This window comes from Eptesicus fuscus, chromosome 14 (assembly GCF_027574615.1).
Source record: "Eptesicus fuscus isolate TK198812 chromosome 14, DD_ASM_mEF_20220401, whole genome shotgun sequence".
NCBI lineage: Eukaryota > Metazoa > Chordata > Mammalia > Chiroptera > Vespertilionidae > Eptesicus > Eptesicus fuscus.
In genome coordinates, this window is record NC_072486.1 from 54,104,493 (window position 1) to 54,315,288 (window position 210,796).

Consider the following 210,796-nt stretch of genomic DNA (forward strand, 5'->3'; position numbering starts at 1 on the left):
GACTTCAGCCACCACCGCGTGCGGCATTCCTTCCGCGTCCACGGGATGAATGGCTTCTGCATCTTTGACCTGCTATGGATTCCTCTTTATTTTTTCTTTTCTTTTTCTCCTACGGACGTCAAGCTCCTCCACTCACTCATCCTCCCTCCGAGGACGGCCCGCGCCCACTCCTTCCACACCTCCGTCAGGGAGCGCCAACCAGGTGCGACAGAGGGAGACACTCCGCCAGCCGGCGCCCCCTTCTGGCTTGCGCCCCCTCCCGCCCCAGTGCGCGCGCACAGACGCGCAAAGTTCGGGTTGCTCCCCTGCCCCACCGGTTCCCCTTCGCCAGTCAAAATGGACCAGTCTGCACCCCTCGCCCTCTCGAGCCTCCTTCGCTCCCTTTAATCGCTGCTGCCCGGCCCGGCCCCGCCCCCGGTCCGGCCCCGCCCCCCGGCCCGGCCCGCCGCTCTGCCCTCCGCTCGGCCTTCCCCGCCTCGCATCCGTGCCATCGGCGCTCGATTGCGCGCGGACTCCGCTCCCCGGCTCGCTCGCTCCCCGCCGCTCCCCGCCCCCCGGCCCCCGCCCCCCGCCCCTCCTCCCGGCTGCTCCCGCCCCTCCGCCTCCCGTGCAACTTTTGCCGAAGCCCCCACACACAGCCATGCTGAGCTGAGCTCCGGCCGGGGACTGGCCGCGCGCTGCCCGCCCCGGCTCCCGCCCCACCGCGGACCCTCTCGGGGGCCGCGGCCGCTCGGCCCCTCGGCCTCCGCCGCTGCGCCCCCCGGCCGCCCCGGAGCCCCGCGCAGGGCCCGGGCCGCGGCGGCGGCGGCGGCGCCCGGCTCTCACCCCCGGCGCCGGCCAAGTGAGGCGGTGATGCGGGCGCCAGCGGCCCCGGCTGCGCCGAGAGCGGAGACACAGGCTCAAGATGGCAGATTCCGACTGAGGCTGGGGGGGCCGAGCTCGCGCGCCGCGATCCCTTCTCCGTTGCCATGAATCGCGGACACCCCGGCCCCGATGGCCCCCGTGTACGAAGGTAAGAGGCGCCCGCCCGCCGACCCGCTCGCCCGCGGCCCCCACAGCTTTGTTCTGCCCGCGGCCCCTCGCCGGGCAGCCCCCGGTCCGCAGCCCCGGCGCCCGGCCCCCGCGCCCCACCCCCGGGCTTCACCGGCTCGGACCCCTCCCCGCCATCCCCTCCCCTGCCCAGAAAACGGCCGGGATCCGGAATTTCACAGGATCTTATTTCCAAGGTGGAGGGGGCGGGGGTGCGAGGGTGGGCTGGCTGCCCGAAGAAAAGAAATTGGGAGGGGGCGCGCCTGGAACAGACGGATCCCCTGATGATGCTTTTTATTTATTGGTAACAGATAAAGGTGATGGGTGTCGCTCTCATCCCCCCCCACCCCCCGAAGATTACCTTCAGGGTGATCTCCTTTTCCACTCGGTCCTCGCAGCTCCCTTTCCATTTGTCTCCACTCCCACCCGCGCTCCTTTATCCTCCGCGAGCCTCGGGTTCGGGGGCCTGTGGGGTCGGCGTGCGCGGGGCTAGGTGAGGAGAAGGGGGTCGTGGCGGGGGGGGAAAGTCCGGGTCAGACCCGGGCGGAACAATGAAATAGACTGAAATCGCAAACCTCCCCGCATCGACGTGTGTCCAGAGAAAACGCAGTGTAGGCTTTCAAGTTGGGGAGGCGGCCGAGACGTTTTCCCGGAGGGTCTGGGTCTCCCGCGCGGCGCGCCTTCACCCGGCGCCGGGTCGCTCCGCCGGGCCGTTCCGCCGGGCTTGACGGTCTTTCGGGAGAAAGGAAACGCAGGGCAAAAGCGCTGCGCTTCCCTGCCCTCCCGACCGCTCGGTTTTTTTTTTTTTCTTCCGTCAGTCCTGTCAGTTTCCAGCCGGGAATCAAACCGGCATCAACTAAGTTTTTTACACTTCGGTGTGTGTTTTTGTGTGTGCTTGTAGTAGGAGGAATTTTCAACCCAAGTGGGCCTGATTTTTTTCCAATCTTTTTCATCGTGAAAAATGTTTTTCTCGTGAAATCATTGGAATAGCAGCCTTTCCATACTTTTTAGCGGCGGTCCATCTGGCTTTCTTTCGGTTTTGTTCAGAGATTCTGGGGATGAGATAGCGAATGAGAGGGGAAAAGGTTTGTGTGGAGCCGAGAAGGAGGGGTGAGGAGAGGCGATTTTTAATCCTTCTGTAAATCCAGAGAACAGTGGTGGCGAGTGAGAGAGACAGGGAACGCATTAATAGTTTTATCTTTGTTGTGCGAGGCAGATTAAAAAAAAAAAAAAAAGACTTATCTGAAAAGAAAATCTGTTATTAGTTCCAGGGCTCCAAATGAATTAGGTTTCTGGGTGGAATAAAGTTACCAGTCAGGCCCTGGATAGCGAGGCTGTAAATAACCTATGGACTGTAAATATTTTTTTTCAGACTCTCTGGGAAACAAAGGGGCTGTTTAGAAGGCAACAGAGAGATGTTATTCCAGGGGCTTTCCTCTTTGATTCTGAAGAACACAAGGTCCATTTAACCGTTCGACAAAACAAAACGAAATTTCTGATCACTCCACCACGCAGAACAGAAGGAGCCGGTGGCTCTGTGACACGCTAGGAGAACCCATGTTGGGCATTCATTGTTCATCTGTGTCTATGGGAGGGGGCTACCGTCAATGCTCCCACTGTCTATGGGAGTGTTAAAATGAAACAATTTTCTCTTTATTAAGTACCTCCTTGAGACTCCCTCTGCTGGACGCTCCGGGTGAGCATTAGAGAAGGAACTTGGCATTGAATTCAGAACTACAGTAACCGGCTGCTTTCCCTTTCACAGGGGCTGGGTGTGTGGGTTGGGATGTATTTTGTCAACTTTGTGGAAAGCCATCTTGGGAACTGCACTGTTCTCCTCCTGTTCCTTTCGTTCTAAATCCATGTGGAAGGTAGGCCCCGACCCCTGGGGCCGAAGCCCGGGCACTCCTGTTCTCTCCACAGTGTTCTAGTGCTTCACCCCAGGTAAAGGGCTGTGGGTGTGCAAAGTGTTAGGGTTTAAGACTAATGAGGGACCTCAGAGGTCTCAGGAGTGCAGTTTTTATTTGCAAGCCTCCCCTCCCTGTCCCAGGTGATCTCCCTGGCCACTGCTTTCAACCCTGGGCTTCCCTCCGTCTTGTTTGTATGCTCTCTTAATTATTCCCAGGCTTTGTACGCTTGGATTCTTCAGTGTCTGTGTGCATCACCGCAATCCTTTTCCTAGTCTTCCTCCTCTCCCCTCCTCAACCAGTTCAGCCTCCCTCTGCACAAGTCCAGGGTCTTATTGAAAGAGGCCGTTGGTCACGCTCTAAAACAGACAAGTGACCTCCAGAGTCAAGGATTGTATTGCTGGAACCTCCATTCACTCACTGTGATGAGCGCTTCTGAGACTCCAGTGACTTCCTTTTCCCTCCTTGGCGATACCTGCTGGATTCAGTGAGCCTGATTTTTACCAGATCCCAGTCAGAACACGAGGGCTACCTGTGTGTGTCCTGAAGGAGCAGGAATTTTCCTATGGAATTCTCCAGGAAGAGTGATTTCTAATAGTTTTTATGCTACTAAAAAATCGGGCCTGGGGTTCTTCTCAGGAGACAGGCGAGGCATTTCGGCGGTAATTCAGGAGTGTGCATTTGTTTAAATGGGGTGCAATTGCCCCAAGCTGGGGTATTGGGTGAAAAACCTGGATGCCTGAGAGGAGCATTCTAAACTGCCCGATGTTTAGAGAGAAATGCTGTCTTCCAAACAGGGCATGTTTGCTAATGCGAATTACTGGGTGGCAAAGTGTAATCAGTCTTCCACAATTTGCTTCTAAGGATAGGTTTATAAATAGCACATTAGTTTGCAGTGGCTTGGTACTGATTAAGTACAACTTCTTTAAAAAGGTTTATTTTCTTTAGAAGGTTAAACATTTGCCTCACGATGGTTGGTTACTCCATCGACTTGCTTAGCAAGGCTTTTTTCAGCATGTAGTGCGAAGGTCTGTGTTGCCACAGGTTCTGAAGTAGAAGACCCTAAATTCCAAGTTAGTCATGTTCTACTGTACCTGAGATGAGCCATGTTGACTACTTACACAGTCAGACTTCCCCAAAGTGATGAAATCTACCGTCGGATGGGCCTGAACACACCTACCAAGATGCCTACCAAGAAATGGGTTCTGAATCATCTCCCATTAAAATAATTTGATGACACATGTTCTAAAATATCTTTTCTTGTGTTTGTGTGTTATGTTTTTTAAATGAGTAAGTATAAATATTGTTTTCATTCTTACCACATTTGAGTAGTGGATCAAGGCTTGTTAATGTCACCTCAGTTCCGGGCATTGAGGTACAATATCTGAATCAGAGGGAGCTAGCGTATGACTCGGGACGTGTTGCTGAACTTCCCACATTTAGAAATGAGTGGATGGAAAGTGCCTGGCTGTGGTGGGCATTTTCTCAGTGCGTATTAAGGCCCTCTATCTTTTGAGCTGCTTGCAGGCATGATGACTCCAGGGAAAGAATAACCCACAGTTCAGAAAACCAATAATAGCAACATTTCAATTATTAATCTCCTGCCATTCCTTTTCCAGTTTGGGCACCAGCAACAATAAGCCCCCTCTGGCCACAGAAGAAAGAGCCCTTTTTGACCCCCTCTGTGACCTTCCCAGATCCGTGATTCCCACTGAGCTGCCGCAGGTTTCAGGTAGAGAATTTCTCATCTGGGGAGGCACATTCTGTGCCACTTTAAAAACCAGGAGGCAAGCCTGCAGAACAGAGTTTCAGAGGCTGCAGCTGTGCCTCTGGGAAAGCATCCCAAAGTCTGAAAGGTATGACCTTTGCCCTTAATCAGGATCCATCCCTAACCCAGGCAGCAGGCTGGGGCCGGAGGGCTGGCTTACCAAGGGCCTCCTCCGAGGGGAGGCCCCCACCCACCCACGAGCCAGCGCCTGCAGGCTCACCGTGCACACCACATCATTTTCCTACAAGAGAAACTTGGTGCTCTGAGCAAGTTTCAGCTGCTCGTAGTCTTCATATTTTATTCTGTATATTCTTTCATTTCTCCCTTCCTTCTTCCTCTCATAGAAACCAGTCTTGGGGAACCACCTCCGAGGTTTAGGTGGAACAAAGTAGGGATGATCAAGAGGATATGATTTGTGAACCTTTTTTTATTCCCTGAACAGGTGTTTTTTCATTGTTCTCTGAACAGATATTTGCCAACGCTTTCTGGTAGTCCTATGTTGACAATTCAGGCACTTCAGGTTGCTGTCAAAGACAGGATTCCGAATAATGCGAGCTGACTGTAATAATCGCCACAAAGTGTGAACCTGAAAGGCCCAAACTCATAATGTCAAGTTCGTATGTTAATACCCTATCGGGGAAAAAAGAAAAAGGAAATTGAAAACCTGGAGTAAATAGGAGGGTCTTTATTTTTTCTCTAAAAGAAATGGACAGGCCTGAAGTTCATAGTGATACTTGTGACTTAGACCCCACTTCGTTTGTGCTATACTCTCCACGCGCATTAACTTGTCTTCCTAGCAGACCCGAGAGGGCGGCGCTGCCACCTCACTTTACAGGTAGGGCACTGCTTTAGTGCATTCCTTTAACAGACATTCATGTGCGGTCCCTGCCCTCGAGTTCAAGGGGTATGAGAAGTCAAAGTCAGAACTAAACATGGGCTCACCAGCCCATGGTCTGACTCAAGGTGCATGTGTTTCTCGTGTGTGTGTGTGTGTGTGTGTGTGTGTGTGTGTGTGCGCGCGCCAGTTCATCATTTTTATCTGTTAATGTTTCTTAAGGTGTAAAGCAGGGGCAAGGAATGTCCAGCCCACGGGCCATGTACGGCTGGCCCTGCCACGGCATTAGGGGTGAGTTGCTTACATGTTTGACCAAGTATAGCAGGCTAATTTTTAAGTTGGTAATTTTGTATGGCCCACGAATGATATTATAAATATCCAAATGGCCCTTGGCAGAAAAAGGCTCCCCACCCCGGTATAAAGGGAAGATCCCATTTCCCTCTTTTCTCTTGAAATATTTTCTTTATTTGGAATCAAAAAAGTATCTCTGAATGTACAAAATGCTACTACAAATTCCCTTAGAAATGACCACCTCCAATTTGCAGATTTCGTCCTCCTGTTTCATTACTTATATTTTGTATCCTTATAAATGCAAATATATTTCAAATGTGCATATGCTGCTTGGAGACTCTTTATTTCCGGTATTTAGCATCACAGGCTGTTGTGAACGGACCCTTGCGGCATATGTGGCTGCTGGAAGATTAATTCCTGGCTTTGCTGCCTGGCTGAGACTTTGCATGCCAGGTAGTTTGTGACACTTGTTGGTGGAGGTATGGATTGGTGGTCACTCAGCAGATCACTCAGGCAAGGAGTTCAGGAAGAAGAAAGCCCAGGTCTGCCTCTTGGGAGCTTGGAGCCAGAGCAGGAGAGGGCCTTGGGAGAAATGTAGTTCACCCTCCCGCCTTCCGGAAGGTGAATGTTCTTGACTGAAATTATCAGGTTGTCAGAAAAAAAAAATTTCCAGGAAAAGGCCACACTAGTAACTCCCTCTGACTAATTCCCGTATTCTATTAACCTCATTGTCAAGAAATTCCCGGCCTGAAATCTCGCCTGCTGTCCTCCAAACCTGTTTTCTTTTACTCGGGTCCTTTCTCTAAAACCTTCCGTACACTTGAAGATAATAACTGGGTCTCTAGCTCTGTCCTCACCGGGCCTGTGTTGTGTCCTCTCTCTCCTGAACGCTCTGGTTTCCCCACATTAAAAACAAATGGTGGTGATCAGAACTGAATACAGGTCTTTAATACTGGTCTCATTAGTACATTGTGTACAAGAAAAATGACTTCAGGGTTCTTGCATCATTGTGAACCCCTGGAGGGCAAGAACCAAATCTGATTCATCTTTGTATCCCCTACAGCAGCTGTGCAGTTCCTTAAACCTAGTAGGCGCTTCATAAATGTTTGTTCCATTGACTTCCTTTAATATAGTACCTAAGTAATAACTGCTCATCCCACCAGCCCTGGATTGGTGACCTCTGGTTACCTTGGTCCTGAGTATTTTTCCTGTACTCATGTCTAAGCATCCCTCACCCCCAATAATGCCGTCTTCTGCTTGCTCTTTGAATCTAAGCTTCGTTACTTTGAATTTCACCCGTCTACTTCCAGCTCTTTTAGACCCTCATTTTCTTCTGCAGATCTGACAGGCAGAATACAGAGGACATTAAGTGTAAGAACATGAACTACTCTTGAAAGAGGAGGAGGAGAGCGCACAGAAGAATCTTAATGATTCCGTGTAACGTCCATTCATCCAGACTTAGGACAGTCAGTCACATTCTTTACAGATTTGGAGTCAGCTAAAGCCATACCTGTTTCACCAGGTTCTCTGCGCAAGTAAGCTAGGTGTCACGAGAGTCAGATTTGCAGTGGGAGTTCCTCCCTCTCTCTGGTCTAAAGCCAATGGAAAAAGCAAAAGACGTGACAGACAAAGCCATTCAACTTGGGATTCTCTAACGGATGACTTTGCCATTAGAAAGTGAGCTAGTATAAAATAGTTGCCAGCTTAAAAAAAAAAAAAGGAGCAAGCCTTTGAAACTGCAAAATCCAATTTAAAAAAAAAAAAGGAGCAAGCCTTTAAAACTGCAAAATAATTTTGTGGTTTTACAGCCACTTATTTCTACACACAGCGCTGAACAGATTTGCAGTGTTTTAGCAATTCTTGCTTAACTTCTTTTGCTCTAGTAGGTTCTGGTTAATTAAATGCCACCGCGTTTAAGCAGAATTAAGATTGATTCACTCTTGCATGTGCTAATGCTGTAGACATTATAAAACCTTTGTTTCCACAATAAGAATGCAGTCTAATATATGAGTGGACAAGGGCTCCCCGCCGCCCCCCCCCCCCCCCTTTTCCCCACTCCAGGTTATGCTCTCCATCCTCAGTGAAGGATTGTGGAACTTGCCATAACATTGGGTGGAAAAAGCACTTTGGGTTCACGCAGTTACAGATTGCATCCTGATGAAATAAGGCTTGTTCCTGTATTTTTACCATTTCCTCCATATCAATCAATATTACCTCCTTGGTTCAACCAATAGAATTGTTACAATGTAAAATGATTTTTCCAAGGGCTTGGCATAAGACGAGGGATCCATCATGCCAGTTCTAGATAGAACTTCTCATTTCATAGCATTAAAGAGGCACATTTCAATGGTATGTGTTCCTAGAATCCTGTTGAAAGTCACATGGTAAGGAAATTTGGAAAACTCTGGCTTGTTGCTGGTCGTGGAAATGTGTTCTTTTTTATTTTTTTTCTCTAATGAGGAATTTATAGGCTGACGAAAACCAGCATGTAAAGTCTTGAAATGATGCAGAAAGGCAGTAAGTTAGCCTCCTGAGTCCTCTGTAACGGCACCTCCTCACGAGATCCTAGGCTGATAGCAGGAGCTTCCATGGGAAAGTACGTTTCAGGGGAACGTACAGGTGAGGAGAGATGGAGACAGAGCGCACACGCACACGCACACGCACACGCATGCATTCGGCTTTACCCCCTGAACCACTTACATCTCCATCTCCAGCACACTGTGGTTACTGTTATTCATTAAGCATGACCTGCCCCATCAGGAAGAGATTAATCGATATTCATTAGATTCTGTTAACTGAGACTGGGAGGTTCTCTAATGTATTAGAGAAATGTGTCCATTAGAAAATGGCTAAAATAAAGAATCTCTTTCATTTGATTATTCCAAGACTTACTCCAAAAAGGAGCTAAGGCCACTTTAAAGGGTTACGTTTCTGAAAGAAAGGGAATTAATTTATGTAGATCAGTTTTTGTGGTGCAGCTGATTTCCAAGGAGGTTGGATAAATGAGGTATTCCTATACAAAGAGACACAGCTCTTGTTCGGGTTTAACAAGGTGAATAAGCAGAGGGCACGATGGAATTCATTTGCAGAGTAATTTTTGCTTGGCTGGAGTGGTAAGCACAAAATAGACCAGCAGAGGAGAACACTGAGTGTTTGGGATCAGCTGTTGAAAGGTTTAAAGGGGTTCTAATTCAAGAGACATTTTATGGTGTAGAGGGAGAAGGGGACCAATATCATCAAAACGATGCTTGAACAAGGTTATTTTTCCTGGCCTGGCTATAATAGAAGGAATAAGGTAGCCAAGAGGGTGAGCCATGCTGGGAAGCTGGGAGGTGTGTTGGAAGGCGTGAGCACGGTGGCAATGGAACTGGGCAGTTGTTGGGGTCACAGGAGAAAATGCATAGAGCACTTCTCAGCATGCCTGCCCCAGGGGTTCAATAAATATTTGTTCCTTTCACTCTCCTCCCCACCTCTTATGGTTGTAATACCGGGTCAGGGAAGCTTGCTGGTGTTAGCAATACGTGATATTTATTCTGCAGAGCTGGTAGGCTTTCCCCCCAGGCCCATAAGGGGGCCGCAGGGTCCCTTGCAGCCCACAGTGCCTCGCTGAGCCCAGCCAGAGGGAGGATGTCCCCCTTGCCCAAGGAAAGCAAGGCCACACACCCTCAGTACCAGTGTTTAAAGGGTCTTCCGTTAGGAAGTTGTTCTTTACGTTTCCCTGAGAAAGTCACAGCTGTCACCCTGGACCACTTATTAACAAGAAAAAAAATCACAGGAGAGAAACCAGTACCATCGTGATGTGAGCCACCGAACCTCAGAGCCCTTTCAGTCACCGAGTGGCTTCCCAAGGTAGAGTCGTTTTTTTCCCATTGACATGACCAAAAGGGAGATCTGTCCTGTTTCAGGCATGACGTTCTGACCCCAAATTAGATCCTGTTGGTGTGCTCTGTCCAGAATAGTAAACTAAATAAGCATTTGAACACACAGATACACACTAAGGGACCGGCTTGCCCTGACATTGGTGAGTCCTGGGACTGCAGTGCGAAACACGGTTCCCGGTCTGTGACACAGCAGTCCTCTCTACCCCTGGGTTGGATGTCCAGTCTATGGCCCCGGGGAAGGCCTGGGAGTGGGCACGAGGCCTTTGGGGCTGGGATTCCCAGGGACCCAGAGCATGGTAGGAGTGGGCATACCTCATGACTCTGGGGACTCCTCTCCCCTTAGGGCAAGGTGTGGCTGGCACCTTGGAACTATGGGGTCCACGGTTGGGGCCCCTGATGCCCTCCTCTAAGGGCAGTGCTGATGAGGGGACTTCTTGCTGTGAAAACTTGGGCAACAGAGGCATCTTGAAATGTTTCCTGTTTATACAAGTCATGGCTGGTGGTTGCTTCACTGGATACACTGCTCTCCCCGCTTTCCCCTCCTCAGCCTTGATCTTGTACTTACGGTTGCTCCATAAAGCGGAGTTGATGAAACAAACCCATTTCCTGTGGCCTCCTCAGAAAATCTCAATACCATTTATGTTCCTCTCACAACGAAACTCCGTGGAGAAGTGGTTCTCCAACTTTGCTGATTGTCAGTCACCTGGAGGGCTTGTTAAACCAGATCCCTGGGCCCCGCCTTCGGTTTCCTGTCCTAGGTCTGGGGCGGGGCTTGAGAATTTGCATTTCTGATGGAGAACCCCTATTTTAGAGGAATGCACTCAGAATGAAAAAGCGGGCAGTGCCAAAACCGGTTTGGCTCAGTGGATAGAGCCTCAGCCTGCGAACTGAAAGGTCCCGGGTTTGATTCCCTTGGTTGCGGGCACATCCCTAGTGGAGGGTGTGCAGGAGGCGGCTGGTCGATGTTTCTAACTCTTTATCTCTCTCCCTTCCTCTCTGTAAAAAATCAATAAAAAATATATATTAAAAAAAAAAGCGGGCAGTATTTAAAATCAGAGGGAGTTGTTTTTATTAAAACTTTCCTGGCATTGGCATTATTTGCAGCTCAACTGCCTTATGTGGCCTTGACTTCTTGAAGCCGTAGGACATGGTACAGATCCAGCCTCTGACCTTGCAGCCTCTGGCTCCAGGGGAGTCGAAACCCCAACTTCTCCAGGGCCTGTCGTAAATGCAGGATCTACTTTCTCTTCTTCTCCCAGAGCCAGCCAGTCAGTCTATAGTTCATCCATCATGACCCTGGGGTCCCAGAATAGAATGAGCAGATATCATACTCACAATAATGATATGTTATTATTAGCTACCATAAAGAGCTCTATGATTTTCTCTGTTTACAGGAAGGGAAATTGAGGCTTAGAGATATTCAATTACATGTCCAAGGTCTCATAAGCAGTAGCTGGTAGAGCCAGGGCTCGAACCCACCTGATACCAAAGCTCTTCTCTTGAGTGGCCGTTGCCTTGCTCCCCACAGGTAAGTTACAGTGGTCTGTGCAGCATACAACAAGGAGGCACATGATCGGGATCCTTGGAGAAGGGGCTGCTGCGGTGGGCCTGACGGGGCTAGAGTGGTAATGTCACCAACACACATTCCCTGAGGCCCTGTTGTCCCATCTGTCTCCTCATTGCCATATAGGATCACATGAGAGTGAGTGCAAAGCACTGAGGCCAGGGGCTGGCACGTAGGAGGGTTCAGTAAAGGGCAGCCAAGCCATGACCCCCCTTTGAGCAGCAAAACAGATGAAATATCCGAGAAGAAGCTGCCTGAGACCGCTAAGAAAAGAAACGCCATGAAAAGATGCTAAGAGCTGATACTTCTGGAGCCCTGGCGATGGCAGCTCTGTTCTCAAGTTTCACGTATGTTAACTCACTGAATCCGGTCGTGATGCCGCCAGTAGAGCTGCAGTTCTGTGTTGCTGAGGCGCAAGGGGGTGCCACAGCTCAAAGGTGGCAGAGCGGAGATTGGCCCCAGGCAGCCTGGATCCAGAGCTCGGACCCCTGACCGCAGGCTCCAGCTACAAGGTGGAAAGCCTTCCCAGCCCCTTCCTAGATAAGGCAGTGTAACGTGTAATGCGCTCTTCTTTGGTTCTTCTCCAAATGTGTTCTTTGTTTCAATCAAAATCCGAATAAATGTTTTAAAATTCAAGAAACTGAGTCCTGCCGGTCTTGAAAGATAAGGAGCTGGGCATAGAATAGCCAGGTCTGAGAGATAAAAAGGAGGGAAGGGGTGAGCTCTCTCCCTTGTGTTCACACCAACTGTAAAGCGTCCGGTGTGGCCCAGATGGACAGACCCCTCCCTGAAGGCCCTGTGGTCTGCGGGCACTTAATGGGTGATGGAGGAGGTGCCTCGAAGCATGGGGGGAGGAAACCTGATTTGACAAATGGGAAGGGGACCATGTGATAACAACCGGAAAAATCTCAGTGGGTGTTTTCACCTCAGATCATCAGGCCAACATAAATTCTACATGATTAAAATGTTAGATTTAACAAGAGTCTGTTGAGCACATGAGCTATTCCAGGGACTCTTCTTCTAGCTGAGGGTTCAGCAATGAACGAAGCAGGTAAGAACCCTTACCCTGGAGCGGTGTGCATTTCAGTAGATAAAATAATTCATTGTTTTAAAAAACTCGAAATAAATAGAGGTGGATCTTTATTAAACATTTAGAGGGGTTGAAATGTCTAAGCTGAGACTCGGTAGAAGAAATCACAGAGGAAAAACAAAAGTTTTTCAGTGTAGCATTCCCCAAATGTGAAGGCTCTTTCTGTTTTACTCTCATTAGTTATTCTCATTGTTATTTCATGTAGTCTTGAGGGGTATCTGAATTTTAGGATAGGTTCTCCAAAGCATAATTACTGGGACAAGGAGTGTGAACATTATAGGATTTTCTCCATATGTAACCATATTACATTCCTCCCCAAAGGATTTTTATATTAAGTCAAACCACCTAGAAAGAGATTTAAACTCACCCGCCTGTTCGCTCAAGAAGGCGCTGAGCTCCTCGTTGCTCTCAGGCCTCAGCCCTCCATTCCCAGAGGACAGGAGATTTCCCGGGGCTTTGGACACCTCTCTGTGGTCGTGACTCCCAGCGTTACATTGTACCTAGACTTCCTTTCTGAGCTCCGATCCTAAAGCCAACAGCCTGCTTGACATCTGTATTTGGATAGCTCACATGCATCTCCAACTTAACACACACAAAGAGAAAAACCTTGGCCAACCCTCTGAAATACGCGCCTCCTCCATAATTCTTCACTTCCATCCATGGCATCGTCTTCCCCCTAGTAGTGCACATCAGAAACCCAAGAGTCATCCTTGAATCGTTTCATTTCACATGTAATCCACCCCCAGATTAATTGATTCTGCCTCCTAAATATAGCGATTCTTGTTTTTCACTGTAGTTACGCTCTCTAAAGTCGCTACAAACACCGAATTAGCGAATACGGAACCATTGCTCCTAGGTTAGCTTCCTGCAAGCCTTTGGTCATAGTTTCATCGGCTGATCCATACACAGCCTTATTTTATGTGTGTTTCTGGGTAAAGACCCCTTATCTAATCCACCGTTGATTCATGAACATTGAACTCGAAGCCTATTCCACCACCGCTCAGGCCTGAATTAAGTTGAGTAGAACACATAGTTTTCCGTGAGGCACCTCACCGCTTATTTGTGCTTAGAAACACTCGACAGCCCTTTAGCACTCTGCTTGGAGGTCACTTTTCAATCCTGAACAACATTTGGAAAACATGGTGCTAGCCAGGCTGTGGGAAGTACACTTGCCCGGGGTATATAAGAGCTCGCAGGAGAGCAGAGCCTTGTTTGACCTCCGCTGGGAGCACATGCATCGGGCAGCCCAAGTTTCTGGCCACAGTTTGCACATGTCCAGGAAGGGCTGAGAGCACCTTCTTCAGTATGGATTCTGAGGTTACAAATAAATTTCTGAATCCATGAACAATGAATGTCAACTGTATGCAGTGAACCTGTCCACTTCTCAACTGCCATCTGCTGGTCCAGCGGTCAGCAAACTCGTTACGTAAAGGGACGGCGAGCAGGGATTGTAGGCTGTGTGGGCCAGATGGACTTTAGCATCACGTGGCTCTGCAGCTGTGAAAGCATAAATGCATAAAAGCAGATAATGCCTAAATGAGCTGGCAGGGCTGTGTAGTAAAACTTTCTTTACAAAAACAGGCTCTGGGCTGGGTTGGCCCTCGGGCTGTAGTTTGGACCTGCCATAGCCCAGTCTAACCCACCGTAGAGTCTCACCTGACTGCCCTGACCGCTCACCCACATCCGTTCTCGAGCCTTCAGCCTTTTTCCATGGTGATATTAAGTGTAGGTTAGATCTGGTCACTCCTACTATAGATGCCCACTTTCCCATCACACTGGATAAAATCCCAAATCCTGAATAGCATGGCTACACCACGGCCCCTGCGTGATTTCTCCAATGTCCTGGTAGCCAGCCTTCCCCTCTGCGCCCCATCCCGGCCTCCTCCAGGCCTGTGCTGTCTCCAGCCTGGCTCGCTGCTACTCACTCTGCCGTCATAACCAAAATGTCACTTCCTCCACCCTACGTTAGACACCCCTCTTCTGATCTCAGGACACCCTCCTTTCCCTTCATGACACGTAGGGTTTTGAGATACCACTTATTAGGGCTCATTTGCTTTTCCCCTGCCTCCCCCACTAGACCGCAAACTCTAAAGATAGGAAAGTGTCTGTGTTCCCGTGTTGACTTCCGAAAAACTGCAGACACTTTCCAAAACTTGTTCAATGGGATGTTTGTACAATGTAGTTTTGCTTACACAGGTTTATGTATGGAGCTACAGTAGAGAAACCTGAAAGAGTCACCCCTTGGAGCATATAGTACATCTTCTAAAGTGGAGAGTGATGATTAAAGGGAAAAGCCATCCTGGTGAGTTTATAAATGGGTGTGAAAGTGCGTCTTTATTGTCAAAGGGCGATTCTGCCAACAGCTCTGCCTAGCTCCTTGTTTTCTCCCTGGGATTTGAATGTTGCCTCAAAGCAGAGGTGAGGAACCTTTTCTTCTGCCAAGGGCCATACAAAAGTATCAACTTAAAAATTAAAGCCTGCTATATTTGGTCAAACATTTAATTAACTCACCCCTAATGCCTTGGCAGGGCCAGACCAAATGATTTCCCAGGCCTTGTACAGCCAGGGGCCGTACGTTCCCCACCCTGAGAAAGCCTGTTAGCCTCCCTTTTCTCCTACAGGTTCTTTGAACATGGCTGGTAGGTTTCCACACAGGGAATTGGGGCACTGTGTGCTTGAGGAGGAATTTTGGCACTGCTTTTTAAATAATTATGTATATATATATATTATATTTATTTCAGAGAGGAAGGGAGAGGGGAGAGAGAGAGAGAGAGAAACATCAATGATGAGAGAGAATCCGCCCCCGGTGTGGGGTATGCAGAAGGGCTCTCTTCTCTTCTCTTAAAATTACCCTGTTGCAGCCTTAGCCGGTTTGGCTCAGTGGATAGAGCGTCAGCCTGTGGACCGAAGGATCCTGGGTTCCATTATGGCCAAGGGCACATGACCAGATTGTGGGCTCGATCCCCAGTAGGGGGCATGCAGGAGGCAGCCGATCAATGATTCTCTCTCATCATTGATGTTTCTATCCCCCTCTCCCTCTCCCTTCCTCTCTGAAATCAATAAAAATATATTTTTAAAGAATTTAAAATAAATAAAAATTGCCCTGTCACACCCCTTTTCTGTGCACATTTATATATGTACTTTTTCTTCTTTCTCCCCACCCCCCAAGTGATGTTACTCTTTTGCAATCTGCCTTTTTCAGTGAACAGTTTCCAGCCTTGGATGTCAATAAAGGTCATCTCATTCCTTGTCCATATTCAGATTTCTGTAATCGGCCCCCAGATGTTCTTGGAAGCCAGTTTGTTGAAATTGGTGTCTAATCGAGGACCATGCAGTGCATCTGGCTGTAGCTTCCTTTTAGCCTCTCCACCTGGCACAGCCTCCGCGGCAGAAACGGCCGGCTGCCTGTGGAAGCTCCCCTCTGGAGAGCGGGGCGGCTTCCTTCGGGCCGGGTGAGCGTCACGCCCGTCGCCTGTATCGCCTGTGTCTAAAGGCTTGACTATGAAGCTCATCATTTGGGGCTAGGATATCCCAGAGGTGACTGCCCACTTCACTCACCTCCCAGTGACTCTATTAGTGAAGCTAAAGTGGACCCCCTGGCAGGCGATGCCAGAAAGGGATCTGTGTGGTGTGACTTTGGCAAAGAGACCATTTCCCGAATGGTGTTAGCACCAAATGTTAGTTCTTGCCTGAACTCCTATGTTCATCAAGTTTAGTGAAACGAAGTTTTTCTAATTCTTCCATTTCTTGGCTAAAGTAGAGCTTTCCCTCATCTCTTGGGGCTGTCTGATTACCCTGAAATAATAGTTCTAACTGGAAAGGCAGGATCTTTGCTAATGCTTTCCCTTTAATCATTAATTTTCAAAGTAAGGAATTGTGTAATAGCCATTTAAATAGTGAGAAATTAGTTTTTCTTTTCTTTTTTCTCAGTATACAGCCATGGGTTTTTTAAAATTGATTTGGTGTGTTTTAATCATTCATCTTTTTGTTACAAGTTCAGGCAGTGAGACCCCTTCAGCTAGCTCCTTGCCCTGCCTTGTTCAATGGCCTGATTCCCCCGGTTGCCGTGGAGTTTTCCAGGGTGCTGGACAATGGTATTAGAGACCACAATCCCTAATGAGGGGTGGTTATTGCAGTAGAGGTGACTTGTTCTCCGGGAACTTCAGTGGACAAAAGCAAGAAAATTTGCAGCATATTGTTGCAAATTAAGAGTCAGACGGACATGTTCGGTGTAGTTTTTGTTTCCCTGTTTCCTCTTATCATTGTAGCTCCTTTCTCCACTACAGAAAACCTTCATTTCTTCTTTAACCTATAAATGTAAAAATCAAGTTTCAAAATACCAATATTTATATTACTGTAAGTATTAAAACGGCAGAGAAAATTTAATACATCTTTGTTATTTTTGTCTTGTCCTTAGAATGCACCCAGCTAAGGATATGTAATTAAAAACCCTGTTCTAAAGTCCCTAAAAATAAATTCTTCCTCAGAGGGACTATGTCACCACTTTGATATATGGTTAGGCTCATATCTTTCAGTTTCTTTTCAGTGTAAAACATTTTTGTTGCTGTTAATCCTCACCCAAGATATTTTCTCCATTGATTTTTAGAGAGAGTGGAAGGGAAGAAGAGAAGGAGGGGGGGGGGGGGGGGTGAGAAACATGGTTGTGAAAGAAACACTGATTGGTTGTCTCCCGCACACACCTCAACTAGGGCCAGGGATTGAACCTGCAACCCAGGTACATGCCCTTGGCCGGCAATCGAAGCCTCAACCCTTCAGTGCATGGGCCAACACTCTAACCACTGAGCGCACCAGTTTAAGATATTTTAAAATGATTATTTATTTTTGCTAATCCTCATCTGAGGATATTTTTTCATTGATTCTTATTAGAGAGAGTAAAAGGGAGGCGGAGAGACAGAGAGAAACATGATGTGAGAGAGACACATCAATTGGTTGCCTCCGAATGTGCCCTGACCAGGGCCAGGGATCTAGCCTGCAATCAAGGTAAATGCCCTTGACCCGAATTAAACCCGGGAGCCTTCAGTCCGCAGGCCAATACTCTATCCACTGAGCCAAACCGGCCAGGGCTAAGACATTTTTTAATTGAGCTTTTTAGAGATAGGTAATGCATTTACATGAATGAAAGGTCCAAACTATCAATGTAAGATCTAGATGACAGGTATATAGGAATTAGTTGTTATTCTCTCTACATTTCTTTTTTTTTATATATATATATTTTTATTGATTTTTTTTACAGAGAGGGATAGAGAGTTAGAAACATCGATGAGAGAGAAACATCGATCAGCTGCCTCCTGCACACCCCCCACTGGGAATGTGCCCGCAACCAATGTACATGCCCTTGACCGGAATCGAACCCGGGACCCTTGAGTCCGCAGGTCGACACTCTATCCACTGAGCCAAACCGGTTTCGGCTCTACATTTCTTTATGTTCAAAAGTTAAAATAATTAAATGTAAACTATATATAAAGATAGCTGTAATTTCTCAGCTGGTGTGGCTCAGTGGTTGAGCATTGACCCAGGAACCAAGAAGTCACCAGTTCAATTCCTGGTCAGGGCACATGCCGGGGTTGCGGGCTCAATCCCCAGTAGGGGTGTGTGCAGGAGGCAGCCCATCAATCATGTTCCTTTCTCATCGATGTTTTTATCTATCCCTCACCCTTCCTTTCTATTTAAAAAACAATAAAAAGATATCTGTAATGAAGTCTTGCCCTTTTTACTTTGTTCCCTCCTAGATAATTATTTTTATTAGTGTCTTGCTTAACCCTTCGTGTCTTTCATTTTGCAGATTCAAAGTGTGTGTGTGTACTCTTATTCTCCTTTAATTATACAAAAGGTAGCATACTATATGTATTGTTTTACATCTTAACTTTTTTTTCTCTTAACAATGTTTTAGAGCCCTCTCTATATTAGTTCATAGAGATTATCTTCAGTCTTTTTGATGGCCATAAAATACTCCATTTTGTTGACATGCCATGGTTATAAACATTAACATATTTGGATTGTGTCCAGTTCTTCGCTCTTTACAAATCGTCTGTAATGGCTAACCTTATATACAAGTCACTTCATACTCATGCTGGTGCATGCCTGTGATGGAATCCTGTAAGAGGGACTGTATGGTCAAAGGGTAAGTGCGTCTGTAATTTTTTATAGATATTGACAAATTCCTCCTGTTAGGATTTGTGCCGTAGCTTCTCATGCAAGCAGTATATGAACATGCCTGTCTCCCAAGAGCACTGCTTCGAGTCTGTTGTCAAACTTCTGGATTCTTGTTGGTGGGTGAGATACGGTCTTTTGATGTAGTTTTAATTTATATTTATTATAAGTGAGCCTGAGCAACTTTTTGTTTGTTTAAATGTCATTTTATATTTATTTTTATGTGAGCTTTATGTTTTGAACTTTTTTTTTTTTTAATTTCTTTATTGATTAAGGTGTCACATATTTGTCCTCATCCCCCCATTCCCATCCCACCCCTCTCCCCACGCATGCCCCAATCCCCTGTTGAACTTAACCGTTGGATAGGCTTATATGCATGCATACAGGTCCTTTGGTTGAACTCTCCCCCTCCCCCCCACCCTCCCCCTCCCCTCCCCTATCCTCCCTCTGAGGCTCGATAGTCCGATCGATGCCTCCTTGCTTCTGGTTCTGTTCTTGTTCCTCAGTCTATGTTGTTCATCATTTCCCCTAGATGAGCGAGATCATATGTCACTAGATATATACTAATAAGAACTGAATGTGAGACGAGCAATAATAGTTATGCTGACAGGCAAATGAATCAATCTGTAGCGAGCTTCCCCCTGGACCAACAGTTCTTTTGAGACCCAATTTCAATGTCCAGTAGTTCCTTATGTGTACATGTCAGCACTGACCCCTCAGCTCTGGATGGTGGACAAATGGTGGTAATGGAGGTCCGACTCCCTCTGGTTTGGTCTCGGCCGAACCCAGGGGCACGGCGTCACCCGGACTAAGGGGCACGTGGCCTCACCCATACCCAAGGGGCGCGTGGTCTCACCCGGGCCTGGGACCCAGCCTCACCCGGATGGATCCAGGGGCGCACGGCCTCACCCGGACCCAGGATCTGGCTTCACCCATACCCAGGGACGCTTGGCCTCTCCCAGACCCAGGGGCACGTGGCCTCACCCGGGCTTAGTTGCACAAGGCCTCACCTGGATCCAGGGACACATGGTCTCTCCCGGACCCAGGGACGCTTGGCCTCTCCCAGACCCAGGGCCACTTGGGCTCACCCGGGCCTAGGTGCACGAGGCCTCATCCGGATCCAGGGACGCATGGTCTCACCCGGACCCAGGGACGCTTAGCCTCTCCCAGACCCAGGGGCACGTGGCCTCACCCGGGCCTAGGTGCACGAGGCCTCATCCGGATCCAGGGACACATGGTCGCACCCGGACCCAGGGACGCTTGGCCTCTCCCAGACCCAGGGCCACTTGGGCTCACCCGGGCCTAGGTGTACGAGGCCTCACCCGGATCCAGGGACACATGGTCTCACCCGGACCCAGGGACGCTTGGCCTCTCCCAGACCCAGGGCCACTTGGGCTCACCCGGGCCTAGGTGCACGAGGCCTCACCCGGATCCAGGGACACATGGTCTCACCCGGACCCAGGGATGCTTGGCCTCTCCCAGACCCAGGGCCACTTGGGCTCACCCGGGCCTAGGTGCACGAGGCCTCACCCGGATCCAGGGACACATGGTCTCACCCGGACCCAGGGACGCTTGGCCTCTCCCAGACCCAGGGCCACTTGGGCTCACCCGGGCCTAGGTGCACGAGGCCTCACCCGGATCCTGGGACACATGGTCTCACCCGGACCCAGGGACGCTTGGCCTCTCCCAGACCCAGGGCCACTTGGGCTCACCCGAGCCTAGGTGCACGAGGCCTCACCCGGATCCAGGGACACATGGTCTCACCCGGACCCAGGGACGCTTGGAATGTTTTGAACTTTATACATTTTCCTACTATGTTGTTGGTCTTTTTCTTCTTTATTTCTAAGAGCTCTTTTTATATTTGTCTGTAACATTAGCTGCAAATGTTTTTCCCCAGGTGGTCGTGTATGTTTTGATTCACTTGTGGTGGTGTCTTTTGCCCTTCAAAAGTCTATTTAATTTTATGTATTTCACTTTATGTTTTTGGTTATGGCTTCTTTATGTTGAGTCAGAGTTAGAAAGACATTTCCTATTTCAAGGTTTTTAAGTTCCTTCTGGTACTTTCGTAATTTTATCTTTTCCATTTATATCTTGGTTCATTTGGTATTTATACTAGACTATGTTCTGAGGTTTGCAGCCAAATTTATATATTTCCAGTACTCAATTGTCCCAACACCATTTATGAAAACACAGTGTATGTTTTCCCGTAGGGATTTATATTAAATTTCTGGGCTCTATATATTTTTCCACTGGTCAGTCTGTTGATAATTATTGAGGTTTATATCTGAAAGGACTAGTTCTCCCTCATTGCTCTTCCTTTTCAGAGTTTTCCTGGCTATTCTCTTTGTGTGTTTTTCCATATGAACTTTAGAATCAACAAATCTTGATTTCAGAGAGGAACCTGTTTGTATTTCCATTGAGATCACATTATATTTATAAATTACCCAGAGGGAAGTAAAATTTACAAGGTTGAGTCTTCTTATCTAAGATCATGTTTTCTTTTCATGTGTTCTTTTTTCAGTGTACTTTAAAGTTTTCTGTGTATAGTTTATCTATCTCTTAAGTTTATGCTATAAATAGTCTTTCATTGTCTTCTGTTGGTTGTTTGTATAAAAGAAGACTGTTGATTTCCGTATGTATTTTTAACAGCTTTATTGAGATATGATTCACATAATTCACCCATTTGAAGTGTACTGTTCAGTGGTTTATGGATATTCACAGAATTATGCACTCATCACCACGATCTAATTTTATAACATTTCATCACCCACAAGGAAACCCTGTGCCCATTAGTAGGCATCACCCAGTCCCACCCTCCCCTCCATCACAAGAAACCACTAACTTCTTCCTATTCTGGAATTTCACATGAATGGGATCCTTTGCACCTGGCTTCTTTCACTTAGTGTCTCCAGGGTTCACCCATGAGCATGCGTCTTTTATCCTAGCCATCCTCGGGCTTCCATATGTATATAATTTCCTTTTGCTACCCACTCTGGTAAGATTTTATGAGGGCAGGAATGGGCTTTTGATTCTAAGTCCGTAGTGCCTACCACAGTGCCTGGCAAAACTTGATATTCAGTAAATGCTTAGTGAATGAATGGTTGGTCTATTATAGTTCTAGGTCACCTCCACTTCTTAAAGTGAAACGTGATTTATAAATCAATTTAATTCTAATCTTAATGTTATAAATTAATTTTTATTTTACCCTAGGCAAAACCTAATTACTAGTAGAGGGTGCCTTCCCTTCCCCCCAGGAAAGTCACGTGTGGATCCAGAGCACCAGATGATACGGGGTTTGTGACGATCTGCGTGACTTTTTCTTACGTTAGAATGAATGCCTGAGAGTGGCTGGTACATGTGTAGGAGACTCATTATCTCTTTAGGAGGATGATTTTAGACTCTAGATTTTATTGTTATTGAGACTACTTGGTAACATATGTAAGAGAAATTAGGTAAAGGCGTTCTGGGCCCGGGAATAGGGAGTTTGAATGAGATCGATCAACTTATGTATGTTCAGGTGTCCCCCAAAATGTATGCACACTCTAACAAAAGTGTTCATTTCTGTAGATTCTTTTAAATTTTGAAAATGAACTATATGTTAATAAACACTGCCTTTATAATTAGTCAAAATGTGTGTATACATTTTTTGGAGAATATATATATTTGTAAGGTGGTTGTGTGAACAAAGATCACATTTAATATTAAAGAAAAGTGGTCTCAGTTAAGATTAGGGTCTCAAGCTAACCTTAAAGAATACTTAAGAGATGAAGCATATGTGAAGGCAAGGGGTATATAGGCGATTTCTGGACCTTCTGCTCAGTTTTGCTGTGAACCTAAAACTGAAGAAATATGGCTCAGTGAGAAGTAGGATTTGCTTTACAGAAGATGACTTTGGAGAATCATGGGCTCAGTAGCTAAAGAAACTAGAAAAAAAGTCTTAATTTTTTTAAAAAAGAGAGCATATCTGAAATACATATATTTTATAGGAAGAGGAAAATAATTACATGTCAGAAAAATAATATTAAGAAATGATTATTTAGCTTTAAAGTCAGTATATGAAGAAGGCTATTTTAATTATAGAACTAGCTGAGGTTGTGTGTGTGTGTGTGTGTGTGTGTGTGTGTGTGTGTGTATGTGTGTGGGTGTAGGAGGCTTGGGCACAGTCCACAGATTTAGAGGCTGACAATACTGGATTTTTATATTGCCACCATTTTGTTCAAAATATGTGACTTTTAACATGATTATTACCCTTATGAGGCATGTCTGGGTTCAGGGTAGGAGGAAGAGTGAGAGGTTGATTCACCCACTGATTCATGCGTTCATTGGTGATGGAGTCAGATTGATTTCCCTCGTGTCTGGGCCTGAGAGGTGGGGAAGGGAGAGCATGGTTCAAAGAATATGCATTTGCTGTAAGGAAACATTCGTGAGAAAGGAGTTAATTAAGGATTGAACTGTATGAAATAGAAGCAATATCTGAAGGGCAGATGGATTAAAGACTATAGGTAGCTGTGGATTCAACTTGAACCGATGATTTGAAAGCCACTGGGAGCAGAGTTGATCCAGCTGTGGGGAAGACATGCTAATGCCGAATCCCTCCGAGGGGCAGTCCTGGGGAGCGGATTCCTTTGGTCCCGGAGGTGTTCCAGATGAGCACCTTTTGCTGGGACTGCTGGACAGTCGGGTCCCGCAGGGCATGGATGGTTGGATGAGGTGACCCTCACAGTTTCTCCCGAGAGAGAATGGAGTAGTGCTGGTGTGCTAGAATGGCTGTTCCTCACCACCCCCGCAGAAGGCCTTGACCTAGAGCCAGGTGACAGCATTCATGGAGCATCTACCATTTGTGCTCCTATCATGGGAGACTTAGACAGAATCACAGCTGTCTTAAACGGGTCCTGAAATTAAAGGACAAGGCCTTATGAACCACACGGCCTCTTCCCCGCCTTCGGGTCAGGCCTATGGTAGCAGCTTTCCCCGTGCTTCCTATGGGTGTCTCAGGAGAAGTAAACTCGGAAACCAGGACTGGGCCCTAAGCTGGAGCAGACAGCAGCTGGGCCTCGAGCAGCCCCCTGCCCCCTCCAGTCCCCCGTCTGGCTCCGGGTGACGCCTGTCCTTGAAGTCAGGTTGAAGCCAGCGGGCAGGGCACGGCCTTCCTGTTCCTTGGTTATTCGGTGCAACCTTTAGTCTAGGAAAAGTGCCAGTCTTCATTTACAAGAATCATATCTCCCTAAATGGGGCAATCTGCTTTAAATGCCTTCTCAACTGGCGCCTTCCCCATCTCACGATTGGCATAATTAAAGGAACAGGCTCACCTTTTAACTGCTTGTACAAGCTAGGTCAGGGTGGGTGGCTGGGGGCCATGTTGGTGTGTGTGTGAGTGTGTGTGTGTGTGTGTGTGTGTGTGTGTATGTGTGCAAAGATCAATTCCTCGAGCCCTCAAAGTGGTCATTTTCAGAAGTGCTACGAGTCATAGGTATGCATAACTTTACCATTGCTTTTTCCCTGTTGTGCTCAACCTAAAAAGAATAGTTTTAAAGCAGTCTGGTTACAGTGATACAAAGGATTTTTGGATCTTGCTGGAAAAAATGCATGCTGAGCCAAGAGAGATTCTTCTCTCTGCATGGGCCCCAGACGGAATTGACTCGATCACTCATGACACTTGGTGTCTTTCTCCACTGCCATTTCCCCCTTTCTCCTGCTCGGCCGTCTCAGGTGAGTGCCCTGGTGTTCTTCATCACCCAGTCCGGGCTGGCCTGCAAACCATGTGACATGTAGGTAGTCTCCCGTGGTGGCTCGTCCTCTCTGATTTCCAGGTCAGCTGACAAGCCAGCCCCTTTGATTGAGCTCCTTGGGAACCTGGCTTTGCATTCCTACCTGCCGCTTGGTTAACCCAGACCCCTCTCTGCGGGCGTGTCCGTGGCTGCTGCGACCCTCTGTTCCATCCAGGCAGCCACTGCTTCTGAGCGCTTCACTCTCAAAAGTCAGGCTTTCGGCAACATTTGAGGCCACTGTGAGTAAAGCCCTGGGCTGGGTGGTTGCACTGGGGACAGAAGACACACCCAGGCCTCCTGGAGCATTTGAAGAGGGGCGGGAGAACCTTGGACAGATGCCCACCGCGCCCTCCCAGGCACAGATAAAGACGCCCTCTTGTAGGATGTGAACTTGGGGTTGACTTCCTGGTGGTGGGGACAGACGTGTGCGCATGTCCGCCTCGTGTGCCATCCAGGTCCCCTCTGTGATCTGAGCCTGAGCTGCCGGAGTTCAGCCTGCAGCAGTGGCATTGACTCATGTTGGCAGTTCAGGCATTTTCAGCCTGGAAAGCCCCTCGCGTTTCAGCAGAGCAGGTGCGGCCAGTTCTCCATGCGCTTGGCAGTGGCTGTTGTTTTTGTTTTTTTCTGCCGTGAGGAAATATGGCTCAGTGAGGAATGGGATTTGCTTTGTGGAAGATGACTTTGGAGAATCATGTCCTCAAAAGCAAAAGAAACCTAAAGATATGGGTCCGGAGGGAGTATTGGGTGTAGCAGTCTAACCCCAATAAGTCAGTTTTGGGTGCCTGGTTTTTTAGCAGTTCAGAAGCAAGGCGGAGGTGACGGGGTGCAGAAAGGAGCGAGATGAGAGTGTAAGTGAGAAAATTGCATGCAGACACCGAGGAAAGAGGAGGCCTGAGACAGACGTCACACGCCAGGAGAGGCCCTGCAGAACCTGGCAGTAGGAGTTTCTAGAATATAAAAGCACATCCTTTATTTTGCCGTGTGCAGGATCGATTGGAGAATAAAGAGCTCTCTGGCGCATTACATCCCAGGTGTCTCCAGGACCTCTACGCAGGTATCCTGAGATGCAAGAGGAGCAGCCTCAGAGCGGGAAACAACTGGCATTGGGGGCAGAGCAAGCAGGGAGGCAGGGAGGACGGAGCCGCAGCGCAGCTTGGACTTCAGTCCCCGTTCAGCCAAAGGAAGCTGTGTCTGTGCGGGAGGGGCTGGGTGAGTGGAGGTTGGAGAACATTTAAAAGAGTTTCTGAGTGTGTGTATGTGTGCTCATGCGTGTCTGGTGTCCAAGAGAAAAGGTAACATTGTTAGAAAAGGCAGCATAGTTGCCTATCTGAGAACAATTGCAATTCAAGGTGGAAACAGTTTTACCTGGTCCAGAGAATACACTAGCACAAAGTATACTTTTGAAATGGGATAGTAGTAAACTTTCCTGCCTCCCTCGCTCCCTTTCTTCCGTGTTCTTTTAGCACAGGAGCCATACGTCTATAGCGGTGAAAATATAGTTTCTAATAGCATTTATCAGAGATTAACCTTTGAGCCCTCCTGTAGTTCAGGGGAGAATCTGGACAGCTGCATTTTTGCAGAGTGTTTTCAGGAGTGTTTGAGTTCTACCTCCTTCAGGCCTTTGTCATTTCTCATTAATCCTTATATCTCTCAAAGTGTTCATTTCAGTGCCTAGCACCTAATAGTGGTAAAATTAATATGTGTGGCTCACCCAGCAGAAATACATGTTCCTCCATCCATCCATCCAGATAATCCTTTCAATCAGACAAGGCAACCTTCACCAAAGACACCCCCCGCCCCAAGCTGTTCACTCCCTTCTTAGAGGCAGAACTGGTAACATGCCCAGCTCAGAGCAGTTACTCCCAGACGCAGGAAGTCATTAGCTCAGACTAATCAGGGCTCAGGAGAGTCAGGACGGGGAAGGTGGGAGGCAGTTGGAGGTGGTGTTGGGGGTGACATCTGAACTAAATCAGGGTTCTGCCAGAGGAGGCAGGAACGGCTATTGGGAAGGCAACTTAGTCTGTCTGCTTCAACATGTTAATTTTTTTATGTTTTACTCTGTGTCATTTTTAAAACCATCGCATATTGGTTATATTTGCAATGGTAATTATTTTAATTGAGTTCTATTCAATCAATTATTTATACCTCACCTTGTTCTATAAATTATGATTTATTTTATGGTATAAACACTTATATTACAATAACCAATACAATACAAAAGGATTTAAGAACCAGACCAGGAAAATACAAATAAATATAAAAGTTCAAAGTCAGGAGGAAAAGAATCTACAGATACGCAGACAGCGAGGCCCACATTACTTAGCTGAGCTTCACGTTGTCTGTGGCGCTTCCTGGGACCACAGAGAAGGGGGCGTGTGGTCCTTTCAGTGATTCTCTTCCTCAGGAGAAGCAGAGTGTGGTGGTTCTTTTACACTGAATCTCCTCTTCTCTGGGAAGACTGAGTGGTGTTGCAGGCAGAGTGATCCCTCCCCAGCGCCAATGGAAACGGGTTCTTCTAGCCTTTCCCACCGCAGTCCTCACTGGAACCTGAAGGCAAAACACTAGTGCAGCGCAGTACGGGCCCCTCCAGAGGCCGGAATAACAGGTCTAAGCACTTAGCTTTCTGCTGGTGTGGTTTGCTGCCGTGCTAGAACCCAAACACCAGAACTGCTGATCTGCCCGTGCCTCAGACAGTCTTTACAACCGTTATTTCCTTTCACTGGTGCGTGTGTGTATGCGGGTGTGGGTGGGCGCGTGTGTGCGCACACCCCCTCATGCACTCATGTACTGCTGTAGGTCTAGGAAGAGGCAGTTGGAGGTTCTGTCGCGTTGCCCGCCATCACGTGTTGCATTGTCACTCACTGACTGGGGCGTTAGAATTGACCTGGTACGGTTGACACCATCTGTAGAAATTAAGGGCTCTGTTTGAAACGCTCACAAAGGAGAGTTCTATTTTTGTAAATAGGATAATTGGGTGGAAAACTGTGCTAATATCTGTCTTTATTTAACCACTCCCAGGGACAAAGCCTCTGTTAAAACCACAAGGCCATACCAAGAAACCACCACTTACCCAGCAACCGTGCCATCTATATATCGGCTAAGCAGTTAGAAGGAATGGGGGAGTCAAAGGCCAGACCATTCCAGTCCATGTTACTGTCCCAAGTGTGTGAGTGGAGGTGAGAATGAGCAGGTGGACAGAGGCAGGCAGTGTGGAGAGGGGAGTGGTCGCTGACTTGGCACCAGCTGCCAGGGGTGTTATGTGGGAAGAGGTCATAGAAGAGGATTTGGGGACATGTCAAATGAGTCCTGATAGAAGTGATATTTATTCTAAATGACCTTTGACGACTTGTCCTTGTGCAGATTAGAGGCGTGATCGGTGGCAGCACAGCATGGACTGCTATACAGTGTGTACAGTACCAGAGGAGGGGGGAAGGGTGGGAAGCAGAGGGAACAAGCATTTATAGAGCTCCTGCTGTGTACAGGCATATCACAAAATGGTTAGGACCGTGGCTTTGCAATCAAAGAGGCCTGGCTCTAGGATCTAAATGCAAGTTTCCTCATTCAGAAATGGGGATAGTGAAGGTACCTTACCCCACATTCGCCGGGAGATGTCAGAACACAGCATCGGTGCTCAGTCAGTGTTAGTTATTGGAATGGTGGCCACCAATCGGTCTGTCTTAACATACTGTGAGGTGAGTCTCATGCTCCCCATTTTACAGCTAGGTAAACTGAGGCTTAAGGAGGTTAGCTACCTTGTCCAGTATCTTCCATCTGGTTAGTGTCAAAGCTGGGATTCCAACCAGGTTTTCTGGCCCTGGAGCCTGTTGGTGGCTCTCGGTTCCATGCTGCCTGAATGTACCGTCAGCGCTCTTACCTTCTGACTCCCAACGGGGGCGTGGCACCTTTCTGGGTGCTCCGTGCTGGCGGCGGCTTTCTGCTTGATGAGCTCCGGCAGCGATTGGTGTGGCGATTGGGACGCCCAGCCCCTGTGTGAAGGAGTCTGGTCTGAGGGGAGTTTCCCATTTGCGTCTGCCATGCTGCCCGGAGACCGTCCCTGCACGATGAGGGGTTCGGCCAGGCCAGCGTGGAGGACCTCGCACTGCATCTCGTGAGCGTGTCTGTTGTGACAGTTTTCCTCTTGCACTTCCTTCAGCCTCAGGGTGTTTGGTTTTGGTCTTGGACCTTGGTAAATCTAGCACAGAGGGCCTGACGTGACTGGGTGTGCAATGGAATAGCCTCATGTGGGCTGAGCTTCTGCGGGGGTCACCACCTGCTCCCACAAGCTGAGTCGCCAGTGGCTCCTCACAGACCTTTTCATATTAATGGAATAACGGAGGGCAGATGGCGTGCCAGGAGGACGGCTCTGAGGGCCTCTTAGGGGTTGAGTTGTGTGCTCTCCCTCCCCGCGCCCTCCCCCCGCCCCCCGCCAAACTTACATGTTGGTGTCCTAACCTCCAGCACCTCAGGATGTGACCTTGTTTGCATTAGGGCCATTGCAGACATAATTACATAGTTCAAATGAGTTCATACTGATGTATGATCCTAGTCCCTTATGACTGGTGTCCTTCTAGAAGGGGAAACATGGACACACACACACACACACACACACACAACTTCATGTGAAGATGAAGGCGGAGACCGGGGTAATGCATCTACAACCCATGGGACACAGAAGCTGGAAGAGCAGGGGCCTGATTCTCCCTCCCAGCCTCAGAAGGCACCTCCCTCGACACCTCGATCTTGAACTTGTAGCCTCCAGGCGTGTGGGCTGAAGCATTTCTGTTGACACCACCCTGCTTCTGGTATGCGGCACAGCAGCAAAGATCACGGAGACATGGTGGCTGACACCCTCCGACGAGAAGCCAGAGTCCCTCGTCAGCTCTGGCTCGGGTTCCGCTGGCCCCTGGGAGCCGGACGTGAGGCCGGGAGCCGGAGGCAGGAGGAAGGGGAGCAGCACAGGCGAGCGGACCGAGCTGGGGAGAATGGAGCGTGTGTAAGGGTGCTGCTCTGAGTGACCTTTCACCCCGGGGGCTTCTCCGGGCACGCACCTGTCCAATAGGGCTGGGAATCTAGTTCGTGCAGGGCCACAAGGTAACTTCAAAAAGGAAAAGTGCCTGCAAGTTTAAACCCCACCATCCAGAACAGATGTCTGCCAGAACCTCTGTGCTGAGGAGAATGTTCTGAGCCTCTCTCTCCCACACGGGGGGCTGCCTGTGGTCATTAAGCCTCGGAATAGGGCCGTGCGGCTGGGGAACTGCATTTTCAATGTTTTCATTTTAACTTGAATTGCCACTTGTGGCGCGTGGCCACCGATGGGACACTGGATCTAGAACAGCAGGAAGGCAGTGAGCTCGGCCCGAAGGAGAACACGGTGTGCTCCCCCCGCCCCCCCAAACTTACATGTTGGTGTCCCAACCTCCAGCACCTCAGGATGTGACCTTATTTGCATTAGGGCCATTGCAGACATAATTACTAGTTAAAATGAGTTCATACTGATGTGGGACCCTAGTCCCTAATGACTGGTGTCCTTCTAGAAGGGGAAACAGGGACACACACACACACACACACACACACACACACCGAGGTGCCTGGGTTTTGATTGAGCGTGGGTGGGCCGGGCTACCTGGTCCCCTGGGTTTGCTAGTGCACATGTATGTGATTTTGTCCTCAGCTAATGGGGCTCTGGTGGGAGTAGGAGTGAAGTGACACGAGCAGGATTCCAGTGGTCGGCAAACTCATTAGTCAACAGAGCCAAATATCAACAGCACAACGATTGAAATTTCTTTTGAGAGCCAAATTTTTTAAACTTAAACTTCTTCTAATGCCACTTCTTCAAAATAGACTCGCCCAGGCCATGTTATTTTGTGGAAGAGCCACACTCAAGGGGCCAAAGAGCCGCATGTGGCTCGCGAGGCGCAGTTTGCTGACCACTGTCCTAGGCATTTTCCTAAAAAGATGCTTCCTGCAGGCTTTGTTTGCCATTGCTTTCAGAGCCCGGATTGTCTTAGTTCAGTGGTCGGGAGAGAGATGGAGCCAATGGTGATGCGAGAAGGAAGTGGGGAGCCGGGTCTGTGGTTCCCGCGGGCTGAGGGGATATTCAGGGGTGTGTGCTGGCCCCGGTGCACCTGAGGGGCCTTGCCTCCCAGTGTCAGGGGGGTGGGACGTCCAGGTTAGACGCCTTCTTTGAAGGCAGGAGGGTGGCCTGGGGGATGTTTTGTCCCAGATGTTGTTGTAAATGCCCCGCCCTCTGCAACCAGGGGAGGCGGTTTGGAGAGCGCGCGCGGGGCTGTTTTATAACGGGAAAGGGAGCCCCATCGGGCATTATTGCTGCAGTTTCACGCTGCAGAAGAGCAAGTCCCTGAGACTGTTTTGGCCAGCCCGGGACAAATGACCCTTGTCACTGCATCCCCACCGACTCTGGCGCAGTGCCCAGTATAATTTAGAATGTGTTTCTTTTTCCAGCTCTACTTAGTTATCATTTTGATTTCACAGAGAAGTAAATGGCTCAGCAAGTCTTAGGGTTTTTCTAATCCTTGAGGCAAACGAGGGGTGCAGGGCAGAGCCCTTTGTGTCAGCATGGTGTCTGCCCCTCCGTGCCCCCTCCGTGCCCCCTGTGTGCCCCCTTCATCTGCATGCTGGGCTCTCCCCAGTGCAGGGCGAGTCCTGGGAGGAAGCGGGATTCCCGAGCTGAGCAGTGAGCAGGCTGAGCAGGCGGTGTTGGGCCCAAGTTTCTGGGTCTCCAAGGGCAGGGGTTTTAATTTGAGAAGAGGGTAGGTGAGAAGAGAGGTTGAGGGAAGCCTGCTTGCCCACCTTCAGCACGTTTGGTAGCTTACCACGTGCATGGCCCGCCTCCTGCTCAGGGACATCAATGAGAGCTAATAGTAGCGAACTCTCATATAGATCACGTTACAATGTAGAAGCCCATTGAAGCACAGCGCTCTCTTCTCCAAAAACTTAGAACCCATTGCAGACGAAAGTAAAGCAGCACCATGGCAAGCGATTCAAGGTAATGTGTGACGACCCCCGTCAGGAGCTACAAAGAGAAACCCGAGGCCCCGAGTGACCGGATGCTCTGTGTGGTCTGGTCCTGGCAGGATGGCCCTGATCTGGATGGGCGCCCAGGGAGCCCGAGGCCGCTGCAGGCGGCGGTGCACGAGGCACGCTGGGGGCAGTGGGTGGCTGACTTGGAATGACTGGAACAAGTTACAGGTCACAGGTTTTTCCATTTGAATGTAATTATTGGACGGCGGTGGCTGGTAGTGGCCGTCAGCAGATGGAGAGTTCAGAGGAACTACACTGAAATAATTAATAATTTGCAGGAGCCCGGTGTCAGCATGCCTTCTCATTCCAGCAGAATCCACGCAAAGAGCAGCTCACAGCCCATCTGCTCTGCTCGTCCTGGCTCGGCTCTGATCCAGTAACCTCTCTGTGACCCGTCCGGGTGACCTCTTCATCCGTCCATCTCCTCTTCCCCCTTCCTTCCATGTGGAAATAGGCTTGCCTGCTGCTTGCTGGGAAGGACTTACCTAGCGGTGGGTGGAGTTGGCCTTGGTTCAGTGAGCATGTTCTGAGTCTGGGACAGGCTACAGTGAGTGTGCGAAGGATGAGGTGGATTCTAGCCCTCAAGTTCACGAGGACTTAGACCAGTGGGCCCTGGAGACTTCCGGGGAGAGGGAAAGTGTGTGGAAGGTAAGCAGGGCAGCTAGCTCCGACCACTGGGAGAATGGTGATGAAAGTGCAGTCATGGGCACAGGGAGGAGGGTTGTGGGGTGGAGAACAGGGTAGTGACCTCAATTTGGGACCTCAGTTTTAAGTTTGAGACAGGACCTCCCTGTGGAGACGTGAAGCAGGCGTTTAGAAGACCTCCAACGCAGAGGACTCAACACCCCGGAGTGACCCCGGCTTTCCTTCCCTCCCCTGCTCCCGTGGTACCTGTAGAGTCACTTCCTGTGAGGAGGGAGAGGGTTCCTTCGGCCTCCTCCTCACACTGGGACGCCAAATCCAGAACTCCCCCTTTCTGCTAAGCAGTTCGAAAGCTCTGAGCGTCCTTGGAACAGTCGCACCCTGTGGGACTCTCAGAGCCCCGCTGGGGGCGGGAGAGGGACTCAGGGTGCCTGAGGATAGCGGGAGCTGTCACCGGGTACGTGATCCGGCTGGGGCCGGCTGCGAGGCTGGCATTTGAAGGTTGGTGACTACCTGTTGACCTCAATCCCCAACTGGGTGAGCTCCACCTACCTCTTGGTTCCTTGCTAATTGCAGCGAACAACGCACGGGCTTGTCTCTAACACGAGAGGGGCCATCGTCCCCACAGCCTGGCCGCCTTGGTTGGGTAGGTCAGTGGCCGCCTGGAAGCTCCACGTGGTCATCTGTACATGGCAGGGACTTGCTAGACGCCCTTTAGCATGACTTCTAACACCAGGTTTCATGTCGGTGAGTGGTTCTTTGTCCAGGGAGTGCTTTTTTCCCATAGAAACCATTCTTCAGTCGCTAACCGCTCGGCCAGAACAGTGTGGTGAGGTGGCAGATCATGGCCTGGGGAGGCAGCGACCACGTGTAAATCCTCTCTCATGGCCAGGCTAGCTTGTGGCTCTTGGCAGTTAGCTCTTCTTTGCTAATCCTCCTTTCCTCACCTGTAAAAGGGGATGATAATATGCATTTCATGGGTGATAACATGTATCAAGCATCTACCACTGTGCCATTTTTTAGACAGTTTTTTGAGATATAATTCCATAAGTTTTGCCCTTTTGAAGGGTACAGTTTATTGGGGTTTTGTATATTCACAAAGTTGTACAATGATTACTACTATCTAATTCCAGAACATTTCCCTCACCCCCAAATCCCAGATCTACCAGCCGTCACTCCCTGTTGCACCCACCCCCTGGCCATTCTCTAATGACTAACGGTGATGAGCGTTTTTCTTGTGCGTTTTGGCCATTTGTATCTCCTTTGGAGAAATGTCTATTCACATTCTTTGCTCATTTAAAAAATCAGGTTATTTGTCTCTTTATTGTTGAGTTGTAAGAATTCTTAGTATATTCTGGATCCTGTGCCTGGCTTTTCCATAAGCAGCCACCGATGTGCGTTTCTGCTCCCAGGTTCCTCACAGACGCCTGCAGCGCCTTTCAGGTGGCCTCCAGAGCTCATTCCTCGGACACGGAACCCCAAGTGCCCTGAGTTCTAAACCCTCATATCTTGTCCAGAGCTCTTAGCATAGAGCCCTGAGCCATTCTGATCTTGCAGCCCAAGTCTGGGGCAGAATCCATGGGGCAGTGGTTATTGCTAAGTCTTGGTTTCTCTAGAGGGAGGACTTGGGGGTGATTGTGCAGCTTTTTTTTTTTTTCCTGCTGCTGCTGCACCAGGATGTCCTCCATCCTGGTCTGCGGGCACCTGGATGGGGGCTGAGGACGTTGGCTTCTGTCCACAGTGCCACTGCCAGATGAGCAGCATGTTTTCCAGGAGTGATCTGGCACTTCTAAGTCATGTATGAAAACGCCCCACGGAAAACCATGGATCTGCTTTAAAAGAGAAGGAAGTTTATGGGAAACCCTCAAAGCTACCTGGAAGACCTGGAAAGTGTTCTGTTCTGAGACCTTGCTCAGTGTTGCTCTGTACTTGGCTGCCCCTTTGTCCTTGCAGGCGGCATCCTGCCTCCATCCCTCCCACCTGGTGTGTATCACCTCCCTCGGGGTTAGCAGGGTCCCCTGCCCCTCCCAGAAGCCTGCCAGCAGCATCTCTGTCGGTCGAGCCTCTTCCTGCACAGGAGCGTGGGGAGGTGCCTGCAGAGAAGTGAAGGCCTGGGCCATCCAGCCGGGACCACCCCACTAGAGAGCCATCCCCACGCATCTGTGAAACAGTCAAGCCACGGACCTGTCCTAAAGACGTGGCCTTTTCTTCTATGTGGATTTGAAGGGTCGTGGACAGATATGTTTATTCATCATCTTAAGTCAGTCAAGGAAGTTTAAAATCTCTTAAAAATAAAAAAAATAAAAATAAATATACACACACACCTATATGTTAATATATATATATTAACTGATTTCAGAGAGAAAGGGAGAGGGAGCGAGAGATAGAAACCTCAATGATGAGAGGGAATTATTGATCGGCTGCCTCCTGCACACCCCACACTGGGGATCGAGCCTGAAACCCGGGCAGGTGCCCTGACCAGGAATTGAACCATGACCTCCTGGTTCATAGGTCGAGGCTCACCCACTGAGCCACATTGGGGGAGCTAAAATCCCTTGATGCCCAGGGCAGTTTGTTTGGAGGCTGAAGCCAGCCCAGTGGATTTGGCTGGTGCTTACTTACCTTTAAAGGGCAGGAGGCGCCTCTCCGTGTTTTCTGCAGGAGAGAGTGTCCACCGTGGAACTCCCTCTGGCTCCTGTTGCTCCTCTGACCGTGTGCACCTGCCTCTGCCCGGCTGCCGTCCTGGTTTCCTGGAAAAGCCCGGGCTGCTTTGGTCTGTGATGGAGCAGCGCCTCCCCGGCCAGTCACTACAGGACTTGTGTCTTCTCTGCAGAAGTCTTCCCCCCTCACCAACCCATCACCCGTGCTCAGACGTGCTTGTGTGGCTCTGCAGGGTGTACTCCCGCCTGCGAGTTTAGTCCTGGCCCTCACAGGACGCTCAGACATTCGTTCCCCACCAGCTCGCAGGGGCCACCTGCTGATCCAGGCACCAGTTGCGTCGGTGGTGGGCCTGGCTGCTTTCCTGGGCGTCGGTCCATGCCCGTCTCAGCCCTCACTCCGGAGTGTGTCAGGACTAACAGGCGACAGGCCCCACAGGACCAGCCTCTTTGATATCTTCCTCGTCTGGTTGCTCCCCGATGGCTCATGGTCCTCGCCCTTTCCAATTCTCGCTGCCAGTTTCTCGCGGGCGTGGTTGGGAGCCCAGTCTGTGGACGGTGGTAAATAACTCGACCCGGGGCTTGACCAGCAGCTCAGACAGCTTCGCCTGGTGAGGGGACAGTCGGAGGGGGTGCCAGCCTGCACCCTGGGGCAGCTGCGTGCGCACAGAGAGCCTCTTCATCTGGCACCAGTGGGCGCTGCCAGACCTCGTCTGCCATGCCAGGTGCTGGCTCATTCTCCGGGACGATGCGAGGCTAAGCATGCGGCTGGCACCGAGCGAGTCACAGCTTCGCTCATTTATTTACCTCGAGTCAAACAAACCCTGCCTCCCGCTTTGAATGTAGACTGTGGGATTTCACAGAACGGCAGAAGGGCTGCCGTTTCCACAGAACGGCCCTGTGGGCTCCGACTGGGACCCCTGTGTGGTGCGACTCTCGGGGACTTCAGGAGATCACGTTAGAAAACAGCGCGGTGGTTTCTCAAAACGTTAAACCCGGCATTGCTGTCCAGCCCCAAGCAGTTCCTCTCTTAGGTCTTCACCCAACAGAAACGCAAACATTTGTCCACACGGACTCTTGTACAGAATTTCATAGTGACCTTGTTCGTAACAGCCAAAAAATAGAAACAATCCCAATGCCCATCAACTAATGAAAGAATAAACTAGCCTGGCCGGCGTGGCTCAGTGGTTGAGCATCAGCCTATGAACCAGGAGGTCATGGTTCAGTTCCCTGTCAGGGCACCTGCCCGAGTTGCTGGCTGGATCCCCAGTGTAGGGTGTGCAGGAGGCAGCCGATCAATGATTCTCTCTCATCATTGATGTTTCTATCTCTCTCTCCCTCTCCCTTCCTCTCTGAAATCAATAAAAATACTTCTTTTTAATAGGAAGGATAAACGAATGTGCTGTAGCCATTCCATGGAATATTATTTGACAATAAAGAGGAATCAAATGCTAGCACATGCTGCGCATGGATGACCCTTGAAAAAAGTGTTAAGTGAAAGAAGCCAGCACAGAAGGCCACGTGTTATATGATATACTATTTACATGGAATGTCCAGAATAGGCCAGTCATGGAGACAGAAGTAGGTTAGTGTTTGCCAGGGGCTGAGGAGAGGGAGAATGAATGAGGAGTGGCCACTAAGGGTGCAGAATGATGAAAACATTGTGGAATTAGGTAGTGATGATGATCTTACAAGTCTGAATATACTCAAGACCACTGAACTGTACTTTTTTTTTTAAAGCTTTTTTTAAAAAATATTTTTATTGACTTCAGAGAAGAAGGGAGAGGGAGAGAGAGATAGAAACATCAATGATGAGAGAGAATCATTGATCGGCTGCCTCCTGCACGCCCCACACTGGGGATCAAGCCCACAACCCAGGCATGTGTCCTGACCAGGAATCGAACCATGACCTCCTGGTTCACAGGTTGATGCTGAACTATACATTTTTAAAGGACGACCTCATGGTATGTGAATTATGTCAATACAGCTGTTGTTGAAAAGCTGCCCTGAACTTGCATTGCAGTCGAGTCCTTCGTGGACATGTGCTGGCTCTCGGAGTCCAGGGGAGCGAGGTGGGAAGGCCGTGGTGGGAGGATCCCGCCACTGGAAAGAAAGAAGCACCACGTGGTGGGTTAGGAGGAGCAGAGCTCTGGGGACACGTGGAGTGTTCTGTGGAATCCATAGCGTTCGTTCACATTTTTGGAATGCCTGGAACTGCCTAGTTCCAAACCCCTACCTACAAATAAGTTTCAGGAGGACCCTGTTAGATTTCGTTGATTAGCAAATAAATGTTCACCCACATGCATTTTTTAAAAAAACAAAAAAATGGTTTTTATTTGGAAATAATTGTAAACTTACTGATAATTTACAAAAATTAAAATGATACAAAGACTAGCTCCTCACCTCTGACCCGGATCCACTGGTTAGCATTTGATGCCGTCGGCTTTCTCACGTGCAAGCACTGGCCTGCACACTCTCACTTCTTCTTGTCGCAGGCGTGTGTATATATGTGATTTGAGGGTAAGTTATCAAGGTCATGGCCCTTCGGCACCACCCTATGTAGCAGCCAGTCGCCACAAGTGGCTATTTAAATTAAAACGAAGTAAAGCGTAACAGCCAGTCCCTCAGCCACACTCGCCTCGCTGTCAAGTGCTCAGTAGCCACCTGTGTGCCTGTGGCGAGCATGTTGGTCAGAAGAGGTTACAGAGCATTTCCAGTACCCACAGAGTTCTGGGGGGCCCTGCTGGACCCCTAAGTACTCCCCTGTGTTTCCTCAGCACAGGGTGCACGCCCACGTAACACAGCACAGTTCCCAACCTTAGAGGATGTCACACTGTTCAGTATGTATCGAGCCCACAGTTCACACGCGGGTGCTGTCCGCTGGCCGAGGAATGAGGTCTCCAGTCCTGTTTGTGGCCCAAGTCAGCTCGGCTTGTGCTCAGAGGAAGCGTCTGGACTGAAGACTGTTAAGCGTTGAGGCTGTCCCCTTAGTGTGGCCTTCTCTCCGCAGACTCGAATCCTTTCCCCGGCGCGGCTTGTTTGGGTGTCTTTGTCCCCGGCGGAATAGCTCACACTTCAGCTTCCCTGCCTTCTGCACTGTCATTTATTTGGTCTCTGGGCAGGTGTGGCTCTGCTCTTAAATCAGCAGGAAAGATTTCCTGTAAGAAAACAGAAACTGGCCTCCCCCGCAACAGCACTATTTTTCCTTGTTGTGATCACTTTTCCCAAGTTTTAGCCCGCAACTAAAAAAAGGCTTATCGTGTTCCTCATTGGTGTCTGTTTTATGGCTGAGTCGTGGTCCCATAGCTCTGAATCACATCACGTGGCCCAGGACCGGGGGGGGGGGGGGCCTGTGTGGTGGGGCCAGGCCTGCAGGCCCTGGGCTGCCCGTCCACACAGTCTCAGGCGCTGGGACCTGGCCATCGCTGGCCACTTCCTCCGCTCCAGGGGACATGCAGGCTCCTGGCGATTTTCAACCACGCTTTCTCTGAATGAAGAGCGAGGAGAAATGAGGAAATTGCAGCGGTTTCTACTGTGAACTAACTGGTGTTAGAGCTTTTCCTCCGGGGGTTCCTGGTGACTTAATGGGATTCTGTGGCGTAAGTAAGTGTGCAAAGCAGGTTCCGGGGTTGCTGACTTCACTTCTGCTACCCGCCCCCCCCCCCCAAAAAAAAAAAAAGTTGTTAGCATTTTATGGGAATAAAAGCTGGGAAACAAGAAATCAACAGCCTTATTATTTTACCTTCCTTATGTTTCCATTTGTCCCTTAGAATGTATTCTTATACTTCCTCCTCCTTTTATTTTGGTTCTCCATTTCTCAGAGGAGAAAAATATTCAGCAAGGTAAGAGTAACCCAAGACCTCGGTGGGAAGCCTGTATGAGCCATAGGTTTGGAGCCAAGAAAGAGAGGGAGATGGGTTCATGCAGAGCAGGGAAACTGAGCTGATAGCTTCATTTTCTGCTTCACTAAAAAGGAGTGAAAAGGGCGTGGCTTTCAGGGTCAAGGCCACCAGGTGGGCAGCAGAGAGCCCCGTGTGCTGCCCTTCCCCACCTTCTGAGAACTGCCGCGCTGGGTCTGCTCAGCTCAGAGTGTGTTTGATGCTGGCGAAAGGACCAGAGCGCGGCCACTGCATCCAGCCATCAGAATGACCACGTGAACCCGGATGTTCTCCGAGAACCTCATACATGTAACAAGGGGCACCCTCCTTGGCCAAATTGTTTTGATTGGCCTCTGTAAGGGTTGCTGTGTGTTCACTCGAGGGTTGCAGGTCTCTGTCCCTCCTGGACCCCTTGAGGATAAAGGTTTTCTGTCCCAGCTTTGGCTGGAGGGCATCCTCACAGATCTGTAATTCAGAGAACAGCCTGAGAGCTGACTGTGTTCACGTGACCTCTGGCCTTGGAGGTACACTCACTGAGACTCAGGCCGGCTGGCGGGGGCTCTGCCCGCCTGTGTCCTCTGCTGTCTGAGTTCCCTCGGGGCAGCACTGTGGCCACCGGTCACCGCTGTGTCCGAGCTCTTTCCAGCGGCAGAGTTCCACGCCCCGGACGTGCCTTCCTCTGCCGCTCCAAGCCAGCAAGGCCACCAAAAAGAACCAGACTTCTCGCTCTGTCACCTGTCGCTGTGACTTCCACGTCGTCATGGACTCATGTCCTGCCCTCTCTCTTCCCCATCAGTGGCCAGGTCTTCAGATCGCTCCTTTTGTCTCTTGTCTGTGGCCTTGCCTTACATCCCCACCTTTCACTCAGGCTCTTATCATCTCACAGATGCTCCTCCAAGGTGGCTGGTAGCCTGGGCCCGTGGTTGGCAAACTGCAGCTCGAGAGCCACATGCGGCTCTTTGGCCCCTTGAGTGTGGCTCTTCCACAAAATACCGTGGCCTGGGCGAGTCTATTTTGAAGAAGTGGCGTTAGAAGAAGTTTAAGTGTAAAAAATTTGGCTCTCAAAAGGAATTTCAATCGTGGTACTGTTGATATTTGGCTCTGTTGACCAATGAGTTTGCCGACCACTGGTCTAGGCCCTTGGAAGCCAGGCTGATCTCTCCTCCCTCCTGAACCTCCTGCGACTCCTGGCTGCTGCCTGACAAAACCCACAGCACCGATAAAATGGGGAGCGGGCACTGCAGGCCCTTCCTTCTCTTCTGCCTCCAGCCCGTCTCTCCAGACACTCCCCTCCCGTAGGAGCCCTCGGCTGCAGTCGGTGTCCTTATCCTTCCTTGTGTTCCATTCCCCTTCCGATGGGTTCAGTCCTGTGCTATCTCAAGTTGTTATGTTTTTATATTGTATGTGCCAACTGCTTACTACTTCAGGCCCTGTGGAACGTATGTCTTATAAATCCCAGGTAAATGGATCTGTCCCAACACTGACTCCTGTCCTCTGCCTCTGTGCTCCAGCTCACCCCTCCTTCCTCATGGGGTTCCCTCTCCTGGCTCCACCCTCCCTCTGAGCCCTGCAGCGGTCGATCGCTCATGGCTGCAGCTGCCTTATGGGGCCGGTGGTCTTTTCTCCTACCACCCATCTCACGTGTTGGCCTCTTGGAAAGCAGACAGTACTGTGTTTCACGGTGCCAGTTGCCTTCCCTCACCTCTCGGGCGGAGCTTGAACGTAGCCGGCACCCAGCAGTGTTTCCGGATCTCACCATGGCCTCGGGAATCCTCCGTTTGGCAGAGCTGGGAATTTGACTCATAAATTCATCAAGGACTATTAGGTTCCGCAGGACGGGTTCATAGTAACTTATCTGGAAGAAGACCAACCGATGGATCAATCTGAGTCGTTTAGAGAGAGATCACCCAGCATCCCCGAGAGGCCAGGGCGTTTCCTCCTCACGCAGAAGGTGCTTTCCGGAGCCCAGCCAGAGATCCCAAGTTGCTTATTGAGCACAGAATTTGAATAATAGGCATTATATGCTTTTTAAAAAAAAAAATGTTTTTATGGATTTTTTTGTTTTGTTTAGAGAGAGAGAAAGAGACAGAGAGAGAGAGAAACATTGATGTGAGAGAGAAACATCGATTGGTTGCCTCCCTTACACACCCCAACCGGGGACTGAACCTGCAACCTGAGCATGTGCCCGGAGCTGGAATCTACTGGGGATCGAGCTGCAACCCGGGCATGTGCCCTTGACCAGAATGGAACCCAGGATCCTTCAGTCCGCAGGCTGATGCTCTATCCCCTGAGCCAAACCAGCCAGGGCAGCATTAATGATACCTATAAATTATAAGAACATTCTCTGCTCTAGGGGTGATTCTCTCTAAAGAACCCAAATCCGGCTTCTAGAGTGAACTACCCTCTTAACAACGAAACATCTCAGGCTCTAAGTCATAGACCACTAAGACAGCTGTCACTTATTGTCGCGTCATCGCCTTCTTTGGGTATGTTCAGCATTTTATGGTGCCCCAGTTTATTACATTCTACTAATTACATTTTAGACTGATCATGTTTGAGTCACAAATAAGATGGCATCTAAAACCCTGGTTTGGTCATTTCTGAGGATTCCCTCTCTTAGGCTCTGCAGATCTCTATTTACAAGTCAGTGCAACTCAGCATCCTACTCGGGAGATGACACATGCCGTGCTCAGTTCCAGGAGTCTCGATCTAAACCCCTTGCCAGTAAGGAGTCCAGAATAGTGTTTGTTCCCATTAACACAGTGGGACCCTGGGTGTGTGAGCCGTGCTATTTTTAAGCCCATTGCTGACTTCAGTGATAAAGAGGGGACAGAGTGTGCCTGGCCAGGCCGTGCGCTCACCGTGAGTAATACCGTGGTTGTCATGACGTCAGAACTCGAGTATTCTTCACCAAGAGCATCGCATCGCATCATGCACCTGGGGGCAGGGCGTGAAAGGCCCGTTTTTCTCGGAGAAATCAGCAACATAGGGCAGAAGCTGGCTCTCCCAGTTAGGGCACCGAGGCCTGAGTTCAGCAGCGCTGAATCCATACAGTCAGTTTGAAGAGCAACTTCCCATTTTAGTCACCAGAAGGTCATTTGTCTCCAAGTTTCCAAACCGAACAAGAGGCATTTGTGGCAGATGAGCCCATACCTTCCACCGGGGCAGGGGAGTTGTCGGTCAGGGACTGGGGAGTGGCGGGGGGCACCTCTGAGGTCACTAACGGCCGTGTGGACAGAGCTGCTCCAGCCCCGGACACGTGGAGTGGTGAGGCATCCTCACAGGGCACAGAGGTGATGCCTGAACATGGAACTACTGAGACTTTTTAAAGCCATCTCTCTAAGGGTGTGTGCCTGGCTCTGGGGGGTGAGCTTGCTGAGCACTGAAACACAATTCCATTCGACCTCATTAATCCAGGCCCATTAAGGAGGGCGGCTCTAAGGAACGTGGCAGTGCTAGTTAGGACGGGCCACGTTACAGTGCCGCAACGAACACCCCCACCTCTCAGGGGCTCAGGGGCTTGGAACAACCAAGGTTTGTTTCACATTCTTGCAGCCGGCCCCATCCCCAGCCTCCCGCCCCCGGCGCTGCTGGGTCTCTGCTCCTTGTCATCCTCACTCGCTTCCCAGCGAAGGAGCCCCCACCCCTGGTTGTGCAGCAAGGAGAGCGGCTCCAGGCGGGAGCTCAGGGCACTGGCCCTGAGAGGGTTCCTCCCAGGAAGGGCGCTTCCCGCCCACTGCTTATCAGATGGCCAGGACCAACCCCGAGCTGCGTGGCTTGGGTTACTTGCGTCACAGAAGGGATTTCAGAGTGAAGGGCTCCGGACAGTTGCTTTGGGAATACAGAAGGAAACTGTAGAATGTGTATGCTTCATCTCATCCTTTTACATTTTCTGTTTTCCTGTTTTTAGCAAACACTCTGTAGTAGTAAAGTAGAACATTTACAATTGATTTAAAATAACTGTCACATGTATTAGGAGCGTTTTACTGATTAAGAGCACAATCAAAAACGTTGAGGTCATAGTGCACACAGTAGATAGAAGTCGGCAGTGAGCATGTTGTACTTGGAAACCGGGTCCAGTTGTGGCCGAGGGTGGTGCTTTGGGTTAAAATGGTACACGGAAAAGAACTGTGTTTGTTCTCATGGGTAAGTGCGTTAAAAAGAGAGTTTGTCTGTAAGTGACTCAGAGCCCAAAAATGTCCTTGCAACAGACCGAAGAGCCCACTTTAATATGCACAGCTTAGAATGGGCCGCGGCCGCACTGCCCAGGCGCCGTCTGTGCCAACTGGTCTCACATCCACAAGATCCACACGCAAATCCCTACTCAAATATTGTCGGAGAGGCCGCCGTTGCGCTGTTATTGCACTTTATCGCTGCGCAGCACAGCGCAGCGTCACTTTATTACTGTGTGCTCCCAGCAGCTCCACTTGCTTTTCTCCCTTGTCTCCATCTTGGCTTTTCCTTTTCCCCCTCCCCTCCCTCCCTCCCCTCCCCGCTTCCCGCACAGCACACACACCCCCGCCTTTCCCCATCCCTCCTGCCTTCCTCTGTGCCTTCCCCCTCCTTTTACCCTGTGGGGGGGGGGCACTTCCTGTTCCTTTCCCAAGGTAATCTCTAATTGAGTTTTTTGTCAGATGTCAGTTAAAGGCAACTGAGAGCAACGAACAAGTTCTCCGGGGAACGAGGCGCTGTAATGTAGAGTTACTGTTGTAAACAGCAGGTGCCATTTAAATCAGGAAAGGATGGAAGACGGTGCTTTCAGAGGAGGATGGCACGAATCCCACTTGGAGAGAGCCCAGGGGACAGGCGGCACAGGCATCGCTGGTCTGCACAGCGTCGCTCCCCAAGTTTCCTTTGCGGGTAGAAGACCCCCCAAGAGGGAAATGTGCGGGAAATCCATACACACGAGGAAAGGCAGCGAACAGGCGCTGCTGAGAGCAGCAGGCGGGCGGGCGGGCGGCGGGCCTTTGTCCTGCCTTCTTTGTGTCACCGAGCAGTTGGGACGGGAAAGGGCAGTTCTGAGGAGGGCCATCCCGGGACTCCTTGCTGCTGCTGGAGCTGGAGCTGCTGAGGACAGACCAAGCTCTCCGGTGCCTCCCTTCGCTCACGGTGAACAGATACATTTGCATAAAGAGAGGAGGTGTTAGCCTCCGGCAGGAATTGAACCTAGGCACGGAGTAAGGCTGGGGATGCTTCTATGGCCCTGCAACCAAGAGGCGGCACACACCGGCCGCCAGGGCAGCCTGCCATTTGGCCCGCGTGACTCCGAGGTGGTTATAAATACTTTATCGCAGCTTGAGTACAAACATGTCTTTTCAATGAAATACATCCTGAGTTATATTACAGAGTGTCTGAGTTTCCGAGGGCTACGGGACAGAGTGCCACAGACCGGGTGGCTCACAACAGCAGGATGTGTCCTCGCGCAGTCCTGGAGGCTAGCGGCGCAGAGTCCAGCTGGCCGTGCTCCACTCACACTCGGTCGGGGCAGAACCCCTCCTTGCTGCTGCTTAGCTTCCCGCGGCTCCCGGCACTCCTTGGCTTCCCGCGGCATCCCCCGGTCTCCGCCTCTGTCGTTGTGTGGACTTCTCTCCTGTGTCTCTGTCTTTCCTCCTTTTCATATAAGGACACCAGTCATACTGGATTAAGACCCCCTGAATGGCCCTGACCGGCATGCTCAGTGGTTAGGGCGTTGGCCCACGAACTGAAGGGTCTTGGGTTCAATTCCAGTCAAGGGCATGTACCTAGGTTTCAGGTTCCCCGCCCCAGTTGGGGCGTATGCAGGAAGCAACCGATTGATGTGGCTCTCAATTAGATGTTTCTCCCTCGCCCCCTCTGCCCCCTCTCTTCTACTCTCTCTAAAATCAGTGAAAAAAATATCCTCCAGTAAGGATTAACTTTAAAAAAAAGGACCCACTGAATGGCTTTATTTTAACTTTTTTTTTTTTTTTTTAATTTCTTTATTGATTAAGGTGTCACATATTTGTCCTCATCCCCCCATTCCCATCCCACCCCTCTCCCCACGCATGCCCCAATCCCCTGTTGAACTTAACCGTTGGATAGGCTTATATGCATGCATACAGGTCCTTTGGTTGAACTCTCCCCCTCCCCCCCACCCTCCCCCTACCCTCCCCTATCCTCCCTCTGAGGCCCGATAGTCCGATCGATGCCTCCTTGCTTCTGGTTCTGTTCTTGTTCCTCAGTCTATGTTGTTCATCATTTCCCCTAGATGAGCGAGATCATATGTCACTAGATATATACTAATAAGAACTGAATGTGAGACGAGCAATAATAGTTATGCTGACAGGCAAATGAATCAATCTGTAGCGAGCTTCCCCCTGGACCAACAGTTCTTTTGAGACCCAATTTCAATGTCCAGTAGTTCCTTATGTGTACATGTCAACACTGACCCCTCAGCTCTGGATGGTGGACAAATGGTGGTAATGGAGGTCCGACTCCCTCTGGTTTGGTCTCGGCCGAACCCAGGGGCACGGCGTCACCCGGACTAAGGGGCACGTGGCCTCACCCATACCCAAGGGGCGCGTGGTCTCACCCAGGCCTGGGACCCAGCCTCACCCGGATGGATCCAGGGGCGCACGGCCTCACCCGGACCCAGAATCTGGCTTCACCCGTACCCAGGGACGCTTGGCCTCTCCCAGACCCAGGGGCACGTGGCCTCACCCGGGCTTAGTTGCACAAGGCCTCACCTGGTTCCAGGGACACATGGTCTCTCCCGGACCCAGGGACGCTTGGCCTCTCCCAGACCCAGGACCACTTGGGCTCACCCGGGTCTAGGTGCACGCGTCCTCACCCGGATCCAGGGACACATGGTCTCACCCAGACCCAGGGACGCTTGGCCTCTCAGACCCCGGGGCACGTGACCTCACCCATGCCTAGGTGCACGAGGTCTCACCCGGATCCAGGGACACACGGTCTCACCCGGACCCAGGGACGCCTGGCCTCCCCCAGACCCAGGGGCACGTGGCCTCACCCGGGCCTAGGCGCACAAGGCCTCACCCGGATCCAGGGACACACGGTCTCACCCGGACCCAGGGACGCCTGGCCTCCCCCAGACCCAGGGGCACGCGGCCCCACCCGGGCCTAGGTGCACGAGGCCCCACCCGGATCCAGGGACACATGGTCTCGCCCGGACCTAGGGGTGCGTGGCCTCTCTCAGACCCAGGGGCACGTGGCCTCACCTGGACCTAGGTGCACGAAGCCACCCGGACCCAGGGGCGCGTTACCTCTCTCAGACCCCTGGTCGCGTGGTCTCACCCGGATCCAGGGGCTCACGGCCTCACCCGTACTCGGGACCCAGCCTTACCCGGATCCAGGGGCCCACGGCCTCACCCGGACCCAGGGTTCAGATTCGCCCGGACCCAGGGGCACATGGCCTCACCCGAACCCGGAATCCAGCTTCACCTGGACCCAGGGGCGCGTGGCCTCACCCAAACCCAGGGGCGTGAGGCCTCACCTAGACCCAGAGGCGTGTGACCACATCTGAGCCCAGAGGCTCGCAGGCTCGCCTGGACTCGGGTCTCAGCGGGGTTTCGTCTTCTTGATCCCAATTCCTGTTGGTCAATTCCCTCTCAGCAATTCCTTCGGTCATTTTCTCAGAGCTCCAGGGCGGCTGCCGCAGAACTCGTTGGGCGGCGGGCTCGGCAAGGCTCTGGTGTGCCCGGTGCCCGGCGGTGGGCTGGTCCGGTGTCGCTGCGTCGGCCCTTGGGTCTGCAACGGTGGCCAGTCGCTGAGCGTGCGCACCTGGCCACTTCGGGGCATTGAGATTCTTGAAGGACTCGGAGGTCAGCAAGCACGGAGTCTCCCTCCCCATGTCTCCCAGGGGCTCGTCTGTCCGTGCTCGGCAGTGAGTGGAGCCGTCCCCTCAGCCGGAGACCGCCGGGGGAACTGCGCCGAGCACGTTCCAGGCCACCATTGTGTCGCCTGAGCCATAGTTCTTAAAGTGTGGACTTTGGGTCACTGGCATCAGCATCATCCTGCGTACCCCTCTCTTTTATTCTAGTTGTAGAGCATCTGCTCAGCCAGCCCCCCGGTCTTTCTGGCTGGTGTCTGCTGTGCTCTCCCGTCGTAGTCTCAATATTGTTGTGGTAGGCAACGATCAGGCTGCCGCCCTATGTCTCCATCTTGGTCCTCCTTTGTAAAGTTAAGTCTTGATTGTTGTTGGTGTCACTGGGAGGAATTGTCCTCCAGGCCAATTGGCCGTGAGGACCCTCTTTGTCTATATAGGAAGAGTTGCTGTGCAGGAGACATGTTTGTGGGCCGGGTCTTGATGCAGCAATGCCTTGGCGCTCACTGAGTCTGCCTCTAGAATGCCTCCCTTATGCAAGTGATTGAAATCTGGTGTCATCTCCCACCAACCACTAGATGCCCTCGTTTCTGGGTCTCCAATGTAGTGTGGGTCAGCCACTACCTGAGGCACTCAGCAGGAAAAAGCTTCTGCTCAGCTTGGCGGGGGCGGAGCTACAGGGTGGAGCCTACAACCTTGGCTTCCTGTCAGCCCCGCCCTATGAGGCTCTTGTGTCTGTGTCCCTCTGTATTCCTTGCAAACACCTCTGAGAGAAACGCGCCCTGGAGTTTCGCCCACTGCCAAACAGTCCAGTCCCTCCCCTAATGAATCTGGACTCCCAGATTCTCGCCTGGAACTGGGTTTCAGTGTAGTTGGAACTGGGTCTCAGCGCAGTCTGGCGTCCCTGTCTCCTTCCCAGCAGGGCCACCCAGTGGCGCAGGCAAAAGTCCGTCCTCTGCGCACCTTCCAGTGCGCGCGTCTGGAGCCGCCGCTTCTCTGTGCCTCCGCCACCACAGCCCAAATTCATTCCCCCAGCGTGCGCCTGGCTTCCCAGGGTTTCGCCCGGAACTGGGGTTCAGTGCAGTCGGAACTGGGGTTCAGCACGGTCCTGAGCTTATGTCTCCTTCCCGCTAGGGCAGTTCAGTGGCGCAGGCAACAGTCCGTCCTTTGCGCCCCTTCCCGTGCGCGCCTCTGGAGCTCTGCCTTCCCCCGCTCCTCTGTGCCTGCGCCCCACAGCCCAGATTCATTCCCCCAGCCTGCGCCTGGCTTCCCAGGGTTTCGCCTGGAACTGGCGCTCAGTGCAGTCGGAGCCGGCGCTTAGCGCACTCCGGGGCCTTTATCTCCTTCCTGCCAGTGAACGCCGGCCAGGCCGTCAGCCGCCCCTTCCTCTCCGGCTCCATCCTCCCCACAGGCGCGCGTGCTCGTGTCTCTGCCAGTTTCTCCATACCTCAGGCTTTTACGGCTCCCCCGATTGTCCCCGTGGCCTTCTCCTTCCCCCCAGCTGTGGGCATTTCAGTCCGCCAGCTCTCCTGTGGTTCTGGACGATGTCCGTTCTGACCTCTAGTTGTGCCTTTGAAATTGTTGTGCCCGGCTGCAGGTTAGGTGTTTCACCTATGCCGCCATCTTGGTTTTCCCGGCTTTATTTTAACTTGATTACATCTACAAAGGCCCTATCCTATCTAATAAAAAGGGAATATGCTAATTTACCCTCACGTCGTCGCAAAGATGGTGGCGCCCACAGCCAATAAGGAGGGAATATGCTAATTGGCTGTCACGCCCTCAAAGATGGTGGCATCCACAGCCACAAGATGGCGGCGCCCATTCCCCTCAGCCCCCCAGCCACCCAGGGCCGGCCCGAGGTGCAGGCAAGCCTTGGATGGTGACTTCCCAGCTGACACCCAAGGCACAGGCAAGCCTCAGCTGGTGGCTGCCCAGCCGCCCAGGGTCGCCCGAGGCTCAGGTAACCAGGGCTGGCCGAGGCTTGTGCTGCCGGCAGTGGCAGCAGTAGAGGTGTGATGGGGCGTCACCTTCCCCTGATCGCCAGGTCGCCTCCCGCCCCTGAGGGCTCCTGGACTGTGAGAGGGGGCAGTCCGGGCTGAGGGACCCTCCTCTAGTGCATGAATTTTCATGCATCGGGCCTCTAGTTTCCAAATAAAGTCAGTTCACAGGTACTGGGGTTAGAACTCCAACCTATCTTGAGGGGACACATAGTAAAATAATTTACATATTTGTAAAAAAGAGCTGGTAGTGGCAGAGAGTAAAGCAGGTTTCCGGCTCTGATTCTGAGTGTGCAAACATTGCTGAAGGAGAACCTTGAGTGAGCTCAAGAGACAAATCATTTGTGGGCTGGGCATGGGATGGGGGAAGGGTTATGTAAAACATATTTCACTTTACCAATGTAAGAATAGCTAATTCTTTTCTTAATAAAAAAGAAGAAAAAAACCTACCAGGCTTTTTGTCTTGATTTGGATTTTTTTTTTTTTTTTTTTTTTTTTGAGAGAGAGAAACATCAATCAATTGCCTCCCACATCCAGAGACTGAACCCACAACCTGGTATGTGCCCTTACTGGGAATTGAACCCACCACCTTTTGGTGTACAGGACAATGCTCCAAATTACTGAGCCACACCAGCCAGGGCTTGATTTGAACTTTATAACCCGATAGGAAATTTCAATCTGAGGCTTACCTGGCATTGTCAGACACCCATCCTCTCAGTACCAGCTCAGCTTTTTGAGATTGTCAGTAATGATTTTGAAACAGTAGTGAGTGGAGGGGGGTTGGTGTGCCAATGACAGGGAGTGGCCGAAAGATTCGGGGACAGTGCTTTTATAAAGATTTGTGACTCAAATACCTGAAAAGTAATACTGTTGAAACTTTAACTGCCCTCGTTAAACATTTCAGGGACAAAGTGAGTGGCCTTCTAGACCTTTGAAAAATGTGGATTTCAGTGGAATCCCTGTGGGCTGAAACCAGAAGTATAGCTGGGTTTGTTTTTCTAGTTTGTGGGTGTTCGCCTTTTTCATCCCACCAGGTTTGTTTATAAGGTTCTTTTCTTGAGATCCTCACTTAGCAGGAAAATGCCAAGTTGAAAAACGCAATAGCCTTCACGGCCTTTGGAATAAAAGGACAATGGAAAAGCGAATGGGGGTGCACATGAGAAAAGGGGAATCTGAGCCTCTTTTTAACCCAAAGTGGACCCAGGGAGGAACCCTCCTAACCTTCCCCGTCCCACAGCCCACAAGACTTGTTCTGAGCTTCCTCACGTGCTACTTGAGAAACGCTGGACACACTCAGAATCAGAACTAGAAGCTTCCTCTGCTCTTTCCCACTTGGGTGTTATTAATACATCACTGCCTTGGTCTATATTAGCTGCATGCCTGCATGGCATTTCCAGAAGTCCTGTAAAGTAAACTTATGCAGAATTTAATTTAAAATAAGCATTTTGCTTTTGCTTGTTTCCATATGTGACTAATTGAAATGCCCTCCTAGGTCCTTGAGGCAAGATAGAGGGAAATCACAAAATGAAATGTCTTATCTCCACAGAGGGAAAAATGCAGACAGTTCTTTTTTGGAATATCATGAACTGTATACCCTGAGAAAATTATGCTTTAGTAAAATGTTTCAGTTTCCTCATACCTATTGTCATGGGTTGAATTGTGTCCCCCCAAAAAATAAAAAAAATAAAACGCCCCTCGTATGTTGAAGTCCTAACCCAGTACCTCAGAATGTGGCCTTATTTGGAGACAGGGTCTTTACAGAGGTTATCAAGTTACAGTGGGGTCGCTCGGGCGGCCCTAAGTCAGTAAGACTCGGGCACAGACACATACGTTGAGGGAAGACCAGGTACAGGGAGACACGGAGAAGATGGCCACTTGTGGACCCTGGAGAGGCCCCGTCCTCATAGCCCTCAGAAAGCGCCTACCCTGCGCACACCTCGATTTTGCACTTCCAGCCTCTCGAACTTTGAGACAACTGCTTTCTGTTGTTTAAGCCACCCAGTCTGGTACCTACTGCACCTACGTTTAGAAGGTTGTGTCTTTTTTACAAGTAAGTAAGATTCTTAGTTAATGCAGCTCCTGTTTCAAAAAGGAGTTTTTGAGTTGTTTTGTTTTCATTGATCCCACCAATTCCCTGGAGAAAAAACTGAAAACATGTGTGTCGTATTGGCGTCACGGTCTACCTCACCGGAGTCATATTGGATCGGTGATGTTCACCATGTTTATTATGAACACTTGGTAAGGTGGCCCCCGATTATCCATTGATGAGCTCCATGTCCTTAGCTACTTCAGTGAAAGGCTGGCTCACCCGAGGAGGTTTATGGCCGTCACTTGAGAGAGGCTGCTCTGGGCGAGGTTAGCAACTGTCCGGAGAAGTAATTCTGAACACGGGGAGGGGCTGGTTTCAGTGAATAACGAGCCAGTAGGTAGAGAATATGTGGAGAATTTGCAAATAGTAGGACAAGGATGTTTTCTGAATTGAAGAAATACAGCTTAGGGTGGCATTTGCACAATCAAGAAAGATGACGTAAAAGGTTTTGAAAGTCCTTAAGAGAGTCTCTTTTCTTGGAAAAGCAAGAGGCATAACGTGACGCATTGGTTTCTCTCCCCAGGAGCTTACCCCGTCTTTCTCTCCTCCTGATCCTGTGGGGAAAGGGGGCTATTGGGCTATTCCCAGCCAGGCCCAGTAGCTCCTCCTCTTGTTTTCATTCTCCTAGATCAATTCCTTATTGTGTTTATCAACATCTTACCCTTGACCTTCCCTGTGACTCATGCTGTCCTCCCCGGACTATTTGACGTCGGTGCCCCAAGGATCACTTCAGTTGCCATCTGCTCTACTTTCTGCACCATTTCTCCCGGGAAACAGCCAACCCACGTGGACTCCGTTTTCATCTAGGTGTCGCTGACCCCCCTCAGGTCAGCATCTCCAGCGTGACCTCTCGCCCAGTATCCTGTCCTGGTTTTCGTCTTGGCACACGGAGGAGACTTCCTCTGTGTTGTTAGTAATGCCTCAGATGAAGTCTGTCCAGAGCAGAACTCTCCCCCTGGACAGCTGGCTCTCTCCCCGTCGGCACTTCCTCTCAGCCTCTGGGAGGTGAACCTTTTTACTTTTGCTTCTTTTTCTTTCTTTTTTATTTTTTGTCTCTGACCTGCTCATCTGTGTTTAGCACTAATTTTGGCTCTGCCCTTTGCCGGTGGCATTATGCATGGACGGGTTCAGGGTCACCTTGCCCTCTTCCCCATCTGATTAATCCTGTGCAAGCTTAGCTGATCCTATTGATTTTCATCCTCTTTTCAAAATGGTTTCTCTTCATTCAAGATTCGGCGCAGCAAGTGGGAACTGGATGCTGACTGTCAATGATCAGCAGCTCCTGACACTCACTCCGGTAAATGAAGCAGTTCCTTGCCTCCTTTCAGCATAAATACTTGGACACAACGTTTCAACCTGGATATCCTGCCAATGTTTGGAATTCAGCTGGTTGAAACCTGTTCCGTTATCCCTCCTATCCACCCCCGCCCCACCCCGAGATGGACAACATTTTAATACCATTTCCCATCTTCCCCAGCACCATCCCAGAAGCCCGCTCCTTCAGTCCCCAGACATACTTGATTCCTCTGTCTCCTTCGCCCTTGCATCCCATCTGTCAGTATGCCTTGCCTTTGCTCCTCTGCAAAGTCTTACGTTTCTGCTGCTTCCTTTCTGTTTCCTCAGGCAGCGCCCTAGTCCAGACCCTCCTTCCCTCACCCCTGGCTGCTGTGACAGCGCATCCTCTTACTCAAGGCCAGTCCCTGTCCATGTGCCACTACGCACCAGTAGGGGAAGTGTACCTCTTTAAGGAGGTGCATTTCTTTTGTCTAACAACTTTGATTGGTTATGTTTCTCAAATGTCATCATAACCAGAGGATGCAGAAATGAGAGAGGACTTAGGGTCCCTGTGGTGGGTGCCCATTATTGACCAGGTGGTGTACAATTGGGGTGCCAGAGCTGCCTCTTCTCACATATCAGCTTCCGTTTTTCTTGGCCATTGTTGCACCTGACTCCCTGTTCTCGTCTGAGAAGCTAAAGAGTAAAAAGAAGAAGGGTGACCAGCACAGATGTGGGAGTCCGTCAGACTAGGAGTAGCCAGGTGACCTGGGACAGACCATGTCATCTCCCACAACTCCATTTCCTTATCCATTAGAGAGCTACAGCTTGTTGTTAATTGTGTTGGATGACACTCAGTAAGACCCAAGGGAGTGAAAGTGGGTCGCTTTAGTAGTAGGGCTTCACACCAGCTGTTTTGACTATTTAATAATTACCTCTAGAAGAATCAGCGTTATCAGAAGACAGTAATTCTGGGTAAGTGGGCTCTTGGTGCACAGTATAGACTGGTGGTTGTTTAATAGCTTTGCATCTGTGATTGTATTACTCCTGTGTAAATGCCCCTAAGCTGTGGTCTCCCAGCAAAGCCCACGCTTCCTCAGGACAGAGGCCCTTGTGGAGGCTGTCCCCACCCCATCCCCTGCTCACACCCAGTGAGCAGGATCCAGAATACTCTCCTGCCTTTCAAAATATACGCTTTTTTTTTTAATCTATTGATTTTTTTTTTAGAGAGAGTGGAAGGCAGAGGGAGAGACAGAGGGAGAGAAACATCGATACGAAAGAGATACATTGATTGGTTGTCTCCCGCACGCTCCCCGACCTGGGGCCGGGATCAAGCCTGCATCCAAGGTACATGTCCTTGACCAGAATCGAACCCGGGGCCCTTTAGTCCGACACTGTATCCACTGAGCCAAACCCCATCTTTCTAATCATAGCTCTAACCCCAGTTCCTCTGTAAACCCTTGCCTAACCTCAACCCATAGTGATTCCTGCCTCTGAACTCTTCTCGCGTTTACTTTGGCAACTTGCTTATGTTGCTTAGACTTGCCAGTTGTCCCTTTTAATTTGCAATGAACTTGGCAACCCCATGAGATTTAAGCTCTTTTAGAGCAGTGCCGATGTCTCAAATGTCTTTGTTTCCTTTTGTGCCCAACCCCAGTCTTTTTTATTTAGAGAACCTTGATGCAATCAATAGTATTGTCATTATTAACAAAAGAATTCTGTAGAGCTTGTGGTTGATCCTAAACTGTGTGCTGGTGGAATATACTATATATGTAACATTACACAACTAGTGGATAAACAGACTTGGATTGAAAATGATATCAAAGCCCCATAGACATTCACTATACAATATTTTGGAAATGTGTCATTTAGAAATGGTGTAATCTGAAATGATCTTTGCACTACTTTTGAAATATAAACTTGATAAAATGATTATCATTAACATTTTAATGAATATTGTTTCATATGCCAATGAAGACATTTTTTCCCCAGTATTTTTTTAACTCCCAAGGGCATTCAAATTATCAAATTAATCATGTTTTACTGGTTACTCAATGGTTATACAGAGTAACCCTTTTCTAGATGTTTAAAAATGTCCATTCAGATGTGTATTTCTAAAATATTCACATATATTTGACATTTCTTTTGTATGTTCTATAATTTTGTTATGTCTGATGTGCATAATGTGATATATAAGACAGATATGACGTTGCGTTAGGTATGGAAGTTAACTCTTCCTTTGAATTCTTGAATACAAAAAAAAAAAAAGATCTCTAGCTTCTATCAGATACTCATTTTACAGCAGAAGTGTGTGTCCAATGGATTTTAGGAAGTGGGAAAGTTGGTACCTCTTAAACTAAGGTGTTCATGGTTGTGTTCCCTTTAATAATGTAACTGGATTCTGAGTGATAATCTATTTCATACCTGCCAAACCAAAATTAAATTTTATATACTGATAAAAACGGTGCCACTGTTTTACTTATAATTCCTTCCCTCAAGCTTTGATAGAATTCAGTGAAATAGAATTCAATTTAATTTTTTTAAATCAGAGTTGAACCCTTACTCGTCCCTGTAGTTTCACCAGGGTCCGATCTTCCAGGAGATAATTTTGGAGTGGTGAAACGGAAAGGAAAGGCACTCAGATGTGAAGCAACTTTTCAGTTCATCTAGTTGTGAAATATAAAGTTATGAAGAAACAAAGCAAAAGAACTAAATGAGCCAATCCTTCAGTAAATGACATTTTTTAAAAAAATAGAGTTAAGACTTCAGGAAAATCATGAAGATTTTTAGCTATTTTTTTTAAGTGGAAAAATTTATTCTCAACCCTAGAAAAATGAATTTTTCATTAAACCATTAAGACAAAGAGGAACATAGAATGCTCTGGGTCAGGATCCGGTTTGTTCACTTATCATAGGAGCCTACACCCATCACTGACTTCCTAGCTTTCCAACTAGGACCCTTGTGAGAAGGAACGTGCAGAGGGTGCTCGTACCAGTCGAATCGGCACGGCCAGGATGATTCCAGACAGTCCCAGACGAAGAAGTCAGGCGTGGGCTTGACATGCGGCGCCCCGGTGTGGCTCAGGTGGTTGAGCGTTGTCCCTGTGCACTGAAAGGTCGTAGGTTCGATTCCCGGTCGGGCCACATGCCCAGGTTTTAGACTGGACCCCCCTGGGGTGTGCAGGAGGCTGCTGATAGAATGTTCTGTTCTCACATCCAATAGAATGTTCTGCTCTTCTCACATCGATGTTTCTCTCTTCTCCCTCCCTCTCTCTCTAAACATAAATAAACAAGTCTTAAAAAAAAAAGAAAGAAAAAAGAAAACTGGGCCCAGAGCCCGGTGTGTACTAGATGCTCACGATTTTAAAATCTGTGGAATCATGAGAATCATAAGCCATCAGGCTTGAACTCAAGTGTAATAGCATTTTATGGACATAAATGGCATCTATGATAACGTTTAGAAGGTAAATGTTTTAAAGTTGGTTCTTTGAAATGCAGACTTACTTGCATTTTTTAAAGCAAAATGAGCACTTGAATAAAGTAGCCAAAAGGAGGTCAGTTGCCCTCATTGCCTTCAGCATACAGGCTATTAAAATGCGCCCGACGCAGCTGGGGAAACCGAGTGTGTTTGGGGCACAAAAGAGGCAGTCTGTTGTCTTTGTGGTAATAAGAAATGACTTCTTATAAATAATGGCGTTAGTTCTGCTAACTGAAGGGTATATTCTAATGTCAGTTTTATAGGAGCTGTTTTTCACTTGCCACATGCAAGGAGGAATATAGTGCATATGGTTGTATAAGTTGTCTTAAATTTTAATAAGTATCTTCTTAAATGCTTTTTACTGATCATTTTTATAACATCCTCATAAACTTGTATCAGTAACATTAAAAGGCGTGTAAGGCCCCGATGTACATCCGACATTCAGGGGTCTAATTTTGACCCGCGTCAAACGTGAGTAGCAAGGCAATAGGCAGCCTTTAGAAGCTTTAGTTCTAGATCGTCCCGACTTGCTGAGTGAAAATAGGAACATCTTGTCAGGTGTTACCTAGGAGGCTACGGAAGCCTTTGTGGCCAAGTCTGGGTCTGGCGACCCCTGTAGGAAGCAGGTGTGAGGATCGCAGGTTTGTCCTGCAGTGATTCTCCGGACACTTCACACCACTCGCGCCCCATGGGCTCAGAACCCACCCTCACAGTTGGATTGTAGCCTCCCAGTGTTCCATCAAAGAAGAGCAAAGCCCGCTGTCCTCCGAGAGCCCATCAGGAAGGGCAGAGATGACCTACAAAACAACGGAAATTTTGCCATAGGACCAAACTGAAAATGTGCAATAAGCCCTTGGCTTTTCAGAAAAGAAAATGGACAGGTAAGGAGGGAAGCAGGCCTTAAAGAGCTTGGAGGTCAACACAGAAATGAGAGTGGAAAGCAGAAAGGTGCCCCCTCCTCGTGCCCAGCACAGGGGTCTGATAAACAAAGTAAAAGGCGTGGGCTTGACTCACAGAGGGCTAAACTGATCAGGGGAGTTTATTCCAGAAAAGTATTCTCAAGGAGCGATGTTGGAAATAAGTTTGGTTGTTGCTGTAAGATTATTTTAGGATTAAGCTATGCAACCACCAGCAGTGTTTTATTCCTTATAAGGTATATTAGAGATTTTTAAATAATAATAATTCATTTCCTAGACCAAAAAGCCTCTGCTACAGAATAATGGTAATGAGGCTGTATAACCAAACTTGCAGTTGTTAGAGAAGTCAGTTGTGGGATTTAGTGTACAGCATGGTGACTATTAACAATACTGTACTAATACTTGAAAGTTGCTGAGAGAGTAGGTCTTAAATGTTCTAACCACCACCAAAAAAAAAGAGGTAATTATGTGAGGTCATGGATGTGTTAACTAACCTTATCGTGGTCATCAATCCACAATATACACTGAGTGGCCAGATTATTATGATCTCTGAACACATAATAATCTCGCCACTCAGTGTATATATACATATATATCCACACACACACACACACACACACACACACACACACACACACTAGAGGCCCAGTGCATGAAATTCGTGCATGGGGGGTGGGGGTGTCCCTCAGCCCAGCCTTCACCCTCTCCAATCTGGGACCCCTCGAGGGATGTCCAACTGCCCGTTTAGGCCCGATTCCAGTAGGATCGGGCCTAAACAGGCAGTCGGACATCCCTCTCACAATCCAGGACTGCTGGCTCCCAACTGCTTGCCTGCCTACCTTCCTGATTTCCCCTAACTGCTTCTGCCTGCCAGCCTGATTGATGTCTAACTGCTCCCCTGCCAGCCTGATTGCCCCTAACTGCCCTGCCCTGCAGGCCTGGTCACCTCTAACTGCCCTCCCCTGCAGGCTTGATTGCCCCCAACTGCCCTCCCTTGCAGGCCTGGTCCCTCCCAACTGCCATCCCCTGCAGGCTTGATTGCCCACAACTGCCCTCCCCTGCAGGCCTGGTCCCTCCCAACTTCCATCCTCTGCTGGCAATCTTGTGGCGGCCATCTTGTATCCACATGGGGGCAGCCATCTTTGACCACATGGGGGCAGCCATCTTGTGAGTTGGAGTGACAGTCAATTTGCATATTACTCTTTTATTATATAGGATAGAGGCCTGGTGCACAGGTGGGGGCCAGCTGGTTTGCCCTCAAGGGTGTCCTGGATTAGGGTGGAGGTTCCCTTGGGGCGTGGGGCAGCCTGCGCAAGGGGCCTGTGGTGGTGTGCAGGCCAGCCACACACCCCGGTGACCCAAGCGGAGGCCCTGGGATCTGAGATTTATCTATCTTATATAATTGAAACTTTGTAGCCTTGAGGGGAGGCTAGGGCCGGCCAGGAAGTTTGGCTTCCTCCATCGCCAGGGAAACCCAAGCCTCCTGCTCTCTCCGTGGCCGCAGCCATTTTTATTGGGATTTATTTATCTTCTATAATTGAAACTTGGTAGCCTGAGTGGAGGCCTGGGCCGACCAGGGCAGGCGGAAAGCTTGGCTTCCTCCATTGCCAGGGGAAACCCAAGCCTCCTGCTCACTCTGTGGCTGCAACCATCTTGGTTGGGTTAATTTGCATACTCACTCCTGATTGGCTAGTGGGTGTAGCGAAGGTACGGTCGATTTGCATATTGCTCTTTTATTAGATAGTATATATATTAGAGGCCTGGTACATGAATTCGTGCATGGGTGGGGTCCGGCCAGCCTGGTCAGGGGGAGGGGACATGAGCGGTTGGCCGGTCTGCCTGCTGGTCTAACTCCTGGTCGAGGGGACAATTTGCATATTAGTCTTTTATTATATAGGATATACACTGAGTGGCCAGATTATTATGATATTCAGAGATCATAATAATCTGGCCACTCAGTGTATATGTGTGTGTAAATATATACAAATCATCACACTATGCACTTTAAACTTACACAATGTCATGTCAGTTACATCTCATTCAAGCTGGAAAAAATCAGGCTGCATTGGAATTGTGTCTAGTTCTTGGAACAGTAGCTGTTGACCTTATAAAAGGAGCAATGGGACCGCATGAGGCCAAGCCAGGGTTTGAGGCAGCCGGTGGTGAAGGACACTTCCAGCCATGCAGGGCCTCTCCGATGCTGGCATCTGTCACCAGAGGTAGCCAATGATGATTTCCACAATTGTATGACCCTTGGCTGTCATCCCAATAAGTCATAAGCCATCTTCTTCCCGTCTGTAAAATTCCACTTCTACACCCTGGCCTTTCCACCAAAATCTTTTTGAAACAGTGAAAACAGAGCCACATCTCCTTTATGTAACATCAGCATATTTTTTTCTACTGCATCCCTGACTGACACCTCCCCCTCCCCCTGAAGTACTTGAGGATTGAGGAGTAAGGGGCAAGCTAGATCCAAAGGATAAAGAAAATGCTTATTTGCGTTGCCTCTTCAGTGGATGAGTTAGTTACTAAAAGCCAAGGGATTGGTCATTTCTATATTATATACATCACCTAAAACCATATGGATATTTAATACTGGTAAATAGGGAAAATCATTTTCTGTGTTATTATAGAATTAGGGGGAGGTTGACTTGAACAAAAAGAGCAGTGGGAAGAAACAGGTCAGGTTCTGAATAAGGAAAATGAAATATTAGTAGTCTTGTGAGCAGAAGGATGTACAGAGAAGTGTAGTCATATCACACATATTGGAGTTCAGGATCCAAACAAGTAAAGAGGCCTTTGTCAGATCTAAGGGATCAGGCTCAAGGTGGGGTTCAGAGCAGGTGTAGGGAAGTCAGAGCATGTCCAGGGTGAAGTACAGGCAGAACCCGAATGCCGACCCCAGGACAGGAGCCTTGGTTTTTAAATGTCTTGCTTAGGATGAAAAGGTTTTAGCAGGTTTGTCTGTACTTCCCAGCGAAGTGCGTCCAGGTTCAGTAAGTGCTTGTGACTCTGTAGCCAGAGAGCTAAGCTCTCTCTTGGAGGCCAGGTCAGTTAGAGTACTTTCTTCCAGCAACTGCATGCCTACCATGTAGCATAACCTCAGCTCAATGCTGGGGAAAACACAACGAAGTACGAGGTATGAACTGTCGTTCTTGCCCTCAGAATATAGCCTGGTTATGAAAACAGGACCTCAGTGTGTAAAAAGTTAAACAGCACGAAAGATAAATGATTCAACCCAGTAAGACAAGAGATTTTGCAGGGCAGAAATGCATTTTGTGACCAAATGGGTGGTACATATGGTAGATGCCATAGGAATGGAGAGCTGAGAGTAACCACTGTGGCTTGGCAAGGTCTGGGAAAGGGAGCGATCTGAATTGTCTTGTCTTTAGATAAGTTGAGAGAAATAGTGAAGTTGTGCCAGATGGAGGAATGGTGTAAAAGTGTGGAGGTAGGAAGTGTGAGAGGCATTTAAAAACAGTAAAACAGCTTCATTACAGTTGAAGATTGAGGAAGGTTAATAGTTGGAGATGAAGCCAACAGGTAGTTGAAATAAAAACGTGATGATGCTGAGTTTAAGAGTTCTCAACTTTATCTTCTAGACACAAAAAAGTCATTAAAAGTTTTTAGACAGAGGAGTGACATGCTTGGAAAAATCCTGGGAAAGTTAGTCTGGTGGCTGAATGTGGCAAATTAGAAGAAGAAAGATCGCTCGGAAAGACCAGGTGTCTGTGTTTGCTTTAAACCTGCTAGAAAATGATAACTGTTTTAACTATGAAATAGCAACAAGGACAGAAATAAAAAGATGGATATAAGAGACATTTTGAAGGAGAGGGTAATAAAACCTAGCACCTTCTTGTCCATGGAGGCAAAGAAGAATCATCAAAGGTTAATGCATAGTTTTGGAACCAAGTGACTAGAAGACTATTTTATGAACAGAAATGGGATGTTAGGTTGGAGCGTGAAATGGCTAAATTTTTAAGGAAAGATAATGAGTTGACCCGTAGATGATAGTCTTTGATGAAGCAGGAGGCAGAGATGTATTACTGGAAGGTACAAGGGAGAGGCTCACCTGTGATAAACGTGCCTGCATCGAGATGACCGTTTTACCTGTTTGAAAGGATTCTATCTTCTAGAGAGAGAAGAGTCAACATGTTGGAGACACCAACATTTTCAAGGAGGAAGCGGAAAGAAACCACCCAGCACACAGCGTGCAGTGAGACACTAGGGAGGAGGTTACAGATTCGCATAGACACAGATAAGAGCATCAAGGAGGAAGCTGTGGTCAGCAGTATCAGATGTTGCAGAGAGGTCACCGAGAAAGGCTAGGGACTGAAGAAAGACCGCTGGGTTAGGCAGGAAGTCATTTACCTTTGGGACCGTGTCCCAGAGTGTGTGTGTGGGGTGGAGAGGAGGTGGGTTAAGGACTGAGCCTTGAAGGACAGGGGTCCAACATTGATCACAGGTGAGAAGAAGGAACAAAGTAAAGGGGAGAACATGGCGATGACTCCCCTTGCCTTCCAAGTTGGGAATGTGTGTGTGACACACGTGAAGACAGAGATTAAGCCATTGATTCATTAAGGACTCGGATCCCATCAACAGGAAGAAATTGAAAGCTGTAGGAGAAAGAGGACCGTGGAGGGAATGGGATTCAAGAGAAATGGGAAAGGATGAATCATGAGAATAGGGGAACTTTGAATGTTGGAAAGGAGAGACACCGCTTCCTCTGAGACAGAGAGGAGAGAGTGTTTTGAAAGGAAGAGAATAGAGGTGGAAAGCAAGACTGCTGACCTTAGGCTTCCGGACACAGTGGAAGGCGGGTGGCCCGCTGAGAGAGAGGCTGGACTAGGGTGATGGGCGATGGGGTGAAAATGAAAATGTTCCGTACCACTCTGGGTAACACGAGGGGGTCAGAGAAACACGGACATTGGGATGGCTAAACACCAACGGTGCTTGGTAGAAAACCCACTTATAGGAGATGTTCATGACGGCAGCTTAGAAGACGGGCACTGTGTGTTTCTACTTTCACCTTTAAGAACTTATTCTTCCTCATTGTCTTATTTTTCCTAGTACATTTTCTATGAGTTTTGTTTATTTCTAGTATCACCATAATTATAAATTGCACAGCTATTCCAGAGTTATGCTCTTATAGAGTCCTGAGGTTATCTAAATTGTGGGTGAGATGTTGGTCTGGAATAATACTTTCTAGATGAATTAATTTATTGGTATATGCATTTAGCAGAAAAAGTTAGTGACTGAAACCCATGAATTGTATTACCCACTTCTCCCAAAAGGTTGATATAATGCTTTAGACTATCTAAATGCAAATATTGAACCAACTGCTTATCTACTCAACCCTACAGAATTCATCTAAGAGTAACTTAACCTTTTGCACTCGGATGTCGAGTGTGACTCGACACGGTTAGCATCGAGATTAAAATTACTCTTTGAATGTATCAATAATTTGAAATATAAAAAAATCCAAATAAATAAGTTTGTATGAAAAGAAACTCCAGTTTTTTATTCTACTGCCGCGCTTTGTAAAATCTGGGGTATTTAAAAAATTAAATCCCGAGTAGAATAAAGGAATCGAGAAAAAAGCAAGCGAGTAAAAGGGTTAAGAATAAGATCCCAGGGTAATTATGGGTCATCCAGAAGCTAGCAGATGGTGAGTGGCTCCATGATTGGACCTATGTGGGAAGATGTTTCTTCATATGATTGAACCAGACAGTCAGGATCTGGGACAAAGAGTAACTGACCATGGAGGACAACATACATAACAATTGCATAACAACACAGTCTTCAGTTTTACTGGGATTGCAACCAGTGAGAATTGAGGAAGAATTCATTTCTATCACAAATGTTATTTGTAATATATATAATGAACAAAGTCCTGACATTCAAATTCTGTATCTCAATCTTAAATATATTCCTGACTCTGTAAGTCTCTCACCCTCCTAATGGTGTCAAGTGGAACAACGAACTCCTTGGCCCCACAAACTGAGTGACCAGAATGTGCTTCTGGATGGAATAGATTCACTTTTGCAACCTTGTGTAAGTGGGGGGAATATTCTATAGGCCCCAGCCACTGCTCAGAACGGAAATGAATCTGTTGAGTTTATTCATGTGATAGCAACTAAATATTTATTTTTTCCTTTCTTTCTCTTGTAGGTATGGCCTCACATGTGCAAGTTTTCTCCCCTCACACCCTTCAATCAAGTGCCTTCTGTAGTGTGAAGAAATTGAAAGTAGAGCCGAGTTCCAACTGGGACATGACTGGGTACGGCTCCCACAGCAAAGTGTATAGCCAGAGCAAGAACGTGCCACCTTCTCAGCCAGCCACCACAACCGTCAGCACCTCCTTGCCCATCCCAAACCCGAGCCTACCTTACGAGCAGACCATCATCTTCCCAGGAAGCACCGGGCACATAGTGGTCACATCAGCAAGCAGCACTTCTGTCACTGGGCAAGTCCTCGGCGGACCACATAACCTAATGCGTCGAAGCACTGTGAGCCTCCTTGATACCTACCAAAAATGTGGACTCAAGCGTAAGAGTGAGGAGATTGAGAACACAAGCAGCGTGCAGATCATCGAAGAGCATCCACCCATGATTCAGAATAATGCAAGCGGGGCCACTGTAGCCACTGCCACCACGTCGACTGCCACCTCCAAAAACAGTGGCTCCAACAGTGAAGGCGATTATCAGCTAGTCCAGCATGAGGTGCTGTGCTCCATGACCAACACTTACGAAGTTTTAGAGTTCCTGGGCCGAGGGACGTTTGGGCAAGTGGTCAAGTGCTGGAAAAGGGGCACCAATGAAATTGTGGCCATCAAGATCCTGAAGAACCACCCGTCCTATGCCCGGCAAGGTCAGATCGAAGTGAGCATCCTGGCCCGCCTGAGCACAGAGAGTGCTGACGACTACAACTTTGTCCGGGCCTACGAGTGCTTCCAGCACAAGAATCACACGTGCTTGGTCTTTGAGATGCTGGAGCAGAACCTCTATGACTTTCTGAAGCAGAACAAGTTTAGCCCCTTGCCCCTCAAGTACATCCGCCCAGTCCTCCAGCAGGTAGCCACAGCCCTGATGAAACTAAAGAGCCTGGGTCTTATCCATGCAGACCTCAAACCAGAAAACATCATGCTGGTGGATCCGTCTAGACAACCATACAGAGTGAAGGTCATCGACTTTGGGTCAGCCAGTCACGTGTCCAAGGCTGTGTGTTCCACCTACTTGCAGTCCAGATATTACAGGTAAGACTGTTCGCACTGAGACAGGAGATGCCGGCTGCCCGGTGGCATCCACAGAGTGTGCAGTGTTAGTCACTGTGGGGGAGATGGCTTTCTACGCCTGCAGTGCCGCCTGCCAGTGATCAGAATTCAGTCAGGAAGTTAGGACGTGTGCACGTGGAAATGGTGATGAGAAGCCATGTAGAAGGGAGCCAGCTAAGGTTCTTGGCACTCACGTTCAGAGTTGGAAGGGGCTCCTGGGGGCTGGGGTGAAGAGCAGATGCAGAGCTGGGTCCTCATGGATCCAGACGTGGGTGGAGGAGAGAGGGGGACATGCATTATTGAAGTCACTGTGGCAAGAACACGCAAGACTCGCATCGGAGACAAGGAGGACCCCTTCCTGGTCAGAACAGAGCATCTGGGGGTCATGGGAGCTGGGACTGAGGATAAGTTGGGGCAGGGTTGTCTTAAATACCAGACTAAGAGGATGCAACTGTATCCTTAACTATGGAGCAAGCACTAAGCATTACAACAGGACGAACGTGATGCTCTGAGAAGGTGGCATTTACGTGTCCACGTTTGAGGGATCGAAGGAAGGATAGCTGCCTCGGGCCCGTTGGCTTGCTCCTGGCGAGAAAAGGCCAAGTTTTGGGTCGGGATGATGGGAAGATGGTGGGAGGATTGCAGGGAAGGGCAAAGCTTTCATTCCTCCAACTCCACAAGGAGACTTAATTGCTCACCTGAGCCGGCCACCGTGCTGGTGCCGGAATACTGGGGTCTCTAGCATGCCGGTTCCCACCCCTGGCTACACAGTAAAATCACCCCAAGGCTTTTAAAAGTAACCTGACTTGGGTCCGAATCTCCACAAACTGAATCCACGTCTTTTTGGGGATCCCACTGCCCAGCCAGGGTTGAGAACCGATGCTGCAGGGTGGGGGGCCCAGGTGAGAGCGCTGGCTTTGGAGTGAGAAGCCTGGGTTGACCCTGACCCCTGCACTGGCTAAGCTGTGCAACTTGGGTTTGCTGCCTCATTTCCCTACGACTCCACTTCCTCACCCTTACACTCGGGAAATCAGTCACCAGCCTGTGGGGTTGTTGGGATGGTGGCACGTGGTGACACAGCTCAGTGGTTCGCTCGGCGTCCGGCACGTGGTGGGCGCAGGAAGGAGTGGGTGGAGTGGGACGGGCTATTCTGTGGCGGCGGTGAGGGGCTGTGTTTGGAGTGATGTTGAACAGTCCAGTGAAGATGGAAGGTGGGCCGAAGCCGGTTTGGCTCAGTGGATAGAGCTCTCTATCCCTCTTCTCTTCCTCTCTGTAAAAATTCGATAAAATATATTAAAAAATATATTTTAAAAAAAGAAAGAAAAGAAAATGGAAGGTGGCAGGAAACAAAGCCAAACTCCCATGAGAAGATAGGGCTGATGACCCTATCAGAGGCTGACATGTAGCCAAGAAAACCAGAATCCCAGGCTCAACTTTGTCTGACACCACACTTCCTTCCCGGCCACAGAGAAACGGCTGGAAAGCAAGCGAGAGCCATTGGGTGGCATAGCTGGCGTCACCTGGAGCTCCACCGGTCAGCTCCCCTTGTTTACTGATGCACTGACCTTCGGGCCAGTCCCTCCACCCCAGCCCTCAGCCTGCAGCCTCGTGCATAACCTACAAGACAGGGTCCCCCACGTGCCCCTCTCACCTTCCTCACTCCTGACTCAGGTCTCTAGGCCCCTCACCCGTGCTATTTGTCGCCCCACCTAGGCCCACCCTCCCCTTAGGAGGCATTTCCTGAGCTACAGCAGCTCCTTTCCAGGTCCCTGATCCGTCCTTCCCTCCATTTCTTCCCCCCTCAGTGCAGGGGTGCGAGCATCTCCCATCTGGGAGGAGCGAGCTTGCCGCTGCCTCCTGCTCACTCCCTTCCTGTCCACTCACTGGCTTCGTAAGCTTTGAGGTTGGCTCCCTGTCCCTCTGCTCTGGAGCAGGCGATCCTCATCACAGCCGAGGCCCCTGGGCTTGAAGGGAGAGGGGGAGGACCCCGTGTGTCCCTGGGGGCGGGGGTGAAGGAGGGTGGGCCAGCGGGTTCTCTGAAAGCCAGCGAGGTGGCGTCATTGCGGTCACCATGGCTCCCGCTGCTGAGGTCACTGTGTCGTTAGGTGGCCGATTCAGCCTGCCACAGGCTGCTGCTTCCTGGGCCCTGGCCTGAACCGAGGGTGAACTGCAGCAAAGGCGGGCTGCTCGGGCTTTTATGACTTAGTTATACTCGGCGGCTGTTCAGTGAACAGAACTGGCTTTATTCGAGTCACTGAAAAGTGAGCATGGCCGCCTGTAAAGACTTTAACAAGCTCCGTTTGAAAGGCAGTGCACGCTTAGGGCAAAACCTGACGAACCAATACGTTGACTTTGGGATCCTTGGGCACTCTCTCTTCTCACCCTGTGTCCATGTGACACTTCCCGCCCCGTCCCAAAAGGAGGGCGCTGTTTTACTTTGCTTGTACATCTGCGCCTTGTGCCCTGGACCGTGAAAACCCCCCCCTCGGGAAATCAGGGGGAAGGAGGGACATCTCCAGGGGTGGTGAAGGCCTGTTTGCTGATGCTCCCAGGGCTCTCAGCTCTCCTCTCTCTGCCCCCACTTTCCACCTCTGCCCCCTCCCTCCCAGGCTCCCTCTGGTGCCGCATCCCCTGCCTTTACCCTCAAGTGGCTGTTGCCCAGCGTTCTGAGGAGGGGAACCTCTTCTCCGTGGTTGCTTTGGCCAAAAGAGCAAGTGTCCATCCTTCCGGTCCCCACGCCCCTCACCCCCATCATGCCCAACTCTGGTTTCAAGGGCACAGTCATCCCCAGAGCCAGCCCAGCCTTCTCCCCGAAATGATGCTACGTCTCTGAATTGGCCACCGTGTCCTATTCCTCCATCCTGTTCCCCCTGGCCCTCGTCTGAGCCCCGGAGTAGCCGCTGAGAGATTCAGGACAGTCTCCAGCTATGTCTGCGCCAGTCCTGGCTGTGGGACAGCCAAGTCCGGGCCACATTTATCAAATTGATTTTCCCTGATTGCCTTGCCTCTTATGGGGGAGAGGGGATGGGGTGGGGTGGAGCACTTCAATTGTCCATTGTTAATCTAGAAGGAGGACGTTTCAGCTGCATCTTAAGAGGATGTGCCTGGGGTAGAGCTGCCTGCGGGGAGGTGCCTTCTGCTGTGGATCCAAGCAGACACAGGGCTTGGTTTCCCAGGGTCCCCCGTGTCTGAGCTGGGTGCAACCCCCACCCCCCATACCTCTCACTTTCAAAGGGGAGAGCATTTCCGTGTCCCTCCCTGTTTTACATGGGACAGTACTAGGTCCCTGCCTAGTGATGTGGAAACAGTGTGATGTAAAGAGATGTTCCCATCCGCAGCCTGGGGTACCTGGACAAGTAGGTGGGGGCAGAGGGAGTGAACTGTTTCCCTACCTGTTAGCCATTTGCGTGGCCGAGGTTGGGGGCATCTTGCTGTAGGTATTCTGCCAGGCAAGCCAGGGTGTGTAAAAAAACAAAGGCTGCATTTTTAGTCTTTTAAGTTGATGCGTGGGTATCCTCTTCCAACATGAAGGTCGGTTACAGGGTTAAGTGTCATCGCCCTGGTTCTCATGCTTTGTTATGTACAAGAATCACCTGGAGAGCTTGTTAAAAACAGATTTCTGCCCAGGTCCTGCCCCAGACCCAGGGCACCAGACTCTCCAGGGGAGTGTCCCCTGAGAAAGTACACACACACACACACACACACACACACACACATACACACACACACATACACACACACACACATACACACACACACACACACACACACACACACACACACACACACGGAACTGGAGGTGAGGTGGTCTGCCTTAGGCCCACTGTTTGAGAAACACTGCTCAGGGGAGAAAGGGGTTTCCTCAATGGTGTCACCTTTCAGGTGTTCTCCCCTAAAGAAGGAGGTGTAGGTAATCCTGTTTGTCACCTCACCTTGGAAGCCCTTGCCATTTCCCTATTTGACTCTGCGTTGGTGCCAGTTATGTTTTTGGAGCAGAAACAGTACATTGATATTATTTTTTAAAATATATTCTTGTCTAGCCCAGCCGGCATGGCTCAGTGGTTGAGCGTTGACCTATGAGCCAGGAGGTCACGGTTCCCAGTCAGCGCACATGCCCGGGTTGCAGGCTCAATCCCCAGTGTGGGACGTGTAGGAAGCAGCCAACCAATGTTGCTCTCTCATCATTGATGTTTCTCTCTCTCTCCCTCTCCTTCCTCTCTGAAAGCAATAAAAATATTTTTAAAAGTACTCTTGTCTATTATACTTAATTTGAAGTACTTATGATCATTACTAGGATTTCCCCCCCCCCCCAAAAAAAAATGGGCATCAAAATTTAGGACATAAAAAATGGCCAGTAACCTACTTTTTCATAATAATCTAACCTTTTTGTCTGATTCTTTTGCTTGCAGAGACTATCTTCAAGTTGATTCCGTGGTTGTTTTAGGTGGGGGTGGAGATATATTTTAATTCACTTCAGTTCATCTGATGTCCATTGGGTTCCTTCTGTGAGTCCTGTGGTAGATCTACTGAAGGGTACAAAATAAGGCATGAGCTCTGACCTTGAGGAGTGTACGCTCTCTCTGTGGAGGTTAAAGACACAAACAGACTGCCTAGAGTCTAATTCGGATGCTTTGATATTGTAAATGTTTGATCAGATCATTCAACAGATAATCATTGAGACTCTAGGGAACCAATGATGAGGAAACCAGTCAAAGAAATTCTAAGTCGCCCTGGCTGGTTTGGCTCAGTGGATAGAGCGTCAACCTGCGGACTGAAGGGTCCCAGGTTCAATTCCGGTCAAGGGCATGTACCTTGGTTGCGGGCATATCCCCAGTGGGGAGTGTGCAGGAGGCAGCTGAATTGATGTTTCTCTCTCATCAATGTTTCTAAATCTCTATCCCTCTCTCTTCCTCTCTGTAGGTCAATAAAATATATTTTTTTAAAAAGAAAGAAATTCAAAGTCAAGGATAGATTTTGCAAGATGGGTTAATAGGGAAGGGTTATAGAGAAAGAGCTACATTGAGGTACATCTTAAAGGAAATTCGAGATGGGGGTGGAGGACCTGGGAGCCAGGAGATTGGAATAAATGAGGCAAGATGGGAAATGGTGAGACCTGGGCGGAGTTGAAGGCCTGAGCTGGAAAATAGGGGTTAGGTGGGTGTGTGTGGCCATGGCGATTTTGATGAAGGCTTGAGGAGCTTGGATTTAACAAGGAGTAATTTCATGAAGTTAAGGATATTAATGAGGTTAATCGATTGGAATGGAAAAAAAACAAAAACAAAAAGTCATTGGGGAGAATTCAGAGGCTAAGAGACAATAAAAAGTAGTTATTCAGGAATAAAGGGAAGAGGCCCTAGATTATAATGGTGGACCCCTCCCCCCACACCACCACCTCAAGAATAAATGTGAACACTTAGTGCTTTTAACTGTTCTGTACTCTGATTACAGAATTGGCTTAGAGGGCATCGTTGCTTGTTTGTTTTGCTGTCTTTTGTTTATTGAGAAAAGTTCTGAAGCTCTGTCACTCCAGGACCTGGTTTCCAATCCCACCACAGCCATTGAGTAACAGGCTCGGCAGAGTCGGGAGACTTTAGTTGCAGTCCTGCCCTGTGTGTCCCCAGCGAACTGTTCCACTGAGTCATTATCGGTAGAATGTCAACTGTGAGCCGTCCACACGCCTGCATCTGGATCCCATTATGACTGGGGCTGTGTTTATGAGACAGTTGGCCAGGGTTCAGTCTGTGGCCAGAGGACAGTTTTCTCTCCTGCGGGTTGACCTTGGCCTCATTATCCAAACTGGGAACCCTCCATGATCTCTTCCCCATCAACAGGGAACATGGCATATTCCTGCTTTGCAGGCAGACCTCACTTTATTGCGCTACACAGATGTTGCAGTTTTTACAAATTGAAGGCAAGAGCAGAAAAAATGACAACTCTCATTATTACTACACTCACCTTATTGCAGTGGTCTGGAACCAAATCTGCAGTATCTCCAAGGTGTGCCTGTATTCTAAGTCACTTCAAAAGAGGGGCATAGCTTTATAAAGCCGTATGGTAGTTTTAAACACTGCATAGTTTGTGCAGATTATAAAGTATAAAACGTGACTGACTAGAAGTTCATTTGATTCAAAAGACCTGGAAGTTAGATAATCCATTGCAGCTGTTAACTTTTTCAATTAGTCTTTTATCACTACTACAAACAATACAAACAGTTGCTAGTTTACACCTGAGGATATTAAGCAAAATATTCAATCCATTGGCAATGTCATTCACCCAGGGAGATGGCTATAAATAAATATGTGAGAGCTTTTAGAGCCGCAGCACTTTTCCGAGGAGAGGTAGTCAGTAAGGTATCTATCTTGGTTGTTAGCTTATCCTCAATTTCCCCTTACCCGTCTCTTTGACCTTGAGCTGTATGGTGAAATAATTTGAAATTAAAATTTTCTTTATTATGAAATAATTGAAGTTGGAAGCTCTGCATGTATTTGAGTGTATCTCTGCCCAGGTGCTCCAGTCCCTCCTTCTCTCTCTCTCTCTCTCTCTCTCTCTATCTCTATCTCTATCTCTATCTCTCTCTCTCTCTCTCTCTCAGATAACACAGTATAAACCCACACATGACATACACAGGCATAAGTGTACTTGTGAGCACGTTGGTGACAGAAACCAACACTCAGCTCTAACAGAGATGCTGACCACGTGGAGGGAGGCACACAGACACATGCAACAAACACGCATACATGCAAGGACACACACGCACCACTTCAAAGACATTGAAATACCTTCGCGCCTTCACAAGTCACATGAGCCAACCTGAGGTCCCCAGAGACCAGGGGCCCAGGTTCAGAAGTGTTAATGCCCCAGGAACTTGGCCCAGTGTTCTGCCTTGACAGCAGGGCTGGAACCACTCTTGGGCTCAAGGCATAAACTGGTCATTTTCAAAATGTGATCCAAGGACCCTCCTGTCCAGAGGCACCAGATGCTGGTTAAAAATGGAGATCCCTGGGTCGCCAAACAAGTCTAAGGAGCAGGCTCTTTCCCTTTTTCCCGTGATTGAGGTGTGATGGGCATACAGAGAGCTGTGGGTACTTAATGTGAACACTCTGTGAGCTTGGAGAGAGGTGCATATCCATGAACTCGTCACCACAATCTAGGCCTTAAATAGAGCCATCACCTCCAGAAGGTTCCTCCTACCCTGCTCATCATTGTCGTTGTCATCGCCATCACCATCACCTTTATCACCATCATCTTCTTCTTCATCCTATCCTTTGAGAACTGTTGCTCCAAATGGCTTGGGTCCCAAGTCCATCACCCACAGGGGTGAACTGAATGCCACGGTGGCATCCAGGCTTCAAGCCATTGACCTTTCTTCTGAGTGGTGGATAGCCCCTCTGTGGGGTCAGTTGTTACAGTACCTGTGGTCGGACCCTTTATGCCCCATTGGTGGTGACAGTGAAGATCAAAAATAATTGGTGAGCCCTAACCGGTTTGGCCCAGTGGATAGAGCATCGGCCTGCGGACTCAAGGGTCCCAGGTTCGATTCTGGTCAAGGGCATATACCTTGGTTGCAGGCACATCCCCAGTAGGGGATGTGCAGGAGGCAGCTGATTGATGTTTCTCTCTCATCGGTGTTTCTAACTCTCTTTCCCTTCCTCTCTGTAAAAAATAAATAAATATATATAAATATATATATATAAATATATATATATAATTAGTGAGCCCAGCTGGGGTAGCTCAGCATTTGAGCATCGACCCAGGAACCAAGAGGCCACTGGTTCAATTCCCATTCAGGGCACATGCCTGGAATTTAGGCTCGATCTGGGGTGGGGGCGTGCAGGAGGCAGCTGATTGATGATGTTTCTCTCTCATCAGTGTTTCTATCTGTCTATTCCTCTCCCTTCCTCTCTCTCTGAAAAAACACACCATAGTTGGCGAGTGCAATGAGAGGTCATGTGGGTGGGTGAACTGGCCGGTGGGTGGTCTGAGGACGGAGTTGCAGGGAGAGCAGATGAACAGCAGGGGAGACATCAGTATACACTCCTTTCCGCATAATTCACAGTCGATGTGGCACTTACTGCTAAGTAGCTACTGAACTCTCCCTGTGGCCACAGCTGCTTTTGGAGCTATAATCCTCATTTATGCATCGAACGAATAATTTTTTTAATTCCGAAGATTTGCCAGGCGCTGTGCTTTGTGCTGAGGTTTCCAGAAATGAGTAGGCGTGCCCTGGGCTGTGCATTTCTGCCCCAAAGCTGTAATGGAATGAGCGGTCCCCGGGGAGCCTGCGGCTGGGCGTGCCGGCCTCTGCTGTCCTCTGGTTAAACTGAGAAGGCCGAGCAGGGCACCCTTGAATGGCTTTGCTCATTCTCCCTGGCTCTTGGGCCACGTTTGTAGTCTGTGTCCTGGGTGCTCTCCCTCCTGCCCTTGCCTCTCCATGCCAGCGGGTGTCCGCATCACCCCTGGCACATGCCAACTACATGCCCAAACCTGTTTGGCCATCCTCTCCCCTCCCTCCCTCACCGAGCTCCCCAGAGAAGGAGAAGTGAGCGGCCAGCACAGCCTTGCTGAGCTGGTGAAGTTCCCCTTCTCCCTCGGCCCCATCGGCTGCTGGCTCTCGGGTCTCACAGCCGATGGAGGATCATGGCTGCTGGTGTTGGTTTCGGGGTGTGGCCCTGGGTCCTGGGCAGAGATGGAGATGGTGACATTGTGGCAGCGATTGTCTGAGGTTGGGTGTCCCCCAAAAAAGAGCCTCAGAAAGGGCTTGGGTGCAGGTGTCTATTTGAGAGATTTCATGAAGCAGGAAGAAGGGAATGAGGGGCTGCTCCAGTCTACCTCCAAGGGCATCGTGCCCCGGAAGGGTGGGGGACTGAGGGCCCTCGAGCAAGCCTGTTAGCTCTCCCGTGCCTTTGGGTGAGCCGAGTCTTGCGGGAACAGGGGTGGGGGCGGGGGCGGGGAGGCTGGAGCAGACTTGGGGAGCCTGTGGAGCAGAAAGCAGCAGGGTGATGTGGGCCACAGGACAGACCCTGGAACCAGAGGGACAGTGGCATGCGTTTCAGGAGGCCTCAGAGTGAGAGCTTCAGCACTGTGCCGGGCACCCGTGTTTGTCCTCCCAACCAATCACACGTGACACATGCGGCACCTGCACATGGGAAGGGGGTAAAGGGGAAATGCCATTCTGGGCAGATTTAAGGACTGTAGGCTCAGAATTCAGAGATGAACTTTGGTTTTGGGGAGGTTATTGTTAACGGACATAAAAGTTAACAATAATAAATCTTGCCTCCGCCCCACCCTCCTTTTTATCTGGCTAGCCTGCCAGCGAGAGCGGGAGATAGGCTGGGCTCTGAGAGAGAATACCCGAGCAGGGGGTGCCAGAGGGACTGGAATATGAGTTTATCAGAAACAGTGGAGGGAGGTGGAGATGAACTAATCTTCTTCTGTTGTAGATACCATTCCCCAAGGCTCCTTTGTAGAATGAGTGCATGACTAACTGGCGGAATGAATTAATGAGCGAATGAGTGAATGAATGAATGAATGAATGGTGCCAGTGGCCTCATATGTTTATAGCTCAGCTCACACTGTCACACTCCAGAAACTCTCACACCGTCAGTTTCTTGTAGTCTTGCACACAAGTCCTTTCTCTGTTCACCACAACCTTGGGCACATGGCATCTGGCATCTCAGAACCCCGGGTCCTCTGGGCCCCCACCATCAGCCTCTTGGGGAGCATATACATCTCGCCAAAAATGTTCATTCCCATCTTTCCACCTGTGAGATTTCAATTTAAAACCTGAAGACAGCTGACTCGGCATTTAACAGATTAGTTCCCCGAAATCAGCCAACACCTGTCATGTCCCATTCTCCCTTTACGGGAGATTAGAAGTGACTTCCCCGGCGCGGAGCAGGGCTGAGCACAGGAAGCCCCGACCAGGAGCCTTGAGGGCCTCTGACCTCTTATCTGCTTTTCTGCTTTCGAGACCATGGACATGCTAGACATGTGCCCTGTAACTCTGTACTTAGGAGCAAATGAGCAAAGATCTCCTACAGAGAGTAAGGCTGACATACACTGCTCCCGTGCCTGGCACGCGGGAAGCGCTCAGTAAGTGGAAGCTGCCATTATTACTTTTACTGCTACTGCTGTCGTTGTCATTGTTCTTACCACCAGCGCTATATGTGGCAGACACACCTGGGCTTGAATTCCAGATTTGTTGCTTTATAGCTGTGTGACTTCAGGCAAGTTCCCAAACCTCTCTGAGGCTCTTTGCTCTTCGCTCTTTGCTCTGATAGCAGCAGTTCCTGGGTTGTTATAAGGATTCAATGGGCTCAGCACGTGTGTGTGACTCACCTGTGTGCTCCTTGCCGGCACACAGCCTGCGTATCGTCAGTAACCGTCACGCCTGCCCTGGGCTCCCTTCACAGTTTGTGTGCCTCTGGGTTAGCAGTGCTTTTATTTGGCCTGGTATCATTATTAGCCGTCGACACCCCCAGCATTCCCAAGCTTCTTGGGATCATGTTTCATTTCTTTTTCATCTCTGTGGACACATGGAGGCCCAGCGCTGTACCTCACACGCAGTAGGTGCATCGTTCATGAGGGCCCACATGTTTGGAGCGTGTTTAGTGAGTTTCCTCCGGTGTCAGGAGGGACGGTGTCCAGCCCAACAGAGAAGGGTCACATCTGAGGAGAAGGTGACATCTCTTCCCCGGGTTGGGAGGGCGATGTGGGGAGAAAGGCTGCAGCCAGCCAGGTGCACCGGGAGTTTCACGGTGACGTCTGTGCGCTTGGGGCTGGCCCAGAGGCCTCGGGAGAGGGGGAGGCTGTGCCCTGGAAGCCTCCTGCCGTTCCATGGCATTTGACACCTGCCCTGGCTTCCTGCGTGCACCCCCATCTCAGCCGCATCAGAAGGGCCAAGGAGCCAGGACTGGAGTGATACTGAAGGCTCTCTGCAAAGACTCGCCTGAAGGCAGCGTATGTTGGTGTGCACTGTATATGTGACATGTGTGTTGTTGTATGATGTTTGTTTTGGGTGTGTGTGTGTGTTGGATATGTGTGTTGTTGTATGATGTTTGTGTTATATGTGTGATGCCTGTGTTGGGGTGTGTGTGTTGTATGATGTTTGTGTTGGGTGGGTGAGTGTGTGTTGGATATGTGTGGTATGTGAGTTTGTTGAATGTGTTGTATGTGTGATGTGTGTTGGTGTGGGTGTGTGTTCAGTTGCAGCAGGTAGACTGGCCCATAAGCTCCCCGCATTTGGAGCCCCTTGTGCTCCTGATTCATGTGACTGGGAAGTGTACTCTCTGGGGGACAACCTTATTTATGTAAATGTTGACCATAAAAAAAGGGGGGGGGGGGTTTGGCCAGAACATGAGGTACAGACTGTTAGTGCCAGTTTGCCATCCAGTGACCTCCAGCGAAGGAGTCCTCGTCTCTTTGTAAATTAGAATTTATATTGGCAAATGAAAATGCAGAGTGTGAGCCCCCAGAATGTAAATAGACCTGGCACCGAGAGCCAGAGGTTCTCGCTGTGAACCTCGGATGTCTCCCTAAGTGGCAGCCAGGTGATCCTGGGGCGAGGGGACTGCTCTGTCCTGATTGTGGTCACAAATCTACACATCACGTGACATTCATAAAACTTACATCAGAAAATTAAATTAGCCCTGGCCCGTGTGGCCCCGTTGGCTGAGCATTGTCCCATGCAGTGAAAGGTCGCTGGTTCAATTCCCGGTCAGGGCACATACCTAGGTTGTGAGTTCGATCCCTAGTCAGGGTGTGTACAGGAGGCAGCCGATCGATGTTTCTCTTTCACATTGATGTTTCTCTCTCTCTCTTCCTCTCCCTTATTTATATTTTATAAATAAATAAACCTACGGTGGTCTTATCTTAAAAAACTAAATTAAAAGAATATTTTTAATTTGAAATCTGTTTACCCCTAAAGACCTCTAAGGAAATTGTTGATAATATTAAATTCTTAAACCTTATCTTGCCTAGTTTTTCTTCCTGTTTTTGTTTTGTTGTGTTGCATTTGGGTAAAAGAGATATCTTTGTCCATCCTGTAACAGGATGGCCAGCAGGGTAACAATCATTTCTGGAAACAGCCAGACAGGGAACCAATGGAAACCAGTCTGAGAATAAACAGCTGCTGGTGACGGAAGCACTGTTATCAGGCAGCTTCTTTATTTTATGTGCTGTTTCACTGTGTAGGTCACGGACTTGTCCTCTAAAAGTTAGGGGCAGCAACCATTAGAAACAGAGATATGACCAACTGTTACCTCTGACATGCCAAGACTTTGGAATTCCAGAAAGAAGATTAAGTCTATGTGGAATCCCTCATCCAGCTTTTTCGTGCCTACAAGGTCCTGCCCTTGGCTCTGACATTGTCATAGTATGGCCAGCACTCATGTGTGAAAGAAGTTGGTTTTTCCAAAACCAGCCTTTCCCTGCAGCCAGCCTCCCATGCAGGGGAATTTTCGTGGTTATCACAGAGAAGTAGCTGGTTTTGCAGGAATAGGATGCAATGGGTTTGTTCTAAGTGATGTGTCATGGAGAGGGGCCCCCGCATCGGCAGCTAGATGAGGCCGGTTCCCAGCCGAATGACCTGGGCCATGCACCCCAATAACTGGGCTGTGGCCCAAGGCCACAGGCTGGGCACAGAGCCACCTTCCTCCCTCTCCCTCCCCACTGACAGGAGCTTGAACTTCTTTCCTTGGAAGAAGCAAGGCAGTCCACAGCGTGTGAATGTCATTCCACAGCGTCCTCTGCAGATCTGAGCTCATGGCCACATCACCATGTGGGCCTCACCACTCACCCACCCATCGTGCCACTCGGGCTGTGCTCTCTGCATTCCTTCCGAGGAGCGTTGAGACTGCCCATCCTTGCTCTTAAATGTCCCCTCTCCTTTCTCAGGAGACACTCCCCGGAGCCCCTCCCCTGACTCTGCTCCTTCCTCTGTCTCTGCTCTGGCTCCCACATCCCGGTTTCTAACGGGAGTTCCAAGTCCTGTTCTGCAGGCCCCAGCCTTCCCCTCACCCCACGTGGCTCAGCACTCGGCCTGCCAGGAGCCCGCTCTGCTCCTCTGCTTAGGGTGCCCCCCCTCCACCCCGCCCACATCCCACATCCAGCCCTGCCCCACTCAAGTGCCCAGTTTGCCACAACCAGAGTGATTTCTTCTTCTTCAAAATATTTGGACTTGGTGTCATCTGTCTTTTTAGTCATTCATTCATCCATTGGATCTCCACGGAAATTGTACACTTCCTGGGATGCCATCAACCAGTCTTGGGGTGAGCTGACATGACGGTCTGCCACCAGCTTAATCTAGGGAAGGGGCATGGGGACAGAGGCCTGGGTCTCAGCACCCGCCAGCTGGTGACAGGATGAGTCTCACCCTCCCAGAGGTGCTGTTTCCTAGCTCACTGGTCAGATGGCCTCCCATACCAGGATCTTGGCAACCGCGAGGGTCTGCGTAAGTTTGAAGCACGTGTTCAGCTTCACGTAGTCCCCTCTGTGTCTTGTACATAGTGGGAACCGTAAATACATTAGTGTTTCTTGCCATGACCTGTGGCCCCCTCTTTTCTATGTCTGGCTTTTCTTTTCCTCCTCTTCCCTACACCTGTTTGCATTCCCAAGGTTCTCCCGAGCTAACCCAGGTGGACACATCAGCAGGAGATGAGAAGTCTCCAGGCATCGCCGTTAAGCAAAATCTCGGCTTTCAGAATGTTGCCAATTAATTGCTTTACTGTCATATGTCAAGGCTGCTCCTGCAAGAAATGTATTCATGCGTGCCTCCCAATTTGGGGCCATGCAGATCCAAATGAGGTTTCTGCTGGCGCTGACAGAACCAATAAGGTTCAGGATGGATTTTTCTCTGGGAAATGTGCCGTTCAAATGCTTTCCAATGTTTTACGTTTAGGTTCTGTGCCATGGTTTGTACAGAAAGCCCATATCTTCCTCTCATTGCTTTGTTTTCTCCGCTGTATTCAGCGAAGGCTATCACACACCTGCCTTAGGTATGACCCTGCAGAGCCCCCGGACACCACCCCTGTTTGGGGGCATGTGCGGCAGCCTCTTTGGAGAGAACAGCTTGTGGGCACACCCATTTGGGAGAAAGTCTCAGGAACGTGAAGGCACCAAAGAAATTAGCAGAGGTGCCAGGTGGCCACACCCCCTCCTGTGAGGGGAATAATGTCCAGAAAGTCTCACCTGAGAAACAAATTAAGAAGCAAGCACCTGTTTAGGCCGACATCAGAGGGAGGTTTAACTGTAGGAATGCAGATTTCAGGAAATAAAGTGCATACTCACCCACAGGAAATAGCCATTTAGAAAGTTGGGTGCATAGCTCTCTCTGTGAACTAAGCGTAAGTTTGTATTTGCCTGGGCCTTCGGTTACTATGGTGACACCTTCCGAGTGTTCCAGGAGCTGGCTTTGTGTGACTGTCATTGTGATTCTGAGAGTAGACCCTGCAGCATCTCACTGTGTGGTCAGTGCCTTGCCTGGAATCACCCGTGTGCTGGTGACCAAGCCATGCGTGCAGCCTGCGTATCCCACCCTGTCCAGGCGACTTCTGACCCCTGCGGGAAGCCGGGGGCATTGAGGACCCTGGGCTGAGGCGAAATCCCAAGGATGCAGAGGGACAGCCTCTAACTCCTCTGGACAGGAATGTTTGATCTGAGCAGTCGCCTGTCTGTCCTCCTGCCTCCCACCCTCATACAGGCGGTGTTCTGTCCTCTGGAGAGTGTGCCCAGCAAGTATTTCCCCTTGTGCTGGGAGGCCCTGCTCCGTTCTGCACGGACACGATTTGCATACCAGTCCATTTTGCATGTTGCTCCCCCTCTCCCTGTCCCGGTGGAAGTGAAACGTGATGGCCTCGACGTTGTGGCTGCACCACCTGTGAAACGAAGGAGGCTGTAGCGAGACCCCGCAGCGTGGACGCACAGCCTCAGTGCACACATGTGTCGGCGCGGGGTGCCCCACCTCTGCACATGCCCCACCGGCTTGGCCCGCAGTGGATTCCGGCACGGTTAGCCTTGACCCCAAGAGCTTACCCCTGAAAGCAAACAGGTTGGATGCAGGTAACTGCCAGGCCAGGTGGAGAGCAATCGGTTCATAAGCTCACTGAAGTTCAAGCGCCCCACAGCCTCAGGACAGGGTGGTCACCTGGTGCGTGGCGTAGAGGGACCCGAGTTGGGCGCATCCAACCCCAGTGCAGGCCCTGCCTTGCCCTGCCCTCGGACAGCAGGCTGTGCACAAAGTCGGACTTCTTGCTGCGGAAGGAATGCACGCTCAGCCTACGCCTGGTCGAGTTCGCCAGGTGCTGGAGAGGAGGCGGGGAGGGCCAATGCATATTCAGGTTATTCCGCTTTCCATCAAGCAAGACTCACCATGCTTAAATGCTTTCCATTTTGCCTGCACAGTGTGAGAATTGCTGGATGTGTTTTGCCAACAGAAATTGAACATTTTTGAGGAAACATGACAACATTGCCTTTCATAGCAGGAGGAGGAGCGCCCTTCTGCAGGCGATGTGCCCCCCACAGCCCTCGGGAAATGAGCCGGGGCCCGGGCTGGCGAGAGAGGTGGATTCCAGCTCCTCACATCCCCCTGTCACGGTGCTTGCTGCCCACCCCCCGCGTTAACAGAGCCCTGCACCCGCATCCTTAAGGCAGGACACTGAATCTGATCGCGATGGGCTGTGGCCTCAGTGGTCTTCGCCGGTTATTGTTTTTCTTATCACACCTGTCCTTCAAGTCTCAGGTTTCCTTTCTCTATCCATCAGCGTTTGGCCACTCTGCTGTCCACGCATCTCTCCCTCTCCCTCTCCCTCTCCCTCGTCTGCTGTAAATCTGCTGCATTTAAAAGCTGTACTTATGCTCCCTTGCATTTGATGGACTCTGGGACTTACGTTTGGTTTGTAATTGTGTCCTGGGCTTTAGTCCTGGGCAACGAGCTAGATTGTCAGTGTCTGCGTTGCTCTGGTGGTTAACATATTCTCCATACTCGATGGTGGGGTTTGAGGATTAGAGATTTCACAAGGCCTGCGAAAGGAAAGCTATTATATAAATCCCCTAAGCTTCTTATGAGCCACAAAGGCCAGCATTAATAAAAATCATTTCAGGAATTTTTTTTCATAAATTTGCTGTATTTAGAAGAACTTTTTCAGGAACCTTTATACATTGCTGGTGCAGCCTCCTGTGGAAAACAGTAGTATGGTGGTCCCTCAAAAAATTAAACATAAAATCACCATATAACCCAGTGAGTCCACTCCCAAAAGAATTGAAAACAGGGACTCAAACAAATACTTGTGCATTTATTGCCGTGGTATTCACAACAGTCAAAAGGTGGAAACAGCTCAGATGTCCATCAGTGGGTGAATATTTAACGAAATTGTGGTCTGTCCATACAATGGGATATTAATCAGCCATAAAGAGGAATGAAGTACTGATACATGCCACAGTGTGGGTGCACATTCAAAACATCGTGCTGAGTGGAAGAAGCCAGACACAAAAGATCACATATTGTATGAGTCTCTGTATATGAAATATCCAGAACAGATGAATCCATAAAGACAAAATGCAGAGACTGGTGGTTGATGGGCAGAGAGGAGGGAGGAAAGGGGTGGGATTGCTGAGTGGGGAAAGGGTTCTATTCCGAGTGAGAGAAAAGTTTTGGAACTAGATAGGGTGATGGTTGCATAACGATGTGAATAAACTGAACTAGAATAGTTCGCTTTAAAGTGGTTAATTTATGTTATGTGAATTTCACCCCAGTAAATTAAATTTTAGAAGGAAAGGGAACTTTTCCAGGCTGAGAAGTTGGCCTGGGATGAGATTTCACTGGGCATTGAGATTTAGGCCCTTTTTGCTTTATTTGTAATGGGACATAGAATTGTTTAAAATGCCAGCTAGACTATGAGTAGCTTTGAGAGCTGTATTTGTGTTAGTAGCTATAAGAGCTGATTTAAAAATCCCTACAAAAGCAAAATTTTTAGGATGATTTATACTTTTCTGGTGCTAGGATAAAACAGTAATTTTCCCCCTGGATTTGGAAAGAAAGAACAGCTTTATCCTAGCCTTCTTTGAGGCCCCGGTGTGTAAAAGTGAAGGTTGTGTTGCACTGATGATCATGGTAACACCTGAAGAACAGGTGCAATGTGTACAATGAGCCAGGAGTTCCCAGAGCCCGGCCGGCCACCTCTGTGGTGAAATGCCCTCTCCCCCTTACCTTCCTCCCCACCCCTTCTTTCTGTGTCTCATAAGGGACACCAAACTTTGTCGGGGAAGGGGGGAAGACCTTTGTTTATGCTATTTTAGTATTTCTGAAGTATATGGTACAGTTGATTTCAGAGTTGGCACAGCTGAAGTAAAATTCAACAACTTACTGACTGTGTGTCCTTGGGCAAGTTACTTAACCTTTCTGATCCCTACATCAGGGATAATCACACTGTCTTATAAAAACGTGAGGATTAAATGAAATTCACATATGCAGTGCCTTGCCCGTGGAAATGCACAGAAACACTGACCTCTCTGAAGAGGAAAATGCTGTGGAAGTATGTCCCCTGTAGAGTGTCACCACCTGGGAGACCCCGAGTGTTCCTCTCTGTCTCGTGTTCGACTCCCCCCTCACCCGTTTCACCTCCCTTACATCTGTGCCCCTCTGTGCCACACCCTTCCTTTGCACCACCTTTAGAGGAAGTGCACAGTACCTGGGTTTCGTTTTGTTTGTTTTTCTTGGACCATCTTCTCTAATCGGTGACCCCTGGATTGCCACATAGACAATTATACTTGATCCTCGTCCCTCCACACACACACACACACACACACACACACCCGCCTGCCTTCAGATGAGAAAAATTTGCATATTACCACAGGTGTATTTACATATTGGCTTCTTCCTCCTACTGTCAACAAAACCAACCAAAGTTCAGCAAGCATGATGTGACCCATGGCCTTCCGGGGCCCTCTCCTTGGCGAGTGGCCTGTTGGTCTGCAGCCCACTCCCCTCTGGCCAGTTCTCCCAGGGCTTGAACGTTCACAGTATGTCTGCCTTTCTCCTAACCTTGAGCTGTTAGTGCTTTTCTCTCCCCCTTCTCTCAGGAAACATGTTTTGGACCCTGTTATAAGCAAGGCAGTGTGCCACATGAATCCAGAATGGGCCTGGCCTCAGGGAGGGTCCAGCATGGAAAATTCGCAACCTCGGTGATCACAGTTAAGCTGGGTTAAGTGGGACGGGATTGCATTAAACTCTGTTTTCGTAGCCATTTTATTCCCCAGTCGTGATTTGGGATAATTTGTCCAAAACATTCCTTGCAGGGTGTCATTCATGACTGTGTGTGATCTCCCTCTCCCACAGTTCTCTCTCGGGGGCGTGTTCCTTGGCCTCGGGGAGGGTGTGGCCAGCTGCTGGTCCTGGGCATCGGTCAGTAGAAGAGCAGAGTTTGTCCTGGGTCTTCGCGCTCCTCTGGCCCCTGGGAAACCTTCTTCATGGCCTCAGCGCAGAAGTTTTCCTCCCCGGAGCACGGGCGTCAGGCCTCCTGCTGGTGGGAGTGGGCCCAGGAGGCGGTGGTGTGGTGGGTCCCCCAAGGCCACGCAGCCAGCCGGCATGAAGGTGGCTCCGGACCTCTTGGCGGCCGTGCCGTTATGTTTAGGCCTCGGCCTGCGCTCTGGAGCCGCCTGCTGTGGGGGGCACTTTGATGGCGAGGACCGCTGTCCCCTGAGAACCGGCTGCAGGCCGCCTCCTCTTGTGACGAGGGAGCACACGTGGCTGCTGCCAGTGGGGGACAGTATGAATATTAATACACCGTATTTCACTTTTATTACTTTTTTATTGGGTTTTCATGGAGATGGTGCTTGTGAGTGAAGTCCCTGCACCGAGCTATCGTATAGACAATAGACAGGCGTTTTGTTTTCTTGACAAAACAGCCAACCTCGCAGCTGGGGCAGGGGTACACTTAGGAGCAGCGAGCTAGGAGACGTGCCAGCTACCAGGGCAGGCCGTAGAAAAGGGGGTGAACACGTGACTTTTATGTGTCTCTGTCACCCAAGGCAGGTAAAAGCCATCGTCTAGCAGTTTTGCAGGGAGTTTCTCAGGTGGCAGCAGCCCGCCCCATAAGGGATGCCCGGCCCGGGGTTGGCATGGAGCTTTGCCTCCCCCCCACTCACCGCGCCGCTGAGCCCTCATCCTCCACCATCTCTGCTCATCCAACATCTTCCCACCAAACCAAAGCAGACCCTCCCTGCCCCGTTCTTACTTTGCACCACCTGTGTCTGATCTTGCGTGACCGTGAACGGCCCTGGAAGGTGCAGGAATGATCGGACGTGTCCAGACCACTGAAGCCTGGCATGTGGCCCGTTAGACCCAGGTCACCAGGACGGAGTTCCCACGTGGCTCCGGAGGCAGGAGGTGGTCCTGCCCGGAGAGGACACCCGGTGGGGCTCCGCGGTGAGTGTGGTGGGGTGTGTCCGGGTCCGCACGTTACCTTTGCGGTGGAGGGGGTGTTTCTCACTGGGCTGGGTGACGGACCTCATCTTGTCACAGCTGGAGTCCGTGGAGCGCGTGAGTGCCTGTGTCTCTGGGAGAGTGGAGCGTGGCTGTGTGAGAGTTGTAGGGGACGGATTTAACGGAATATATTTGTTTCATGAGTCAGGGAGATCAAATGGATTTCTGCTAACTCGAAATTAAATCGTCTACCTCAGCCAGGTCAAAAGAGAAACCTGAGAAACCCACAGTGCTGCGTAACGCAGGACGCTTAGACCAGCCATCTGGATTATTTATTGAATGGGGGGAAAGTATGTTCCTGCTTTTTCAGTTCCAGATTTTTTTCTCAGTTTAGGAATAATTCAAGGAAAGACTGCATTCTCTCTTTTTTTTTTTAATATATTTTTATTGATTTCAAAGAAGAAGGGAGAGGGAGAGAGAGATAGAAACATCAATGATGAGAGAGAATCTTTAACTGGCTGCCTCCTACATGCCCCACACTAGAGATCGAGCCAACAACTCAGGCATGTGCCCCAACTGGGAATCGAACCATGACCTCCTGGTTCATAGGTTGACACTCAACCACTGAGCCATGCCAGCCAGGCAAGACTGCACTCTCTATGCACATAGAAGTTGCTCATGTTTAGAGTTGGGTCATCACTCCTTACACGTGATCAGTTTGCAGCAAGCATTTATTGAGTGCCTACTGCGTGCTGGATACTGTATCTCAGTACTCTGATGGATGTAGGTGTTTTTATAAATGTTCTACGTGTCACCCAATATTGGAGAATAAAGAATATCCTATGTGTGAAAGTTTTCCAAGTGATGACATGTGTCCATTTCAACACCATACAGTCAAACCTTGGTTCGCCAATGTCTTCCATGTCAAGCAATTCGATTCTCGACCAACTTGTTCACAGAAAAAATGTCTGGGTTGTCTGCCAAAACTTCAGTTTTAGACCTGACAACCCATTCATGCTGACACCTCAGCATGACAAAAAGGGTCTCTCAGGCAACAACAAAGGAGAGAATGCTTTTGTTGCGGGCAAAATCCACAGATTAGCACAATTTTAAAACATAAAGAGGCCATCAACAGTGTTAATATTGCTGAGGGTGTGAAAGTGCTCACACCACAACAATCCCAGGCCATTAAAGAGTAGAAAAACTGTGGATTGGATAAATGAAAAGCCGTTAGCAGGTGAAAGTGTTTCAGAGGCAGTGACATATGAAAAATTCATTTAAGGCTAGTAGAAGGTGGTTCAATAGACTTAAGAAAAGAAATGTACAGATTAAACAGTACATTAGATTAAGCTGTATATGAGAAAGGTTAAAACAGGGAATCATTTGGAATCTACAACAGATTGATTCCATTTACATTATTTCTGATGGGAAAAAATGATTCCGTTTTTTAACAAATTGCTTCTCGAACAACCTTCCAGAATGAATTAAGTTCAAGAAACGAGGTTCCACTGTACTTTAACTGTTTTCATTTTTCTGGGCAGAAATCTAATCACCATCACACCCACTGCCTCCCGATACAGAGTAGAGGACAAAGGAAGATGGCCCTGACATTTCATAGCCTCGGGCCCACCTTTAATCCTTGTGACAGCCATCATTATCCCCACTTAGCAGATAAGAAAATTGAGTCTTAGGAAACGAGTTGCCAAGCGACACGTGGCTAGTACATGGTGCCACTGGGATTCAAACCACATGTGTCCCAACACACGCTCCTTCCACACGCTCCTTCCCACTCCCAACACACGCTCCTTCCACCAAAGGGTGTCTCTCTGCACCTGAGCTTTTCTCCATCCCTCAGGCTGCCAGCATGAGTGTGATGAAATGTGTCCAACTACAGAGATGCACTTGTGCATTCTATGTAGATGTTTAATTCTCTTTGCTCCAAAGTTAACAGGCTTCTGTTATCTATATTCATTGAGTTTTTAAAAGAATAACTAGAGCTGCCATTTATTAAGTGCCTATTGTGTGCCAGGAACATTACATACAGTATCTCTATCCTGCAGAACTCTGGCAGCTATAGACAGTACCTCGTTTGATAGCTGACGAAACGGGCTCAGAGAGGTTAAGGAAACTGCCAGTGATCGCGTAACCACTAAGCGGTACAGCCGGTGTTTCTACCTCCAGAGCTTTCACGTCTTCTCATACTAGTTGGCCTCTGGTCCTCTCGGGGTTCAGCCACCCCTGCCTACCGCTGTCTGTGCGAGCCCTGCCCCCCTTCCAAGGTGATGTTCCAATCTGTTCCTGACTGCGGAGTCAGGTAACCAGACTTGTTAGAGGTCATGAAAAAATATTGGCCCAGGAGCCAAAGGACCTGGATTCTAGCGTCAGGCTGGACATGTGACCTTGAACAGGTCACTGACGCCTGGATTTTAGAACTGTAAGCCCCTAGTCCCACTTCCCTTCCTGGGCTGGGCATTCATCCCAAATGTAGGAGAATCTGTATGCTCCGTCCACATTGTGTGCACAGACTGGATTATGTTCAGTACATATGGACACAACTTGTATTTTTTCTGATGTAGATAGATGTTCTTGTAATTCATATATTGAAAAACATTACTTGGCTGCTATAGTTTGTTGGCATTTTGTATTTTCTGGGCTGGAAAATAATTATAAAAGTACAATTCCTATCACGTGGTCTGACACCCCCCACCCCGCCCGACCCCCAGTTTTATAGAGAGGAAGAGTTGTTGTACTTAATGTCCAGGCCACAGTCCCCACCACAGGGAGAGGCCCGCCTGCACACCTTAATAGGCTTGCTGTGCGCGTCCAGGACGTGGAAACACTGGGCAGGGGGCACAGAGCCAGCTCCACGCCGGTGTCTGTGTGAATCAGGCTCTCCCAGAGGGCCTGGCGCCCTGTCCGTGCAGCGTTCATGAACTTGGTGTGTGGACCCGAGGACTTCTATTTGTGGGGCACAGAGGGTTTTGGAGTTTACTTCCAGGTGTTCTACATTATGTTCAGGTAGTTGTTGATGCCAAAGAAATGAGCTCCAAATGTTATTAAATTTATAAATCTCTTCTGAAAGGGATATACTGTTTCAGACACTTGGTAATTAGAAATTGCAGTGGGATTGGTCATTTTACTGAATGCTGGCTTATTTAAATTTTTTTTTTAAATGTCTGTTTGTAGCTATGCATGTTGGTACTTTAAAAGCCTTTTGCCTTTCTTAAATTTGATTTTTGAATATAATAATTTTTAATTTCTCTTTTCATATAACCTGATCATGATAGATTGAGTACCTTCTCTAAAAGAAGAAAAAAGTGTACCATGTGGTATATTTCTATTTCTAAGAACATCTGGATTTGTTTCATGGAACACAGTTCTTAATTCATTATTTGTTTTTAATATATGAGCATAATTTTATACTTTATGGAGCACGATCATGTATACTGTTTCGTTTAATCATCAAACCAGCTCCGTTTCAGCCCCACTTACACATGTGAAAGCTGAGAACCTGCCCTGCCGGGGACACAGAGCCAGGAAGGAGTCGAGCCAGCCCTCCCAGCCCCAGCCAGCTCTCCTGACTCGGCTTCCATTTAAGTCCTGTTCCTCGTACATAAATTGTGTTCCATACGGTAGTGCCAGGTCAGAGTTTAAATAATTCCAAGCACTGTATTGCTACTGGGGGAGGGGGAACCTTGAAAACTCAGGGCACGCCTCGATCCATGTGTCCCATCGAGTACTGTTGTCTTACGGTATGAAAAGAGGACATTAGTTCGCTGCCACTCCCTCCACAGACACGAAGGCTGAACTTGGTTCATTGTAATGGTCAAGGGCTCGTCCCAGTGCCAAATTACCAGAACTGCAGTGCCATTGGATGCTCAGTGTTATCAGCAACAGTGCCAGATGTTTGCACAATAGAAACTATGGAACCATAGGACTGTAAACCGGGCTCTCTGGCTAGCCACATGTATCGCCCATGCCAGCCTGTGATAGGACGGAGGGCAATTTCCTTTGGTCTAAAGGGAGCCTTTCCCACAGAATCCCAGCAGTGTGGCGCCGAGCGCGATCTTGGTGATGATCTAATCCCACCTCCTTCAGCCCAGAGCCTACTCAACACATTATGTCCAATGCGCCAGGTTCAGGTCCTGGCAGGTGCTGGAAGGAGCGGAAGGAGCTGTTTGAAGGCCTGAGTGGCCGCGATTGGCCAGGTTGGTAGGGGCCGGGCATTCACAGAGGGCCTGCTGCGTGCCCTGCTCTCGCCCCTAGTCCAGTGAGCAGGACCAGATCCAGGACCAGCTCTCCTGACTCCGTGTCCAGTGCTCATGACATTAACCATAGGCAGATGTTCTCTTGGGTTGATGTGGTCCCCATTCCTTTTTTTTTTTTTTTTAGAGAGAGAGAGAGAGAGAGAGAGAGAGAGAGAGAGAGAAACATCGATGTAAGAGCAGAACATCGATAGGCTGCTTCTTGCACACTCCCTACTGGGAATGAGCCGGTAACCTGGGCATGTGCCCTGACCGCAGAATCCAACCGGCAACCTTTCCTTTCAGTTCAGCCAACTGAGCCACACCCTCAGGGCAGTCTCCATTCTTTAAACAGGACAGACAACAAGCGCTCTCCAGTCTCTGGGATCCTCTGGGTTCCTTTCCAAGCACTTGCTCTGTCGCCCCTTTAAACCCTTTTATTTCTGCTGCTCCGTTTCTCGGGTACCAGGCATTGGGCCCCCATGCCGCCTCTGTCCCTGTCCCTGTCCCTGTCCGTGTCCCTGTCAGGGAAGCTCTATGTCTCTCAGGGTTACATACTCATTTCTCCCAACTTTTCCTCCTCATCTTTTTCTAATTTCAGAGTTAGGAATCTCTAGATCCCAGTCTCTAGATCCTGACTCTTCTCTAGCAACGTTCCATCGTAGCTTTGGAGTTCTGAGCCACATGATTAGCTGTCAGCCAGACATTCCCCTCGGACCAGCTGGGAGCTGGTGACAGGCAGGGATGGGCAGGTTCGTACAGGTTCTTGAGGTGAGAAACATTTCTGAACAGCTCTCTGCCACCCTTAGGCACCTGCATCAATTCAGCTAATTCGTATAAATGGCGTTGTGAGAAATAATTCTGGGCTATTTCACAGGAAATAGTTATTTTCATTCCAAATTGGATAGCAAGCCAATTCTTTCTCATCAGAGAATAAGTACCGTAAGTTAAACCTTAAGGTCTTAATCCTGAGAACTTCAAGATTCCCTTGCGTGTGTGAACTTTGTTGAATTCGGGAGCCCCATTAACACCAACAAAATGCGATCACTTTTCTCTGGTTGCACGTGCCCGACTTGGTACGTCTTCCCCTGCAGCAGAGCAGGCCTCCCTGGCGAAGTCCACGGTGTCCCCAGCTCTAGGAGATGAGACCACAGGGTCTGGCTGCATTTACGTCCCAGGCAAATGCGGCACTCGGGCCTCTCCAGGCTGCAGCAGGGTCAATCCTCAGCTATTGCTCCGGCTCGACAACTGGCAATTAGGAATATTTCCATTTTGAGAATCTCTCTCCATTTGTCTTATGAATATCGGGGTTTGACTTGCAATGACATCATAGGACATGAACTAATAAAAGTGAAAGCAGCATTGTGGTGTATTTTAATATGCAATGCTCCTGAAGTTCCCCCAGGGTCTTTTCGCTAACACTTCTTTCAGGTTCCGTGCTGGGAACAGGCAGAATGCTCCTTGTAATGAGCACTCGTGTTTGTAAGTTAGCCGTCTGGATGCTGGTTGGGTGGGAGGAGGAAAAGTGACTTTGCATGGCAATTCATCTCTGATGTTTAAAACAGTAGTCACTGGAGACATACGATTGATGCACAAATACCATCCCATACCAGGGTATTCAGGGAAGCATTTGATGCTAGTCGTAGGCTGTCGTGAAAGGTAAATAGACCAGCCCTCTGAGATACTTACCTGTGACTGGCGTCAGACACAACCGCCAGCATGGGCCTTGGAAGAGAACCAGGCGGCAGCCCTCAGCTCCCACCTTCTGGCCCAGACTCCAGAGGTGGGGGTCACCACAACATGAGGAACTGTATTAAAGGGTCGCGGCATTAGAAAGGTTGAGAACCACTGCTCTAGAGCAACAGGGGTGCTTGTCACCCTGACCCACTGTGTGGCGCAGCCACGGCCTGCACACAGATGGCCCACTGGGCTGGAGGGACAGTCCAGGGGGCCACCATGTATGTGTGTGTGCGCGCACATACACACACACACACACACACACACAATCACACACAGGCATGCACATGAATGCACATGCTCCGTCCCTCTTGCTGTCCCAGGAACCTTGGCTTGGTTGAGGTTCTGCTTCTTCTTGACCCATGTGAGTCTGGTGCTGATGACTCTCTCATCTTGGGGACCCCCCGCCCCCATCTCTTGGCTCTTCAGGCTCCTCAGCTTCTCCACGTTACCCTTTCCAGCTCCTCCACGGCTCTGCTACCTGGTAGTGATCGTCAGGGAAAGGACAGCCTGACTTCAGAATGTCAGAAGCCGCTGAGCAGCCACAGGCTGGGAGACCGGAAGGCCTGGGAGAACTGGCCTCTTTGGGTGGTTTGGCCTCCAAAGCTCTTTCATTTGCTCATCACCTATTTCACCTCCCTGATGGGAACCGTGACCTCCTGAAGCAACAGTTTCATAGGTGGGGCGGTCTTACTTTGCCCTCCTGCTGGAGAGAAGGGAAGAACCTTTATCTTTATATAGATATTGATTTTTTTTTTTTTTTAAACCTCCTACCCCCAGCTGTTTAGAATTATTGCCGGCATTTTCATGAGAGTCAACGTTTAGTTATAATCATTTCCGTTGTAGCAGCTCTAACTCGGGACCTGTTGTACACTGGTCTCTCAGTAGAGCTGTTGTTTGGATTTTGAAAGAATATGTGTGTTTTACTGTAGAACATTATTTTTTATATTTTTAATAGTTCTTTATTGTTGAAAGTATTACATATGTCCCCTTTTTCCCCCCATTGGTCCCCTCCAGCCTGCCCCCGCTCCCCACCCCAGGCCTTCACCACCCTATTGTCTGTGTCCATAGAACAGTCTTTTTTAGAGAGTTGACCAAAATGTAACTTTTTTGAGTAGGGTTGAACCTGAATGTCTTTATGGTCATTCTTGACACTCACCAAGTTGCCACCCCCAGACCTAAACCACAAGGGTCTGGACAAGACCTACCTTCATTCCTTACATTTTCCCAACCCTGACATTAATTCAAAAGCAAGAATATTGCCTGCTAAGGTCTTGAAATGATGCTATATTGGTGACATGAATTGTTAAAATGTTTAAAATATTTACATATTTACCATGTTTAAAAACAATATTTGTATACCCATGTTCATAACAGCGTTACTCACAGTAGCCAAAAGGTGGAGGCAGCCCACGTATCCATCAGCAATGAATGGACAAACAAAATGTGGTATATACAGACAATGGAATGTTATTCAGCCTTAAAAAGGAAAGAAATTCTGACACATGCTACAACATGGATGAACCTTGAGTACATTATACTAAGTGTAATAAGCCAGTCACAAAAAGGACAAATATTGTGTGATTCCTCTTGTATGAGGTATTTAGAGTAATCAAATTCATTAAGACAGAAAGAATAATGGTTGGCAGGTGCTGATGGGAGAGTGAGGGGTTATTGTTTAATGGATACCCAACTATGACCTACCCACCAAAAGGATCCAGAGGGGGGTCAGGTGCACAGCTGCGGGGGAAGATTCCCATCGGAGGTAGCATCCAAACTGGGCCCCCGAAGGAAGTAGAGTTGGCATCTCCCTACTTGGTGCCCCAACTGAACCCTCATTTTGACACTTTATTTTCATGTGTGTTTATAGATCTGGTTACCTAGGTGAGTAGAGTTTCTTTAGGAAACTCATCTAGAGATGGGTGTTACTTAATGTTTCTGGTGCCAAGCACAATGCTTGACTCACTGTAGGACCCAAGGAGAGAATGAATGAATGAATGAATGAATGAATGAACAAACAAACGAACGAACATACGTAGTGACTGATGAGACTGGAGAGTTGACATGGCCTGAACGATAAAGGCCTGGAGTGCCATGAGCGTTGAGCCAATTGGCAGTAGAGGGTGATTTCCTTCCGGGATGGATGCTGGGGCAGTAGCCACTTCAGTTGGTGCCCTACCGCATGCCTCAGCATTGCCAGGATCTGTACCTGACGTGGCGTAAGCTGTGTGCCATCACAGAGGCAGCAAATTAAGGGAAGGAACCAGACCTGAAAGATGCAGTTGTGATTCTTGGGCTAGAAAGAGCAGAACCCACTCAGGCCAAACCACTGTGGTCTGGGACAACTCCAGGTGCAGAGGAGACCGTCCTGGGAGCGGGGCCCGGGGTCACTGGATGAAGAAATGCTGTGAGATGCGGTCTCAGAGGACTGCGTCCCGGCCTTCCGCTCCCAGAGTGCACGCTGCTGCCGTGGAGAGTGCAGGCTGCATGCCGAGGCTGCCTTGATGAGAGCCCTTCTCCCTGGGGAACCAGGAAGATCTCAGGAAGGTCTTTAAATGTGCTCCCTGGTAGCAGCCGCAACATCCTCGATTTTCATGTAAAAGGAGCTTAATTTGGATTTACAGAACATGAGACTCTTCTTACATGGTCTTGAGCAACCCTTGGAGATCATGTCTCATAGTTGCCTCTTGACCGTCCACACTAATGGGGAAGGGAAGGGAGGGTGAGTGGAGCAAGGAGCTCGGTATGCTAACGGCAGGGAATCCAGAGAACTTTTGGCTGTGGAAATGGATTTGTGTTTCTGTTTATAGGAAGAGGTGCCTGGTGTTTTGCAAATTAACCACAAAATTTTGAAATCAGCTTTTATTTATGACAACTGGGACCTGAAAGACAGGATTGCTTCCTCCCCTCCCCCACGCACCTCCATCCTGTCCCAGTCTCACTGGGGATGACAGCACCCTTCCATTATCAAAACAAGCCGAGGAGGGGAGAATGACAAGCTAAGCCGGAGAAAACTTCACAAGTTCTATATTGTGGCAGTTAAGACACTGACCTAATTAAAACTTCTGGGCTCCACCAGAGAGCTGCCTTTACCGGCCTTTCCTGTACATTTATATTAGGAAGGTTGTGTTACCAGCTCCCCCAAAGTGCAAAGTCTCCCCAAAATAGAGATTGAAGAGTGGCTGTGTCATGTAGTGACTCAGTGTGGTCTTATCATATAGTGAGTCAACGACAGCCCAGCGGAAGGCTGAGTATGGCATCATGCTGTTCTCCACGGGACAGTCCTGGGCAGGCCCCCAGGGTGGGGGTGCTGTGTGACTCAGTGGCCCTGGGGTCCTGAGCCCGGGACAGACTGGAGACGCAGCCTGAGGAGGTGGGCTCACAGGACATGCAGAGCCACCTCAGGCTTACGTGGCCCTGTTCCCACATGGGGGGGCCGTGCCCTTCACCTCCTGGTCGGGAAGTTCGGGAAGCGCATCTAAGCACACACGTGCCCACGAGCGTGAAAAAGAGTCTGCCTTCTGAGGACTCTTGGTCGATCTCAACATGAAGTTAAAAGCGATTTGCCACAGTGGAGGCGTTTCTTCCAACCAGCTCGGGATACATTCCTGATTAATCTGCTCCCGGGGACATTCAATACCCATGTCTGTCACGGTCTGTGCTTTTCAAAACATCCCTTGCGCCCACAAAAGCCTTCATAGAACAGCATCCCCTCAATGCTCAGGGCACCTGTGAGCAGGATGTTCACCCCCGCCAATTTCACGTTAGGAACCTAAGCCCGCGATTGTGAGACGTCGAAGTGCTCCGCCCAGGGGAGGGCTCTCCCTGCTCCAAGGGCCCAGCTTGCTAGCTGTTTGGGCACCAGCTACCCTGGGGTATAAATCGGGGTTCCCGTGGGGAGGAGGCCCTCTGGAGGCGGGCCTCGGGAAGAGGAAGACGGGGAGCCTGTGGAACCCCACACACAGCCCTGGGGCAGAGGGGACCTTCTTTGTCCCGAGTGGTTTGAAAATGCTAAACTTCACTAAATTCTGCTTAAAAGCCAGAGCATTCTTCAGAGATCCTTTTACCCCAAGAAACTTGGGTGCTCACCCTTGCTCCCCTGCCTGCTCACACCCCGTACACTGTGCTCGGGCGTCATCGGCAGAAAGCTTTGCTCCCCGGGTTCCGGCTTTGGGGATGGAGAAGAGCTAATGCCCGTGTCAAAATGATTCTTGATGAAGGCCTCCAAGGAGTTCGATGTTTACTTTCAGCTGCGTGTTCTGCTTCTGAGAGGTTAAAAAACAAACGTGTTTTCACGCACAGCCTTTTCCTAGTTCAGCGTGTGGGGGTCTTTGGGTGTTTTGATTCGACCCTGCGGCAGCCAACTAACAAAATGCAATCCTGAGATGAGCTGACAAGGATGCAGAAAGGAACAAATAAACAAAAAGCCATGTTAATTTCAAGCTTCAGTAGGAAAACAAAAAGAAGTATTAACATGCGCTGAATGACAAATAATGACTGGCCAGGAATTTTTAATGCTTCTAACAAGGTTTTGTAAGCTCTCGTGGAATTTCCACCCAGCAGGGGCAGCACAACTATAACTAGCAGTGCCCCGTGAAGGGGGTTTGACAGGTGGTTTAATTTAAAGATCGGTGCCTGCACGCACAAGGTGTTCCTAAGCCGATTCCGTAGCTGCACTTAAACTTCCCTCATCTCCTTGGAGTAGCCACATCGCCTTAGCGAACCCTCAGACTTGCTTTTCCACTAAATGAACGGCATTCCACCTGGCTGCTAGGATGGTCACAGAGTTGTTTTGCTGTTGTTGTTTAATATATATGCCAAAACTATATATGTATGCCAGCCTCTAGCTTCTATTCATTCCGTTTCTTTCCCCATCCTGTTCTTTAGAGGTCCCTTCTCTCGCCTTAACGTAGTACTTTGCATGTCGAGAAATTCGAGGGTTCTAAAATTTGTATCCAATGTGTCAGGTAGGCATAAGGCACCATTAATTTAAGTTTTCTTCCTTTGAATTTAGTAAATGTTCAGGAGTACCCACTGCGTGCCAGGAATGGTGTGAGGTGTGGTGTAAAAACAGAAGCGTGTGAGTTTCACTGTAGGAAGGTTGCCAGGCGCCCTTCATTCTCTTAAGGGTACCTTCCGCCTGTCCGTGGACCCTGCTGGATTATAATGCTCACACTCAGGAGCCTGCCTTCCACTTCGCATACCCAGCACTTGGCAGGTGCTGGGCACCAGTGGGGACAGAGGTCTGCTGCAGGAGCTGGTTGGGAGAGCAGGAAAGGCGTGGGGTGGAGGGGCCTGTGAGGTGGGCAGAAGAAAGTGGATGACTTTGTCGGTCAGAAGTGCGTGTGAAGAAACTGGTCTTTGGCTGGAAGGCCCAGCGGGAGGGGACAGCCCAGGGTTCACCTCGGGGTCCCTGTGAAGGGGTCCTCAAACCATGGCCTGCGGGCCAGCCACATCCCCTTGTTTCCTAGGTGTCAGTGGCCACTTCTGTGCTATGTCAACAGAGGTGAGTAATTGCAGCATAGAGCCTGCTAAGCCAAAAGTATGTACTGTCCATCCCTTTATAAAAAGACTGCTGCCCTCTGCCTAGAGCAGTGGTCGGCAAACCGCGGCTCGCGAGCCACATGCGGCTCTTTGGCCCCTTGAGTGTGGCTCTTCCACAAAATACCACGTGCGGGCGCGTGCGCACAGTGCGATTGAAGGAGTACCCTAATTAAGTTAATAACAATGTACCTACCTGTATAGTTTAAGTTTAAAAAAATTGGCTCTCAAAAGAAATTTCAATCGTTGTACTGTTGATATTTGGCTCTGTTGACTAATGAGTTTGCTGACCACTGGCCTAGAGGGGTAACGAGGATAAATGCAGTTACCTGAGGACCATATTGTAATGTGAAGGTGGTACTCGGTCCTCTTGGTCAGGGGACTGACCTGATGGGAGGTGTGGTTTCGGAAAGTTAATGTGGGAGTGACTCATATTGGGGAAGCGGCCGGGTATAGAGAACCAGTCAGGAGCTTCCAAGCATCACTGAGGAAAGCACATAATTGTGAGTCTTTTTTTCTTTTCTTTTTAATTCTTTATTGTTGAAAGTATTACGTATGTCCCCTTTTTCCCCCATTGACCTCTCCCGGCCCACTCCCACCCCTCAGCACATGCCCTCACCCCGCTACTGTCTGTGTCCATTGGTTATGCTCATATGCAGGCATACAAGTCCTTTGGTTCATCTCTTACCCTTTCACCCCCACCCCCACCTCAGCCTCCCCTGTCCTCCCTCTAAGGTTTGATGGTCTGTTTGATGCTTCTATGTCTCGGGATCTATTTTAGTTCATCAGTTTATGTTGTTCATTATATTCCATAAATGAGTGAGACCATAAGTATCATAAGAAAGATACTTATCTTTCTCAGACTAGCTTATTTCACTTAGCGTAATGCTCTCCAGGTCCATCCATGCTGTTGCAGATGGTGGGAGTTCCTTCCTTTTTACAGCAGCGTAGTATTCCACTGGTAGATGTACCACAGTTTTCTAATCCACTCATCTGCTGATGGGCACTTGGGCTGTTTCCACATCTAAGAGTTGGCTTAGCACACTTGTGCCCTGGGCTAGAAGCGTCTCTTCGTTCTCACCACTAGCTTGGGGGTCCACCTTCAGTTCCTTCCAGAAAACTCAAGTCAGCCCCACCCACTGGTTACACCCTTACTTCTAGAGTTGTCGTATGTCGATGAGTGTTCTGTCTCACAACCTGAGGCCTATCTCAGTTCCCGGAGGCCAGCCACACCTCTCTCAGTGGTTAGAGTAATATTCTGAGCATAACTAGTCCTTTCAAAATGTTTCGTGATGACACAGTCACTGAGCAAGATGTGAGGTTGGGGAAAACATCCCCTAACTCATTCTATAAATTAGTCAGAATACATCAGGCTAATAATTGTAGGAGCAAGCATCTGTCTGTCTGATGCACCCACATTCGTCAGATAAAACATTTAAGCCCACGTCAGTCATTTTGGTACAATAAAACTAAAATTAGACAGTGCAAATACAGTCAAGGCGGGAGTATTTATTCCAATGTTAGTTTTAAAGCTGATAGTGGCAGATGCTGGAGCATCTGGACTTGAAGGGCAGGTCAGTCAGAGATCCTCACAGAGAGAGCCTGGTGGAGGGAGGGAAGGTCATGGCAGGGGCTGGAGCCTCAAGTTCAGCCCTGGCCCACTCTTTCTCATCGTGACCCGAAGCCCTATCAAGGGTATGAAATGCCAACATTTTGGAAATACAGATCTGGTTTTTCTTAGTAATATTCATTAATGACCTAAATCAAGGGAGAATCTCCTACTTAATGAAGTAATTAATTTGCTCTGGGAGTTGATGTTGAAAACAGAAGACTAACTGATTAATATGATTAATCACTGTGTTCATTTGTCTTCCTTGAAAGGAGCCACGTATTGGGCCGCACCGGGTTTGGTGCGTGGGGCTGGGCTGCATCATGCTGCCTGGAGTCCGTTGTTACCCTTCTGCACACAGTCACGGGGCTGCTGTCCCCACGATGCTTTTCCTACTCTCCCCACAGAGGCCCTCCCCTCCCCTCAGCACTCAGGCTCAGCTTACATCTCACCCTCCAGATGGACCCGGGCTATCTCCACCTCCTTTCTTTGTCATCATTTTACCTAATCAATACCATAGCGTGTAGCATTTCATTTTCTTATTGCTTTATGTGGGGGATCATGGAAAAGGATTAAAAGATCAAAAACAAAAATCTCCCCTCGTTTTGCGTAGTGTGAAATCTGACCTCACTGAGCTGATGAGCGGACTCCGGGCGCAGCTCTGAGGATCAGAGGAGAGAATGTAGGGAAGTCCTTATACCCTGGCCTGCCACACGACTGATAGCTGTTGCATCATTATTGTCTTTGGCTCTCTATAGCTTAGCTTCTCTGCGACATTTATAGTTAATATCTACCACACAAGTTTTTGAACATCCTGTGCTAATGGGCTTTCCTCTGTGCAAAACAAGGTGCTGGAAATAAACAGGCTCCTTCAGGTTACCTGTCCCCATCGTAGATGGAAGGGTAGAGAAGACCCGCTTGAAACGTGTGAGAATTCGGGTGGTAAACACCTGGGCCAGCTCAGCCTGTATCTCTCTACCCCCCCCCACCCCCACCCCCCCCGCCCCCAGAGGCTAAGAAGGGGCCTCCCCAGCCCCGGAGCCCCCACACAGATGACCTGACAGACCTCTGGCTCCAGAGACTTCCCCAGCACTCATCTTCCAACATTTCGTCTTCCAAAAGGAAGCCAGGCCGTCAGGGCTGCTGCTCAGAGGGGCTTTGGCGGTCTTCAGAAGCACTGGTGGCTGCCGTTTCCTCTCTGTGGGAGAGAGAGCACTGACAGTCTGAATGAGAGCGAGGCTACATCACTGTCAAGGTCAGAAGCCTGCCACTGCTGTCTGCGTGTGTTGCTAGCCAGCGTGCTCCTGTTTGCTTCCAAACTCACAGTCTTTCGGTTTCCTGCACTCGCTGTTCTTCCTCTGCCCACTGTCCTCCCCATGGACCCCAGAGCTGGGGGGATAACTGGAGGTTTTTAATATAATTAAGTGGCCATCCTCTGCCCACCCCCCCCACCCCCCTTTTTTTGTTTTCATTTTTTTAAAAAATGTTCTAACCCCTGCTTTTCTCATCACCACTGTTCTAACCACTGGGACTTTCTGTTCTAGGCACATTTATTGCTATTAAAATATTTGTCTTTATTATTGCAGGTGATAAAGTTTGCTTTGTGGGCTTTGTTCCAACTTGCATTATTTTTTTGCAAGGATACTGAGTAAGTTATAAAATATTAAATCATACCACGACTGAGAATAGTACACGTGTAAATTCTTTACAAATATAATAGGAGTTAAAGATGAGGTAGTAAAAGTGTAAATTCTTTATAAATGTAGTAGGAGTTAAAGTTGAGGTAGCCCACGGTGATGAAATAAATTGTAATTCTGGTTTAATGAGCTTAATTAGTCCCCAGGATTAATAAAAATTTTGCTTTTAATTACTGTTTTGAAGTCCTCGTGTTCTGAAGTCAGGACTTGAACTGACCTTTTTTACAGTAGTTAATGGTTAGTTGATATGACATAGTTAGAACTTCCCCAGTTGTTCTTATAAACTTGACTGGTCTTCCCTATCAAAGATATTTTATAATTTCATGCCAATTTAAATAAATGTAAGTCAGTAAGTCAGAAGCTAATCAATTCTGTTAACATTCAGGTGTTAGGAGAGAATATAAATCTCATGAAGACAGGGATATTGAGAGGGGGTGCACCTATATTATTCACTGTATTATCTCTAGCACCTGAAACAATGCCCAGCAGGGGGTCACTTTGTAAATTACATAATTGTCTAACCACTCTGCTGTATACCTGAAACTAATATAAAATAATATTAAATATCAACTGTAATTGGGGAAAAAAGGCAGTGATCCCTAAGACATGCAAATGTGTTAGCTTCCTAATGCTGCTGTAATAACTTACCACAAAATCAGTAGCTTAAAACAAAAAATAAAACAATGCCCAGCATACATCATGGTCACAAGCTAAATAGTGAACAATGAATAAATGAATGAATGAATGACAGAATGAGCTATAGACAAACTATAAGAAATCAATAAAAATCTTTCTATAAAAATCCAGAACAATGTATTTTAATGTTAAAATTCAAATGCCTCAGTGTAAGCTAGAACTATAAATAGTGAACCAATGGGAATAATTAAAAATTTTGGCATTGCCCATCTGAACTGTCCCACTCAATGCCTAGGAGTTTGGCAATGCCCATTTCTAATAAATGCATTGAAGTCAGGTGACTTCATTAAAACTTAACTCTCAGCTTAAAGAACTTTAAGAGAGTGTAATCCATTTTGGCACACAGATCCTATAAATAGTTTTCAATCGGCTTTAATTTTCTGATCTGCATTCAGCGGTGTTTGTATAGAGACTGGCGTGACGAGGGGTACCTACCAATCACAATATTAGAGAAAATGTCACACTAGCGGTTCTTTTCAAGTAAGTCTATAAATACAAAGTTCACCAGTGTTGTTTTCTATAAACCTGTCTTTGGTATAATTACTATTTCTTTTAATTATTCTACCTTTTACTTTTATAATCTGCTATTAGTGTTTGACGGGCCAATTTTCTCGTCACTGAATTACAGCTGTAATACTTTGTTTTCAAGTATCATAAAACTACCGTAATGTTCTTTCCGTCGCAGATTACTCGTTTGGTTCACTGTCTTAAATTGTGGGGTTTAAAAGTGTTATTTTTCAAGTTGTAATCAAGATTAGAAGATATTTAAACTTGGCTGAAAAAAAACCCATGTGAATATGGGGCCATCTCTCTCTTCCTTTGTTGCAGTCAACAGGAATGACCAATAATTACATGATGTTGCTCTTCCCACACAAAGAGCCAGGCGGTGGGCGTCCGCAATCTTCAATCAGGGCACAGACCCAGGGAGGGGGCCCCAGCCACGACATGAACAGTGCCCGCTTGTGGAAGCACAGCCTTGTATGACTTCTGAACCTTGTCAGGCCGGTCTCAACCCAATCATGAGAGTGGGAAATGGTTTGCTTTTATTCTGTCACTTCCCACCTGCCAAATGTCTGAGAGCAATCTGGGAGTAATTTAAACCAAATCGTTAGTAGATCTAGTGACAAATAGATTTAACCTGTTAATTGTGCTATGTTTTGCTCTGTCTTGGCCTCTCCATACATAAGAGGTTAAAATGATGGGTGTTACAGAAGTAAATGAAGCTTGATCATCGCTGTGTGAAATGCAGCTCTGGGTATGCCTGTGCCTGGCTGTGGTGTTGACCTCATTGCCATGTGACTGCCATCAATAGCTCTTTATACTTAATCCATCTCTTCTAAAAGCCATACTAACACATTTATGTTTGTGGACACCCCCCAACATTGTTGAAGTTTTTGTGAGACATAATCTGTTTGATCATTCTAGGTTTCATCTCTTAATTTTTTGGTGACTGATGGTATTGTTGCTCGTGACCCAATTTAGTGAGACGCAGGAATTTCCCGTGTCATTTATGTGGTCTCCCTGTCATCTCTCCATTTGCCAAATTTCACCCGTGTAAGAACCGTCCTCAACAGGTAATTTTTGGAGATCCTGTTACAGTCTTGTTTTCTTTCTCACAAATGAGTCTTGCAAGGCTGAATTTAAGAAGACAACTTTAAGGTCTTTCTCTCTCAGCCTACAAAAGAAAACCTGGCTTATTGATGTTGCCTCTGTCTTTAATTATGTGGAATCACAAGCAGAGCTATCTCCCTTCTTGGGTTTTTTCTTCCCTGCTAGATCGCCAACTTCTCCAAGTGAGAGATCATGGCTTCTATTTATGGTTCATCCTTTTTAAATGTCTTAAAAGCAGGCTGAGTACAGAGTGACCCACTGGTCTAGAGGGTAGATTGCAGCCCCTAGGGTGGGAAGAGGGCTCTGGGATTCTTCCGGAAAGGTCACTCCACACCCAGGACGAGAAGCCCTCAATGTTTGAGTGTAGCTATTAGCTGGAGGGATTAACTCAAAGGGAGGTATTTTTAAGGCCCGTCCTTGGTTTGTTGTTTTTGATAAGAAAATTGAATCCGCCCTTTTGTAAATTCACTGCATTACAGAGGGAACAGGTTAGAGTGACCCTGCTACGTGAATTCTTTCGTTATTTGATTATTTTCAAAATATCTTGACATTTGAGCGGCATCTAGACAAAAGCCAATCGATGTAAATAGTTGCATTTAGAGGAATAAAAGACCGTCATCAGCTCTTTTTTACTTTACCATTTTTTTAAAATATGTTTTTATTGATTTCAGAGAGGGAGAGAGAGATAGAAACATCAATGATGAGAGGGAATCATTGATTGGCTGCCTCCTGCATGCCCTCCAATGGGGATCGAGCCCGAAATCCCAGCATGTGCCCTTGACCAGAATCGAACCCAGGACCCTTCAGTCCACAGGCCAATGCTCTATCCATTGAGCCAAACCAGCTAGGGCACTTTACCATTTTTAATCACTTGAACTCCAAGCTGGATTTTGTCTCAGCTAAATAGATCAGCTAATACGAAATCTAATGTGCAATTTTAACATTAACCGGACAGGCCCAAAAATTCTGAATAGTATTTGCAACTTTTCATCACAAAACTAATGCCATTAAGCCCTAATTTGTTCATTTCTTCTAGTCAATCTGGAAGAAATACATGTGATGAAACATATTTATCAGTGCTTCCAGTGAGAGGTCTCACCAGACACCTAAGTAAATAAAACGTAAATCATGTCTGTTGCCCACAACATTTAACAGTAATCAGATTATTTGGTTAATATTGAAGTTACCTAACTATTATTGCATAAGATATTGTTGATTTTTATTGATATGTATCACATGCAAATAAATGCTTTCTTCCTGCTTACCTAAAAGGTAACCCAAAGTAAAATAGAATGTTTTTACTACTTATTACATATGAAACCAGATTGTCCTATTGTATAAAGGAAATTAACCAGTATGATTTTTTCTTGGGACTATGGCAATTTTTTTTAAAGAGCTCTTTCTTTGTTGTTGTTTTATTATAAAAGCCAACAAGTCGATGCCATTTCTGAAATGGCAGTCACTATTTTAGGATCCTGCAGCAGTGACTCAGCACAGAGGTGGATCAAAAATTATTAAATTATATTTAAAACTAGTTTATTTATGCAATCCTTCTAAAGGTCATTTTAACAAATCATATCAGCAGCCATAAATATTCTTATACTTTTTAAAATATATTTTTATGGTTTTCAGAGAGGAAGGGAGAGGGAGAGAGAGATAGAAACATCAATGATGAGAAAGAATAATTGATTGGCTACTTCCTGCACAACCCCCACTGGGGATAGAGCCCACAACCTGGGCATGTGTCCTTGACCAGAATTGAATCCAGGACCCTTCAGTCCACAGACCAACACTCTATCCACTGAGCCAAACCAGCTAGGGTCTTATATTTTTTTACTTGATATCTTGTTCCTTAAAACAATAATTTATTTTTTTATTTTTTATGGGGTTTTTTTTGCATTTCATTTTTTTATTTTTTTTCTTTATTGATTAAGGTATTACATATGTGTCCTTACCCGCCCCCCATAGTCCCCCTATGTGCCCCCCCCTCATGCCCTCACCCCCCTGGTGTCTGTGTCCATTGCTTAGGCTTATATGCATGCATACAAGTCCTTTGGTTGATCTCTCCCCCTTACTCCCATCCTCCCCTACCTTCCCTCTGAGGTTTGAGCATCTGATCGGTGCTTCTCTGTCTCTGGATCTCTTTTTGTTCATCAGTTTATGTTGTTCATTATAGTCCACAAATGAGTGAGATCATGTGATATTTATCTTTCTCTGACTGGCTTATTTCGCTTAGCATAATGCTCTCCAGTTCCATCCATGTTGTTGCAAATGGTAAGAATTCCTTCCATTGTGTAGATGTACCACCGTTTTTTAATCCACTCATCTGCTGATGGGCACTTAGGCTGTTTCCAAATCTTAGCTATGGCAAATTGTGCTGCTATGAACATAGGGGTGCATATATCCTTTCTGACTGGTATTTCTGGTTTCTTGGGATATACTCCTAGAAGTGGGATCACTGAGTCAAATGGGAGTTCCATTTTTAGTTTTTTGAGGAAACTCCATACTGTTCTCCATAGTGGCTGAACCAGTCTGCATTCCCACCAACAGTGCACGAGGGTTCCTTTTTCTCCGAATCCTCGCCAGCACTTGTCATTTGTTGATTTGTTGATGATAGCCTTTCTGACAGGTGTGAGATGGTACCGTATTGTCGTTTTGATTTGCATCTCTCAGATGATTAGTGACTTTGAGCATGTTTTCATATGTCTCTTGGCCTTCCTTATGTCCTCTTTCGAAAAGTGTCTATTTAGGTCTGTTGCCCATTTTTTTTATTGGGTTGTTTATCTTCTTTTTGTTAAGTTGTATGAGTTTGCTGTAAATGTTGGAAATTAAACCCTTATCGGTGATAACATGGGCAAATATGTTCTCCCATGCAGTGGGCTTTCTTGTTGTTTTGTTGATGGTTTCTTTTGCTGTACAGAAGCTTTTGTTTTTATATAGTCCCATTTGTTTATTTTCTCTTTAGTTTCCATTAGTAATTTATTTTTTAAAGCTGTATACATATCTATGGTTATCCAACTGTTGCTTCTAAATATTGATTAGACACAACCAAAATCAGCACTTAGCAATGAAGAATAAAAGTTTGAAATACAGAATATTAATAGTTGGCACTCTGGATTATAAATATAAAGACCAAAAGTAGTCCTAGCTGGGTACTCAGTTGTTAGAGCATCGTCTCCTTCTCCAAGGTTTCGGGATCCATCCCCAGTCAGGGCATATACAAGAAGCAACCAATGAGTGCATAAATAAGTGCAACAATAAATCAGTGTTTCTCTCTCTCTCTTTCACCCTCTCACTCTAAAATCAACAAATATTTTAAAAAGGAAAAAAGAGCAAAAGTATATGAGAATAAGCTGTGAAGTGACGAAAGGACACAAATTGTACATGTACTAAGAGTATAACTATATAATATAAAAATTTAAATGAGCCCTGGCCAGGGTGGCTCAGTTGGTTAGAGCGTTGCCTCTTATACTGAAGGGTGGTGGGTTGGATTCCAGGTCAGGGCACATGCCAGGCTTTCAGGTTCAATCCCTGGTCAGTGAGTGTGTGGGAAGCAATTGATTGGTGTTTCTCTCTTGCATTGATGTTTCTCTCTCTCTCTTTCTCCTCTCTCTCTTTCTTACCCTTCCTCTCTCTGAAAATCAATGGAAACATGTCCTCGAGTGAGGACTTACAAAAATTAAAATGAAAAATTATTGTGTTAGAGTAGGAAGATGGATTTCTTATTTAGTTTTTTTATATTGTTGCCAAGTTGTCTACTATATTTCCCAAACATACTTTGTTACAAAGCACTGGCAGGAGGAATAGAAGGGATCCATCAGTAACTGCATGTCCTGTCACCAAGCAGAAGGTGTGTCAGCGATTTTAACAAAGAACGACACCGTGTGTGGCGCCCTGAAAGAATGACTGCGTCTTCTCAGAGACCCTCACCAACTCCCACCAAGTCCTTCACACACGGGGACAGTTCATTCTGTGATGTCTTATCTGGCTAGTTAAAACCTCAAGGAAGAAGATGACATTTGCCAGGACACAGCTGACATTTGGCCACCTGACCTTTGACTTTTAGAAGTACCAGAGGGTCCTTAATGGTTCCAGCGAGTCTTGGGTTTTCTGTGTTATCATAGCCATGGCCTCCCTCGTGAGGGCGGCCACAGCCAGCCGCCTTCTCATCTCTGAAGCCTGAGCCCAGGGTCTGAGTTAAAGAATAGCTTGGCATTCCCACCCCATTTCTTTTTCTTAAATATATTTTTACTGATTTCAGAGAGGAGGGAGAGGGAGAGGGAGATAGAAACATCAATGATGAGAGACAATCACTGATTGGCTACCTCCTGCACGCCCCACACTAGGGATCGAGCCCGCAACCCAGGATGTGCCCTGACGGGGAATCGAATCATGACCTCCTGGTTCGTAGGTCGACACTCAACCACTGAGCCATGCCGGCTGGGTCCCACCCCATTTAAAACTCTGATTTAACGAGTACTCTTCTTGACTTTTGTATTAAAGTAGAGAGGTCCCAAACAGGTAAAATTTTTGCTCTTTATGTATGCCAGTAAATTATTTTGAAAAATCACAGCCTTCAGAAACATGCTTACCGTGCCCTCTCCATCCTTTTCTTGATGTATTTTGGATTGGGTGTTATTGCTAGTCCTTATAGAAATTGGCTTCTGACCCTAGCTGGTTTGGCTCAGTGGATAGAGTGTCGGCCTGCCGGCCGAAGGGTCCTGGGCTCGATTCCGGTCAAGGGCATATGCCGGGGTTGTGGGCTCGATTCCCAGTAAGGAGGCGTGCAGGAGGCAGCCGATCAATGATTCTCTCTCGTCATTGATGTTTCTATCTCTCTGTCCCTCTCCCTTCCTCTCTGGAATCAATAAAAATATATTTTAAAAAAAGAAAGAAATTGGCTTCGGGCTCCTAATAGTCGCTGCCCATCAGCAGGGCCTACCGAGTAATTGCAATCTTGAAAGCACCATCTGGGCATCTCCATGTTAATAAAAAAATTTTTTTTTAAAAAGGGAAATTTTTTAAAAATCTGCTCACTGATTTTAAAGAGCTCACAGTCCAGTTGTAAACGACTGACGAACGTTCTCCGAGCTTGGGAAGGACAGGCACTCCATAAGCATTTGCACTGATCTGAACAAATGAGTGACAGGGTCCGATTAACTCAGCAGATGGCCCTGGGCGTCCCAGGTGGAGTGCCTGCACGTAAGAGAAAGCTGAGTACCAGGTGCTAATTTAAAGGGGGTGCGTTTGGTAATGTGAGGAGGATGAAGAGCAGTTGTAGATTTTGGCCAGTGGGCGATAGAATAAAAATGGTGCCTGTGCTGTGGGCTGAATGATTAATGTGGCCGGGAGGCTAAGGACAGGAGTCCAGCCGGGAGACTGGGTCAGCCTGCATGGCTGGGGCGTCTGCTGGGAGGATGGGGCCGCGCAGCAAAGGCAGAGGCACGGAAGAGGCGTCTGCTGGGTTTTATAAAGTATTGGATGTGAGATAAGGAGGAAGGCAGCTCAGGGAAAGAGCCGAAAGGAATGTTAAGCCTTGGAAACCGCTGTTAGGGTGGTGTTGGTGATAAGCTGGGGACAGGGTCCCTGCGATATCAGAGGAGGGATTCCGAGCTGCCTGTGTTGTAAATGCCAGTAGGATGTTCCTGTGGACAATTAAGGGATAGGATTCAGGAGCAATTAGGACCAGAGGTTACATCTGTCCGTGTTTTGCGCTTTGGATGCATTCATATGCAGAAGGAGAGCAGCTGAAAGTCAAGGGGAGGGTTATGTTAATGGGGGAGAAAGAAGAAGGGACAGCACAGTGTGGCCTCAGACCCTCTTCCCGACCAGCAGGGCAGAGTCTGGTGCCCTCCGAAGGCACACAGCAGTGAGGACAGGGCTGCCTTGTAGGAACGGAGGAGAGAGTTTGCAGGGCCAGGCCTCGTTGGGGTAGCTGAGAACGAGGGCAGGAGAAAGCAGGTGGCGGGGGAAAGGTTGAAGAGGAGAACAGGGTGACTGAGGGGAGGGATATTTTCAGCTCAGAAGTCGGGGTGGTCCGGCATGCAGGAGGGTGGCACTGAAGCAAGTGAGCAAGTGTGAGGAGGGAACAGCCTCGTGGAGCCCCGCACGCTTCAGTCTGCCCGGGACCCTCGCTGGAGAGGGGCGTGAGAAGAAGAAGCTCTTGGATGCTCCTGAAAGGAGATCGGGCGGCGTGAGAGAAACCAGGAGACAGAGTTCGGGAGTTTCTAGGCGTGTGACTTTGTCTCCTGGCTCCAGAGGGTGGGAAGTGCTCGTCTCACAAGGTGACATTTCACCCGCGGTCCAATCGAATTGAACTTTTACCTGCTTTTTGTTTGGTTGGTTGTTTGTTTCTAATGTCTCAGGAACCCAGTTTTACCTGAAGCTATTATTTAAAATTTATTTGGTCCCCAAGCATATACAAGTCTATCTGAAATGAACCTCAGGCAGCTGAGGAAGCCATAACATTCTCCAGCTCCAAGCGGCAGGCCCCGTGGCTCGGCAGCCCCGCTCTGGCGGCTGCTGTGAGTGTGAATTCCATCAGAGCTAGAGAGAGCTCCTCCTGGGGACCTCAGTCCAGCCTTCCAGGTCGTAAAGGCCATTATTCTGGGAATCCACAACTGGGGGCATGTCAGGGAATTCTCTCTAACGAAGGCAAAGGTCAGTAGGGACCAGAATTGAGAGGAAAAGCTTCATGGAGGAGGGGGCTTGAGCTGCACCTTGAAGATCGAGTAGGAATTGGCAGGGCAGGAAGCAGGGAGAGTTTATGGGCCGAGGGAGGCGTTAGCAGGAAGGAGGGCAGCTGGTGGTAGACAGCAGGGTGTGGCGGCGGGTGGATGGTGGGCCAGGTGACAGAGCGGCCCTGATGCTCAGGGAAGAGACTTACAGTAGTGCACAGGGGAGAGCTGGAGGAAGGCTTGCGGGAGCCCTGCTAAGAACCTGAGGGTAAACTGGTCATTAATTTCCAGGAAGATTCTAATCGGGAGTATTTGGCAAGTGGTTTATAAGAAACTACGCAACGATCACAAGGTGCCCATGTGACTTGCCCGAGAAACAGCATGCCAAGTGGGTCCCATTTATTTTCTTCATAGCATTCTTGGAGGGACAGATCTGCAGGGGGAGATAAGGGGCAAATCCTTACCGTTCGATAGTGCTTTTCTGGTAAAAGTACATTCTGAATTTTAGAATTTGACAAACGTTTGACATTCTTGGAGTGAGATGGAGAAATGCAGACTGGACAGCAGTGGAGGTGGGTGGATTTTAGCGGGTGGGGAGACCACACTCAAAGAGCCGGTTACAGAACAGTTCCACCGAGAGGAAGTCGCATAGCATGTCGCAGGATGCTGTCTGTGGAGTGAATCCAGTGAAGACATAAAAGGCTTGTGCACAGAGTTCGTGGGTAACATAAACTTTGGAAGAATAACTAAGTTCCTGGACGATAGAATCAACATTGAAAAAGATCACAATAGGACAGAAGCATGAGCCAAAATAACTATGTAACATTTAGTAAGAATGATAGAGTCTTAGCATGGATTTTTTTTTTTTTTTTTTTTAAGAATCAGTTAATGCTGAGTGTCCTGCAGGGCCCGAAGCGTTTACTTTGAAAAAATTAGAGTGTTCAAAGCAGGCCCGAAAGAAAAAAAAAAAGAATCAGTTAATGGCCCTAGCCGGTTTGGCTCAGTGGATAGAGCGTCGACCTGCAGACTGAAGGGTCCCAGGTTCGATTCTGGTCAAGGACACATGCCTGGGTTGTGGGATCGATCCCCAGTGGGCTGGGGGGGGGGGGGGGCGTGCAGGAGGCAGCCAATCAATGATTCTCTCTCATCATTGATGTTTCTGTCTCTTCCTCTCCCTTTCTCTCTGAAATAAATGATGGGGGAAGCGTGAATTAGTTGTAGAGCCTATTAAGAGACTTTGGGAAGGGGAGAAGGTTTAAGAGAGTTATGTAAGGATGAGTGGTCAAAAGGATGCCATCTCAGGACAGTGTAAGAAAAACATTGTATTTAGAACAGGAAGGTAATAGTCTCATTTTATCACATTTTAGTCATGTTACATCTGGAACATTTTATGTTGACTTTATGGGGGGCTGCAGTTTTAGTTTTGGTGTGAAGGGTGGTGGTTGAAGAATTGGGGATGTTTGTTTAGCATGGAGACGAAGCACCTCAAGGTTCATGATAACTCTACAAACATGTTGAAGTCGCACACACGGGTAGATCTCTCCAGAGGGCACTCTTAGGGAGCTCTAGGGTAAGCAGATTTTGGCTGGCGAGCAACTCATCAGCGGAGGATTAAGCAGAGGTTCAGTGGACAGCTGTCAGGAGTTCTGACGAAGAGCCTCTTATATTGAGTCCAGAAGTGTACGTCATGGTTTCTAAGTGTGGATTATCCAGTCGTGTGGTGGAGCTGGCTTGTACCAGCTCTCAGGAGCTGATTGTTAAGTAATCAAGAATTTTGCAAGCTAGTAGTTAAACGGTTGGTGGCTTAAAACTGGCCATGGGGGCAGTATTTATACCACAGAAGTCCCCAGCCAGCGTCAGCGCACCAGCACGCACCGCTGTGGTCCAGAATAAAGAGTGTCTGTGGGAAGCCGTGGCCCTCTGGATGTGAAAGCTCAGAGCGGGGAAGGGGACGTCATGTTTGTTTCCCGGCATTGTACGCAGCTCCTCTTGGTGCTCAAAGCGCTTTCTATCTCCTGCCGAGATCTGGGGCCTGGCCGTTTCTCTGTCACCGGATCTGCCAGGGAAACTCGGCTGTCTTCTGTTTCTTGGAATAAGTCTTTCCTTGTTATGTATCTAGACTGGCTAACCCTGTGCAAAAGGTGGCTCTCAGTCCATTCTCAGCACTTGCCGAAAGAACCGGGAATCACAGATGAATTCAACCACTGAAGTAGGATTTGCAAACACCTGGTTGAGAACATATGATCACAGGTGCAAGGTCCAACTCAGGAACATAACGAAGCCCTGCAGGCCACATGGCCACAGCAGCCCAAATTATGGAGCTGTGTGCATTGACCTCAGATCAGTTTTTGTCCCAGTGCCTGATGGGCCTAGAGCAAACAGTGATTTCAATCCTATTTATCACTCATTTTATTTTTAAAGAGAGGGTTTCACTAAAATCTGAATCATAATGTGTAGGGAAAGCCAATGTCCTGTGGTAGACGTGATAGGCAAATTCAGCTGAGGTCATGCAAATTCTATTTGAGTTTGTTCTGGGCTCTAGGTCAAAAGATGTGCTGTTTTTACTTGTCTGATGTATCTACTATGTCCCATTTGAAACCCCAAAGGCTTTTGTATTTTCCCCACTGCTGCCTTGTCCCCACTCCCTCCCCTGGTGGGTTTCCAGGAGACAATAGCACCCATGACTGGTTAGGCTCTGCCCAGATTGGAGCTTCAGTAGCTGTGCGGAGCCCTTCTGGGAAGGGCTGTTTGTATTTAATAAAAAGTTTCCTTGTCAAAATAACCCATCCAGAGGTGGTTTTTGAACTCCAGATCTCAATATTCAAATTACAAATAAGGAAGTTGAAGTATAAGTGTTGGTTTTAATATACAATGATGTATTGTGAAGCTGCAAACTTTTAGAGGAGACTAAACTAAGTAAAGATGAGCTATATCCCTGTATGATGATGGAGTGTGAAGAGGGTTCAGGAAGAATTAAATAAAGGAAGAAAAAGACAAGGCAGAAAGGAAGGGCAGAAAGGATGCAGAATACAGCTCTAGCCAGCCCCCAGTTCACAGGCTAGCAACACCCTTCACAGGAACGCCTATGGTGTAGGCCAAGGGCAGGGAATGAGGAGAAAGCGGGAGTCCTATTGTGAAGCTATAAAATGACATTGGACAGGCTGATCATTTTAACCTGATACTTGCCTCAGGACACTAGGACCTGGGGAAGAAGCTCACTGTAGACTTACAAAAGCTACAGCTGCAGCCTGGGGTCAGAGCTGGGTCTCAGGCCTGGAGAAATTAGACAAAAGGAAGAACTTGCTAAAGATTGCTTCTGACTTGACCAAGTACAGAAAGAACTGACTGCTGTTCAGTTGTGCCCGTTAAATCGTCAGCCGCATGAGCCGCATACCTGAGTGTGCTTACTGAGGAGAGTTTGGTGTGAATGGCCTGATTGTGATGCGCGGCAGGGAAAATGTTTGGGAAAAGGATACCCCCGGAAAGAAGTAGGACAGCGGAGGAAATGTGGACAAGGGCGTAGAAAAGCGACTGAGTTCATTAAGGTAATGCTCTTCAGTAAAGAAAGTCCCTCCCGGCCCCCTTGCCCTCTGTGTCAGCAAAGAAACGGGCGCCCAGTTGTTTTGGTCAGCCACGTACTGATGCGTTAGTGAGAAACATGTCCACCAGTCAGCATCTAGCCTTCTCCAGCCAGGGTGCCCAGCGAGAATCAGCCCTCCTGCCCTAAGACATCCATGTGTATAACCAATCAGTTTCTCTCCTGGACGCCTGGGGTGCTGCTGTGTAGTTAGCTACTGTTCTGTGGTTCAGAGGAAGAGCCCTCCTTGAGGAAGGCTGGCAGTGCCATGACTGAGACCGGCCTTCCTATATAAAGAGAGCAACCTCTTAGGTTCTGCCTGAAGAAGACTGCAGGAGGCAGCTGGAATCACGGACGCTCGGAATCAGGAGTGGGCAAAGCAAGATCGTATTCCACTTTGTAAGCACCTCCCAACCTTGCTCTACGCATCGGAAGGCTGATGGTCTCTCCCTGGCCGGTGGGCTCAGTGGTTAGAGTTTGGCCGCAGCAGAAGGGATGCTGGTTCGATTCCCGGTCAAGGGCACCTAACTGGGTTGCAGGTTCCATCCCCAGCCCCAGTTGGGGCGCGTGCTGGAGGCAACCAATCGATTTGTCTCTCACAAGTTAGTTTCTATAAAGAAAAGTTTGTTTTTGCTTTTCCCTTTCTTGTGGAAATTAACCCTTGAAAGTAACTCAGTGGAACTGGAAACTCTTGGTTCATCATCACGTAATAGCCTGGTCATTTGTAGAGCATACATCGAATGACCAAGTGAGTGAATTAAGCTTATGATTGAGTCTTTCACATAGATTGACACTCAGTTGATCCCAATATATTAGGTGATTGGGTAGGAATTACCAATCTAATGGTTGAGTAACCTTGGGCACATAACACTTAAGTGACTCAACCAGAAACACAAAGAAGGTAAGTGGCAAAGTCAGGTGTAGAACCCAAGTCTCTTGGGTCACTAATCCAGAACTCTCAAAGAGCATCTGGAAGAAGAGTGGCCAGTTGCATGGTGTGAGACAAACTCAGCCAACCAGCAGTGTTTTGCTGAAAATCGATAATATAATAACACTGTTCAGTGATGTGGGCGTCCTCGAAAGGAAGATGCCATAGTGTATCATCAAGAGCTTACAGCTTAACTGGGGAGATCAAACTGCTACAAGTTTAACGGAAGGTGAGTGAAGGAAAAGAGGAGAGTTCTGGAATGCACCAAAGAAGTTCCTGGGGAGAAGAAACTGAATTTCAGGCAGAGACAAGATGATGTAACCAACAAGAGCGAGGATCTCTAGGGAGCAGGGGATTGTGGCCAGGGGTCATTTGATTGAAGGCAGGATGCTCAGTTCTTGTCTGTATGTAGAGATGAGGAAGCTGGAGGTGAGCTCTGAAAGCTCAGCATAGCTAAGGCCTGGGGATTTGGACCAGTAAAGTGAGAACTCAAATAGACAAGGTCTGAAGGAGCATGATCGTGGTCTGTGATGCAAAGGCAAACGTTGTCTGACAGAAGACCCCCTTTGTGGAGTGGCCGTGGACAAGGTGGCAGAGCGCAGTCTGGGGCTGGTCACTGAGCAGAAGCCCGGAGGGGGGCTCGTGGAGGGACTGCTAACGGGGGTGGGTAGAACTCAACTCTGAGGATGTTTGAATTTGAATAGAAAAGGGGAAAAGGCATTTCAGATAGAGAAAGCAACCCACACGAAAGTGTGGAGCAAGAAGTCAAGGTCCTGGCCTGAAAGAAGAGGAAGTTATGAATTGAACTGAGAGAAACACACTGGGATAAAGCGGTGGGAATGGCTGCTCTGGGGCCTGGGAAGCAATTAGAATTTGGATTTCATGTGATAAGCAAATTGCTTCTGGAGAAAGGAATTGCTGTGATGAAAGCAGTTTTAGAAACCAAGTGGGGCCAAAGTCTGTAGATGAGATTGGGAAGGGGGAGAGGTTTGAGGCAGAGGAACCAGGCAGGAGACTGTTGGTAATCTGGGCGAGGCCAGGGGCGTGGTGACACTGAGAATGAAGAGGGAAGGGGACTATGAGGTACATTTCAAAGAGAAAGCGGAACCTGGAGAGTTCAGGGAAGATGTGATGGGCAAAGGTGACTCCAGAGGGTCCCCATTTGGGAGATGAAAAAATAATGGTTCTATTGGGGTAACTGGGGTGATTTGGAAAGGAACCCCATTTTGGAGGGGGGAGGTCCTAGTCAATTTGAGGCATCCAAATAGAGATACTTCATCAGCCTTGAGAACTTGGACCTAGAACCCAAGGGAGTTTGGGCCTGGGGCTGCAGCTGGCCTACTGTTCATACCTGGCAGCGAATGAGTCCCGGAGGTAAAGGAGTGAGAGAAGGGTGGGAGACGTCAGTAGTAGAGAGCCAGCAAAACACAGTCTAGACCCAAGGGGGGTTTGAAAGTGAGTTGGACATCAACAGAGGGTTTGTTATCAAAGGGAGAGGAAGCTAGGGATGGGAACTGAGGAGTGGGCCAGTGGTCTCCGAAGAAGGCAGCAGGTCAGCGGTGGTTTGTAAGAGCAGAGTCTCTGGTTTCTGTGGGACTCAACCAGCATGAAGTTATCGTGCTGGCCCCATACCTGCCTCCCTGCCCCGGCCTTCACGGCGCTCCTGGTTCTCAGGGGCCTGTCAGGAGAGCACTCTCTCATCAAAACCATAATCAATGGGTAGCTATGTTTCTAAAGTACAAATCCAGTTGTACGTTTTAAATCGGAGTTGTGGGTTACTTTGGAAATGAAGGAAGGTTGTGTAGACTACATGGGAGCGATCTGTCTGTCAGTGGAAAGAATGAGAGAGCAGTAATGAGGGAGGGCGAGGGGAAAGAGAGCAGGGAAGGGAGGAAAGAAAAAGGAAGTGAGACGTTCGGTGCAAAAGCAAAGACCTTGCAATGGGGGGTATGGGGAAGCCACTGCAGGAAGACAGACCCCAGGGCAGGCGCCTCCTTCCCCAGCAGAGAGGCCCCATGAGCCCCTACAACCTCCTTTGCACTGTAACTTGCAGCTTAATTTATGATAAATCTTCCCTTCATTCCAAAGGGCAAATTAATATTTGCTTATTTATTTTAAGTTGCTTCATTTGCTCTTGATTTGTTTGCCTTCTCAGTACTTCCCTCCACTCTTTCCCTGCTTTGCATCTGCTGTGACTGTGGTCCCTTAACTGCCTGTGGTTGCTGCTGTTAGCTCGCTACCTTCTGGGCACTTCGAATGCAGTAACTGGACCATCAGTATGTCAGCTCCAGGCTGAGGACCTCATTCCTAAGGGCCTTCTGATCCGAGTGACTGCCTCCAGTGCACGCCTCCGGCCCACGGTCCCGACAGTCCCTCCTGCAAACCAGTCCTCCTGCATTGCCCCCGCTGCCTGTCACTGTGATGGCCCGTGATCAGAAGGAAAGCATTAATAGAATCCTCGAATCATGGTGTTGGCAAGAAACCTAGAAATCACCCCACTCAACCTCCCACTCACAGGGAATCCCGTCAGCAGCTTTTGTTTAACTTATTTTGATAGCTTTTCTCTTGTCTTAAACTGTTCCCAAAATAAATATCGGGTGGGTGATCCAGGGAGTGGTTCGAGGGTTGAGATTAGCAGGAGTATCGAGATGAGCAAGCTTTTTAAAAATATCGGAACTGCGTTGGTCTTAGAAGACGCCGCATCGCCCTGCCGAGTTTTCGCTCTCTCACTGATCGCTGCCCCCGCTCCACGGAGGCCTCACTGGGGGCCTTTGTCCGGGAGGCCCCGGGGGAGCAGAGGACAGGCTCTGCAGCCTCAGCCCAGGCCCGAGCGACTGCAAGGGCCCCCCTCCTTCCTACGTGCACTCGGCGGTCCCAGGGATGTGTTTTCAATGACATTTAACTCACAGCCTCATCCGTGGATCCCGTGCCATTAAACCTGCGTGAACCCACGTGGGCCCATCAGGCCTCGTGCCACGGGGACCCCGTTTTGCATCTGTCACTTATGCACACACATAACACTCGCTGCACACGGCCTGGGGGCGGGAGCGTGGTGTGCCCCCCGCCCCCACCCTTCGGGGAGCACCACTCCGTGCAGGTGGAGGAGCTTTGCTGATGCGACGTGAGGGACGGCGACTTCCAGCCACCAGGCGGGGAGGCCCAGGCCCTGTTCTTGAAGCCGTGGTCGCTTCTTTCCTTTTCCCACGCCTCCCCGCTCAGTGGCCATCTCTGGGTCTGTGTGTCGGACCCTCACAGTGTGGGGGCGGCGTGGGGGCGTGATTTGTCCCATAAGCTCTCTGAGCTCACTGCCCACAACGTTTAGCAGTCCCCAGCACCGTCTCTCCCAGTCACTCACGTCTAGAGACAAACGCCCTGTGTCTGCACTTTCCTACTAAAGGACCCAAAAACCAGTTTACTGTCTCCCCTCGGGGCCGGGCCACAGCAGCACAGACTCAGCTGGTCTCATGGCCCCCTCAGGCCGCCCAGCCCTCTGCCTTCCTGCTCTCCGAGCGGGCCCTGTGCTCTGCCACTCACCGCTCACCACGCACTGTTTCTGGCCTGCGGCCTCCTCCTCCTCTGGACTCCCTTCCGTGCGCCCATCCCTGACGGTCGTAGTAAACCCCACCTTTTTGAGTTCTCCCCTGTTCTTCCCAGCCTGGAATGAGTCCACTGCAGTCCACTAGCGTGTAAACTCCATGAGGGCAAACACCATCTTTTCTAGTCATTGCTCAGTGCTCAATAAACCTTTGCCGACTGGGACAGTGATTGCTCTCTGTAAGCTTAGCTGGCATCTGACATGTTCACCAGACACTAAACTTCTTTTTTTTTTTTTTTTAATATATTTCTATTGATTTCAGAGAGGAAGGGAGAGGGACAGAGAGATAGAAACATCAATGATGAGAGAGAATCATTGATCAGCTGCCTCCTACACGCCCCCTACTAGGGATCGAGCCTGCAACCCGGGCATGTGCCCTTGACTGGGAATCGAACCGTGACCTCCTGGTTCATAGGTCGATGCCCAACCACTGAGCCACACCAGTCAGGCACGCTCAGCTTCTTGAGAACAGGAACTATGACTTTGTATCTCTGTATAACAGCATCTTGAACACACAAAAGCTGAATAAATATTGGAGATTGCGTTGATTACACGATCACTCAGTGAGGTCCCCTGAGCATGGGGTGGGGTGGGGTGAGGTGGGATGGGGTGGGGTGGAGTGGGTGGGGTGGGGTGGGATGGGGTGGGGTGGGGTGGGGTGGGGTAGGGTGGGGTGGGTGGGGTGGGGTGGGGTGGGTGGGGTGGGGTGGGTGGGGTGGGGTGGGTAGGGTGGGTGGGGTGGGGTGGGGTCGGTGGGGTGGGGTGGGGTAGGGTGGGGTGGGTGGGGTGGGGTGGGTGGGGTGGGGTGGGTGGGGTGGGGGGGTGGGGTGGGGTGGGGTGGGGGGGTGGGTGGGATGTGGGGTGGGGTGGGGTGGGAGGGGTGGGTGTGGGGTGGGTGGGGTGGGGATGGGGTGGGGGGGTGGGTGGGGTGGGGGGGTGGGGGGGGGGGGGGTGGGGGTGTGGGGTGGGGTGGGGGGGGGTGGGTGGGGTGGGGTGGGGTGGGTGGGAGGGGTGGGGTGGGGGGGTGGGGTGGGGTGGGTGGGGTGGGGGGGTGGGTGGGGTGGGGGGGTGGGTGGGGTGGGTGGGGTGGGGGGGTGGGTGGGGAGGCAGGACACTGTCCTTCTTCTGCTCTCGTAGCACTAAACCACCTTGGGCAGCACGTTAAGCATACCAAGGCCCCCTCCCTCCCACCCGCCTTGACTATTTAGAAAGAATATTCTTAAAAGCACAATGCTGTAAGCATTACGTTTTTCTTCTAAAAATTTGCGAAGGACTGCAAAGAATTGCCCAAGAATCAGTTATCCAGTGGTTGGCTAGGTAATTCCTGAGTAAGCCACTCTGAAAACTGATTATAATCCTGTTTCAAATGGAGAGTTGGGAGAAGGCCAAAAAAGGGTATATTATTGTATCTTGTAGGAGGGAAGAATCCAGCAGATATTCACTGAGTTATGGCGCCAGAGCCTTCCTTTCTCCTGTTATTATAAATTATTGTTATGGGAGAAAGCCAGATCAGCAGAGTGGGACTCCAGCATTGCACTTCCTCTCAGCTGAGGCCTTATATAATGAAGACCTTCGCACACAAACATTGCGTGAACTTAACATGGCAGCTCTCCAGTTAAAGTTCGTGCTGTCCAATGTAGAGTGGAGTCACTATTCATCTTCCTTACTTTTTTGTTTGTTTGTTTGTTAATCCTCACCCAGGATATTTTTTCATTGATTTTTAGTGTGAGTGGAAAGGAGGGGGAGAGACAGAGAGAGAGAAACATCGATGTGAGAGAGACACATCAATTGGTTGCCTCCCGGGTTGAGCCTGCAACTGAGGTACGAGGTACATGCCCTTGACCAGAATTGAATCCGGGACCCCTCAGTCCCCAGGCCGATGCTCTTTCTACTACACCAAATGGGGTAGGGCTTCCTTATTAGTTCTGGGATAGCTATTGACTAAAACTTTTTTGTTTAATGAAAGGAAACTAGGTTTAGGTTTACACCCCTCAAACGTCTCCAACACACAGCTGGAAACAGTACTGTGTAGCTGCTCACCTGGCTTTCTGCCTCTGACCTCTCTTCTGGGGTCACAGACCCACAGGCTGTGGGGCCAAGGCAGGTGGCACCAGGTGCGCCATTTGCGGGGACAGGGGCTCAGCCTGAGTTAACTGTTACCAGGAATAAATGTGTAATTGCCAGAGCTTTCGATTTTCAAGAGAAGCTGGAAATCCCAACTTTTAGGAAACATTGCCTGATTTCTAATGTCAATAAGTCATTTAAAAAATTCTTAAACTCTCTGCAGGCCAGTTCATGTCTCCGTGTTGGGTGCTTCCTGTGGGATACAGTTTGCAACTTCTGTTCCTTCCCTTCAGGCCTTCCTGCCTTGGGATGTTTGAAAGCCCCCTCAGGCATCATTTTCATTGTGACCCCTACCTTTTCAAGGGGGCCTGTGGTTGATTCCCGTCCAAAGTGTCTGTCCCTCAGGGAAGGGACCAGATGGCGTGGAGGGTACCAGGCAGGGCGCAACTAAGACTTGTCGAAAGAACGAGTCTTCAACGCCTTTTGCACGATCCCTCCTCTCTTAGAGATATGCCCACACGTGGGCATTAGTTCTGTGTCGCTGCATAACAAATGGCCTCAAAACTCCTGGCTTAAAACACAACGAGCCTGTATCACCCGCAGTTTCTGTGGACTGGGAACTTGGGAGCAACTCGACTGGACAGTTCGAGTTCATCCTTCCGCTCACGGTCCCTCCTGAGGCCGCAGCGAGCCTCGGCGGGACCTCATCATCCCAGGACCGGCCTGGGCTGGAGGGTCTCCCCAGGTGGCCCGCTCTCAGGGCCGCAAGATGGCGTTGGGATTAGCAGGAGTCCTCAGTCCCTTGTCACAGGACTGCCTGCGTGTCCTCCCCACAAGGGCGCTGGCTTCTCTGAGCGAGTGATCCACGAGAGAGCGGGACCCAGGCCCAGCGTCCCCTAGTCTCAGGAGTCATTCTGCAATAGCCTCTTGGTTACGCAGGTTTGCCCCGTAGGGTGTGGGAGGGGACCATTTGGGGGCTGCTGTCCCAGCTGTGCTCACAACAGACCCTCAGTCAACCCTGTTTAAACAAATGATCCAACACTGAGAGGAGTTTTCCCAAAAGACCTCAAGGGAATAACATTTATGTCATAGTGATTCGTACCTAACAGGAATGCTGTAGACTGTTGTGTTCTTAAGCTCAATTCAGAAATTAAATATCCTATGGTGATAGGCCATCTCACACTGTCTTCCCTAAACAGGTCTAAATAATTTTTTAATAAATAAATTTAACAGTTTTACCTGTATCATCTCATAGAATGCACCATCTGCTTTCTGAGGAATCTTTCCATCATTGCTTACCTCTGCCTGCTTCCTGGGCACTCCTTGTTCTCACAAGATGACACTTCTCCTCTGAACCTAATGTTTTTAAAAAGATTTCAAAGGAAAATTCCAAGGAATAGCATCGTGGACAAAGAGGAGTGACCCCTTTGATATGTATTTTTTTTAATTGATTTGAGAGAGAGAAGCATTGCTTTGTTGTTCCACTTATTTATGCAGTCATTGGTTGAGTCTTATATGTGCCCTGACCAGGGATCGAACCCACAATCTTAGTGTATCAGGATGGCACTAACCAACTCAGCTACCCGATATATATTAATAGCACTTGTGAAGACAGCCCCCAGAGATTCCCGGGGCCCTCTGGCCAGTTAACCAGGCATTAGGGAGAGGGGTCGCTCCAGTTCCTGCAATGGTATCCATTTCTGGTACCCACTTTCCAGCCTCCCCACCCCAACTCAAACAGCACCAGAGTGGGCACTGCTGGTGCTTATAGACACACACACACACACACACACACACACACACACACACACCCCTCACCCTTGAGTGTTGCCTTTGCTTCCTTCACGACCACTCTTAATCTCGCTTTAACCAGATTTCACCTGAATAAAAATGTTAAGGGGAAGGAAAGGTGCCCCAGTGTGATTTCCCTTAGGGAAATTTCCACTGGTAGCTAGTTCTTATTTGTTCAATAAACAAAACCTTAGACTGGGAATTGAAGGTCAAACAAGCTGAACCCACGTGGAACATTTGCCTGTGCACCTGGGGCAGGGGGCCAGCGTCACCCCGCCCCCGCCCGCCCACGCCGCCTTGGCGGTGGTCACCGAGTCGGGGTGTTGGTAAATGGAAATGAAATGTATAATTCATAAGGCCGAGGTGGCGTGCGGTCTGTGGGAGGGGGGGGGTGGTGATTACAGAATTGAGAAATGAGGCTGCAGTGCGTAAGTAACCTTTCTAGGTTAGAGGCTGCTGTGATCGACGGCCCCGCATTGTTCTCGTTCTGACCTTTGTCTGAACTTCCCCTTAGAAGAACAGAGGAAATGCAGTTCTGCCTTTTCCCATATTGTTTTTGAATAATACCTTTAGATGCCAGCTTTTCGCTTTTCTGTTCTTCCGTTTGGGGTTTTGCTTCTCCCCATCCCCACTCCCCTGAGCTTTGCTGCTTCCCCTAGAAAAATCTGGTTGCTAATTACTTTATCCCAGTGTTAATGGGAAGTACAGAGGCTCCACAAATATTTGTCCATATTGAACACAGGATGCATGGGGACAGAAAATACCCCTGCCCTCCCCTCCCCGACCCAGCAAGGCAGTCCTGAGGATGGTCCTCCAGAGTGATGCAGGCGGCGATGAGAAGTGTGTGGGACGTGGCCGCTCAGTAGGAGGGGTGACAGAACCAGCGATGGGCCTGAGCTCCGGCTTGCCGAACAGTCACTTTAACCAGACGTTAAGGTGCACGCAGGAATGATGCTCTCTCACATTTAAGCTATTGATGCAATCCCGGTTGGGGGGAATAACAAGGCTGGGAAATGTGAGCCAGGTCTTTCATCAGCCTTCTCCTCTATGCAACTCAAAATACTCAGTCTGGTACCCTCCAAATTTCCCTCCATCCCATTGGTTTCCTGATCTGAACCTGAGTCCCCGGTGATGGCCGGAAGGTTCCGTAGTCATCTGAAGCCTCAGCCCCTGGAAGGTCAGGGACCCCGAAGAGGGAGGAGCGGAGACCTCAGGTTGATCTCCACACAAGTAGGCATCGCTACAGAGCCGGCCTCAACGCCGCCTCCAGAGTGAAATCTTTGGGTTACTTAGGGCTGTTTTGTTTCTTGAAACACAGCCCCTTTTTGAAGCTGAATGAAAGGGATCTAGACAGCTGTGTGTCAGAGCCTTGCAAACTGGGGACAGTCCACGCTGGCTCCAGTTAGTTGGTGGGTGCTGGTGGGCACCTGCGGCCACCACGGGCCGCACACAGGCCGCTGAGCACTTCCCTGGGAAGCACGTGTCGCTTCTCTCTCCTTGAGGAACTTGGATCCCCTGGGGCGCGGGGCCAGCCGAGGTCTGTGCACGGAGACCGCACTCCGCCTGGCTACTTTACATAACATTTCAAAACGCTCATTCTTTGGCAGAAAAGAGACTGAGCTCTTCGTACCAATCATCACTGCCATTCTTTCAGACATCCAATTCATTGCTTGTGCGTTTTATACTTGAAAATTTTTAAATTTTTTAATATATTTTATTGATTTCGGAGAGGAAGGGAGAAGGAGAGAAAGATAGAAACATCAATGATGAGAGAGACTCATGGATCGGCTGCCTCCTGCATGCTCCCTACTAGGGATCGAGCCTGGAACCCAGGAGTGTGCCCTGAACGGGAATCAAACTGTGACCTCCTGGTTCATAGGTTCGATGCTCAACCACTGAGCCACGCCAGCCGGGCTATACTTGAATTTTTAAAAATCTCCCTCGCTGCCTCCTCTCTTCCACACTCCACTCATTTCTTTCTTCATCTCCAGATAGTTTCTTGTCTTTCACCCACTCCAGCCATGCATCATTTTTTAAGGAGACAAACTTCCTACGTCAAGTTTCTTCCATTAAAAAGAGCTTGCCCTGGCCGGTGTGCTCAGTGGTTAGAACATCAGCCTGCAGGATCCCCAGCCTGGCACGTGCAGGAGGCAACCAGTCGATGTGTCTCTCTCACATCATGTTTCTCTTTCTCCTTCCCTCCCTCCCTTTCTACTCTCTCTAAAAATCTATGGGGGGGGGGGGAATATCCTCGGGTGAGGATTAACAAAAGATAAAATAAAATAAAGAGAGCTTTATCAGTTTCTATTCAGATGCCTTCTGGAAACCCCTCTTATCAGAGAAGAAGTAGAAAGAGCCTGCCTGCTCCTACCCCTTCTCTTTCTTTAAAAATAAATATGTGCATGCATAAGTAAATAAGCCACCGGAAAGAAATCCGTTTCCACTGCTTCCTCAGATAATCAGTTCCGTGCCGACCGGGTGCTGAGCGCAGTGCTTGGTGGTAGGAAGACGGGGCCCACCGCCTCCGCCGCCTCGTGAGTGTGGAGCGTGGCCGGTGGCCGCGGTGCTGCGAGGTGCGCAGAGAGGACCACGCTCGGCCGCCGCCTCGAGATGCTTCCCGTCCGGGAGCGGCTGATTACAGGTCATCCTCATGTTTTAAAACAGTAACTGTCAGCGCAAGGATGAGTGGGAGAGCGGAATCGCCCGTAGATAAGTTGCAGAAACTGAGTAACAGGGAGCCTGAGTCAGGGAAGGGTTCTGGGAGGGGCGAGATTCGAGGTGAGCACATCCAAGGCCTCGGACGACAGCGCTTCCCACGGGGCAGCTGGTCCAGGGTGCCTGGGGCGCCCGGGGCACCCAGGGGCCGCGTCCGGACCTCTCAGCCCCTCTCTCTCTCTGCTCCCACCAAGTAAGTCCCTCCTTTCTCTCTCTCTCTTTTTACTTTAGCTCTTGAGTTCCAGCTGACAGCTCGCGATTCCACGCGCGGTTAGCTCATTGGCTAGAGTGGTGTTTGATGCAGAGAACGAAATGAACTTTTAATCTCTTTTGCTGAAGGCTGCGCCATTCCAAAGGCATGTGCGAGAGTCCCGGCTGCTGGATTAGGAAGAGGCCTCGTTGTTAGGATGAGAAAAGCAGATTATGGGAAGAGGGGGCGGTGGAATCTTCGTCTGAGGACAGCTGGCGCCCCTTCCGCTGACAGAGACACCCCCGGCTCTGCTCCGCGGTTTGTGTGGATTTCTCGCCCAGCGCGGCGGCTGTCCCCAGTGGGGTCCACCCCTGTGTCCCGTGGGAGGGGAGGTTCAGCCGCCTTTCAGAGCGCGTGGGCTGCACGTCAGCGCCCCCTAGTGGGAGCTCTAAAGAGCCAGCTGAATTTTTCCTCCTTGACCCAAACCAAGGCAGCAAACCTGGGTTTTGTTGTTTTTCCAGCCCCTTTAGGAAAAGTTGAATGTTGGAAGGTTTTCCCTAAATAAGCTGTCCTTGGCTGAAGAGCTGGAATGTATGCCCATTTTGCTTGGCAAAACTCTCCGTTCCTAAGTCGTGCTGGAACAAACACCAGCCACCCGGGAGCTCCCTCCTTGCCCTGAGCACGGCAGGCCCTAGCGGCCGTGGCTAAGTCCTGCTGTAGAACTGGGCGAAGGACGCGTCCTCTGTCCTCTTCTGCAGGTCTGAGCTGGAAAAGGAAGGCTGTGGGCACTTCCCACAGCACAGGGCCAGCCTCACCCACCCGGCTCCTCTCACCCCCACACTTGCCTGCTGGGCCAGAGCCGGCGTCATCGCCAGAATGGCTCCGGGCTTTATGTGAAAACTTGCTTAGGCAGCGTATCAGTGGGCTTCAGACCTCCTTTCTCAGTAATTCTCTATCAGCAGCACAGCACAGGGAGGGAGGCCTCTGAGACCTAGGAGTCTCCCTGTGGCTGCCGGAAATTCACCTTCCTACGTGTGTGGGTCTTTACTCACTGGGTTCTTTCTCGTAGCTCGGGTTTCTGGCTTCTGCTCTCTTAATTGTATGTCTCCAGTTGGTGACACCAAATGCGTAAGCAGATCCCCATCTTCAGTCCCAGGCCATCAGCCATGGAGAGTGGGTGCCTCCTGAGCTAGCCCTCAGCCACACAAGGAGACGGGCTGTGAGGGAAGGAAGTACCCTGAGGAGGAGCCTCGTCCCTGTTACAGTCCACTTGCTAGGAGCTGGGAGCTCCGGGGCCTGCCCAGTGCAGGCGCGGGGACCCCTGGCAGCCAAGCGGCAGGACCCTCCAGCCTTGTGTTGGTTCATTCATTCATCCGACAAACACTTTTGAGTACTCGCTGCAGACCTCAATGTCCAAGCTAAACGTTCACCAATTGGAAGTTTTACATTTAAATCAATCAAGTTGCATATAAGTAAGTGATGTTACCTTCTTAGCATGCTTTGTGTGGGTTAGAGGGTGCGCGCTGAATTAATTGATTCGCATGAAAGAGGCCAGCCTTTTCCCGGCCTTTTCTCTCATGCTCACTCCGTGGGTAGGTGGCACATCACGGTTCTGAGCATACCAAACTCCCTCCCGGTGCAGAGAGAAGAGGAGTGGGCTCGGGAAGCTGAAAGGTGACATCGAGACTTGGTCAGGCCCTCCTGGCATTGGCAGGCTTCCCAGGGAAGTTCTAGATGCACAGTTTCAACCCTCCGTTACAGTCAACAGAATAACAACAAAGCAGAAGGGGACAGTCAGCCAGAGGAACGGAAAAGGATGTGTGAGGCCTTGTCTCCTGCCCCGCCAGCCAGTGGGTCGTGTTCCAGCTCCAGACCTTGGTGCTGAGCCCGTTTCAGCTGGAGGTCCCATCAAGCCCATGTGCTCAGGGGCCTCCAACGGGCAGAGTGGCCGGGCCCAGCGGGAGCTTGGGGTCCCCATCACCAATGTGCGCACACACAGGTGCAGGCGCAGGTCACCACCGCATGCTGGAGGGAGCGGGATGGGGTAGGGCGGGAACGTGGGAGGGGCTTTGCGATGCCCACCCTGTTCTGTTTCTTCACCTTCTGGTCATTGTTTTCTGATGTGATTGGACTAGAATGTGTTTTTGCTTGTGCACTTATTTGTGTGTGTGCTATCTTTCACAATAAAAAATAAAGATTAAAAAATCTTTTTAAAAGAACTGGGAGCAAGTGTATATGTAAAAAGTATCGCTGGCCTTAGCCGGTATGGTGCAGTGGATAGAGTGTCAGCCTCTGAACTGAAGGATTCCCCATTCGATTCTGGTCAAGGGCACATGTCCGGCTTGTGGGCTCGATCCCCAGTAGGGGGTGTGCAGGAGGCAGCTGATCAATGATTCTCTCTCATCATTGATGTTTCTCTCTCTCTCTCTCTCTCTCTCTCTCTCTCTCTCTCTCTCTCTCCCTCTTCCTTCCTCTCTGAAATCAATAAAAATATGTTAAAAAAAAAGAAATCGCTGTATGTAGGTACATGTAGAAAACCGTGATTCCGTTTCCCTGGCTGACAGGGCTTTCACAGTCATTTATTGAGCATGTACTTTGACAAAAACAACGAGCATAAAACCTGGTAATACTGCAGTCCTGTGGGGTGTTGGGAAGCAAGACCAGGCTTTGTCCTGCAACCCTGGGCTTCATGGTAAAGGCACCAGGGACCAGCCTGGGAGATACAGAGCCACCGGGCTGGGGACAGGCAAAGTAGGCGTAGCACACATGGGGGTAGGGAGGCGGGGCTAAAGGACAGGGTGAGCATCTTTGAAATGGCCCATTGTGGAGTCCAGGCTGGTTCCTCCTACAACGTTTCTCTTTAAGGTTTACTAGGAATTTGTTGACTAACATCAGAATATGCTCTGGATATCTTAGACCTGGTTTCCAGTTTATACCAACATCATTAGAAGCCTTTGGAGATTCTAGGCAGGTAAGTTCTAGATCCAACCTTTTTTTCTTATATAAATAAGCAAGTTAGATTTTGACACCGCACTTTGCAGAGTTGAAGCAGTGCTGGAAACAGGAATCAGCATGGGGTGGCTACATAAAATTATATTAAATATATTTATAAATCTAAATCTATATATATATGCATACCAGGAAAGTCTTGTTCAGAGCCAAGATGTTCATTGCAAATATAAATCAAAAAGCACCTGCCACTCCGCAGATGGTCCGATGAATGGACGAAGCCAACTTCCTCTGGGAGACGGTCCAAGGGTGGCTTGAGAATGATGTCAACATCTAGGCCAAACTGTGATTACATATAACCAGCCTTCCACGTGGATGCAGAGATTCATTCTGATATTTTGAGGATTTCTATTGGTGATAGCTAGAGACACGCAGTTACAACAGAATTGCCGGGGAGGGTCTTGCATGGCCTCACCCTCACAGCTTTATGGTCATCCGCAGTGGCCCTGGGGTAGAGCTTCTGGAACATCCCGGCGACTTTGCTCTGTGTGTGACCTCAAGCTGGAACTGGCCCGAGTCGGGTGTCTTTCCTGGCTCTCCTTTGACACCAAAGAGCCTTGCTCCTCGGCCACAGCCCTCTCTCCACCACAGGCCATCTTCAGCTTATAACGGGACGAAAACACCTTTCTGGGGAGTGTGTCTAGAGATCTTAGGGTCCACAGTGTTTGGTTAGGCCACTACAAGGACAGTCTCCTTGTCCCTCGGCTCAGTGCATGCAGCTAACAGTAAGTGGGCTCTGGGTCAACCTCACTCTGTATCTCATTCCAGTAACTCCAGCCCAGGGTCCTTTGTCCTTCTCACCTACCTGGCAGCCCAGGCAAAGACTAAGCTATTTCTTTTTTATCTCTTTTATCAAATCCCAGGCTGGCCTTGGATTGTCCAAGCCTCAGTCAATATTTACCTCTCCACTTGGACCTTCCTGGGTCCGCAGACATGGTATGAATCCGCCTTTTAGGGACACTGCTCCCCATTTTCCCGGCAGCCGGCCGGTGGTCACAGGATGTGTTCTCTCACCGTTTGGCTGCCTAGGTGCTCTCTGGCATGCTCCCTCCAGGCTGTCTTCTGTCCGGATCCTTCTGGTTTGGGTCCATTTTCTCTGAAACAGCCTCCTCCTAGTCCTCAGATTTCTGCTGTTTCCCAGGCCCTGTGTTGCTGTGATGCAACCCCTGGCCTCTCACTCCGGGTCACCAGCTCAATAGGAGCTCAGAGCTCCTGTCAGCATTTCCAGATCTGCTTCTTTTTTTTTTTCCCCCAGCGGAACCAAACATAAGATTTAACAAGCCATCTGAAATACAATTTACATTTCAATTGCTTCTGCCCCAGCCATACTGAGGTTCCTTTCAATCTGCATGTATGTGTGGGAACGGGCTTTCCCACTGCCGTTCAGTGCGAGCACACCTTGTAATATCGGTGATTATAAAATACCACAGGCTAACAGAGTGCCTTGCTTCCAAGGAGTTCAAACTGCTTTCTAATTCTACCCACCGTAATTTATCTTCATAAACTGCTGTAGAGACAAGAAAAAAAGCAAGATTAATAATCACATCTCAGAGATGGTGAAATAAAAAGTCGGAGAAATTGAGTAACATTTTTCCAGAAATGCAGCCCTTCCTGTGCTCTCTGATTGGTGGTGCAGATTGATTGCCCAAGCTGGGAGTGCTGGGAGCCTTGCACTCGTTTCATTAGCGCAGCGCGCGATGATCGCGACAGTGGCTCTGGTCTCCGCCTTGGCGGGGCCGCGGGGGTGAGCAGGAGAAGGAGAGGGAATGCCGAGTCAGGGCCGCCCTTGCCTGTGCCAGGAGGGCGTGGGGGCTGTGGCCAGGCGGCTCTCTTTCTAAAGCTGGGCGGTCGGTACTGGGTGCTTGGTTGTTGGTTGTTAATCTTCATACCTTCTTATATAAATAATTGAAACAGAAAGTGTTTAATGTGTATGCTTTAGTATATTTAAACAGCGGTGTCCTAATGTCTCAACATATAGAAGAAAATGAACTTCAAATATGATGCTCTTGCCCGGCCGGTGTGGCTCAGTGATTAGAGTCACGGGTTCTATTCCTGGCCAAGGGCACATACCTCAGTTGCAGGTGTGATCCCCGGCCCTGGTCAGGATGCATTCGGGAAGCAACCAATCGGTGTCTCTTTCTTTCTTTCTCTCTTGCTCTTCCCACCCTCTCCCTTCCACTCTCCCTAAAAATCAATGGGGAAAAAATCCTCAGGCCGTGGCCGGTGTTGCTCAGTGGTTAGATTGTCAGCCCTCGCACTGAAGGGCCTTGGGTTTAATTCCTGGTCAAGGGCCAGTACATGGGTTGCAGGTTTGATCCCTGCCCCAGTTGGGGTGTGTGCAGGAGGCAACCAATCTATGTATCTCTCTCACATCAATGTTCTCTCTCTCTCTCTCTCTCTCTCTCTCTTTCTCTCTCTCTCTCTCTCTCCTTCTCTCCTACTCCCTCCCTCCCTTCCACTCTCTCTAAAAATCAATGGAAAAATATCCTCGAGTAAGGATTAACAGAAAATAAATAAAAATCCTCAGGTGAGGATTTTTTTTAAATGATACTCTTTATATAATTGTGACATGGATTAGAGCTATTGTAGATAAGTGATTTAATATTTGTTGATAGCCTGCTCCGTGCCAGGCCCTGGGCTAGGAGCTTCCTACATGCTCTGTGTAATTTCATCCTCATCCCAGCATCGGGAAGCAGGTGGACAGCTGGAAGGTGAGAGCGCTGGAGTCTCCCCGTGACCCTGGGCTCTGGAGTGTGTGTTCCCACTCAACTTTGTGGTCTCCCCTCCTGTCGGGGTCGCCGCCCCACAGGGCAGTGCCCCTCGGGGTCCCACGACGAGGACGTGATCTGGGAATGCCCTAGCAGCTACACGCACCATCAGGAGAGCTAGCGGAGCGAAATATCAAAGCTTCAATAATTAATGTGTCGGAAATGGCAATTGTTTATTGTCAGTCCCACTCTCTCTTAGCTGCAAATTTTGTCTGATACTTCATGCATGTTTAAAGCATTTTTGATGTCCCGGAACAGCAATGAGGGAACTGTAAGGTGGTTCTGTGGGTGGTGAATGAAGGGTGAGTCATTAACAGAAGCTGGGCAATTCTGAGCCCAGTGGGCAGGCGGTTTCCCAGGCCAGCAGTCCTACCTGCTGCGGAACCGAACCAGGAACAGAAACAGCCCCATGGAAGAAACCAGAATGTGACTGTTGTTTTAAAGCAGGCGAGCTTTGAAACAGAAAGGCCAAGTAGTCTGCCTCTTGTCATAGGAGGTGTTGCCAAGGAGATGGGGCCAGCTTCAGGGTTGAAACAGAAAGATTCATTTTTTTCTACAACTGTGGAGTGAGTACCTACCTGCCCCAGGCTCTGTGCTAGGCACTGGAGGTCAGCAGTGATGTGGGAGAGGGGGGGCATGCACTCACCTTGCCCTGTGCCTGCAGGCCACCCCCACATGTCCGCTCCCCAAGACTCAGCTCAGAACTTCTCCTCCTAGGAAGCCCTCCCTGCTTTGTCTCTCCTACCCCCCATTAGTCCCTCCTTCATGTGCTGGGCACACACTTGGCATCTTGTATGTTCGCTGTTGGCACACTGTTGCCTCCAACTCGATGGTTTGGTTGTCAATCTTCAGCACCCAACACAGTGCCTGGCCATAGTAGATGCTTAGGAAACGGAGGTGGGGTATTCGAATACATGAGTGAATGAGTAGAGCTTGAACCAATTCTGGCTTCAGAATAACCATTGGTAAGAATGGTGCTTCATCACTGCAGAGTAAATACGCCGTAGGGACCATACAACAGCATGTGCTTCTTGTGCGCTGAACAAGAGGCAGATTGTGGACTTGACTTTGAACTTCCAGGAGCTCAGAGCCTTATGGACCTGCAGAGCAGGGGACCTGGCATCTGACAGATCGCAGCAGAATGGTCTTCAGTCCCCCAGGGATTGCTGGGGTGCAGATAGAGAAGTGCCTTCCTTCCCTGCGGGCTCCTGGCCCGGGTGTTGAGCAGACACTTGCAGAGCACCTGCCTTGGCCAAAGGAAGGATGGAAGTGTGAGGCCCAGACCCTGCCCTTCAAAGGGTTTAGCAGGGTCAGGTATGCGGACAGGTATTTAGAACAGTAGGTGCTCAATTAGTGCTTATTGGACCCATCTGGTTATTCATGTTGTGTCTCCATCGCCCTGTGCACCAGCACAGAGAAGGCGAGCAGCGTGTGTTAGCGTTAGAAAGGAGGGAGGGGGACACGCTGTATCAGAACATGATCAGTGCAGAGAAAAGGACACATCCCTGTGGGTGAGAGTTTCAGGGTAGATTGGAACCAAAGGCAAGAGACCAGGAGGGGTTAGCGAGGCCCGGATTGAAGGGGCCCGGTCAAGCTCGTAGCCGTGGGAGCGAGTGGAGTACTGGCCTCAGAGAGAGTTAAGAAGAGAGAGGCACCGGAGGACCAGCTCTCTGAGACCTTTAGCCCACAGTCCTGACCCCCCATCATCCTGGTGCCATCTCCCACCCCCCAGCTGCTCTCTCTGGCTTTTTGCTGGCATTCTGTGGGGAGCCACCCGCAGGTAGGCGTGCTCTGACCTCAGTGCCCGCCCTGCGGCAGGCGCCCTGCTCAGGTGAGCGTGGGCTGCACGCTCATGCCCGCCTCTGGGTCCACTCTCCTGGGGTCCCCGCGGCATGGAAGCCGCTCTTCCTCAGGCTGAACCCTGCCCCCTCGTGCCCAGGCTCCCACTCCTTCATGAACCTTTACCCCTTCTACGCTCCTTTGTTTGTGCTGCCTCAGAACTTTCCATCTGAAACCCATCGTTTAGCACTCTCTTACATTTAATAAGGGTTTATTCAATCAGCGAGCCCTTATTGATTGAGTGGCTACTAAATGCCAGGCACTGTGCTGCCCTCGTGGACTTAGCAGGGGAACGAGAGGGGAAGCAGGTTATGGGGGAAGTGCTGTAAAGTGACATTTATGGCAGTGTGGATGGAAACCGACTGGGGTCGAGGGAGGCCTGTCTGTGGCGGTGACAATTAAGCTGAGGTTTGAAGGATGAGAAGGAGGCAGCCGTCTGAGAGCCAGCGAGGGAGCATTGGAGGTAGAAGCAGCACTGTGGCATGAAGGCTCTGGGTCAGCAGTGGCTTAGGTATTCTAGAGATTGAAAGGAAACACACTGGACTGGAGCTCTTTGAACTAGGAGAGTGAATCAAAATGACAGCAGAGAGCTGGGCAGGGCCCCGATCGTGGCGGTCCCTGTGGGCCATGGGGGGATTACATTTCCTTCTGAGTCAGGACCCTTTGAAGGGCTTAAAGCCAAGGAAGGTGGGACGTGTTCACTCTGGCAGCTACGTAGAGAGGACTGGAGGGAGGAAACACCGGGTAGGAAGCTCCAGGTGAGACGGGGTGGCCAGGGCCAGAGTGGTGGCAGCAGAGGTGGGGGGCCACAGGCCAATTCAAGATGTACTTCGGAGCTGGGCTTTTTGATGGATTGGGTGGTGAGGGGGAGGGGGGAGAGAGGAATCAGAGACCATCCCCATGAGTTGCGGCCGTGGTGAGGGTGGTGATTGCATTTAGTGAAACAGGAGGGCCGAGGCAGAGGGGGAGAGTTCTCCCTTAAACACACGAAGTCTGAGCTGATGGTGAGATGTGCCCGTGGAGATGTCAGGCCATCAGAACATAAATCTGGAGCTGAGAAAGGTTCAGGTTGGAGACAGACTTTTGGGAATACAAATGGAATTTATGCCCTCGCTGGTTTGGCTCAGTGGATGGAGCGTCAGTCTGAGGACTGAAGGGTCCCAGGTTCAGTTCCAGTCAAGGGCACATGCCCGGGTTGCAGGCTCTATCCCCAACTGGGGGCGTGCAGGAGGCAGCTGATCAATTATTCTCTCTCATCATTGATTTGTCTATCACTCTCTCCCTCTTCCTTCCTCTCTGAAATCAATAAAAATATTTTTAATTAAAACACACACACACAAATGGAATTTAAACCTGTGTGTGTGTGTGTGTGTGTGTGTGTGTGTGTGTGTACGATTACTATACCTGTTTCCTAGGGCCATGGAAATTGTTCCACAAAATGCATGACTTAGAGCAACAGATATTTATTTTCTGGAGGCGAGAAGTCCAAAACCAAGGTGGTGGCTGGGACATCTTCCCTCTGGGGCCTGTAGGGCAGGATCCTTCCTTGCCTTTTCCAGCTTCTGATGGCTCCAGATATCCCTTGACTTGTGACAGCGTGACTCCTGTCTCTGCGTCCGCCTTCCCATGGCTGTCTTCCCTCTGCGCCTATGCCCAGATTTCCTGCTTCTTATGGGGCACCAGTTATATTGGACTAGGGGCCCACCCTACTCCAGTATGACATCCTCTTACTAAATACATCTTCAGTAACCCCATTCCCAAATAAGGTCATGTTCTAAGGGATTTCAACACGTCTTTTTTTTTGGGGGGGTGGGGGGGGAGAGACAGAGTTTAACCCATGACAATCTCTGGAGCCAGGATGAAAAGAAAAAAGAAAGGGTCCTCCTAGGACTTTGCCATCTTGTAGCAGTCAGATAGAGGCACGTCAGCAAAGAATATGGACAAGCCACCCACAGAGGCAGGATGGATGTGGAGGGAATGGTGGACTCTGTGAACGAAATTCAGCTCTTGGGTCACAGGGCTGAGAAGTTGACCGATGGAAGTGACAGCGTGGTCACTGCTGATCTTGGCCAGCGCAGCACAGGAGGGGAGCAGAGGGCGGAGCCCAACTGGAGGAGGTGAGAAGATGGTGGGAGGCAAAGCCATGGAAAAGGCAGGGCACTCTTAGAGATTTGGCTTTGGAGGGAGAACAGAGAAGTAGGGCAGCAGCTGCTGGGAGAAGAAAGGATTAAGGAAGGCTTTGTTTTGTTTTTGGTGTGTTTTGTTCTTGTGTTTGTGCTTTATTTTTTTTTCCAAAGGGTGATGCTAGAGCACGTTTGTGTGCTTGAATTAGCTCTATCTTCGTATTGTGTGTGTTTCGTATTCAGTTTTCGTTATCACGTGTGTTCTCGCTTTGCCTCCCAGCATTGGGGCCCCTCAGGGGCAGGCCTGTGCCCTCTATTTCTCTCGTCTCCCAACTGTCTAGCCTGACACTCATTCATTATGGTCATGGCAAGAAAAATATCCTGTACACAGCATGGCACCACGAACGGCTGTTCTTTCATTTTCTAATGGAAAAAGGACTAACAGTGATTTCCGCAGGCGCTGTTCGTGGAACGTCGGCTGACAAAGACCTTGTCTGGTGTTCTCGCCGGAGAACATCTCTGAGGTGCCCTTTGCAAGGCAGGCTCATCTGTTAGGTTCTGCCTGGCACATCCTCAGGGAACAGAAACTGGAAACAGGGGCATGAGAACATTTGATTGACCTCATAGGAAGAGCAGCCCCATGGTCACGTCCAGATGCCCCATGAAACCAGACCAGCCTGTTCTTCAGACCCACCTGGAGACTGGAGTGTCTGGCCACCGAGGGCAAAGGTACAGGTGACAGGAATAGGGCGCAGGTTCAGAAATGCGTGATCTGGAGTCAGCAGCCTGCAAAGGAGGGCTCCTTGGAGCCCACACCAGGACTCTGCTCGCAGGAAGGCGCCTGAGCCTGCGTGCGAGGGGAGCAGGCAAGCACACCTGACTCTACAACAGCGAGGCAGGCACCTGTCGTTAAACGTGTAGTCTTCTCTCTAATGTTCTTATCAGAGATTGCTTCTTTTCTAAGGGATGTGGGTTTTTAAAACCATCTCTAAAGAAATTGCATGGCTAGAGGCAGCCTGCAATAATCCCATCAATTGCACGCAATGGCCAGGTGGCTCGGAAGCCCTGGTGTGTGTGGGCACGCGGGACACAGTGGCCTAGGCCGATGTGGGATGGAAGGCCCCATGACACAGGACAGACCAGCAGTGACTTAAAACCATCACAGGCACCTCAGGGCATCAGTGCCAGAGGACAGGAGCGGCCTCCCGTGGTCACACAAATGGTCACAACCAGGACTGCAGGAGACCAGGACTAGAGGGGGCCAGATGCTGGCAGAAGATGCCCGGCAGGGAGGGGACAGGGACAGGGACAGGACAGGACGATTAAGTAGCCCCGAGGCAGCTACCCGCCTCTACAATAACTCCCTCCTGCAAAAAGCACGTCTTGCAGCCCAGACGAGGACTGTGGCTCTCTACCAGCGCCCAGCACAGAAACTCCTTTTCACTAGTACATATGAACAATCGAGACTGGAATAAGACACTTTGGTTTTGGTGGTTCAATACTGTTATCTGGATGAAAAAGATGAGCAATGAGAGCAAATTTATAGGAGCAAGGTGGGGAGGTGCTGTGTGAGTGGGACAAATCAGCTCCAAATGGCAAGGCGAGTGGAGGTGGCTTTGATCACGCCCTTCCTCCCAGCTCCCTCGCCCACTCCCGCTGCTGGAAGCGTAGGAGATCAGCACCTTCTTCATCGCCTCATCAAGCGGGAAATTTCGGGAGGAAACAGAAGTTGGGCTAATGTGGGTCATGAACAGCGGAGTGCCTTGAGCCACATTTTAGAAACACAAGCTGTGTTCATAGCTCATGCTTTGAACTTGGTTTTCTCCTAAAGGGACCCCTACCTAATTATGGCAGGTTCTTAGAAAAGAAGATGCACTGTGCTCTCTGGTTTTGGGGGCTGACTCTGTGTGAAATGTTCTCTGAGCTCCAGTGCTCTTCTCTAGAAGCTCAGCATGCACCTCGCAGCAGCAGGTTAGAGCGGGCTTCTGACTGACATCAGACTGTGTATTCATGAACATGGCTCTGAAATTGTAATATTAGAGAACTTTTTAAAAGCTTTTAGTGATCAATTTGAGAGAGAAAGAGAGAGAATCATCCATTTGTCATTCCACTTATTTATGCATTCGTTGGTTAATCTTTGTATGTGCCCTGACCCGGGATCCAACCTGCAACCTTGTTGTATCAGGACATCACTCTAACCGACTGAGCTACTCAGCCACGGCTGGCGAACTTTTTAGGAGACTAACTTTTTAGAAGCTAATGAAAAAAACAGTACTTCCTTGGGAAAGTGGGTACCAACTCCTAAGAAAGGGGTTGTTGGCATGGACGGATATTATCATTTATCCCTTTATTCTGGGGGAGGCCTCCTGTTTATATGGTATATTGTTGAAAACAGAATGCCTGCATTTCAGAATTCTTTTGCAAAATCTGGGCGTTCTGTAGACATGGGTTGCCTGGTTTTCTTACAAAGGAAAGCTCCTGGGTGTCTCTAAAGTGGCTCTTGTTCCTCTGGTGGGAGTGTGATGGCGATGGAGCCCGCAGTTTGGTCTGTGCTGGAGCCACAGAGCAGCCGGGCCCAGGCCCCGTGCTCACGGGAGGACTGAGCCGAGAGGGGAGGCGTCACTGCCACCCAGTGTGGGAACCACGGGCCCTGGGGTTCAGAGAGGGTTTATGTGGAGTTCGTGTCGAAGTCGCTCCTACATTTCCAAACGGCTAACGCTTTCCTCCTCTCCGCTTCCTTAGGGCCCCGGAGATCATCCTTGGTTTACCGTTCTGTGAGGCGATTGACATGTGGTCCCTGGGCTGCGTCATCGCCGAGCTGTTCCTGGGCTGGCCGCTCTACCCCGGCGCCTCCGAGTACGACCAGGTGGGTCCAGGCCGCACAGGCGTTCAGGACAGTCGCTCCCGTTTCATTGAGAACAGGGCACGCGGGTGGGTTACGGGGTTTATGTCGTCTCCCAGATCCTGCTCCCCTCCACCTTGCTTTTCTCTCTTTCTTCTTTCTTTCCCCTTTTTCATTGTTCACTTCTTTCTTTCCCTGTAACATTGTCTTTTTCTCAAAGGCACTAGAGCCATTAATATACCACATGCAAGGTGACAGGAAGCTCTCTGACCTCGTTCTCCTCTTTTCTTGCAGATTCGGTATATTTCACAAACACAGGGTTTGCCAGCTGAATATTTATTAAGCGCAGGGACAAAGACAACTAGGTTTTTCAACCGTGACACAGACTCGCCGTATCCTTTGTGGAGGCTGAAGGTAGGAAGAGTGTCCCCTCCATCCCTCACCAAGGCCCAGCATTCAGGGAAAAGGGTGGGGCGGTTCGTGGGGAGCTTTGGACAGCAGCCCGCATCGGGGGAGGGGCTGTTGTGCTCTGTAGTGGGGATGGATTTCCGTGTTCAAAAGCATCACTTTGCTTGGCTGCTGCCACCTGCAAAGCTCAAGTCCCAACTCCGACTGCTGGACTCCCAGGATTCAATTAGGTGAACCCTGATGACCTGTCTGGTTTGTGTAAAGAGAAATGCACCCGCACCCCCTGCCCTAAAGGAGCTCCCAGTCCAGAGGGAGACCGAGCACGTGGCCCCCATGTAAGTGTCCTGCCCCTGGGAGGAGCAGGGTGTGGGGACCTTGAACCCTGCCTGGTGAGGGCCCCAGAGGAGCTTTGGAGCCGGAGCCTAAGGATGAGGAGGGTCTCGCGGCCCAGGAAACAGCCGGGCAGCCACACCTCCGAGGCCCCACGGAGGGGTCTGTGCGTCCTGCCAGCAGGTGCTGCCACTCACCGTTGCACACCAGGAACTCGGGTGGTTTTACTTCAACAGAAACATATTTTGCTTTCACTTCTATCTGGGCCTAGTAGTTAAAAATTAACGTAATTTCCTGGGAGGGAGAAAAGAATGCTAGTCTTAAGTGTCTTATGTTCATTTTAGGTGCTTCCTTTTTTGTAAGCGAGTGGGTGGGTGTTTTTGTTTGGTTTGGTTTTTTGACAGAAACCATAGCCAAATTTTAATATGATTTAAAGATAATGTGTGGAATCTAATGAACAAAATAAATAAACAAAATAGAAACAGACTCATAGATAAAGGAAACAGACTGACAGCTGTCAGAGGGGAGAGGGATTGGAGAGCTGGGGAAAAAGTGAAGGGATTAAGAAAAAAACAAAACTTATATGTCCTAGCTGGTTTGGCTCAGTGGATAGAGCATCGGCCTGCGGACTGAAGGGTCCCGGGTTCGATTCTGTTCAAGGGCACATACCCGAGTTGAGGACTCGATCCCCAGTAGGGGGCGTGCACGAGGCAGCCGATCAATGATTCTCTCTCATCATTGATGTTTCTATCTCTCCCTCCCTCTCCCTTCCTCTCTAACATCAATAAAAAAATATATTTAAAAGAAAACAACAGTATGGTGGTTATCAGAGGGGAAGGAGGGTGAGGGGAAATAGACTTGACTTTGAATGGTGAGCACAGAATACAATGTACAGGGAATGTGTTATAGAGTTGTACTCTTCAAACCTGTATAACCTTATTGACCAATGTCACCTAATAAATCAATAAAAATAAATAAAATAAAGTTCATGTGTGGCCAACAGTCACAAAAGATTTAGAAGAGAGATTTGGGAGCTAAGCGAGCACTCTTGGTCTGTTGGTGGGAGGGCTGGCATTTGGTGACTGTGAGAGGCTTAAGGTCAGTCCAGTAAAAAGAGTCCTGGGCGGAGGAGAATGAGGCCAGACAGGCAGGGTTCACGTCCATATCTCAGTTAAGAACCTCGGTCCTACTTGTCCCAGAATCGAAGCCTAGATCTTTAGCTGCTCCGCGTGTGCTGTCCTGGAATGAGATTTTGAGGTTTACTTACCTGAGGATGAGCAAAAAAAACCCAAAAAAACACAGTCATTGGGAACAGCGGCTTCCTAGACCAAGGCCAATGGGGACCTGGACGAGTGTGCCCCGGCCCCAGGCGGAGTGGCAGCCAGAACAGCCCCAGAGCCTGCTGCTGCCTCCTGGCCATGTGACCTTGGCAAGCTCCTTAAGCTTTCTATTCCTGTTTCTCCCTCTGGAAATGGGTTGGTAATCATCCTGCCTAAGATGGTTGTAACGTGTCTTAAATGAGTTCATGTGTTTTATAATAGTGCCTGGCACGTAGGGAGAGTGGTACGCATAAACGTTTGATAAAAAACTAAACTAAATTTTAAAACGTGTGGAAGAGGGCTTCTGCTTTTCTACATATGGAATCTTACCGTAGCCCTTAAATTAAGGGGAAATGTAGGGTTTTCATGGATACTGCCTGCATTCCTGTTCATCTTGGAATCCTCCAGACCTGACTCAGAGCAGGCCCCCTGACAGGTGTTTGTGGGAAGGAAGGAAGAGGGATGAGTGAGTGTGGAGGATGAAGAGAGAGAGTAATTAGAGTGCAGGTCACTTTAAGAGGAATCAAAGTCTCCTTCTCCAAAAGGTGGGAAAAGACCCTCCATGAGAAACAGCGGGTAGAAGTTTTTAAGTCACAGTGACCAGGAAGTAATTCACATTACCGATCGGCTTTTGCCTCTCTTGACCAGACACCAGATGACCATGAAGCAGAGACGGGGATTAAGTCAAAAGAAGCAAGAAAGTACATTTTCAACTGTTTAGATGACATGGCCCAGGTAAGCTCCGTGGGCGAGCATGCAATGTCAGCCCTTAAAAACCAAGCACAGCAAGGCTTCTGCAAGAGCAATATAGGGTGGTGAGTAGAAACCCACATTACTCAACTGCCGTGGTTGACCCTTGACCTCATGACCTGCCAGCCTGAGTAAGAATACCACTGGGTTGTGGGACATTTTTAAAGCCTTACACCAGCTCTTGAAAAATAGCTTGTTTATTGGTTCCCATTTGCGAAATAGTACTGGCCAATCTCACTGACATTTTCATGAGAAGAATTTAAGCCCACTAGTACATTTGAGCTTAATGCCCTTGACTCAGTGTTAGTTCCTAAGGGCTGCTGTAACAAGGTACCACAAACTGGGTGACTTAAGACAATGGGCATTTATTCTCTAGAAGCTAGAAGTTTCAAATCAAAGTGCCAACGGGCCGTGTTCCCTCAAAAGGCTCTGGGAAGAAACTCCCATGCCTCTCTGCTAGCTTCTGGTGGCCCCTGGGTGGGCAGTGTCCCTGCATCCCCAGTCTCTCCCTCCTTCTTCATGTGGCTTCATCCTGTGTTTCCTCTGGTCTCTGCATCTAAATCTCCCTCTTCTTTATCTTATAAAGACACCAGTCATTGGACTTAAGGCCCACCCTATTCCAGTTTGACCTCATTTTAACTGGATCACATCCTCAAAGACTCTATTTCCAAATAAGGTCACAATCACAGGTACCGGGCATTAGGGCTTAAACATGTCTTTTGCAGGGACACAATTCCACGCATCGCACTCAGTCTCTCTCAGCTCGATAGAGGGGCCACGGGCTCTCACTTTTGTGCCCAGAGAAAGTGCTAGAACTTCAGCTATCTTTAGTGTAAAGACTAGTCTCAAATCAGGGCAGCCCAAAGTGGATTTTTCTTAAAAGCAATGAAAAGTAAAGCTAGAAATCAATAAACATTCAGCACCCCTCTTACGGAAGAGAAGTGTAACCCAAAATCATGACGCCGAGTCGAGTATCCTTATCAGTTGATTAGAAGCTTAGATTGTCTTAGAAAACAGAAATTGCTTTCCAGAGCATGTCTTGGAAAATGTAGAAAGCACCACAAGACAAGTCTCTTAAAGGCTTTGCTAGTAGAGACTTGATCTGGGAGGGAAAATCCTGCTCAAACACCCTGCTTGTCTGGCAGAGGTGACCCCGTGAATACAGGGACTGAAATGACCCGACCCTAACTCAGGGAGCTACAGAGGACGGCACACTGCAGATGTAGGGGGAGGGCACTTAGGCCCCAGCATTTCCCTCCGAAGGTTAAATACATAAACCTTTTTCATCTTATTTTGTACTGCTTGGTTGTTTCTAACTGTGGTAAAATACACATAGAACAAAATTTACCATTTCAGCATTTTCAACTGTACAGTTGAGTGGTATTAAGTTCATCTACACTGTTCTACAACCAACCTCCAGAGTTCTTTTCATCTTGTGGTTCTTTTCCGTGAGGTGTGATGTGAGGCGCATTTTGATTTAACTGATTATAGCAAGAGGGTGCACATCCTGTCACTGATGTATGTCGCAGGTACCGGCAGCCACCACCCCTTCCCCGTGCATGGCCTCCCTCTGCCTTTCCTGCAGAGCCCTGCCATATCCTGTGGCCAACAATGACATGTGGTGGTGCCTTCAAAGGGCAGACACCGCCCTGTAGGAATTGAGAAGGGGGTTGAGAGATTGGATGGAGTTGCAGAGCATAAGGGGAGTCGAGCAGACTCAGCGGGGTCTCGGTAACCTGTCCTCCTTGCTTCCAGGTGAACATGACCACAGACTTGGAAGGGAGTGACATGTTGGTGGAAAAGGCAGACCGGCGGGAGTTCATCGACCTGTTAAAGAAGATGCTGACCATCGATGCTGATAAGAGAATCACTCCGATCGAAACCCTGAACCACCCCTTTGTCACCATGACACACTTACTCGACTTTCCCCATAGCACACAGTAGGTGTCCTGCTCCGTGCTCTTTACAAGGGCTCAGCAACTTTTTCTTCAAAGCCTCAGAGTGAATGTTTTAGGCTTTGCAGCCAAACAGTCTCTGTCGCAATCAGCTCTGCCATTGTAGCTGAAAGCAGATGCAGACAAGAGATAAACAAATGAGTGAGGCTGCGTCCCAATAAAACATTATTATAAAAACAGGTGGCGGAGCATAAGAAAGTCCAGGGCTGGGTGGGCTGGACTCTGGGTGTCTGTGCATGAAGGGAAATGCTCAAAATGGCAGGGTCCGCAAAGCAAAGCCCCTCTCCATGCCAGAGGTCACTCCCAGACCCTTCTGGAGGGGACTTTGTCTAGTTTGGATTTGGTTTTGTTCATTCATTCATTCAGCATGCTGTGTGCTGTGCCAGCTGCTGGGGTATAGTGGGGGGCAGAGAAGATGGGGCCCCTTCCCACTGGAGCTTACAGTCTAGAGGAGAGAAAGGTACAAAGCTAGTGATGCCCAAATAACCAGGCTGATATCAGGGCAAATATGGGGTGTGATGAGAGCGAGTGACAAGGGAGCCTCACTGGAGACAGGGCAGGAAGTGAGTGCGGAAGGACGAGTAAGAGGTAACTGATGGGAAGGCTGGTGAGGGTGGAAAGGGTATTGCTTGTGGGGAGACTCCGCCATGGACAGGACCAAGCCCAAGAGCTGGGGCACAGTGGGAGAGCTGAGGCCCCAGGACCAGATGGGGCAAACCTACCTTGTACCGGATTTTGGTCTCGATCCTAAGAGCAATGGGGAGTCATTGAAGGACCTGTAGAAGGAACTGGCTGGTTAGAGTGTCAAGTCCATGAGCCCTGAAGACATGGCCATCACGTTGGCAGCTTAGAAGCTGTTGGTGACTTAGAGCTGTTTCCGTAGATGATGGAAGCAGAAACCAGCTTAGCTGGTTGAAAGCCTAAGGGAAAGGTGAAGAAATAGACAGGATCCTTTCAAGAAAGGAGGCTGTGAAAGGGGTGGGAAGAAATGGAGGGGTGACTAGGGAGGGCCCAAGGGGGACTTTTGGAAGAGACTTGAGCAATTGAAAATGCTGATTGGAAGTGTCTGGTACCAAGTGAGAAACTAAAGATAAAAGATGCTCTGAAGAGAAGTTTCCTGAGACTGTGGAAGGGGCTGGGCCTCAGAGCACAGGTGGAGGACTAGGCCAGTGTCACCGTGGATGAAGGCGGGGCACAGACGTTGGCTGGAGGGCTGGGTTCGCAGAGGCAAGTTGAGGGAGCTCTTCAGACAGTTGTCTTCTCTTGTTGAGAGCAAGGTGTTTAGGTAGGAGAGTTTAGGTAGTTGACGTAGAAGGTGGCAGAGAAAACTGAACAGAGAAATACAGTGGAATTGTTGAGCACGGAGGTTGGACATGAAGAGTAAGGTGTAACAACTCCCCGGGTGAAGGCCTGGAGAAAAGAGAGAGTTGGGTCATCCAGGTTGGAGTTTTGTCAGGCTGCTGAGAGAAAAAGAGATTGACAGACTCATGATGTTGGAATAGAGCATTGTAATCCCAATGGATGGCTATGGGACCTTAGCTGAAAAGGAAAGGAAGTAAAGATGAGAAGGTCCAGAGACACTGAACAGTCTGATCAACTCAGACTGGCTGCTTTAGTCATTGTCAGATGAACCAGATGGGTGACAATGTGGCTGGGGGATGGGGCACTTGAATTTGTGGTCTAGGGGAGTGGAGCAGTGTCAGGTTTGACATCCAAAGAACCCACAGCCAGCACTGATCCCCGGGGTGAGAAGTAACTGAGAAGCCAGGGTGTCTGGCAGGTACTCCGTGTGCCCCTTGAAGAATCCCTTGGTGGCAGGGCATGTGTTAAAGTGGAAGACTGGGTCAGAGGCACAGGCCCGGTGAGTGAGCGGGAGAGAAAGGCCATGGCAAGAGAATGGGAGACAGTACTAGTTTTCAGAGTCTGCGATAACAAAATACCACTGAGGGGCTGAGGAGCTTAAAAAGCAGAACTTTGTTTTCATACAGTTCTAGAAGTCCAAGCTCAAGGTGTTTGGCAGAGCTGGTTTCTTCTAAGGCCTCTCTCCTTGGCTTGTAGATGGCTGTCTCCTCCCTGTGTCCTCACATGGTCTTCCTTCCTCCTCAATATGAATTGGACTAGGGCCCACCCTACTGACCCCATTTTACCTCTTTAAAGAGCCCATCTCCAAATTCAGTCACATTCTGAAGTACGGGGGTTAGAACTTTAACATATTAATTTGGGGGGAAGGGCACAGTTCAATTCATAACACAGGGTAACCAGGGATATCACTTCAGCCACTCAACCCAGAGGTATGTGGGACGACAGTCACATCCCTGGACGTCTGCAGGGAGAAGCAGTGTGCTCACGAGCACCAGATTAGATAGGGTCAGGGGGAAAGGGAGAATGTGTGAGAAGAGGCTGGGGAAGAGAAACATTTGCAGATCATGGTTGACCTGCCATGACAAGACTCATATTGGGCTGAATCTCACGCTGGACTTGAACTTAACCAGCCTACAAGAAATGACTGGCGGCGCCCGCCACAGATAGCACTTCCTCTCATTTCAATTCTATTCTTTATCAGTTGATGTTAAGCAAGTCAAATCTCATTACAACAAACAGTGAGTCTTTAATTTAGAACCATGTTTGAAACAACCGAACTCCAGTACAAAGAAAGAACTTGGACCCATCCCTTGCAAACTCTTGTTATGGTATTTGTTCTGTTTCTGGGTGTGGTAGGAATACTTCAAGGGGGTGTCATTTGGTACCACAGAGGGAAGCCGGACTTGGTGATTTACTGACTAGGGCCCCCAAAAGATCACTTTTTACATTCAGGGGTGAAGTGGGATGATTGAGAAAGAGCTATGGATAGGAGATGGAGGGATGCTCTCCAGAGGGTTCACATTAGCCGTCTGTCAGTGAGACAATCACCCACATAAAGTCAGAGTCACAGCTGAATGACCTCAGGGTCCTGTCCATCTCTGGGTTCCGTGAGGAAGCACACTAGAATGCTTCACTGTACTTGGTGAAGACCAAGCGGGGAGACCACGAGCATCAGCTTCAAATTCAGAACTTGGTGTGGGTCCCAGGAGGACCACTGGCAATTTATAACTCAGAAAATGGGCCTCAGAAGGAAAAACAGGTCTTTGAGCACACCGAGGCTTACCTGAGAGTAGGCCTAATCCCTAAGGGCCCCTACAACTTGCTGAGAAGACCAGGAGAACTCCAGGGTGAGCAGAAACCTCCAGGCCCACCCTGCTGTAGACCCCCCACCTTTGGGACTGGGCCAGAGCTGCCCCAACATCTGGATGAGAAGTGAAAGAGACCCACCCATTTCTCCATACCAGGATTCTAGTGCACGAGTTCCTTAAAAACGAGTCTCATAGAAGTAACCCAAAGTGCAACTGACAGGCCATTTCAGTTAGAGAATTCTGAGTCTAATAGCTTTTGGCTGAATTGTCACAAAATTATTGAGTGCTTTCCATACATTCCAAAGGGAATATAAAATCTATATTTTTATTCCTTCAGCCTCTATAGGCAAGCACTTAGCAGTGTGTTTGGCACTTAGTAGATGTTCAGAACATGCTGGCCTTACCAGCATTATTAGGTTTTTTTAGCTCTTGGTTATTGTAGGATACGTTTTCCCTTCTCTCCAGGGTCTACAGTCAGTAAATGGTTTCGTGTGCATTGTGTGGCCAATGTAAGTAATTCTTAACTCCGAAAGAAAGAGGAGTCTCTGGCATGTCTAAGATAGTTTGGAGCATCTTTTATGGAAAGGATGTTTTGGGGTGGCCCACAAGCACCTGCTTGGCCCAAAGCATAGCTTACCTATAGAATGCAGAAATAGTATTACCTTTGTAATCTTAAAATAGTAGAAAATTATCATATTTATATTCAGTTATTACATTATAATTAAATAAGTATTTAAAACTGAACTTTAAATGCTGTTTTATTTTGAATATTAGCATTTGAGGAAAAGTAAGTTTAATTAGAAGAAGACACAAACTGACTGAGAAACAAGGTATAAATTCTGAAGAACACTTTATGGTGGACTTTCACGAACTTGGTCGAGGGCACTTATAACTTTCAAGAGGATGTATATGTATATATATTGCCAGTAATTAGCTCTTGACCTTAGCAGATTACCTGTCCTCTCTAAAGTTCATCCTTACTCCTAAAATAGGGGCATCACTCATCTCTCCCTCTCGTGGTGGTTGTAGGTCTGAGTGCAAAAATCTTGCACACAACTACCACAGCTCTCTGTCACTGTCAGCCACTATTACTAATTACTGATATTATTACCGTTCTCATTACATGCCCAGTTCCGGTGGGGAGAAAGTGGGTAATAGGGTCATGATACTGGGCTGGCTAGTTCCTTGGCTGTCCCCTAGATGGCGCTGGTGCGCCAGACTCGCTGGGAAGGATTAGCGCAAGGAGTTGTCTTGTGGAAGGTGGCAGCAGGTCATGCGTGAGAACGTACACATTTGTTTATGGGTCAGAAACCTTACTGGAAGCTGAGAATGAGCAGAGAAGGTGGAGACAGATCAGCGACATGAGGAAAATGCAGTGAGAGCCATCAGGTCTGTTGTGCTGTGGAGAACCGTTACCTGTGCAGGCTGGGGAGAAAAGGCAGTAAGACAGGGTGAAACTTATCTAAATACCGTTAACTGTAGCAAACACAGACTTCACATGAGAAATCCAGGAAATTTAGGCCTGAAGTTTCCCTACTTGTCTTGTTCACTAGATTAACTGTTCTCTTTTTTTTTTTTTTTTTTATAAATATATTTTATTGATTTTTTACAGAGAGGAAGGGAGAGGGATAGAGAGCTAGAAACATCGATGAGAGAGAAACATCGACCAGCTGCCTCCTGCACACCCCCTACTGGGGATGTGCCCGCAACCAATGCACATGCCCTTGACCAGAATCGAACCTGGGACCCTTCAGTCCGCAGACCGACGCTCTATCCACTGAGCCAAACCGGTTTCGGCAACTGTTCTCTTTTTCTCTCGCCATTTTCTCCCCTTTATCCCATGCTACCCTCTTCTCTTTCCCTTATACCTCTGTCTCTGCCTTTCTCATGAACAGCGTCAAATCATGTTTCCAGAACATGGAGATTTGCAAGCGTCGGGTGAATATGTATGACACCGTGAACCAGAGCAAAACCCCTTTCATCACACACGTGGCCCCCAGCACATCCACCAACCTGACCATGACCTTCAACAACCAGCTGAACACTGTCCATAACCAGGTAAGTGGGGAGCAGAGAAGGCCAGCGGGGCTGACAGCATCAGGAACTGTATCTCCCTAGCAAACCCAGTCAGAAGACAGAATTCCTCTACTGTCACATTCAACCCTGTAAGGTGTTTGCGCCAAGGTTATTGCCTTTGAGACCCTGGCGCTTTCTGTCTACTGGTGGCCCCATTGAACAAGTTGTGTGCAACTCACTAAGGAAGTTGTTTCTGAGATGGTACCTCTTACCACTTCTCTCTGTCCTGATGCAGGAATAAGGTAAAGGAGATGCTATGATCCTTGTATGTCCGGCTTCTGCCTGGTAAAGAATTCTGAACTGGGACACTAGCGATCATCCAGTTCAGGCCCTTCCTCCTTGTCCCCAGACAGCTGTGTCCACATGGCCTCCTTCCAGGACAGATGAAACCTGTCCTTTCTCCAAGTCGTGGGGGAAATCAATTCAGTCTGTCATCAGAATTCCAGCACCTGGAACTGAAAGGGACCAGGATGCTAGATTTTCTTCCCATAGATGCCCCACCTTTCACAGAAAATTAGCAGGATCTAGCACCTAACATGCTGCTTAAAATATGGATGACACCAGGAAATATTTATTGACTGAATAATCTCCAGGCCCTACCTCAGGCGGTCTCTGGTGTCTAAGAGACCTTTACTGCCGTCTTCCAGTGTTAGCAGTTCCCCCAAAGAGTCTCCCTAGATTTTTTCAGTTTTAATATCAATCTGCAGTGACAACACTCCTGTGTGTGTATACTCACATGCGCGCGCGTGCGCGCGCACACACACACACACACACACACACACACACGCACACACGCCTCCAGAAGAGAGGCTTTACTTCCCGGCCTAGCCTCTCTCCCTCTGCCTAAACTCTAGGAGAGGACACCCGGCATCTGCTGCCCCTGGGAACCACTGGTGTTCTGAACACTTTCCTGAGGGGGAAGACCTAAAGCTTGCTAAGGCCTAGCATGCAAAGAAACAAACATTCCCTCCCAGCACCTACCCCAGCCCTCAGGCTAAGGCATCCACAGCCAAACAGGTGAAGTCCTTGACAAAATCTCACCATGGTTTTGTTCTTCCTCACCAGAACCCCAGCACAGTGCTTAGACTGATCTGGCGTGCCAAGAGCATGCAGAGCAGAGGGAGATTGATTTAGAAGGGAAGGTTGGCCAAACCCAGGGGAGGAGGGAGTGCGAGACCAGAGCGCATAGACGGTGTTCATGAGGCAGTAATTGGAGACTTTTGAGCGGGGGATGACATACACAAAGTAGTCTTTTGGAAAGACCGTTCTAGCCTCTGTGCCCAACAAGAATTGGAAGAAAAAACGCGGAGGCCAGAACATCTCTGGTCAGAGCTTCCTAGGTCCCAGGCAGCAGAGGAGAGGACCTCCCCTGGGGAAGGAGCGATTGACAAGAGTCAGTGGGTTCCAGGGACATTTTGAAGGAAGAAGCAGCAGGCCTCATGGCTGACCAGAAGGTGGGACAGTTGAGGATACCGGTGCCCCACGGCTCCAAGACCTGCAGAGAGTCTGGACTTGGACGTGTGGAGTCTGAGCAGAGTGGGGATTATGTCTGTGGGGAAGCCTCCCGGAGAGATGGGGACCTGCAGGGAACCAAGAGGAAGCACAAGGCACGTCATCAGTAACAAAACGCGGACACTGGCCCCGCGTGTTGCACTCACTCCCCTCCCACTACCTGGAGGCCAAGCATACGCTGCTGCACAGACACTTAACATTACAACGTGTATCTTAAAATGCAAACGTGTGCGCCACGGCATTTAGTCATTACCCTCAAACAAATAAACGTGCTTTGCACTGAAAGGCAGCATAAAATCTAAGTATAAAAAAATATGTCAAATGAGACTTTACCCTTTTTATCGAATGTGACACAAACACATACCCTTCCTGTAATTCTATTTTTGTACGTGTCCAAGACGTCCTGTGGTTCTCTGGTCCTTGTAACCCCTGGTGGCCAGCCCTCTCGTAAGCAATGGTGACTTTGAAGCCATCGGTACCCTCCGCCTACCATGCTGGAGATCGGTGTGAATAAGGCTAAGATGGGGTAAAACTGGACAATTCCCAGTTTAGAAGTTATTTTCCTTCTGCCGCCTTGCTTCACGTGGAGGTTCGATGTCAAAGGGTGTTGCTTTCTGAAAGAGAAAGGAGAGAGGACATAATTTCAAAATTGCTCTCACCTATCTCCACTTCAGTTCTCTTGACCTAGCATCTTTTCTCTCTGCCTTCCGGCCTTAGTAGCTGAACACCAGTGTGAGAATTCGCACACTCGAAGGAGAAACCCCAGGCTCAGTGTGTCCCTCTCCCTCTCTGTTTCTGTAGCATATTTCTTTGCAGTAACTGCGGTACGGCCGTCTGAGGGTCTCTGCAACCAATGCTCCCTCAGCCCTCCCCAGGCATGTGTGCCCTGGGCCTGCAGGGGCCTCTTCCTGGGCTGCACCCTCAGGTCCATGTATGTGCACCCCAATCCCCTCAAGTGTGGGACGGAGCAGGGGTTCAGCTTGCCCCTGTCACTATGTTCCAGGGCAGAACCCAAGGAATCCAGGAACCCTAAACTCAAACCTGGCTTTCCACTGTGTTAGGAAGATATATTTGTCAAAGTGGAGGGCAGAACATAAATCATTTCTAGTCTGAGTTTTAACTTTGTAGTGTTTACACATGTGATCTGGTAGCACCGTTCGCTCTCTTGCCCGGGCCCCACAAACATCAGGAACAGCCCCGAAGGCGACTGTCATGTGGCTGCAGGCACCTGCTTCTCCTTGAGACTTTCCAACCGAATTTCCACTCCCCTCTATGTCTGCTTCTTTGCCCTTGGTTTTTGTTTGTTTGTTCTTCTTTGAGTTCATTTATTTGACTTAGATTCGTGTCTCCCAACCTGCCACCACCCTCATTTTTTATTTTTGTTTATTTTTGTTTAATCCCCATCATTCCTTTAGGCTCCCACCTCCACCAGTGCCACTATTTCCTTAGCCAATCCCGAGGTCTCCATACTAAACTACCAATCTGCACTCTACCAGCCCTCAGCGGCATCCATGGCTGCGGTGGCCCAGCGGAGCATGCCCCTGCAGACGGGAACAGCCCAGATTTGTGCCCGGCCGGACCCCTTCCAGCAAGCTCTCATCGTGTGTCCTCCCGGCTTCCAAGGTAAGGGTGAGCAGACACCACCCCTCACTGCTTCTGACCGGACCACCGCAGGGGCTCTGACCGCAGGGCTCCGTCCCGCCGACTTTCCTGGCGTAAGGCCCTCTTCATTGCTTTCCATGGCACTGGCATCCCGGAACTGTGGCCAGCCGAGAAACAGTGGGACTGTTCTTCTCACCACCTGCCAGTGATCTGGCCCTGAATGCCTGTCTTTAAATAAGCACATTGTTGTGCTCCCATTGTTATGCTGGTACCAGCTCTTGGACACCTCGCATGAAATATCCGCCGTGTGGCTTAGCTATAGAAAAGTGCCCATTCCTGACTGCCAGGGCAGCCCAGGTCTCATGAAGAACATACCTCCCAGGCTACCCCCTGGTGATTCTTCAGCCAGACACCCCAGCACGCTCCTCCTGGAGCCTCTAAGAAGCTAGAGTTGACCTTGTACTTGGTTACAGTTTACACAGAAAGCCCAAGAATTTGTTGTTGCAAGCCCCATGGGGCAATCATGTGTGGGTGCCGTTTCAGAGTCAGTGCCACTCCAATGGACTCCTCCGTTCTCTCCCCACACCGGCTGTGACGTAGTGACACACACGTGTCTTCCTGTCAGAAGCACGTTTTCCTGTCGTGACTTGTCAGCATGACATTCCACTTTTGGCTTTACAGACTCCTGAATTTCACTTCTAGTCTCTGAACCCATTCAAGGTTGTTCTTTGGTTTTGGTTTCCAATTTAAGTTAGAAACTAAAGGGGAGAGTTCCTAAGGACCAGACAATACCTGAGGGGACCGGTGCAGAGAGGAGGGGAGAGCTGTCTTCCGCCAGCTCGCTTCCATCACTCAACCCCTCTCTCCCTCGCCCGCTGTCTGGAGCAGGGTTGCAGGCCTCTCCCTCGAAGCATGCTGGCTATTCCGTGCGAATGGAAAATGCTGTTCCCATCGTCACTCAAGCCCCAGGAGCTCAGCCTCTTCAGATCCAACCAGGTCTGCTTGCCCAGGTAATTCTTTCTTTATGATTCCCCGTATTGCCATTATCCCTGTTAATGTTTTCCACAAAAGAGATGTATCTCTGCTAATTCCCTCCCCGGCGGTGAGTTAGGTGCTTCGAGTCATTAGAATATCTCAGTAATATTCTGCATGACGCCCGAGTGAATTATCTTCCTAAGTGCCTAGCTTACAATTCCAAGAAGAAATTTAGACAGAGGGAGAATCTAGGGAGATTATTATTGTATCTTTGTAATGCAAATTAATATAGGAGACCTAGGTTTTACTCCTAACTCAACTAATAACTCTCTGTGACTCTACTAATAACTCTCAGTGAACATTTCTTTGCCCCAAATTTCCTTCTTGTAAAATAGAAATTATTTTTTAGAGCCAAAAAAAGCCTTGCAGGTGATTTATTTTATAGTTGAAAAAACAGGGTTACAGAAGCAGTGAGCTGGAACCTTCCTTATCTGTTCATATAGGTGCTCTGATGGTAGAATGAGACCATGGAGGTAAAAGTGATGAAAAATTTGTAAAGTGTTATGGGAATTTAAGATAACACAGTGATACAACAGTAATAGTAACGACACGAACTTTAATAACAGATACATCATCATTATGCCAGGTTCTTTAGTTATGTTTTATTTAAGCCCCACACACAGTAAGGTATTTGTTGCCTTTTGACAACAATGGAAGATGAGGCACAATCACTGGCACAAAGTCACACAGCAGTTAGGTGACAGAGCCAGGACACAAACCAAAGAAGTATGACAGCAGCACCTGTATTTTACCCCCTGGCTATACTGCTTCCGTGTGATCATTTCTGCTGTTGCTGCTGAGGACAGCTTGACCTCAGTGTTGTTGAAGCACCTTTATTTTTATTTTGTGTTTTTTTCCATCAGCATTTATCCCCTCTATGCCCTCTTCCACCCACCCCCATAACCACCTTTGTCTATACTAATAAAAGGGTAATATGCTAACTAGACCGGACATCTTCCGGACAAAGTCATGGTGGCGGGGGCCAAGGCAGAGGCGGTTAGGGGGCGATCAGGCTGGCAGGGGAGCAGTTAGGAGGTAGCCAGGCCAGCAGGAGGGCATTTAGGGGGCAGCCAGGCTGGCAGGGGGGCAGTTAGGGGGCGACCAGGCTGGCAAGCAGAGGCAGTTAGGGGTGATGAGGCAGGCAGGCAGGTGAGTGGTTAGGAGCCAGCAGTCCTGGATTGCTGGGTCTTTGGTTTGTTGGTTGCTTTTTAGTTTTCTCTCTGCTTGTCACTTAATCCCTGCCAATATGTTAGCCTATCACAATGGAGCTCTCCCCTAAATATTTTTAAATGGTCCCTTCAAAGGACAAAAATAAGCTAACTTAGAAAAATGAGTATGATAACTATAAGAAAAGGCAATAATTAAACGTTTAAACTGGTGCCTTCGTTTTTCTCTGGGTAAATTTCTAGGTTTCAGGCAGAAGCACTCCAAATACTATTAATTACTTTAAATGTATTCAGAAAACTGGCATCATTCTTTTCGAGGATTTGATTTGTGCAAGTTTAGAGATGGAGTCTTGCAAAACCATTCCTCATGTTAGTTTTGTTTGCTGTGCCCTTTCCCTCCCCACATCCCAGCAGCATCACGTCCTTAAAGGGAACAGACCCTCTGCGGCACCCTGAGGATGTGTGCGCGGAAGGAAAGGGTGTGATCTTGCGCCCTCATTTCAGAGACATGAGAGTGATCTTTATGGATTGCCTTAACAATAATGCTGTTTTGATACTGCCTAAACGCTGCTGTCACCTCTATGCTCCCAAACCCCTGCCCAGAGCAGACATCTTGACCACCATCATGGTGAGCGAGTAGGTAAAGGTGGAGAGATGGGAAGCACAGTTCTTGATTGAGACAGAACTTAATTTATCTCACTCTTCAAATGGCAGGACCCAAAACCCGCTTTCACTAGCGAGGCTGGAACAGAAACTCGAGCCCCCAACATGTGGAGATGTCTGCTTGCCTGATCCTTGTCGGCTCTGCCCTTGAAATAAGTTTTTTACATTCTTAGCCGATCAAAGACCAGGTCTCCTCTTTCACACCTATCACAGGGTCTAGCATACGGAGCGCTTGGATCATGCAAATTGATCATGTGATTAACAAACATGCTGATTGCAACCTCCTTCACTCTACAGCAGGCCTGGCCAAGTGGGACCCAGCAGATCCTGCTTCCCCCGGCATGGCAGCAGCTGACTGGAGTGGCCACCCACACATCAGTGCAGCATGCGACTGTGATTCCTGAGACCATGGCAGGCACCCAGCAGTTGGCCGACTGGAGGTAAGCAGGAGAGCTGGTGTGTCTGGCCTGGGAGGCAGGTCCACCATGGACCCTGAGAGCTGCTGCTCTGGCCTGTACCTGAATTCCTGGTTCGCATATAATTTTTTAAATTAAGAAGAATCTTATGTGGAATATGACTACAGTGTAAAGAGATGTAATTTTTAAATAAGTGTGCCAAGAAACAGGAAAATCAGCTTCATTACTTTATGGTCAGTTGTCACTTTCGACCCAAAATTCAGTGACATCATTTAATCACCGGTATAATTCACCAGACTTGGCTCCAGATGATTTTTTGTTTCTCAGAATTAAATTCCACTCCCAAAAAACGAAGATTTGTCACCAGTGAAAGAACGCAGAAGAGAGTCCCCGAGGTTCCTCAGCAATTCCAGGAAGTGTTCTCAGGGTATTTTGCAATGTGGACACATTGGAGCCTCCTCAGATCTCCCAGGGGAAGGCTTGACAGAACAGGATTTATTTCCAATGGTAGACTCTGCTGAGTGTGGCTCAGTGGATAATGCCTCGGCCTGCCGACCGCAGGGTCTGGGTTTGATTCCGATCAAGGGCTTGTACCTAGGTTACAGGCTCCTCCCTGGCCGGGGCCCAGGTCAGGGCACATGCAGGAGGCAACCAATCAAAGTGTCCCTCACAGATTGATGTTTCTCTCTGTCTTTCCCTGTCTCTTCCACGCTCTCTAAAAATCAATGGAAAAATATCCTCAGGTGAGGATAAAAGAGAAAGAAAGAAAGAAAGAAAGAAAGAAAGAAAGAAGGAAGGAAGGAAGGAAGGAAGGAAGGAAGGAAGGAAAGAAAGAAAGAAAGAAAGAAAGAAAGAAAGAAAGAAAGAAAGAAAGAAAGAAAGAAAGGAAGGTCATATCCTATGAAAGAGACATCTTGAAAATGCCTAAAAAAAGTTGTCATGTTTTCATCAACATGGACTCCCTTCACTGGAGTCCATGTTGATGAAAACACCTTGGAGGCTGCGGCGGCTGTCGGTGGCGGCAGCAGCAGGGTGATGGGGGTGGTGCCTTCCCCTGATCAGCCTGGTTGCTTCCTGCAGAGGGAGGCCAGACTGCGGCTTAGGCCCGCTTCCAACGGTAGGACATCCCCAGAGGGCTCCCGGACTGTGAGAGGGGGCAGGCTGGGCTGAGGCTGAGGGATTTCCCCTCCCCCAGTGCATGAATTTCGTGCACCGGGCCTCTAGTATACATACACACACACACACACACACACACACACACACACATACACACAAACATACATATACATATATACATATATATGTGTATATATGCAACCTTCAGTTACTCTAATTGTTCATTCAGCAAGCATGTAATTAATTGATCAGCTGTTACATGCTGAACACTGAGCTAGCCACTGAGAGAATTCAATAGCACTCAATATCAAACACCTATGGCTGCCAATCTGCAGCGTTTGTTTGTCACATAAACTACAATGTCCTCACTTATAAAACGGTATTACTGCTATATCCTGCCTACCTCACAGAGTGGGCTAACCCATTGAAGGCACTTTGTAAATTCTGTGAAAGTTGGAGGGAATGTTTATCTCCTCTCTCCAGACCTTGGGCTGAGCCTGCGTACTTGGCATTCATTCTTTCTCTTTCTTAGGAGCAAGTCGTGTTCCTGACCCTCCTTCAGAACAGCCCTGACACTTCACTGCCCGGGGAAACTCACCTGATGAGCTCACTGGGCGAAGCTCATTTCTTCACTAACCCCACAAGCTAGCAACAGAACCAACTTGGTTTAATTTGCCTTTTAGCTGGGGAGGATCCTTTATCTTAAAAAAGAAGCCCTGTATTTATAAAACCAATAAAAAGCCTTGTTTTCCCATCTCTCTTTCAGGAACACGCACGCTCACGGCAGCCATTACAATCCCATCATGCAGCAGCCTGCGCTCTTGACTGGTCATGTGACCCTCCCAGCAGCCCAGCCCTTAAATGTGGGCGTGGCCCACGTGATGCGACAGCAGCCAACCAGCACCACCTCCTCCCGGAAGAGCAAGCAGCACCAGTCCTCTGCGAGGTGGGTGGTGAGAAACCTCTCGGTGTCGGGGGCCATCGCCTGTGCTCCGGCCCCTGGCCTGGCACCGGGAGTGGCTGGGGACACAGGAACCACATGGCCGGCTCTGGTCTGTGCAGGCGTCCGGCCCTCCCGGCACCCCATGCGGGCCCGGGCCCAGGGTTCAGTGCCAGGGCCCTGAGCGATTCTGCCCCTTTTCACTTCTCTGGAAAACACTCAGACCCACCTCTGAAGTTGCACTTTGGAAACCATAACTTTTCTTTAAAATATGCTTTTTTTTTTTCCTGGAAACCTAAGGTCAGAAATTTAAGTTATTTAGCTGCGTTAGTGTAAGCAGTAACTTGATTAATCCTAGACATTAGCCAGAACAGTAATCTTGCCCGTTCCCTTTAAATCCAGTCTCATCTCCGTGGACTCTTTAAAGTCAAGATTGACAAAAGGCCCATATTCTGATTCTATATACATGGTGTCCTCCCCCCCAAAAAAAGTGTGTACACAGACCTTGACTAATTATAAAGGTAGTGTTTATTAAATACATTTCCGCTATCAGCTGTTGAAGTGTATATACATTTTGAGGGGGACACCCTGTATATGGCCTTTGGAAAAGGCAAAACTATGGAGACTGAGATTGCCGGGGACTCGGGTAGGAGACGAGGGGGTTGACAGGGAAGGATCATGAGGGAACTTTTAGGGCGGTGAAAAGCTCTGTGTCTGGATTGTGGTGGGGTTACCTGACCACACATTTGTCAAAACTTATCGAACACTTCAGAAGGGCAACTTTTACTGTATGTATACCTCAGTAAACCTGATTTTTAACTAAATAAGAGTTTTCCAAACAAAATCGAAATCAAGATTGAGAAGCTGCAGAATTACCCTGCATTTCTCCCCGGTGGCACTGAGGTGGAGGTTCCCAATTGCTTATTTGAGATTGGTTAACCAAGAGAAGCCTAGTATATAAAATGTCTAGAAAGTTTGGTTTTCTACTTCCTCATACAGCCAGGCGCCAGAAATTAGGCCCACCTTTACGTTCTCTTTAAGAAATTAACCCAAGAGCTCACTCCCTCAAGTTGTCATCTTTCAAGAGTTCTTATTTGGGTGCTCTGACAACTCAGGGAAAGTCATCTCAGCTCAGTGGCAGCCGTCCAAAATACTTCAGTTTGGTAGCCCTGGGACAACACAGCCATGTCATTATTAGGTCAGGCAGCAGAAATGGCCACCATCTCAGTCCTCACACACTGCATGCCCAGCCAGGGGGCCATCACACAGAAATCCGGTCTGACCCAGAGCTGACCTTAGCATCATTGGCATAAGAACTCTTTGCTTCCCAAACTTCACAAGTCCTCCCCTGTTGCCTGCTCCCCACGCAGCTGGTGTTATGAGACTCATTGCTAGTGCATTTCAAGATCAATATAATTATCGTGAAAGTTATGTATTTGCCTATTATTGAAGACCAATGCTTTGGCAAAACAGCCTGAAAGACCAGAACGCTCTCCCTTGTTGGGTGGTGCAGTGAGGCATACTTTCCTTTAATAAGGCCCACTGGAAGTATTTTAACTACTGAAGTAGTGAAAACATAATCTCAAAATTGTAACATATTACCGATAACAAGTAGTTTGGTGAGTACAAACAACAGAACCATCTTATCAGTAAAACATATTATTACCAACCCCCAAAAAGGAACAAGCATCATATCTGATACCAACTAAATAGAAAATTAAATAGATCCACCTTTACAGAATTCTCATCTTACGGCCACCCCGTTAGCTAGAAGGTGCTAGAATCTCTAAGGACATATCAGATTCTTCAGTTTTATTATAGATTGGCTTTGGTCCCAAGGAATGATAGAGAAGAGGGGGAAAGTAAGGGAATTTTTTTCCCTAAAGTTACCAGAAATTACATTAGCTAATTTTTTGTTGTTGTTGTTAATCTTCACCTGAGGATATTTTCCGTTGTTTTTTTGTTTGTTTGTTTGTTTTGGTTTTTGGTTTTTGTGTGTGTGTGTTTTTAGAGATAGTGGACAGGAGAGACAGAGAGAGAAACATCAATGTGAGAGAGACATATTAATTGCTTGCCTCCCTCACATGCCCTGACCAGGGCTGGGGATTGAGCCTGTAACTGAGGTATTTGTCCTTGACTGGAATCAAACCTGGGACCCTTCAGTCAGGCCAATGCTCTATCCACTGAGCCAAACCAGATAGAACTACATTGGCTAGTTTGATAAGGAATTTCAGGTAAATCAAATCAATATTAAAAGGTCCCTTTTTAAACATACCTTTTCCTCTTGCACTTTTCCGAATTTTCCATTACAGTTCAAACAGACTGGTAAGCTTCCTATGAAGTTCATTGTCTAAATCCAGAAGAATCTTTTTTGGAAATAAGAATTATAGGCCCTGGCCGGGTAGCTCAGTTGGTTAGAGCGTCATCCCAATACACCTAGGTTACAGGTTCGATACCTGGTCAGGGCACATACAAGAATCAACCAATGAACGCATAAAGATGTAGAACAATGATCTCTCTCTCCCTCTAACTCTCTTTTTAAAAATCAGTTTTAAAAAATTATACACACACGGATGCTTTCATGGTCATGTCCCTTTCCCAGAGAAAGAAGGAAGAAGATCTAACCACCAACGTTAGAGCCATTAGATCCAGAAACTCCTAAGAAATGAGTGCTTTAGTTTATTAAATGGTAAACCAGCTATTAGTGAGGAAACCAGAGCTTTATGTGTCCAATACCATTTCTTCCACCTCTCGCCCAAATAAGGCCTAAGGACGTTTGGGAGGATGACAAGGTGGAGCTCAGGAAGTCAGGCCTGGACCCTGAAGACAGGGCTGTGTTGGGGCAGACACCCCTTAAATCCTGGGCATTACATGTCACTCCACAAGACCAGCCCAGTCCGTGGGCACAATCCCTCCTGTCCTCAGCCCTGGCTGTTGCCTTTGTCCTGCTGGGAGCAGGCACATGGAGCCAAACCAGAGCCCCAAGGAGGCCAGGCTGCTGTCCCCTCTGTGTAGCGGCTGCCGCTTCTGCAGTGGCAGGTGAAGTCCGAGTGCCCTGGCCCTGACTTTTCTGAGGAGATCTGGCAAAGCTGGGACTTCTAGGCAGTTTGCTCCTAGGCAGGTGCTGCTGGGCTGGCCTTCCTCCGTGAGTGTGTGTGGCTTTGTCGTTACAGAAACGTCTCCACCTGTGAGGTGTCCTCCTCTCAGGCCCTCAGCTCCCCTCAGCGGTCCAAGCGCGTCAAGGAGAACACGCCGCCCCGCTGCGCCCTGGTGCACAGCAGCCCGGCCTGCAGCTCCTCCGTCACGTGCGGCTGGGGCGACGGCGCCTCCAGCACCACCAGGGAGAGGCAGCGGCAGACCATTGTCATTCCAGACACCCCCAGCCCCACGGTCAGCGTCATCACCATCAGCAGCGACACGGACGAGGAGGAGGAACAGAAGCACGCTCCCACCAGGTGAGACGCGTCACCTTCAGACTCCCAGAAAGGACCAGGACAGCTCATCTGGGCCACTTTCCATCATCAAACATGAAGGTCCCTCTCTCCTGGCCCCCACATTGTGGTTTCGCCCCGCCCTAGAGTCCTGGCGTGATTTCAGGGGACTAACAGGCTTTCCAAAACTGTTTAAAACCAAAATAATTTGGAGTCCCTTGGATATTAAAAAATAGTTATGGGCCCTATTCATTTGGGAGACTTGAGACTCTAAAAACCAGACACAGGATGCCAGTGTATTTCAACCCCCGTAAGCTTACAAAGCTCTGCCTCAGGCTATTGGATTTATTCCCCGTTGGTCGAAATATTTCTCCAATATCGCCTTGGCTCTCTCAGAATTCGAAATAATTGTCCAATTAATCAGAAATTTCTGTGTCTGATTAACCCAATCTTTCAAACTGCCAGTTGGCTCTTACCCAGAGAGCATTGCTGTTTATTCCAAGTAGTGAGAACTCATTTTACTCTCCACGCGCTCCCAGGAAGGGGGAAGAAGTGTTTGATACAGCACTTGCACGACTGTCAGCCCTGGCGCCAGAGCCTCTTTTCCTGCCCCTCTGGCACAGTGGGCGCCTGGCTCTCTGCACCCCACTGGCCTCAGGACCTTAGAGATCCCAGGCTTCATGACCCCCAGCTTCAACCTGCTGGCTCTTCACATGAGGACTGAGGGCCAGGGAAGGAAGGCCTGCTCCCAAGCCCAGCACTGCCAGTCAGCACGCATCCCACAACTGGATACGAAGCTTAACATCCACATATAGGCCTGAATTATTAATTTCTGACTGGGTATAATGCCAGTAATTGGTCACCACGAATCCTTTTGATCAGATAACAAATTCCCACACTTGAGATCAATGTGAAATGTACAGATAGGGTAGTTGAAGCATTCCCCCTGTAGCTACTCTCAGTGCTTTGCTGTGTCATGGTAGGGCTGGTGTAGTCTCAGTGTCCTCTTTTCTGTTTAATGGCTCAGCCTGCTGTTCAGTGTGTCTCAAGGAATGTAATGGAGCACTTCTGGTCCTAGCATCCCTCCAGGGGCCAGAGGGGCCTTGGTGCCAGGGATGCCAGGCACAGTGCTTCACTCCCCACCTGCCTATCCCAGGACTGGCCTCAGTTTCCTTTCTGATGGAGCCCTGAGTTGAGTCAGTACTCCGTTCTCCCCAGTGCCTCATGCCCCTCAGCCCAGGAACATGATGGGCTTAGGTGGTTCCTTTACAGAGAAAGGCTCTTCCCAGCCCCAGCCAGGCCCCCGGCCTGGAGCAGCCTGTCCACACATCTATAGCCTTCGGCACAAGACAGGCCCAACAGCCTCAGCCAGCCCTTGGCCACAACTGGAAAAAAGCAGAAGCAGTTTAAAAATCTGACAATTGATGAGACTAGAAAGTCAATTTTTGAAGAATGAGATTTGAGTTGACACAGACTCTGGACACATAAAAATAGTCAAATTCATAGAATCAAGGAGTTGACTCTGGGTGGCCAGGGCTATCGGTAGAGACAGGGGGAGTTGGTGATCAATGGACATAAATTTTAATTGAGCGAGATGATCCATTCTAGAGATCTGCACAACATTGCACCGTAGTCAACAATACTTAGATTTTATTAGGAGGGTAGGTCTCGTGTTAAATATTCTTATCACAATAAAATTTTAAAAATAAATAAAGTTAAGACCATGGTTAGTCGCCACAAAACAGAGAGAATGCTAGCTCTTGCTTCAAACCTGACTCTGTCCCTAATTAGCCGTGTGACCTTGAGCAAGCAAGTGACCTAAGCTCTCCACGTCTGGAGTTCATTGTTCTTAAAACCCCGTTGGAATATTCTTTCTCGCTGTGAGCGTTAGAGGAGACAACACATGGAAAGCACTTTGAACAGTAGTTGTGCGCCCAGTAAATGTGACCTAGACTTTGTCATCAGTGTCATCGTGATAGCAGAGGAGTGTTGTTCACATGTAGCCTTGACTGTGGAGTCAGAGGAGGGAAGGAAGTCATGGAAGGTTTATTGGTGGAGATGAATTTTGACCCTGGTCTTGAAGGATGGAATTGACTGAGACTGGCAAATAGAAATCAGAAACGCATTCCAGACAGCGCCCTGCAGGGAGGGGTCACAGGTTTGTATCTGATCCTGTGGCAGTGTTTTCTCCATTGGGGCTGATTTCTTTACTGCTTATCTCCTTATTTCTTTTCATCATTTTAAAATGATGAAAATCATCTATTGCCATGACAACACAATGCAATTGTGAACTCTGGTGGCTTTATTCAGAAGTGATGTTCTATTAAGGCCATTAAGCAAATATTTCTCATTCTACTCTGTCTCCCTCCCTCCCTCTCTCCCTCTCTGTCTCTTCCATTAACCAATTCATAATGGGATTGATTAGCAATCAGTAATAATTAGACACTCTACTGGAATGAATCCCAGTAGAATCAGTGCATACACGCCTAAAGAATCCATAGTAATAATGCATGCTCATTTTTAAGGTGACTCATTTAGTAGCTTCCCATTTGTTCTCTAATCTGCATAGTATAATCAGATAGAGCACAGATATTCCTATTAAAAACAGCTATCAGGACTGGCTGGTGTTGCTAAGTAGTTAGAGCAATGGCCGTGCACCACAGGGTTATAGGTTCGATTTCCGGTCAAGGGCACATACCTGGGTTGGGGGTCCACTCCTTACCCCTACCCTCTCCAGTTGGGGCGAATGCTGGAGGCAACCAGTTGATGTGTCTGTCTCACATCAATGTTTCTCTCTCTCTCTCTCTCTCTCTCTCTCTCTCTCTCTCTCTCTCTCTCTCTCTCTCTTTTCTCTCTCTCTCTCTCCCTCTCTTCTCCTCCCTTCCTTTCACTCTCTCTGAGAAGCAATGAAAAAAATGTCCTCAGGTGGGGATTAACAAAAAATAAAATGAAAAAGTATCAAATTAATTCATCTCTTCCAAACCTGTCTCATATAGATCCAAGAAGGAAAGGAAATCAGCCTTAGACTGTGTTGCACTTACTTGCTCATTAGGCAGAGGGACCTCCCAGTTCCCATAAAAGGGAGGGAACCCATGAAGTGTAGAGAGGCTTTATCCCACGCTCCTGGGGAGGTATCGAGACACGGACAACCAGATTCTTCAGCCTCCTTGGTGGGAAGGCTCACTGCCTGTGGGGTTTCCATGAGGAGATGGCCCTGACTTCTCACAGGTCGTCTAGACCAAGCCATCCCGAGTGACAGCAGGCTCACTGGTGCATGAAGTGTATGTTCAGACAGTTCCGGTTGTCAGAAAATTCTTACTCACATTGAGCTGACACTTCTCCACAATTTCCAAATTTGAGTGAAGACTTTGAAATATGTACAATTTGGATTTTATTACAGCTTGGCCAAAATTAGTGTTGTGTGAGGATGTGTCATTTTTAATTTACTCAGAACCTGAGGAAGGTATGGTCAGCAGGAATTGGCCGGGACTGGGTCTACATGTGAGGGATTTATTTCCTCTCCAAATCAGGAGTAAACCAAGTCCTGTGTTAAGTGTCTTTAATAATAAATCTTTAAGTCAGCAGAAGGATCCCCACAGTGGATCCTTTAATGCCACTCTCCCTAATGGATTTCACAGGTTGGAGCTGGAGGCATGTCCAAGGTCACACCAACATCCAGGCCACTGTCCAAGGTCACACCAGTAAGTGGGCAGCAGAGCCGGAACTAGACTCCGCTCTCAGGACACATCTGGGAGCCAGCTCTGTCCTTCATGTGAGGCCACCACCCAGACACACTTTCAGCAGAACCCGTCTGCGTTGTGTTCGCTTTAATCACGCAGAACTGGCTGTGAGGGAGCTGAGAGCAAAGGCAGGGCAGCGCCGCCTCCCAGCATCCCCCAGGAGCTGGAGCACCTGGTGTCAGTGCGGGCTGGGCTGGGGTTCCCTTTAATAGCATCTTTCTACACAACAGACACCCCACAGACTCGGGGGGTTCCCTTTGCCCAGCCCCACCCACCACAGAAAACCACTGCAGGTCTCCCTGGTCTGGGTCGTTTTGAAGCAGCTCACCCTCCTCCCAGGGCCCCCTCCTCCTGGTGCCACAGCTGCCCACGGTGTCCCTGCCCGCGAATCCTGCTGCCGACTCAGAGGCTCGGGATCTTTCCTGCTGCCCCACTTTCTGGGCCAGATCTCAGTGCCACGCCCGCCCCTTTCTTGTTTCTGAAGAAGCATATAGACTTTTTAAAAACTGAGATATAATTCGCATGCCATACAAATCACTCACTTAAAGTAAATAATTCAGTGGTTTTGGAGTTTTACATTAATTTTTTTAATTGTGATAAAAAAAATTTTTGCCTTTTATGTTTAAGCATACACTTCAGTGACATTAAATACATTGTGTGTGCAGCCACAACCACTGTCTATTTCCAGAACTTTTCCATCACCCCAGGCAGACTCTGTACCCATTAAGTAGTAACTCCCTCCCCCACCCCCTGGTCACCTCTAACCTACTCTGTCTATGAATGTGCTTATTCGAGGTACTCATGTAAGTGGAATAATACAGCATCTGTCCTTCTATGTCTGGCTCATTTCACTTAGCACAACATTTCAAGGTTAATCCATACGGTAGCATGTATCAGAACTTTATTCACTTTTATGGCTGAACAGTATTCCATTATATACCACATTTTGTTTACTCATCTATTGATGGACACAGGTTATTTTCACCTTTAGAATATATATTTTTTCTCCTCTCAGCCATTGGGAATAATTCTACTATGAACATTGGCATTCAAGTATCTATTTGAGTTCCTTTGTGTACATGCCTGAGAGTGGAATTGCTGGTCACGTGGTCACTCTCTAGTTTTTTGAGGAACAAGCATATGGATTTTTTGCATTTAAACTGTTACAAGTGGGAGGGGTGGGTCTTTATTAATTAAAATGTATCTATTTTATCAAAATTAATGTGAAGAGCTATAAATGCATGTTCATTCCTCACCTTCTTTTGAGTTCTTGATGGTTATCATCGGTACAACTCATTTGACAGTTCATCATGGGAGGCTGTGTGACATCCACTATACTCTTTTTTTAAAAAATTACTTTATTTATTAAGGTATCACATATTTGTCATCAAACCCCCCCACACACACACACACTATACTCTTTACTGGTTATTTTAAAACTTGTACCATTTACCCTGTCATGCTTTTGTACAGTCCCTCACTGAGACTTGAATCTCTTGGGCACACATGTATTGTATGTTTGTGTGCAGGAATTCTCTGTAGCACCTAGCATAGATTTTCAAGATACTTAACTGATGAGTTTTCATTTCCTTCATATCCAGCGAGTCTGCCCCTTGGTAGAATTCACTTTGCCTAGATAGGTTTTTTGCAAACCTGTTTTCACATGTTAAATGAGGTAACACAACTAATAATAATAGCAGCTAACTTTTATAGAATACTTGCTTTGTGCTGTGTACTACTCGAAGCATTTTCCTTGTATTTCCTCACTTAATTCTCCAAATAAGCCTATAATATAGCTACTGTTACTAGTTAGCCACATTTTACTGATAAGGAGACTGAATCACTCACAGGTTGAAAAGCTGCCTGAGGCCACACACACACACACACACACACACAGCAAGTGCTGGTGTTAGACGTCTGGCTGCAGGGCCCTGTTCTCACCCCGACACAGCTGGGGAGGGACCCTGCTTCCCTGAACCAGGCCAGTGTGCAGCCCCGGGAGGAATTGTCGGGCCCAGAGGTCATAGTGCCAGGAGCCGGGGCCACGCAGTCACTGCCCAGCCCCTCCCTTCTGCCCGGCTGCCTGGGGCTCCTGAGCTGGCCCCCTTCTCTGCTGCCCTGAGGAGGCAGAGAGCGACCTTGGAAAGGGGCTGGCCTGTGGCTGGCCTTGTGACCTTGGCCAAGACGCCTCCGTGATTGTTTGTCCCCATTAGGCATCTATAAATACCAGCTTCTCTCGCCAAATTAGTTGGAAACTGACCATCTTACTTAGGCAACGGATATTTCTTAAAAATAGATGATCGATATATAAAAATAGATGAAAACCCATTTTTGAAATCTTCACAGTAAACAACAGATTTTATATGCATCATCCCACCAGCCTCTCACTGAGCGTGGAGCAGAAAGGATTGGTTCCCAAAGTAACCACACAAACACAAATATCTCAGGAAAAAAGTGGTGGCCGAGAGCCATCCAAAGCCAGTTCCTCCTGTGGGCGTGTTGAGTTTCAGGATGAAGAGCAGGGTCCAGAGCAGCTCCCCACTAGGCATCCTCCCAGTGGAGCCCCTCTGACCTCACCTGGACACAGTGCTGCCCCTCCCCGATCCGAGGGCCGGCTCCCCGAGAAGGGGACTCTCCGAGGGCCTGGGTGCGGGCAGCACCGCCATCCCACGCAGCACCCTCCCAGCAGGGAGGTTGCCGATGGTGCGAAGTCAGCTTCGATGGCTCTTTCTCAGCACGTCTGAACCAGGTGTGGGATCAGCCCCCGGAGCCTCCCTTTCTCCGTCCCTCTCTGCGTCCTGGCTGCTCCTGTCCCTCCTGCTTAAGTTCAGTGGATCTCCAGCCCGAGCCTCGCTCTGCTCTCCCACCCTGGCCGTGGTGCTCTCCCACCCCGGCCGTGGGCGGCCTGGGGTTCTGGGCTTTGCTTGCTCAGACGTCCCTTTCTGGTGGCTCGGTGTTGCCGCACCAGGGAGAGCCCAGGCCCACTCGAAGCGTCTCCCTCGCAGCTTCCAGAATCACCTGTGGGCCCGGCTCCCGCCCTCTCTCACGTCCTCATGTGGCAGGTGACACTTGTGTGCCCTGCCTCCCCGCGTGCGTCCCATCCCTGCCCTCTCTGCTCTGCTCCCTGCCCGGCACGAAGAGGCGGCCGGAACCGCGGGCGTGTCTCACCTCCCGGTTCTGATCCGCCCTGTCCCTTTCCAGCACCGTCTCCAAGCAGAGGAAGAACGTCATCAGCTGTGTCACGGTCCACGACTCTCCGTACTCCGACTCCTCCAGCAACACCAGCCCCTACTCCGTGCAGCACCGCCCCGGGCACAACACCAACGCCTTCGACACCAAGGGGAGCCTGGAGAGCCACTGCCCTGGGAACCCCCGGACCATCATCGTGCCCCCCCTGAAGACCCAGGCCAGCGAAGTGCTGGTGGAATGTGACAGCCTGGTGCCAGGTAATTCAGGGCCCGGCAGGTGACCCTCTGGAGATGGCCTTGCTCTCTGCTGCCAGCAGTTTTGTTGTGTGAGAGACAAGCGCCGGGTGACTGCACATTTTGCTCAAGTCACCAAGGGAGGGTTCTGCTAAACATCACGTTGTATAAGCGGCGTTTTCATTTTTTAGTTCTGTAATTAGCACCTCGCTGCCTTTACAGTGGCTCTCCCTCCGATGTGGTTGGTAAATAACAAACAAGAGCCACCCAGTCCCTTGTCTGCCGGTCTGATGGACACCTGGTATGGGGAGTCCCTGACCACGATCTGGCATCACTCCCACCGGAAGCCCTGGGGTGGGGCTGGCTCTGTGGGCAGAACCTCCCAGCATGGCGAGGTGTGTGTCCGTCACACATTGCTTAATTAAAAGTATTCCCTCCAGCCCCAGCTGGTTTGGCTCAGAGGATGGAACATTGGCCCTCAGACTGAAGGGTTCCGGGTTCGATTCCGGTCAGGGCACGTACCTCGGTTGTAGGCTCAATCCCCGGCCCTGGTCAAGGTGCATTTGGGAGGCAACCAATCAATGTCTCTCTCTCACATCGATGTTTCTCTCTCTGTCTCACCCCCTACCTTCCATTCTCTCTAAAAGTCAATGGAAAGCCCAGCCAGTGTGGCTCAGTGGTTGAGCATTAACCTATGAACCAGGAAGTCCCAGTTTGATTCCCAGTCAGGGCACATGCCTGGGTTGCAGGCTTGATCCCCAGTGTGGGGCATGCAGGAGGCAGCCGATCAATACTTCTCTCTCATTAATGATGTTTCTATCTCTCTCCTTCTTCCTTCCTCTCTGAAATCTATAAAAATATATTTTAAAAAAAAAAAACAATGGAAAAATATCCTCAGGTAAGGATTAACAACAACAAAAGTATTCCCTCCATCCTGAGAAGAAAAGCTGAGATCTTAACCTCCTAGATACGTTTAGTGTCTGACCCCAGATTCAGTGTCTCCCTGGCTCAGACTCGCCAGGAGGAGAATTTGGGGGATAAAAACACACTCGCTTTTCTGCCCCGAACTATCACCAGCCCATCCAAGCCAGTCAGCGCTCTCCTGGTGGCACCATTTAGAAGGACAAGGACAGGAAGTGCCAGAAGCTTTTGTTGAGATGCGAGGAGTTATTGTTCATCGGCTGTTACTCATCCATCCCGTCTGCGTCACCTGGGGACCTTCCTGGGTGCTTGCCAGCTGCAAGGCCCACGAGGCCTGGGAGACCCAGCTGCGCCTGAGGGTGAAGAGAATGTAGGATGGGGTATTTGGGGACTTGTCCAGCCCAGAGCGGAGGTCATTCTGCTGTACATGGTGGGGGACAGGAGGACTTCTCTCTCCCCAAACCCTCTTCCTGTCCAGGTCGCCAAAGGAGGATTCCACTAAACATCACGTATAAGCAGCGTTTTCCTTTTTTAATTCTGTAATTAGTACCCAGGCGAGTATTTCAGTGAGGACCTCGGCCGGAAGCAGCGCTCTCTGGCTGTGACCAAAGGAACCTGCAGCAAACAGCTCACCCAGGAGGCAGGGTTCCTCAGACACGCATCAGATGATTGTTTACAACTGTATCCATCACACGTGACCGGTTTAAGTATTTGCCACGGGTGTTATTTACTTTAAATACCTTTGTCAACACCTCGAGGCTGCAGCTTGGACTCATTTAATCCATGGAGATGCTGCCCGGCTGTCACCCCCGGCGGCCAAAGCCGCCTTCACCTCTGTAGGAAACTTCCCTGGACCGCCACCTCGTGGCTGAATTTCATCTCGGGAGTGGACCGATAGAGTAAGGAGTTGGCGAAGAGTCCGTAGCCTGAATAAAATAAGCCCGGACCGTCTCCATGTTCGTTTGGCTTTGCTCTCAGGAACAGTCCCTCAAGCGCTCTCCATTCCGGAATTATCCCGTGTGGGCGCCCCTGAGGCTTCTCACACGAGAGCCAGTGCACATGCTAACATCCTGGAGAGTGAGGGAGTCTTTCTCCTGTAAAATGGGAGAAGTGTGCCCAGCCGGTGTGGCCCAGTGGTTGAGCATCGGCCTATGAACCAGGAAGTCATGGTTTGATTCCATCAGATTGTGGGCTCAGTCCCCAGTAGGGGGCGTGCAGGAGGCAGCCAGTCAATAATTCTCTCTCATCATTGATGTAGCTATCTCTCTCCCTCTCCCTTCCTCTCTGAAATCAATAAAAATACCTTTTTAAAAAAAGAAAAAAGAAGTAGTTAAAAAGCACACACGTGATAGTGGCCCTTGCCGGTAGCTCAGTGGTTAGAACATCTACCTGCACCCCGAAGGGTTGCGGCTCAATTCCTGGTCAAGGGCATGTACCTGGGTGTTGGGTTTGATCCCCGGCCCCAGTTGGGGTATGTTTGGGAGGCAACCAATAGATGTTTATCTCTCTCTCCCTCCTTCCCTCTCCTTCCCTCCTCCCTCCTTCCCCTTCCCTCCTTCCCTCCCACTCTCTCTGGGGATCAATGGGGAAAGTATCCTCCTGTGAGGATTAACAACAACAACAAAACAATGTGTCTAAGAGTTGGCTCCAGATAGACCTTATGCAGATTATGTAGGAATTGATTTTTTTCAAGTGGCCAATGCTAAATTTCTCTTGGCCTTGTTTTTGTTTTTTGTTAATCCTCACCCAAGGATATTTTCCATTGATTTTTTAGAGGGAGTGGAAGGGAGGGGACGAGGCAGAGAGAGAGAGAGAGAGACCATCGATGTGAGAGACATTGACTGGTTGCCTCCCGCACACCCTGACTGGGGCTGGGGATCGAGCCTGCAGCTGCGGTACATGGCCTCGAAGGGAATCGAACCCGGGACCCTTCAGTCTACATCGGAGCAGAACCAGCTAGGGCTCCCTTGGCCTTTTGAAACAAGGTGGGTGGTGCCCAGGAGAGCGGCCAGATGTCCAGGTCGAACATTCCAGCTCTGAGCTCTGTCGGCCATGGTGCCGGCGCCGCTCTGGAAGGGGACATGGTGGCAGAAGTTACCAAAACTTTCAGACCACCCAGTGCAGCCCCCTCGTACCGTACAGACGGGCGAGGAGCCGAGGGCCAGCCTCGCCCAGCGCAGCACAGCCGCGTCCTGCCATCAGAGGCCCGCTCTGGGGCCCACATGAGCCTGTGGAGCTACGTTAGCCGTGCCCATCGGCAGCCCCCTGCGCGGCGTGCGGCAGTGGCGGCCTGAGAGCTCCCCACTGCACTTCCCCAAGGACGTGTTATGTCTGAAAAACAGAAACAATTGCCAGCATAGCTGAGAATCTCAGGGACATGTCCAACAGAAACGAGAAAAGTGGAAGGTCCTTCTCAGTGAGCTGCGGGTTCTAAAGCACCCAGGGCCGCCGCCTCCAGGAAGCCCGTGGGTCATTCCTTGTAGAGACTCCTTTCCCCTGAGGCCCTGCTGCGCAGTCTCCCCAGTGCAGGCGAGAGGCAGGCAGAACCTCATCCTGGTGCCTGCCCGTCTTTCTCAGGACTCACATGCCCGTGGCTGCAGGACCCTCCTGGGCCGGGGAACGCAGCCTCCCTCGGCTTCCCGGGGCCCCGCGGGCCCACACCAGCCCGGGCGCACACCGGCCGCAGCCACGCCCGGAGCCCCAGCCGCTGGCCCGGGACGCACGCCTGGGGGTGACAGTCCGTCTCCCACAGAGCGTCGTCCCCCCTGTGTTCTCAGCCACAGGATTCCTCTCGCAGCCTCTCCGGTCTCTCGGGCCAGTTAAGTTCTTTGGAAAGCCACAGTGCGAACTGTGCGAGAACGTGTTGGAGGGATGCGAGACTCCGGGAAAATTCAGCAACCAGGTCCGAGTTGGGGCCTGAGGGGGGGCCCGAGCCAGGACTGCTGGGACCTGGGCCCGTCTCACCTGGGCCTGGGGAAGCGAGACTGGTGTGGGATTGGCCAGGCTCGGACACGGGGCCCCGCCTGGAAGACCCCTGTTGGCCCTAGAGGGGTAGCCGAGGGCTCGGGACTGACCTGTGACCTGTTTCTCCTCCCGACACAGTCAACGCCAGTCACCACTCGTCCTCCTACAAGTCCAAGTCCTCCAGCAACGTGACCTCCACCAGCGGCCACTCTTCAGGGAGCTCGTCGGGAGCCGTCGCCTTCCGGCAGCAGCGGCCGGGGCCCCATTTCCAGCAGCAGCAGCCGCTCAACCTCAGCCAGGTAAGCCCCGCGCCCTCACCGCCCCTCCCGTGGGCAGGGGTGCCCTGGCTGACCGTGGTGTTTGCTTTCCTCCTCCGAGGCTCCCCTGGGGGAAGCTGGAGCCACTGGCTCAGGGAGAGCTGGCCGGAAGCGGGGCAACTTGTTTGAAGTCGTGTAGCTCCAGTGGCAGGTGCCAGCGCTTAGGTTAGGATGGCCCACGTCTCGCCAGTTCAGCCCGGCACGGGGAAAAGCACTGCGCGTGCCGTGGAGGAGGCCACGCCCGAGCCCGGGCCACGGCGGTCGAGGTCTGGGGTGGAACATACATAAAGCAGAGCCTCCGAGGGCAGAGCCAGCCTGTGCGTAAAGGCTCAGCTCGGTGCAGAGTGGACTCGGGCCGTTTCCCGAGGAGCCGCGAGTGAGACAAAGGGGTTTGTGTCAGGAAGCCCCGTGCACGCAGTGCTGCGCCTGGGCCGTGACCTGAGGCCGCGTCTGTCACCAGGACTGAGAATGCCCGGTAAGAGAGGGCTGGCACCTGTGTCTGATACGACGGCAAACAGCAGAGGTTCTGAGGGCCTGGATTTTAGAGAACAAGATCTCACAGTGAGAAACAGCCGGTCTCTCAAAGAGGCTCCTCTGCCGCTTCCCAGCCCCAGGCCTTCCGTGGGAGAGGTCTGTGACCTGTAACTGCAGCGGCTTTATCTGTGCCATCCCGCCTGAGGGACACTGGGCATGGCCTCCTTTCTCAGTCCCGGCTAATTTACTTCCCAGCATCCTCGGGAGGTGTCTTCTGTCACTCCCACTGCTCTCCCCCCTGCCCCCTTCTCCTCTCCTCCTTGTCTCCTCCCTTCTCTCCCCCTCCTCCCCCTTCTCCTCTCTCTTCTCTCTCCCCTCTCTCTCCTTCCTCCCTCCTCTCCATCCTCACTTCCCCCTCCCCTTGTCCCCCTTCCCCCTCCCCTTGTCCCCCTTCCCCACTTCTTTCTCTCCTCCCCTCCTTACATCCCCTCTTCCTCCCTCCTTTCCTCTTCCTCTCCCTCCTCCTGCCCTCACTTCCCCCTCCTCCTCTCCCGTGTGTCCAGCCCCCAGTGCAGCCCTCTCCTGGTGCTTCTCCTTGTCCAGGCTCAGCAGCACATCACTGCAGACCGCACCGGGAGCCACCGACGGCAGCAGGCCTACATCACTCCCACGATGGCCCAGGCTCCGTACTCCTTCCCGCACAACAGCCCCAGCCACGGCACTGTGCACCCCCACCTGGCTGCCGCCGCCGCCGCCGCCCACCTCCCCACCCAGCCCCACCTCTACACCTACACGGCGCCTGCGGCCCTGGGCTCCACCGGCACCGTGGCCCACCTGGTGGCCTCCCAAGGCTCGGCACGCCACACCGTGCAGCACACTGCCTACCCGGCCAGCATCGTCCACCAGGTCCCCGTGAGCATGGGCCCCCGGGTCCTGCCCTCGCCCACCATCCACCCGAGTCAGTATCCAGCCCAGTTTGCCCACCAGACCTACATCAGCGCCTCTCCAGCCTCCACCGTCTACACTGGATACCCACTGAGCCCCGCCAAGGTCAACCAGTACCCGTACATATAGACACTGGAAGGGGGCACGCGAGGGCGGGGCAGCTGGGCGTCTCGCACTGAAGACGCCGCACAGCAGCCGTGCGAGGGCGGCCGGGGCGGGCGGGGCACTGATGACACTTGAACGAGGAAGTGTGAGGACTGAGCCGAGAAGAGAACATTTTTAAAAAGAAGGGATTCAGGAGGGGATCTATGCTTTTTATTTTAAAAAGAAAAAGAAAAAAAAGAAAACGTCGGTAACAAAAACACAGCTCACGAACCCATTCTGCACCAAACTGGAAAGGAGGAGAGAGAGCGATGGAAGATTCCAGAAGGGGGGCCAGTTTCTGAAGAACTTTATCTATGAACTTTTCAAAGGTTATTTTCATATGGCAGCAAGTGACATTTCAGAATTTGCTGTCGGGGGACACCTGATATGGAAATCCAGTAGATTTTTCATGGTTGAACATGAGAATTAGGGATTTTTCCAGAACTCTAAAGGGTCCACAGCCCTAGAGGTCAGGCCGCGGCCTGCGAGGCTGATGTGGGTGGTTGGGCTGTTCTGGCTCCTTGGCGGGGGGAGGGCGGGGGGGGGGCCAGGCCGCAGGAACCCCTCCCCGAGGGCACGCTTTCTCTCGGAGCGCTCTGGATAAATCCCTAAGAAAGTTACTCCTCAAATGTCATTAATAATGTGTGTTGCAAACTTTAGTTTTTTCTTTCTGAAGATTTCTTTTCTCTCTGAATCAATCCCTCGTCGGCAGCAGGGCTGGCGGGCGTTGCCGACACCCGGTGGAATGTAGCACTCGGCACCCGTTTCTGCTTTGTGTTCAGCTCCAGTGATACCAATAGACTATCCTCCGTGTGGCCGCACACACACAGCGATATGACACAGGCGTGCAACCAACGCGTGGCCCAGGCGTGTGAGCGCGAGCGCGCCTGTGAGTCCCGGGCGCGGCCGCGGCTCCGTCCTGACTTGACATCATTCCCTCCTAGTGCCTTACGGAACCAGAGCGTGAGGGTTTCCTTCCCCGGGACTCCAAGAGGCTCACGGGCCAGTCAGAGCATCTCGGCGCTTTTGTGCTGTTGAAACATTTTACTCTGGTCTTTCCTCTTTTTGTTTTTAAGTGTTAATTTAATCTAATTTTAGTGCCCGTCGTCTGTCTAGGGCTGTTTGCTGGCAGAGGGGTGTCAGGGAGCTGGCAGGGCCCGGAGAGCCCCCGGATGTTGAGAGGTGGGGGTGGATGGTGGGGTGGGCCTGGTGGGCGAGATGGTTTTAGATGACTGTATCTGGACAGAGCAGGAGCGACTCCCCGATCCCCCCCAGTCCTACCTGCAGGGCTGCTCTGCCATTTGTGGGGCCAGAGGTCCCTCTGTGTTGCAGGAACGCTGGCCTTGCAAGTGGCTGCCTCCTTCCTGGTGTGGAGAGGACAGAGGAGAGGAGGCCACCAGCCGCCTGCCACCTCTGCGGGCTGGAGAGCCGGCCTAGGCCCAGCTGCGTGCTCCGCGCCCCCCCCCCCCCCCCCCGCCCCCCAGCCTCACTGTCGCACCACCCCTCTCCTCTGGGCCCTGGCTGCCCTTCCCTCTGCAGACTACCACCAGCCTGTGCTCACTGCGGTCTCTTCCTCATTACCTGGGCCTGCCCACGGCGCCACCTGGTTTTGGTTTTTGAGGGTCTGGTGGGCAGAAGGCGGGGGGACATTTATGGGGGTGACCAGGAGGCCTTCGGCCACCCCTTGGAGACCCCTCCCGCCGCCAGTTAGGTTTCCAAAGAAATTGCCCTTTGCCCTCTTTGCACCTTTGATACATTCTGGACGTTTCTCAGGCTTGAACTGCTGGAGGCAGGTGGGGTCTCCGTTCACAGCATCTCACACTCATGAAGGTTAGGAGGCTGTGTGGTCATCGTGAGGCTTTAGAGGGAGGCCCTAAACGTCGGCTCTCCACGCTGGGTCTAACGGAGCCCCACGCCGCGTTCCCAAGGTGCAGAGAGGCCGCTCCCGTCCTCATCCCCCTCCCTCCTCCCTCCACGATCTGCCTGCCGTGAACGGTGTTTTTATAGGCACATCCGACCTAATTCAGTGAGGAAGCCAAACCTTTACCTTAGCTCTTAGCTGTGAAATGTGAACTAACTCTGGAAATTTCTCCTCCCGACCACAAGTCCTACTTACCTTACAAAGAGATCCCATTCAGTCCAGGCCTTAGGCCGGAAGGAAGGACACCATGACTCTCTCAGGCGGGCGGACAGCCCCAGGGACCCAGCGGGACGGGACGCTCTATCCATAGTCTGTCCGATGTGGGGAGTGCGTCCTCCTGAGACGACAGGAGACGGCCAGTCTGTGGGGGGTGGGGGGTGAAGTTGGAGGCCACGCTGGCCTGGAAGGCCCGACTCCCGGCACGGATGGCAGCGGCTCCCCACCAGTTCTCGAGCCCAGTTACCTGTCTGGGCTGCACGTGAGCCCCCGTTGGCCTTACTGTAGCATCCTGGGCCCTCGCCCAGTGCGGGCCCAGCCCTCGCGCAGTCTGACCTTTCCAGAAAAGACAACTAGCCTTCCGTTTCGAAGCAGATGACTCTGTCTACCACTCTGTTCACCTGACACTTCTTTCCTTTTCTTCCAGACCAGGAATGAAAGGTCCATGCTGCTCATAAGGATAATATTATTGTACTAATTATTGTAATTATTATCATTATTATCATGTGTGGATATTTTAGTTGGGGTTTGAAATGCACACTTATTCCATGTATCTTTGTGTTTTCTCTTTAATATTTAAACTTATTTTATTATATCTGTGAGTACATGAGTAGACAGGAAGGACATACAGATGTCCAGTTTTGTCAGACAGAAGCAATGAGGTGAATAGTTTGTCATCTCTTCCACAAAGAGCTGTCAGGAAAGATCCCCGCAGAACAAGAGTGAAGAATGGAGGCCTGTTCCTCTGCGCAGCCCAGCCTGGGCGCCGCCCACACAGGCCGCACGCGCTGAGCCGGAGCCTGGTCCTCCGCCAGGCCCTGCGCTTCTGAACCCTGCTGCCCAGCTCCTGGGCCTGCTCACGCCTGCTCTGTACCTGCCCAGCCAAAAGAGCCCCCTGCCCGCAGCTGATGCAGCCCCTCCCAGGTGCCCCCCCTTGACCGTCGGTGCCTCAGGAGGGTGGCTCACTCAGCGCAGAGACTGTGGTCCCTCCCAGAAGCCCAGGTAAGGCTGCCGGGCAGGCAGTACCACCTGGGAAACTGCCGCCTCCCCCATCCCACCTCCCACCGCACTGCCCACTTCCTCAGTCTGGCCCCTGCCCCCAGGACATCTCGGCTTGCAATCCTAGGGACAAACTAGTGAGCCAAAAACGGCGGAGGGATGCTAGGAGGCGGGTGGACACGGACATGCCCAGCAGCTGCGCAGACACTGCGGCCAAGGTGAGATCACCGGCCCACAGTGCCCTGCGTTTTCCATCAGCAAGGCGTACACACGCTGCCCACAAACCCAGAGACTCCAGCCCCGGATGAAGAAAGGGTTGAAATGCCAGCTTCCCTGAAGGGGGTGGGGGAGCAGCTGGGAGATGGGCAGGACCCAGTCCCACAGACACTCGGCAAACTTGAGCATGCTCCCCTAGTCCCCGCCTGCCTTCCTCCTCCAGTCCCCAGCACAGAGCTGTGGGATCAGCAGCCCCCAGCGGGAGGCACCAACCTCTGCACGTGCTCCCTGGCACTTGCCCGCATCTCCCATCCCGTCCTCCAACTGAGTCACCCTAGCAAATAGGACGAGCAAAAGGCTGCCCACCCCTAGGACCAGGCTCTCAAGCAGAGGGGTGTCCACCTAGTCCTACTTAGACCTCAGGTACCATAACCTAGAGCATCATCTGTTCCATAATTGGCTTCATCCCTCTTTGCTGAGGAAACATCGTAAGAGTGAGAGGGGAAATTCAAAAGGACAGGCAAGGGAGACTGTGCCGTGGGCGCCAGGGAGCCGCAGGTCCACACGCTCCTGCGCTGGGTCCTCGCCCGCCCTCCGGGGTGTTTGCACCCGTGTCTCTGCGCTGAGGGCCTCTTTCGTGATGATTTGGCTGTTTCCAAGGGAAGGGGTGAGCAGGCCGATGGGTGGGAGAGTCGGAGGCTTGATGCCAATTACTTTTGTGAAAGAGCATGGCTTGATCGATTCAGAGGGAAAAGGAGGGTGGGGGCCAGCCGGCGGTTGTCTCCCCGATGGGATTTGCATCCAGGCCTTGCGGGCGCTGAGTGGCTTGCAGGCCATGGGAGCCAGCTGGCAGTCCCCTTCCCCCTGGGAGACGGCCCACCCAGACACAGGCTGCTGGGTGTGCGGAGGGAAGGCGAGGTCAGCGCAGCTGCCAACAGCTGCTTCCCCTCGACCAGACCTGTAGAATTGCAGACACTCGTTTTTGAACAAGCTTGTGGTGGAGGATTGGGGTGTGAGAGTGAGTGAGTGAGTGAGTGGAGCAGACTTTCTTGGAAAATGGAGGAAGGAGATGAGGAGGCTGAAGGAGCTACTACTGACGGGCTGTGGGGGGTGAAACGCGGTGTCCGCGGGCTGGCCCAGCTTTCATCCGGACACTGTCTGGTGCTGGGGCTAGGGCAGGATGTGGGGGTCTGGGACAGAAAACAGAATATAACCAGGTAGCCGAGGAAATTCAACCCTGAGTAGCAGAGAAAATCCAACAGAGAGGCGAGGTTTCCTTCCGCGGCCTTGCCGGGGACCTCACGGCGCCAGCATGATAGCTTTGCCACAAAGCATTCCAGCCCTGGGGACCTGGCGTGCTTCTCGTCCGCCCGGCCTGTCTTTTCTTTCTGGTGTGTCTTACAGACTTCATGGGGAACCCTCGGAAGGAAGCAGGCCAGAGTTGTCCTTAGCAAATTGGAAAGGAAGGTGGAACTGTTCCTTTCTTTAGCCAAAGAGCCTTTCCCGGAGACACCTCCAAACACGGACAGCATGATGGCTCTCCTGTCTTTCCTCTCGGGGCAGTAATGACATCGTTAGTGATGCAATTCCATTTGTCTTTCTCTTTCCTCTGTATCCCGACTTTTTGTTGTTCCATTGATTTCAAAGCTGTACTCATCTTCTCAGAGAAGTAGATTAGTAACCCTAACGCTGCTGCTATTGGGGGGCTGGAGACACCACGCGAGTCTGTGAGCTTAACTGACCTCGTGTCACCACGGGTCTGACCGGGCAGACCTGCCGGGAAGGTCAGCTGCGTTTGGGGTTTGGATGTGCGCCGGAGCTGGGCTCAGGAATCAGTACTTCTCCGCTTTGATGCCTTTGGACTCTCACGTCTAATCTCCACAGACTAGTCCGTAAAATCTCAGCCGGCTACTAGAGAAGTGAAGATGGTGAAATGACACTTAGATGCAATAGAGACTTTCAAAGACTATTGGCGCCTCTGCTCACTAGCATCACCCCACCTGGCAGAGGCTTCTCACGTCATGCCTGCAGCTCCATGCCAGCTCTTCCCTTCAGAACCAGTTGACACAGAAGGGACCCTCCATAGGGCACGCTCTCAGAATATCTGTCCCACAGGGACCCTCCTGAGTGCCCCCAACTCAACTCCCACAAGCCTCTGAGAGGCCCCTAATCTCAAGAATATTAGGTTGACGATCTCATTTCTTCTCAAAACCTGCAATGTCCCTCAACTAATAGCCAACATTGGTTGGATGCTCTCAGTACTCCAGGCCCAGGCCAAGCCCTATGAGGGTGACCTCCTGGTGCCCTCAGAGCCACCCCACGTACGACGCCCCCTTTACTGATGGGGGGTTGGTGAGGAAGCTGCTGTTCTAACAAAAGAAAAAGTAGCATGTGCTAAAGGAAAGAAAATATAATAGTGGTCTGAAATTGCCACTTTTCTAGTGAAATTTTTGTTAAGGAGGCCTTGGCTGAGATAGGATTTTTAATTAACAGCCTCCTATTTCTGGCGAATCATTTAATGGTACTCCCATCGATTGTGTGCCAAACACTGTGCTAAACATTGCTCACCAGTGAGCTTGTCTAACCTGGTCTTCAGAGAAACTAGGAAATCAGCAATAGTCGTCCCGTCACAGAGGAGGCAGCTGCCAGGGTCACCCAGCTAGGATGGAGCGGGCCTTGAACCCAGGTCTGAGCCGCTAGCCTCGGTGCCTCCCGTGTTTAAACGCAAAGAAAGGCCTTGGGGTGTCCCCGCGCTGTTGCTCACCAGGCATGGGACTCGGCAGCAGGTCCGCATGGAGAGGGAGCCCCAAACTGGAGGCGAGCAGAGGGGCAGCAGTAGCTTGACTTTTAGAGAAAATCGTAGGGGTGTTTCTTTTGATTCATAATAGAATTTGTTTTAGGTCCCTTCCCAGTGAACCAACTAGTCTTAGTGCTGCTGCTACCACAAACTCATGAGAGTGAAAAGGAAAAAAGTGTTCTTTCCTTCTTTAAAAAAACTTTTTTTTTTTCTTGATTATAGTTAATTCTAGAAAGACAATACTAAATATATATATATATATATATTCAAAGTGCTATTTTTGACTGCACTGATAAACATCATGACAAGTCTGTTCTCGTAACCGCCCCACGCTTCGGCTCTGGGTAGAACCAGGGTGGGGTTCACACCAAATTTGTAAATACCATGTGTGGGTCTGGTGTCCAGGAACTTTTTTCTTTGTTTAAAAAAAAAAAAAAATAGGAGAAGGAGAAAGACAATTTTTAGAAAGAGGAGCAAAATAAGGTTTTGTTCTGAGACAGTCTTCTCAAAGAGTTGGTGGAGAGCAGTGGTGTGTAAACTGAGGGAAATTGCAGGAGGGGAGAGTCTCTTGCCGGGGTCCGAGACCGGTAGCAATACAGAGCGTGTTTATTTTGGTGGAAAGGTGACAATTTAGAAGTACCTTGGGACTCGGTTTTTAAATTTTTAGAAAATTCTTATTTGTTATGAAACATCTCAGTTGTTTTGGGTGGGAGTTTTTTGTTTGTTTCTTTCCTTTTTATTTTAAAAACGTCTTTATTGACTGGCTCCAGGCTTGTCTGCCTAAACTCTTGGGTAGTTTACACAAGTTCTGGAGTCTTCTAGAACTTGAACTCCATTGGAAGCAAACCCAACTCATTGGAATTAGATGCTGGTTGGTTTCGGTAGGCGTGCTGGAATTCTGACGGAGCACCTAAAGATTCTTCTGAAGAAGGCTTTAGATACATTCTCTTACACAAACTGTGACCTAATGGCAATAATACCTCAAATGTGGGCATTCATCCTGGTGTTAGCCTCTTTTGAAGTCATGTAGCCGGCCTGCTCTTGGGATTTAGAAGACTGTGAACTCTGTGGGCTTGAGTGAATTCCGAAAATAGCTGATCTTCACGACGAAAATTAAACCGAGGAAGAGCTGACTCTGTCTGTTGTAATCAAATGTGATGATCCAATGCACATGTTCAGTCTATATGTTCTTAGCTACTGTAAAACGCTGTTCGCCTTCTAAGACAGCGATAGAGTCACATTTTAAATGTGTACATTAAATAATTGACCGTGGATGCTGAAGCATATTTCTGGCTACATTTTATAGTTAAAGTGTTTTATAGTTTACATTTAAACTGGTACTTTTTAAAAAAAACATTTCTGTTTATAACTGACATCTTCAGACCCCAGCTAGCGCCTCTTTAGTCAGAAGCCGCGCCCCCAAGGCAGGGTGTCCCACCCATACTGTTGTGTTATGTAGCACCGCCCTCCGCGTTACGGTTTCCATGGGAACGAGAGAGACTGTGAAAGGGTTTCCAGGTTAGGCCCACCGCCTGGGCCAGATGCGGAGACCTCGTGCCATGTATCAACCCTTGACATCTCAGAAGAGGCAGAGAGAACAGATACCTGGTTTGCTGACTTTGTCTTGATTTGAATGTTTAACTTATTGATGATCCACTGACCTCCACTCACTAGGCAGTAGGAGACACTGGGATCCAGGGAGCCCTGAAGTACAGCTGCTGTTTCTGGGCCCCCTGCCGACATTCTGCTGGGGCTCTCAGGGGAGGTCATCCATCCATCCGTACGCCTGTACTCACTGGCTGCGTTGACCATATCTGCTGTCATCGAGTCCTTTTCTCCGTTGACACAAAATACATGCAAAAGGATGTGTTTACTCTGTTCAACGTAGATTTGAGTCCTAGGTCGGTGGGAGGGGGGCCTGGATCCTTCCTAGAGATTGAGAGTCCGCTGAGCAGGAGAGGCTGGGGACTGAGGGCCGCGGGGCCCCTGAGGCCCCTTGAAGGAGAGGTCAGAACTGAAGGCGAGAGACTTCAGAGCCAGGCCCGGGTCCTGCAGGAACGGCCCGGCAGCTGTGGGTTCCGTTGTGTGAGGAGGCCCTGCTGTGAACGAAAGGGCATTCCTTTAGCGGAGGAGACCTTGGAAACCGCAGACACCTGGGACCAGGGGCCTGTTTGTGGTGGTGTTTTTAAAACGCATTTGCTTTTTCCCTGTGAACTCTGTTGACAGTATGTTCTTACTTCAGGTTTTTGTTAGAAATCTTATTGTGAAATATTTTTCATCTCGCCCCGTCTAGTTCTACTCCCGCTTTCCTCCGATGGGTTTTCCCCTTTGCTTTAATTAACCAAATGAGTCTTACGTCATTGTCTTTGAGTCTTAACCATATTTTTTGAAGCTAGAGGTATGGAAATCGGCTTTTTTTAAGTAACTATACTGTATCTGAAAAAGGGCTCTGCCATTGCTTGCTAGTTTCCTTTCAACCAGTCACCACACGAGTCTCTCCCCGCACCTCCTCCCCCCCCTGGTGTCCTGTCACTGTCCCCGTGGCCACGCCGGCCTCTGCCCTGCTGTCGCCACAGCCCCACGGCCAGGCACCCTGCCTCCCGGGAAGCTCTCAAGAGCCAGGAAGAAGGGCCCACGTAGCCTTGTGAGGGGTGGTCTTGCCTCCCTGTTGGTCGCCTGCTTGATCGAAGGGGCAATGGACTTATTATTATTTTAATAGTTTGGCTCAGGTTATGAGGACTTGGGAAGGGAAAAGTGGCTTGACCATGCCCATTCTTTGTAGCTTTCTGTGACTTCTGGATGGAACATAGTGTCCCCACCCCCTGCCCCTCCCTTCCCAGCAGGCATCCCTGTTAGCGATGCCTCCACATGGCATGGTTTCTCCCCGCGCGCCCGCCCCCCCCCCACTCACCTCACTCGCGTTACTGCTCATTTCTTCGTGGCTTTCCCACAGCACAATCATTTCTCACCCCAAAGCAACTCCTCATCCTCTGTGTGCATCTTTTTAACCAAATGAAGTAGACCAGGAAGGCATACTTTGGGGCATCAGAATTTCTAGTTTAGTAGAGAATCACTGTGTAGATAGAGAGGTTGATATGTATGTTTGTGTGTATATGTATATATATACATCAAACCAAATGGCGGGTAGGAGAAGCATAGCTTTACGGAGGAGGAGGTGGTGGAGGAGGAGCTTTTAGAAGTTCGAGTCAGCCCCAGGCTGCACTTGCCACACCTGGGCTGAGGGGTCACAGCTCACCGCAGTGGAGGCAGGTGGCCCTGAGCGTGCCACTGCTCTCTGGGTCCCCAGCGTCAAGGGCATAGATGAGTGAGGGAGGCAACGAATCAGAATGACTGGAATTTTCCATCTCGATTTGCTTTGACCACATATATTGAGCTGCCGTCTCTGGTATTATATCACGTTTCCAAAAATGGTATCCATTAGGGTGGAAAGAGAACGGATCTGTAGAAATGTTTACCTTTCAACTGGCCGTGAATTTAGGACACTCTGGATGGAAGGCTCACGCCCCAGAATAAGAACAGGGAAGAGGAGACCAGGTGACGCTTGGTCACCAGTCCAAGGGACGTGGCTCCCTCCCCAAGGTCATCTCGTCTAGATCTTTCTCTTCCAGGTCATCTCAGCTCAATAACCCTATGGAAGCCCTGGTCTGTTGTGTTCCTTCACTGTACTGTTTCTGTAATAAAAAGTGTTAATCCACGTTAATCTTTGTGAAAATTATTGCGTGCAACAGTATTTTCTCGTGTACCTCTTTTTCCTATGTGAATTGTCCCGCTTTTCTTTTTTATTTATAAATGTCTACTTTTTTTAAAGACAAACCAATGTGTCGTAGACCTCTATGTAACCTACTCCTTAGTCTCATATTATAGGTATGTTATAAGAATGGATATTTTACTTGGCTTTAGAATGTTTTACAAGAAAAATAATTCTTAACTGATCAAGTCCTTGCTACTAAAATGCTTGTGTTTTTCATCATGACGTCGTGTGCTTCTAAATTAATAATCATTTTCGTTGTAGAAAAATGGAGTGAATTTATATTAGTCTTGGAAACTAATAATAGCATTGTAAATTTATGAGATGATTTTAACAGAAAAAAATTATAGAAGAATATAGTTATTTTAATTGTAATATTACTAACTGTAGGGTGAGAAGGGGGTCCCGTGTGGTGAACTATGTTATAGCTTGTTACTCACAGTTTCTTTTTGATCATTTTTTCGGTCTCTGAGGTGAAACGAGTTATTAATTAAAATTTGTAAACTCACATATGCATATTGTATATGTGTAGCGATGTAATCACACTTTGTCTTGGAATTACATTAAACTGTTTGGAATCACTGTCCACGGGCCTGGCACGCTTATTTCTTCTGGAACCAGACCCGTCACGGGACTAAAGAGGTGACTGCTATGAGTAACAGCCTTCAGAAGTTAGTTAGCCTGCGGAGAGTATTTAATACATCGGAACATGTTCATAACCCAGCGCCGCATTTAAAATCTGTCAAGATGCCGGCCGGTGTGGCCCCGTTGTTTGGGTGTCGTCCTGTGCACTGAGAGGTGGCCAGTTCAATTCCCGGTCAGGGCACATGCCCGGCTTACGGGCTCGATCCCCAGTAGGGGGCGTGCAGAGGCAGCCAATCGGTGATTCTCTCTCATCGATAGTTCTCTCTCCCTCTCCTTTTCTCTCTTTAAAATCAATAAAAACATTTTTTTTTAATTTTGCGAAGATGCCCATGTGTGGCTGTGGAGGGGCCTCACGTGCCCGCCCCTGAGGTCTCCTAGCTCCCTTCCCTCTTCTGGGCCATTCCAACCCCGTCCGCCTCCAAACCCCTCCCGGAGGCCTCGCTGTCATCACCGTCCTAAGAGCTTTCCTACATTCCTGCGGGGTGCGGGGTGCAGCCTCCCTCTGCACCCAAGTCCTGCCCTTCACCAGACGTCAATGTCAGGCCGCTCCTCGAACCGCTCACCTGGGCCCTCCCCAGGCGCCCCTCCCAGAGCCATGAGCCCCACAGCCCCCTCCGGCCACCTCAGGAAGCAGAAGCAACTCCTCCTCCTCCACTGTGGCTTCCCATCATTCCAGCATTTTCACGGTGAAATATACGTAACGTCACATTTATCACTTTAAAGGGTGCAATTGGTGGCATTGGTCCATGCACAATGTTGTGCGACCATCACCACTCTCTATTTCTAGAACTTCCATCATCCCAAACAGAAGCTCTGAACCCATTAAACAACTCCCCTTCCCAGCCCTGGCAAACACCTTTCCACTTTCCGTCTCTGGATTTGCCCATTCCGGCTGCGTCCTGTAAGTGGAGACATACACTGTTTGTCCTTTTTTTGGCTTGTTTCACTGAACAATGCCTTCAGCGTCCATCTAGTTACAGCACGTATCAGAATGTCCTTGTGAGACTGCGTAACGCTGCACTGAGCGTGTGCACCGCGATTTGTTTATCTGCTCCTCTGTGGATGGGTAAGTGAGTTAGTTGTTCCCACCTTCTGGCTTTGCAAACAGAGCTGCGGTGAGCACTAGCGTGCAAGCACCTAGTCCTGCCTTCCGTTCTTTTGGATACAGTACCTAGGAGTGCAGTCCTGGGTTGTATGGTGAGTCTTAACTTCGCCACAGCTGCTGCACCATCTTACATCCCCACCAGGAACGCACGCGGGCTCCTCACCTGACTCCCATCATGACCTCTATTGCCAGTGTTCGGGGCCCTCAGGACTGCCAGGCTCCTGGCCCCCATCCTCCGTGCCACCTGGGCTCACATGAGGCCCACCCACCTTCTCACCTGGACCCTCAGCTCCCTGCCGTACCCTCAGCTCCCTGCCGTACCCTCAGCTCCCTGCCGTACCCACTTGCTGTGGACAGACTCAGTCATCTACGTCTCTGCTCCTACACCCAGGCTCGCAGAGCTTCTGGGAAGGCCTCCCAACCCGGCTCACCTGGTCAGCCTGCCAGGTGCTCCTAGCTCCCTCCTGGCTAAGTGGGAACCGCCCACCCTCTCCAAGCCCCCACCCTCACTCTCACTGGAGGAGTCAGAGGAACCCAGGTGGCCACGCGGCTCCCTCAGCCCGCCCCTCCCACCAGGCTGTGTGCGGCAGGTCTCTCCCTCAGCCCCCGGAAGGAGGCCCTGCGCCCACCTCGCCCCTCACCGGGCGCGCCCTGGTGTGGCCTCCTCGCCCTGTTTTGGAGCCTATGCCCTTCGAGAACCAGCTGCGTCATCTCTGGGAAGGTGGCCCTGGGCTCCTGGTGAGGTAGGTGCTTTTTGTCTACATCCTCCTTCCCCGTCCCCCGCATAATTGTCATTTTACCGCACTGTCTGACTTCTTTGCTGATTTCCTTCCCCACAAAACCACCAAATCCTCCCGGGAAGGATTTCTCTTTCCCCTCTTTCTAGGGCGTCTGTTACAACGCCAGGCAGAGCGGGTGGTCATAAACATTTGATAAGGGGACGAATTACTCAGCCCATTTTCATGCCCCAGTCAACCCTCGTTCCCACTCCACATTCTGTGTCTCCTAGAATTCAGGTGAGGCAAATGGAACCCAAAACACAGACAATACTCGAACGTGGGTTAAACTCGGTTGAGCCAAGTTCAAGTTCCATAAAAATCCAGGCAAAAGACTTGGACAAAACTCTTCTGTCATACTGCTCCTTACACAATGAATGTGTGCGGGGATCACAGCCACGGGAGTGGAGAGAGAGGTGGGAGGACGCCCGGGGGATGCAGGGCAGCTGTGTGGAAGGGTCTCGCCAGCAGTGACTTTGGAAACTGATTTAAATCTAAAGTGAGCCCAGCCGGCGTGGCTCAGTGGTTGAGCATCAACCTATGAACCAGGAGGTCTGATTCCCCGATCAGGGCACATGCCTGGGTTGCTGGCTCCATCCCCAATAGGGGGCATGCAGGAGGCAGCCAGTCGATGATTCTTTCTCATCAATGATGTTTCTCTTTCCCTCTCCCTCTCTGAAATCAATAAAAAAAATATATTAAATAAATAAATCTCAAGTGAAAAACTCACTGACTTCAGTGAGCTCCCTCGGGCATAGCTAGCTGATCCTGGGTGACAAGGCTTAGGTTGTCCTAGTTACTCTCCAACTGAAGACCAGGAAGCAGACTCCTAGGTCCATAAGGCCTATTTCCCGGCTGAGCCAGGACCCCCGAGGAGGGCCCCCCAGCAAGTCCGGGCAGCCAGCTCAGGACTCTGCCCCAGGGCTTCTGCCTTCGAGGGACGAGGTCCTGCCTCACCACGCTCCCCAGGCCCTGCAAATGCCCTCTTGCGAGACTTACTTCCTCCTCAGCTTCCCTTACACTGGCTGGCTCTGCGTGAGGGTGGGACATGGCAGGGTCCAGCAACACCCCTGGTCCTCACTCTGTAGGGAAGAGACAGACCTGGGAGCCAGGCATGCATCCAAACGTGAGAGGATCTACTTCCATGGTTAGGTGCTGATCTGTAGGAGGGATCTAGTCCCTCCTCCTGAGACACTGCCATCAGCAGCACTTCTAAACGACTCTGGGCCACAGGCTCCTTGGAAACAAACCACGGGACGTCTACCTTCAAGTCTTTTTACGTCCTGTTTCAATGTCTTCCTACACTGTGTTACACTGGCTCTCTGAGGATCTTTATCCGTTGCAGACTAAGCCCATGGATGGGGCTGCTCGGAAGAGAACAATTTTCCCATCCGTAGATAAAGGGCCAGGACCAAAGAGGATGCTTGGAGGAGGCCTCCTGAGCGGGAGAGGCGGTGCTGAGCGAGTGAAGCGCTAGGAGAGAAGGCGGTTCAGTGGCCAGGGAATGCGAGTGGGCTGTGAAGGCAGGGTATTCCGGTTCAGTCCCAGGAACTGAGCTGGGAAAGCGGGGAAATCGCTTAACCTCTCACGCCTCAGCTTTCTTATCTGAAATGGGGATACCATTACATGCGGAAGACTGGACATTCCCCAGTCCTTTCCTCCAGACACAGAGGTTTATATTTCCTAGGATTCTTTCCAGATAATTATGGCCAGAGCTGACCCCTAAAAAAGCTCTCAGTCACTTATCCACACTCTCGTCCCTCCGTTTCTAGCCAGATGTGGAAGGTCTGAAGGACTCTGAGAGCCCAGAGAGCAGGGAGGCCACCAGCTGGCAGAAGCCCAGGTGGCTGTCCCCTAGCAAAACCACGCTGGATAAAACCACAAAGGAGCAAGAGATAAATCTTTCAATTATATTTAAGCCACTGAAATGTTAGGATTACTTATTATTGCAAGTAGCCTATCTTATTATTATCTTCTTTAACTGTAGCTCTCATGTAGGTTGAGTAGGGTATCAGTATGCTAGTTTCTAGAACAAGCACGTCAAACTCGCATGCGGCCCACAATGAATATTTTTGCGGCCCAGCCAATATAACGGTATGGAAAACATTTTAATAAAAATTTCGTAACTTAATTTTTACAATATCCTGTTATACATAATTATTAATAACGAACTACAACATTCGCTAATGATTACTATAATCGTGTTGCATTCATTTCCCTTACGTGCCTTATGCACAGGTACACCATTTCTCTCCACTAATACTAGCAGCGAGTATTGCCATGTCATTAGTCTTGTACTGACTTGTTTGGTGCAACAGAAAATATTTCGCTTTCGGAGACCAAGAAAAATAGGTTTATTTGCGTAACGCTTATTAATTAGTGCAGTTATGCAGTGTCTGGTAAGTTAATGTTCAAGAAAAAAATATTTTTATTAAAATGTTCTGTTATTTTATGTTAATGACTAGAGGCCCAATGCACGAAGATTCGTGCAAGAATGGGCCTTCCTTCCCCTGGCTGCCAGCACTGCCTTCGCTCCGCCTGGAGTCGCCTTTCCGCCTTCCCACACTGCCCAGAGGCTCAGAGCGGCTAGGGCGGTACAGAACGCCTGGCGGTGACGCAAACATCCCACCCCCGGCTGCTAAGCCCCTGTGTATGCAAATTAACCCGCCATCTTTGTTTTGTTAATTTGCATACTCACTCCTGATTGGCTGGTGGGCGTCACAAAGGTACAGTCAATTGGCATCTTTCTCTTTTTTTTAATTTCTTTATTGATTAAGGTGTCACATATTTATCCTCATCCCCCCATTCCCATCCCCCACCCCTCCCCACGGATGCCCCCACCCCCCTGTTGTCCTTAACCATTGGTTAGGCTTGTATGCATGCACACAAGTCCTTTGGTTGATCTTTCCCCCCTACCCCCACCCTCCCCTACCCTCCCTCTGAGGCCCGACAGTCTGATCAATGCCTCCTTGTTTCTGGGTCTGTTCTTGTTCATAGTCTATGTTGTTCATCATTTCCCCTAAATGAGTGAGATCATGTGTTACTAGAAATATACTTATAAGAACCGAATATGAGACGAGCAATAATAGTTATGCTGACAGGCAAATGAATCAGTCTGTAGTGAGTTTCTTTCTGGACCAACAGTTCTTTTGAGACCCAATTTCAATGTCCACCAGTTCCTTATGTGCACATGTCGGCACTGACTTTTCAGCTCTGGATGGTGGACAAATGGTGGTTAATGCAGGTCCGACTCCCTCTGGTTTGGTCTCACCCGGACCCAGGGGCAAGGCTTCACCCGGACCCAGGGGTGAACGGCCTCACCCGGACCCAGGTGTGCGCGGCCTCACCCGGTCCCGGGACCCAGCCTCACCCGGATCCAGGGGCGCACGGCCTCACCCAGACCCAGGATCCAGCTTCACCCGGACCCGGGACATCTTTCTCTTTTATTAGTGTAGATTACTCATTTATTTCAGCTCTTTGTAATCAGCATGTCTCTATCGAAATATACCTACGTTTCTATGAAAATTGAAGCCTTTGTGTTTTTGCAGCCCACATAAACTTAAACCTTGTTTATTTTGCCCATGTTAGCCTTTGAGTTTGACATGCTTGTTGTAGAACAATGCCCAAATTGCAGAGGTTTAACAAAATAAAGGTCTCATTCTAGCCTGTAGCCTGACTAATGGAGGTCAGCGATGGGAGCAGCTTCGCTCTGTCCAGGGCTTTGAATGGAGAGGGTCCCACAGAATGTGGGTGGGGATATCACAGAGAGGTCTGCCATGCAACAAGCCTTTTCACTATCTTTTCTTTTTTTTTAATATATTTTATTGATTTTTTATAGAGAGGAAGGGAGAGGGATAGAAAGCCAGAAACATCGATGAGAGAGAAACATCGACCAGCTGCCTCCTGCACACCTTCCATTGGGGATGTGCCCGCAACCAAGGTACACGCCCTTGACCGGAATCGAACCTGGGACCCCCGAGCCCGCAGGCCGACGCTCCATCCACTGAGCCAAACCAGTCAGGGCTCACTATCTTTTCTTTCCGGCACATGGAAGGACTGCATTTCTCGGTCTTTTTGAAGTTAGGTGTCCAAGCTTTTCCTTTAATCAGGAAAGGTTTCAGGAGTCCCAGTCATTTCCAGGTGGAAGCATTTGGGAAGCAATGCAGCTTCTGCAGGTTCTCCCTCCCCCTAACCGTGATTGGTCGGTTTGGAGGAAAGAATCCTGACACGCGAAGGCGATGTGGCAGGCAGGTCTCCGGAGCCGTGGCAGAATCTGCGGAATCTGTGTAAGTGGGAGAGAAAGCCTCCGAGAATATGGTTTTTTATTAAGCACTTACTGTGGACCAGGCACTGTGCTAAGTGAGCGAGCACTTCGTGTGTGAACTGCATAGCACCATGTCTGGCCCTCACAAGTTCTTACTAGTAATTAGTGTTAATTGTTATTGTTATTCTAATTTTGTCTTAGAATTGTATGTATTCGCTCAAGTGGGTCCTGTGCTCTAGACTATGGTCCAGAATGGATGTCACAAGGAGGGTGAGTATCTTGCTTTTTTTTTTTTTTTCTCAAAAACATCTGAAAGTTTTCCTAGTTTGTGGGCAGCTGAACAGGAAATGCAGGTTCCAGGGCCAGAGACAGCATGGCGTAGAGCAGGAGTGGGGAACCTTTCTTCTGCCCAGGGCCACGTGGATATTCATAACATCCTTCACAGGCCATACAAAGTTATCAGCTTAAAAATTAGCCTGCTGTGTGTGGTCAAACCATTAACTCACCCCGAATGCCTGGGCAGGCCAGACCAAAGGATTTCTTAGGTCTTACACGGCCGAGAGCAGGATGTTCCCACCCCTGGTGTAGAGGAAAGAGAACTTGAACTAGAAGCCAAGATCAGTTTAGTTCAACACACATTTATTGAGCACCTTCTGTATGTACCAGGCGCCAGAGAAACAGAAAAGTGTGCGAGGGGACCCCTGCCCTCTAGGAGCTTCATTTCCACATGGGTGGCCAACAAGTTCACAAATACACAAAGCACGACACATGCAGTGATGAGAGAGTAAACAGGAAACAGGAGCGCCGCAAGGCCGGTTCCGGCCCTGCCACTAGCTGTGTGACCTTGGACTTGTCACTCAACCTCTCTGGGCCTCATGGATAGTAAGAATGGGGTCGATCATTTCTAACTCCTGAAATCCTAACATCTAAGACTCTCAAAACCCTGTTAGGTAGGCAGGGCAGGTATGGTTCTAGTTGACGGGTGAAGCCTGGGGTCAGAGAGGTTCCAACTGCTTGTTGGGAAGAGCTAGCCCCTGACTGGCCCAGGGCAGGGCTTTGGAGCCAGACCTAGTGTGTGTCCATTCCCCGCCGCCTTAGCAGAGAGGTGGGATCTCGGATGGGGGTGGCAGGAGCCTTCCTGGATGCCCGTTTCGATCTCATACTCCGAGCTTGGAGCTGGCTACACAGCAGGAAGGGGAGAGAGGCAGCTACCTCCTTCCCCGCCTCCCCTCCTGCCGTAAGCACTCAGCAGGCAGTGGCCGTTTCTGGAAACCAGGTCTCGGCTGTCAGTAAACAGCAGTGATGATAATTAGGGCTGTATCCCGGGGGTCACCGGAACCTTCAGCAGCCAGCCCCCTCCCTGATGGACACGCCCTGAGCCTGGTCCCACTCGCAGCCGTCTCCTCATTAGGCTGCGTGAATGATGCAAAGGACATTTTGGAGACTGAGGCAGCTCTCCCTCAGTGCCCCTGTACTTCCGGCCACCCCCACCCAGCCCACCCAGTGTGTGCATGAGCTTAACTGAAGCAGAACAAACTCAAGAGCCCATCTCTGCTGTGCCTCTAAAAATCATGCCACGCCCACCAAGGCCAAACACGAGTCTTCCGACGATGGGCCCGCTCTCCCGCCGTGGGAGACCGCTGATGATGCCGTGTACACTTGTCGTGTGCAATCATCTTCGAGTGCGTGTGTGTACATCCAAGAGGCCAAGGGCACACGAAGCCTGCTCCCCAGGGGTTCATCCTCAGGTGCAGGGGCGGTCAGGTGACAGGAAGAAACGTCAGGGTGGCAAGGTGACAGGCGCCGTGTGAAAGGCTCAGTGTTAAGAGCTGGAGGTGCTGGGGAGAGGGCGAGGTCGCTCAGGGCTGCTGCTGTCCAGGCAGGGAGGCCGGCGCTGGGCCCTGAGGGAGAGACGGAAGCCATTACCAGCAATCCCTACTCTGCGGGCCGGACAACTTCCCGGGGCGCCCCTTCTCCATCGTGGGCTCACAGGGACACCCCCTCTCCTCGGAGCCGGCTGGCTCGGTGGGGACACTCATGCCATACAAATGTCTCCCCAAGAGCCCTGTGGGGATGGTCTGGGTTCAAACCCTGCCCCCCCCCCGCCCCCCCACCTCCGAGCTGTGCATATGAGCAAGTCCTGCACCTCTCTGAGCCCGTCTCCTCAGGAGGATGGTGCCGACCTTGCAGGGTGTGGATTCACTAAGCAAACACTAGTAACTCGTTAGCACAGCACCAAACGCTACCACCCCAATGTGTCCTCCTTAAAAAGCCCTCCCTGTCACCCCCCATCTTCACAAGGGCCGTCTGCATGCTCCAGCCTTCCCCAGCAGCACCAGGCTCCGCGGCCCACGAGGGAGGGGGGCGCTGGGCTGGTAATAACCTTTGGCAGGTGGTCTATGTTTCTGAAGACAGGCCACGCCAGTGTTTTGTTTTGTTTCTGCCTTGTGTGTCCTCCCCCCTGTAGGAACCAGACAGGAAAACTCTTGCAACACTGGTGACCGGGAGTCAGGGCTCCTTTCACTAAACTGATTGGAACTGTCCTGTGGTCCTGACAAACCCAAGGTCAGGACAGCCTCGTCACCAGGTGCCTCCACAGCTGGAGCATGGCCCCTGTCAACGGCCTCCTTCCCAGCCCTCCTGTTGCTGGTTCCTCCTGCCCGAGCCCCAGGCCAGGACCAGAGCACTCAACTCGTCCTCGTCCTCTGGGCCTTGGGGCCCGGCCAGGTGTAGCTTTGTCCCTGTGGCGCATTGTCTGCCTCGGGGCGTTTCTGTGAGAATTAAATGCAGTGCCACGTGGAAAGCAAGGCGCTAGGCTTTTCATGGGGGGAGTGACTTTTTTTTAATTGACTAAGGTATTATAAATGTGTTTATCTCCCCATTGCCCGCCCCCCCAATCCTGCCCTCACCCTCACCCTCTGTTGTCTGCGTCCATTGGTTATGCTCATATGCATGCATACAAGTCTCTTGGTTGATCTCTCCGCTCTAGGCTTTTTGAGCCTCGCTGTCTTTGGGGGAGGACACTGAGACCCCGGACCTGAGCACGTCTGAGAACAGGTGAGAGGACAGTCCTCAGCCTGAGCCTGCAGCCCCTCAACACTCCCCGCAGGTGCTGGGAGGGGGTGGGCTTCCTGCCACCCCCACAGGCCCACCCCCTGAATTCCCTTCACCTCATTGTACACCCAGGCCCCCTCTGGCTCCCCAATAATGACAAGATACAGAACCCCAGAATTCTCATGTTTTACTAGAAATCTAGAAAGCATGCAAGAGGCCAACAAAACCACGTTGGCAGTGCTGTCTGAAACCCAGCGGTGAAGGCTGAGCAGAGCTGGACCTGGATCCCTGAGCTATTTTCTGAAAATGGGCCAGGACCCAGTTCACACAGGCAGCTCCCAGGCAGGCCGCCCACGTGACGCCAGCCAGGGCACCGAGCGGAGGCTGGGGCGGCCTGGGCCCCACGGCCAGCTGCTCTGCCCTGGGGGAGGGGGTGTGGACAGGGTGGGGCACTGGTGGACCTGCCGCCCCCCCCCCCCCTGCCCCAGGCAGACCAAAGGCCCTGGGAAGGGGCCACAGGACCTGCACAAACTCCTATCAGGCCCAACACAAACATCATCTCTAGCCCGTGGCTAATCCTCCCCTGAGGCAGCATAAACCATCCCTGGGCTACGTTCCAGAACATTCTGGTACTTTCCAAGCTGTTTCCTCTGCTCCCAGTGTGCTCCCTGGGGGATAAAGCTGTTGATCCCCATGCCTGGCGTGGTGTCTGGCGCGTGGTGGGTGTGAATCAACGCTCCTCGCGTTGAGTTGAATAGCAATGAGGAGCCGGCAGGAGCCCGCCCTGCATCTAAGAGTAACTCGGGGCCTGAGGCCACACTGATTCTGCCCTCAGGTCCCGTGTACTGCCACCCGCCAAGCTAGGTCAAGTGGGCTTGACGTGGCCCCTCCCCCGGGCACCCAGAGCCGTGCCCTCTGCCCCTCCCCGAGCCCTGGAGCAAACGGCAGCCGACTCCTCTGGATGCCGGTCATCTCTTTCTTCCATCGGAGACGCCACGCAGCAGGGCCAGGCAGCGGCCCAGACAAGGCAAGGAGGGCAGGTGTGCGGGACCCAGGCCAGGGAAGCCCTGCCTCCCAGCAACCACGAGAGAAATGACTTGGCGGGGGGGGGGGGGGGGGGGGGGCACTGTGTGTGCCGACAGCAATGCCGTGTGTCCGTGCCAGGGCCGCAGGAGGAAGGAAGGTTCCGGGCCGGGGGGTTGGGGGGGGCTTGTTGGGTGCTAATGGCGGGCCCTGTGCTTGTGTTTTGGGGGGAGGACCCTACCCTCCTGAGCACTTGGAATTCAACTGCTGAGCCACAGGACCTGCCTGGGCCAAGGAGACAGGACGCATGGGCCTGGGCGGAGCCTGGGGCGGGCCTGACCCACCTCACGTCGTGTAGGCCATCTTGCTGCACACCCAGGGCCGGGTCATCAGACACTCCGTCGACACCAGCCTGGTCGGCTCCACGAAGACGCACTCCCCCAGGCCCGCGATGGCGAATCTGCGGCCAGGAGAGACGGCCAGCGCTCAGCCTGTGGCGTCCGCCCCGCCCTCCGACCACCTCCCAGGACACCCAGCCCCAAGGCCTTCCTCAGGGGCTGCCCATTGCCCCCTGCTCCCGGCACCGGGCTCCTGCCCTCCACAGACGCCCGTCTGTCCCCAGCCCCCCAGGTCAGCTCCTCAACAGGGGTCCTGGCACGGTGTCCGCACGGAAGAGCTGGGGGGAGAGGAACTGACTTAAAGGGCCTCGCAGGTTAGGGGGGACCCCAATCCCTCCAATGTTCTACCCCGGGGCTGTTGCCCAGGAAACCGGGCGTCCTTCATGGGCCTGTGCGGGAGGGCTCTCCTCGCCTGAAACCAGTCCTCCAGAGTCCAAGGAGCTGGGGTCCCGCAAGAGTTGGCGTCAGAATGACCCCGAGAGGGAGTGGGGGGGCAAACACGGCCCCTGGCTGCCAGGTGGTCAGCACGTGGGGACCCATCTCCAGGGCTCTCCCTGCCTCTGGGAGCAGGAAGCTTCCAGAAGGGGATAAGGGGACAGAATGTGTCAGACTTCTCAGCCGTGCTAAGAGCTGATCTTCGATGGGAGCGGGAAAGGGAAGAGGTGGTGAGGGGGGACGGGAAGGAGCTGGTAACCGGCTGCTTGCCGCTGGAGGCTGCTGGGACGGAGGGAGCCTCCCTCGCCTCCGTGGGAAGGGGGGCCGGGGCCGGCGTGGTCCGCAGCACCAGGGCCCCCACCTCCTCGTGGCCTGTTCCTCCGGCCAGATGGTCTGGACTGAAAGCCGGGGTTCATTCCCTTATTCCCTGCCCCCCACACCTGTCACCACCCTCTGCCCCAATCGTACACCCCACCACCCGTGACCACTGCCACATCACCCCACAGACCAGTGCCTGGCACCTCGCTCTTCACACACGCACTCCCACACGTGGGTCTCACAGATAACACACCACGCACCCCCAGCGGGGTCTCTAACGCTCTGCCCGGCTCCGCCCCTTTCCTGAGTGTCAGCGTTTGGTGGCATGTGGCTGCCCCGAGCCGAGGCCGCTCTCCACCTCCCTGTGGCCAGGTGTGGTGTGCCCTGGCCACACAGAGGGCCGTCCAGGCACGGACTCCCTCCCCCTCCCCCTGGGCTGAACCGCACAGCCGTGCAGACGGGCCTGACAGACAAGGAGGCACAGGAGGCTCGCTGGAGCAGAGCCAGCACCCCAGGCCCGTGGTCGGCAAACCGCGGCTCACGAGCCACATGCGGCTCTTTGGCCCCTTGAGTGTTCTAACGCCACTTCTTAAAAATAGACTCGCCCAGGCCGAAAACCGACTTCTGCGCATGGGCCACGAAGTTTCAATCGCACTGTATGTGCGCGCCCACACGTGGTATTTTGTGGAAGAGCCACACTCAAGGGGCCAAAGAGCCGCCTGTGGCTCGCGAGCCGCGGTGTGCCGACCACTGCCCCAGGCTAACCTCATGGGCGAGAAACAAAGTGAAGCGATGTGGTTAAGGGGCCCCTCACACCGGCTGAACCTCGGGGGAGCTCTCGCCCGCACAGCTCCAGGCGGGTCCCTCGGGAGGTGCGGGGTAGGGAGGCCCTGCCCGGGCTGAGCTCGGGGCGGAGGACGAAGACGAAGCCCCAGCTCACGTGTCGGGGTCGAAGGGTTCCCCGTTGACCCAGTGGAACTCGTCCCCGACTCTGCGAAGGCCGATCCAGGGCTCCCTCCGCGTGAACTTGAACATAAATTCCTGCACCAAGCAAAGAGGAAGGCTCGGTCAGATGTGGTCTCCTGACTGCTTAGGGCTCCCAGATCTGCAGACACCGAGGGGCGCCTGCTGCACCCCAGAAGTGAGGCCTAGGGCCAGGGTGCCCTGCACTCACACTGACCGCCCAGCAGCCGCCTGCAGTGGCCCCTAGGGGACCCGGCTCTGGGGCCTGCCCCCTGGCACAGGTGCCCTGGCCCAGCAGCCCAGGGGCCAGCTCCCCGACGCACAGGAAGCCTGGGCTTGCCCACTTCGTAGGCACCTGGGACAGCGCTCAGGGCGACTGTCCCTCTACCTCCATCCTCTGGCCTTTCTCTGAAGAAGGGGCTCTTACCCTGTGCGCCAGAGACCACCAGGGATTGTTAGGTTCTCGGCCTTTCGCATCCCCACACCACTGCACCCAACTCCCGCACAGCCACCGCTACACCCACATCCCCACACCTCTGCACCCAATTCCCGCACAGCCACGTGTCTGTAGACAAAACCGTTTTTGGAGGTGACACAAGAGCTCCTGGCCCTTGCTGAAACCGGTTTGGCTCAGTGGATAGAGCGTCGGCCTGCGGACTGAAGGGTCCCAGGTTCGATTCCAGTCAAGGGCATGTGCCTTGGTTGCGGGCACGTCCCCGGTAGGAGGTGTGCAGGAGGCAGCCGATCGATGTTTCTAACTCTCTATCCCTCTCCCTTCCTCTCTGTAAAAAATCAATAAAATATATTAAAAAAAGAGCTCCTGTCCCAGTTGGACTAGGAGATGGATGTGATTTCTCAGGTGCACTGGTCACTTGTAATTCTCGCGTTACAACACCGAGCTGAGCGCGGTGACACGGCTGGCCTTGACCAGAGCAGTGGACACGCCACCTGGGCCTGCAGACCCTGAGGGGCCCCCCTGCACACGCTGGCTGTGCGGGGCTGGGGGACACCGAGTCCCGGGGCGGGGTCTCCCAGGGCCCCTCCCAGCACTCACCAGCTCCTTGGGGCTCTGAATCACCGCCAGCGCCGCCTCGTGGGTGTGGCAGTACTGCCGGCCGGTGTTCCAGTCCCTCGGCTCCTCGGAGAAGAAGTAGCATTTCCGGCCGTAGAGCAGCCAGTCCTCGGGGCAGGGCGCCTCACACTTGATGCAGCCCTTGGAGGCTGCAGGAAGAGGGGGGTCAGCACCACCGCACGCCCGGCCCGAAGGACCCCACGCTGCCCCGCGGCTCCCTCCACGGCCCCGCCTGGGAGCCCCTCACTGACACCTCACGGTGCCTGGCAGGGAGAAGGTGGGAGGCTAAATGCAGCAGGAAGAGGAATTTGGGAGGTTTGAGGGACACGGGGGCGGGGGCGGGGGGAGAGGGACATGACAGGTTAGCTCCTGGGTTAAGACCTCCTCTCTCTCCGAACTCTTCAAGGCATGGAACCCCAGAAACTCAGATTCAAAAGGGACTTGGAGGCCACGGGACGCGTCCTCTCTCCAGCCTGGGTGGCACCCACCTGCGGGCTCAGGGGGCCCGGCCATGCCCCATTAGCTAACACCGACTGCTGGAAGCTCCTCTCCGGTTCGGAGTTCCAGCCTGCCCTCCTGTGACCTAGACCTGCTGGCCCGGGATCTGCCTCTGGGGTGGCCCAGAGCAAAGCTGGTCGCCGACTAGCACCCACTTGAAGGACAGCAGCCTCCCTCTGGAGGCTCAGACACCAACTCTCCCCCAGACCCTTCTCCATCCGGCCTGGCTCACCCCAGGGTGCCCGCACCATCACATCGCTGCCACCCATCAGACGGGAGCCCCGGGTGGGCCCCGCCCCAGCAACAGCGGTCACCACCCAGCGGCTGTGGCTCCGGCCTGCAGACCGCATCAGAGAGGGGTCGGGGCTGCGTGCACACGTGTGCTGTTCTGGGAAGGAAGCCCAGAGCACCCACCAGTTCTCCAAGGGCCTCCTTGCCAACAGGAATTAAGCCATGCTCTGATGGTGTTCACGTGCTCTCTATCCAGGTCAGGCCTTCCCCGTGGCCAGAACATGTATAAGTCCATTTCAAACCCAAATGAAGGGTCTTATATTTATTTCTCCCACGTTTCTCTCGCTCGTGTGGGCTCCTCTGAGTTTTTAAAGACACACGTTAATCTTGATTTTTTTCTCACCTGTCATGTTAAACATCCCTCTTTGGATTGTATCACCTACGCATCCTATAAGCACACATTTTGTTTGTTTTCATACAAGTGATAGATTAAATGTAGACCAGACAGAGCCGAGAGAGGCCGATGGCGCCCCCGCCCGCCGGGATCCCAGCCACGCGGACTCCGGTAACCAGCGCACACGGCACACCTGCTCCGTGGCCTCAGGTCCCTCGGGACTACCGACCCTGGGGTGGCTGCATTTCCGCTGCCTTTCCACAGGAGCTCTGAGGAGACCTCGCTGAAGTCACCACGTGCCCCCTCTACACATTTCCCGGCCTCCCAGAGACCAGAGGCGCCGATTTAACTTGCAGCCTCTATTCCAGGGGGACCCCAGCGGCCGCCAGCGGTCACCAGGTTCTTCCCTAAACACAAACTCCCCGCTTATCCTGCACCCCTGTAGGCGAGGATTTGGTAGGGCTGGTGTCATCAGTGGATTTTTTTTGCCCATTTGGAGGTGCCCACCTCTGGTTTGATGGTGCGCCTCAAAGATTAAAGACAAACCACTCTGCAAACCTTTCAGGTCCCACGGCAACGTGGCCTTGAATCCATGGAAAGCAGCCAAGTTCCCTGGCGGCTGTCACGGTGACAGTGCCTGTCACCTTCCTCCCTCCCCTTTCAGTCCCTCGCAGCCCTCCTGTGGCTCAGGCCCCACCCCCGGGGCTGTTCTGTTCCCTCTGCCCCCCCCCCCGGAGGGCAGCCCCCGTTCATTCAAAGGATCTGGCACCCGTGTTTCCCCCTCTGGGAGGCCCCCGCCCCCCAGGGCAGGAGCACCTCTATGTTTGCACAAGGGAGATAACCAACATCTTGTTTTTTATCACTAGTACTTCGCCCAGGGCCTACCACACAGCAGGCTCTATAAATGTCGAATGAATGAATGAATGAATGAATGTGACCTTTAAAGGCCCTTGTCCCAAACTCATCTCCTCCAAGAAGCACTGCCCGCCTAACCCCCTGGAGTTTGCTCTGAGTTCTCACGGCATCCGCTTTCCCCGCATCGCATCGCTCAGGAAAGGGGACTTGTAGAGTCGATGTGTGAAAAGAGTATTTTAAGCTAAAATCACCTCTAGAACGGACACTCGGTTTGCTATTTACTTTGTCCCCCACGGAATTCATGGTACGCCGGGAGCTTTTCTTGACCTACTTCTGAGGAGGTGGCACCCTGAACCGCATCAATGCCCCGACATCCATACTCACCCAAGATGCTCATCACCACCAGGATGGCGAACAGGAGGACGGCAATGGCCCCGAGCAGGAGACGGGTGGTGGTGTCTGAGGAGAAGAAAAAGGGTTCAATTCCAGGCCACCCACTCACCACCAATCGCCACGGCCAGCCCCACGTCCCAGGAGTGAGGAACCCGGGGTGGGGCCAGCCACCTGGGTTGTAACAAGCGCTCCGGTGATTCTGATCTCACTCGGGCCTGAGAGGCACTGTTCCAGAGCACAGTCCTGACCCCACTCTCCCCTGCGTGATCGCCCTCCCTCCAGGGCTACACATCTGAACTCCTCCTGTGGCCTGCAGAGCTTTTTAAAAAAACAAAATGTATTTTTATTTCAGAGAGGAAGGGAGATGGAGAGAGACAGAAACATTAATGATGACAGAGAATCATCAATTGGCTGCCTCCAGCTCACCCCTGACTGGGGATAGAGCCTGCAACCTGGGCATGTGCCCTAACTGGAAATTGAACCATGACCTTCTGGTTCATAGGTCAATAGAGCTTCCTAATCTTTCATTTCTTGCTGTTTCTCTATGTCCCCGTTCAGCCACACAGACTCACTGAAATAACCAGCCCACCCTCCCAGCCCTGCTGCTGGGTCTTTGCTCCCAAAGGTCTGCTCCCCCAAGGCTAGGTCTTGAAATCTGCCCATGTCTACACCCTCCACCTCTTTTTCTAAAAAAAAAAAATATATGTTTTTATTGATTCCAGGGAAAGGGAGAGAAACATCAACGAGAGAGAAACATGGATGTGCTGCCTCCTGCACGCCCCCTACTGGGGATTGAGCCCATAACCAGGGCATGTGCCCTGAGGGGGAATTGAACCAGAGACCTCTTGGTTTATAGGTCGACACTCAACCACTGAGCCACACTGGCCGAGCATACACCTCCACCCTCTTTTATTTTTAAATATATATATTATTGATTTTTTACAGAGAGGAAGGGAGAGGGATAGAGAGTTAAAAACATTGATGAGAGGGGAACATCAATCAGCTGCCTCCTGCACACCCCCCACTGGAGATGTGCCCACAACCAAGGTACATGCCCTTGACTGGAATTGAACCTGGGACCTTTCAGTCCGAAGGCCGACGCTCTATCCACTGAGCCAAACCGGTTAGGGCCACCCTCCACCCTCTTAACAAAACCTTTCCTGATCCTCTGGCTTCTCCCTTTCAAAAAAGTTTTTGTAGGGGGGGTGGGGGGCAATGGGGCAATAAGGACACATATGTAATACCTTAATCAATAAAGAAAAAAAACACTTAAAAAAAAGAAAAAAATTTTTGTATTTTTTTTGTTACCACTTAAATTTTTCTTTTATATTTAATGAAAGAACCATTTTAGACTTTAGACATAGGGTCTTTTAAAGTTTATTGTGATAAAACATACATAACATAAAAAATGTCATTTTAACCATTTTTAAGTGTACACTTAGTGGCATTAATTGCATACCCAATATTGTGCAACCATCCCAGTGTCCATTTGCAAAACTTTCCCATCACCCAAAACAGAAACTCTGTACCAATTAAGCATTAACTCCCCATTCCCACCTCCCCAGGGCCTAGTAACCTCTAACCTACTTTCCATCTCTGAATTTGACTATTCTAGATATTTCATTTAAGTAGAAACATACAGTATTTGTTCTTCTGTATCTGACTTATTTAGTACTATATAATGATTTAAAGATTCATCCATGTTGTAGCATCCATGTTGTATCAGAATTTCGTTCTTTTTTATGGCTGAATAATATTCTATTGTATGAATATGTACACTTTGTTTATCCATTCATTTGTTGATTGACACTTGGGTTGTTTCCACTTTTTGTCTATTATGAATAATGCTGCAGTAAACATTGGCATACAAGTATCTGCTCGAGTCCCTGTTTCCATTCTTTTGGGTAAACACTTAGGAGCAGAATTGCTGGGTCATGTGGTAATTTTATGGGTAACTTTTTGAGGAACCACCAGACTGTTTTCACAGAAGCTGCACCATATTACTTTCCACCAGCAGTGCACAAGTGTTCTAGTGCCTCCACCGCCTTGCCAACCCTTGTTAGTTTCCTTTATTATTATTATTATTATTATTATTATTGCCATCCTGGTAGTGAGAACGCCCTTTTTTATTTTTAAGTCACTTTTTAAAACCAAAGGTATGAATGAACATAGCTGGAAGCAGCACCTCCACAGACGGGTGCTGGTCTGTCCACCACGATCCTCCACGATGAGATGAGCACCCGCACTGAGAAGTATGAGAACCTGTGGCAGCAGTTCAGCAGGCCGTGGCACCCCGGCATGGTCGTGCTCCAGTAACTCGCTTGTGCTGTCCTTTACAAAGGCTTGAGAAATGCTGGGCCTCCGGGACCGATGTTTTGTTTCTCTCTCTCCTCCCTCTCCCTTATCCAGTATCTCTTTGCCTTCTTGCTCTATTTCCTGGAAGATTTTTTTTTTCAACTTTCCCTTCCTACCCTTCGTTGAATTTTTTTCATTTCTATGATTATTTTCAAGCTCCAAAGTTTTTTGTTTGTTTGTTTTTGGCTTAGAGGCTGCTGTTATCTGAATATTCCTCTTAAAACATCCTGTTCTTATGTTAGTGATGCAACCCTTCCTCTCAGCTGTCTGAGGGCATTACTGAGGCGGGGGGGGGGGGGGGGGGCAGGTAGAAAATTTATTCCTCCCTCTATAGTCGCTGTGTCCTCCAGCTTGCTTTTTTTCTGTTTATTAGAGCCTTGGTTATTCGTTCCTGGTTAAGGCAGGAGGACTAGAGAGTTCACCGGTGCCCCTGAGACCATGGAGGGGGGCGCGGGCTTGGTAACTGTGTGTGGGGGGGGTCACAGCAGCTGGTCCAGCTGGGCTGACCCTCCGGGCTCTGCCTTGACCTCCTTGGGCTTCTTCCTCTCGGGTGGGTGGGTCCCTGGGGAAGGCTCTTCTGCTTTCTCTCCCGGAGGGGCTTGGTCAGGAGACGCGACTGGGAGGCCGCACTGCACATTCGCTGTGTAACTGTCACCCTAATTACTTGTTCTCTAACGTGCTGGTGTCTAGAGACCCTCTCCCCGCAGACTTACCCTCGGCTCCTGCCGGGGCTGGGAAGAAGCTGTACGGAGTGGGCCGGGGCTGGGGTCTAAATCCTCCTAAAGGAATGTCCCGTAGCCCTGTTTCCAACCACCACGATGACCGCGCCCCCACCCCTGGGTCACTCGGGTGGGTCCTCTGCCCGTGGAGTCAGGTACCGCTCGTTGCTCCCTAGCTCCCAAGTTTATTGCTCTTGTGGCCTTTTGAAGACTCCTGTACTGCTGTCTGAGTGGCTTCAGAAAGGAAAGAGAGCAAATGCACGTGTTCAGGCTGCACCTTCATCTGAAAGCCCAACAAACATTTTGGAGTCCTTCCTGTGAGCAAGGTTGACGCTGGCAGGTGAGCAGGAGTCCAGAGGCGGTGGCTCCAGGCTCAGTGAGAGGGGAACCCCCCCTCTGCCCCCTAGGGCTGGGCTTTCTGTGTGTGCTCTGTATCCCCACGGGCAGTCTGTCGTCGGGCGGATCCCCTGCAGGGCGGCTGCCTGTCACCACCGTGCTGTATGTAGCTGCCTCTCCACCCTCTTCTCAACACTGGCTGTGGGACCCTCTGTGCATGGAGGATCAGAGCAGAGTGTCTTAACCCACTCGCCTGGGTTCAAATCCCAGCGCTGCCATTTCTAGATGACTGAGTAGCTTGGCCAAATTACTTGGCTCCTATTTTACTTCATTTTCCTCATCTTTAAAAATGAATAGTGGTATCTGCCTCTTAGGACTTTATGAGAATTCATTGATGGCACGTAGAACAACATCTGGTATGGAAGCTCTGCTTCAGTGGTAAGAGATATGATGGTGATGATGGTGGTGGTGGTGGTGGTGGTGGTGGTGGTGGTGGTGGTGATGGTGATGGTGGTGGTGGTGGTGGTGGTGGTGGTGGTGGTGATGGCGGTGATGGTGGTGATGGTGATGATGGTGATGGTGGTGATGGTGATGGTGGTGGTGGCGGTGGCGGTGATGGTGATGGTGATGGTGATGATGGTGAGGATGATGGTGGTGATGGTAATAAGCTCACAGGCTCCCTTAGGCTAAGAGCTGTGTTCTAGTTGCTTTGGGGTCCCTGTAACAGGGCTGAGCCATGGCCTTGCATGTCACAGAGCACCCGCGGGCACTAAACACACAGGGGAACTTAGCTACACTGAATGGCAATGTCCTCCGTCAGCCTAAAACTCAACTGAGTTTGCAGGAAAGGGACGCAGGCGCACCTGCTCTCCGGGAAAGGGGCATCTGGGCGTCTCCAACATCACCGGAACCGGGGAGCCCCACTCCCTCCTGGGAAAACTGCTCTGGACCCGCCCTGGGGCCGCAGAGAGTGCACGAGGGCGCCTGCCTCGCACAGGACGGCTCTGCTGGACAACCCCAGGCAACGCTGTACTCATCTCCCACGGCTGATGCGACGAAGTACCACGGACCAGGAGGCTTAAAACACCGGGAATGTACTGTCACTCGGTTCTGGAGGCCAGAAGCCCACAGTCACGGTCAGCAGGGCCGTGCTCCCCCTGAAACCTGGGGATCCGTCCTTGCTTCGCCCCAGCTTCTGGTGGTGTGCTGGCGAGCTCGGGGGTTCCTTGGCTCACAGATGGGTCACTCTGCTCTCCGCCTTGTCACATGGCCGTCTCCAATTGGATCTTCATCTTCACGTGAGTGTCTTCATGTAAGGACACCAGTCACATTGGATTAGGAGACCACCCTACCCCTGTATGCCCACATCTTAACTAATACCTGCAATGCCCATATTTCCAAATAAAGTCATATTCTGGGGTGCTGGGGGATGAGGACTTCAACATATCTCTTTGGGGGGATACAATCCAAGCCATAAACAAATGTCTAATTCAGAAATCCTTCCTTCAGTGCAATGGCCTTTATTGATCCCAATAAACAGTTTATTGATGTTTATGAATGTATATGACTTCGCCTAATGTTAGAGGAACAACTGAAAAACAAGCTGGCTTCCAAGCCCCGACAAATCCCCCCTCACCCTCACACCCACAGCCCCCAAGAGCCTCAGAGCGGACGTCTCTGAGTGTCAGGGCCACAGCCTGGCGAGCATAATCTTGACTGTTCAAAACTATCCAATGTAGAGTTTGGTAATTTTTAAGTTTTTAAGAGGCTTTGCTAAATGCATGTGTGGTTTGGATCAGGAAGTTGTGGGTTTATGCATAACCAAGGAGCTTTCAACATTAAAAATTCAGAATTGGTGAGCACTGACACATCTATGGCCTGAGATCTGCAGGATCACTCTATCCTCCTCCCGTGCCCCCAGCCCCCTTTCCCCACTCCCACCCCCAAGGCCAGATACATCCCCATCTCAGATCACCTCCAGTCTTTCCAGAACCCAGGCCGGAGCTCTGGGTCACCTTTCCCAGCCTCTCTCCTGAGGCTGGAGTGGAAGGGAAGGTTAACATCCACAGGGAGAGAAGATTTTATCAAGAAGTTCCGACTGGCTTTCGATTTATAAAGCTAATTGTTGGTCTAAGGAAAGTCTTGAAGACCTGGGCTCTACTCCCAACCGTGGGACTTAAAAAGCTCTCCGTTTCACTTAACCCGTCTGTGCTGGAGGTGGCGGGTCGTCTGAGGAGCCTGAAGAGGAGAGTGACCTGCGCCCAAAGCACCGTTTGTTTCTGTCGAATTCGCCTCATCACGCCCAAGGTGCTTGGTCCTCGAGGGACCGTGTAAGACCTTTCACTGGACGCTGTGGCAAACCCGACTGGGGGGGGAGTCATGTGCGAGCAACCAACATGTGTCCTTGGGCAACACACGTGGCCTCTCTGAGTCTCAGTTTCCTCCTCTATGAACTAGATATGACACTCACCAACCCCCTGCAAGGGTAGATGTGAGGGTCAAATGAGTCAGCTGATGGGAACGCCTGCAGCAAAGTGTCGGGCACGCAGTAGGTGTCTGATAAACGTTTGGCTCGTGGTAAAAAAGGAGCACAGGTCCCCTAAGTGTTCAACTTGGTCAAGTCGAGAAGTCTCCTGTTTTTTTCCAGATGTGCTTGGCTAAGCAGAGGCTACAAAACCCTTGGCCCCCGCCCCGAAGTGGCAGACCCCTCATCCATCATGGGTGCTGCCAGTGTCCATGGACTGGGCCCATTACATGGACTCCAGTTTGGGGTGGGGAGTGGACTCAAGGTTGGCAGACCAGCAGTCAAAGGATTTCAACTGAGCGCCCCGCTCAGGACTGCAGGAGGCCACGTCTAGGGAGGTGGGGAGAGGAGTCACCTGCACACAGCCCACACCCAGCACCTGTCTGTGTAGCCCTAAGAGGCAGAAATGATCATCCAGCTTGGCAGATGAGGAAATTGAGGCTCACACACGTTCAAAAGCCTGATAACCCGGGGTTTGGGTTTACCTGACTCCAGACCCATCAGGCTGCCTCAGCCCCGGTCCTGTGACTGTTCAAGGGCAGGGGTGTGCCCAGTGCCCAGCACTGTGTCTGGACTGTGTGGGCACCCCATCAATGTTTGCGCAAGGGGAGGACGAGTGAACAGATGTGGGAGAGCAGTGCACTAAAGGCTGGCCCTCGGCCCCCACGCAGCACCCTGGAGAGCACCCAGCCTGGCCCACAAGCTCCCCTCTTCTGACAGGAGATGGGGCACCCAGGGAACACCCAGGAGACCCTCAGAGGACTGGCAGAGGGGAGGCCCCTCACGGGGGCTCAGACCGCAGATCCTAAAACACCTGAGGGAAAGTCCATAGGCCCCAGAGGCTGAGCCCCCAGGGACCACAGGCATCCAGGGTGGGGCTGATGCTGGGGGGAGCCGCTGGAGGAGGCAGTGCCAGAGGGAGCATGAGACCCGGAGACAGGCCAGGTAGGGAGCCAGACCAGGACACGGAGACAAGGCTGGGCCGAAGGTAAGGCACTAAGCAGGGAGTGGGCTCCCCGGGGCTGGAAGACCCAGTGTCTCAAGAGAGATGCCGGGCTACTTTCTGCCTCCCTTACAGGTGGTTGGCCCAGCCACAGCTGGGAGGAGGAAGCAGAGGTAAGCCCAGGAGACCACACCACCCTGAAGTGACCTTACCCACTGGGGACTAGAGTTCACTTGGGACAGACCCTGCAGAAATCTTACAAATGAATGAATGAAGAAACACAGGCAAGAGGAGTGAGCAACTTCAGGAAATGCGGTAGGCTGGAGGGAAGCGGAGAGGGGGAGGGTCACGGGCAAAGCCAGCAATGCTACGCACCTGGAGACTATTTCAGAGCGAGGGGTTAGCCCGCCGCGATCCCACTCAACTCTCCTCAGCCTGCAGCTCCAAGATCCAACATCTTTGCCTCCTTTGTCCCAAATCACCACCCAGGCACCGGCCTTCCCCTCCGGAGTCCGCACCCCCTGCTCACCAGCCTTCGGGCCAAACACCGACATGCAGATCCCCACCTTCCCCTCCTCCACAAGGCACCTGCCCTGCCAGGTGCTGGTTATGGTCCGCCCCACCCCCACCCCCACTGCCCACTTTCCTCCTTAACTGGCCTTAGTCTAACCGCCCCCCCCCCCCCACACACACACACACCGCGACACCACTGCTTTTCCAAGAACAAACCCACTGTCTCATTCTATGCTTTAAGTCTCTCTATGGCTCCTTCAGACAAAGTTCAAACTCTTCGGTTCGGTTCTCAGACTCATCCCCTCACCCCACCCCACCCCACCCCATTCCTGGTGTTCATGAGTTCAGTTCCCCACAAGGGACAGGCTGGCTCTGGCCACTTGGCCCCTGACCATGTCACTCCTTGCGCCTGGCACGCCCTCCTCCTCCTCCCCGGGTCTCCTGAGAGGTCACCTACCCCAGGAAACTCTCCTTCTCCGACTCGCCCGCCCTAAGGGTTGGGTGAGCCAGACTCTGGGTTTCCCCAGGGGACGCTGCCCAGGCCCTCGGCCCTGGAACTGGGGTGTCAGGAGTATGAGAAGCCTCCTGAGGACCGGTCCTCTGTCCTGCCGACTCCAGCAGCTCCACAGCACGCACCACCAGTGGCCAACACAAGTTTTCTAGAACTCATGAACATGGAATCCATTTTCCACTGCGCTCACTGCCAGCGGGCCAGCCGGGGGTCCTCCACCTCACCCTCCCCAAGTGGCCCGTCCCCACCAGGTGCCCCCCTTCTCCCTGGACACTGGCAACACCTCTGGGGTCTACAGCTTCCCTCACTTTGCCCAAAGCGTTTCCACTGCCACAGACAGTCCCCCCTCATGCCCATCAGGTGAGGAGCAGACACTCACGAGCAAACAGGCTCGGAGTAGGGAGCCTGCTCCCAAGGTCAAAAAGTGAGTGAGCTGCAGAGACAGGGTCAAGGCTGTAACTATGGGTGGTCCCCAGTGACACCCCTCTCCCCGCAAGGTGTCCCCTAATTGCCCCAAACCAACCCTCCGGATTCCAGAGCCCCACTCGCCGCCCCCGCCCCCACCCCCGTCCGGGACACCAGCCAAGGTGACTCTACCCGCCTTCCTGTCCCCGGTCCCCGGGTCAGGGCATGCAGGGCCGCTGCACCTTACCCTCCAAGGCCGCCTTCCAGCTGGTGCTGCCCTCGTAGCCGGAGCCCGATCGCCGCAGCAGCCCCTCGGGGCCGCGGGCCTCCGCCTCCCCGGGCGAGCGCGGCCTGGGCGCGGTGGGGGCGGGCGCGGGGCGGGCGGCGGGGGGCGGCGGCGGCCGGGCCCGCGCGGGGGGCTCTCGGGCCGGCTCCATGCCCGGCGCTCCGCCCCGCCGCGCCCGCGCTCCTGCGCCCGGGTGCGGGGCCCAGCCCCACGCGCACTCGGCGCTCCGCGGGCCCTGCGGACCCCCCAGGCCGACCTCGGCGGGCGAGGGCCGCGGCTCGCGCAGGCAGGGGCTGAGCCCGGCTCCCCGCGCCGCCCGGTGGCTGCTGCCCAGCGCGCCTCGCCCGCCCTGCCGCGCCGCAGCCTCCGCGCACCGCGGGCGGGGAGGGCGGGGAGGAGCCGGGGAGGGCGCGCGGCGGGAGGGGGAGGCGAGGAGCAGTGACACCCCCACCCGCAGCCTCTCCCGGGGGGAGGCCAGGTGCTACGAAACGAGGGGCGAGGATCCTAAAGCCAGGACACCTGGCTTCTAAGCCAGCCCCACCTCCAGCCTCCTTCCCGCTGGGCTCAGGTAAAAAGGGAGAAAAGTTTAGGGTCCACGCGGTGCGGCTCTGAGGTGAGGGCCTTTCCTCCGGGCTGTCCTGGCGCCTGAGCAGAGGGCGGAGCTGGGACTTGGCCCCGACCCTGGACCGAGGAAAGGACAGAATCCGGGAGCACCGGGAGGGCAGGGGTTGGAGGGGACACCGGGAGCAACATTTCAGATTCGGTTAACATTGCACTAAGCGCCAGGAACTTCTATGAGTTAGCTGACGAGCCCTAGCCGGTTTGGCTCAGTGGACAGAGCCTCGGCCTGCGGACTGAAGGGTCCCAGGTTCGATTCTGGTCAAGGACACATGCCCGGGTTGTGGGCTCGACCCCCAGCAGGGGGCGTGCAGGAGGCAGCTGAGCAATGGTACTCTCTCATCATTGATGTTTCTGTCGCTCTCTTCCTCTCTGAAATTAATAAAAATATATTTTTTAAAAAATGAATAAATTAGCTGACGATAGCCCCAGTTTAGGGTGAGAACTGGAATTAAAGAGGCCAAGGGCAATTCTGAAGGCCGCACCATCAAGTGTGTGGGTGGCCGCTCTCCCAGGCCCAGCCCAGGGCTCCTTCCCCACCCACGCACTCTCCCCCCCCCCCCCCCCCACCCCCAGCCTCACTTGCTGCTGCAGGCCTCCAGCGCTGAACGTCTCACCTGTTTCCTATCTCATCTGTGGCTCCTGGTCCTCAGCTCCCCCTGCTCTCTCCCCCCACATCCAACCACCCATCAACAATGAGGAATTCTCCCTTTTAAAGTCGGGGTCGGCCCATGTCTTTCTGTTCCTACAGCCACTGGCCGAGTGCAAACCAATATCATCTCTTATCTGACCACAGCAGCAGCCTCATAAGGTGTCTCAACTCTTCTTCCCTCAAAGCCAGCCCCTCTGGGCACCGAGGGATCTTCCTAAAGTGACAACCTCACCAGCTGCCTGGGCTCCCTCTGCCTGTGGGTTACGGGGCTGCCAAGCCCCTCAGGGTCCTAGTCCTGCTCACATTTCAGGCTCCGTCTCCTCTACCCCTTCTCTGCTGGCCCCAGACACACCCACTCTGTTCTGTCTTTCCTCGGGCCTTTGACACTCTCTCCCCTCTGCCCCAAACATGTTTCCTCCTTGGCCTCCTCAACCCCTCCCTGCAGCCCATGGAATCCCCGTGTGCCCATCTAACCTCTGCTAAAGCTGCAGATGGCACATCCTAGGACACTGCATTCACTCAGATTAGGTTCAGCTGACAATAAGAGAAAACCCCAATAACAGCGGCTAAAGTAGAAAGAAGTTTACTTTTTCTCTCATAAAAGAAGTCTGGCCGAAACCGGTTTGGCTCAGTGGATAGAGCGTCAGCCTGCGGACTCAAGGGTCCCAGGTTCGATTCCGGTCAGGGGCATGTACCTTGGTTGCGGGCACATCCCCGGTGGGGGGTGTGCAGGAGGCAGCTGATCGATGTTTCTCTCTCATCGATGTTTCTCTCTATCCCTCTCTCTTCCTCTCTGTAAAAAAATCAATAAAATATATTTTTTTTTAAAAAAGAAGTCTGGCCCTGGCTGCTTTGGCTCAGTGGATGGAACATCGGCCTGCAGACGGAAGGGTCCTGGGTCTAATTCCAGTCAAGGGCACATGCCTGGGTTGCAGGCTCAATCCCCAGTGTGGGGCGTGGAGGAGGCAGCTGATCAATGATTGTCTCTCATCACTGATGTTTCTATCTCCCTCTCCCTTCCTCTCTGAAATCAATAAAAAAAAATTTTTTTTTTAAGTCTGGAGGTGGTCAGTTCAGGACTGAATTGAGAGCTCAGAGGTCTTCAGAGACCCAGGCTCCTTCTCTCTTTCTGCTCATCATCCCTACCATGTACATCCATCTTCAAGATTCCCTCATAGTCACAACATGGCCACTGTAGTTCCAGCCATCACACCTGGTACCAAATCGCAGGAAGTAGGAAGGACAACAGGGCTCCTTTAGAGAGCTTTTCTGGAAACCCAGTGACTTCCTCTTATCCCTCACTGACCACTTCTATCTGCCCGGAAGTCTGGGGAGTGTGGTGGTGTTTAGCCAGAGTCCTTGCCACGCCCCAAAGCGCAGGAGATCTGTTAAGCAAGAGGGGGAGAAGGGATTCCATGCTCAACCAACAGTTTCTACATCAGAAGCTTTCTGTGACTCAAGCCTGTGTCTGGCACCTCTCCTTTGGGTTCCCAGGACACCCTCTCCCTTTCTGACCATGGCCCACACCTCACCCTATTGTCACTGCTCATCGCCCCAGCCAGATGGTCCGCTGCGTGGGGGCAGGCACGGCTCTATCCCTGCTTCTGGCCCACTGCCTGGCTGGAACACAAGACCTAAAGCTTCAGATGTGGTCACATAGACGCACGGAAACATCGAAGGCGTTGGAGCAGGGACACATCCTGATGGTCACATGCTTCAGAAACAGCAACTGTGGCATCAGGTGCAAGGCTGGGAGCAGGAGGACAGTGAGGAAGCTCCTGCAATAACCCGTGGAGGTAAGCAGTGACAGTACATAGCGCCAAAGCCCTGGCGGTGGCCCTGACCTGAGCAGCATCCCAGGGGCCAACCCGCAGCCCCGAGGACCTGATCAGAGGTAAGGACTCAGCTCCCAGAGTCCTCACGTGCCCTTATTGGCTCCCCTGCTCCCACCAAAGCTTCCTGGGATCACTTCCCAGACAAACTACTTGCACTTAATCCCCAGGCCAGGGTCTGCTCTGGTGAAACCCCAACTAAGACAATGGCAATCGGGGCTGTCTACATCGAAGGGGCTGCTGCAGTCACCAAGAGAGGCTAGGAGGTAAACCCCCCCCCCCCAGACACCCAGCCCTGGCTCTGAGAGAGCACAGAGTCTTTGAGCTGGCCCTCCTCCGGCATGTGGGTGGCAAGGCCGTGGCCGCTGTACCCTAGGAGCAAGCAGGGTGCGCTGCCCACCTGGTGGGCACTCAGTTTCGTCTGACAAGGGTGGAGCAGGAACCAAATCCTCTGCTATCAGATCCCTTTGGTTCTTCCACGAGACACCAAAAATTCCCCAGGGAACCCCCACATCACGTAACTGGTAAGGAGGCCTAACAGATACTTGGTCAGAATTGGGGTACGCTCTCCCAGCTTAAGAAGCAGAGGTCTGGGAAGAGCTCACCCTTCCCCTGGCCAGCACCACCCTTCCCTTTGCCCCCTGGGCATTGTTTTAACCACTTTCTGACACACTGCATGTCCCTTTCTCTGGATGGCCCAGCCCAGGTGAACCTGTGTGGCCCTGTCTCAGGATATTGACTCAGTCTCCTTTTCTTAGAGTTAGGCAATAAGAATTCATTCATTCAAAGGAAAAATACCAACATTCCTTTTTCTTCCTTTTCTCCCTTTTTTATTAATCCTCACCCAAGGATATTTTTCCATTGATTTTTAGAGAGAGTGGAAGGGAGAGAGAAACATCGATGTGAGGAGAGACACATTGATTGGTTGCCTCCCACACCCCACACCCCACCCCACACCCCACACCTCCCCCGACTGGGGCCAGGGATGGAGCCTGCAACCGAGGTACGTGCCCTTGACCGGAATCAAACCCATGACCCTTTAGTCCGCGGAGCCAAGCCAGCGAGGGCACCTTTTCTTCTTTAAAATCAACTTAATTTTAACTGTAGGTCACCATCCTGTTCGGTGATAGGAAATTCCATCTCAGATTTCTAAAAATGTTGAGATTGTGATAAAATTTATATAACAAAATGCACCACTTTAACTATTTTGAAGTCTGCATTTCAGTGTCTTCTAATAGGGCTCACCATGTCGTGCAGCCATCACCATTATCTAAGTCCAGAATGTTTCCATCACCCTAAAAGAAACCCGGCACCCACCAAGCAGTCCCTCCCCGTCCCCTCTCCTCCAGCCCCTGGCAACCACTAGTCTACGTCCTGTCTCTATGGATTTGCTTATTCTGGACATTCCATAAAAATGGAATCACACAATATGTGGTCTTTTGCGACTGGCCTCTTTCACTTAGCGTGTTTTCCAGGGCCATCCTTGTTGTAGCATGTGTCAGTCCTCCATTCCTTTCCACCTCAGCCCATTTTGAGGGTTCCTGTCCTTCCCCGGTTGCATGAGAACCCCCAAGGTTTAAGAGAGAAGTCATGGCCCTGGCCAATGTTGCTCAGTGGATAGAGTGTCGGCCTGCAGACTGAAAGGTCCTGGGTTCAGCCGAAACCGGTTTGGCTCAGTGGATAGAGCATCGGTCTGCGGACTCAAGGGTCTCAGGTTCGATTCTGGTCAAGGGCATGTACCGTTGGTTGCGGGCACATCCCCAGTAGGGAGTGTGCAGGAGGCAGCTGGTCGATGTCTCTCTCTCATCGATGTTTCTAGCTCTCTATCCCTCTCCCTTCCTCTCTGTAAAAAATCAATAAAATATATTTTTTAAAAAAAAAAGAAAGGTCCTGGGTTCAATTCCCAGTCAGGGCACATGCCTGGGGTTTCGGGCTCGATTCCCCAGCGTGGGGCTTACAGGAGGCAGCTGATCCATGATTCTCTCTCATCATTGATGTTTCTATCTCTCTCTCTCTCTCTCTCGCTCTCTCTTCCTCTCTGAAATCAATAAAAATATATTTTAAAAAAAGAGAGAGAGAAGTCATGGATGACACCTATTGTCAAATCAGCATGTCCCTCGGAGCCCACAGGTCCTGCTTCCTGCCTGTCATGGGATATGGGGTCTTGGATGGTGCTGAGATTCTGGGGCCAGAGTCCTGCCCTCCTGGCCACGCTGTCATGTGGCCTCCTCCAGGGGCTACCATGGAGTGGTGGTGGGCCCTACTGCCCCGGGGGAGCCCCCAACCTCTCAGGCCTTCCCAGGCAGGGACTCCCCCTCTCATGTCCCCACTTCCCCAAGGCCCTCTCCCACCCCCCCTCCCTCTGCAGGACGCCCTATCTCTCTCCCCTTTCCCTTCCTCTCTGAAATCAATAAAAATGTATTTTTAAAGAAAAGAAAAGCCAGTCCTGGCCCAGAGACTGGCTTCTGGAGGAGAGTGACATCTCAGTAGTAACCCTGCCCAAACCGCTGTCTCCGCATTAGCCCTCTCCCTGAAGGGTAGCAGGGCCGGCAGGGGACGGAACACAGCTCCACCTTAAGGAAAAACCCCAAATCGACAAAAATAAACACGGATGCTCTTATTACAAAACTAATACATAGGCTGTTTTCATGCAAACAATAGATACATTTTTAAAACAACTTTTCTTTAGAGCTTGGTATATTATACTAGTATGTGCTTCTAAGCACTTTTTAAGTAAACTTAAATACTTGTTTTTTAAACAAAAGTGGAGTTGATACAGTGACTGTTGTAAGAATAAGCCCTGTTTCCTGTAGAACTAAAACTATTTCCATTTTGAATGGAATAAAAATACAGCCTTTTTTTTTTTAACATCCGTATATCCGTTGGTTTGGCTTTGGAACCCACGAAGGGAGCAAGTTTCTCTGGAGCCCCGCCCACCCCTCATTCTTTCTGTCGGTGACCCACAGGCGGCGCAGGTGGCCCGGGAGCCTCCACCTGACGTCCTGGGCAGGGGTTCCGGCACCTGAGCCCGCACAATCGCGGGGCAGCGTGCATTGACGTCAGCCTGAGGTCGAATCGTGTTGCAGAAAATTCGCTCGCCATGCCCTGTTCGTGCCTCCTGAGACTCATCCGCACGCAAAACCTTAGACTGGGGGCTGTGGCGGGCAGGACTGGGAAGCAACTCCACGAGCTTCCAAACACATTTCGAGACACTGAATTGCCTTCGGATCCTGCGGCTCGCGCGCTGCTCCCAGCGCACCGGCGCCACCGCGGCCGTGGCCTTGAGCCCGGGGTCTGTGCCTCCGAGGCCCCTGACCCTCCGGCGGGTGTTCTCTTCCCCTCCCTCAAGGCTCAAGTCCCTGTCCCAACAGGTTCCCCATCCTTGGCCAAGTGCCGCTGGCTTCTGCGCACAGCCTGAGGCCCCGGGCAGGGGGTCGGGACCCTGCTCTTGGCCAGGGCAGGAACTGCCCTCCAGAACCGCCCCCGCCCCCATCCCTGGGCTGGCGGACAGGAAAGCAGCGCCCCCTTTATTCGGCCTCGCTAGTCTTTTTTTTTTTTTTTTTTTTTTTTTACAGAGAGGAAGGGAGAGGGACAGAAAGTCAGAAACATCGATGGGAGAGAAACATCCATCAGCTGCCTCCTGCACACCCCCTACTGGGCATGTGCCCACAGCCAAGGTACATGCCCTTGACCGGAATCGAACCTGGGACCTTTGAGTCCGCAGGCCCGACGCTCTATCCACTGAGCCAAACCAGTTAGGGCCAGCCTCGCTAGTCTTGATCCCTCGAGGGACCTCGCCTGGGCGGAGAAGGTTCGCGGTCCGCGGTTCCCGGGGGCCTTCGGAGCGCGGCGTGCGGCGGCCTGTGCCGCGTTGCTTTGCCTTTACAGGGTCGCCATCTAGTGGCAGCAAAATAGACTGCTAC

General features: G+C 50.4%; 2 protein-coding genes across 2 annotated transcripts; one reads left to right on the forward strand and one right to left on the reverse strand.

Annotated features, from left to right (window-relative positions):
• Nucleotides 1-635: 635 nt before the first annotated feature.
• Nucleotides 636-168,943, forward strand: HIPK2 (homeodomain interacting protein kinase 2). Its single transcript, XM_008150477.3, has 15 exons — nt 636-1,012; nt 62,250-63,333; nt 133,922-134,045; nt 134,316-134,435; nt 136,727-136,813; nt 138,584-138,768; nt 143,849-144,011; nt 146,957-147,164; nt 148,032-148,153; nt 150,305-150,447; nt 152,306-152,485; nt 155,653-155,934; nt 162,852-163,096; nt 167,096-167,256; nt 168,352-168,943. Exons 1-15 carry the CDS (start codon nt 994-996, stop codon nt 168,820-168,822), a joined length of 3,594 nt encoding a protein of 1,197 aa, XP_008148699.1. The 5' UTR covers nt 636-993; the 3' UTR covers nt 168,823-168,943.
• Nucleotides 168,944-187,380: 18,437 nt separating this feature from the next.
• CLEC2L (C-type lectin domain family 2 member L) lies at nt 187,381-203,922 on the reverse strand. The gene is made up of 6 exons (XM_028159002.2): nt 203,733-203,922; nt 195,171-195,245; nt 192,791-192,957; nt 191,714-191,814; nt 189,967-190,082; nt 187,381-187,446 (listed from the first exon to the last, which is right to left on the reverse strand). Exons 1-5 carry the CDS (start codon nt 203,920-203,922, stop codon nt 189,968-189,970), a joined length of 648 nt encoding a protein of 215 aa, XP_028014803.2. The 3' UTR covers nt 187,381-187,446; nt 189,967.
• Between the last annotated feature and the right edge of the window lie 6,874 nt (nt 203,923-210,796).

Bases quoted from the DNA above. Each gene is read 5' to 3' on its own strand.
- CLEC2L (XM_028159002.2), bottom strand. From the start codon at position 203,922: ATGGAGCCGGCCCGAGAGCCCCCCGCGCGGGCCCGGCCGCCGCCGCCC. The intron at 195,246-203,732 runs GTAAGGTGCAGC...TCTTCTCCTCAG, and splicing joins CTGGAAGGCGGCCTTGGAGG to ACACCACCACCCGTCTCCTG. The intron at 191,815-192,790 runs GTGAGTGCTGGG...TGCTTGGTGCAG, and splicing joins TTCAGAGCCCCAAGGAGCTG to GAATTTATGTTCAAGTTCAC.
- HIPK2 (XM_008150477.3), top strand. The intron at 136,814-138,583 runs GTAAGCTCCGTG...CCTTGCTTCCAG, and splicing joins GTTTAGATGACATGGCCCAG to GTGAACATGACCACAGACTT. The intron at 144,012-146,956 runs GTAAGTGGGGAG...TCATTCCTTTAG, and splicing joins TGAACACTGTCCATAACCAG to GCTCCCACCTCCACCAGTGC.